The 288,358-nt window shown below is 43.1% G+C and overlaps 1 protein-coding gene across 1 annotated transcript; it reads right to left on the reverse strand.

Moving 5' to 3' along the window:
• Positions 1 to 18,575: 18,575 nt before the first annotated feature.
• LOC126235206 (nephrin-like) lies at positions 18,576 to 208,899 on the reverse strand. The gene is made up of 23 exons (XM_049943935.1): positions 208,854 to 208,899; positions 203,985 to 204,179; positions 201,263 to 201,397; positions 192,713 to 192,851; positions 180,331 to 180,662; positions 89,483 to 89,662; positions 75,949 to 76,101; positions 63,668 to 63,859; positions 62,617 to 62,907; positions 62,125 to 62,424; positions 58,436 to 58,569; positions 58,153 to 58,306; positions 55,612 to 55,790; positions 54,981 to 55,104; positions 53,968 to 54,246; positions 51,432 to 51,722; positions 50,654 to 50,826; positions 46,149 to 46,390; positions 40,235 to 40,416; positions 34,208 to 34,402; positions 30,144 to 30,292; positions 23,419 to 23,578; positions 18,576 to 23,060 (listed from the first exon to the last, which is right to left on the reverse strand). The coding sequence occupies exons 1-23, from the start codon at positions 208,897 to 208,899 to the stop codon at positions 22,723 to 22,725; spliced, it is 4,563 nt and encodes a 1,520-aa protein (XP_049799892.1). The 3' UTR covers positions 18,576 to 22,722.
• Between the last annotated feature and the right edge of the window lie 79,459 nt (positions 208,900 to 288,358).

Raw genomic sequence — 288,358 nt, forward strand, 5'->3', positions numbered from 1 at the left:
GTCATTGCATAAAAAGTTCTCGTTTTACTTGCTGCGTCAAATATGGATAAAATCCCGAGCTTTCAATGACTACCTCCATTATCTTCGTCAGGGGTAAACCTGACTGTCATGGACCAGTGAGGCTTCCACTTTTATAAGCAGTGGATGATGGAGGTAGTCATCAAAAGCTCAGGATTTTATCCAGATTTGACGCGGCAAGTAAACTGAGAACTGACTGCAGTACAATTTTACTGCCGCCAACTTATATTTCGTGGAAAGACCACAAAGATAAGATAAGAGAGATTAGGCCTCATACAGAGGCATATAGGCAGTCATTTTTCCCTTGTTCTGTTTGGGAGTGGAACAGGGAGAGAAGATGCTAGTTGTGGTATGAGGTACCCTCCACCACACACCATATGGTGGATTGCAGAGTATCTATGTAGATATAGATGTAGAACTTTTTATGCAAGAAGTCCATCGAGAAAGACTTCATAGTCAAACTATGTCATTTACCAGCTGTTGCTGCAACAAATGCACAGATTTTTATATTGGCATGACTACCAATCAACCAACTGTCTACCAGGATGAATGGCCACCACCAAACTGTGGCCAAGAACAAAGTAGACCACCCTGTGGCACAACAGGTAGCTGAACATAACATGCTTCATTTCAATGGCTGCTTCACTAGCCGAGCCATCTGGATCCTTCCCTCCACCACCAGCTTTCCTGAACTGTGCAAATGGGAGTTATCCTAGCAACACGTTCTCCACTCCTGTAATTATCCTGGCCTCAATCTACAGCAACATAGTGCCCCCACATACTCCACCCAACAGTTTCCATCCCCTCTGTCCTATCATCTCCTCCCCATTCTCATCTCCCACCCTGTTTATCTGCCACCCCCTGCCCACACATCCATCCGTCTTCCCATGTTCTTCTTCTTTTTTGTTCCTTTTTCCCCCTCCTACTTGCCCCACAACTTCCTGTCACTGCACCTGTTGGCAGCCTAGTCCTTGCACACTCCACCATACATTGTTCGTTTCTCTCCCACCCATACACTACTATCCCTATCCCACCTACTCCATGTGATGTTGCAATCAATACCAAGATGCTGGAGTTGGTGGTCGTGTGTGCAAGAGGTGTGCTTGCTTGTGAGTGTACGTGTGTGTGTCTTTACTGGTGAAGGCTGTGGCTGAAAGCTATATGTGAGTGTCTTTTAATCATGTCCACCTACAACTTGGTGACTCTTCTTTATGGTAAGTAGCAATCTATCTTTTCCTACATTGTTGACATTGCTACCAGGAGTTTCCATTGTTTGAGTTTACATTGTTAGAAAGAAACACAGTCACCTAGCAGGAAGTTAGAAATGTAGTCTATGATAATTTATTTAAGAACTTGCATGAAGACCAGAGTACATTATGATAGAGGTTACTCATCACGGAATATGAAGATTATACTATCATAAATAAAATAATCAATTATTTAACAAAAATATTTAATACAAACAGTAAAAGATTTCCAGGTATGAAGAACATAAAAAGAAAAGAAAATCTCAGATAGAACACAGCAGCTATAAAAGAGAAGATGACATTTGGGAAAGCAGATTTTCTTGACGAATCTAAATGATAAAGTTTCCTTGGGTTATTAGCTGAGTCAAGGTGTCATTATGCAGCAATATTTTGACAAGTATTCTACTCTTCATCTTGAGGCAAAGTGTCAGGTTCATGTCCAGTACATGTCTTTATAGCCACTGGACCACAGGCTCCTCTGCCTCGACTGTAACGGCTGTGCTTATCACATGCTTCTTGAAGGGGTATCACAGACGATGAAAGGGAGAGCCACAGATGGGGCTGGGGCGGGATGGGAGAACCTGCTGCATACTGAATGGCTAGAAGTCACATCCTGGCACTGCTTGTCTATTCCATCTGCTGCCTTTGATGAGGTCACTTCATAGCACTCATGGCATATTCTTGCAACCTCCACATCCCATGTAGATACTGTCAGTGGGATACTGTCATCCCGAGTGACAAGATTATCATGAACCCATACAACCACTGCCTCTTTGATGATCAAGTACCAGAATCCATTTACCTGGCACAGCACCTTGGTCTGCTCAAAGCAATTATTTGACCTTAGTTGAGGTTGTGCTCTACCTGTAGATTTGTCCATTTGACCATGGCAAACACTTCTCACATGTTCTGAGTGGAGCTGTGAAATACACCGTTGCATCTGGCAGTTGTACTGTTTGTACCATTCGCAACTGATGCTATAGACTTCAAGTGTCCATAGCCCTAATCTGCCTTTCATTGAGAATATTTCAAAATGCCAAACACTTTCTGTCTTCTTCTGGATCATCTTCTTTCTTCCTCTTGTTTGGCTGGAGAGCACGTCTTATTTTTGTCTCTGAAAGGTTTCCTGCGAAAGTTTTCCCCAGGATGCCACAACTTAGTGAGTAAGAATCTTCTTGTTGCGTAAGTCTCATGCTCTGCACGCCAAGGTGTTAAGCACAGATTTTCATTCTGTTGGATGGTGGCAGCTACTGGCATTTAGGTACAGGTTTGTGTGCAACTTTTTTCTGTAGACAGAATGTCCCATCTGTTTTCCTCTGTGTCAGGATACTGAGGAAAGGTAGGCATCTATTTTCTTCTACATTCATAGTGAATTTTCTATTGTCATGTATGCTGTAGTGAAGAAATCCTTGCAGGTTTTCTTCACCATGACACACTGTGAATGTGACATCCACATAACAGTGCAACACCTCTGGTTTCAAGAGCACGGTTTCAAGAGTCATTTCTTCGAAGTGTTTCATATATTTTTTTTTGCAATGCCTGGTGCTTGGTGGTTTCCCATGGTGACTCTGTTGAAGTGTTGGTAGAACTTGCCACCATATTGGAAGTAGGCGGTAGTGAGTGCATGACAGAACAACTCCACAGTGTGTCAGTCAAGTGGCTCCCTTGTAACGACAAGGAGTCCTCTAGTGGTGCCCATGTGAAAAGTGATGTGACATTGAAGCTGGCCATATCACCCTTGTCCAGATACATTTCCTGAAGCACCTTCACAAACTCCATTGAGTTTTTGACATGGTGTGACCCACAGGAGGCTTCAGTAAATGTGCTAAGTGTTCAGCTATCCCATATGTTGGTGAATTTATTGTGTCCAATGTTGGACATAGTGGAACTCCCTTCTTGCAGGTCTTTAGGAAACCATACACCCATGGTGGCTTTAGGAGGTCATACAGCTGTGGTGGTATCGGTGCTCTTGGGTACAACTTCCTGACCATATCCTTATCCATTCCTGAGTTTTTTAGGAGTGAAATGGTCTTCCTTGTCACCATTGGCATAGGATCATTTTCTAGTTGCTTGTAGGCTACGTCTTGTAATAGCACATCAATCTTCTCGCATTAGTCAACTGATCATAACAGTACTGTTGCATTGCCTTTACCAACTGCTAGGATGACTGTTCTTCATCTTCTCAGTCATGCATCATCCTGTGTTCTGCTGCAGAGATGTTCGTTTTCTGCACTTTGGGTTTGTCAAGAATCCTGCACCTCTCCTCACTTCTTCGTCGGTATTTGCAGGAAGTCCCCAAATGGCTAGCTCAATGCTGCCGATGATTATTTCTCGTTTAGGTAGAATGTTATGAACCAGTGCAAAATTAGTCCTTTTCACCCTGAGATTTTGTGGCCTTTCCAGTCAAATTGATGATGAAATTTGAGCCCTTAGTGGCAGTGTTCTGCATATGAGCCCATGGAAGTTGGTGGAACTTGATGCATTGCTTCAAGGTTCCTTTGTGCTTGCAGATTTAACCAAATGCAAAGTTACTATCCACCCTCTCCCACATGCAGGATGAGAGACTGGATGTCAGTTGCAGGGAGCAGGTGAGAAGAGTACACCTGATTTTGTCTAGTTCAAGCATCATGGTGTGGGTATGTTCCCACACCAGGGCTTAATTAGAACACTGTAGAATCTGTTATGTCCTCATTGTGTTGATCAGGTGCAGATGTAAACAAACTGCAGCATCATGTCCTCATCCTGACATCACTGTAAGAAAGCCAATTTTCTAAGGAGACTTGCTTTCTTGAGTCAAAAGTTTCAGCAGAATCTTCAAGCTGTGCTGGATCTCTTCCCCACAAAGGTGTGATATTTGGGAATCCAGGCTTTCTTGGCGATGAAGTTTTCTCAGATTATCAGTTGAGTCACAGCATCATTCTGAAGCATTCATGACAACATAAAGCTCACTATAGAGATGGAAGAAAATGGATGCCTATCTTTAATTGATATCCTGATAAAGAAGAAAACTGACTCTACAATGGGACATCCTTTTCAGGAAAACAATGCACATGGACCTGTACCAAAACCCCAGTAGCTGCCATGATCTAGCACAACAGAAATCTGTGTTTACCACCTTAGGACAAAGAGCACGAGGCATATGTGACAAAGAAGGTCTACCCACTGAGTTGCAGTATCTGTGGGAAGTCTTTTGGAGACACAGGTAAGATGCACTCTCCAGCTGAGAAGAAGAAGAAGAAGAAAGAAGACAACACAGAAGAAGACCCAAAGCATCTGGTGTTCCTTCTGAATGCTGGACCATCCATGCCCAAGACTGCCAGGATTTTGGAGAAAAGACACATCAGAAAAATCTTCTGTTTATTGGCTAAAATCAAACATATGCTTGGCTCAATAAAAGACAAATTAGCACTACAGACTCCTAGAGTCCATAGCATCAGTTGCGAATGTGGTTAACAATACATCGGCCAGATGCAATGGTGTATTTTGCAGCACAACTCAGAATATGTGAGAAGTGTTTGTCTTGGACAAACAGGCAGATCTCCAGTCACAATCTTGTCAACTGGAATAGCAGTTTCCAACTGAGATCTGCAGGGATGTGGAGGGTGCAAGAATGCGCCAGAGTGCTCTCATGTGAAGGTAATGAAGGCAGCAAATGGAACAGACGGACAGTGCCAGAATGCAATGGAGGGACCCTGCAGCATACCACAAGGTCTCCCCCCCCCCCCCACTGCTGTCCAGGATTCTCCCAACTATTGTCAATAACAACCATTCCAGACATGTGCAACTGGTACAGCTGTTGGAGACGAGGCAGGGCAGCTTGTGGTCCAGCAGCTATAAAGACACACAGTGGACATGAACTTGACACTTCGCCTGCAGATGACATGTAGGAAACTTGTCAAAACATTACTGCAGAACAATGCTCATCATCAGAAGGTGATACAAATATGAGAATTTGCTAATCGAAACAAAACTATTAATAAATATCTTTTAGAAGATTTAAGTACGGTAAAGCAAACAATAAAACTTTTAAAGCAAACCTAAAACTTATGGTGAAGGAAACAACAGAAAATAACAAAACTTAAAGAAAGCAAAATAATTTAAAACAGCAGATAGTGCAGTATCTAACAACAAAGACAAAACATATAGAAATTCCAAAATTTCTTTAAATATCTGAATAGATCAAGTGATGAATCACACATATAGTTAGTCAATAACGAAAATAATGACATTCAGAACAAATACCAAATTAGGTATATAAAACCATTTGAGGTATGAAGAAAGAGATAATGTCACATATAATGATGTTTCAATACAAATTTAGGGAAAGTAATATAAAATGAGCTTGCAAAATATTTTACAGGCTGTTTGTAAAGAAAGACAATTCCTCAAAACTGGAACAATGCTGCAATTTTCTGCTCCAAATAAAAGTAGAAGATAACCCATAAAAAACTATCGATCTATCATTTCAACCTCTGTAACATACAGTTAGTAAATCTATCACTACCTATTCAGAGAATACATTGGATTTTAATCTGGAAAAAAAAAGAAACTCTTGCCTTAGAAGCGGATACAGTAAAATGTACTATTAGCAAGAGCTAAAGCAGAGCAATAGTTATGACTTATCATGTAGCTTGTGACAAATTGATTTTTATAAAGTTTTTGATTAATTTTCAACTACATTTGCAGTAGTAGGCCTGGGGAGAACCATGATTCAAATTATGTTAGTATATTCAAGAATATATAAACCAATGCTGCATCAGCCAACAGACTTTGTCAAGATACAGAAAAATTCAAAATTTAAAGCAAGGAGATTCCTATCACAGAATAGATTCTCATCATTTCAAGAGGAAGTGTTCATATACAGGGTGGTCCACTGATAGTGACCGGGCCAAATATCTCACGAAATAAGCATCAAACGAAAAAACTAAAAAGCACGAAACTCATCTAGCTTGAAGGGGGAAACCAGATGGCGCTATGGTTGGCCCGCTAGATGGCGCTGCCATAGGTCAAACGGATATCAACTGTGTTTTTTTAAATAGGAACCACCCTTTTTTATTACATATTCATGTAGTACGTAAAGAAATATGAATGTTTTAGTTGGACCACTTTTTTCGCTTTGTGATAGATGGCAGTGTAATAGTCACAAACATATAAGTACGTAGTATCACGTAACATTCCGCCAGTGGGTCGGTATTTGCTTTGTGATACATTACCCATGTTAAAATGGACTGTTTACCAATTGCGGAAAAGGTCGATATTGTGTCGATGTATGGCTATTGTGATCAAAATGCCCAATGGGCATGTGCTATGTATGCTCCTCGGTACCCTGGATGACATCATCCAAGTGTCCGGACCGTTCACCAGATATTTACGTTATTTAAGGAAACAGGAAGTGTTCAGCCACATGTGAAACATCAACCACAACCTGCAACAAATGATGATGCCCAAGTAATTGTTTTAGCTGCTGTCATGGCTAATCTGCACATCAGTAGCAGACAAATTGCACGAGAATCGGGAATCTCAAAAACGTCGGTGTTGAGAATGCTACATCAACATCGTTTGCACCCGTACCATATTTCTATGCACCAGGAATTGCATGGTGATGCCTTTGAACATTGTGTACAGTTCTGCCACTGGGCACAAGAGAAGTTACGGGTCAATGACAGATTTTTTGTATGCGTTCTATTTAGTGACGAAGTGTCATTCACCAACGGTAACGTAAACCGGCATAATATGCACTATTGGGCAATGGAAAATCCACAATGGCTGTGACAAGTGGAACATCAGTGAACTTGGCGGGTTAATGTATGGTGCAGCATTATGAGAGGAAGGATAATTGTCCCCCATTTTATCGATGGCAATCTAAATGGTGCAATGTATACTGATTTCCTACGTAATGTTCTACCGATGTTACTACAAGATGTTTCACTGCATGACAGAATGGCGATGTACTTCCAACATGATGGGTGTCTGACACATAGCTCGCGTGCAGTTGAAGCGGTATTGAATAGCATATTTCATGACAGGTGGATTGGTGGTTGAAGCACCATACCATGGCCCGCACATTCACCAGATCTGACGTCCCCGGATTTCTTTCTGTGGGGAAAGTTGAAAAATATTTGCTGTTCGTGATCCACCGACAACGCCTGACAACATGCGTCAGCGCATTGTCAATGCATTTGCGAACATTACGGAAGGCGAACTACTCGCTGTTGAGAGGAATGTCGTTACACATATTGCCAAATGCATTGAGGTTGACAGACATCATTTTGAGCATTTATTGCATTGATGTGGTATTTACAGGTAATCACGCTGTAACAGCATGCGTTCTCAGAAATTATAAGTTCACAAAGGTACATGTATCACATTGGAACAACTGAAATAAAATTTTCAAATGTACCTACTTTCTGTATTTTAATTTAAAAAACCTACCTGTTACTAACTGTTCGTCTAAAATTGTGAGCCATGTTTGTGAGTATTACAGTGCCATCTATCACATAGCGAAAAAAGTGGTCCAACTAAAACATTCATATTTCTTTACGTACTACATGAATATGTAATAAAAAATGGGGGTTCCTATTTTAAAAAATGCAGTTGATATCTGTTTGACCTATGGCAGCACCATCTAGTGGGCCAATCATAGCCAATCAGCGCCATCTGGTTTCCCACTTCAAGCTAGACAAGTTTCATTCTTTGTAGTTTTTTTTCTTTTGACGCTTATTTCGTGATATATTTGGCCCGGTCACGATCAATGGAGCACCCTGTATATATAAATTCTGGACCCTCTTTAGTCTTCCAATAATGTGGTAACATCTATGTATCATGTAGATAAACTTTAGCACTTAGAGGGAGAACTTAATGGGAAAAACGTGAAAGTAGGGTACAAAATAGGTTATAATCACACTAAAATCGTGGTATCATGGCAAGGTTGGTGCCTTGTGATGGACCCACAAGCACAGTTGTTGCCAGATGCAATGATGAATGGTGTAGACACGCCCTCAAGAGTTTCCATATGCCACTGCTGGTGAAGACTTATGTCAGAGCAGAGTCCCACTCAGCCTGTAAAGGGACATCCCCCTCTAGTGTTATTTGCTCTCAACAGAAATAGTTGATATCAAAAATATTTTCGAATTTTGAACAGGTTAATATTATCTCAGCTGTTTTTCTAAAAGAATTTTATATTATTTTGTACACAATGTACAGGGTTATTACAAATGATTGAAGCGATTTCACAGCTCTACAATAACTTTATTATTTGAGATATTTTCACAATGCTTTGCACACACATACAAACACTCAAAAAGTTTTTTTAGGCATTCACAAATGTTCGATATGTGCCCCTTTAGTGATTCGGCAGACATCAAGCCGATAATCAAGTTCCTCCCACACTCGGCGCAGCATGTCCCCATCAATGAGTTGGAAAGCATAGTTGATGCGAGCTCACAGTTCTGGCACGTTTCTTGGTAGAGGAGGTTTAAACACTGAATCTTTCACATAACCCCACAGAAAGAAATCGCATGGGGTTAAGTCGGGAGAGCGTGGAGGCAATGACATGAATTGCTGATCATGATCTCCACCACGACCGATCCATCGGTTTTCCAATCTCCTGTTTAAGAAATGCCAAACATCATGATGAAAGTGCGGTGGACCACCATCCTGTTGAAAGATGAAGTCGGCGCTGTCGGTCTCCAGTTGTGGCATGAGCCAATTTTCCAGCATGTCCAGATACACGTGTCCTGTAACGTTTTTTTCGCAGAAGAAAAAGGGGCTGCAAACTTTAAACCGTGAGATTGCACAAAAAAGTTAACTTTTGGTGAATTGCGAATTTGCTGCACGAATGCGTGAGGATTCTCTACCGCCCAGATTCGCACATTGTGTCTGTTCACTTCACCATTAAGAACAAATGTTGCTTCATCACTGAAAACAAGTTTCGCACTGAACACATCCTCTTCCATGAGCTGTTGCAACCGCGCCGAAAATTCAAAGCGTTTGACTTTGTCATCGGGTGTCAGGGCTTGTAGCAACTGTAAACGGTAAGGCTTCTGCTTTAGCCTTTTCCATAAGATTTTCCAAACCATCGGCTGTGGTACGTTTAGCTTCCTGCTTGCTTTATTCGTCGACTTCCGTGGGCTACGCGTGAAACTTGCCCGCACGCATTCAACCGTTTCTTCGCTCACTGCAGGCCGACCCGTTGATTTCCCCTTACAGAGGCATCCAGAAGCTTTTAACTGTGCATACCATCACCGAATGGAGTTAGCAGTTGGTGGATCTTTGTTGAACTTCGTCCTGAAGTGTCGTTGCACTGTTATGACTGACTGATGTGAGTGCATTTCAAGCACGACATACGCTTTCTCGGCTCCTGTCGCCATTTTGTCTCACTGCGCTCTCGAGTGCTCTGGCAGCAGAAACCTGAAGTGCGGCTTCAGCCGATCAAAACTTTATGAGTTTTTCTACGTATCTGTAGTGTGTCATGACCATATGTCAATGAATGGAGCTACAGTGAATTTATGAAATCGCTTCAATCATTTGTAATAGCCCTGTATTATATTTGAGGCTAAAATCTGTAAAAAGAAATTACTTCATTTTCTTTGTTACAATTGGTATGTATTAGCTCTGAATGTACAGTGAAATTATTTTCTTTTAGAAACATTTGGAATTATGAAATATTTGGCACACTTAAAATTCTATTATTAATTACACAATTTAGTACCATTTACTATATTTATTTCTGGATTCATTTATAAAATAATAATATAAATTAATAGATATTCATTTGTCAAGAGAATTTGTAAACCCCTTGGAATATTGGCTGTACCGCAGAGTGAAGCAGTAGTGGGCATGCCTCTGATGTGATCGGACATGAGTTTGTAATTTGGAATAACAATGTAATTTTGCTTTGTTAATGTGAAAATTCAAAAGACAGTTTGATATAGAAAAATGTGAGAGAATAAAATATTCGTGAAAACAAAAAATTCAGTGCAGGCTTAGTTCAAATTTATAATGTCAATTGGAACCATTGGATCCTATAATGCCAAAAAATTTCAGCTTCAAGAATCAGCCCCTAGACATGAAGAACTGGAGCCAACTATGAGAAAAGAAGGTAAGTAAAAAGTTTATTGTGAATATTACTTCCCTCAAAACTTATTAAAAGAGTTAACAATAAAGACAGTGACAATCAACAAATGATGCGAGGGAGGGGTAGATTACAAGTGGTGGCATTATCCCGTCCGGGATCAATTGACTAACAATGAAGTTTTGTCTGTTGCAGAAGAAGGGAGAGTGATTGGTGTCATTTGCAGTTTATGTATGAACAGATTTCTGATCATGTGAAGAAAGAAGACTGAAGGCTGCCCACCAAAGTAAATATTATCAACAGTGATGGTATACTATCAACAATGACGGACCAAATTGAATGAAAGAGGCCTTTACAACTATAACCAGGGACATTAAAAAATAAAGATAAGAACAAACTATTTGTGATGTTAATTTGTTTGTGGACTCATGTGATTGTTTATAAATGAACAGAGATGAGGGTAGGAGTAAAAGCTGTAGGATCCAATCAGGACATGTTTGAGCTGAGTGAAGTCATAGTCAGCAAAGAAACATCAGTTTTTACTGTTTCTTTGCAGTTCATCTTGGCAAAACTAGAGGAAATGAAGACAGATAACAATAGCAAATTTAGTGCAGTTAATGATCCGGTAACTGAAAAATTTACTTCACTACAAGGACAATTAAATGACCTGGAAACTGAAAACAATAGTAAAATTGGCAGATTGCAAGACCAAATGGACCAACTTAGTAATCAGGTTTCAGAGCTAAAAAGCGGGTCGTTAGAAAGGTTAAAAAGTATGAATGATAAAATTGATGTTTTAGAAAATAAATTTATTGTGTTGGAAAATGAGTTCATAATTGAGTCAGCAAGACAATTGAAGAATGTTAATGACGTCAGAGTTGAACAGAAGGCCTCAGCGAAAACAAATGGAACAAAACATCACCAGTTTAGACTAGAAAATTTTAAACATTGAAAACATATGCAAACTAATGTAGCTGTTTGAGATCAAAAAATTTCAACATTTCAAGAAATTCCAGAGAACCAAAGTCTGTGCGCAGACTGGTATTTCATGGTCCAACACTCCTACAAAAGTTTTCCATCAGACAATTTACATCCAGTGAATTTTCTGCACCACTGTATACATAGTTCTGTGTCAGGCATGAATGACAATCAAAAAATTAAATTTGTTAAAAGATGTCTTGAAGGCGAAGCACTATCATGGGTAAATTTAAATTTAAGTCAGTGGGAAACATATCAAAGTTTTGAGAAAAGTTTTTTAAATACATAAAGCTGAACATGAGAGAATTAAAAGTGAATTTTTGAATGGTTCTAATATAGGAATAAGGATGACACTTTTGAAAGAGTTTTGTAAGAAACAACTTAAAAAATTAACACACCTTAACAAACCATTTGACGAAATTACATTGATTAATGCACTAAATAGGAGATTACCAGAAAAACTGCATTGGGATTTAGTACACGGACCTGACAATTGTCTTGAACAATTTTTACTGTAAGTTGACAGGCTGGATAGGGCAGTAGAAAGAAGTGTGTACCATAATAATCGAAATTATAGAAATCACAGTGGGAATAATTACTGAAACAAAGATAATGGTAACTTCTATCAGGATCAAAATGTTAATAGAGGCACAAATTTTTAAAATCAGCAGCATGGGAATAATGGGGATAACCATGGGAATTTTAATAGAAGAAACAATCATAGATGTAACTACTCAGGAAATGGCAGTTTGCCTCAATGAAGGTCCACAGTTTTGGGATGAGGAAACACAACAAGCACAGGATCCCTAAGTTACACTTGCAATTAGACAATAATAACAGTGTTAGTGATATGGCACAGGTATCTGAAACTGAACAGAAAGACTAACAGACTTCTCACTTATGTTTTGATCAAAAGTTTTTGGGTACTATGTTTAATTAAGGTGATGTAGGTGCTAGTCACAAACCAGAACGTGAGAGTAGTGAAACTTTTCATGTAGTATATACTAATGATTTCTTCTCTTGGTCAGAAAACTGTGTTATTGGTGTATATTTTTGATGTAGATGTGAATGAAAGCTGTGAAATAACTGAGGTTTGTAAGTCTGAGATTTGTAGCTTATTGCAAATGAATGTAGCAACCAAAGCAAATTGGTAAAATGTCAATTACTGTTAACTTTTAGTATAGAAGACAAGAACTTTGAACATGGATGCATAATGATCCCTAGTCTGGAAGGAAATATACACTATGTTTTCAGATTCATACGACTGTATGTTGTTGTCAGGAATATAGTATGTAAGATTATGTGATTTCTAAAGTTCTATCTTATCTATTGACTGAATTTAAATCTATGACACACTGTGTTTGGAGGTTCACACAACAATATAAATATGCTTTGTAATAGATTTGTGCTTTATCATCTTATTAGTGCAGTTTTTTCATTACATTTAGTTATCTTTATTAAAGTTTCATATGTGAACACTTTTTAATCCTATCTGACATAAATCCTATATACTTGCTTTTGGAATATAAATAGGCAGAGCATATGCCATGTAATGCGAGGGAGGAACTGAACAGCATACTTAGTAGACAAAACAATGTTTCACAGTTTGATATGAATGCTAGATGGAAGTAACCCTATCCATTGGACCGTGTGATCAGAAATCTATGAAGGAAACTGAGAGATGTGGGTAGATCCACTTCCCACATTGCTGTATGACTATATCCTGTTGGTCCAGTCAACTTACAACAGTTCATGGGTGCTTGGTATTGCACTTAAACGTCTGTCAATTACATCAGTGTTGTAAGTGATATTTGTAAATTGTTAGCTAAGAAATTATCCTATATGAAGAACTCATGGAACTATCTGTTTAGGAAAACAGATACTGGCAAAGACAGTGTCATTTTACATTAATGTATGTTTTTTCAAGTAGGGGGTTTAAATTCCCAAAACATTATGTAGCTTTAAATCAGTATGCATTTTTTATCAATTGTAAATGAATATTCTAGGCCACTATGTACACAGATTAGTTTATATGAACAATCAGTAAATAGTGTGGAAGACATTTACGAGTATAGACAGTACAGCAAGATGTATTAATGTCTGATTTCATACACTGATCTTGGTCCTCAAGCTACTCAACTACATCATAATTCAAAGCTATTTTTGACTCTGATTACCTATATTTATCCTGAGTACTGCAATATTGTATCTGATTGGAATATGAGTTGTGGAGATACTCATGCTTAACCCTTGTTTTGGGTACTCCTAGTCATCACAACTGTGTGGGTGTATTCAAGAAGAGCGTGTGACGATTGATTGAGGGTAGATGTGTCCTATAATTACTCCTTACATATGACTGAATTTATTGATATGATTATGAACTTTATTCATTTTGTTGTGTCGAAACATTTTTGCTGGTCTGCACCCAGCGCGGTTTGGATTTATGGGTTGGTCCCCACATCGTAAGCTCAGGGCCTAATATCTTTCCATTATTTTGTCCTTTCGTGAGTCAACATATCCTAAAATACTCCTGGTCTATGTGACTGATTGATTTTTTATTATATTCCCACTCATGATTGAGTATATTCTTCTGGTCTGTACCTGTTGTGAGTTTTTTGAGACAGCTCACTTGTCATACATTTAGGCTCTGAATTTTTCTCTCTTCTCTTTTGAAGATTTTGAAGGTATAAGTTTATAGATGTAAATTTGCAATTTGTAATTCTAGTAATTTACCTTGCCTCTGCACTTATTTCTATAGCTTAGTGTTGTTATGTAGTTGTTTTGACTTTATATCATTTGTCTTGTGACAGAATGTTCCAAAGATTTGAAAATCTGATATACACCATGTTATCAAAAGTATCCGGACGCCTGGCTGAAAATGACTTACAAGTTCGTGGCGCCCTCCATCGGTAATGATAGAATTCAATATGGAGTTTGCAGCTTCCACTCTCGCAGGTATACATTCAATCAGGTGCTGGAAGGTTTCTTGGGGAATGGCAGCTCATTCTTCATGGAGTGCTGCACTGAGGAGAGGTATCGATGTCAGTAGGTGAGGCCTGGCAAGAAGTAGGCTTTGCAAAACATCCCAAACATTTTCTATAGGATTCAGGTCAGGCTTCTGTGCAGGCCAGTCCATTACAGGGATGTTATTGTAGTGCAACCACTCCGCCACATGCAATGCATTATGAACAGGTGCTCGATTGTGTTGAAAGACGCAGTTGCCATCCCCAAATTGCTCTTTAATAGTGGAAAGCAAAAGTGCTTAAAACATCAATGTAGGCCTGTACTGTGATAGTGCCATGCAAAACAACAAGGGGTGTAAGCCCCCTCCATGAAAACCACGACCACACCATAACACCACCACCTCAGAATTTTACTGTTGGCACCACAAACATTGGCAGATGATGTTCACTGGGCATTTGCCATACCCACACCCATCAGATCACCACAATGTGTACCGTGATTCGTCACTCCACACAAGGTTTTTCCACTGTTCAATCATCCAATGCTTACACTCCTTACACCAAACGTGGCATTGTTTGGTGTTTACCAGCGTGATGTGTGGCTTATGAGCAGCAGCTTGACCATGAAATCCTTGTTTACTCACCTCCCACCCAACTGTCAGAGTACTTGCAGAGGATCCTGATGCAGTTTGGAATTCCTGTGTGATGTTCTGGACAGATGTCTGCCTCATGTTTCCACTTCACTAACACATTGGAAACAGTGGTCCTTGGGATGTTTAGGAGTGTGGAAATCTCGCATGCAGGCGTATAACACAATTGACACCCAATAACACAATTGACACCCAATCACCCGACCACGTATGAAGTCCGTGAGTTCTGTGGAGCGCCTCATTCTACTCCCTCACAATGTCTAATGTCTACTGAGGTCTCTGATATGGAGTACCTGGCAGTAGGTGGCAGCACAATGCATCTAATATGAAAAATGCATGTTTTTGGGGGTGTCCAGATACTTTCAATAACATAGTGTATTTATAGATTATGAATTGTACAGCAGATTTTTTCTTATGTTTTCTGTAATGTGTTATGTATCAGATACTTCTATACATCTGTATTCCATCTTTTGGCACCATTCTGTACACTGTTTGTCAAACCATATATATGTCAAAAAATATTGTAAACACTTTGTTTCCAAATTTTGTACGGGAGGGGGGGGGGGGGTGTTTGGATAGGGACACCCTCCTCTAGCATTACTTTTCCTCAACAGAAGTAGTTGATAACAAAAATATTTTCACATTTTGAATAAGTTAATATTATCTCAGCTGTTTTCCTAAAAGAATTTCATTTGATTTTGTACATGATGTATTTGAGGCTAAAATCTGTGAAAAGAAATTACTTCATTTTCTTTGTTACAATAACTCTGAAAGTACAGTTGAAATTATTTTCTTTAAGAAACATTTGAAATAATGCAATATTTGGCACACTTAAAATTTATATTATTAATTATGCAATTTAGTACTGTTTATTATGTTTATTTCTAGATTCATTTATAAAATAATAATAGAAATTAATAGAAATTCATTTGTCAAGAGAATTTATAATCCCTTTCGAATATTGGTAATACCGCAGAGTAAAGTAGTAGTCAGCATGCATCTGACGTGAACAGAAGTGTTTTTGTAATTTGGAATAACAATGTAATTTTGGCTTTGTTAATGTGAAAATTCAAAAGACAGAGTGATACAGAAAAATGTGAGAGTAAAATATTTGTGAAAACAAAAAATACAGTGCAGGCTTACTTCAAATTTATTATGCCAATTGCAAAAATGAGGACCTATAATGTCAAAAATTTCAGCTTCAATGATGAGCCCCTAGACTTGAAGAACTGGAGCCAACTACGAGAAAAGAAGTAAAAAGAGTATGTAAATCTTACTCCTCTCAAAACTTATTAAAAGAGTGAATGATAAAGACAGTGACAATCAACAAATGATGTGAGGGAGGGGTAGATTACAAGCCCACTCTGCAGTTATTGCTAAAGATGTAACATCATATCACTATATGGTCAACAATGTGAGAGTTGTATCTGACAGAACTGCAGCAAAGTTTATAGACTACTGAAGTTTGAGAGGATAGACTACTATCTTGTACCATATCAAGTAATATGTTAGTGTTCAGTGCCAGTATCAAAAATACATGACATTCCTGTGGCAATGGATTGTTTCAGAGTTAGGTATTTCATCTTGTTCAAGTTATAATAAAGTGATCTAATATATGTTATAGTATCAACTTGGCCTCCCCCAGTAATAATCTATGCACCCACCAATGTGCCAATGATTGTTATTTTGTCCAGCACACACACACAGACACACACACACACACACAAAAATACAGAGTATATGCCAAAAAGACTAACAGTACACATTAACTATAAACCACAGAACCAATTGCTGATGTTTTGCGCTTAGGGCAACTGATAATAACCACTGGGAGAGGGGGGACCATAAGAAACATGTACAGATGAGTAAAAATGGTTTGGAGTGATTTTGATAGGCTAAAAAGAGTTTTCAAAACTAAACTTGTTATGTGTCATAAACCAAAGATTAAAATGAATATGCATCACCAAGTTTTGACATGCAAACACTGAGGTTTGCTGAGCAATGGTGAAAAGGGTTTTGGGTATTACTAGGAAAACCAAGGAAACAAGAAAAATGGATCAGGCAACAAACAGAAGTTGACAATGTAATTATGACTAATTAATATAAACTTGAAAGGGCAAGAGAAGAAAACAGCAACATGATTGTGCATAGTTGAAGAGAATAATACTGTATAAAAGTTAGAGACCAGTTCTATACAACAGAGTATGTCAAATGGTTGATGATTATTATGATACACACTCATAAAACAACTGCTGGGAGCAGCTGCCTTTCCTCTTCTTGCTGTTTTCATCCTAGTATTTCCATGGTTGTAACATTAATTCATAAAATCTAGAACACTAAAATATAATCTTAGAACACTTTTTTCCCTAGTTGGAAAAATGAAGACATACCAGGAAAGTGTATAAATATAGGACAGTTTCTTATTAAAAGCCCTCTGTATACCAGAATGAGCACTTGAATAAGTATTGATAAATGAAAACATACAGGTACGTATGAAGTCCTAATTACTATTATAGGACTGAATGCTGCATGCCATATGATTTTGTGTGAATATGGTACGACAATAGGAAATTCAGTAACTATAAAATGCAATTTTTCCCTAGAGTATAAAAATGGAGTGAGAAATACAGAGTTCACTGCTCACTCTCTGTAAAAAGAAAATGCTGAATGGTTTGTTTTCCTGTTTGCCTAATTTGAAACATATTGAGGTTGTACTGATTTAATGTTTTATTTACAATACTCTTTTAGACCTTTGTGTTGACACAGTCATTCATGGTGACAAATGTGACATGCTACATTGTAATCTAGCATTCACAATCTGTTCTGACTGAACTAGACTTTTTACTTATTTCTGTTCACATCTACCACTGAAATAAACCACCCATTACAATCTTTTAGGTGTTGAAAAAGAATGGATAACACAATTTTAAACTCTTAGTTCATTCTGCCTGTTGCAGGATGTATTCTGAATGCATTAACACAAACAACAATAGCAAAAATAATTAAATGCTTGTGGCTATTTTAAAATAAAATTGCGACAATAATTGGTTAGTCCCATATGATTTTGACTCATGTGCCTGAAATTGTACAAGTAGTGAACAAGAAAGAATTCCTTATTTTTTTTAAAATAAACTGTTAGTGACTGAAATCAAAGAATAAAGCTATATTAAAATGGATCATCCCACGAGAAGTCTGCCATTCTTCAAAGAATAATGTAGGGTAAAGAATGGAGGAAGGAGTAGCCATACATAAAATGGGGGAGGAAATCGACATTGATTAATGTGAGCGTTCAGATGGAATCCAGTCCTACAGTATTGATGCCCTTCTTTTTGCTGCTCGTTTTAGCTCCTTCTTTAATGAAAGAAGGCGAAAATCATGAAACACATTCCTCTTGCTAATGGTATAAAAATCTATTTGGCATGCTGGAAGAACATCCAGCCTTCATTGTACATTCTGTAGTCATAAACGGAAACATATAAAGCTCTGAAGTATTGACCAGCTTCTGAGGAAACACATTTTGGATACAAGAGCATATTTTCAGTTTCTCCAGGCACTCAGATACTGAGACAAGGTCAAAAACTGTAAAACGTCCAACACATAAATAGATTTTGTTATACAACAAATTTGTATTTAACAGACTGATATACACAGGAAGAAATGGGAAATGCTCAATATTTGCGTACTGAGCATGACAGTATTTTTCTTTTATATTCACAAAGCCAGTTACTACAAGGCACTCCATTTTGTTATGGCATATTTTTGCAAGTGGATATCAGTTATAAAAACAAAATTATCAATAACTGCACATAATATATTACACATTATAAAATGACATTTTTACATGGAGGCAGCAGATATTAAGTTTCTGTAAATGTATGATGATGGACAAAATTATATTATTTTTGTCATTTGGACTATTCATATACACTAACATTCAAACTATTTTAAGGTATGTGATTATATACAAACTCTGAATAATGAGTCAAACAAGTGACTTCTGTACACTTTAATATCTGCTAAATTAGAATACCGTATTAAAAATACAATTCTTTCAACTTTCATTGTCCATAGTATCAATTATAATTACAGTACTGCTATATAATTTATACATCATTAACTAGAAGCATACCTGTACAAATCTGCAATTAAAATTACGGAAGAGCACTGTGTTGACAGCTGTAACACATTTTTGTATCTGTACTCAACACGGCAACATTTTTACCTAATAAGATTATTACAAACACATTTCAAAACATTTATTGAGCAAACATTTTTCATAAAATGGGAACTGCAAAATTACAATGAAGGTAGTTTGTATTCCTGTAGGAATTTCTTTTGCTGCATTCAGAACCTAGCACACTTGAAAGTTTTTCATATGGAGATATCACACTGACACATCAGAAAATAGTTCACATCACTTTCACAATTTGGAAACCATGCACACAAAATGCAGCAGAAGTTATACCAGAATACACTACAGTTAGATTACACAATGCTTTAATTCATTACAAGATTGAAAATCAAAATAGATGTTTAAATAATTTTTTTTACTAATTGTTCTAGCTTCACACAGCCCATATACCAGCTTTCAGTGGCTCAGTAGTTTTTAACTGAAATGCTTGTGCAACAAATCCAACATAATATTGAAGAAATATTTTATGTGGTGCACAGTAGTTCAACTACACTGGCTTACCACATCAACACATTTGAAAATGTACTTATTCATATGAGCTGATGGTCTGATGCCTGTGATACAGTAAACATTCAAACTGAAAAGGGCTTCCCACTTCAGGGAGGTAATCTTAAAGAAAAATGTTTTATTATTTATGTTAAAAATATCAGAAAAAATGAAAAACATATTTTAGCATGCCCCATTACAAAATTGTACAAAGTAAACATAATATTGATATAGGTGATTATGTTAATGAATTGCTTTGAATTTTATGTTGAATGGTGTCTTTTTATGTTGCTCGAAGCAAATCAAACTGTGTGATATTCATGAATAAGGGGTGTTACTCTTCAAGAAAGAGACTGTTCAAGAAATTTCAAAGTGCAACTGCAAAAAGATAATCTACACAGTAATACTGATTTATTTTTGAAATGATGCTCACTCAACGTAATGGCACTAAAATAAAAAAGACCATTAGGTGTATAAGATTCAAATTAACGTATCAGTGATCAGACCAACATTAAAGAGGGAAAATAAAAAAAAATACATTTCAGGAGAATTTCCTCAGATGTTTAGTATATTTGAAGTGTTCTACAGCTAATTTCATGACAAAATTAAGCTATTACTCTTCTTCCTGATGCAACAACAATCAGAATCCAAAACAAATTCAAGAGCCACTGTTTTGCAGTGCACATGGAAATTTCAGTTGGGAGGCCTCTTTGATTCATCTGATGTTGTAGCTAACATATTAGTCTACATCCAATTATTACAAGACACATATTTCAGCAATTCTTTTGTAAGATATGATGAGCATTTCATTGATTTTACTTACAGCTACTATCACAATTCTTTTAAGGGATTATTATGTCTCCTTACATTAATAATTTTTCATGAAGAGCAACTATGAAATACTATGGACAAACAAATTTATTGTATAGCAGAAAATGCAAAATATGGAAATGGAGTAAAAGGTATTAAGGCTTACACTGCATTTGATGTAAGACTGTATTGTCAACAAATACACACATATTGATCAAAATTTATTTATAATCAGAAACATGGTTGACATATGAGGAAGTATTCAATATACTGCTAATCTTTCACTGCTAAAGTTTCTGATCTCAGTACCATGAGTCCAAAGGAACTGTAACAGCATACCTGAAACTGACGGTGATAAAGAAAAGATAGTTCTGTGTTTGGTATCAGTCACTTTGGGTCACAAGGTTCAGATAATCAGGATTAAACAGGTATAAGCACTTTAGTACTAAATAGTCAACAGCATGGAATGAACATATATAGTCAGGCGAAAAAATGAAAAAGTATAGCACACGAGCAAAACATTGCCAACTGACATCTCATTTTCCCTTCCAAAGCTACTGACAACCAACTTTAGAATTATAATTTCAGATCATTTAAAAGTAAGATCTTAATGGTAGATATAAGCTGTGAAAGATGAATCTTCTAATTTCTGAAAGAAGGTGGCTTGAAAAATAAAAAGTTAACTGAAATACAAACAAAGAGATATTACACATAATGCAGAATAATACATCATTTCTATTTAGATGGGGTTGATACAGATTTGGATGAGTGCAAGATACAAGAAATGATGGAAGGATGAAACATTCTGAATAAAACAATATAAAACTGTCTCAAAGAGAATTGTGTTGCACTCTACAGGCGTCAGTTTACAGGCCCATCTAGTATGAATCTGTGCTGATGCTGTGTAGTTTCAATAGCAACAAATTTAAAGGTTCTACTGTTACAGTATATTTAGAGAAATACAACATTTCCTATTTCAGCCCTGTTTCCGGATGAATTCATTGTTCATATACAGCCAGTATACTCGCAGTTATCTTTGGCTGTTAGATTCTGATTAAAATAAATGATGTAATTAAAGTAAATATCAATTCAACACTGAAATTTTAAATAGCAAATATCCATTACTTTTTGTCACTGAAAACAATCTAAAATACTTCTACAGGTAAACAGTAAGTGAAATTTAGAACTGTTTCTAGATTGCATACAAATGCAAAAAGGGCCTTTTTCCAAGACCCAGTGAAGACATCTTCTTTTCACAAGATCTCTGTACATGCACAAAGCAGCAGTAATTTGAAAAAATAAAATTTTTCACACTGAAATATATGTACCTACAACATGCTTTTATAGTAAGATACCTCAAATACAAACAAGAAAATTGAGATCAAAAGACATTAAGTGGAAGATTACATGTATCCAACTGTGTTGTTTATCTAAGTTCAACTATTCAGTCTTAATGCAAAAACTGTGGAGTCACCTGAAATTCTGCAGGTGATTGAGCTGTTTGTGGATCACCATAATTACAGTGAAACTTCTATACAGAAGAGATTCTTTCTTGTGTATAACACAAATCTGTATCGAGTATAAAAATCTCATACTGATAGAAGTCTCAGCAGCTTACAAAAAACGAAGCTGGCATGTTCAATGCAGTTTATAAATTATTATTGTTCTATCACACAAGTAGCTCAAGATAAACTGTTCCTACAATATGAGAACAGCGTCACATTCTGTTCAAACCAGCACCTCGCAGTAATTTTACATTGTACTGTCAATACCTCACACATACGAACCCATTTTTTTTTTCATATGGAAGTTTGTTCACACTCCATCCATACACAGAGCACAGCAAGTAGTAAGCAATTCACAGCAACAAAACAGCACCATCTGCACTATACACTAAACTGAATGATCCTCAATGTCCCTAGAAACAGTCCAACACACTTATAAAATTACACAACATTTTCAACAAATTTACTTCACTAGCGGTGAATTCCTGCAGATCAAATTTCTTTTGAAAGTGGAACTGTGTAAGACATCTCATAACAAAAGAGATTTGTTCTAGAGTAAACTCTTCATTCTTATACACATTAATGCTCAGAATGTAGCATTTTGAAACCGATAGTGCCAGAAGTTCTCACAGGCCTTTGGCACATATCTTATATTAACACACACTTCAGTCATTATATGACTCCATAAAACTGTAAACAATTTTCTTGAAAATGTTGAAAACACAAGCTTCAGTTTCCACTGGAATCAGCAACCACCAAAGAGACCACACGTGAAGCTCTTCTATTCAAAGGGAGCACAATCACACTAGATGTCCTTCAGCTTCTACAGAGGCTGGGTAACCAAGATTAGGATTGAATGTCGAAAGTAGCGGAGTGGGACCATTCTGCACAACAGCTGGTGGAGGAACAGGAGGAGGGTTGTGGGAGACTGTGACGTCAGGAGGCGGCACAGTAGACGGCGCACGCACTGCACTTCCCATACCAGCAGCAGCTGTCGGTCGCCGCAAGGAGCCTGTCAGATGTGCAAACTCAAGCTGTGGTGGATATGCCACATAACGGGCATCAGGCGAAATGTTGTAGTATGGACCATCGGCATGGCTCGGCGGTGGTGGTAGTGTCGCGTAATGCAATTTTGCTCCTGCAAAGAAACCAGTTAGAAATTCAAATACTTGCACTGAAACAATTTCATTTTAGTTTATGCTTCAAAAGTGTTTGTGATGGTTAACACGATATGCAGATTAAAAAACATGATCACTATCAGCCTCATTAAATCAATATGGTTTTGCAAGCAAGATAGCTGACGAAAATTTACTGGAAAAGAACAAGTGGAGCACAGTGCTATACCTAAAGACTTACACAACATTTCTTAATAAATTCATATTTTAACTGCAGAAGACAATGTAATAATGTGCAAAGTCGAATGCATTCCTGAATTATTAAGAAAATAAGAGCCCCTGCACAACCTATTACTGTTATCAGAGTACATATTCTGTTACCTTCTACACTGGGATTGTAAGTATTTCTGTTCATTGTCTCTGAACCCTCCTCGTGATGAGGTTTTGGCTGATGTTGGACCTCGTAAGCAGGGTACTGGTAAGGATACTCCATCTGGTCAATCAAGTAAGTACTTGCTGCTGGTGGTTTTGTGTTGTCTTCCTATTGAGAGAGGAAATTTGATTAAAGTTTATTTAAACCAGCTACACAAATATACAACAGTCTACATTTAATTTACTCTTTGAATCTATATAAGCCATGCTGACTGCTATGATAAAAATAAATTTGGGGTCACTTCAGTGTGAAAATATTCCATTTGCAGTAGATTACTTTACTATGTTTTGTAGTTTTTAATACACGTGGTGCAAACACAACATTGCTCTATTGATGTACTCGTCTTCTATTATGCAACAAGCCGACCTAGGTGAGATCAGTCTGGGTCCTGAGAAATGTAGATGAATGCAAGGCAATACTGACTCTACAACTTATCCTAGAATATAGATTTAATAAAGGCAAACTGATGTTAATCGCACTTGTAGATTTAGTGAAAGCTTTTGTCATTGTCGGGTGGGATACAATCTTTAACATTCTGAAGATAGCAGGGTTAAAATACAGAAAGTGAAAGGTTATTTCAAATTGTATAGAAACCAGACTCTAGTTACATGAGTCAAAGGACATGAAAGAAAAGCAGTAGTTCAGAAGGAATTGAGCAAGTTGTAGACTATCCCTGATGTTCTCCAATTTGCACACTGAACAAGCAGTAAAGGAAATAAAGAAGAAATTTGGAAAGGAAATTAAAGTTCAGGTAGAATGGACTTGGAAGAGCAGTTGAATTGAATGGATAGTGTCTTGAAAAGAGGTTATATTTTGAGAATCAACAAAAGAAAAACAAGGGTAAAGGAATGTAATCAAATTAAATCAGTCAATACTGAGGGAATCAGATTACCGTATTTACTCGAATCTAAGCCGCACTTTTTTTCCGGTTTTTGTAATCCAAAAAACCGCCTGCGGCTTAGAATCGAGTGCAAAGTAAGCGGAAGTTCTGAAATATGTTGGTAGGTGCCGCCACAACTAACTTCTGCCGTCGAATATATGTAGCGCTACACAGGCATGCTTTACAGGCACAAAGATAAATACTGGCGCCAAAACCTCTGCGTCAGTAAATAAATTAAAAAAAAATGTGGAAGACGAGCTTTTTTCTCCGCCCCGAATTTCGACCACTGCATTTTCATACATTATCCAACGAAGTAAATACAAATTCCATATTGTTCATCTTCGAATGTAGCAGCTTTTCAATGTACTACGAAAATCCGACTGGCAAGACCGTTTGCGATGTTTGTCAGTATGGCCAATTCTACGTTCTGATTTTTTTTCTACCTGTGAGAAGAGATGGTTGCTAATGGGAACTTTTGTGAATTCTGAATCACATGCAGTATTCTCTTCACCATAAGAATAATACGAATATAAACATTTTGCCATGTATTCTTTCGTGTTTGCTGCTATCTCATTTAAATCCTGTCTGCCTAATAAACTACGAAACTAGAGTGAGACAACACAAACGCGGAAGTATACACATATGTCATGTTCATATTCGTATTATTCTTATGCCTAATAGTGATATAGTCAGAAATGAAGCACGACAATTAACTAGATTTTTAAATCTAAGATGACTCTAATTTCTGTGCAGAAAATAATGTACTAAAGAGGCGTCTGCAAAGATTTTCAAACTGAGAAAAATTTTCGCTAAACTCTCGTTCAGAACATCTTCTATCACACGCAGTTTATTATTTGGTTCTTGTTGATCATTATCAAAGAAAGCAGCAGTGTAAATAACAACAAATAGCAGTCTCTTGCCATTGTTTTGCTACTGAGACAATTACTCTCTCTTTTTTTTTATTGTAAGCGGTGGTAGCACGCACAAAAGCAAACCATGCCGCGAGCAGCGACAGGTCGTGAACATTAATTATCGGAATGCGACAAACAATGCATGACACAGTACAGTAATGCATTTTCAGCTTAGAGTGACAAAAACACCTATAACAAAGAGAACGGCAATTATCAGATCAAAGAAAAATAAGCAATCAATTCAAACCAGACGAAGCACGTGAAAAACGAAGGGTATCTGCATAAATAAGGACGGAGCGCCTGACGCATAGCAATGGCTACCTGGTAAAGCTTAACTGCTAAGCTTACGGCTCGAACCAAACTACTGCAGCTGTATCGTCATTCATTCGACCTGAATTCTATCTCATATTACAATGGACCAACTTTGTTTCGATTTGGAGGTGCGGCCTAAAACTTTTCTCTCCCCTTGAATTTCAAGTCTCAAATTTCAGCTGCGGCTTAGATTCGGGAAATTATTTTTTCCTTTATTTCGAGTCTCATTTTTCAGGTGCGGCTTAGATTCGAGTGCGGCTTAGATTCGAGTAAATACGGTAGGAGATGAGACACTAAAAGTAGTAAGTTTTGCTGTTTGGATAGTAAAATATCTGATGTTGGCCAAAGTATAGAGGGTATAAAATGCAGATTGTTTATAGTGTGAAAAGCATTTTTAAAACAGACGAATTTGTTAACATTGAATACAAACTTAAGTGTTAGGAAGTCTTTTCTGATGGTATTTGTATGGCATGGAGACTTATGCAAAGTGAAATGTGGATGATAAGCAGTTCACACATGAAGGAAATAGAAGCTTTTCGAATGTGGTACTATAGAAGAAAGCTGAAAATTAGATGGGTCCATTACATATCTAATGAGGAGGTACTGAATCACATTGGGGAGAAAAGAAATTTATGGCACAACTTGACTAAAGGAAGAAAACAGTTGGTAGAACACATACTGAGCCATAAAGGAATAGTCAATTTGGCAAACGAGCAAAGTGTGGTGGGTAAAAACTGTAGACACAGACATGGCTGCAAATACAGTATGGAGGTTCAAATGGATGTTGGATGCAGTAGTTGTTTAGAGATGAGAAAGCTTACGTAGGACAGACTAGCATGGAGACTAGCAATACATTATAAGCACAATTTGCATGTGAACAGAACTTTCAATTTTTGTGCATCTAGCAATGTCATTTGGATGCACTGAGTTACCTGTATGATTAGCCATCAACATAGCTTAAAATTAAGTGATGCTCAATTTGAGTCATGTGACACATCATAATTCTGATGTGGTGCTTGTCTGACACCTCAGGATCAACATCACAAACCACTAAAATAAAAGCAAGGGCCTCATCTGAAGGGAGGTGCTTTGCCCTTGGCACTTGGGCAGTTATGGTGGCAGTCTTGACATGATATTGATGAGTGCAGCTAGCAGATGCTTTGCAAGCCACACGTGTATGTGCATTTTTCCAACATTGTACCGTATTGTTTCTTTTTTATGGTGAAGGTGGCAACATTGACTCACTGAGGCAGTGAGATATTTCAGTGTATAAATCTCATGTTATTGTTATTGTCCTGAACAATAAAAAACAAATAGTATTTCAAGTTTTAGTTCGTTATTTATAAAGTAAAGACAAGTAATTCAATCAGGGTAGTGGATTTGGGAACCTACATTATTATATGGACTTTAATTAATGCCTTTTATATAAACTATAGGCAGATCTGAACAATACAAATGTACACAATAGGTAGGCAAATGGAAAAGCTGAAAAAAACAGGCATTATTAACACAGCATTTGTAACATCTCTCAGAGCTCAGGAGGGATCAGTTCCTACCTTACTTTGACTCCCTTTAGCCATTGTTTCAATTTCATTTTATTACAGTTCCTATTATATTTTTCAACATTGTGTTTGGAATTAATATACAGCTGAATGAATGATATCTATTTACAAATACTATAATACCAGCAGTAGAGACAGGAAAAGCAGTGCCTCAAAGATTGTGAAGACAAATATTGAAATTCTGGGACCCAAGATTGCTTTACAAATAGCTACAATAAATTATGATAGACAAAAGAAAATGTGAATATTCACAGGAAGGATTCCCAAAGAGCAAAATGTTAAGACTGTGTGCAGTGCAGCAATGGTTAAGGATGTAAAAGCCCTTTTAAGTCAATCTGGGTTCATATCATCATCCATTTTATGTGCTTTCTCTAAATAGTTTAGTGAAAATGGTGAGCTGATTCTGTAGAAAAGACAAACACCACTATCCTTTTTTATCCTAATCCATTGTTCTACGACTAACGACCTCATTTAATAGGATGTTACATCCTGATCTTCTACCATACTTTTTACCAATTTGATCTGATTTTAAAGTTATTTTTTATCATTTTAGCATTTCTGATCTTTTCCATTCCCCTATAACATTGTACTTTGATGTAATAAGAATATTTTAACAGTTCAGCCCATGACAGAGAAAGGCAAAGACATTATTATTCTAATATGCAGAGCCAAAGGCTTGATCATCAGAAAAAATGGGGTATGGTAATTAGAAAAACCACACACAGCATCAAGGAAGTACAACAATTCATCTCACAAATAAATAACTACTAGTAGTTACAATAATTTTTCCCCTTTGATATCATCCTGATGTGTTTCCCTTGAAGCCGAGGCCTGCTTCTCCTCTTTAGTATCAATCCTCCCAACTGTGGCTCCCCCCCCCCCCCCAGCTTGGTGTCAATTTGTTCCTTTCTCTCTTCATAGTATAAATAGCTTTCTCAACTTTTTCATTCATTTCTATTTGTATCAGCTGATTTTATATCCCTTAATGTGGCCGAACTCCCCCGCATGGTGCCTCCAGGCCAACAATGCCATACGATCATTTCATTTCATTATTTTTTCATATCCCTTAATATTTTTCATGTCAAATGTTCATTAGCATCATTTTACAGGTCTCCTAGTTTTGTATGTATTTTGATGTAATTTGGTGTTTTTATACAACATTATCCTTGTCTATGTGATAAATGTTGGAGGAACAGGAATATGGTGTTTGAGGTTTCCAGACATCATGGTCCTCATAGCAACAGGTCAAAAGTAATTACAGGAGACCATTAAAGGTACCATTAAAGCTATAGGGAAGATTTATGGAATGAAAATAAATACAATATGGAGGCTTTTGAAATGTGGATGTGGTGGAGGATGGAAAGAATAAGTTCGAGGGATAGAGCAAATAATGAAGAGGTACTGAGAAGAGTGGGAAAGTAAACACAGTTATTGGATGTAATAAAAAGAAGGAAACAAAACTGGATTGGACATATATTAAGAATGAAGGATGGGCTTATAAAAACAGTCTTAGGAAGATATGTTGAAGGAAAGAGGAGGACAGAAAGGAAGAGATTTCAGATCATGGACGATGTGATGGACAACAGCACATACACCAGCATTAAGAATGAAACAGTGGATCGCATGAAATGGAGACACAAAGGACCTGATAATATAGCAGAAAATGATGACGATGATCATCCTTGTCCACTGACTACTGCACCTACTGGTTGTTAAGATGCAGTGGTGTAGAAATTCTTGAAGAATTTCTTATCATCGGAACTTCGTCAGTGAGGGACAGTGGCATAAATTAATTAATAATCAGTTTTGTTGCTGTTCTCCTGGATTAAATTCCAAACCTCTTGGCAGTGGTTTATGAAGAGAGAACATGTCAATGGTGCACCATCCATTGGAAGGGCATGTTGAGCTTTGTGCTCTTCGAGAAGAATAGGCTATGTGTCACCACTGATTTTCATTCCTCCCTTTTCCTTCAAAAATAACAGTAGAAACAAGACTACACTGAACAGGTGCATGTAATAGCCACCCACATCTACAAATATGTACTTGACATTTCATAAAAACAAATGGATCAGGAAAAAGGCAGGAATGAGAGATGTAACCAAAATGAACTGGAGATGGGTGTCACATGTGAATGCAATGCAGATGGATCAAGGAAGTTCGTTTCTGGAATCCCACAAATACAAAAAGACCCAGTGGGAAGATGGATAGCTGACATTAGAAAGCAGGCAGGAACAGCATGGGTGTATGTAGTTGAAAACGGTAATCCATAGAAAAATGTAGAGGAGCCCTTTACCCAGCAAGAGATACAGAATGAACGATGATGATGTAAAATATTTTGTGATATTTTATTCATTTACTTGTTCCTTGCCAGCTGTTGCAGTCGGGAGATTTCTTTTCAAAAAATTGGTAGTTTATTTTTTCTCTTGTTCAATACTGCTGTGCTTTCCTTGACTCTGTGTCAAGGATCACTTTTCTAATAAATTACTGATCAGGCCCATTGCCTCCATGTGCTTTTTCCAATTTGCTATTGTTTTAAAAGTTAGAATTTTTGTGACTTTCTGTTAGTCTATGTCTCTACCACTTCTTGGTATGTATAATATTTTTATAAACATATTTGAGGAAGATGTTAATTTAAGTTGAATGGAGTCTAAGGTATAAAACTAGCAGTTAATGTTTAAAACAATCCTTAGCAATTATTCTCATCTTTATAATCAAGAGTACACACATACAAATCTTAGAATCACAGTTAATGACAGATATTCACATATAAAGTTGTACACTGGGCGTTAGTTTTGATTCACATTATGCTATTCTACTAGCAATTTCCTGCAAGACAACACATTAACAGGTGTCAAAAAATGGTGAATACTGGCCTAATTAAGAGACTGTCACAAACATTACAGCCCATTAATTAATATCTTACTGCTGTATGTTAACATCTATCAATTATATATATTATTTTTTGTTTGTTGATCAAAAATTGGAGTAAGCATTAAATTAAATCTTACTAGATATTCCTGATTGCTGTCTCCATTTGAGTAGCTTTCACTCTTTTCTGAAACTGAACTTAGTGTTTCACCAGTGACCGTTTCATTATAACTGCTAGGGGCATACATTTCAATGGTTGCCGACTTACTGCTGCTCTGTTCGCTGGCAGCTGAAATACAACATGAGAAGCATTCGATAAAGTGGATCATTGTATTTTGTAACTGAATATTAAAGAGTGAAATTGTTTAAAAAGTCAAGCAGAAATAATACTAAAACAACAAATCAGCAGTAAAAGTCTCCTATTAAAGAAATAATAATGGACAGCGACTATGACATATGAGTAACATAGTGCGATGACATGTGACAATATCATGACAAACATACTGCCCCTTTAGCAAAGCAAATGATCTGCCATGTAGTGTAAGTCTTAATGTGACACAACAAACACTGATAGAACACAAGCAAAAAGGAGAAAAAGATGTTCAATAATCTTTAGCCAAATGGTGAACAACATACAGATGCACATAACAGATTTAAAAAAAAAAAAAAAAAAAAAAAAAAAAAAAAAAAAAAAGCCTTGTGCAATATTCTAGTCCATTCCTAAGCAACCTATACATCAAACTATGTATCATATCTGTTAGTCCATTGTCAATAACTCAGGTCCAAGACCCACCACAAGACAAGCCTCGTAACGAAAGTTTTTCTCCAACCACAGGTAGAGCTCCACATGAAAGCAGCTGTCATTTACCAACTGCACTCAAATGACTGCACAGCAATTTATGTGTGTATGACACCTAACCAGCTCCATACTTACATGGATGGCAACCATAAAAGGCAATGGCTACTCAAGCATCCCATTGCTGAAGTTGCTGCACTCTGCAGTGCCAATCACTTTACTTACTGCAACGAGTGAGGTGGTGCGGCAATAAGACAGTGGACTCATATTTGTGAGGATTGCCATTTCAAATTCCCATCCTGCCATCCAGATTATGAAATCACTTGGAATGGTTGCCAAGTGGATCCTTTCAGAGGGCATGCTGATTTCCATTACAATCTCAGCTTGTGCTTCATCTCTAATGATCTCATCATTAATAGGGTGTTAAAACCCAAAACTTAATTCCTTCCCACACCACCTGCTTCAGTGCGTATGCAATTTTGATCCCCACTGCCACCCAGGAGAAATGCTGCTGAAATGAATATGTAGGAACTGCCCCTACAGCAAATTTTCCATTCTCAACATCCCACTTGCTAAGCTAAGAAGGTGGGTGGTAGGGAAATGTACATTAGCAGTGTGCAGTATCCAATGCTGCTGGAGCCAACAAAATTATATTGCTGGCCGTGCTTTACATAGTGTGCTCTCAACATTTATTGGTGATTTTCACTTTAGTGAGCATATTTTGTTCTCTTAATATTTGTTATGGATGATGGTAAAACGAAGGAGCTGAGGGTTAGACATACGAGCTAAGCTATAAAGTTCTGTAACTTTTCCACAAGAGTGTCAAAAGTAGAAGATGAATACACCTACGGTGCTTGCCCCACCATTGGCAGCTGCCATTGGTAATTGGACTGACAAGAGAACCATGCAGCAGATATTCAGTAAATGTATTATAGATAGTAGCTGTGCATCTTCCAAATCACTAAAAAATGATGCAATTAGCAGAAAGAAGTAGACAACTAGACAATTTTGCTGAAAAATCTTATGTTCCACAACATTAAATATTAATATACCTCACACAACCAACTTAGTTTTGTGAATGAGAGCAACCTGGAATTTTAATGGCATTCAATGAACAATGCTGAGAACATTAAAAGCAAGGGTTTCAGGTATCTGACCGGAATGACAATAGTCTAACAAAAAACAATATTTGTCATGTCCTGGCAAGTGCTTGTACCCAGACCATTGCCTGACTGTTCCTAAATGACAGCATGAAAAGGCAAACTCATGACAGAATGAAGTATTTTCCCTCTTTCTCTGTGCAGAAAGGTACAGTCAGTTGCCTTACTTGCAGACCACTCTCAATCTGTGGTAGTACCCATCCTCAATGGTGCTGCTCCTACTCGCTTGTCCTCAGCATATCCTCTCCTGTAGTTTTCCAACTCATTCCTCCCACTTGCCACTACCCCCTTCCCCATTTCCCCTTCCCTGAGAGTCGCCATTCATGGCCTTTTCTCCCTTATAATACTCCCTATAATACTAATGTCAGAGCAGGTGTGTTTGTGTATGTGTGGGTGTGCATGTATATGTATATGTGTGTGTGTGTGTGTGTGTGTGTGTGTGTGAGAGAGAGAGAGAGAGAGAGAGAGAGAGAGAGAGAATACTCAGACTGGGACAAGAGTGTACATCCAGATTTTCTGATCTGTTACATGTGGCTATGGCTGCTGCCCCTCATTCGGCTGCAAATGAATGGTTGCATTTCCTCAATCCTCAAATATTTCACATTGTAATATTAGAGCAAACAAAAATCAAGATCACCTACAAATCTGTTAATGGACCACTGTTTATTTATTTGAGCTAAACTTGCTATGGCACCCTTACAGTTAATTTCCTGCTTTTTTTTTCAAACATTTTTTATTTAATGTTTATACAGTGTTTAAAGTCACTATGAAGACAGTAAAGGTGTTTTTCACTATTCAGACAAAGAACATAAAATCTACAGTGCACGTAAGTCTCATATCACTCAGATTTTTAATTATGTCTCACAATAAACCCACTCTGTATACAAAACTTGAAGAAATATCAGGTATATTGTTCTGAATAAGAGAAGGAGACACATGATTGAAAACCAGCTTTTAATAACTGTTGTAACTCTAGAACCAATTACATGTTCTAAGGAAAATAAATACCGTCCAATTGTAGAGGCTATGCACACATTAAAAAATAAAGAAATAAAATATGAAAACACAACTCTGTCTTAGCAGGTCACTATTCAGTCCTCAAATATTCTTTCATCTTTTCACTATGTCTCTTTTTTCTTTTTTTTATATCACTTCTCACGTGTTCTCTTACTGCTTATACCATGAAATGAATCAAACTTTAAGATTTTCTTTCTGAAAATATCTCTCTGTTCTATGCATCTATGTTGTGTATTTCCAAATCTATGTTAACTTTTGACATATACCTTGTTAATTTCTTTTTCCAGAGATACCTGAGGATCTGTTTTGTCAGCCTTTTGTCAACTTTCCCTCACTGCTTCTGTAATTTTTTCCATCTTTTGATATACTTCATTATTACTTCTGTGCTTCTTACTGGACTTAAAATTTTACTCATGATTCTTCTCTCCAATACTTCTAGTTCGTCTAATTTATAATTCAGTGCTAGGCATTTACTTGTTCAGAGGCATTCTGTTTCACTATCATGCTGTAATGGATTATTTTTGAATCTCTTGACATGCATATTTTTTGTAAATTATTTTGTTATTCATTCTCTATATTTTTCTTCTTTTCTCTTATTTTAAACATCATCTTTGTTCAAATTCTACTCTGTTAACACCACTACCCTATCCTCTCAGTTCTCTAATTCATTACTTTTATTTCCCATAAGATTGGGACATTAAGTTCTCATGAATTCAAATTGCATATGAGGGATTTTTGGATCCCAACAACTCCCTGAACATTTCTCTAAATCCTTTGTGCTGAATGAAACCTTTCAGCTAAAATTTTCTACATTTTCCTTTTTACTCATATGTTATGTTCGCATAATCAAATGAAGAAATTTAGTCTCTATATTATGTCACAAAATTGGAAAATGCTGTTATTAGAAAATTATAGTCACAATCATCATATTGCAATATATCACCAAAAATGTTTATCCTGTACTGTTGTATATGTCTTTCCAGCACTACTAAGTACGTAGATTTACTTCATAACACTTCTCTTTTTTACATCACTTATTATCTGATGTTACAGAAATAGAAGTTCTTCATTCATCTCATTATTACATTAGCGTCAATTTTATATTTCTCAAACTGTGATTGCCATACATTTATAAACTGAATCTTTTTCATTCATTTTCATTTAGTTACAATACCTTTTACAACCATGGCTTAACAGTTCAAATTCTAGGAATGCAACATTTTTAACATACCTGTACGCTTACCCTTGGCTCTCTTCCTGTACACAAAGCAGGCAACAAGAGCAATGTTGAAGAGAACAAGTAGTGCTCCAGTCACTGAAACACCAACAATGACGAGGCGTGGAACATCGGCCTTCCCGAGCAGAGCATCAGGCACATCAGGGCCAATCCCGACACCAGCAGTACCTGATTTCCCAGGAGGTCCACCTGTCAGGACATGAGATAAATGACGTGACTCACCTGCTGTGAGACGTTTTGCAGCACGGCCAGCTGAGGCAGCCGCCCCACGCCTGCGCAAACACCAGCCTGCCAGTGCCACATTCAAGGCTAGTAGTGCTGCACCCACTGTTGATGCAACAGCTACAACAAGCCCCGGAGTACGGCTACTCGGCCCCCCACTGGAGCCGCTGCTGCTTCCCCCAGAGTCGAGTCCCAGTTCACGGCTCGTGGGAGGGCCCTCGCCTGCAGAGGAGGGACGGACATGGGGTGGAGGGTTAGTGATGGGGAGGGGTCATTAGTAAGGCTCTGATCTATCACAGCAGCTATGCAAATGATTCTCCCATAGAAAGTGACACTAATCCAGTTTAACTGCCATGGTAATGGTTGCAAGACTCAATAAATGGAATGCCACCATGAGTGAAGTGTATTTAGACCGTGACTGTGATAGATTATGCACCATAGAAATTTAAGTGCAGAATTTGCTGGGAACATTAATCTATAATACTACTGAGCACCACAGTGCAAACAGTATTCTGGCTTTATGGTGGCATTTCACATCTGGGGCTTTACTCTTTAACAATAAAAGCATTACATTATAAGCATACCCATGTATTATGGTTATATCTTCGTTCATTTTGGTTTTGACCAGAAAATGTATAAGAGAAAGGGTGTGGTGATCAATTTATCCTTGATTTATCAACAAAAATACAAACTGCAGATGTCATACAGTTGAAAATACAAAGATCGTGTTTTCACTGATAAATATTGCATTTTCTACTAAAGCAGCAGTGGTAGAATCCACCAGATATAGATGTTTGTTTATGAAAAGAAAAGGTACAAAACAAATTTCAAATTATTTGTAGATTAAATTTACTGAACAAGACAAATAATAAAGCTTTCAAAAAATGTGCAAATAACATTTGGTATTGCAGCAATTCCTGCCAAATGACAGGTGTTGGTGTTCTCAAATTATAATAAATGAATACAAGGTTATTCAAAATGTGCAATAAATAACAAGCAATATAATATAAATGAAGTGCCACATGTTCAAATATTATATTGGCAATAATAATACAGAAAGAAAAAAATGAACCACAACTGTAAGATACAGCAATTGCTACTTCTTAGCATTCACGTATCACCATGAACAAATGGAACACAACAAATTGGTTGAGCAAGAAACTCATTACAACATAATAGACAGTAGACTGAAAGTTATGTTAACGTAATAGTGACACATTTAAGTTGTGTTTGTGTTTTCTGATCATTATCAAACTGTATTTTTGCTCTCATACTCACAAATTACCTCATGGAATTTAGCACAACATAAAAGCAATGTGTAGCATTCAAAATTATTTGAATACCTGAATTGTAGGAATACAAGAAATTGTCAGTGTTGAAGTGAGCTACATTCAATGTGTCAATATTCTGAAATAGAGTGATAAGTGTCCATGCACAAAATAAAATAAAAATATTTATAATCAATAAACGGAAGGTACAGCTATAAGTTGGAAAAATAGACATTTTCTTTCTGAATAGCAACTTCCCCGTGTGTTTAGATAGATGTGCACTGCAATCCTGGATGTATTTGATTTCCATCAAGATTCTTTTTACACCATTTCTATGAATACAATGTTGTGCAAGAATGAATGCATGAATGAAAAAATATCAAAGTTAGCTAATAAGTATGTAATTCTTCTATATTTCTCAGAAATACAAGCTTACAAAGTGACAGAATAAGTTTATGTTGAATAAAAAGATGAAACAATGTTCTGATCCAGAAACAGCATTGAACAATACTATATTCCTTACTGTTGTTTTCAAACCAACCAGTAGTCTATTTTCATTTTTTCTCTGTCCTTTATTCAATATATCATCCCCAGTCCAAAACCATAATTTTCCCATAGTAAAGCTGACAGCCCACTGTACTGAATTTACTCAATAAATTGGCTCCCTATGTCCCACAGTTTCTCCTTATTGTCTATTACCCACAAATTCCTGACCTTACACTCTTTTACTCTCCAAACCATGTCAGGAATCTGGAACAGATCAATGATATGTTTGAAACGAGCCTACTACTGGGTTACAAACTCTCAGTTCTTCTACATTTCCGATTACGGCAGCTTGAGGGCAGCACCACTGCACTAATTTTAACAAACATGTCTCATAATTTTTTAAATCTCCATTCTGGACAACCTTGAAGGTCTATGATTTTAATTAATAGTTTTACCTACAGAAGATCAATTCTTGGAGCATAAAAATGCACAACAGGAAACAGCATTCACACTGTTTATCAAGCACTAGCTCTTTTTCCAGTAAAAGCACACACTTTCACACACACAACCATACAGACAACCAATGGCATACTCCTGTGGCCATGGCATCATCTCAGGATCGGATATATACCATCAGACTTGCAAAAAAATATCATCAACATAATTCTGAAGATGTGATGAGCAGACAAGTGCAAGAACTATCGCACATACCAGCATAACAGCTCATGCATCCAAGTGGCTGACAAGAATAATATACAAAAGAATGGGAAAGACAACTAAGGATCCATTACATGATGATCAGTTTGGTTTAAGGAAAGGTAAAGGCACAAGAAAGACAGCCCTAACATTGCGCTAGATAATGGAAGCAAGACTGAAGAAAAACTGGAAACATTTATAGGATATGTGGACCTGGAAAAAGCGTTCAACAATGTAAAATGGTGCAATATGTTCAAAATAGGCTACAGGAAAAGATGGGTAATGTACAGCATGTACAAGAACCAAGAAGGAATAATAACAATGGAAAGCCAATAACGAAGTGTTTGGTTTGAAAAGGGTATAAGACAGGTGTGTAGCTTTTCAACCCTGCTGTTCACTCTATACATTGAAGAAGCAATGATGGATGTAAAAGAAAGGTTCAAGAGTGGGATTAAAATCCAAGGGAAAGAATATCAGTGATAAGATTTGCTGATGATATTTCTATCCTCATTGAGACTGAAGAAGAATTACAGGGTCTGTTGAATCGAATGAACAGTCTAATTCATTAGACTGAGGTGAGAAATTTAGTATCAGCACTGGGGATCATGAAGTAGATGAAGTTAAGAAGAGAAATTCTGCTACCTACACAACAAAATAACCTATGATGGATGAAGCAAAATGGCCATAAAAAGCAGGCTAGCACTAGCAAACAGGGCACTCCTGGCCAAAAGAAATCTACTAGTCCTTAATTTGAGGGGAAAATTTCCAAGAATGTATGTTTGGAGCACAACATTGTATGGTAGTGAATCATGAATGTGGAAAAGCCAGAAAATCGAAGCGTTTCAGATGTCATGTTACAGAAGAATGTCACAAATTAGGTGGACTAGTTAGGTAAGAAATCGGAAGGTTCTCCACAAAATGAGCAAAGAAAAGAACAAATAGACAAGAAGCAGGATCAGGGAATTACTTCCATCATACTAAGGGGAGCTGTAGAGGTAAAAATTTGTACGAAGACAAGACACTAAAATCGCTGCAGGCTGCATCAAACCAGTCAGAAGACTAAAAACAATTTGGGGGGGGGGGGGGGTTTGCTAGGAGCCTTATGTGTTGGCATTGGGTTTCATCCCCTCTCTTCTGTCATCGTACAACACAAACGTAACAATGCAATGTATATGCATCCATTACACTCACCCGCATTCTACAAATACATGTAGGATAAAACTCTCAAAGATCTGCATGGAAAGGGGGCAATGTGTGTGAAGAAAGAACACCCTTTTCAATTAGGTGGCTACACCCATCCTGTGGGATTTCCTAGTTAATAATTCCATACTAAATTTAATGTAATTCAATCGCCTGGCCACAAAAATGTAGTGCTTTGTCAGACCACAGAGTTAACTTTTCTCAATTTTTGTGAAGCAAAGAACAACTACTGATCTTAGATATCCTCAACAATGCTCTAAGAAACACATGATAAATCTCTGTGACTGTTCACAAAACAGATACACAACTTCAGTGCTCATATGAAACCTGCAATCTCTTGTCTCGGTCATAGATTTAGCAATTCATTCTCATATTGTGTTCCAAATATGTTTTGACATTTACAATTGTGACAGCAATGGAGTAGTTTATCATGAAATTAATTCGATCAAGAGTGAAGGATAGATTGGAGTATCTATAATTTAATTAAGGTACTTGTGCAAACATCACAATACATTGCAGGTACATAAAACACAAAGGAAAATAAGTACAAGTTTCAAGCAAATAATTACAGGCATATAGTAGAATTTGCTGCATTACACAAAACAATTAAGACATGGCTTTGAAACATTTGAGAAGATACACTGAAAACTTGGAAAGAGACATAACTGTAAACAGTTAGAGTGTAAAGAAAACTATAAAGAAGACAAAACAGAAATATATGTTCAGCAGATGCCATATTTCATTGCTTGAAAAGATTGGCAGCACAGTAACTAATGACAGAGACAAAAACATATTCTTAGAAAAGTTTTCTCTCTATCATTAACAACATAATATGGACACTGCAACCAACAGTCATGCTGTCTGATAGCAATCCTAACCTGATAATGTGATTATCATTGTACAATGTTGCACACACTGTCAATACAGTAAATGCACTTATTCCCTAATCTTTGTTACACAATCAGTTAACTCTACTTAACTGTTCTAAAACTGTGACAGATAGAAATTGACACCTACACTGTGTTTCACAGTTGACACAGAGAATGTTAATAATGGAGAGTAACACATACTCTGTATAATGGAGTGGAACTGCTCAATGAACTTTTAGTGAGACTTTCTTAGGTGTGAAATGAAGGAAGTAATCATAAAATCCACTTTCTATATTGAAAAATGCAATTTTGTGCTGAGTAGACTGACTGCATGTCAGGAAAATCTCAAAGCAGAGGATGTGTATGAATTACTTGTTTTACAGTGCCAAATTAGTGGGTCATTCATCAAAGAATTTTGTGCAATCAACTTTGTGGAGACAGTGCAAAAAAAGTAAACCTGTTGCTAAAAATCACAAGGAAGAACATTTCAATACTGATGAAACTGGTCTTTTCTGCAAACAAATTTTCAGTCTGACATCATTATAATCCCTATGAATAATGCAATGTTACAATTTTGAGTGGTTTCTTTTTGGGGAAAGGAGGCAAGTGGGAGGGCACCAAATACATTATTCGCACAGGGAAAAAAATATCTACAGCTGGATAGCACAGATAGAAAAACATACAGAATTTTGTGTAAATTATATAATAAGGATATTTTGTGCCAATTATACAATAAGGAAATTGATTGTTCTTGATAAAGCCCATAGAGTACAGATAAAATGTATTTCACTAGAAACAGCAGATTTTCAACAAGGATTTATAGTCCTGTAGCATATAATGAAAATGCCAAGTTTTGTGATACTTGAACACAAATGCATAGGTTTTCCACTGATGCAGGTAAGAAATACGCAGAGTCAAAGCAGAGTATAGCATCCATCATAAATTCAATGTTGCAATTTTGGATTACATTCAGCTTCATTTGTGAAAACATTATTGCAGTATATACAATTGTATCTTCTTTTTAAACTGCAGATGTAGCAAAAACATTAACCAATAGGAACTGAAGGCATTTTAGTATTAATAAATATCTCAGCCTACGACTTGCAGTTGGTACAGCCTCATGCAAAAATGCCAGCTTTTGTATTGTAAACTGCATTAAAACAGTCCAAAAATGTGGTGTTCATCAGCACAAAGCACAATTCAATTTATAAATTATGAGGTGTGTTTATTCATTTATAACAAACCTTTATGCACTGCACCAATACAGTAGAGAAACTTACTTGAAGTTTTTGCACGCAGCAGATCTGGCAGGTATTTACTAGCACCAAGTTTGTTGAAGGCCATTATACTAATAGTGTAATCAGTTGCAGCATCAAGTCCCGTAATTGCATATGTGTTAGAATCCGGTTTAGTTACATCCACATATTTGTATCCTTCAAATGTTGCTGATGTGGGACGATACCTAAAATAATTTTATAAGCAAGTCCAGAATGGATAACAAAATAGACAAAAGGATCACTAGAGATAAATACTCATAAAAAACAACATAAATTTGCTGATTCAAATGAATAATAAGAAAAGAAATGCAAATTATTGGCTCAAAGTCAAATGCTAGTAAATAGTCTACATTTGCCTGAAAATTGTTAAATACTAAGCAAGAGTAATGAGCAGATGAGAATCTTTGTTAAAACATGCAGAGTGCTCTGAGTAATGCAATAACAGAAATCACCACATTCAATAGATCAGTTGGATATTAAGAACATGAAACTCTAACAACATAATCCCCCTCTACAACAAAATGTGTTTGCATCTCTATTGTCTGAACAATATCATCAGTTGACTGACATTAAAGTTTGCAATCTAGATGTAAATGCCACTCCTCCCTATACTGAACAAAAGCAGCAATTTAATTTTTGTATTCACTTATAGTTAGCTAAGTTTCTGAGATGTTGTCCGCAGCCCGTGGTCTTGCGGTAGCGTTCTCGCTTCCCGCGCACGGGGTCCCGGGTTCGATTCCCGGCGGGGCCAGGGATTTTCTCTGCCTCGTGATGACTGGGTGTTGTGTGTCTTTCATCATCATTTCATCCCCATCGACACGCAAGTCGCCGAAGTGGCATCAACTCGAAAGACTTGCACCAGGCGAATGGTCTACCCGACGGGAGGCCCTAGCCACACGGCATTTTTCTGAGATGTTGCACATATCAGCAGTTATCATTGGCTTATTTTCTTTATACCCACCAAAATGGCCTAGCTGTGCTGGTACTGTGAACGGCTGAAAGCAAGGGGAAATTACAGCTGTAATTTTTCCTGAGGGCATGCAGCTTTACTGTATGGTTAAATGATGATGGCGTCCTCTTGGGTAAAATATTACGGAGGTAAAGTAGTCCTCTATTCGTATCTCCAGGTGGGGACTACTCAGGAGGGCGTCATTATCAGAAGAAAGAAAACTGGCATTCTACGGATTGGAGCGTGGAATGTCAGATCGCTTAATCGGGTAGGTACGTTAGAGAATTTAAAAAGGGTAATGGATAGGTTAAAGTTAGATGTAGTGGGAATTAGTGAAGTTCAGTGGCAGGAGGAACAAGACTTCTGGTCAGGTGAATACAGGGTTATAAATACAAAATCAAATGCAGGTAATGCAGGAGGAGGTTTAATAATGAATAATAAAATAGGAGTGCGGGTAAGCTACTACAAACAGCATAGTGAACACATTATTGTGGCCAAAACAGACATGAAGCCCATGCCTACCACAGTAATACAAGTTTATATCCCAACTAGCTCCACAGATGATGAAGAGATTGATGAAATGTATGATGAGATAAAAGAAGTAATTCAGATGCGAAGGGAGATGAAGATTTAATAGTCATGGGCGACTGGAATTCAATAATAGGAAAAGGAAGAGAAGTAAACATAGTAGGTGAATATGGAATGGGGCTAAGAAATGAAAGAGGAAGCCACGTAATAGAATTTTGCACAGAGCATAACTTAATCATAGCTAACACTTGGTTCAAGAATGATGAAAGAAAGTTGTATATATGGAAGAGGCCTGGAGATACCGGAAGGTTTCAGATAGGTTATATAATAGTAAGACAGAGATTTAGGAACCAGGTTTTAAACTGTAAGACATTTCTAGGGGCAGATGTGTCTTCTGACCACACTCTGATGGTTACAAATTGTAGACTAAAACTGAAGAAACTGCAAAAAGGTGGGAATTTAAGGAGATGGGACCTGGATAAACTGACAGAACCAAAGTTGTAGAGAGTTTCAGGGTCAGCATTAGGGAACGATAGGTAGGAATGGAGGAAAGAAATACAGTAGAAGAAGAATGGGTAGCTTTGAGGGATGAAGTAGTGAAGGTAGCAGAGGATCAAGTAGGTAAAAAGACGAGGGCTAGTAGAAATCCTTGGGTAACAGAAGAAATATTGAATTTAATTGATGAAACGAGAAAATATAAAAATGCAATAAATGAAGCAGGCAAAAAGGAATACAAACGTCTCAAAAATGAGATCGACAGGAAGTGCAAAATGGCTCAGCAGGGATGGCTAGAGGACAAATGTAAGGATGTAGAGGCTTATCTCACTAGGGGTAAGATAAATACTGCCTACAAGAACATTAAAGAGACCTTTGGAGAAAAGAGAGCCACTTGTATGAATAACAAGAGCTCAGATGGAAACCCAGTTCTAAGCAAAGAAGGGAAAGCAGAAAGGTGGAAGGAGTATATAGAGGGTCTAGACAAGGGCGATGTACTTGAGGACAATATTATGGAAATGGAAGAGGATGTAGATGAAGATGAAATGGGAGATACGATACTGCGTGAAGAGTTTGACAGAGCACTGAAAGACCTGAGTAGAAACAAGGCCCCGGGAGTAGACAACATTCCATTAGAACTACTGACGGCCTTGGGAGAGCCAGTCCTGAAAAAACTCTACCATCTGGTGAGCAAGATGTATGAGACAGGCGAAATACCCTCAGACTTCAAGAACAATATAACAATTCCAATCCCAAAGAAAGCAGGGGTTGACAGATGTGAAAATTACTGAACTATCAGTTTAATAAGTCACGGCTGCAAAATACTAACGTGAATTCTTTACAGACGAATGGAAAAACTGGTAGAAGCTGTCCTCGGGGAAGGTCAGTTTGGATTCCGTAGAAATGTTGGAACACGTGACACAATACTAACCCTAAGACTTATCTTAGAAGACAGATTAAGGTAAGGCAAACCTACGTTTCTACCACTTGGAGACTTAGAGAAAGCTTTTGACATGTTGACTGGAATACTCTCTTTCAAATTCTGAATCTGACAGGGGTAAAATACAGGGAGCGAGAGGCTATTTACAATTTGTTCAGAAACCAGATGGCAGTTATAAGAGTCAAGGGGCATGAAAGGGAAGCAGTGGTTGGGAAGGGAGTGAGACAGGGTTGTAGCCTCTCCCCGATGTTATTCAATCTGTATATTGAGCAAGCAGTAAAGGAAACAAAAGAAAAATTTGGAGTAGGAATTAAAATCCATGAGATTCACCAATGACACAGTAATTCTATCAGAGACAGCAATGGATCTGGAAGAGCAGTTGAACAGAATGGACAGTATCTTGAAAGAAGGATATAAGATGAACACCAACAAGAGCAAAATGAGGATAACGGAATGTAGTGGAATTAAGTCGGGTGATGCTGAGGGAATTAGATTAGGAAATGAGACACTTAAAGTAGTAGATGAGTTTTGGTATTTGGGGAGCAAAATAACTGATGATGGTTGAAGTACAGAGGATATAAAATGTAGACTCTCAATGGCAAGGAAAGCATTTCTGAAGAAGAGAAATGTGTTAACACTTAGTATAGATTTAAGTGTCAGGAAGTCATTTCTGAAAGTACACTCCTGGAAATTGAAATAAGAACACCGTGAATTCATTGTCCCAGGAAGGGGAAACTTTATTGACACATTCCTGGGGTCAGATACATCACACTGACAGAACCACAGGCACATAGACACAGGCAACAGAGCATGCACAATGTTGGCACTAGTACAGTGTATATCCACCTTTCGCAGCAATGCAGGCTGCTATTCTCCCATGGAGACGATCGTAGAGATGCTGGATGTAGTCCTGTGGAACGGCTTGCCATGCCATTTCCACCTGGCACCTCAGTTGGACCAGCGTTCGTGCTGGACGTGCAGACCGCGTGAGACGACACTTCATCCAGTCCCAAACATGCTCAATGGGGGACAGATCCGGAGATCCTGCTGGCCAGGGTAGTTGACTTACACCTTCTAGAGCATGTTGGGTGGCACGGGATACATGCGGACGTGCATTGTCCTGTTGGAACAGCAAGTTCCCTTGCCGGTCTAGGAATGGTAGAACGATGGGTTCGATGACGGTTTGGATGTACCGTGCACTATTCAGTGTCCCCTCGACGATCACCAGTGGTGTACGGCCAGTGTAGGAGATCGCTCCCCACACCATGATGCCGGGTGTTGGCCCTGTGTGCCTCGGTCGTATGCAGTCCTGATTGTGGCGCTCACCTGCACGGCGCCAAACACGCATACGACCATCATTGGCACCAAGGCAGAAGCGACTCTCATCGCTGAAGACGACACGTCTCCATTCGTCCCTCCATTCACGCCTGTCGCGACACCACTGGAGGCGGGCTGCACGATGTTGGGGAGTGAGCGGAAGACGGCCTAACGGTGTGCGGGACCGTAGCCCAGCTTCATGGAGACGGTTGCGAATGGTCCTCGCCGATACCCCAGGAGCAACAGTGTCCCTAATTTGCTGGGAAGTGGTGGTGCGGTCCCCTACGGCACTGCGTAGGATCCTACGGTCTTGGCGTGCATCCGTGCTTCGCTGCGGTCCGGTCCCAGGTCGACGGGCACGTGCACCTTCCGCCGACCACTGGCGACAACATCGATGTACTGTGGAGACCTCACGCCCCACGTGTTGAGCAATTCGGCGGTACGTCCACCCGGCCTCCCGCAAGCCCACTATATGCCCTCGCTCAAAGTCCGTCAACTGCACATACGGTTCACGTCCACGCTGTCGCGGCATGCTACCAGTGTTAAAGACTGCGATGGAGCTCCGTATGCCACGGCAAACTGGCTGACACTGACGGCGGCGGTGCACAAATGCTGCGCAGCTAGCGCCATTCGACGGCCAACACCGCGGTTCCTGGTGTGTCCGCTGTGCCGTGCGTATGATCATTGCTTGTACAGCCCTCTCGCAGTGTCCGGAGCAAGTATGGTGGGTCTGACACACCGGTGTCAATGTGTTCTTTTTTGCATTTCCAGGAGTGTATTTGTATGGAGTGTAGCCATATATGGAAGTGAAATATAGACGATAAATAGTTTGGACAAGAAGCTTTCGAAATGTGGAGATACAGAAGAATGCTGAAGATTACATGGGTAGATCACGTAACTAATGCGGAGGTATTGAATAGAATTGGGGAGAAGAGAAATTTGTGGCACAACTTGACTAGAAGAAGGGATCGGTTGGTAGGACATGTTCTGAGACATCAAGGGATCACCAATTTTTGTACTGGAGGGGAGCGTGGAGGGTAAAAATCACAGAGGGAGACCAAGAGATGAATACACTAAGCAGAAGGATGTAGGTTGCAGTAGGTACTGGGAAATGAAGAAGCTTGCACAGGATAGAGTAGGATGGAGAGATGCATCAAACCAATCTCTGGACTGAAGACCACAACAACAACAACAACAACAACAACATCCACTCAGTTTCATCTATCATTATCAAGAACCTTACACACAGAGGAAAAATGTTGCTCCTTTCCAGTATTTCATGTAGACATCAAAGCTATTTATGTTGTTATGATACAGGCAACTTCCTTACATATTTTGACAATTCTCTGTGCAAAACTACATTAAAACTGCATGTAAAGAACCTGTTATGATGCAAACTAAATAATTTAGACTTCGTGATTTGCTGACAGACTGAAAATGTCATCTGGTAATGTATGGTTTTAACCGGACTGATTATACTTTATTGTACATCCTAACCCTTCATTTGTGCAGATCTGTTTCTAAGTTTGTTAAAATTAACTTTTTGTGTAGTAGAATAATGCCACACTTGTCTTCTTGTGAAAAGTATACCTTTCTCTAAATGTATATTGAAAATAGAATATGTGCAACTGAAGTCAATCTTTTGTATACTAAAACTAAACATAACACCATTATTTTTATGGTCTTACCGAATGCGATATGTTGGCTGCACTCCACCATCAAATCCTGGAACCCAAGAGACAGTGACTGAATCATGAGTCACATTGAGAACTGTCAATGCTGAAGGAGTGTCAGGTGCAGATGTTACATCCAGTCGCACAGTAACTGTGGCAAAACTTATGTTGTTCCTAGCAATACACTCATAGTTCCCATAATCTGATGGCCTAACATGATGGATGAGGAGTGCTGATTCATAAGTAACTAGGTCCACCTGAAATTGAAAATTTTGTAATTGTCTAATACTGTAATATGCTTAATGGTCCAGTTTAACAGCATAAAGAATTTATATTTCATATCTATTAGCAAATATGAAATGAGTCCCTTAAGTGAGAACTGAAGAACACTAATAAAAGTGTAATGTTTTACATATTTCTGGTAGTTAAGAATTACAACCTAGTTACTCCAGAATTACTGCTTCATTAATGCACTTCGTTCACAGCTCAAGTATCTTTCAAACAAAATTATTTAAAATTTATTTTGATACTTTTATGACTAAACACTTTAGATGTAAGAATATAGCATTATTAGGATGAAAGAACAAAGTACATGTTTAAGAACTACTAGAGGCAAATACAGTCTCACAATATTATGTTGGCAAACTGCAGGAGCTCAAATAGCTTGTGAAAGTGATCACTGAAAACAAACATTTACTGTCATAAACCCTTTTGTGATACTGAGACAGGTTAGGATATATTCAACTAACCATTAACAACTTTAACTGTGTAATCAGACTCATATACCTATTTCTGTACAATTTTCAGTTTTTCTTCCCCATCAGTATAGTTAATATTATTCACATTTTGTGTAAAACTGAATATATCTAAATATGAATGGAAGTTGGTAGAACAAATGAATTGAGATAATAGAATAAAAACACTCACAAATTAAAACCAGTGCTGCAGTCACTGATTTCCAATGAAATTAGACTGAGATTGGACAGGAACTTCATACAGAAATACTCAAAATGTGTTACCAACCACGAAAATTTCTTGGATGTTATTTACAGTATGTTACACTGTGCCATTGACCTACATAGTTGACTTCGTAGCAGCGAGGAGAGCTCCGCCTACCATCCTGAGGGAGCCATGGGTCTGATGATGGTTATGTAAAAATAACCGAAACCAGTTACCTATCTCATTGAAAGATAAATGGTGTGATCAAGACTGAACTTTAGTCAAAATGTGAATCTCTTTGCTTCATACTGTCATATGACAGACAGGTAAACTGTTATCAGTGGTGTGGCGCTGTGGAGAGCTGTGCTGTTAAGCTTGTGGAGAGCTGTGCTGTTAAGCTAATATTTTTTTCACCACTCATCTTTAGACATGGAATTTATTCGCTTTTTTTAAATACAAATAAACATTCAGCAAGCAGAAGAATCTAAAAATAACAAGCATGAAACTGCAGTGGAAATGTATCCAATTAGCTCACAACTACTCGGACTCAAATTCAGGAATTCCATTCTGTGAAAACATTCATCTTATGTAATCTGATAATGTGGCAGTTACTCTCTTAAAATGAGTAGCCTTAACGAAGAAACGGAATCAGCTAATGCCCTAAATGTACCCTTTTTGTCTATGATCATTGTCTTTTAAATTTTGTTTACTGAGCACACAATGTGCAACTAACTTCTTAATTTAAGGTTTACAGTTTTTATATTGTAAATAATTAGCAATTTGTCTCACCCACTTCCATTTTCAGATTGGTGTTCTTTTACAATCATCCCATTAACATATGTGGGGAAATGGTTAGATACGTAAAATAATGGAAAGGCAACCACTCACCTATAGCAGATTGATGGATTCATGTTAGTTTTTGAGCACTCTAAAGTATGCACATTCACACAGACAGACACACGAACATACACCTCGGCCACAGTAAGACCTGCCACGGCCACAGGAGTGTGCATTTTGGTACCGTGTGGTTGCATATGTGTGTGAATGTGTGTACTTTTGCTAGGAAAGGAATTAGTGATCAAAAGCTAGTGTGAAAGCTGTCTTCAGTTTTGTGTCTCTGTGCTCCACACATCGATACACTACAGGTGATTGATTGCCTTTGCCGGCTGGGGTGGCCATGCGGTTCCAGGCGCTACAGTCTGGAACCGAGCGACTGCTACGGTCGCAGGTTCGAATCCTGCCTCGGGCATAGATGTGTGTGATGTCCTTAGGTTAGTTAGGTTTAATTAGTACTAAGTTCTAGGCGACTGATGACCTCAGAAGTTAAGTTGCATAGTGCTCAGAGCCATTTGAACCATTTGATTGCCTTTTCCTTATTGCATGTACTGCTCCATTCAGGAATTTCCATTACTGGTTGCATACTTAAATATTTACACTCATAGATTATATAAAATAACCTGATGATTTTACTCCCAAGTACTATTTAAAAACAATTTCTCAAAACCACTGTCATTCCTGACGATGCCAAGCCCAAATTAAAATGTGAGATTGCTATAGCTCCAAGATCCCACCACAAGAAAATATGCAATCATCTGTCGCCAAAGAGGTAGTAGCACTGAAGTACACACCAACATAAGAAAATAAGAAAACTGTTGTGGTTGAAAATAAAGATGTTTCATCATATGAATGAAATCCCTCTTTTACATTTTTCAGATGACTGAAAAAACTGTGTAAATTGTGGGAAGTAACTGTTCAAGCAAATACATAAGTTTTCCATTTATGAACAAGCTGGTAGTTCATAATTTTTGACAAAGAAGAACCAAAATTATAGTTTGTTTTCATTTCCTTCTGGTGATTTATTTTCTATCTCATTTTCTAGAAGACATATATGCTCAAATGTTTTAACACCTAAACCAATAATTTAGAAGTCCAAAAGCAAGTACTAAACCTGGATATATGTTACTTACAAATGTATGACATCAAACTGTAAATAATAATTATATCTCACTTCAAATCATGAAACTTTCTGCAGTTCAAATTAAATATGTTTTTGATTTGATATTTTATTGGTCCATTATTATGATATAGCACAAATTATACAATTGATATTGGACAGGTCAAAGATAAGTTACAATAATACATAGTATTAGCAAAATAGTAGGGAAATTAAAATTGGGTACCCATTACAATTAATTTTGTTACTTATTCAGAAATTCTCTGACAGAATAAAAATATGCATAATACAGGATAGAAGTTAGCAACATGTGATGCTGATTGATTAGATTAGGTGGTGGACGCAGGGATAGAATTATGTTCTCTAAATTACATCATGAAGCTAAACATATTTTGATACGTGGTAGCATAATGAAACATAATTCTGTAGGACCTAATATAGAGCAGAATGCACAGTCACATTTTATCTCTCTATCCTAACCAATACCTCAGAAATTGGGACAGATTTTGAAGGAAGAGTCAAAAATGAGTGACACTTATGATTGTATTTAAAATATCTCCCTACAAATTAAAATTAATGTATTTTTTAATGAGACATTATGCCAGCAATTCTCATGTTTTCACACTTTTTTTGCAAGAGGCAGTACAGTTGTGAGACTTAAAAGGTAGTTCCTACGTCATCTGGAAAAGATGCTAACCTAGCACTTGTTTTCATTGCCAACTTTTATTTGTTTCGGACAGCCAAGATCTAGCCAAACCCAACACCATTCAGTAACACACTAAAAACAACACTACACAGGGTATAGTTATTGTTAGGTTGGCAGTGTTAGGAGACAATGAAATACAGGCAGGAATTATCCCAACTTTAAAATGGTTTCTACTGATTCAGAACTAGAGAGACCAGAGCTCCAAGAAAGTTCATTGTGTATAACAATAAAGGAAATTAATGGATGGAGCAATACATACAATAAGGAAAAGGCAATCATTCACCTATAGTAGCCCAATGTGTGGAGCGCAGTAACATGTAACAGAAAACAGCATTTGCACTAGCTTTCAATCTCTAGCTCTTTTTTTTAGCAATAGTATACACATTCACACACACACACAACAACACAGATATCCAAATCCACACCCACTAAAAAGAGCTAGTGCTTGAAAGCTAGTGTAAATGCTATTTTCTGTTATGTGTTAATGTTCTCCATGCACTGATCTGCTGCAGCAAGTGGTTGCCTTTCCCTTATTTTATGTAAGTTTATTGTGTAATGCTTGTAAACACTACTTGAAATTTAATGTCATGCCAGTGTCATTATTAACTACATGTTCTGTTTTTCTTTCTCTTCACTGCATACTACCAAAAAGTGTAAATGGCAAGAAATTTGTAACTATGGAAATGCAAACATCAGTTGGTAATAAACATTCAAAATGTACAAAATTTGCAGGGGATGATACCAAAATGTTGTTAAGAGAGAAAAAAAACCATTAATTCTGAGACCATGAAATGGGGTTATAATTTAACACAAACAGGATGAAAGGGTTTTTCTTCTCATTTTCTTTCATGTAGCTTCCTCTGTGTAAGATAAATTCTGCTTATTATGATTTTGGGGGAAAAATGTGAACTAATCATTTACCTGCCTAAACTGCACATCATATTTATCTGTGTTTGTAGGTATTGGGGAACCTTCCCGGGCCCATGCAAACCGTACTTTGGGTGCCCCAGAAGCTCTACATGTAAGACGTCCAGTATCACCAGTATTGCTGGCACCTTTTGCAAACATAGGCGAGTTGTCTATCTCTGGTTTATCTGTAAACAGACGAAGAAATAACATGTAATGTAATCTTTCTCATGAATATTTTCATTATACCATAAAAGCTATAAAAATAGTTCAGCTAAATGTAATACACCATTCAAATTACAATAAAGAAGTAAAAAATGTTTAAACAGCAAGGAAAGTACCTACTCACAAAAATCAGAGGAGAAATTTGTTCATATGATAAAAACCAACATACAAAACCAGAAACAATGTAACACAAACAATAATCATATGTCATTTACATTTTTTAATACTCAATCTCAACCAACAGAGCACTTGCTGGTACTTCATATAGGAAGATCAGTAGCAACCAACAAAACATACCATATGAAGTTCATTGTTTTTTAGCTTCTAAATAAACTTTAAAAACTTGGTGGCAATAGAACAAAAATGTGCTTTAAGAGCTATAGAACTACAGATACTTTTAACTCCATTGCAGCCCTATTTCACATGATTCCATCCAGAGAACTGAGAGTAAATTATTTTTTCTAAACCACACATAGTGTAACTTACACCATTTTCATTTACTTTTTCACTACATAATTACATGAGTATATCAGTTTTACTTCTAAGATGTAGTGTTTGTGATACTTACACATTACAATTAAATGAACATCCTTGCTTGAAGGTTTCCCAATTCCATTGTTTGCAATGCACGAAAACAGACCATTATCTGCTCTTATTGGCTGTACGACATCTAAATATGAAGTGCCATTTCTGAAAGATGAGCTAGTTCGCTTTTTCATATCGCTTTCAGAGAATGCCTTGTGTTTCCAAGTGATGTGCTTTTTTGCTAGAGGATTTCCATCAACAACACAATATAAATGTGCATCTTCTCCAGGTGCCACCATTATTGACTCTGGCGCTTCCCTGACAATTGCAGAATCTGTGAAAACAAGCAAATACAATCAATATAACTGAAATGTCCTGGTCTTGGAAGAGTGTATGAACAACTATGACAAATAAAATCACTGTGCCAAAACATTTGCCCATTATGAGAAGATTTTTCACAAGGAGGTTCAGTCGGTAGAACACTGTCTGTGAAAGACAGGTATTTCAGTTTCAGCCCCAGTTTGGGACATGATATTTTGAACTATCATTAATGATCAACTCAGTGTATTTAATGTTAACCAGGAGCAATTATATTTCTTGTTTATTACTCTTACTTACATACTTAAATAAACAAAATGAGTTGTTTTGAGTAATTTCTAGAGAGTTCCATGTGAAAAGTATTATCTAGAACAATTTACACTGTGTGAAACTAAAGATATACTTTTGTTTTGGTCTTCCATACAAATTCTCTATTTCCTATATTCAATGTCACCCCATGAACCATGGACCTTGCCATTGGTGGGGAGGCTTGCATGCCTCAGTGATACAGATAAATTTTCTATTGCCTATATTCAATGTCCCACCCGTGAACCATATACCTTGCCATTGGTGGGGAGGCTTGCATGCCTCAGCGACACAGGTAGCCATACTGAAGGTGCAACCACAGTGTAGGGGTATCTGTTGAGGAGTCAGACAAATGTGTGGTTCCTCAAGAGAGGCAGTGGCCTTTTCAGTAACTGCAGGTGTTACAGTCTGGATTATTGACTTATCTGACCTTGTAACATCAACCAAAATGGCCTTGCTGTGCTGGTATCAATGGATTCCACAGGAAAAATTGCCCACATTCGAATCTCCAGGTGGGGACTACTGAGGAGGATGTCTTATCAAGCGAAACAAAACTGGCATTCTATGGACCGGAGTGTGGAATGTTAGATTCTTTAATTGGGCAGGTAGGTTGGAAAATCTGAAAAGGGAAATGGATAGGTTATAGTTAAATATAGTGGGAGTTAGTAAAGTTCAGTTACAGGAGGAACAGGGCTTTCTGGTCAGGTGAATAAAGGGTTATAAATACAAGATCAAACAGGGGTAATGATGAATAAGAAAATAGGAATGCAAATAAGCTACTATGAACAGCACACTGAATGTATTATTGTAGCCAAGATAGACATGAAGCCCACACTTAATGCAGCAGCACAGCTAGCAGTAAAACACCAACTAGCTCTGCAGATGATGAAAAGATTGAAGAAATGTGTGGTGAGATAAAAGAAATTATCCAGATTGCTAAGGAAGATGAAAATTTAATAGTCATGGGGGACTGGAATTCAATAGTAGGAAAAGAAGAAGATGGACAAATAGTAGGTGAATATGGCCTGGGGGAAAGGAATGAAAGAGGAATCTGCCTGGTAGAATTTTGCACAGAGCATAATTTAATCATCACTAACACTTGGTTTAAGAATCATGAAAAAAGGCAGTATATGTAAAAGATATCTGGGGACACTGGAAGGTACAGATTGATTACACATATAATTATAACACAAAGATTTCTGAACCAGATTTTAAATTGTAAGACATTTCCAGGGGCAGATGTGGACTCTGACCACAATTTATTGGTTATGAACTGTAGATTAAAGGTGTAACTGCAGATGGGTAACACTGGAGATAGTGAATTTAATTAATGAAAGGAAGAAATATAAAAATTTATTAAATGAAGCAGGAGAAAGGGAATAAAAATGACTAAAAAATGAAGTTGACTGCAAGTGCAAATGTAAGGATTTACAAGCATATATCACTAGGGGAAAGATAGATAGGAAAATTAAAGAGACCTTTAGAGAAAAGGGAAACACTGGTACAAATATCAAGAGTTCGGATGGAAAATCAGTACAAACCAAAGAAGGGAAAGCTGAAAAGTGGAAGGAGTATATAGAAGGTCCATACAAGGGAGATGCATTTCAGACCAGTACTATAGAAATGGATGAGGATGTAGATGATGATAAGTAAGGAGACTGGACACTGCATGAAGAATTTGACAGAGCACTGAAAGACCTAAGTTGAAACAAGGCCCCAGGAGTAGACAACATTCTGTTAGAACTACTGATAGCCTTGGGAGAGCCAGCCATGACAGAACTCTTCCACCCGAAGAGCAAGAGACAGGCAAAATACCCTCAGCTTAGGAAAATTGTCAATCCAGGTCCCTAACGAGCTGAATGTTACAATAAATCAATCTGTACCAAGCAACATGAGGTGAAAGCTGTAACGAAGCAGCATAAACAAGCAAAATCAATCAAATGAATTATGCTTACATTGGACTGTGACATTAATGGTGACTGAGGTAGCTCCTTCACTGTTAATTGCCTCACAAGTGTAAGAGCCAGCATCATCCTTCTGTAGTTGGGTAATGTTCAACACTGGACCCTCTGTTATGATACGAGACTCATCACTTTTCCCTACAACATTTCCATCTTTTGTCCACGTGTAAACTATATCTCCAGGGTGTGCTTTTGCTTTCACTGACAGTACAAGGCTTTCACCTTCCACACCAGTCTGCATGTCTTTTGGAGCCTCTTCAAAGACTGGCTTATCTGCAAAAGGGAAACAGTTTTTTTATACTCATTAGCAACATAAGACATTTTGAGGAAAACAGATTTTATACAAAACTTTGCAAAAAGAGCTCCAAGATTGGGATACTCACATAAAACATTACAAAGTGATAAGTAACTGGACAAAAAGGCTAGGTATGATTACAAAAATTAAATTACTGCAGTAGTTATTTTGTATGTATCAGTCCTAAATTATTTTTGGTATGACCATCATTATTGGCTCCTTCAGTTAATACATTGAGATCATTACTACTCATATAAACAGCTTCTGATAGTAAGTGTATCAGAGATATTTTGTCATATGAACACACAGACTAATGTTTGGTGATGTGATGAGATGTAATGTAATGTAACACCTAAAACATTAAGAATGTCATCAAGAATCTGCTGATATTTTACAATCACAAATATTATTGAAATTAAAACTGATAAAAAATTGTGACTCATCATGAACGATGCAGTCTGTACATAGCGAATAAACCTGCTTGGCATTATAGACATCATACAATTACTATAAATGGCGATATATATATTTTTACTTAACCACACATGAATTGAAAAATTTGTAAATCTCTTGTTTTTTAAAACGGAAAATACTGCAGATAATCAGCAGCTGCAGTCTTCTACAAAATATAATAAAACCTTCTTATCACGAGTATTGTATTTTTGCACTTAGTAATATCCTGAACTACTGGTCTGAGTGAGAGAGTACTTACAAAAAACGTGCAATGTGAAGGCATCATGAACACTCCTCTGCATTGCTGTATTTGTTGCCTGACATGTGTATACATTGCCATCCAATTCTGGAGTCACGTCAAGATTTAGCATTATGCTTGACACCTGCAGGAAGGCAATAGCATCAGTTCCAATAGTAATCACTACAATTATAATAGAAACAATAATAAAAACAGTACTGGGAGCAGCAACAAGTAAAAAAAAAGCCACAGCTGATAACTGATTCTATGTGAATACTAATAGGAAAAAGTATAAGGTCAATCTTTGTAAAGTAAGAGTCCTTGGATAAAAATATACATGAAAATAATAGAGGAGATTTGAATCCTGCCTCTCCTGAATATTTCAGTGCTTGAAGTACTGTGCCACCTCACTAGTAGTTGTATGGACACAAGCTCTCCTGGGATATGATAATCATAACTGCGCAAGATTTCAACATGGCAAAAAAAAAAAAAAAAAAAAAAAAAAAAAAAAAAAAAAAAAAAAAAAAAAAGGGGGGGGGGGCTAATAGATATAAAGGCAACAGTAACTATAACTTACAAATATGATTATTATTTTTTTTAAAAAATCAGTATCACACCACTGAAGTTAAAATACAGTTACTGTTAATAATACCTTGCCTCCATGCAGACCAGGACGAGTAACATTGGTGACTCCTGGAACAGCAATGCCCTCTCGCCACCAACTTAATTCTGCTTCAGGATTACTGGAGCTCGAATCACAAGTCAGAGTTGCTCTCACACCAGGTGTTAGTTTCTCTGGCTCCTTGCGGATCACCACATGGTCTGGAGGAACTAAAGAAACAGAGAATACAAATACATTTTTCTATATTTAGAACCTGCGTTCTCCATTATAATGATATCATATAATTCTCTGTTACATCTGATGTGAAGAACATTTGTTTCTTAATCATCTGATTCCTGTATCAACTTTCAAGCTATGGTAACTAACATAAAAATTAAGCCACACTTTACACCAGTTCAAGATTTCCCCCCCTAAATCTGTCACAAAACTTTTCCATTAGAAAGTAATGTCTACTGTAAGCACATTCCTAAGACATTTATGATATATTCACACTGTGATTACAGATACTTAGCATGCTTTCAGGTTTTCAGTAAGTGTGTCACATTTTCAGCAGTGTAATTTTTCTCTTAATGTTTTATATGCCTTAGTATTCTTCTTATCACTTCGTTACAGTACGCACTTATTCCACACTATTACACATATTTTATATGCACTAGGTAAATCTTGCAAAACTACAACTTTCAATTTTTCTAAAGTTATTTCCACATTACTGAACTAAATACAACAACTGCTTATTACTAGGTAAACAACATCAATAGGGTCAGTAACACTGGCAGATCATGAGAAAATTATTAACACATTCAAGAATATATTCAAATGAAAAAAAAAAACTAGACTGGTTCCCTGTTTTATCTGATTTATATATACCTTACAGATCCAGACAAGTCAACAGGGATACTTATGAGCACTGAACAGTTACAAAATGTATGCAGACATGTTATTTTTGAGGAGGGTGGAATTTCTCATGTGATATACTACACTAAAATATTGTTGTGCCATTCACACACAACATCCTTGGCACTCAGTAATCAATTGTACTACTCTGGGTATGTCTCTGTCCCCAGAAGATGCCTGCCTGCAAGACGCCACGTGGGTAGCGACGGACACTGATACAATGGTGTGCTCAGCAAGCAAGAAGGATTTGCTAGCAGCAGTGTGGAGAGTTGGAGGTCTGGTTTTGCCCAGGGCCCATAAGCTCTCTATTGACCCAAACAGAGATGAAAGGCAGGGGCATGGCCTGTGGGTGTTATTGGCACCATCACACTAGTTGGAGTTTAACTGTCAGCTACTGTACTGCTGGAGAAAGTGAGCCTGCCTGGGGTACCAATGTGTACTCCTAGTGTGGACTGTATGGTAGGGCAGTATATGTTGAGGCCTTATGAGGGGCAGTAATCTTGTTCTTACTGATGTATGACCTACGGCATCCTGGTTTCTTTCAAGTCTGCCTGGTAATTGTGGTAATTCCTCTGATTTTCTGTTGTGAGCGAAGGTGTTCGTTGGTATTTTTTTTACCAGGCTTTGTTTAGCCAATTTTCTGCACACGTAGTCGTGATTTGTATTGCAAATGGATTGTAATTTGATTTTGTTGCCTACTTCCCGTAAGCTGGGTAGCATGGTTTGGTTATCTGTGTATAAAAGCCTGCACTTTATGTCTAATTTTTCTGTAAAATTAAATGTGAACAACTTCCCCAGATGTATTACCTATTCAGTGCTTGTCAGCTCTGTTTTATTCATTGGTGTTTTTATATTTTATTAGAATGGTGTTTAAATCTACTTACAGAACAGTTTAGCCATTACTTAATGCCTTATTTAATGAATTCAGGAACAAACCCAGAAAGGGGGGTTACTGATATTGTGGCATTCACCAAATCATTTTATAAAGTAAATTCCTCATACATCTCTGAATTGTCCTTTAAAAAGTAACACCACATGGCAATTAGTAAGTTTTGCTGAAACTTTGTAGTACATTAAACTATTTTGGTGATTTTATTTTGGTCTGTCAACATGCAGCGATATCTCTGATACTACATTTATGTATTTCGAGATGTGTTGAGCCTTGGGTCTTACCAACATATTCACTAGTCACCAATACCCCCACTAATAAATTGTGTATTTTCTACATTAAATAATTTAATTGTTTTGATAATAACCTGATATTTAAATGTACATAATTTTGTAATCCCAATCTCTTACCACTCCCAAACCAGCTCCCTACCACTTCTGCACTGTTTTGTATTCAGTTGACTAGTTCTTTGAAGTACCCACAAAACATATAAGACTTTAAGAATTTTCTTAACTGATAATGAACACTTGGTTCTGTAGCATGTTCACTGCCAAGCAAAACAAACAGAAGAATGTAGACCGTTGCAGATCAAATATAAAGGACAGAACTTTGGAGAATTTTCAGCTTGTGTTTTGTGTGTGTGTGTGTGTGTGTGTGTGTGTGTGTGTGTGTGTGTGTGTCTGTGTGTGTGTCTACAGCCCACATTATGGTATTACTATTTATTATGACATATATGTATGATATGAGGTCTATTCATAAAACCAATATATACACATAAGGATACTTACAGTACACATTTAATGTGATAATCTGAAACAGAGGTATTTCAGTTGCCGAGTTTGAAGCTTCACATCTGTATCTTGCCTCATTGTCAGATACATTTGTTAAAATGGTTATTTCAGCAGATACAGAACGATCACTGACTTTTGTTGTTGAGCTTATCTAAAAAAGGGAAGTAAAAATTGTTCAAACTTATGACAAGAGGGAAAATGCAACACTCTAAATAAAATATACAACATCATTCAGGACAGTCTGACATACATTTCCTAAAATTGTATTAAACTGTATTACCTTTTTGTCATTTTTGTACCATGTTAGAGTTGCCAAAGGATTTCCCCCTGATGAGATGCAGGAAATTTTCTGAACAGTTCCAGCATGTATGCTTCCCTCAGTATATCCCTGTATAATTGGTGGGCCTGGGGGATCTGCATGAGAACAGAGGAGAATATTTGTAGTAAAGAAAAATTTTGTAAATAGATCAAAACAAAAGTGAGCATTTAAACTTCAAGTTTTACTGGTTCTGTATCAATCAGGTACTCTGAGTAACTTGCAAGGCTGAATCAACTCTGTTCTGGAGAATACAACTGCAGAAAAAGGAGAGAGTAATTAATAATCAAAGCCTGGATCTCCATACCAGCAGCAAACAATGAAAAATGCTACACCAAAGACGTCAGTAGCAACCTGCTCCTGTGTGAGCCCTCGACATTGCAGTAACATGTTGAGGCATGGGCTCCACGAGGTGATGCATCAATCTGGAAAGATACTGATCCACACATATTGCAGTGCTACCCGCATCTGTTACTGTACATCTGGTGCCAAGTTCATGAAGCACACACAGGTATCAACATCATCACATAAATGCTCAGCTGTGTTAAGGTTGGGTGAACTGGGGGGGGGGGGGGGGGGGGGGGGATCGAACAAGTTATGATCATGAATTAACTGGAGTGTTAATAAAAATTACCTGTGTGCAACCAAAAATCAATGACATGATACAATGACCTGTTTAAATACTGCAGCTACATCAAGGTACGCTAATGCTACAAAAAAATGTAGATAGTTTGCGAGAATGTCCACGTCTTGGTTCCTGTAGCCAGGCAATGGGAACTAATACTGTGAACATAAAAAGCCAAGACCCTAACTGAGCCACTGGAAGTCATTGAGCAAGCATTGTTCTGCATAGCCTACACCCTACTCTCTCCATCATCATCAAACACTGCTCGTTCTTGCTTTGAATTAAACATCACTTGCAACCATAAAATTCCTCTTTTTTTATCTCCAGTGTCTTCATTTTGATATTTTCTTGAGTAGACAGGAAGCCTTAATTGTGTTTCTCATACGCATACAGAACACCCTGCTACTCCAACTCATGAAATCTTACCCGATTTGGTCCACTGAAGGTTTAGCACGTAAAACAGATGATTTCTAATTTAATCTTGACCCAATGCCACCTACGAAAATTTTCTTCTGTGATGTCATATTTTCTTCCTCTTGCACAGTTGTTTTTGGCCTCTACTTCATGAGTAACCATTAACTTACAATTCGTCTGCAGGCTTTTTGGCCATGGTCATTGAAGGTGGAATCTTCAAGGATTTTAGGCCACATAATGTTGCACTTGAATTCCTTCTACACAATGGACGTTTCAGCCTCTCTGCTGGGATCTTCTTCAGGATCTTCTAGTGTTCACATGTTTTCAGATAACCATGAAAACCAGAAGATCCTGGCAGTTGGGTCAAATTGTCCATTGTGTAGAAGAAATTGAAGTGTAACATGATGCAGTCAAACTTCCTGGCAGAAATTCTTTGGTGTCTTATTGTTTGTGTGAACCAATTGGAAACTGCGAACTCCTATGCATGTTCCTCAACAAATTCACAAATTTGGTTTGTATTCATTTTCAATCACTACAGTTCACTGTTCTTAGAGCATTAAGCAAACTGCACAGCAACAAAATCCTGTCAGCTCCTTATTACTGAATCACTAGAAATCAGTCCATTTTGCACTGACAGTGTGCTTTATCATTTGTTGCCAACCTTGCAAATCAACAGTGCCATTGTTGAACCTCATGTTTCATTTGTTGTGCCATGTTTCATGTATTCTGTGTAGACATACTTATGTCGGAGTTATTTATCTCCTGCATATACATATACAATTGCTGAATATTTGTCCATCTGTGAAGTCAGTTCAGTTATGACTATATTTAGATTCAGGTGAGTTGTTGTTTACATGTTGTAGCTGTTCATAAAAAGCATAGCACATGGGATGCATTTCTGTGGTTGGCACCGTGACAAAACCTGCTGGCCACTCACCACTGCCTGTGCAGTCAGCCCATTCAACTAAGCTGGTGCCACAGCACCCCATGCTACCCTTCTGAAATTGTAAATGTAAATCTGACCTCAACCACTAAAGCTTTCAAAATTTTAGAAAGCATTCTGTAATCAGAGAACAGCAATCAGTATAAAATGCTAAAAATCAAATAAAAACAGTCTCAATCGCATTTTCAGATTTTTTATTTGTTATTAACCAGTTTCAGTCCTTTCCTCAGACCATCTTCAGGCTTTTCCCCACCATTATGGCTGCTGGTGGTGGCATACAGAGAGAGATCCATAGAAGTTACTTTACTTCTACAAATCTTGCTCTGTCTGCCACAACCAGCAGCCATAATGGTGGGGGAAAGAATGAAGATGGTCTGAGAAAAGGACTGAAACTGGCTACTAACAAATAAAAAATCTGAAAACACAATCGAGACTGTTTTTATTTGATTATTAGTACTGAAGCTTTATCTGCAAGTGTACGATGATCCTGTGATTTTTGAAATTACTATGCATAAACAAAAGACTACATACTACTTACAAAGTTATCATACCCATTATGAGAATATTATTCACTGTAAAAATGAGGTTCAATTCAGGACAATCCCAAGCAGAAAAGGTAGGAAATAATTTAAATAGACACCACATAAAAACTCCTTCATACCTAGCTACAAATAGTAGTAGTCCAGTTGAACTAACTACAAATTATGACATTGTGGAGGACATCACAGAAACTCCACCTTTTAAATACATTGAAAAAAATTTAGTCATGCAGTAGATGTAATGAGTTGCAATTCAAATAAAATTTAGTCACTCTGTTATTTCTCATAACACCCATTTAGACTTTATAGTCAACATGTGTCTAGTACTGTTTTATGAGGTAAATGAGGCATAGGAATCAATCCTATTCTTTAGATGAATATAACAGAGGGAAACATTCCACGTGGAAAAAATATATCTAAAAAGAAAGAAAGTGATGAGACTTACCAAACAAAAGCGCTGGCAGGTCGATAGACACACAAACAAACACAAACATACACACAAAATTCTAGCTTTCGCAACAAACGGTTGCTTCGTCAGGAAAGAGGGAAGGAGAGGGAAAGATGAAAGGAAGTGGGTTTTAAGGGAGAGGGTAAGGAGTCATTCCAATCCCGGGAGCGGAAAGACTTACCTTAGGGGGAAAAAAGGACGGGTATACACTCGCACACACACACATGGTTAGATTAGCTGCTTGGTTGCTAAAATGATACGACAAAATTAAAATTAAATGTGTTGTAAATCACAGTCACAAAAAGGAGTGATTTATATCAGGCACATGAGTCTATGAAGCTCAATTTTAGGAAAAATGGTCCTTCTCAAGAAACACCTTTTCCCTATATTGACACCATTCTTCCATTAAACCAGTCAATAAAGATTACATGCACATGCAAATGCAGACAGAACAGTGCCTGGACAACAAAACTGATGTTAGAACTGCTAATTGTGAAATATCAAGTCTTAAAAATTGTGACACATGCCAAAAGAAGCTACTTTTGCAAACAATGAAAATAACTAAAACCAAACAAATGTCCTAGTTTACCATGCAGTCTGTTGTTGCAGCTGCCTATTTTACTATGTTTGTAACATGCTGGAAGTGCAAAAGAGTTAAAGTGAGCATATTAATGGGGTACTGACGTAACACATTGATGGTGTGTGTGCTGACGACATTTTCAGTGAGCTGCATGTTGAGACCATGGCAGATGACGACAACAGAACGACGGTTATGGGCAACAGTTACAGTGATGTTGGAGGTCGTGATGTGTCCACCGTCTGGTGAGGGTATCACTCGCTGTGTGGCATTGCGTACATGGCGGCCACCCACCATCCACTTGATCTCAGCAGGTGGGTTGCTATTAGCTGTAGTGCAAGTAAGCTGCACCTCATCACCAGCACGTGCTTCTGTTGGGCCTGCGATGCTCACCTGTGCTGGTGCAACTGCAACATTAGTGTTGGAGGATACCAATTATTTTTAAAAAAAATTAATAGCAATTGCTACTCTATTGTGATGCAATACAACAACGTCCCTAGGTCAACAATCATACAACAGAGAACTTTGTTTACAAGTTTAGTCTTTTAAAGGGACATTTAAGGTCATTTTAATCAAACTTAGCATTTGTGACCACTTACATAAAACAGTGAGTGTGACATCAGCCTTCAATGGAGCAGGACTCATAATATTGGATGCCTGGCAGCGATAGTGTGCATTGTTATCACTAGCATCTGCTGTGAATGAGTACACATTTTCAGAGAGACGACCAGCAGTACGGTAAGCCATGCGGATCTGCTCGCCATTCTTGTACCAAATGAGCTGTGCTGGTGGGTTCCCTCCTCGAGATCGACAAACCAATTCAACTGTCTGGCCTCGTCTGATCACCTCACCTTCTGTGTAACCCTCAATGTATGGTACGCCTGGTGGATCTGCAACACATTGACATGTTTGTGCCTACAATGTTGGAAAGAAAAACTCTTTTGAGGAAAAAGTATAGCGAATTGTATACTGCAAGCTTCACTGCACAATGCAAGCATTCAGTTATTGTAAAAATATTCTTGTTAAGTAGTTCACAGATAATATTCTTATTATAAACCAAATTTAAATGAAGTAATTAAAACTGAATCACCTGTCACCTGAATTTGATTTATTTATTTTTATCAGTGTAAAGTCACATTTGAAATCTCGTTTTCTCTATGCAAATTTTTTTTGGCTTGTTTGTCAATTCTGATTGAAGATGTCTTAATTTTGCAATGCAGATATAAAATCACAAGAATATAGCAACACTACACAAATGTCAATCACATTTTTACCTTTGTATCTCTACTTACCAGCATTTCTCACATTACTTCCAGTTTTCAAGAATAGCTCTTGCAACAAATTACAAATTAGGCAAGAGTTTATTTTACTGTATTATGAAGTAGTAAACCATCCAACTTCATTACATTCATATTTTAACATAGTATATAGTACCAATATGTGTGATATACTGATTTATGTATGAGAACTGAGGAAACCATGTGGATTTCACTATTGGATTTGTAAACATGTATCAGGTACTTGGGCTAAGTCTCTGAACAAGACTTATTCATCATTAACTTGAAGTATGGAAAACAAAATTAATTGAGTCCTACATTGTGTAAAACAAATACAGATTAATGTTACTTTAAAGATGCAGAGATAACTCACAGAGGACACTGAGCTGCACAGTGACACGGAGTGGCATGTCAGGTGGTAAAGCCTCGTGGCGAGCTTCACAAGTATAGTCTGCATAGTCATCTTCTGCTGTTGGTCGCAACTTGATTCGACTCAGTACGTTATAGCGTTTTGCATGTCCATTGGCACCAGCATTCACTTCTGTTGTTGTATCTACACGTTTCTCTGAACAAGAGAAAAAAGTAAAAGTAATTATTTTTATGAGTCACTAAAACTACACAATGCTGCAATTATAGGCAAGGCTCACCATTACTGAAACAACGTAAAAGATTTGCTTAAATCATGGACCATTAACTCTCTGATGCATCACTGAAATTGCATCTAAAAACATGAAAGGATATATCTAAAAGCAACATTCCTGTTAGTGCATGAAGACAGCCTATGTTAAAGCAGATACATAATGTATACAGAAATGTTCTAGTACCATCAAAACTTCAGTAATGAAAGTGACAGAAGACTCACCTGATGCCTGGGCAAATCTACTTAGACCCTTAAAACCCCAGTGAGAGCTCATATGTCAGAAAAAGGGGGGGGGGGGGGGGTGGAGGGGAAGTGAGGACTTATTTTTCTTTTGAAGACTATGTGTAGATCATAAAATATGGATTTCCAGAGACTGAAACAATTGACATAATTGTAAAAACTTGTCTTCAGCATTTCTTAAAAGAAACAAGTGAAGTGACCCACAGGGTAAGACTCTCTTCTGATACTTCTGCTTCAGACTATCTGGCATGGTACTTCTCTCAGTGAGGTACTGACCTGGGCTTGTCATCATTGCAATGTGGTGATATTCTGCTGGTGGCATTCTGTAGGTTTTCAAAATAGCCTTCATAGGAAATTATTGTCCAGCACTGTATATAAATATTATGGGACCATATTGTGTCTATAGCACAAATACTGTTCCCAAACAAAGAACCAAGCCAAATGGTGCAGCAGTAAAAACACTGGCTTTTCATTTGGTGTGAAGGAGCTGGTTTCAGAGCCATATGTGGCAATATGGATTTAAATTTCCTATTAGGAAGGTCACAGCCAAAGCCTTCCTCAACCCTTTTACAGCTGAGCTAAGTCTTTACAAATCTTAACAGCTACAGCTAAGAGGTGATATTCTCTTAGCCCTCATGTCTTGTGCCTGCGCTTCAACTACCGACTTCTCACTTTTCATCAAGGTGTCAGCTGCCTGTCTCATATGTGTCGATGGCAGTTTCACTGCATTTTAATTTGTCAGCAGCACTGCAACACCTGACAAATTGGGCACAATTTGTAAAGTCAAAGAGGCATTACACGGCAACATCTTTCCCACACACACTAATGCTCACTACCTTGTGATTACTGCACTGCTATGTGCTAGCAACGAATAGGGTTGTATGAAAACCTCTATGTCAATGCCATATCACCACTAAGTAGTGGATTTTAAATTTATAATATGGTCACGTTTAACTAATTGCTCAGTATATCACGGTCAAGTTTTTCAGTTGAAATGAACGAAGAATATGTGATATTATTGACTATGAGACCCCAACCTGCTGTTCATTTGCCAATCAGAAATGATTTCTCCCTTTGTACTGACTGACAACTTTCCTTCATGACGTATGAATGCTGTGGGTTTAGTATATTTGTTTAGCATGATGGGAGTGTATAAAGTAGTACTGGCACAGAAAGAGGATATAACTTAGCTAAAACTTCTGGCTAGCACCAAGGAGTCACTGAGCTTTATGTTCCTCTCCAATGTCATATTTCATAGCCTTCTACAAGGGAGGGGGGGCACTTGTTCTCTCTTTCTTAGAATCTAGGTTATAGGCTTCTCTTTCTTACAGATATTTCATGTCTTTCTAAACATAACTTGAATTTGTTTGGTTATCAGGTTGTTCACAGAGAATTATGTCACATTCCTGGTATTGAGGCAATTTTGCAGTCGCAGTGGATCACAGAACATTATCTGAACAGAGTCCCCAGTCTTTTTAACTCTGTGCAAAAAGTAGTCATAGAGTTACAGACTGTGGAGTCAATATGACTGCACAATAACACATAAAACTACTAATACAGACATGGTCTGTTAAGAGTCAGGTCTGTCAGCATATCTGATGGTTTTTTCAGTAAGTTTTTTACATATTTTTAATCAAAAGCTGACTCTAAGTTTCACTTTACCCAAACAACCTGGGATGTAGCTCTAAAAAAACATATTGTTCACCCTTAACTGTCAGTCAACATTAAAGAATTCAAGTCATTTAAATAATGCAGTAAAATGATGAGATGAGACGTTATGTAAGCAAGAAAATAATACTTATGGGCAACATTGAATTAAATAAATGCTTTTCATATTTATTCCCTGTTCCTTCACTTTTTTGAGGTACATTAATAATTGGTATTTTTGGCTACCAGTCCTCGTTTTCCTTTATATTCAATAGAATTTGATCAATGGCTCTGATTTTTGTGTGTTTATGACTTTTAATTTTCAGAATGCCCCAAACATTATTGGTATATTTTATTTCTTAACTCCTTGAGTTTAATCCTTATGAGGTGTAATTTAAGATTGTTCAATCATAAAGGTGGCGATCATATTAATACTAATTACTGTAAAAAGATGTACTATCTACATAGGCTCTACTATTGGAATATGCTTCTCTCTTGGGTATTAAAGCAATATTATCTTCTAACACTTAAGTGGTTAACTGTCAAACGTTTGTGATACAGTAATTTTGAGTACTTCCTCTCGAATAAGTTCCTATGCGATACTTACTCAAGCTCACCGAATTAGTTACATAAAAAATGCCAAAGCCAGAATCCTGGCTCCTCTTGGATAATTTTCGTTGGTCGGTCAAATCACTATTCCTCGCCAGATGAAACACATCTGAGAGATCTGGGACATACAACCACACCTACATGTAGTAATCTTTTCTTTCTTCCTTTTTTCCCACCAGTTTAGGTGTAGAATCTCGGGCCAACAATGTAGACAACTTCCGCATTGTACGGGACTACACTGAAGCACCAAAGAAACTGGTATAGGCATGTCTATTCCAATACAGAGATATGTAAACAGGCAGAATACGGCCCTGCGGTCGGCAACGCCTATATAAAATAAGTGTCTGGCGCAGTTGTTAGATCGGTTACTGCTGCTAAAATGGCAGCTTATCGAGATTTACGTGAGTTAGAACCTGGCGTTATAGTCGGCGTACAAGCGATAGGACACAGCATGTCTGAGTTAACGATGAAGTGGAGATTTTCCCTTACGACCATTTCACGTGTGTACCGTGAATATCAGGAATCTGGTAAAATAAGCAGTCTCCGACATCGCTGCGGCCGGCAAAAGATCCTGTAAGAACAGGGCCACCGACGATTGAAGAGAATCGTTCAACGTGACAGAAGTGCTACCCTTGCGCAAATTGCTGCAGATTTCAATGCTGGGCCATCAACAAGTGTCAGCATGCGAAACATTAAAGAAGCATAATCGATTTTGGCTTTCTGGGGCGAAGGCCCACTCCTGTACCCTTGATGACTGCACGACATACAGCTTAACGCCTCGCCTGGGCCCATCAATACCGACATTGGACTGTTGGTGACTGGAAACAAGTTGCCTGGTCGGACGGGTCTCGTTTCAAATTGTATCGAGCGGATGGACGTGTACAGGTATGGAGACAACCTCATGAATCCATAGACCCTGCATGTCAGTAGGGGACTGTTCAAGTCGGTGAAGGCTGTGTAGTGGTGTGGGGCGTCTGCAGATGGAGTGATATGGGACCCCTGATACGTCTAGATACGACTCTGACAGGTGACATGTACATAAGCATCCTGTCTTATCGCCTGCATCCATTCATGTCCATTGTGCATTCCGAAGGACTTGGGCAATTCAAACAGGGCGCTACACGTCCACAATTGCTACAGAGTGGTTCCAGGAACACTCTTCTGAGTTTAAACACTTCCGCTGGACACCAAACTTCCCAGACATGAACATTATTGAGCATATCTGGGATGTCTTGGAACGTGCTGTTCGGACTCTTAAGGATTTATGGACAGCACTGCGGGATTCAAGGTGTCAATTCCCTCCACCACTACTTCAGACATTAGGCGAGTCCATGCCACGACGTGTTGCGACACTTCTGCGTGCTCGCGGAGGCCCTTCACGATATTAGGCAGGTGTACCAGTTCTTTTGGCTCTTCAATATATTTAAATAGTGGTGCACTCACACCAACCTCCTTGGCTCACACAGGCAGCGTTGTGCGTTAGTAAGCTGGGATCTCACACTGCATATTTCTTGATTTCCAATAAGCATTTGACTCAGTACCACACCTACGCTTATTGTCAAAAGTACGGTCACGTGGATATCAAGTGAAATTTGTGTCTGGACTGAAGACTTTTTGGTAGGGAGGACGCAGTATGTTGTCTTGGATGCAGAGTCATCGTCAGATGTAGAAGTAACTACAGGTGTGCTCCAGGGAAATGTGTCAGGTTCCTTCTGCTCATGCTGCATATTCATGACCTCGTGGACAATACTGACAGTAACCTAAGACTTTTCGCAGGTGATGCTGTTATCTGTAATGAAGTACTGTCTGAACGAAGCTGCATAAATGTTCGGTCAGCTCTTGATAAGATTTCAAACTCGTGCAAAGATTGACAACTTGTTTTAAATGTTCACAAATACTAAATTGTGCACCTCACAAAACGAAAAAGATAGTATCCTGTGACTAATATCAATGAGTCACTGTTGGAACCGGCCAACCTCTACAAATACCTGGGTGTAACACTTTGTAGGCTGTAATTGATGACTCAAGGAATATACTACAACCCACTACATATCGCTCATACTGGGATTGTGAGGATAATATTAGAATAATTACAGCACGTACAGTGGCAGTTAAACATTCTTTCTACCTGCGTTCCATATGTGAATGAAGCGGGAAGAGACCCTAGTAATTGGTACAATTGGACGTACCCCCTACTACGCACTTCAGGGTGGTTTGCAGAGTATAGATGTAGGTTTACACGTAGAAAACAGCTGCTGCTGTCCTGGCTCACTTGTTTCTGTCGATGACTGTGGGTCTCACCTGATACTGCGTGAGTTACAATTTCAGTGTGGCGCTTGATACTTGAACAAGCGTCAACTGTTGTGTCAGAAGTGCGGGATGATCCATAATCTAGAGCTTTAATTTCTTTCTTCGACTTGCCGGTCAAACTGCGGGATGAAAATTTGTTCCACCAGACTAGAACCGGCTAAAGCAACACATGCAGAAGCAATCTCAGCTAACAAGGAAATGGTCCAATAAGACAAGTTGAAAGCTACCCTGAAATTTTTTACACAAGAAGAATACAACGAAAGAAATGCACTGCCAAAATTTTACCTGCCAAAAGGCACAGCAAGTACTTTGTAAAAAATGTTGAAGTTACACATTTTTATCGCGTGAAGAACAGCTTATAACAGCGGTTTGTACAGCCCTGCCCGCCTAGGGCGCGACGTCGGCGAATCACTCACGCAGCGCCGCGTAGCGGAATTATCCGGAGACCATAGACACGAATTTTAAGCAGCTAAATCCTGGTTTTCAATGGGGCGAACGGAAACGAACACGTGCGAATGAGCATTTGCAGAAAATTGACTACCATTCGCTTTTATCTGGGTAGATCGTTTATACCAGAAGAAACGGAAGAGAACATGAGGTACGTAGCGAACATTGCCTATGAACGCTGTGTTATTAGATTTAGTTTTTGGAGCTAATATTCGGCATACAAGATAAAACTTATTTCTTGTTCGAGCTATATTGCGAAACTTTGCTATTTAGTGAGTATTATCTTGACGGAGTATGCAAAATGGCGCAGGGAAGGAAGAATTTAAGCGACTCGATCTGTATGAAAGCGTGGCATGCATGGAGATAGTGCACTTTACACGGAATTGCATCTCCATCTCTCCATAGCACTGTTCCAAAATTTTCGTTGTATGTCGGCTGCAATTTTTCCCTGGCTTCTCTAATTACCATTGAGAAGAAATTTATAAACGGAACACTAGTTAACGACGTTGAGCATCATTTCAAGGTCGTGACACAGTTAGCGTTTCCGTGTAAGGTCTAATGGTCTTTTTTTTTCTAAAACAAAAATGGTCTAGTGGCAAAGCGCGCGCTTCTTGATCCAGAGAGAGAGGGGTCAAATCCAGTTCAGACCACAACTTTTTCACTATGATTTTTAACCGAGCATTCACTTCTCACAGATGTTGAAGTGGCCACGAAAGACATGTGGTTCGGATTCCAAGTTAAACTGTAGGTCTCCATTTTCCAATTAGGTAATTGGGGAGCGTTAGGGACAAGGAAGTCCACTTGAAAGACCTGCAAGAGACCTACCGGGTACACCAAATAGAATTCTCTTTTGCTCGTGCTTGTTGGCTTGTTTGCTCCGGTGAAAACCTGGCTTAAACTATACAAACAAGTTTTTGAATATCTTCATACCGACAGTTCAATTCCTGCACATGTAACCCTGATAAAAATGGCTAGCAAAGAAAATAAAATCTGGCAGTTTTTGATGTTGCAGACGACTTCCATCAGTGAGGACCTGTAATTTGTTGAAATGAAATGTGTCTTGCGGTACCACATTTTAAAACAATCCCTATGGGCCATTCCTTACAATAATGTTTGAATGTTGTACATTTGACTATCAGTGAAACAGTTCTTTGTTTATTCCCTGTAGTTGCCACAAAAATGCGAAGTGTCTATTGAATGACAAAAACAAATATATATCTTGCACCAGGCACACCGGACAAAGGATAAATTGATGCAGTCAGGAGCTCAGCAGTAACCACTAAGTTTATTTAGTCAGAACTGGGGTGGAGTCAGAAATAGTCCCAGCCGTCGTTCTGCATATTGCGCTGCATAACAGGCATCCTTGATAAAATTCGTAAAGCGTAGCGAAGAAAACTGGTAATGCACAAACGACTGGATCTTAAGAATACTGTTCCGCTGATAAATTTGAAGTGAGAGAGAAGCATCGGAAATTATGTTGTCTGAAAAATGCTTTCCACTGTCGAAAAAACCTTTATAGAGAAGTTGAATCGCACTAGTAGTTGCAGGCGGAATCCACATTACATCTACATATCTTTCGTCGTCCTCCACAAAAACAGAGGAGTCGTTCCTATTGTGTACGATTTCTTGATCCTGCGTAGCCAGGTCGACGAAGCCTGGAAATTGGCGATGTTCATATCAGATGTAATTCGGAGGGCCCAGTCTCGTAGATCTCCGTCGGTAATGGTGCACGAGCACTTCTAAATCTTTCTAAGAGTTTTTCATTCGGATGGTTTCGGGTTTGCGTTTGGCGCATTTTTACAGTTCACGCTCCAATATTACGAAACGAAAACACCTTTGCACACTGCATAACTTCAAGCGTTTTTTCCCTCCTTCGTTTAACCAATATTTCACTGCCTTTTCTTTGTCGCTGAAAGATGTTGCAGTTTTTTTTTTTTTTTTTTTTTTGTATTCTTCTTCAGAACTGTTACTGGCACAACTGACGTCGTCCGAACCACAATTCGTGGAATCATCACAGTTATTTCCTATTTCTTCTAACGTAACCACAACTTCAAACGAAATGTCGATATCATTCGAATGAATGTCAAGGAAATGGACCAACAAATGACACATATGTACGTCGTCAGGAGAAGTGGGTGATTTCAGCTGGAAACCACGTTCTTCATATTTCATCTTTGCTAAATTGAGAACGTTAATCGGATTCCACATTACTGTAAAACTGGAAGAAAAAAAAGATATTATTAGCAGGCATGCCTTACTAAAGAACGAGCGCGGGCGCGTTTGTGTGTGTGTGTGTGTGTGTGTGTGTGTGTGTGTCCAGTTGTTCATGCGCAGTTGTTACAGCGCCAGTAGGGGTGTACATCTCTACCGCCGCATGGCACGCTACGAATTTGGCAATTTTCGGCTATTTTTTTTTAATACTTTAGGTGCCTCTTAACAGCTAAAATTCTCTCAGTGCATTTCTTTCGTTGTCTTCTTCCTGTGTAAAAGATTTCAGGGTTGGTTCCGACATGTCTTATTGGACCATTCCCTTGTAAGAATGAGTACCAAATTTTTCCATTGGATGAACCACTCTTTTATCTTACGATATTACATCCTCCGCGGGCAGGGAATCTACAAGCATGAAACTCTGATGCTCAGATGAGCCAAAACATTATGACCAGTGCCCATCGCAAGACTGAATGCCGCCTAGTGGCGTTGCAGGCACGTGGCTCGGTAACAAAAGTACACTTCTTGACAAATGCTAAGAACAGAAACGTTGTTGGACAGGAATAGTCACAGGCAATGATGGACGACATGAAACACAGTAAATACGTAATAGAAATGTAGTGGCGTATTTATAACGAAAAATAGTACAGTTTTCACCACATGGGAACGCAGGGTAGCAGACATAAATAACGTTCATGTTTGACACAGGTCAGACTCGCAACATAAATGCCGATATCGGACTCTCAGTAATAAATATGCCCTCCTCTGACACTAACGCATATTTTACACCTGTTACTCAAGGTGCTGCCAATCTCTTGAGGAGCCCTTGGGGGATTATCGCCCCACTCCTGTCACCTGCACGGTTCGGGGAGGTGGTGTTCATTGAGAAGCATTTGTGCCGAGAGAATGCCAGGCATGTTGTATAGGGTTAGGTCCGGGGGAGACGGGGTGGTATTCAGGCCGTTCCAAATCTTGAATTTCTAGTGTGTCCGACACCTCAGCGGTCCTGTGTGAGCCGGCATTGTCGTCCATAAACAGAAAGCCGGGACCTGCCACACCCCTAAACAGACGGCGATGATCCAGACTAATCTCTGTGCAATACCGCTGTACTGTCACGGTATCTCGCGCGAAGATATGCCCACACAATAACGCCTAGGTCAAACCGATGAAATCCGTGGACATTCTGTGGTGTGTAACGTATCCCCCCCCCCTCACTCCCTCTCACTCCACACTAATTGGTGGCCGGGTCACTTGTCACAGCAGGGCAGAATTCGTCGGAGAACTTCACTCTGGAACAGTATTGCTCACCCCAACAACGTGCTCTCTATACCAACGAATTCTTTCTCGATGGCGGCGTGCTTGAAGTGGGATGCATTTAACAGTCTTCCGAGCATACATACCAGCCTGATTTAATCACCACGACAAAGTTCTGGCAGCGCCACCCATAACAGCAGCGGTTGTAAGGTTTGCAGTGACCTGCCTAGGAGTGAATATCAATTTCTTTTCTCCATTAGGGCTACGTATCGATCCTCTTGCGGTGGGGTGTTCCGTCTTCGTCCACTGGCATGTTTTCCCCATAGCATTTCCACTTTAAGAGCTTTTTTTTGCGGTGTGACAATTTTGGGGACATCCATTACTGTGACCGCAGTAGTGACACTTTAACCGGTTCAGAGCCGTCCAGCTGCTCGTCCACGATCGTAAGCACTGATACGGTGTCTTGCAGACATGTTGCCGTACCATACGGAATGTAGCACTAATCGTCTCCACAACCACCTTCATCAAGCACCGTACTGCGTGCACTGCCTTGAATAGCCTTCGCTGCAGTTAGCAAGTCCCACCCTCTACATTTTGTTTTACTATTATTGGCTGCTTGTTCCATAGCAATTGTCGGATTTTCCGTAGCAATTGTTCCTTAGGAGTTGTGAAGGGAGCAGAGAAGAATGGGGAATCACTTCGGCGTTGATACGGGCCGCGGGTGGGTAAATACGTTGAAATCAGCGCCTTTGTCGAAGGACAGATTGTTATTGTCCGGCGCCTGGCGACGAGCAGCTCAGAAACTGAGAAGCTGGCAGATCGTTCGTGCGTATCTACGGAAAGTGGTTGAAGGACGGCGGAGTCCCGCGTAGGTGACAGGGCGTTCGACACCAGGTCGCTAGTCGTGCCCGACACGCCGTCTCTGCGAAAGACTGCTCGGCTCGATACGTGCAGCTCGCGGCGGACATTATTATGCTACGGGGGACGTTCACCTCGGCTTCCGCGAGACCTGTGGAAGTAACCGAAGGCACTACGACAGCTAAGGACTACGTGAATGTCATTGCGGATCACCCGTATTCCTTCATGCTTGCTGCCTTCCCCAGCGACAACGGTATATTTCAGCATGGTAGCTCTCCGTGTCATATTCCCAACATCTTACTTCAGTGATTCGTGAAGCATAACACCAAATTCACCTGATCTGAACACCACGCATGCTATTGGGCGCCAGCTCCGCAAATCACCGGCCTGTAATTTCCGGGATCTGCGTCACCTTTGCTTAGACATCTGGTGCTAAATACGTCCAGAAACCCACCGGGGACTTGTCAAATCCATGACGCCCACAATCGCATCCTTTTGCGTTCCCGCTGTTGATCAACACGTTTTAAGCTGACGATTATAAAGTTTCGGCGCATCAGCGTACATAGCTGCGTTAAGTAGCTGTCTATCACAGAGAAAGAAACGCATTATCACGGGAGACCATTTAAACAGTGCTGATGTGCGGCGGCTTGTGCGCCAGCACATAGTAAGGCAAACTGTAGCTCATTCCAGACGTAGGGGGCGTCCAGTTTGCAGTCTTGACATATGCGCGCAGGACAATGTGCAATAAATCTCTTGTACACTGAAGCAAGGCAGTAATCCCTCTAGCCAATTACCAATAGTAGTTCATCACTCTAGTGGTACATTAAACGTACTCGTCCTTTGATACATAGGACGAACGATCATGTGCAAACACGACGCGAAGCTACTACGATCGCTAAGTTCTTGCAATGAATACGCATTTCAGGTTAAATGACCGAAACGGTATGTCAGTTACAAACTGTTGTTTCCTTGCTTACAGCTTATATTCAGACAGTATTATTGCGTAAATACATGTACTGCAGAAGCAGTCTCTGTCATTCTAATTTTAGACCTTTAGTGCTGGGCGGTGTTTACCAAAATAAAAACCATCGACTCACTGGCAAACATTATTATATCTACTCGTGTATTGTTAATGCCTACAAGAATAGCTTGCCAAACAGAGTATGAACTATATCCGAAACTAATGCCCACAACTGATCACCATAGTTCTGGATCATGTGCAAACGTTTCGTGTCCCTCTAGTGACAGGCCACATTCAGCCTCGAGTGCGGTTCTTTACAATAGACAGCCACACATAGTGGACTCAAGTGGAACTTTTTACTATGTTTCATGAAGAATCTCAAACAATTGCTGTGTTAAAGTGATACTAAAGTTGAATGACCATATGCGAGACAGCTGTATCTGCTAGAAGTGCATCTAGGGAACACACAATGTTCCATGGTGGCTGTTTCAGTCTAGTGTCTGGTTTTAGGAATACGCATTAGAAACTGCCATAAGCTGTTTCCTGCATTTCTGTTGTTCCTTTTGCTGTGAGACAAATAGGTGTTGTATAATATACTACAACTATTTAGAGGATATTGTTAATTCTTCAGTTGGAGAGTTTTATGGTGAAAAATTTTTAAAACTAGTTACATAATGTGTGATGGTCAGGCCATATTTCGTCGTTCGTGCACCATCTCTTACCTCGACAAGGAGAAAGGTCTGCTACCATGGAACGCATGATATTTGCAAATGAACTAAGTTTCTCTAATGTGTTAATAATTGTGTTAGGTACCAATAGCGTCTGTTTCAAAATCTTGCTAAATTGTAACTCGTTTTTGATAATATTTCTTGTTAATCTAATTTCACTTACGGATGATTAGTGTGTAGCAGAGTACCACTGATTAAATACAGTATTGAGAAGCTATTTTCGACTGCAACACTTAAAATTTGAACAGGGTATTTGTTCCAAGGTACATGACAATGTTTTAACTTGGAACAGTTCCAGGGTAATTTTTCTAATTTCGGAAAAAGATCTTGTTTTGTGCGAACAGCCGATTTGTTTATCCTTGTTTCCATTGATTTTTATTCCTCTTCTTTATGTGAGAATTAATTCTTCAGATGAGTGCGAAATGTGCGATATTCCTGTTTCGGCCCGTATAAACTTGCCCTGCCTTCGGAAGCTAGGTGGCGGATGTATTATCAGACCACATAACTTTTTTCCGGTCAACATGGACCATGTTTGCGTTCCATTTATCACCTTCATCGCTGTGGTGTCTCCGGCGACGATGTGTTTGGACACCATTGTTATATATCAGACATTGTATTAGTTACGCTCATTGAGTCACGTTCCACTTCTGCCTCATTTCATGCTGTGAGCTCGCCTGGAAACTTCCTGCTTCAGCAGCAGACGCATTCAAATATTTAGACGACTAGGTCAAAGGAGCGTGCGCTGTACTCACCCAGTTTGAGCTCGACGTTTCCTCGGTACCATATTATCTTAGCGGCCGGTTTGGAGTTCTTCACCTGACACACCAACTCGAATTCCTCGTTTTCTTTTATCTCTATCTTCGAATTTGGTGGGTGGTCGACGATTTCTATGGAAGACGGAGGAGCTGAAACAGAAATTAGTTAAACAATAAGGAATGAGAATGCGTTTTCAAACGACAGCTAATGCAAAGACAAAGTGAGACACTTTTCTATTAATAGAATAGTGAAGTGCAAAATATGAGGGCTACGATATGAGAGAAAATATGGGAAGAAATACAATTTAATCAACATATATGAGCGCGTATAAAGGACCTGTCGATTCGGTTTACGAATTTAACGACTACACAAGGAAAATGTCTGGCTACTCTACTACAACTTTCTCAACAATCCTCTTATTTATGAACATCGGAAGAAAGAATCCTTTCTTCTTGCTGTAGCCGGATAACGAATCGCCTGAGGAAAAAAGTACAGCATTTGTTAAATATTCCACTGCAATAAAACACGTCAGGTCACTCAAACTTGGAGCAACATGTGGTAAAAGTTAGATTAAGTAGTGCGTAAGCTTAGGGACCGATGACCTCAGCAGCTTGGTCCCATAAGACCTTACCACAAATTTTCAATAAAGAACCTTTCCTCCCTTCAACGCGAATAGTGACATACGATCTTACAGAGGGTACAAAAATACTTGTGAAGTCTACTTCTAAGAGCTTCGGACAAATATACTTCGAGCTGTATTCTGTATGAATTCCGCATGAAGCTTGTCGAGTCTCTATGTGCTTCATTATACATTGTGAGTCAAGGAAAACCTGTCACTTCAGTGTTTGCTTTCCATCGTTTTCCATGTTGCTGCCACTTGCCATGAGATATAGCAACATACGTCTCCCATGTTAAATAAAATACCTGAACTCATACGTCAAAGTAGTTGTCGTGCAGTTGAGATATTACGCACAACTGTTGAATCGTTCATAGAGGTATCTGAACCATTGACGTTCGATGTGTCACATTGAACGTAAATGGTTCAGATAGCTGTATGAACGATTCAACAGTTCTGCGTAACATCGACTGGCTCCGTCAGAGGCGATAGATGATTAAATCCACCCAGGAATCTTCCTTATGAAACCACTCACAAGAGATGTGTGAGAAAAGTAATGCTAGTGATTTTGTATCAACCAAAGTTCTTGCTTTTTCAAAAAACAATACTGCCCTCTCCAGAGCAGTTTCCTTCGCCAGCTATACACCGTCGTAGTTCTCAGTCTTTGTAGCAGCGACAGGGCCTTTAACATTTCGATCACCCCCTGTCTGAACGTCCTTCAGAGTCCCAAAATGACGTCCTTTTAAGACATTTTTTCAATTTCGGGAAAAGAAAAAAGTCACAAGGACTCAGATTAGCGAATATGGGGAGGCTCTGGAACAACAGGAATGCCTTTCTAGATCGAAAATTCCGCGACGGAAGTGGCCATGTGACATGGGGCGTTGTCTGCAATGTCCGGTCTCACTCGATTCACCCTCTTCCTGAGCCTTTCAAGGACATCTTTGTAAAGCACTAGGATGGCAGTTTGTCCTGGAGGAACAAATTCTTTACGGACGATACCCCTATTGTCAAAAAAGCAAGTCAGCATTATTTTGGTCTTTGATTTGCTCATTCGAGCTTTTTTCGGTTCCAGGAAATGTCTCAATGTGCCACTTCTCACTTCGCCGCTTTGCCTCAGGATCCAATTCAAAATCCAGGTTCAAACATGTGATCACACTATTCTTATAGTCACTGCCAATCCTCTCTAGAAGACTAAGGCAAACGTTTCTTCGATTGTTCTTCTGCTCAGCTGCGAGTTTTTTGCACCATTTTGGCACAAACTTTCTTATGTACAAAACTTCGGTCAAAATGTAGTATACGGTGAAGTGTTTAACAAGTCACCCATCTCCCTTATTTTTAAACATTGGTCTGATCTGACAAGAGCATGTATACGTTCTACGTTTTCGTCATTTTATGAAGTTGAGGGTCATCCTGAGAGAAGTTCATTTTCAATGAGTTCTTGGCCTCCCGAAAATGATTTGTGCAAGAGAAAAACTTGTGCTCTTCTAAAGAACCCTCCCCATAGCCCTGTTTGAACTTCTCAAATATTACACTTTCTGACTTCCCAAGCTTAACACAAAACTAGACGGCATAAAGTTGCTCTAAATTCCTTTGTTGCAAGCAGAACAACATAGCGTTGCCGTATCATCCTCAGTGTTGTCAATCTCATTACTTTTCTCACACACCTCGTAGACGTCCGGCGATATTTAAGTTGGATTACTAGGAAGATCAGGAGAGTAGTTGACATATGTGCGTTTATTTCTGAAAACCACACCTCAACATTGTTTATGGGTGTTTTCACTGTTATCTTACAAGACCACAGCTTTGTCAGAGTGGATCTACACCAAAAAGCCCACAACACAGTACGAGTGCTATCTGGGAGGCAATGTTCGTTAGTCTTTAACTAAAATACTGGAGTAGGTAAGGTAGACTTTTTAGAAAAACCTTAAAACGAACCCTTTAGATTAATTCTTTACATAACAACATCTCAAACTTAAAAACATTTAGCTTATATTTTATCGAATCGACAATTTCCTCCACATGCAATTCTGCAGCCAGAGATTATAGCCAGCCCGTGACCACGTTTTCATGTTCTTCGTCAGAGTCCAAGCGTTTGCAGTCAAGCCAGTTTTCTATGCGCGTGAAGACGAGGAACTCACCTGGAGGCAAGTCTGTGCTGTAGGCCGCATGTTCAGAAGCGTCTCATTTGAGCTACGCGACAATTTTTCCGTCAGCGGTGTGGCCTAGCATTGTCATGTAAGAACACGATACCGGTAGTCAGGAGATAGCGACGCTTATTTGGATTTACTCTTCTCAGTTTAACATCTCGCAGTAAGCTTCCTTCCACGTTTCACAAATGCACAAACGAGATTCCTCTAAATCTCAAAATTCTGTGTTCATAACCGATCGGGCTGACAAAACTATGAAATGCTTTTTTTTTTGTATGTTGTGCGAGGCGGTATGACCCCACATCACTGACTGATGTTTTCTTCTGCCACTAAAAACCATAATACAGAATGAATTTCGTATTACACCGGACTTTCAATTGTATTGCTCATTTTGTCGGGCCTATTGGTGGACGAGAAACACTGTAGCTTTCTAGCCATCGGAACTCCATGAATACTGACCTATTGGTTGATTCAGTGTAGCGACTGTTTCCTATCCAGGGAGCCCTCGCACATAGCTCCATCTGCTGCTATGTCCGAGGTGGTTAAAGACGCAAATCGTCGATGTTGCACCTGCTCTCGATCCACTGTTGTTCATAACTGATGATATCTGGTTGTGATTCATGAAGCTCAGACGCTGCTGCTGCAGCCGATGGAATTAATTAACTGTCTTTTAGAGATATTTGCTCCAAATTGCTGCCCTACAACTACCATCACGTAAAGAGTTATGTCCCACCTACAGCTGGACAACTACAGTATAGATTTTTAATACACGTATAGTGAGTGTGTCGTATGCTGCTCAATATACTCGTAAATTAAGTTCATTTCAGTGACATTCTTGTGAGCATGTGACTGCGTCGTGGTATTATTAAGAGTTTTATTAAAGAATGAGGAAGAATATAAACGTGCACATGGTCATGATCCTTCCCCTGCTTGATTTTTACTGTCCATTTTAACATGCTGATAGGCAACTGCTGTCTGTGTCGTCATTACAAGAAAGTCTCTCAAGTCTTTAATACATGTGGTATCCCAGGAGGAAAGGTCAGTATTCAGGGATATGACAGAATGTTCAGGGATATGAGAAACGATCTTTCGAAGCAAAAACGTCTCGTACACATGGGCTGTAAAATGCATAACTTAAAAACCATGAGCACTTTTCCATCTTCGATACTGTGAAACAAATTTCGTCTGCTGCTAGCTCTCTGCTTTCCACATTTTGGGAGGTGGTAGTATTGTTAAGTAGGCTGTTTAGGTTTTTATGTTGGTAACGTCACGTAGCGCTCCTGTATGAAAATCACTGGCTGTGCTGTGTGCAGTCTGTGGTTGATTGGCATTGTTAGAATATTCGCTATTGTAGTGTTGGGCAGTTGGATGTGAACAGCACGTAGCGTTGCGCAGTTGGAGGTGAGCCGCCAGCAGTGTGTTATATGGGGAGAGAGATGGCAGAATTTTGAGAGCGGACGTTCTGGACGTGTGTCCATCAGAGAGGGTAAATTTGTAATACTGGATGTCATGAACTGATATATATATATGACTTTTGAACACTATTAAGGTAAATACATTGTTTGTTCTCAATCAAAATCTTTCATTTGGTAACTATGCCTATCAGTAATTAGTACCTTCAGTAGTTAGAATCTTTTATTCAGCTGGCAGTATTAGCGCACGCTCTATTGCAGTAGTTTGAGTAACGAAGATTTTTGTGAGGTAAGTGATTCATGAAAGGTATAGGTTACTGTTAGTCAGGGCCATTCTTTTGTAGGGATTATTGAAAGATTGCGTTGCGCTAAAAATATTGTGTGTCAGTTTAGTGATGATCAGAATAAGTAAAGAGAGAAATATCTGAGTACGTTCAGTTTTGCTCAGCTGTTTGAAAATCAAATACCGTAAGAGGTTTATCAGCACAGTAATTAATAAATTTTTCGAAGGGGACGTTTGAGTATGGAAAAAAAGTCATTCCTAAATAGTGTTTGTTTTAAGATTCTTTCTAACAACTCAGTGCAGTACAGCTCGGGACTTCCCGAGAGCCCCCATCCAGCTGGAAACGTTCGCGTGCCGTCCCGTCGCAGTCCAGAGAGGTGCATATTCACGGCAAGTTAGTTATAAGCGGCGGAAACGCACGGGCTGCTGCCACCGTTCCGCTGGCGGGGCTGCCCCGACACATTCCGCGCGTCGCAGCTATGTGCAGAATGTCATTTGACGACGGCTGCTCACAATCACAGCAAATAATTGAATTCTAGGGCCCGCCACCCGCAATTAATTTTACACGGCTCCGGTGACGTCGGAAAGCCACATAAATAGTTTCACTGCTCGCAATAAATTCGTACGCTTCGTACCACTGAACATTCCAATCTCCTCTTCTTTATTATACAATTTTATTTATACTGAAAGAATGACGACAGAAGTTAAATGAAAGACTTTTCATTCCACAGAGAAATGTGCGTTGACTGCATTTTTTACTTCCATAATTGTATTTTGATGCTGAGAAACGATCTAGAAATTTTTAGACTAAACATCTGTAACTACCAACTGTGACGGTTTTTTGTTTTACTGTCATCGTTTGTAGCATGAAAGAAACAGCCATCCGTTTAACGAATTTTATATTAACTACTTTAGTTGGCATTCGTAGTTGTTGCTCACGTAGCTCCACTGGCAAAAGCCTTGCTTCGCACTCACGGTCCCGCCTCATAGGCAGTAATGCAACAGTTTTCACCTCAGCTATCTCCATATATTCAGACAGCTTTCCTTTATTCCAAGATTCTGCACCAGGGGACTGAGAAATGGGTAGCGTTATACAGGGTGTTACAAAAAGGTACGGCCAAACTTTCAGGAAACATTCCTCACATACAAAGAAAGAAAATATGTTATGTGGACATGTGTCCGGAAACGCTTACTTTCCATGTTAGAGCTCATTTTATTACTTCTCTTCAAATCACATTAATCATGGAATAGAAACACACAGCAACAGAACGTACCAGCGTGACTTCAAATACTTTGTTACAGGAAATGTTCAAAATGTCCTCCGTTAGCGAGGATACATGCATCCACCCTCCGTCGCATGGAATCCCTGATGCGCTGATGCAGCCCTGGAAATGGCGTATTCTATCACAGCCGTCCACAATACGAGCACGAAGAATCTCTACATTTGGTACCGGGGTTGCGTAGACAAGAGCTTTCAAATGCCCCCATAAATGAAAGTCAAGAGGGTTGAAGTCAGGAGAGCGTGGAGGCCATGGAATTGGTCCGCCTCTACCAATCCATCGGTCACCGAATCTGTTGTTGAGAAGCGTACGAACACTTCGACTGAAATGTGCAGGAGCTCCATCGTGCATGAACCACATGTTGTGTCGTAGTTGTAAAGGCACATGTTCTAGCAGCACAGGTAGAGTATCCTGTATGAAATCATGATAACGTGCTCCATTGAGCGTAGGTGGAAGAACATGGGGCCCAATCAAGACATCACCAACAATGCCTGCCCAAACGTTCACAGAAAATCTGTGTTGATGACGTGATTGCACAATTGCGCGCGGATTCTCGTCAATTGGGCCAACTGGTGGTGAATCGAGGAAGTACAGTACATACTGACGAAACTAAAATGAGCTCTGACATGGAAATTAAGCGTTTCCGGACACATGTCCACATAACATCTTTTCTTTATTTGTGTGTGAGGAATGTTTCCTTAACGTTTGGCCGTACCTTTTTGTAACACCCTGTATAATTATAATGGCATCCGTCCATCCTTGAGGGATGATGGTGTAACATGCTTGGTTCAAAGTCTGCAGCGTCAGCTGTGGCTAAGAAGTCCCACTCGAGAGGAAATTTGAGGGACTTCGAACAGAAGCCGCTCTGTCTCTTCGCTTTGTCCTCTTCCTGATTTGTTCCTGTGTGCGTTCGTCCTCTGAGAGCTTGACGCCGTTGCGCACAGTTACTCGCCACTTGACACGGTCATCTGCAATGCTTTCCCAGCGACTTGGATTGATTCTGCTCTTGGTCAGGTCTCTCTTGCAGACATCCTTGAACCGAAGATGCGGTCGTCCCACTGGCCTCACACCCTCCTGAAGTTCTCCGTACAGCAGTTGTTTCGATATCCGTTCAGGATCCATGCGCCTGGCATATCCCAACCATCTTAGACGTCGATGACTCAGGAGTGCAAAGATGCTGGTTGTGCTTGCACGATGAAAGACTTCGGTGTTGGGCACTCTGAAGGATCTTCCGGAGACAGCGGAGATGGAAGCTGTTGAGTCGAGATTCATGCTTAGAAAGAGTTGTCCATGTCTCACAGCTATAGAGAAGGGTGCTTATAACACAAGCGTTGTAGACTTTTAATTTAGTTTTTGTGGTAAGCAGTCCGCTGTTCCATACTCTGTTTTTCAATTTAGCCATGACAGATGATGCCTCCGCGATTCTGTTAGTAAGTTCAGTGTCCATGGGCAAGTTGCTACATATTGTGGATCCCAAGTAGGTAAAGTCATCAACTACCTGGAGAGGATTGCCATCAATGCTGATAGATGGAAGATTGGTAGTGCTCTGCGCCATGAACCTAGTCTTTTGAAGGCTGATGAGTAGACCAAATTTTTCACAGGCGTGTGATAATTTGTTGATTATATACTGCAGCTCATCTTCTGTGTTCGCTACTAGAGCTGCATCGTCCGCATATAACAACTCACAGATAACAACTGTATTTACTTTGGTCTTGGCCTTGAGGCGAGCAATGTTGAAAAGATTTCTATCAGACCTCGTATGTAGATACACTCCCTCCTCACAGTCTTCAAAGGCAAATCTGAGCAGAAGGGAAAAGAAAATCCCAAATAATGTAGAAGCTAACACACACCCCTGTTTCACACCGCTGTTAACAGGGAATGCGTCTGATGTTTTACCGTTGCCTACCTTTATTTGCATTTAATTATCAAATTAAAAACAAACTCATTAAGGAGCAAACAACAAGCTAATTTATTTAAGAATGCAATACAAGTGGGTGCGGGAGGAGGTTTATGCTCTGCATAACTGTTTAATGACTTAAGAACAGGGCATTAGTTTCTTCATCAGAGTACGACTGTGATGAAATTGGAATTCATTTCTTTTAATCCAATGTCTAAAATGAGTAGGAGAAATACATTGAAGAATCGGATCCATTAGGTACATCTATTTGGGAAATATCATGAAAGAGTGAGAAATGCAGTCGAATTCCGTCATCATTCATTTATAAAAGAACTGATTCACATGATACGCGTTAGCCAGCTGCAGTTGTGCCAAGGTGGAAAAGTTGGGGCCTGTTCGATTTACTGGCGTGGCCGCAAAAAATCCGGATATGTCTGCTACTGGAAGGAGGCGGATCTCCTGTCGAATCGGGCACCGCCGCTCCTGCTGCACTCAGCGAAGGCGTCGAATTGGGTCACAACAGCCCAAAGGGAAGGCAATCGCGCGTACTCGTCTCTCCTTTTTCCGGCTGCGGTGCAGGAAGGTGGGGACGCGCAATCGCAGACACAGCTGCCTGTGGTGTGCTGTGCTGTGTATCGAGCACAGCAGCTAATCCTCACAGCTACTGGCTCTCTGCCACTGGGCTGGGTCAGAGTGTGCCACGGTCAGCCGCTGTCCGACACTGTCTGCTTCGTTTAATTTAGGGCAGACGTTGGCAGAAGCCGCGTGACGCAGTCTACGCCTAGCACTCCTGCGTGGAAGGCAGACTGGATAGCAAAGGAAGTGGGAAGGAGGATAAGGCTCTAATATCCCTTCGACGACACCGGCATTAGATTCGGAGCGTTGACGGGGAAGGAAACTGACCACGTATTTTTCATTGGACGCATCCGGACATTCATTTTAATCGCTTTAGGGACACCACGGAAAACTTAAATCTCTCGAGAGACTTAATTCATGTTTATGTTCAACATCACTGACAAGCAGACATACTAGATGCCTCTCACCTCTCCCACGAGCAGTAAGATATCCTTTCCCTTCTTCTTGTTAGTGTTCTGTATGCATTCTTTCCTCTCCGATCTGTGGAGAACTTCCTGTTTTCTTACGTTATCAGTCCACTTAATTTTCAACAGTCGTCTGGAGCACCAAATCTCAGATGCTTCGAATCACTTTTGTTTCTGCTTTCCCAAAGTCCAGAAATACAACGCTATAATTAGCCTGCCGCCACTGCTGTATATAAAGCACAGGGATTGACACATACAGTGGCATACAGTCAATTTTCAGTAAGTGAATGTGGAGGCACTTTCAACTTTAGAAGATGTCAAGTGACATATAGATCTCTGCGATGTGCACCTGTTACTCTACAATAATAACAAACTACAATAAATGCCAATGGTTGCACCGTTCATAAAGAAGGTGTGCAGGCAATGAGGGCGAAAGGTAGATGCGCACAAGGTTAACGTAACCGATTTGTACTCGATACGCTCCACTGTGTTTCTAAGCTCGCAGTATTTCGGAATTTTGAGTCCGTCAACCGTTATTCTATATATTTAAATATTTAAGACAAGGTATCAGGTACTTCAGTTAATTAAGCAGCGATAAAAACACAAGAAGAGGTAACGCGGGTAAAACACTTTTCTTGGTTTTCAAAGTATACTTGTTGCATTCGTAGATGCAGCTGTAGTAAGTAGCCAATATTCATTCGGTTTCGTAATGGCGGTAATATAATGTTGTTATCATTCGAGAAGAGGGAATTGTCAGACTGAAACCAAGTTCCCTTTAAACGCAAAAGTTTATGATAATACCCGTTCTCATATGACACATCAGTTTTATTTATTATTCAGTATTTATTTAATCGTTTGCAGCACTCGTGCACGTAACGTGAAGACAGAGATTTTGAAATTTCGCCGGCATCCCTCAGCAGGCGAGTTGTGTGCTTGTAGTTCGGCGCACTAATCGAAAGCTGGCAAAGGCAGGCAAACAACTTCCCCAACAAGACGTTGATTGATTGCCCCAAACTTCCGAAAACTGTCAGCTTAACACATTAAAAGTTGCTGGAACACGGATCGTTATTTGAAAGGGTATCTCAGCGGCAATTTCCTGTAAATCAAAATTGCTCTAATTGACATCTTGTTCGTGAAGTAGCCAGTACGTGTTATTAGTATAAAGTTTTATACGTTTTGTGGCCGGCAACGTGTACAGTACTTGCAGTGCGGAATACTTCCGTTCCACGCCAAATCCGGGAAGAAAAACCATAAAAAAATAAGAGGTCCGGGAAGTGACGCTACAAGGCCTGCAGCAGCCACTGATATACCCCGACGGAAGGAAATGCTATTTAAAAATAGAGCCGTTGCTGAACACTCATTTCTTTCGTTTTTGTTATTTCATTCCCTCGCCCGTCAGTGCGAGGGTGGGCTAGCAGAAGTACCTGACTACTACTGCTATTCTGTCGAGTCTGTTTATAAAACAAACAAACATAGTTTCTAAAAGAACTAAAAAGTGTAAAATATTTACATGTTTTAAACATACTGGAACAGGCGGTTGGACATCGAAGATTTTAGGTAGACTATTGTTGCCTTTTTCGAATACAGTCAGTCGACGATAGTCTTTACTTAAAAAAGTAGAGCTGCATTTTACTGGAGTTATAGGTAATGGGCAGAAAATGACGAAGGTTGTTGAAAAGAGTTTGCAGAAAAGAGGGTTGTTTGGATAAGATGTGCCATGAAAGAGTTGCACAGGAGGGCACCAAACTCATCGTTTGGAAAGAGAGGGAGGGAAGTAAGGATGAAGGCGAAGAGGAGCCCTGACGTACTGACGTGATGAGGGAGAGTAGAATCCTTTTACAGCTGGAAAGGAGGATAGAGCTCTGACTTCATAGCCAGGTAGGGGGAGGCGGATAACGTCTCGGGATAAGATGTGGAGTGTGTGTAGTGTTGAGGTTGCGGGTATGTGTTGGTACAACCGCGGCGGAGTAAAAGTGTAATAATCAGGGCTGTAACGATACCGAGCTTGGTGTCAAGAGAAGGGAAGTCAGTAACTACACGCTCCTACTGGAGTATGGTAGACGGAAACGGAATGCGAGGAGGAATGCATGGCGTAATTTAGGTAGAGTGAAAGATTCGTGTGACATGGGCAAATAGGAAATTTGGAAATTTGTGGGAAGGTTTGATGGGACCAAACTGCTGAGGTCGTCGGTCCCTAAGCCTGCACACTACTTAATCTAAACTAACTTACGCTATGGACAACACACACATCCACGTCCGAAGGAGGACTCGAACCTCTGACGGGGGAGCCTTCCTTTAATTACAAATAGTCCCCTTACTCTTTTTTAAATACGTTTCATTGTTTTCACGGCTTCAGCTCCTTGTATTGATATGTAACGGGAGACTGATTCTTAGAAATTACTAGTGGCAGTAAATAAAATTGTGAATAATTTGAAGTCAAAAAATAGCAGGTATAAATGCAAACATAGCGGAATAGATTCTAATGAAAGTAAGCATGTAGGCCTATTTCACTGTAATTTTTTATTCTTTTTTATCTTGTCACATTTAAACATTGTTCAGCTTCTGCTCTGACGTATATAGAAAGCACGCATTTAGCGCAAGTAGCAGAGGAAATATGCATCACTTGGTTTACCTACACAATTCCCCGGTTTTTATTCTCTGATGCAGACGCAAACCGTTGTTCAATGAATCGTCTGCGATCGACAGCGACAAAGGAACACTGCATATCTTGAAGTGAACTAGCATTCGGGAGGAAGAGGGTTCAAATCCGCGTCCGGCCTTCCTGATTTAGATTTCCGTGATTTCCCTAAGACGATCCAGGAAAATGCTGGAATGGTTCCTTTGAAACAGCGCGGCCTATCTCCTTCCCCATACTTGCAACAATCCGAGCTTGTGTTCCGTCTCCAATGACCTCAATATCGACAACATTTTAAACCCTAATCTTCCTTCCTCCCCTCGAGCGAGTCATCGACTCTGTCGCAGTGTTAAATTAGAAATAATTCTCATAAACCGCTCTTACCTAAGTTTTTGGGAATTTTTCTTCGGCTGTAAGGCAAATTATGGAACTGAACTGGAAATGCCTTCGCAAATATTCCCAAAGCGGTTTCCTACTAACCTACTACCATCTATACAATATAACTTGAGGATTCAACTCTATTTTTACAGGTGGAGAATGAAAAGTTTAAAAAATTCCTGGTTTACTCTGGTAAAGCATGTCTTGGACGCTTTATTCGCTACGTGACACGTACGGCATGTAGTTATGAACGATATATATACTGAAACTTCCTGGCAGATTAAAACTGTGTGCCGGACCGAGACTCGAACTCGGGACCTTTGCCTTTCGCGGGCAAGTACTCTAGCATCTTTTTTTGTTCGATACTGTTCGCTGCATTTATTCGGGGCAGACATGCCATGAAACCCAGTCAAGTTCATCAATGGTCCAGTCACTCAGTTTTTCCATTGCAGAGGACAGTTAACCCTCTGACCGAACACGCTGAACTACCGTGCCGGCATCTGATCTACCCAAGCACGACTCACGACCCGTCCTCACAGCTTTAATTCCGCCAGTACCTCGTCTCCTATCTTCCAAACTTCACAGAAGCTCACCTGCATACCTTGCAGAGCTAACATTCCTGGAAGAAAGGATAGTGAGGAGATATGACTTAGCCACAGCCTAATTTTCACTCTGCAGTGGAGAGTGCGCTGATATGAAAACTCCTGACTCGAACTCGGGACCTTTGCCTAGGCAAAGTTCCCGAGTTCGAATCTCGGTCCGGCACATAGTTTTAATCTGCCAGGAAGTTTGGTATCAGCGCACACTCCGCAGAAGAGTGAAAATTTCGTTCTGTAAACATCCCCAGGCTGTGGCTAAGCCATGTTTCTGCAATATCGTTTTTTCCAGGAGTGCTAGTTCTACAAGGTATGCATGAGAGCTTCTGTGAAGTTTGGAACGAAGGAGACGAGGTACTGGAGAATTAAAGCTGTGAGGACGGATCGTGAGTCATACTTGGGTAGCTCAGATGGAACAGCACTTGCCCGCGAAAGGCAAAGGTACCGAGTTGGAGTCTCGGTCCGGCACACAGTTTTAATCTGCCAGGAAGTTTCATATCAGCACACTCTCCGCTGCAGAGTGGAGATTTCATTCTGATTTTTGCTTTACTTCACTTCCAAGCTAAAGGTTTCTTTCCCCAATGCAGATTCTGAAGACAGTCGAAGTTTTCCCAACAGCAGTAATACTGCAATCGTGTTATGTGATTATGAATGTTGTTGGAGTGGTCTTTAGCCCGAAGACTGGTTTGCTGCAGCTCTCCACGCTAATGTATCCAACGCATGCCCCCCCCCCCCCTCCGTCCCGGATAACTACTCTACCGGTATTCATTTGAACCTGCTTACTGTAGTCAAGCTTTGGTGCGTCTGTACAATTTCAGTTTCAACAAGAAAACTATAAGAATGAGTGTCTCTACGCAGAAAAAGGTATTTTATTAGCGCATCAGCAACTTTAACTTTGCTGGGCCTACTGCATTTCACGTGGAGCAAGTGACTGGACGATAGGCAACACACACCGCATACGACCGCCGCAGGGCTCCTGCTCCGTGCCGCCTTTCATGTGCACAATCAGTCTCAAACCATGCGTGGCGTCACCGGGAAACGTTAGTGAACATTTTGAGTGTAACAGAAACTGATCCCCACGATGTGATCTATCGCCCCTAGATGTTTGCCGCAGAGCCTTTGAAAGCCCTATACATTCACGACACAGAAGTAACTTTTCCCCGCGACATATGAAATGCAGGCCTTTCACGGTTGAAGCCGCCGCTAGTTGCAATTAGTGTGAGAGTGAAGGAGAGAGGGTACTTACAGATGACGGTGAGGCGGGCGTTGGCGCGGATGGCCTTGTGGAGGCGCGCCGGCCCCACCTGGCACTGGAACTCGGCGTCGTCGTCCAGCGTGGCGTTGCTGATGCGCAGGTTGAAGACGCCGGCGCGCGCGTCGCCCATCACCGAGTAGCGCGGGAAGCCCGGGATCACCGACGAGAAGCCTGCAACAGCGTCACCAACACACCCTCACTCTCCGGTAACAATTTCTGTCATCACGGTTGTTGTCAAGTGATACAATTCTAACTTGCAGGCGTCTTACACATCTATAAATACAGTGAAACTTCCTAATTCCGTCTAATTGGACTGAGTCCCAACCGAATTACTGCAAGTCACACTCATAGAAATGTTTTCTAAACTAGTCATCCTAGACTGAAATTAGGAGTATGAACTGTCCTTCTTTGTAGCCTGTATATTGTCGGGAAATGGACTTCCAAAACAAGTCAGTTCCATCTGCGTTATAGATCTGTGCCAAAGACAAATTTCCCCTCTTTAAAACAGGCTTTCACTCTTTACGAAACTGATCAATAGATGCTACGTCTGCACTTAAACTTCCACCATATACTTCCTTTCAGAAATATACTACCGATCGCCGAAAGAACAATCATTCAGTCTTTTTGGGCTTAATTTTTTCAGCAAATCTCCCCGTTGCGGCCGGCAGTTTGGCTGCTCTTACGGGAACTCTGGCATAGCGTTGTTGTTTCTACCAGGTATAAACAGAATCGTTAATGGTGGCCAGAATTGGTCCAGTAGTCCTTTCACACCTGCCTCGTCTTGTTTTAACTCAAAGTTCGAAGTTTTATTGCGATTCTTCTTAATGTGTTAAAAAGTCGACTTAGCAATGCCAAACTCTTGTCGTAACACTGTGGGCAGAAGAACCGGCTAGGACTGTATTATACACTTTCATCTTATCTTCTAAATTTATATGTACTAGCTTCCAACTTTCGTCTTTTTCTTTTGCTGGCGTTTCTCCCGTCTAGCACGGGGTCAGCTCTGTCAGGAACCGCCAAATTTTATTTCATTATTTAACTTAGTGGACGAATTCCGTCCTGAAATCACAATCGTCACGGTAACCTAGGGAGGAAGTCGTGTGCGCCGCCAGTCTGTGAATCGTCGGAACTTTGAGGTACTGTAACTGTTTGTACACCGTTTTCACTGAGGCTCTATTTAGAGACCAGCCCAGCATTTGCCTAAGCGAGCGTAAAAAACGGCCTAGAAGCCACACTCTGGCTGGCCAGTGTACCAGTCGACGGTCGTTAACACACCACACAGATTCATTCTGGGCCCGTCTCACCCCCAGTTTCGAAATCTAGGTGCTGCGCGTTACGCAATACGAGCAGGTTATAGTAGCTCCTAATAATAATTTCTCTTACTGCGTTGTTCTATACGACACTTTAATACACTATTAAACGATCATAACGCTATTCATCATGTGGACTTCAGCAAGCGAAGTGAGTAAATACAAAGTTGTAAAGGGTTTCATGGCCACTTGTTGACAAATTGCATGTTGGCTCCTGTCTCGGGTTCTTCAACCGACGTTTGTTTGAAGATTTTTCTGAAGTTCCGCCAGCACGAATGGCTGGGCATTGTCAAAGCTTTACCCTCCACCATCAGCAATGGAGAGCGAAGCTTTGACACTGTCAGCCACTCGTGCTGGCGGAACGTCACGAAAACCTTCAAATAAACATCGGTCGAAGGACTGAGCAAGCTTTATATTTGCTGTGTGTCGGTGACCAACATTGATAAAAAAATTCGCCCAGGGGTGAAGCCAATCAGAAGGGAAGGAATGCACCGAACATTTTACAAAGAATGGGGTTAGAGCAGGCCGGGGTTTCATTTCGTGATAAAAATTATCGTGAATTCCGAATTAGACAGCTTCGAATTACTGAGGATTTATAAAACCTATTTCTCTACCGCAAGGATAATACTCGTCTTACTGCAAAGCTAAATCTCCTGGAAGTGTCCCAGCGCTGCTGTCTCCCTCTTTCTTTTCACAGAAACGACTGCAATTGTGATAACAAACCGAATGAGTCTAATTATTACTTTAGAACGAGTCGCCGGACAATACGTGATCTGTACACAAAAATAACCAGAAAATATTCCTGGACATGCTTCGAAATTCAGTTGCTGCAGTTCAGGTTGACCCTGTAGATGCTGAATGCGGAAATTGATATACCATAAGTTATCCTGTTCACGATTCCACCATAGTACAACAAGTACAGAATACTCCTGGATTCCCGGTTTAGCGGAGAACTACTGCAGGAACAACCAATTATGTCACCCACCACAATCGCAGTGAGGTTCCAGCTCTTGCTACTGAAAGTATTCGGGCAAAGTTTACATTAATTACTGACGACTGATAATGCGACTTTTCGGAATACATGGCAGCTTCATTTGCATAAAATGTAATTTAATTCACAACAGTTTCAGGTTCTAGGCCATTCTCAAGTGATCACCAATGACCTAATGAGACAGGAGTCTTGTTTAGTGTGTTCGAGCACTTATGAACTCGGAACAATGTTCCTGTTTATCATTTGAGAATGAATACAGTGCTCCAGGGTGCTTACTGTCCTCCAGTGTGGCTTAATACGTCATATGTGAGAAAAATCTATGTTGAGCTAAATGCAACATTGAGGGCACTGACACGCTGCATCGGATCTAGTGCTCTTCACTGGTTACCACACCTAAGCTACATTGCACCACCAGATATTCGAAGACAGAATGCCCTTCTCAAGGTTTATGAAAAATTATTGAAAATTCCGCACCTTCCAATTCACTCTGATGTCGCTGCACCAGCAGATTGAAATCCAGGCAGTCACCCATCATATAAGCAGAATCGCTGAAAACAGTAGATTTCAACACGATCAGAAACGTGCAATAGCATTGCCCACGAGAAATATAAGACGCTCATAAGAGCTGGTACAAGACCAGTCGGCGTGGGATTACCGCGTAGAGTTTGGAAGACAATTAACAAGTTTCGTACAGGCCATGGCATTTGTGCAGAAAGTTTTCATCGATCGGGATAGCTTCACGTTCTCAATGCCACTGTGACAATGGACATGAGACCATCAAACACCTAGTAAGAATCTGTAGGAGACGAACTTATCGTGAAAATCTAGAAGATTTCTTTGAACTGAGAGAGAAAACCCTTGAAGGATTACAGTCCTATATATTTTTACAGTTCGTGTATGTTAGTCGCACTTTAATTTATATTGTCATATGTTAAATAAATAAATAATTTGATAATGTCATAAGTACCTGACATTTCAGTTTTGCACGAGATGATCTTTAAAATGTCAGAATGTCTGTGTAAGCGTATTGTGTATCAGTTTTGTGATTTTAGACGTACTGCTGTATGATACAGTTTCGGGCATTTTACGTTAAATTGTCTACATGTGGTTAGGTGTAATGCACTATCGCAATCCAGTGGCTCTAACTATTTCTGTAGCTTCCATGTTTTAACGTGCTAAACACTGTAATGTACTCTACATCTGTTTTTATTGTATTGTTACTGAACTGCCACCTGATGGCAGCTTCAGTGAATCAAACGTCGGTGCAAACAGTACTGGCCAGTCTTCCTGTTGCTTTCAGCTGGATAGCTTCTCCCGATATTGTCAACAGGCAAGATGGCTCCTTACGTTGCCTCATATCATTATGATATGGTACATGGCATATATAGAAACCACAATTTCTGAGGTACGTGTATTCTAAAAATCTCTCAGTACATAACTTTTTACCGATAATTGTGGATCACTTCTGTATGTTTTAGTCGATTTTAGCTTACACTTTCGAATTGTAAATGTGACTGTGACAAAGCGTCTCGCTTTAATAGTTGATACAGAGACTGCTTTCTGTTACGTAGTATGTACCCTTCCAACTAATATGGAACCATTAATTTAGTCTGCTCTTTACGTTATGAATACTGGCCTTTAGCCTTCTCTATACTTTTAAGATTGGAAGATGGCTATTTAGCATTGTGCTCTTCCTTGTGATCCTGGTAAATAAAGTTTTCCAAAAGAAGACCGCAACATTAAATCTGAGAATGGCCTATGGCCTGAAACCGCTTGTGATACGAAATATATTTTTTTTTGCACACGGTGCCATTATTTATTCCAACTACTAATAACCTTAAACGTTTCAAGAGCTTCTGCCAGTACCTCGTCTCCTACCTTCCAAACTTTACAGAAGCTCTCCTGCGAACCTTGCAGAACTAGCACTCCTGAAAGAAAGGATATTGCGGAGACATGGCTTAGCCACAGCCTGGGGGATGTTTCCAGAATGAGATTTTCACTCTGCAGCGGAGTGTGCGCTGATATGAAACTTCCTGGCAGATTAAAACTGTGTGCCCGACCGAGACTCGAACTCGGGACCTTTGCCTTTCGCGGACAAGTGCTCTACCACTGAGCTACCGAAGCACGACTCACGACCGGTACTCACAGCTTTACTTCTGCCAGTACCTCGTCTCCTACCTTCCAAACTTTACAGAAGCTCTCCTGCGAACCTTGCAGAACTAGCACTCCTGAAAGAAAGGATATTGCGGAGACATGGCTTAGCCACAGCCTGGGGGATGTTTCCAGAATGAGATTTTCACTCTGCAGCGGAGTGTGCGCTGATATGAAACTTCCTGGCAGATTAAAACTGTGTGCCCGACCGAGACTCGAACTCGGGACCTTTGCCTTTCGCGGGCAAGTGCTCTACCACTGAGCTACCGAAGCACGACTCACGACCGGTACTCACAGCTTTACTTCTGCCAGTACCTCGTCTCCTACCTTCCAAACTTTACAGAAGCTCTCCTGCGAACCTTGCAGAACTAGCACTCCTGAAAGAAAGGATATTGCGGAGACATGGCTTAGCCACAGCCTGGGGGATGTTTCCAGAATGAGATTTTCACTCTGCAGCGGAGTGTGCGCTGATATGAAACTTCCTGGCAGATTAAAACTGTGTGCCCGACCGAGACTCGAACTCGGGACCTTTGCCTTTCGCGGGCAAGTGCTCTACCACTGAGCTACCGAAGCACGATTCACGACCGGTACTCACAGCTTTACTTCTGCCAGTACCTCGTCTCCTACCTTCCAAACTTTACAGAAGCTCTCCTGCGAACCTTGCAGAACTAGCACTCCTGAAAGAAAGGATATTGCGGAGACATGGCTTAGCCACAGCCTGGGGGATGTTTCCAGAATGAGATTTTCACTCTGCAGCGGAGTGTGCGCTGATATGAAACTTCCTGGCAGATTAAAACTGTGTGCCCGACCGAGACTCGAACTCGGGACCTTTGCCTTTCGCGGGCAAGTGCTCTGTCATCTTAGAAAGTTTGTAACATCATCACGAACTCACCCTGTATATACGAGGGTGAGTCAAATGAAAACCTTAAATTTGTAATAACAAATCGGAATGCCGCGCCGTTATCCTCTAAGTTGGTAAGCGTGCTACAAACAGCGTGCAGAATGGCCTGCAGGTGACAGCATAGTGCAGATACACACACCGACGCAGTATCGGTATAAAGACGGCCGCCCCACTTGCGAGTTGCACCAGGGAAAAACAGCGTTCTGTTATTCGATTTTTGCGTGGTGTAGGTGTGAAACCTATTGAAATTCATCGACGAATGAATGTTCAGTACGGTGATGGATGTTTGTCACAGCAGCAAGTCTACGAATGGAGTAGGAAGATACTCCTCGTCCAGGTCAGGCACAACGAGTTGTGACTCCACAGAACATTGCAGCAGTTGAAGCCATAGTGAAGGAAAACCGCCAAGTGAGACTGAATGACACTGCAGCATATTTACAGATTAGTCATTGGTCATCACACCACATTGTGCATGTGCTCCAGTTTCACAAAGTGTCTGCAAGACGGGTGCCACGCAGCTGAATCCAGAAATGAGAGAACGACTTGTTGATGCTTGTGAAGAACTTCTTCGGCGCTTTGAACGAGAAGGTGATGGCTTCCTTGCAAGAATCGTTACTGGGGACGAAAACCTGGTTCACTTCCACCAACCGGAAACGAAGAGAGCGAGCAAGGAATTGCGCCATTCCTCGTCACCAAAATCAAAGAAGTTTCGAACAGAACCATCAGCAGGGAAAATTGTGCTGACTCTTTTGGGACGAAAAAGACGTCATTTTGGAGCATTACATGCCTAGAGAGACCACTGTCACCAGTGCATCATACACAGATCTCCTAAAACATCATCTGCAGCATGCAATCAAATAAAAGCGACGTGGATTGCTGACAGCAGGTGTCCTTTTGCAACTTGACAATGCAAGGCCCCACACTGCCCGTACAACAGTTTCAACAATCACAGACCTGCATTTTGAGTGTCTTCCTCATCCACCATACTCACCAGACCTTGCACCGAGTTATTTCCATATGTCTGGACCACTCAAAGACGCAATGGGAGGAAAGAAGTTCCGTTCTGATGAAGAGGTACGCCACGCGGTGCATGGGTGGTTGCGCGGACTACCAAAAGATTTTTTTTTCCAAAGGAATTTATGCACTTTGTAAGCGCTGGAGGACTTGCATTGAGTGTGGGGGAGATTATGTTGAAAAGTGATACAACTTTGTACCACTTCTGTGCCGGCCGCGGTGGTCTCGCGGTTCTAGGCGCGCAGTCCGGAACCGTGGGACTGCTACGGTCGCAGGTTCGAATCCTGCCTCGGGCATGGATGTGTGTGATGTCCTTAGGTTAGTTAGGTTTAAGTAGTTCTAAGTTCTAGGGGACTGATAACCACAGCAGTTGAGTCCCATAGTGCTCAGAGCCATTTGCACCATTTGAACCACTTCTGCACAATAAATAATATTTAAAAAAATATTTAAGGTTTTCAATTGACTCACCCTCTTACATACACTTACAGGCGCTGGTGCCTATAACTAAGACGCTCTGCAGCGTCGTTGGATGACGTTTCTGTACATGGCTTCCTACGTAAAACGATCTACTAAGTCCCCTGTACAACCTCTAGAAGTGCGTAACATGAATTGAGAAACAGCGCCAATATACACTCCTGGAAATGGAAAAAAGAACACATTGACATCGGTGTGTCAGACCCACCATACTTGCTCCGGACACTGCGAGAGAGCAGTACAAGCAATGATCACACGCACGGCACAGCGGACACACCAGGAACCGCGGTGTTGGCCGTCGAATGGCGCTAGCTGCGCAGCATTTGTGCACCGCCGCCGTCAGTGTCAGCCAGTTTGCCGTGGCATACGGAGCTCCATCGCAGTCTTTAACACTGGTAGCATGCCGCGACAGCGTGGACGTGAACCGTATGTGCAGTTGACGGACTTTGAGCGAGGGCGTATAGTGGGCATGCGGGAGGCCGGGTGGACGTACCGCCGAATTGCTCAACACGTGGTCGGCGGAAGGTGCACGTGCCCGTCGACCTGGGACCGGACCGCAGCGACGCACGGATGCACGCCAAGACCGTAGGATCCTACGCTGTGCCGTAGGGGACCGCACCGCCACTTCCCAGCAAATTAGGGACACTGTTGCTCCTGGGGTATCGGCGAGGACCATTCGCAACCGTCTCCATGAAGCTGGGCTACGGTCCCGCACACCGTTAGGCCGTCTTCCGCTCACGCCCCAACATCGTGCAGCCCGCCTCCAGTGGTGTCGCGACAGGCGTGAATGGAGGGACGAATGGAGACGTGTCGTCTTCAGCGATGAGAGTCGCTTCTGCCTTGGTGCCAATGATGGTCGTATGCGTGTTTGGCGCCGTGCAGGTGAGCGCCACAATCAGGACTGCATACGACCGAGGCACACAGGGCCAACACCCGGCATCATGGTGTGGGGAGCGATCTCCTACACTGGCCGTACACCACTGGTGATCGTCGAGGGGACACTGAATAGTGCACGGACATCCAAACCGTCATCGAACCCATCGTTCTACCATTCCTAGACCGGCAAGGGAACTTGCTGTTCCAACAGGACAATGCACGTCCGCATGTATCCCGAGCCACCCAACGTGCTCTAGAAGGTGTAAGTCAACTACCCTGGCCAGCAAGATCTCCGGATCTGTCCCCCATTGAGCATGTTTGGGACTGGATGAAGCGTCGTCTCACGCGGTCTGCACGTCCAGCACGAACGCTGGTCCAACTGAGGCGCCAGGTGGAAATGGCATGGCAAGCCGTTCCACAGGACTACATCCAGCATCTCTACGATCGTCTCCATGGGAGAATAGCAGCCTGCATTGGTGCGAAAGGTGGATATACACTGTACTAGTGCCGACATTGTGCATGCTCTGTTGCCTGTGTCTATGTGCCTGTGGTTCTGTCAGTGTGATCATGTGATTTATCTGACCCCAGGAATGTGTCAATAAAGTTTCCCCTTCCTGGGACAATGAATTCACGGTGTTCTTATTTCAATTTCCAGGAGTGTATATATATAGGGTGTTTACAAAAAGGTACTGCCAAACTTTCAGGAAACATTCCTTACATACAAATAAAGAAAAGATGTTATGTGAACATGTGTCCGGAAACGCTTAATTTCCATGTTAGAGCTCATTTTAGTTTCGTCATTCCAACGTGATCAAACTAAATTTTCACAATCAACATGTGTGGGCTGACGACAATCCGCACGCAATTGTGCAATCACGTCATCAACACAGATTTTCTGTGAACGCTTGGGCAGACATTGTTGGTGATGTCTTGATTGGGCCCCATGTTCTTCCACCTACGCTCAATGGAGCACGTTATCATGATTTCATACGGGATACTCTGCCTGTGGTGCTAGAACATGTGCCTTTACAACTACGACACAACATGTGGTTCATCCACGATAGAGCTCATGCACATTTCAGTCGAAGTGTTCGTACGCTTCTCAACAACAGATTCGGTGACCGATGGATTGGTAGAGGCGGACCAATTCCACGGCCTCCACGCTCTCCTGACCTCAACCCTCTTGACTTTCATTTATGGGAGCATTTGAAAGCTCTTGTCTACGCAACCCCTGTACCAAATGTAGAGACTCTTCGTGCTCGTATTGTGGACGCCATTCTCCAGGGCTGCATCAGCGCATCAGGGATTCCATGCGAACGGAGGGTGGATGCATGTATCCTCGCTAACGGAGGACATTTTGAACATTTCCTGTAACAAAGTATTTGAAGTCACGCTGGTACGTTCTGTTGCTGTGTGTTTCCATCCCATGATTACTGTGATTTGAAAAGAAGTAATAAAATGAGCTCTAACATGGAAAGTAAGCGTTTCCGGACACAAGTCCACATAAAATATTTTCTTTCTTTGTGTGTGAGGAATGTTTCCTGGAAGTTTGGCCGTACCCTTATATATATATATATATATATATATATATATATATATATATATATATATATATATATATATGAGAGAGAGAGAGAGAGAGAGAGAGAGAGAGAGAGAGAGAGAGAGAGAGCAGCGCCTAGCCGTGCACGCAGTTTTCAGTTAGCGACAAGTATCAGGGCTCAGCTGGTGTGAGCGGCGGGCCGGCAGCAGGGAGTGCTGGCGGAGTGCGGACAGGCGGCGTTAACATTTAATTGTGGCGTTAGCTGGACCGCCAGTCCCCAGACGGGTGTTTGCTCGGCCTCCCACAACAAGCGCCCCGACCGCCGCTGATAGATTAGCGACTCCGCCATTAACGATATTTGCCGCATTACTGCCGCCGCTGTAATCGCCGCACCGCCGACAGCCATTATTAAAATACTCTGAATGGGGATCGAACTGCCGCGCGGCCGCACGCCGAGCCCGATTCCGACTGTATTCGCTGCGCCCGCCCGTCCGTGCCGAGCTCTCTAATGGCACGCCTGTCGCTCTGATGACACAGAAGCGCGTTATCATCTGGACAGCTGTTAAACCGCTCTCCACCGTATTGCAATCGCTATTCTCACTGACATGTCGGAGGAATAGTCTATACAGGAAAGTGCGGTACACCCAAATGGGTTGAGGAACGCCAGAGGTAAGAATGACTTCGCAAGCCACGTTACGATGCGTAACGGAGGGTACTTTGTGAACAACTTTCGCTCAACGCCAACTCCCCCTGCCCCCCCCCCCCTCCGTCCTCCCTCTCTCGCGTACACACGTCCCTTCTCTCTCTTCCAGTCGCGAATGGTGCGTGGGGAAGCTGGCCGGTGTGGCCGAGCGGTTCTAGGCGCTTCAGTCTGGAACCGCGCGACCGCTACGGTCGCAGGTTCGAATCCTGACTCGGGCATGGATGTGTGTGTTGTCCTTAGGTTAGTTAGGTTTAAGTAGTTCTAAGTTCTAGGGAACTGATGACCTCAGATGTTAAGTCCCATAGTGTTCAGAGCCATTTGAACCATTTTTTTTGCGTGGGGAAAACGAGTGTTGTTAACAAATTTTTATTTGGTTTCCAGCAGTACTTTCAAACATATAACAGATAAATTGATACTGCGTAGTCATTTGAAACACGTTCTACTATGGTAAAGTTACGGGATTTGTACCTCGTGTGATCGACGCAGGGCGAACAGATTCCTTACGTTTCGGGCTTCCTGAGCGGAACAACTGGTGCCATCCCGACAGGGCCAGGAGGTAACTGCGGTCATTTTCCTTGGTTTTATGCAGGAGTTTCTGGGCAGGTGATGACGTCCGACTTAACTAACACGATGTCCTACGCACGGGTAACCATTTCTCCTGAAGTCTCTGTCGATATCTCTTAGACCAAACCTTCATCTCCCATAAAAACAAATGCACAGGATGTCAGCAATATCTCTAAAACAATATTAACCGCACGGCAATTTGAGTACCGTTTCTGAACATCACTCGTGTCAAAACTTTCATCAGCCATTAACGGGAAAACTGTGTACCGGAGACGTTTGTGCCATATAAAAAAGTGTTTCTTTTAATCTCGTCTCAACACTCTAAAACTCTGAACACCTAGCTGGTTTTATCCTACAATTATAAGTTGTATATGTTTTTTTCACGATCCGATCAGTCGCAAAATTAAAACACAGTGAAAATCTGATGAAGCGCAGCGTCTCGAGTACGCCCGTCGATCACGTCACGTCGCACAGTGAGCACATATAGTTACTTCGAATATCAGTCTCCCGGCAAGTTTGAAGTGCGTGATGTCATCTGATTTCTCCCCGCTGACGGGTTCCGCCTGATTTCCATACAGCCCACGTAACATAACTGACATGTGTGACAGAAAAGTGCGGCAATGGTGCAGGAAGTTTTAGCACGACGTACGTGTGTTCATGACGCAACCGATCAGGGAAGGAAGCGATTCTCAACCGACGATCTTGTTCAACGAGTGGATCAGGCAGTTCAAGAAAATTGTCTGCGAGGGTGATTCACAACAAGCGAAGAGGAATATTGGAATCAGGTATTGTCCTTATTGTCCTTTTACATGTCAATATTCGACCGCACACTTCAGCTGCAACAAATATACTCCTGCAGCGTTTCCGATGGGAAGTGTTTGATCAGCCACCATGCAGCCCGGATTTGCCTCCCTTTGATTTTCACCTCATTGTTCGCAAGAACCACAGGCTGTGACACCATTTTGCCACAGACAACGAGCTGCAGACCAGCGTAGAGAAGTGGCAGAAAGTACATGCGACTGCCTTGTATGACGAGGGTACTGGAGAGTCGGTACAACGCTGCGAAAACTCTCTAAGTCGGAGCTGCAGCTATGCAGAGACGTAGCTTGAAGGTGTAGCTAACTGTTGCAATAAAATATTTTTTATTTTCCCTCGTAATTTAAGGAGCAACAGCAATAAGTATGATTTAAGGAAGTTTATATAGATCAAACAGATTTAGAACAAATCCATTTTCAGATGGCTCTTACAGATTTCCTTATTTTCCTGCTAGGCATCGCTGTACACTAGTTACTGGTTTCAGTGCATTGGTGTGCACAGGGTGTTTCAAAAGTTACGTTCCATAGGACAAATACGATGAATCAGATCTCCGCCGACAAATATTCAAAGTATGTAACAATACAAGAAAAAAAAACCAAGTAAACATGGGCTCTAAAATGTATACCTTAAGAGCTATGCGCAGTTCTTCATTTTCATTACTGTGAAACAAATCTGTTCTACTGCAAGCCCTTTGCTTTCATACTTTGAAATGCATACCTTTCGTGCAATGAGCACTTATTCATCTTCGCTACTGTGAAACACTTCTCATCTACTGATTAACAGCAGTCACATATTGCATATGAGAAAATGAGAAAATGTGTTACCTTTAAAACGCCTAACGCAAATACACGACGTATTCATCGCACATAAATATACACATCACAAAAGTATTAACAAGTACAGAACGATGCCTCATCAGGAAAGCGATGGAATATGTAAGAGCCATCTGAAAACGAGCTGCAGTAAATCCGAAGCCGGGAATGGTTAAATTTCTACAATATTTTTTAAACCTTCTTTCTGACTGGTTGCCGTTTAATCCTCAAGTACTATGGACCGTCTGTCACAGCGCTACGATTCTTCTGTCTCGTGATATTTCGCACAACCCTGCGAAATGGACCCTTCTATTTACCTATCTATTGGATGGCAAGCTACTCGCGCCAGAACTCTTGCCTTGTACAGTGCTTTGTTTCTTATTTGTGGGTCCTGAGAGGTCTCTCAGACGTACGACAGAGTTTGCGGGCGCTGTTTTTGTTGAATCTTCTATGCCATGCCTTTTACGTGAGTTATATGTGGATGTTCAAGAAGGAATCAGCGAATCCTCAGCTGAAGACTTAGACCACAGCGATAATGCCCGCGATTTCGAGATATTTAGTGATCACGACACAAATTCGGAGCAGGGAACTGAAAGTGATGAAGTTTTTAAGCTGACGACGATGTAGAAACTTACTTCTTCGGTAAGAACAAAGTTTTTCGATGGCGAAACCAGCAGCTGCAAACTAACGTACGAACAAGGCAACACGACATCGTTTTGCAGCTGCTTGGACTGCGACAGATGACGAGAAGTTTCCGAGAAAACTTTGCTCTTTTGGAGCTATGGACTCTATTGTTTATCGAAGAACGAACTGTCTGAAAAAAGAAAAAGACATGCCTTTTGCCACCTTCATTTGAAGTGGAAATCAAGATATTCGTGTCAACAGTGTAGTGTTTCATTTTGTTTGGAGTGTTCTAAGAAGGTCTACGGGGTGTCCAAAGAGCCTTTCCCCGATTCCGTGCCGGCCGCGGTGGCCGTGCGGTTCTGGCGCTGCAGTCCGGAACCGCGGGACTGCTACGGTCGCAGGTTCGAATCCTGCCTCGGGCATGGGTGTGTGTGATGTCCTTAGGTTAGTTAGGTTTAAGTAGTTCTAAGTTCTAGGGGACTTATGACCTAAGATGTTGAGTCCCATAGTGCTCAGAGCCATTTGAACCATTTGAACCTGATTCCGTAAATTGATAACTAAGGCTAGAAGTAAGATACAAATATGAAACGTGTGTCGAATTGTTTACAACTATCTAAGTTTTTTTGTTTTAGGTTCGCAGTACGCAAGTAGTGCATGAGGTGCAGTGCCCAAGAAGCCATTTTAACCAATCAGGAGAAGGCACAGTGTGTCCTGTGGTACCATGAGACACAATCACCAACCACAGTGCAGAGACACTTCCAGACAACATTTGGAAGGAATCCACTTGATGTCAAGAGCATTAAAGCCTGGTATGAGAGGACCAAGAACACAGGATCGGTTGCTGACCTTGCGAGATCTGGTGGACCAAGAACCTCAGCTGACAGGGTGGAAGCTGTAAGGCAGTCTTTTCTGCGAAGTCAGAAGAAATCGGTGTACAGATGCCAAAAAGCTCTCTCCATGACATTTTACACAAACGTTTGTAGTTTCGTGCATACAATGTGCAAATCGTTCAGGCCTTGTTGCTCAATGACAGTACACGTCGATATTGAGGAAGATGATGGTTATCTCAAACGAATTGCCTTTTCCGACGAAGCGACCTTTTTTGTCAGTGGAGTAGTGAATCGCCATAATGTGCGCATTTGGGGTTCACAACCCCCTGGCGAGGTTATGGAGTGCACCAGACGCAGTCCAAAGGTGAATGTTTGGTGCGCGCTATTGCACGATCGAATTATCGGGCCATTCTTGTTCGCTGAGGCTACCATCACATCTGCAGTGTATCTGGACATGTTGCAACTGTATGCTGTTCCTCAGCTGCTTCAGTATAACCCCAATGTCTTGTTTCAGCAAGACGGTGCACCGCCTCATTGGGGTTTGGACGTCCGTGCCTATCTCGATATGACCTTTCCCGGGCGATGGATTGGTCGTGATGGGCCAGCGGTTTGGCCTCCACGCTCTCCTGACATAACCCCATTAGACTTCTTTTTATGGGGTTACGTCAAGGACGAGGTCTACCGAACAGTGTACCAGATCTTGAAACCCTGCAGCAACGGATAACCACAGTCGTTGAATCGATCCCTCCGGTGATGTTGGCTAATGTGAGGACGGAAATTGAATAGAGCCTAGATGTGCAACGTGCTACCAAGGGTGTTCATGTGGATGTTTACTGATACGTGAAAAAAAACTTTGATAGTTTGTAAACAATTAGACACCAGTTTTATATCTGTATTTTACTTCTAGCCTGAGTTACCAATTTATGTAATCAGGGAAAGACTTTTCGGACACCCTGTATTACGTGCGCTGCTAGCGTCAGCCTTCGAAGTTGGTGGAAGCGCACAGAACGAGGAAACCACACAAGACGTATGAGAAGCGTTTTTTTTTTTTTATCACAGAACGAGAGAATCTTATCAGGGCCGTGTGGGTCCGGCAAGAAACCACGTGGTCCGCTCTGGGTCGGAAGGGGCGAGTGTATAGGCTACCTGCTCTGGCTGGCCGTCCAGGCAGCGCTGTAATGGAGCCGGACCCCCCCCCCCTCCTCTCCCCCTCCGTATAATGCAGTTGGCTCCGTCCATAATACATAGGCGCGCCGGCCTGCGGACGCCATTTACTAAATTAAAGCAATTAGGGGGACCGCAGCGGAGCCGGCGACGGCGGCGGCGGCGCGGACGCCGGTGTGCGCCGCGGAGGCGCCTCCAGCATCCGTAAGCACTCTTAAATGGCCCGTGCTTAATGCTCGCCGCCGTAAGCACTAAAGCAGTCTCTGGGTTCAGACACATTTCACCACTGGATCGCGTTCGGCAACCCGTTAACATCCGTTAGTTTTTCTCTTCTTTATTGGAATTCCGATCCTCCGAGAAGCAAGCTGCCTACAGCCAATAACGTAGTCATCACTAATAGTGCTGGAACAACACAGTACTTATCTCGCCGTTAAAATATTGAAGTAATTTCTAAAGACACGGCTTGACGACGATGACGTGTTGCAATGCCGGAGGGGGCGAAGCTAGTGAAGACAATTAAATACTGAGAGTGGGCGTGAATGTAAGGTACTGGTGAGCGCGCTACCAGACGCAGAGTTCAGACGGCTGTCTGGGTTGGTTACTTTAAACGGCCCTCTGTCGATTTCCGTCACTACCCACGATTAACTGAACACATGCATCATAAATAATCTGTAACAACCATTCCGTTGTCAAGACACTACACCCTAACCTTCTATCCTTCAACAAAACGTCCTACCTCCATTCCAAGTAAGTACTAAAATTAAATGTGGTCTCACTGACGATTTTTGATTTCTGATAATACCGTTTTACTTTCATTGAATTCCTTTTGTGATATTTACAGGATTATTCGTAATACCTGTATGGTTTCAGAAAATGGCTGCGTGAAAACTTCTAAGACATACAGAAGTAGATACATATCAGTGGACAGAGCAGCTCTTCAACTTTTTAACTCACACGTTACAGGTGCTCAATGTGAACTCCGCCTGTGAAACGTCAATATCTGCGTGCAGTTACTTGAAGTGGCTGACATGAAAGCCTGAAAGGCAGCTCACTTTGGCTACCTGTTCGCTAATGTGATGCGACAATACGGGGAGCTGATAGTTTGTCTAAGCGTTCTGACACGCCTGCCGCCTAGTGCAACTGCACCATGACGTGTATTACGAATCGAAACTTGGAGAGATGTTCTATGCACTGATATGCGTCATTTTTCGGTATGTGTTGTAGCTTTTGAGCAGTCGTGTTCTGAAACCTTAGAAGTACTTGTGAATAAATCTGTACAACCTATCGGCCTGCTTATACAGTATAGTTTCAGTGGCAGAGATGTAAACTTTCTTCAGGCCCAACCCAGGTCTCGGATTAATGAACTGGCACTCGTATTAAATTGACTAGCCATCTACGAGGAACTTACAAGCTAGTTTTCATGTTCGACGCAGATATTCGATTCGTTAAGTACGGCTAACACACAGCTCTGACACAGATGAGAGACACGAATCAAAAGGACAGGAAGGCGAACATACATCTCAACGGGTAGATAAACTTTAATGTTCCCTATAATTAGTGATAATATGGAACTCTGTTAATACGAGCGGATAGCCTTACGATTACAGTAAAAATCTTATTTTTTTAATGTATGTAGAACTAATGTCCAGATTAGTAGTGAGTGAAATAAAATTCCGAGAAGTCTATATACGGAAAGTTCTTCACAATAATATTGCAGGAATAAAGGTTAAGGACAACAGGGCCGGAAATCGAATGGTGCCATAGTAAAAAACTTTAAATAAATTTTGATATGGTGGCTGTCAACCGAGAGGTGGTAACTTGAAATCTGGGCGTCGGAAAAAATTTTCTACGCCAGGCTTAAGCTGGCAAGGAGACGTGACGAGATGGAATATGTTCTTGGCATCCACATCAGTGCCGGCGGCTACCGACTCAACCTGCATGTAAAGAGAGAGCATGGGACGAGGCTGAGTGATCTGTCCGTCGGACGAGTTTAAGAAACTAGCTGCTGATGCGTCTTCCGGCTTGTATGGCCTTGGTCCAAGAAACTTTTCGGTTCCTGGCGTTTCATCCAGAGATGCGCTGGACACTGTGGAGGGACTCCTGAATCTTGCCGACAGAGAAGTTAAACGTTGTAGAGCTACATGAACACTGTGTAAAGTGGGCGTTAGCGAATCTACTCCTGATCAGAAGAGATAATTTTTGTCAGAGATAAAACTTAAGTATCTACATCTACATCCATACTCCGCAAGCCACCTGACGGTGTGTGGCGGAGGGTACCGCGAGTATCTCTATCGGTTCTCCCTTCTATACCAGAATCGTATTTTCGTGGAAAGAAGGATTGTCGGTATGCTTTTGTGTGGGCTCTAATCTATCTGATTTTATCCTCATGGTCTCTTCGCGAGATATACGTAGGAGGCAGCAATATACTGCTTGACTCTTCGGTGAAGGTATGTTCTCGAAACTTTAACAAAAGCCCGTACCGAGCTACTGAGCGTCTCTCCTGCAGAGTCTTCCACTGGAGTTTATCTATCATCTCCGTAACGCTTTCGCGATTACTAAATGATCCTGTAACAAAGCGCGCTGCTCTCCGTTGGATCCCTCTCTATCTCTTCTATCAACCCTATCTGGTACGGATCCCAAACTGCTGAGCAGTATTCAAGCAGTGGGCGAACAAGCGTACTGTAACCTACTTCCTTTGTTTTCGGATTGCATTTCCTTAGGATTCTTCCAATGAATCTCAGTTTGGTATCTGCTTTACCGACGATCAACTTTATATGATCATTCCATTTTAAATCACTCCTAATGCGTACTCCCAGATAATTTATGGAATTAACTGCTTCCAGTTGCTGACCTGCTATTTTGTAGCTAAATGATAAGGGATCTATCTGTCTATGTATTCGCAGCACATTACACTTGTCTACATTGAGATTCAATTGCCATTCCCTGCACCATGCGTCAATTCGCTGCAGATCCTCCTGCATTTCAGTACAATTTTCCACTGTTACAACCTCTCGATACACCACAGCATCATCTGCAAAAAGCCTCAGTGAACTTCCGATGTCATCCACAAAGTCATTTATGTATATTGTGAATAGCAACGGTCCTATGACACTCCCCTGCGGCATACCTGAAATCACTCTTACTTCGGAAGACTTCTCTCCATTGAGAATGATATGCTGCGTTCTGTTATCTAGGAACTCTTCAATCCAATCACACAATTGGTCTGATAGTCCATATGCCCTTATCTTGTTCATTAAACGAATGTGGGGAACTGTATCGAACGCCTTGCGGAAGTCAAGAAACACGGCATCTACCTGTGAACCCGTATCTATGGCCCTCTGAGTCTCGTGGACGAATCGCGCGAGCTGGGTTTCACACAACTGTCTTTTTCGAAACCCATGCTGATTCCTACAGAGTAGATTTCTAGTCTCCAGAAAAGTCATTATACGTGTTCCAAAATTCTACAACTGATCGACGATAGAGATATAGATCTATAGTTCTGCACATCTGTTCGACGTCCCTTCCTGAAAACGGGGATGACCTGTGCCCTTTTCCAATCCTTTGGAACGCTACGCTCTTCTAGAGACCTACGGTACACCGCTGCAAGAAGGGGGCAAGTTCCTTCACGTACTCTGTGTAAAATCGAACTGGTATCCCATCAGGTACAGCGGCCTTTCCTCTTTTGAACGATTTTAATTGTTTCTCTATCCCTCTGTCGTCTATTTCGATATCTACCATTTTGTCATCTGTGCGACAATCTAGAAAAGGAACTATAGTGCAGTCTTCCTCTGTGAAACAGCTTTGGTAAAACTCATTTAGTATTTCGGCCTTTAGTCTGTCATCCTCTGTTTCAGTACCATTTTGGTCATAGAGTGTCTGGACATTTTGTTTTGATCCACCTACCGCTTTGACATAAGACCAAAATTTCTTAGGATTTTCTGCCAATTCAGTACATAGAACTTTACTTTCGAATTCATTGAACGCCTTTCGCATAGCCCTCCTCACACTACATTTCGCTTCGCGTAATTTTTGTTTGTCTGCAAGGCTTTGGCTATATTTATGTTTGCTGTGAAGTTCCCTTTGCTTCCGCAGCAGTTTCCTAACTCGGTTGTTGTACCACGGTGGCTCTTTTCCATCTCTTACGATCTTGCTTGGCACATACTCAACTAACGCATATTGTACGATGATTTTGAACTTTGTCCACTGATCCTCAACACTATCTGTACTTGAGACAAAACTTTTGTGTTGTGCCGTCAGGTACTCTGTAATCTGCTTTTTGTCACTTTTGCTAAACAGAAAAATCTTCCTACCTTTTTTAATATTTCTATTTACGGCTGAAATCATCGATGCAGTAACCGCTTTATGATCGCTTATTCCCTGTTCTGCGTTAACTGTTTCAGATAGTGCGGGTCTGTTTGTCACCAGAAGGTCTAATATATTATCGCCACGAGTCGGTTCTCTGTTTAACTGCTCAAGGTAGTTTTCAGATAAAGCACTTAAAAAAATTTCTCTGGATTCTTTGTCCCTGCCACCCGTTATGAACGTTTGAGTCTCCCAGTCTATATCCGGCAAATTAAAATCTCCGCCCAGAACTATAACATGGTGGGGAAATCTACTCGAAATATTTTCCAAATTATCCTTCAGGTGCTCATCCACAACAGCTGCTGAGCCAGGGGGCCTATAGAGACATCCAATTACCATGTCTGAGCCTGCTTTAACCGTGACCTTCACCCAAATTATTTCACATTTCGGATCTCCGTCAATTTCCTTCGATACTATTGAACTTCTTATTGTTATAAACACTCCTCCCCCTTCACTGTCCAGCCTGTCTCTGCGGTATACATTCCAATCTGAGTTTAGGATTTCATTACTGTTTACGTCTGGTTTCAGCCAACTTTCTGTCCCTAGTGCTATATGGGCGTTGTGACCGTTTATTAATGAGAGCAGTTCTGGGACCTTTCTATAGACGCTCCTGCAGTTTACTATTAGCAGATTAATATTGTTATTCCCTGTTGCATTGTGCCTACTCCTACCTTGCCGCGTCTCAGGAGGCGTCTTGTCGGGCCTAGGGAGGGAATTGTCTAACCTAAAAAACCCACATTTGCACTCCACACTTACTCCGATACCCTTGTAGCCGCTTCCGGCGTGTAGTGCACGCCTTACCTATTCAGGGGGACCCTACATTTCTCCACCCGATAGCGGAGGTCGAGAAATTTTTCACCCCATATCTCCGCAGAATCGTCTGAGCCTCTGGTTTAAGCCTTCCACTCGGCTCCAAACCAGAGGACCGCGATCGGTTCTGGGAACGATACTACAAATAGTTAGCTCTCATTCCACCCCGCGAGCGAGGCTTTCCGCCTTCACCAATTCCGCCAACCGCCTGTACGAACTGAGGATGACCTCTGAACCCAGACGGCAGGAGTCATTGGTGCCGACATGAGCAACAATTTGCAGTCGTGTGCACCCAGTGCTCTCTATCGCCGCCGGCAGGGCCTCCTCCACATCTCGGATGAGACCCCCCGGCAAGCAGACAGAGTGAACACTGGCCTTCTTCCCCGACCTTTCCGCTATTTCCCTAAGGGGCTCCATCACCCGCCTAACGTTGGAGCTCCCAATAACTAATAAACCCCTCCCCCCGTGTGCCTGCTCGGACCTTGCTGAAGGAGCGGCCACATGTCCACTCACAGGCAGAGCAGGCGATGCCACACGGCCAGCCTCCACATTGACCCTCCGCCTCGTGCGCCGCGAACGCCGCTGAACCCGCCACTCCCCTTGGGGAGAGGGTGGTCCAACCGCGCCCGGTACCCGCGAAGATGTCTCGACAGCAGGGACAGTGGGTGAAGCATGTAACACCTGGGGTGTACCATGCGACGCACCAGACTCCCCACTGCCGCTACCTTCCGAGGCAGCAGCCTGAAGACCGCGGCCATCAACACGTTCAGCTGTTCGCGAACAGCGGCCAGCTCCTCCTGCGTCCGTACACAGCAGTCACACATCCTATCCATCCTAAGAAATCAATTTACTGTAGAGAGTTAATCAACTCTTAACTAGACTGCTAATTCACTAAAGGCGGCTGATTGTTGACTAAACTGTGGTTACTAGCCACTTCTTGTAGAAAACAATGAAAATAGCACTACCTGTCTCTGGACTGTATTGAAAACAAACACTAGCACTACTGGCACTATGGTTGCCTAAAGGGACTCTCTCTGACTGTATTCAAAACAAACACGAAATCTATGGAACACTGTTACTAGCACTCGACAATTAAAGCTTTCTAAAAGCAAAAACACACGGAAGAAGTGACAAGTAAGAAAAATACAGTTAATACTTAAATTAAGGTAGTTCGCTGCACAGCAGATGTGAAGCAGACCGCAGTTACGACGACACTGTCTTCTGTCAAGGATAAAACTCTATCGATTCTGCAGAGCCATTGTCCATACATTACTAAGTTTAACGGATTCTTCTCTTCTGTTAAAATTATTCCCTTGCTTGTATATTTGATTGTTTCCCTGTAAAGCAGTAAATAATAATTTGTCATTGTATATAAAATTTTGGTTTCAGAAAAAAAAATTTGTTTCAGAAAACTTCACTTCATGGTTTACTGACTGAGCAGCAAGCTCCGTTCCACCTGATTTTACTGTTTTCCCTAGATTTTTATGTTCTTTCATTCACGCTTCTCCTGGTGGTTCCAATGTACACTTTTCCGCAAGTACATGGAAGACTCACCAAAAACTGAGAAATTCTGCCACGGAAACCTTCACAGTTCAACAAACTGTCTGACAGCTTAAACTTCAGTGCTGCACCGAGACTCAAAACCGAAACCTTGCATTTCGAGGGCAATGCTCTTACCGACTCAGCTATCCACGCACGACTTACGACCCATTCTCACAACTTTTTCTTCTGCGTGTACGTCTTGTCCCACTTCACAGAATCTCTCCCGCACCATACTTTTGATACTTTGAAATCCGTAAAGAGCTACTGGCTGAACTGGAAGTGTCGGGACGGGTCGTGTGTTCGCCGGAATAGCTTACCCCGTAAGTGCATTGCTCTCTACAGAAAAGGTTACGGATTCGAGTCCTGGACCAGCATACAGATTTAATCTGCATGGTCGTTACTAAACAGCGCACATCCAGTTCCAGAGTGAAATATTAACATTCAGTTTGCCTATTACTTTCGTACTATTTCTGTGTAATGTGCTATATGCCAGCACCGAGTGTGGTTCTCCTCTTCCCCCTCATCGTCGCACGGATCTTCGCGGGCTTGTAGATAACTGTCCGGCTATTTCTGGAGTTCGCAACTTTGTAAATGTGTTTCTTCCTATACTTCGTTGATTCTCTGTACCTCAGCGGTAAAAATTGATCCCATATAGGATCACCTTGTTGTCAATCTGTCCGTCTGTTAACACCCACTTTTCTTAGTAACTGGTAGAGGCATCAAGTTGAAATTAATGCCAAATAATATGGTCTACGGTTCCTTGGCGGTGTAAAAAAGATTAACTTTCTAATCCAGTGCAATCTAAAGATACGGCCATTTATGTCACGTATTTCGATATTTGCAAAGTGAAACCTGTAGATGAACTATCTATATACCTAATGAAGTTTGAACGAACCCCACGGAACGGGAGTGCTGCTAGCACTTGTCCGGTTTTTCTCCAGTGTACACATAAGCTGGGTTTTCTTGTTCATTCATTTTATTTAAAGTCAGTAGCAGCTGCCTTTGCAACTACCTGTTGTCGCCATATTAAATGGCCACTACGCTGAAGTTTTCGGTGTAGCACCAGCATGTTCGTATCGTGCGACCGCCGCTTTTTTTCGCAGAATATGCTGGCAGTCGCTCTAAAACCATCTCTTAGACGTGGCACCTCGCCATTTCTGGCTGTTGAGTTCTGTGCTAAGTACTCGGCAGGCGGAGAACCAACCACAGTGCGTATTTCTGCCCTCTTTGTAGTGTCTCTGTATGCTTCTCTACTTCGACCATCATCAGTTATTTTGCTCCCCAAATAGCAAAACTCGTTTACTACTTTAAGCCTCTCATTTCCTAATCTAATTCCCACAGTATCGCGCGATTTAATTCGACTAATAGGATATAAAATGTAGACTGGCAATGACAAGGAAAGCGTTTCTGAAGAAGAGAAATTTGTTAACATCGAATATAGATTTAAGTGTCAGGAAGTCGTTTATGAAAGTATTTGTATGGGGTGTAGCCATGTATGGAAGATTAGATGGGTAGATCACATAACTAATAAGGAGATATTGAATAGAACTGGAGAGAAGAGAAATTTGTGGCACAGATTGACTAGAAGAAGGTTCGGTTGGTAGGGCATATTCTGAGGCATCAAGGGATCACCAATTTAGTATTGGAGGGCAGCGTGGAGGGTAAAAATCGTAGAGGGAGACCAAGAGATGAATACAATAAACAGATTCAGAAGGATGTAGGTTGCAGTAGGTACTGGGAGATGAAGAATTTTGCACAGGGTAGAGTAGCATGGAGAGCTGCATGAAACCAGTCTCTGGACTGAAGACCACAACAACAACGTTAGACGGCCGTCTAACGTGACACTGTGTCACTCCACGGAAGAGGGCTGCGTGCGATGTTGTTAGGTGGTAGCGTTGTAGGGATGGTGTGGCGAATAACTTCCAAGAATTGTGTGTTCGCAGCATGTAATTTAAGGCGCCACTTGATGCCCCGAGTGCGCAAATTGTCAGAGTCGAGCTACAGTGTCGATAATGGAGAGTGCCTTCATGCAGCGGCTGAAGATCGCTATATCGCCAACGCACAGAGCGTGCTATACGTAGTCGCTCTTAGATGCGTCAGCGGTGTAGAGCGCTTAAGGCATCGGTACAAGGACCGAATCTCCTTACCAACACGAACACTACAGAAAAATGCCCACGAGGATCAACAGTAAACAGTTTTAAAATACAAGAACCCGAATTCGACATCAGAATGTACCATCGTGCGTGCGCAATGATTTACCATCTTTGAATTAAATGACCGAAGCTGTCCCTTAAGGGCACCCAATGAAAAGTGTTATATTTAACTAACGGACCAGAAAGTACGAAACGGAAGACTGTGCTATCCTTTTGGTGAGTACTATGACTGTGGTGTGATCGTACTGTTTAACACATAAAAACGTTGTACCGTGGCAGGGACCACCTTTTTTCTTTTTTTCTTCGTGTCTTTTTTTTCCCCCAGAGCCGCGGCCGGCATAAGGCAGGCTGCGTTAGCGCATAACTGTAGCGACCGCCGCGCGCCGAGGCGCAAGCGTCTGAAAGGGGGCGGCTTTAATCGAGGAGCCCGCCGCGCTCAAAGCGAATTCTTCGCCTCTCTCGTCTTCTTTCTGGCACTCCTCTCAAACAGGAGCCTCTTTCAGCTGGAATTCCAATTTCGCTGTGCCGTGCCGCAAATTTATACGCGCGCCACACCTACTGCGAAAAGAGTAGCGCGGGCACAGCTGCGGCCCACAGGAAGCGCGCGTCTGCTTCTCGCCGAGTACCGCTTACAAATACTGCTGAGAGGCGGCCGAGCCGGGGGCGCCGGTCACCTGCTGTCTAGCGGCACCCGGGCTACCGCACTGTGGATCGGTGCCTGAATGGATACATCTCGCGTGACATAAGGTTTGTGGTTCAGCCCTAAGTCGGTCCTAAAATTTTATTGCCCCTAACGCATATTTCACTCCGACAATGATGTGTATATATGCAGATATTAAGTTCTGATACTTGGTGTGAAGGACAAGAGTACATAGGTGGCGCCGTGGTGTGGTATCAGCTAGAGACAGCTGACTCCCCGCACTGTAAGCAGAGCTGCGGTTGTTGTTGTGACGGTGGTTTGACTGCGCGGTTCGCGACTCTAGTACGTCGCTGTTGGAACAACGGATAAACATCAAGCGATGCCAGAAGCAAAACCCCTACAGACTTCTCAAATGAGTTTACGGTGACGACGCATTGATTGCAGTGTTGTGTTTAGGTGGCAGCTACGTTTTTCGCAACGCAGAGACAGTTTGGAGTATGATGTGGCTACTGGTCGGCTACAAATGCTACGAACTGATCGCAATGTAGAGGCGTGCCAACCGCTCCCGAGCAGAGGGGATCAGTCGCGATATAAGCAAGAAAATTATGAGTGATGACCTGAGTATGTCGCGTCTCACCCACCACGGTGTGCCGTGAATCTTGATGCAAGACTAAAGTGATGGTCGCTTGACGATTTATGGGGACCTGATCACTAGTGCTGATGATGTTCCGACGTTTCTCAACCGGATCTTAATTGGAGACGAAACTTGCCGTTTCCTGCAGATTTGCAACTGAAGCGACAAACCGCCACCTGGAAAACTCCAGTATCACAACACAGAAAGCTGTGACAGGGTAATACTTGAACTGCTTTTGACGCAAACGGGATTGTTCGCGCGGAATTCATCCCAGACGCTGCACGTAAACAAAACCTGCTACTGGAAGATCCTTAGCCGTTTGCGCGATTCAGTTTGCCGTAAGCGTACTGAGCTTTGGTGTAGAAACAAGTGGCTGTTGCTACACGACAACGTCCCTGCACATCGCTCTGCCCTTGTCCAAGAGGAACTTGCTCGGCAACGTCCGTAATCACCTGATCCCTCACCATGCGATTTTTGTCTGTTTCCTCTCATGAAGGCACTCCTACGCGGGCGCAGATTTCATTCGGCTGAAGAAGTCCGAACTGCCTCAAGAGAAACCATTAGAGGGTCCTCCTGCCACCATGTTTCAACTGTGTTCCCAGGAGCTACACGGACGTTGGCAAACGCGCATAGCGGCCAACGACGAGTATTTTGAGGGAAAATGTCGATTTGCTTAAGTGTACAATAATGCTTCAAATGGCTCTGAGTACTATGGGACTCAACTTCTGAGGTCATTAGTCCCCTAGAACTTAGAACTAGTTAAACCTAACTAACCTAAGGACATCACACACATCCATGCCCGAGGCAGGATTCGAACCTGCGACCGTAGCAGTCTCGCGGTTCCAGACTGCAGCGCCTAGAACCGCACGGCCACTTCGGAAGGCTACTTAAGTGTACGCCGTAGTCGTTTGGTCTTCAGGGTAAACGTCAATAAAATAACTTTCAAAATTGTGTATGATATGCTACGCGGCAGCTGGTGAGACGTACGGGCTCTTGTGGGTGCCTACTTCCCACGCGTCATCTCAAAACTTAATGACTTTAACATAAGGAGCGATCAAATAGTTTCCGATTGAGGGCATTTTCTGCAGCGTATGGTGCGATTCGGGTATATAAACACCGACATGTAGGCAATCGATCTGCGAGGCATTCGTGTCTTTCCGACGTACGTGCGGGAAATGCGGAAACGTGAACTATGGCGACGTTACAACCAAATATGTCTAAACAGGGCCATCGTCTTGCTATTCTTTTCTTGGCTGCCGAAGGGAAAACACCGTTAATCATCCACTGGAGAATGAGGAATGTACATTGGTCAGCATGCTGTCGACCCACCATTGTCAAATGCGGCGAAAGGGGGGGGGGGGGGGGGCTGCTGCTGCTTCTTAATAAAGCTGACGTTTGTTTTATGATTTTTGTGATATTTTGCGAAAACGAGTGACTGGCATTGCCTCCACTGCTGGTGGCGGCCTGGAGTCGAGCCAGAGCGGGATATTACATGTACTTGTCGCGCCAACGCTGCAAGGTGTTTGCCTGTCATTACCAATTTGGTCCTACAGCAGGATTCGTTTATCTAGAGGCTTTCTTATTTCTTATTAAGACTACTGTCATGTTTCTGTATTTTCAATGGCTTATGAACAAGAAGGCGTGATAGCTCCTCTCCACAGCGCGAACTTGCATCGGCGATTTTTAAAGGGTGGTCGGTCTCGCACAGTGCCTGCTCCGCCACGACCGAGTTGTCCACCCGTCGCAGCCTGCAATACCGTTTATGTTCGATGGTCCTGACATTGATTATCGTCCAGTCACTCCAATACAGACTCTTCTGCATCTGTATGCGGTAAATTCCCGACATTGCGAACTACTTCCTTATGTCTTTTACCTTGCCCAATGTGACGACCACCTGCATACATGACAGCCTGGAACCGCACCAGATATTGGTCTACTACTGTGCGAAACATGTCAGGTGGGATGTTGGCTATCTCCCTCGCTACGCTCATCTTCAACCTCCAAAGTTTGTTAGTGTGCCGTTGATAAACTCAGACCTTTCAGGTAATCCCACAGCAAGAAATCACACGGGTTCAAATTTGGTTATCTTCGTGGCCACGCAGTTCGGAACGATTGGCCGACGATTCCGTTTCTTCCAGATGCGTTACGGAGTAATCGAGTCAGCTCACGAACTATGTGAGGCGGAGGGCCATCGTGCGTCAAAACAGAGGAATCAAAGCACCTGTCTCCCTTAGAGCAGGTATTACATGTTGGCGAAGGACAGCACAGTAACGTGCGCCGCTCGTGAAGTATGTTCTTCGCCATTGAGGTCCGAGTTCCTCAAAGAAAAGTGGACCAATCACGAATTGCGCCGTGAAGCCACACCACACAGTGACTCATTCACTACGCGGGGGAACATTATGGACGTTCGTTGGCTGTGATGATCCTCAAATGCGACAAATGTGAGTGTTCTTAGCCTCAACGAGAGTAAAGAGTGCTTCATCACTCCACGAAATGCTCGAAGGCCAGATGGCATCAACTTCAACCCTTGCAAGAAACGTAAGAGCGCAGTCTACTCGAATTCTGCGACAAGGTGGCAAAAGTTGATGAGTAACACGAAGTTTGTACACAGCACTTAACTAATACCATTTCACAATTGTCCGCGGCACTTTTAGAATGGGGGAACATGCAATGTTCAGCTGTCGTGATACAGCTCGCGCACTGCTTGAAGACAGCACATTGCATCCTGCATTTTCAACTAATGCAATAGTAACTTCTTCAAAAATCTCTGCCGCAATTGTCAGTCGGCGTCTCCCAGGAGCAATTCCCAAATCGCCAGTTAAGTAGAACTTTCAAATCATGTTCTCCAACCCCGCCGCGGAAAGAAGAGCTTTCCGAATTCCTTTAATGCGTCGGTACTCGGAAAGAGCAGGAGCACTGTTGCTGTTGTTTTGGTAAAACAACTTTGCGAGCAAAACCCTGCTCATCTTGTCCTGTATCATGTTGACTGTCAGCAACTGTAATACAAGTGACTCGTGGCCGTACCAGTACCGGCGCGTAGAGCCAAGTCATGACACGAACACTACCAACATCGCAATTCCTGCAGCGTTCAGTCTGAACGTCATTTTTAGAAAGCTGGGTACCCATACGATGGATAGCTTTATATCTACACTGGCTCAGGTAGCGAATGTTTAACTAGAACCACCTTGTGCATCAGAGGATACAGACATGGTTTAGGTCATAGTTTTATTTGTTTGGTTGGTGAACATTAGGGAACGTTCGGATGGCGAAAGGAATTTCAGTCTTTCTGGCTGATGCTTTTATCGACACCTTTTCTTTTCTGTCCGTGTCACAGGCCGATTACTCGTGTAGAGGGGAAAGCACAAAAAGGTATACTATGTTGTACACGAAATCAGTAACACCCGGCTCTTCCACTCGGAGTTTCGAAGACTGCGCTAGCTTCATACCCACTAACTGTCTCGCATAAAAACAGGGAGTGTTGGACAAATATGTCCGGAAAGTTCTGCTTAAGCGCTTATTTGCAAAGAAACTGGAAAAGAAGAGAAATGAAACTTTTCGTAGAGTCTTTGAAAATTAAGTAGGCGGATAAGAAATGAAGCGGCACATTTTGTAGACTTCACCATCTTCATAGAGGCACTGGTATCCTCGTTAGATGCAGCTGTACAAAAACAACTGCATATCGTCAGATTAATGGCGCAGCAAACCAAAATTACTCCAGTACGCTGGAGGTACTAAGGCTAAGGTACGCTGCAGGTATTAAGACTAAGGTTAACGTTCGCTGTGTCTCAAAGACATTTGTGTACGTGCTTAACTAAATATTCACTATCTTTGTGTAGTAGTGCTTTTTTAGTGGTGTAGCCCGTATTACAACCGGTTTATGCCGTTTTTTTAAGCACCATTCTGTAACAACTAGTTTACAACGATGTCACGTTGGCATGCGAGGTGCATTCAAGTTCTAAGGCCTCCGATTTTTTTTCTCCGGACTGGAAAGAGAGAGAAACAAGCGCATTGTTTTAAAATGAGGCCGCGTTTATTGTCAATACGTCCCAGAGATGGCAGCACCGTACGGCAGATGGAATTTTACCGCCAGCGGAATGAGAACTGTTTTAAATACTCAAAATAGCGACGTTTTCCATACTTGAACAGCGTGCAATCATTCGTTTTCTGAATTTGCGTACTGTGAAACCAACTGAAATTCATCGACAGTTGAAGGAGACATGTGGTGATGGAGTTATGAATGTGTCGAAAGTGCGTTCGTGGGTGCGATAGTTTAATGAAGGCAGAACATCGTGTGACAACAAACCGAAACAACCTCGGGCTCGCACAAGCCGGTCTGACGACATGATCGAGAAAGTGGAGAGAATTGTTTTGGGGGATCGCCGAATGACTGTTGAACAGATCGCCACCAGAGTTGGCGTTTCTGTGGGTTCTGTGCACACAATCCTGCATGACGACCTGAAAATGCGAAAAGTGTCATCCAGGTGGGTGCCACGAATGCTGACGGACGACCACATGGCTGCCCGTGTGGCATGTTGCCAAGCAATGTTGGCGCGCAACGACAGCATGAATGGGACTTTCTTTTCGTCGGTTGTGACAATGGATGAGACGTGGGTGCCATTTTTCAATCCAGTCAGCTCAATGGAAGCACACAGATTCACCGCCACCAAAAAATTTTTGGGTAACCGCCAGTGCTGAAAAAATGATGGTGTCCATGTTCTGGGACAGCGAGGGCGTAATCCTTACCCATTGCGTTCCAAAGGGCACCACGGTAACACGTGCATCCTACGAAAATGTTTTGAAGAACAAATTCCTTCCTGCACTGCAACAAAAACGTCCGGGAACGGCTGCGCGTGTGCTGTTTCACCAAGACAACGCACCCGCACATCGAGCTAACGTTACGCAACAGTTTCTTCGTGATAACAACTTTGAAGTGATTCCTCATGCTCCCTACTCACCTCACCTGACCTGGCTCCTAGTGACTTTTGGCTTTTTCCAGCAATGGAATACACTCTCCGTGGCCGCACATTCGCCAGCCGTGCTGCTTTTGCCTCAGCGATTTTCCAGTGGTCAAAACAGACTCCTAAAGAAGCCTTCGCCGCTGCCATGGAATCATGACATCAGCGTTGTGAAAAATGTGTACGTCTGCAGGGCGATTACATCGAGAAGTAACGCCAGTTTCATCGATTTCGGATGAGTAGTTACTTAGAAAAGAAATCGGAGGCCTTAGAACTTGAATGCACCTCGTACTTCGTCATGTCGTTCTCAAACTGGAAAGTACGCAGCCGAAGGTTGTGACATATGCGACGTCACGTACCAGCTACGTCAGGTCTGGGCCCGCATCCAAGGTGTGCAACTGTATTTAGCAGTCTGCGCGGAACATGGTGGAGCATTGCTAATGGAGGCCTGGAAGCAAGGCGCCACCTTCCACCACGCCAGCTCGCACACGTCCTACGCCGCAGAGCGACGTGCGGGCGCAGTCGCCAGCGAGATGCTCATTCCGAAATTACTGTTCTGACAGCGTGAGGGGTAGGGTTGGATCAAATTATTTGTCTTTCAGTAACATTGTTGGAAATCAGTGATATAAATTCCATTCTAATAAAGTCATCAGTCTTGATCCCAAAATATATTATTCACGGTAACCGATTTCAGTCTTTGAAAATCGTCTAGAGACCACATTCACGTGTGCTTTCCGGCGGATGTTGGGGTCCGCTCGTTGCCTCAGCGGATCTCTAAAAGAGACACTAAATGGTGGGATGATGATTTTCAAAGATTGAAACCGGTTACCACGAATAAAAAAATATCTTGAGCTCAAGAGTGATTCCTCTACTAACATTTTTTTCAGTTTTACCTTTCATTCTAGGTGAATCAGGCAGGTTGCATCAAACATACAGTAAGACAAAGTAAACGCCGTGGCATGTGACGCCCTCCGAACCCTCAGATATTCATGAAATTTGTTTGTACTCTGAGAATGGAACGCACCGTAGTAATTTCACCTTTTATTCGTGTAATGTACCAGTAACAAGACGGTGACACCCAGCAAGATTTCCCAGCCTTGTCTTGGAAAATTAGAAGAACTGGATGAACAAGCACTTTCAACGATGTTTCAGTGTGGTTAGGTTAGTACGGCAACTGTTTATTTTAATAATAGCTGTCTAATAATTAAAAGAATATTTTTATGTACTCGCCTCCAATACCTAACAGCGATTACTAAAGACCGTAGCAATTTCCCTATTCACATACAGCATTGTAATTATGACTATACATGATTATCGTAACTAATGGCTTAATCGAATACAGCTGAAACAACACGATACTATAAGCAAACAAGTGTAGTAAGCATGGCTTCTAAAATGCATACCTTAACAACTATTAGCTTGTTCATCTTCGCGACTGTGAAACACATCTCTTCTACTAAACAAATACTCGCAGCACAGTAGGTACCATCTAGAGACCATATTTAAGAGACAGTTTTTTCTTGTCTAGGTCCGTATTACAGCTCCCAAAATATGGAAAGCAAAGAGCTTCCAGTAGAAGAGATTTGTTTCATATTATCGACGATGAACAAGTGCTCATAGCTCCTAAGGTATACATCTTCGAGTCCATGTTTAGAAGATTTTTTACTACTAATATTGTGTACTTCCAACTGAATGCGTTTACGCCATTAATTATGATTCATCCTGTATATGCAATAGTTTTGTTTAGAATCAATTCGTTTCACGATACCACAAGGAAACCACTTGGAACTTAACACAAACAACTGAAGCGATCCATTATTGTTCGGTTACACACTGGCGAAAAATGGCTGGGTAATCGTAAAATACATAGTAATGTAATGACCACACAAAACTAACTGTAGGAAGAATAGAGTCGAGGCCGAGAGTCATTGGAAGAATCCGGAAAAATAATTAATCAACGAAAGAGGTGACTTACAAAACTCTAGTTCACCTGCGTCTAGACTATTGATCGTCACTCTAGGTCCTTCCAGTTTGGATTAACAAAAAAGATACAATGCGACTAAAAGGGGGCGTTTCGTGATGGATTGGGTTTGTAAGCGCCAAGTGCGGATGCAAGGTTCGGTTCTAGGGAGGGGTGGGTGGAAAGGGAGGGGGGCAGATAGATGGATCAGTCTTTTACTCTCTCCCTGCATCAAATGTAACCTACACACCCAGATTTAACATCACACAGAACCCTAGCATTTTAACAGTGTTAAAAATAATATATATAAAACGTTTTAAAGTGAACATAATAATTTGTTTAGACCAGTGATTAGCACAGTCTTTGGTTTTCGGAGGTGAGGCAGGAGGTACAACCCCCAAGAGCCATCCCCTGCCCCAGTTTCCCGAGCTCCACTTCTAGTACACGAGAAAGGGGGGCGTCCACTAGTTACGTGAGCTCAGAATGGGGAGGAGTCCGGCCAAATTTCTCCAAACACGATTTAAAGGTGGCGGAACAATGCAAATCACATCAACTTCTAAATTCAGAGTATTTATATTATTATAACAGAATAAATTTTGTGTTAAGTAATTAATCCAGAGCACAGACAATATGAAAGTGCCGACAATTCTTAATAGCCTCTCTGAACTGAACTGAATGCTTTGCATGCATGCCCGGGATTCCCGATATGAAACAACTGCCACACATCTGTTACATATGATTAGGAGATTTCCCTACCATGCCGGTGAGTGAAGCTGCAGAAACACAGGTCAGCGCTGCATGCAATCGCGCGAGCGCCTGTGGTCAGGGTTCGAACAACGCGTGTGGTCTCCCGTCGGACTGAGATGGTCGCTGCGGGCTATAGGTTGGATTGACTGCACGAGGAGGATGTAGATACGCCTAATGATTTTCTCCCTGTACTAGCAAAAGGCATGGATGTCAATTCGCCAGTCATTGCAGCAGAAGAAGCGCATGAATGCCCATGGACTGAGTGAAGAATAAGCGAAGCTGGTGTCGCAGCTTAATTTGTATTTGCTTATTTCCGAAAATTATTTGCAAAAACCACGAAATGTCTAGAACTGCTTGTCAGATTTCAAGACAATTTAATTTATCTCGCTTTTGACGATCATAAACGTAATCATTTTCCGCTCTAATTTTACAGAAAAAATGTAGTGTGTAGAAGATATGTGTCAGGTACTTTTGCTGTATAAAGCAAATACATGAACATAAGAAATTTTATTGTCTTTAAACTGTAGGGTAAACCTTACGTGTGGAGGAGGGGGGGGAGGGGAGGGACCCACCACATCTCACCAAATCTCACCAACGGGGGAGGTGTTCAAATTAAAAAAAAACTAAAAACACGTAATTAGTGGACTCATCAAAGGCGTTACGGGAAACAACGAAATGTATTATAGTGCGAGGCGCTACAGAATAGGCGTTGTGTATCACGGGCAGCTTTTCTTTGGAAATTCCGAGACAGTATCTTCCAGAAAGTCGGGCAACACTTCCTCCCACATTCGCCTCACGAAATGACAAGAAGGAGAAAATCAGCGAAATTAGCTCTCGTACGAGAACTTCCCACGCACCACACACAAATGAAACAGGGAAGGTACCCTCTGCCACACAACGCGAGGTGGCTCGCGAAATACAGATGCAGAACTACTAGCGTTTTACGAGGACACGCGTGAGTTGTGACTGTGTTCTGGTGCAGTTAAGTTTCCAGCGCAATGTATTAAACGGCCCCGAGAGCAATAATTTTTCGTCCTCTAGTGGGGAGGCGAGAAATTTCTTTTGACGAAGCGAGGTTAACTGCAGCGCGTGAACTGGAGGCGAAAAGGGGGCTTGTGGCAAATCCAGGAGGGGCCCGTTATCGAATCAGCGCGGCCGGCGGCGGGCTGCAGCGGCCAAATTAGGGCGGCCGCCGACATCAAAGGAGCGCCGGCATTATGTAACGCCGCCGCCGCCGCCTTCCACTCGGAATCCAATTAGCGGCGCCGCCTTCCGACTGCCCCCGGGGCAGGCCTGCTTCCGCCGCGGCCTCACCTGCACCCCGCCGCCCTCTGTTGGGGCAGTGTTCAGTCATACGCCGTAATATGTTAACATACCTCCCGTGTCTGCTTCTCTACACCCACATTCCGCCGACCACCTTACTTTGTGCACCGGAGAGTGCTTCGTATGGCACTGTCTCCTGGCCGCGAGGTAGGGATAGGGAAAACCGACCGGTTAAAACCGACACCGGTATTTTAGTTCTGAATAACCAGTATTTTCCGGTATTTATTTGGTCTCGGGTTATAACAAGTGTTCTATATTTTTTACTAATAACCAAGTAAGAAAAGGAAAATATCAATTAGCCATAGCAGCAGTGCTAAGCTTTTCCTTTTTAAACAAACCTTTTCTTTCCAGAATGCGATTTTCGCTCTGCAGCAGAGTGTGCGCTGATGTGAAACTTCCTGGCAGATAAAAACTGTGTGCCGGACCGAGACTCGAACTCGGGACCGTTGCCTTTCGCGGGCAAGTGCTCTACCGTCTGAGCTACCCAAGCACAATCACGCCCGTCCTCACAGCTTTACTTCAGCCAGTACCTCGTCTCGTACCTTCCATACTTAACAGAAGCTCTCCTGCGAACCTTGCAGAACCAGCAGTCCTGAAAGATACGAGACGAGGTACTGCCAGAAGTAAAGCTGTGACGACGGGGCGTGAGTCGTGCTTGGGTAGCTCAGACTGTAGAGCACTTGCCCGCGAAAGGCAAAGGTGCCGAGTTCGAGTCCCGGTCCGGCACACAGTTTTAATCTACCAGGAAGTTTCAAACCTTTTCTTTATTTTATTTTATTTTTTTAAAGTAGTAATTTTTATTCGTAAAGTCTGCATTGGTTAGAAACTGGAAAAGCGATCAGTGCTATTTTAATAACAGTGCCGACAGCAACGAGCAACAAAGACATAAGATCGGCAACAGCTTTGCTCCTACAATAATGTCAGTGTTCCTGTGTGTTGTGCCTTAAGTTATGCGTGTGCGTGCAGCTTGGAAGCCTTGCTCCCACATGGTCTATCGATAGTGTCCGCCGCTTGTGGTATCGCGGTAGCGTTTTCGCTTACCGAGCACGGGGTCCCGGGTTCGATTCCCGGCGGGGTCATGGATTTTCACCAGTCTCGAGATGACTGGGTGTTGATGTGTCGTCTTCATCCCCATTACGGTTGGAGGAAGGCAATGGCAACCACCTCCACTAGGACTTGCCTACAACAACAGACTCGAAGGAAACGCGCCGCCAAATCCCGCTCGGCCGCCAGTATATAGATCGCCGCTGCGGATCGAAAGTCGAGTCTGTCGCACCCATTAAGTTCCAGTGTCATCAGTCGCAGCTCAGTGGGAATCGCAGTAGCAGTTAGCTCCGCCTCTAACTCAGAGACGGGCAGCACATATGAGCAGAATAGTATTCATACCGGACTTTGTATTTCACCAGCAGTGAGGCTAACGTGGACTATACATAGGAGCTTGTAACACAACGAATGTCTTGAGTTAACTTTCCATTCTTATGAATCAAGAACCCAGTTAATCTATGCGTGCAGTTTGTGTTGTAGGAAGAGGGTACCGGCTACTGAACATCATCATCTCCTTGCTTCCCACGGTACAGCTCTACAGAGACGACGAGACGACATAAAACAAAGTGACATGGATTCAGATCGGGTGATCTTCCAGTCTATGCATCCGAAAAACCTCTGAAGATAACATGTTCGTCGAATGTTGCGTTAAGTAAATCTATCACTGGGCGATCGACGTGAGGTGTTTGCCCATCTTGCATGAAAACAGTGATTTCCACAACACGAATCACATGCTATACACAGAGGTCTAGATAGCGTGCAGACGTCACGGTACACCTGATAGGCCCTCTGGGTGTATTCTCTTCAAAGAAGAAAGGACCGAGAATGAAGGCGCTTGTTAACCTACACCACATTGTCACATACGCCAAGTGCACTGGTTCCTCGTGCACAACATGCAGTTTAACAGCATTCCGAATTCGACAGTTCTATGTATTCATTACTTTCTGTAGTATAAGCAGTGCTTCGTCACTCCATAGAATATTGCCCAGCTGCATGTCATCAACTTCGATCCGTGCAGAAACCGACGAGCAAATTGAAAACGTTGTTGCGGATCATGACGTTTCAGTTACCGCACCGTCTGTATCTTGTACGGTTAGCGGTGTAATACAGACCGCAAAACTTTTCATACTGTTGACCAAGGGATGACCCATTCTCGCAAAACTGCACGAGCACTACACCAACCTGGGGCACGTGCTCCATGGTCAATTACGTAACAGAAACCTCGTCAATAATTTCCACCTGGATAGGACGCCTTCCTCTTCCAGGTGGCACACCAAGCTCATCCGTGTTTTCAAATTTCATTATAATCTTCTTTAAACTACACTGAAGCGCCAAAGAAACTGGTATAACAATACGTATGCAAATACAGAGAACGTGGTGTTACAGTCGGCGCACGAGCGATGGAACCATCTTCGAGGTAGTGATGAAGTAGGGATTTTCCCGTACGACCATTTCATTGGTGAACCGTGAATATCAGGAACCCGGTAAAACATCATAGCTCCAACATCGCTGGGGCCGGAGAAAGATCCTGCAAGGACGGGACCAACAACGACTGAAGAGAATCGTTCAACGTGACAGAAATGCAAACCATTCGCATATTGCTGCAGATTTCAGTGCTGGTCCATCAACAAGTGTCAGCGTGCGAACTATTCAACGAAACATCATCGATATGGCTTTCGGAGCCGAAGTGCCCACTCGTGTACTCTTGATGAATGCACGACACGCAGCTTTACGCTTCGCCGGGCCCGTCAACACCGACATTGGACTATTGATGAATGGAAACGTGTTGCCTGGACGGACGAGTCTCGTTCAAATTATATCGAACGGATGGACGTGTACATGTATGGAGACAACCTCATGAATCCATGTACCTTGTAGGGAACTGTTCAAGCTGGTGGAGGCTCTGTTATGGTTTGGGCCGTGTGCATTTGGAGTGACATAGAAACCCTGATACGTCTAGATACGACTCTTTGACAGGTGAGACGTACAACATCCTGTCTGATCACCTGCATCCATTCATGTCCATTGTGCATTCCGACGGACTTGGGAAATTCCAGTAGGACAATGCGGTACCCTTGGTCCTTCTCCGCCTCTATCGCGCCTTAGTGCGCTCGAAATTGGACTATGGAAGCATAGTTTACTCCTCTGCTCGGCCGTCTATTCTTCGGCGTCTCGATTCTGTCCACCACCGTGGATTACGTTTAGTGTCTGGAGCTTTTTACACCAGCCCTGTGGAAAGCTTTTATGCTGAGACTGCTGAACCTCCGCTGTCCAATCGGCGAGCTGTCCTTCTGAGTCGTTATGCTAGCCATCTGTCTTCCATGCCTGCTAATCCTGCCCGTGACATTTTTTTCGACGCCTCCTTGGATTTAGGGTATGCAGGCCGCCCTTCCTCCCTACTACCACCGGGAGTCCGCTTCCGTCAACTGCTCCATTCTCTTTCCTTCCGCTTTCCTAAAACTTTCTTGCCAACTTGGGGTACAGCACCGCCTTGGCTCCGTCCCCGGACCTGCCTGCTGCGTGACCTTTGTCAGTTTCCCAAGGATGGTACCCCTTCATTTGTTTATCGTCGGGCATTTTCTGCTCCATGTGCACAAATGAAGGAAGCCACATTTATTTACACTGATGGCTCAAAAACATCGTTTGGTGTAGGGAGTGCCTATATTGTTGGCGACACCCCAAATCGATTTCGGCTTCCCGACCAGTGTTCGGTTTATACTGCGGAGCTTTACGCTGTTCTCCAGGCTGTCCAATACATCCGTCGCCATCAGCGGATACAGTATGTTATCTGCTCAGACTCTCTCAGCTCTCCCCTCAGTCTCCAAGCTCTCTACCCTGTCCACCCTCTGGTCCACCGGATTCAGGTCTGCCTGTGCTTGCTCCACTTGGGGGGCGTCTCGGTGGCGTTCCTCTGGCTCCCAGGACACGTTGGTATCTATGGAAATGAGGCGGCCGATATAGCGGCCAAGACTGCAGTCTCTCTTCTTCGGCCAGCTATTCGCACGATTCCCTTCGCCGATCTACGGAGTGTTTTATGTCGTCGTGTTGTTCTTTTATGGCACGCACAATGGTCGACACTTCCCCATAATAAATTGCGGGACGTGAAAGCTCTTCCCTGTGGTTGGACCTCTTCCTCCCGAACGCGTCGTCGGGAGGAGGTAATTTTAACTAGACTCCGGACAGGGCACTGTCTTTTTAGCCATCGACATCTTTTAAGTGGCGATCCTCCCCCACTCTGTCCCCACTGCTCTCAGCTGTGGACGGTAAAACACCTTTTAATTGAGTGCCCCTATTTTACTCCGTTACGCGCCCGTCTACAACTGTTGCCTGATATATCTTCCATTTTAGCAGATGACACGCGCTCATCCGATTGCGTTCTCGAGTTTATTAGTGCCAGTGAGATGACGTCAGTCATTTGAAGCTCTTTTTGGGGACAACCAACCCCCTTCTATAGTGGTTTTTTAAGCTTTCCTTCTGTTTTTCGTTTCTCCAATTTTTTGAGTTTCGTTCCCATTGCTGGTGGTTTCCAGTTTCGTTTTGTTACCTTTTCCTAAGTCACAGACTGGGCGCTAATGACCGTAGCAGTTTTGCGCCCTAAAACCATAAAAAAATGCGATACCCCATACGTCCAGAAGCCACTCTGTAGCAACAGAGTGGCTCCAGGAACACTCTTCTGAGTTTAAACACTTCTACTGACCATTGTACTTCCTAGACATGAAAATATCCGGGATGCCTTGCAACGAGCTGTTCAGAATAGATCTCCACTCTCGTATTCTTACGGATTTATGGACAGCAGCTCTGCAGGATTCGTGGTGTCAGTTCACTAACAGCACTACTTCAGACATTAGTCGAGTCCATGTCACGTCGTGTTGCGGGAAGTGGTCCTACACGATGTTAGGCGGGTGTACCAGTTTCTTTGGCACTTCATTGTACTTAATGACATCAGGTCCCTCCTCAGTCCTTCCAGTCGGCGATATTCTCTGAGTAAAGCACTGCAGTTACTGCCATTCACATAAAACGGTTTCACTAACAGCACACGGTCTCTCTTGATATGAGGAGATTAGTATTTAACGTCCCGTCGACAACGAGGTCATTAGAGACGGAGCACAAGAGCACAAGACGGATTAGGGAAGGATGAAGGAGGAAATCAGCCGTGCCCTTTCAAAGGAACCATCCCGGCATGTGCCTGAAACAATTTAGACAAATCACGTAAAACCTAAATCAGTATGACCGGAGACGGGTCTCACGTTAAGGCCTGTCAAATGACAGCGTGGATGTCATACCGTCATACAAACGGTGTACTAAGCCAGATTTGCACCTGGTGGCCACAACTGGAACTGATTTGCTTTCCAGCGTTTATCGGTTTCGCTTTAACGTATTAGCACATCTACCAAGTTTCGCTGCCATACGATAGTCACACCCCACACTGGACCTCGTGAATAGCTGTATTTTAATTATAACCACCCGGTATGATATGGAAGAGGATGGTAGGAAATGTGCTTTGACATCAGGGAAAACTTCCACGGCACTAGAGGGACTTATATAGAGGAAAAGCTGTAGGGCAATGCAGAGATTAGAAACAATTAATTTCGTGCGGCCCAATGACCTGGTGCAAGTCTTTAAGTTCGAGACCACTTCGGGGATTTGCGTATCCCTAACCTACTACAGTAATTCTACTGGGGAAATAGCTACAGTTTAATGTGGAATCCGAACCACCTGTCTCTCTTGGCGACTCGTCACAGCGCTAATAGGTGAAGCCTAGATTAAGGGTAGAGTGAAAATTTCCACTGCCAACTGGGCTTCGACATTGCGACCTCCCGGTTTCTAGGTGCGGGTTTTACAAAAAATGGTTCAAATGGCTCTGAGCACTATGGGACTCAACTGCTGTGGTCATCAGTCCCCTAGAACTTAGAACTACTTAAACCTAACTAACCTAAGGACATCACACATGTCCATACCCGAGGCAGGATTCGAACCTGCGACCGTAGCAGTCGTACGGTTCCGGACTGCGCGCCTAGAACCGCGAGACCACCGCGGCCGGCCGCGGGTTTTACAGATAGAACACCTAGTCCGACAGAGGATAGAGTATATACGAGATATAATTGAGTACGCTGGGTGTAAATGGTATTCTGAGATGGAGAGATTGACGCGGGAATAGTAATTCGTGGAAAATTACACTACTTAAATGGACGGGCCTGCCCAGAACCCGACCAGGACATCTTTGGGATGAGTTAGAACGTCGGGACCTGACTCATATTAGTGTCCACTAACTAATAGGTACCCGTATACTTTTGGTTGTATACTGAATCATTTGTGTGTACCTGTTTTGGCGGTTATATGAATACTCTTTCAGAGCAAGCTGAGGAATATGTGCATGATCAATTAAAAAAACAAATATAGTGATACATTTACAAGAAGGCAAAATGTTTCATACAAAGGTACTCAGAGAGAGTCATTACGATTCGAAATGTGGTTTTCTTTGATTTATGAAATTTAAATTTCTTTTTGTTTCGTTGTAAGAGCTTTTACGCAAAATTGAAACCGTTACACGAAAACTATTTTGGAAACAAAGTTACGTGTCAGTACTGCGTTTGTAAATGGAAAGATCTGCTAAAGTGCTAGACTTTAGATCAAAAGCTTGTGAGTTCGATCCTCGACCAGTCTGTCACTTATCATTTATTTCATTTTTGGCAATGTTTCTTAAAGTGAAAAAGGTCGAAACACGCCATGATTCGGGGTTCAAGTTCGACTTGCGCAGTCAGTTCAACTGTCGGAGGGAAACAAGAGCTACCACAGTCGGACTGTTCCACAGTAAAGCACTGCGGTGCTCGATCCAACCTTTGGGTTGATGACAGCTTTACTTACTTATTCAGCCGTAATGCACAAGAAAAATTACAAGAAACAGACAAGGGCGTTCAAAGAAAGGAAGAGATCATTACGAATAAATCTGATTATTGTTTTATGGAAGATGTATCTTTTAGTTTGTTCACAGCAAGACGGCTGAATATCAGAGTGATCTCAGTGTATGGTTTCACTGATGTTTGTTTCTACACATTTATTTATTGTATTATTATTATTATTATTATTATTATTAAGGAATGAATTATGTAGTACAAACAAAGAAATAATGTCCATTTACTGGTTTTTGTTTTGTAAATATGCTTGATTATATTTGTCCTTACTGGCAACAAACAAACCGTCTGACGCCAGGGCATGGACAGGTTCCCTCCTTACTACTGCTTCATCAGAGCAAACACTGTCACCTCCCACGGGTGTTACCACCATTAACCTGACAATCATGTTGAGTGCCTACAGCGGCGGCCTCTCCACGGAGCTATACTAATTAACCTTTACCATTGCAGGAACGGTATCGATTCACACAGAATCATCACTGCGCCCCTGAACAGCTTCTTATTTTTAAGCCCGGCGAACGGAAACCTCCGTTCACATAATTGACGTCACAATTTCACCATAGCTCTTCGAACAGTCTTCTATCCAAAATTAGCGTTACTTATCGTGGCTAAATTTCTCCATATTTGTTAGTGAATTCACCCATTGCTATTATGTATCTGGTGGCTGGCTAATGTACTAAAGTTTCAAATAGTTTTAATGTCTTCGTCCCAACTGTAGTTTGAGTTACATGATGTATTTATATGATTTTCGTAAGTTCCTCCGGGCATCAGAAGGTGACCATATGAAAACTGAAAGACATGCAGAAAACAAACACACATCAGGGATAAAGGATTCCTCCAAGTCTTTAACCCACATTACAGTTGATCATTATACACGCCGTTTGTCACGTACCAATCGTCAGTAATTGCAGAAATTTCATTGAATACCCCTAAGTACATGTGTGGTGTCTGTTCTGAACACCACAAATCTACGTAGTATGACTGCCTTGATAACTTCAGTGCGGATTCACGACAGGGTCCGTGCCTCTTGCGAGTGAGTAAGTGAGTGAACAGTGGACACTACCAGCTGTGAGAAGTAGACAATGTCATTCGGATGAAAGCGTGCCCGGATGTCCGAGGTGGTGAAGGCAACCGCTCTCGTCAAGCGGGAGATTCGGGTTCGAGTTCTGGTCCGGCACAAATTTTCAACTTTCACCTTCGAATTATTTCGATTATTGTTTGCGGCTGGAGTCGGTCACTCCTTTAGAATTCAGTGAAGTCTGGCACGAACTGCCTGTGAAGTTGTGACAGCAGACTTATTTGGCTATTTGTTCACGGGGTTGCCTATATACAAGCGCGAAGTAATTCATTGCGTCAATCCGGAGTGGAAGACATGTCTGCTTGTTCTAACATGCCTATGTACTAGTGCAACGACGCCACGGTGCTTATTATGAATAGTCCGCAGTTCGTGGTCTCGCGGTCGCGTTCTGGCTTTCCGAGCACGGAGTCTCGGGTTCGATTCCTGGCGGGGACAGGGATTTTCACCTGCCTCGAGATGACTGGGTGTTTGTGTTGACCGCATCATTTCATCATCATTCATGAACGTGATGAGATTGGACTGAACAAAGGTTGGAAATTTGTGCGGGCGCTGATAACCTCGCAGTTGAGCGCCCAACTAACCAATCATCATCATCATCGCTCTGTCCATTAATACCTGTTATTTTCAAGTATTTTTTTTTTACTTTCTGCGTAGCTGTCTTCTGAAACCCCGGATGTACTTGTGAATAACGCTGAATGTGTTATACAAACAGAGCTAGCTAGTTGGTGCAGTGATTAACATAATACGCGAATCGTTTTCGGAAGGACCAGGATCAAATCTTCGTCTGGCCATCCGCTTCAGGTTTACCTAGAAAACGAATCTCCTGAATAGTTCTCTTATTAAGGTCACGGACGATTTCCCTCCAGACGGTATGGCGCTATGGTCGGGAGACCCGTCATATCCATCTGAGACTTCTACCGTCCTTAATTATTTTCATGTCAAGTCTTTTTGTTTATGTACTAACTGATTACTAAACGGAATCTCACAGCAAGAAAAAATATTATTATTATTTTTATTTTTGAATACAGAACGTGAATACCGACACTGACGCAGAAAAGCAGATCAATCTTTGCTCTAAAAAAACAGTCTACTATTGTTGAAGACGTTGTAATCCATATGTGTTATAAAAACCAATTATTTGTGATTTAACGGCAGGGAATTCGCCGAACGTATGTTAGCAGAAAAATGTTTCCAAAACTGTTATTTGCATTAAGACTGGGAGAATAAAACATTAAAATTTGACCAACTTCCCGTTCACTACTGGATTTCGTACAGTAATTATAGAATGTGTTCAAAAATGGCTCTGAGCACTATGCGACTTAACTTCTGAGGTCATCAGTCGCCTAGAACTTAGAACTAATTAAACCTAACTAACCTAAGGACATCACACACATCCCTGCCCGAGGCAGGATTCGAACCTGCGACCGTAGCGGTCACGCGGTTCCAGACTGAAGCGCCTTGAACCGCACGGCCACACCGGCCGGCTATAGAATGTGTCAGACTGACTTTAATAGAAAAATGTTATACCTAAATTTATCGCTTGAATATAGAATTAATATCTATTAGCATGCAAGAAAATAGATTATTCACACCCGTAACAAAACACGGATCTGCAAGAAAAGGCCGGCCGCGGTGGTCTCGCGGTTAAGGCGCTCAGTCCGGAACCGCGCGACTGCTACGGTCGCAGGTTCGAATCCTGCCTCGGGCATGGATGTGTGTGATGTCCTTAGGTTAGTTAGGTTTAAGTAGTTCTAAGTTCTAGGGGACTGATGACCACAGATGTTAAGTCCCATAGTGCTCAGAGCCATTTTTTTTTTTTTGCAAGAAAAGGAAAAGCGTGCAGTTACTAAGTACTATTGCTATCTGAAATATTTTACTCTGTTCACAACGCAGATCATTATTCTTCTGATAGTGTGAATCATGTTGAATTTTCGTGTGAGCCTGAAAAGTGCCGCCCGCTGTGACAGAGCGGTTCTAGGCGCTTCAGTCAGGAACCGCGCTGCTGCTACGGTCGCAGGTTGGAATCCTGCCTCGGGCATGGACATGTGTGATGTCCTTAGGTTAGTTAGGTTTAAGTAGTTCTATGTCTAGGGGACTGATGACCTCAGGTGTTAAGTCCCATAGTGCTCAGAGCCATTTGAACCATTTTTGCAAAAGGCGGCTATTCTGGCTTTTGACAGGTGGTCAGGTAACGTGACTGGACAGCGTACGAGCCAAAATGAGAAAGATGTAAGAAATAGGTTGACGCGTGCGAAGAAAGATTTATTGAATAGAAGAGCTGTGCTCATAACAAATATTGGTAAGGAATTGGCAAAGAAGTCCCGAAAAACAGTATGAAAAAGAATGGGGGACGTTGCAAGTCTATGGAAGACACTTACCAGAAGATGGGACAGGTTAGTGGGACATTTGCTCCGGAATCCAGGTACAGTTAACCAGACGCTGGAAGGTCAGTAGAGTGGGGAAAACAATAGAAGGTGATCAAAAGTAGAAAATGAAAAGCAGTTTGTAGGAGACATTCGGTGAAATAGCTGCGAAGAGGTTAAAAGATTGGTACCACGTAGGAGAAAATGGTATACACGATCAAACCAGTCGAAAGGTTGGCGAAAACACAAACTGCATCAGCAGTGTTTGAAATTAACGTAGCAGATGTGCTTGCCACAGTTCAAAGGATCTGTAGAAAATTGCTCAACCGCTAAGCAGCAGTGCGGTGGTAACCCGAGAGCCACAACCGCATGCACTTGGCGTTCATGTAGCTGGCGCCGGAGGGGAGCGCTGAAGTTGGTGGTACGTCAGCGTCACGCCGCCGAAGCTGGGAGCTGGAAGCTGGCGCCAAGTTGTGCCAGCAGGCCGCTGTCCTCCTCAGTGCTGCATGGCGCCTTCCTCTCCCCCCCCCCCCCTCCCCCAATCTTCCAGGAGGTGCCCGACACAAGAACCACGAGACAGTCGCCCGCAAATGTTTGTCCGGCCCCACGCTGGCTATAGAATATGCCCCCCTCACCCATTCATCAAGTGAATTTACGAGAGGCGTTCAATAAGTAATGCTACACATTTTTTCTCGACCAATTTCGGTTGAAAAAATGCGGAATTTGATGTGTTACATCGCTCAATATTCCTGCTTCAGTCCCTATAGTTTCATGAAGTTCCGAAAGATGGCGGCGCTTTACGTAGCCTTTAAAACGCCGTCTGTAGCGAACGTGCGTTCCAAGCAGAGAGCTGTCACTGAATTTCTTTTGGCGGGAAACCAGAGCATCGCGGATATTCATAGGTCATTGCAAAACATCTACGGAGACCTGGCAGTGAGCAAAAGCACGGTGAGTCGTTTGGCAGGGCACCTGCTATCATTGCAACACGGTCGCACAACCCTGTCCGATCTCTGACACGCTAACCGGCCGCACACAGCTGTAACTCCTGCAATGTTGGAACGTGCGGACACTGTCATTATAAGTGACCGACGGGTTACAGTCGAACACCTGGCTGCACAACTGGACATCTCTGTTGGTAGTATTAATACACTAGTCCACCAGCTGGGAGTACTCAAAGATGTGTGCGCGCTGGGTTCCTTGCCATCTAACGGAAGACCATAAAAAGCAACGAAGGATCATTTGTGTGGAATTGATTGCGAATTACGTTTTCTTTCGAACATCGTCACAGACGAAGAAACGTGGGTTCACCACTTCGAACCAAAAACAAAACGGCAGTCCATGGAGTGGCGCCACACCACCTCTTTTCCGCAGAAAAAGTTCAAAGCCACACTCTCCGCCGGTGAAGTCATGGCAGCGGTCTTCCGGGAATCTGAAGTAGTTGTTCTGTTTGATGTTCTCTCTCAAGTCTGAAGTGGATTAAGTTACCCTCAGGAGATTGAAGAAACAACTTCAGCGTGTCGTCACAAAAATGCAAACAAATTCTCCTTCTGTGTGACAACGCAAAGCGTCACACAAGTCTGCGCAACCCAGAGCAGCTCAGAAAACTCCATTGCAGCATCCTTCCTCGTCCACCCCACACGCCGCATCTCACATCTTCCGACTTCAATCTGTTTGCCAGAATGAAGGATGAAGGATGCACTCCGTAGGAAGCAGTAAGTGGATGATGAGGAGGTTATTGATGCAGCAAGACGTTGGCTCCGATGTCGCCCAGTGGAGTGGTACCATACAGGCATCCATTCAGGCCCTCCCAATAAGGTGACGTAAGGCTATTACAGTGCATGTAGAATATGTTGAAAAACAGGATTTTGTAGCCAAAAGAGTGGGGAATAATATGGTGTACTGGAATGCTGAATAAAACCGACGTGCTATTAGAAAAAAATGTGTTGCCTTACTTACTGAACGCCCCTCGTACGTTTTATGCCGGCCTTAGAGAAACTGCGTGCAATGTATTTAATGTACAGTTCAAAATCCCCATCTTAATTTCTTGTAAACGTTCAGCAATTTCAAGCTGCTTCTTAATCCTAATTTTTCCTTCCAAATAAAACTTAAGAAAGGAGCTTTCACACTGCTATGATTAGCAAAGACGGAGAAAATATTATCTGAAACCGAATAGAATAAAACAAAATGAATTTAAAAAAAATTATTCCGGAGTATATTATACAACAAAGTGATACTGGGAGGGTTTACTATCGGCATTAATATACTCGTTTACCTCATTTTCTTCGAAAAACAACTACCATAGTAGATGCTGCAAAGGGATTACAGCACGCCTTCTTGCTGCTTCACCCTTCTGGCTCTAGTGAGGCTTCTCCTCCGAGGAAACTTAACAGGCGAGAACAAAATCATATTTGAAGTAAAATCATAATTCTGGAGACTACGAGAAACACTTCGAGCTCGAGAATACCGAGCTCTGCAGAGGTAAAGTAATGAAATCTATGAAAGTTTCAAATAGTACTTTTATCTTGCGAGCCATGACATCAGTATCGACCAAATATGTTTCAAGTGAACTACAGTTAACAGAATCATCCAAGAAGGGCCTCCGCTTGAGGCAGCAAGCTATCTCCTTCCCTCGCAATGTGCATGTGACCCCTTCACGAGCAGATTATCCATGAGTACTGAAAACTATACCCCGAACCGAGTCTCGGATCTATATTCGAAATTTTATACTCTGACTGCGCTTTCCAACTGAGCTGTCCGGATAACCATATGGATCAGCTCTGGCACTGATTGCTTTCCATTCAAAATGCCAGAAAAGCTTTCCAACGACTCTGTAGTATTGACAGCTTCAGGATTGAAAATGGAACGAAAAATTTTTCAAATTTTGAATAGTACGGTACAGGATAATTAGTGACAAGTTAAAGTTGCGTTCCGGAGACGGACACGAATCCGGGTGACTACTTTTCATGGGCAGCGATCTTACAAGCAGTTACGCTCAACACGTCTGGTGTACCTATTCGAAATTATGACTTATCGCTGCCTCCGTTGCGTTCTTTCCAAACACCGCTCCACTATGCAGTGAAGCATGAGGTAACATTTGTCGAGAGAATTAGTTAAAGAGTCAAGATCAAGCTCTTATCCGGGAGTAGTGGCGTTCAAATCAGTGAATAGCCATCTAGATTTGCGTTTCCCAGTCGCACAGCGGTAGGTCTGCACGAAAGAGAGAGAATGCACTCTTTTCTGACAATGCGGCACTCTTGTTGCGCGCTGCTTCACATGTGATTGGAGCGGGAAGAAACCCTAACATATGATAGTACGCTCTGCCATGAACCTCACTGTAGTTTGCAATATTCAGGATGTTAGGAGTATAAGCGAAGGTATTGTGCTCATTAGTTCTTTAATACGCACCAATAGCGCGTTAATGTTTTTTCTCTTTCTCTAACAGTCTTCCTGCAAACACACCATGTAATTTTCTAATGCCGCGCGGATTGAGCGGCCCCTCCCGCCGGAGGTTCGAGTCCTCCCTCGGGTAAGTCTAGGGACCGATGACCTCAACAGTTTGGTCTTCAGGAATTCACACACATTTGAACATTTCAATTTGCTAACTGAAGTTTTCAGCACGGTCGTAACTGCACCACTAACGGCGAGAACACGGCAAGTACTTTGAACTGTGGACGATGGTTAGAAATTAGTGAACACGTATCTCGGCATATCCGTTGGTACTCGACCGTTTCTGAGAAAATGGCAGTGACCGTTTTCAAGGAACTGTATGTGCCTTTTAGCGCATAACGAAATCAAGCAGAGGAGCGGCACGGCGGCTAGCGTCGCAGCTTTACACTTTCGCGGTCCGTCTTCGAAACCAGATAACTGTTTTATTTTTTTATGTTTTTTATCAACCCGTGTTCCATAGATGATTACTACACGAATATGTAAAACAATATATAAGCGCATCAAATCTTCCTGAAGAATAAACATAAGAATAAAATATAAGAATTAATATATGGAGTGTTATAAGAATAAAGTAGAATAGTATGCGAATATAAAAAGATAGGAACCACTTAAAATACAATACACATATATATAATAAGTAATTTTGATTACTATAAAGCCCTTGTAGCCCCTAACTTGATAACAAACATTCGTGTACTAACCTACTGGCATGGGTACATAAATGAAAAAAATGAAGTAAAAAAAAAAAAACAACAATAATCAGATTTCCAACACAGAGCGCAAAAACGTGGAGAGGCGACGATGGCCAGAGTGCCTCCTGTTTGGCTGAACTGATGGGGCCACGAAAGGCACCTAAATTACATCTAATACTTTGACAGTGGTTTTCTCAGAAACGTTCGACTATCTGCGGATAAGCAGGGACACGCGTTCCACTGGACGACATTTCTGGGGAATGGCGTTATGGCACTTACTGTGTTCTCCTCATAAGTGGACTACGCCTGTCTGTGAGACAAACCGGTTTGCGTCCACGTGTCCGCAGTTCAACACCTGACCTGCTGCCCAGTCTCATTAGCTCTTGCCACTTCGTACCGGAGCTACTAATCAACCTAAAAGCATACTACTCCTAATAGTTATAATCATAATTTTGCAAATGAAGTAAATACTCACGTAACGTGGTAAGTACACTGTTCTTAGTCACCCAATACAAATTTTTGCAATTGTACATCCAACACCCAGTATGCAGATGTCCCCAGGACGCACTTGCCCTCGCGGGTTTCACGGCCAGTGAGGGCGGTGGTGGTAGAGGTGGGGGTAGGGAAGTCTGCGACAGCGAGCTGCCGGACACGGCGCCCTAAGTCCCGGGACTAGTTCCATCGCGGTTAAGGCGAGAACTCGGAGATCCGTAATGCAGCCGGACTAGCGCGACCCCAATCCGGCTGATCCCCTTAGCACTTCGGCTGCTCCTCGGCCGCGTGCTGCAAATAGGGGGAGGAAGGCTTCAGACGCGCCGAGTCTTTCATCACTAACGACCAAGTACAGATTTCAATTCGACGCACCAGTCACAGGCAAGGTACACAGTTTGCTAATTGCACAAATCCTTCCAGTGACATCTCTCTTGTGTGCTGAAGGACACCCATCACAAGATTGGCACACACCTGAGGCAGGAAACTTCGAATATCCGCAAATGCTGCAAGAGCTCATCTGTCACTCACCTGCCGGGCATCTGAAGTCTACTCAATTTTCGACACTTGTACGACGACGAATGCGTGAAACATTTTCTGTCCCCTCGTGAGCTGGGCAGCGATTATTTTCTTGTGTCTCATCCCACAATAGGCCGTTATGTCTTCCGTAGATCTCACCAAGGAGAAGGACCTCAGCGATGTGCAACGAGATAAGTTATACGTTAAAGAAAGGGAAGCAAAGAGAGGGAAGCAAAGAAAGGGAAGCAAAGAAAGGGAAGCAGCTGCACCTTGCATTAACTACAAAATACCACTACACTGCTTAACACTATTTGTGCATATGCCAGATAAATATAACCAAGTAAACTGGAAAAAGAATCTCGTTACAGCACACTAATTCTTGGTGTGTAACTTTGCAATGAACACTACTACTTGTAATTTAGTTAATGGGAATTTTCGATTCTTGAATCTAGATAGATAATTCGTAGAGCTGCCTAAAAAGGTTTGTCTTTCATTTTCATTTGAACTGATAGGGGCTGCCATTTTCTTTATTTGTGTTAGCGGCCTGTCGTATCGAATACACTTGCACTATAGCACGTAGCTCCAATCCCTGTCTTAAACTCGGAGGCAAAGTGTAAATGAAACTCTTTTCGCGTTTATATTGAGATCACAGATCAGCAAAAATATAAAACCAACAAACACAGCTAATGTCACGCAGAAATGCGACGAACCATCTGTCGCCACGACAGTGGATGAAATTAACCTCTTAATTTTAATTTTGCAAATGAAGTAAATACTCACGTAACATGGTAAGTACAATGTTCTTAGTCACCAATACATGATAATCACTAACACTCTCGATTTGCGTTGGCTACATCCAACCTGGCTGCCGTCGTTTCCCAGTTTACATCATACATCATATGTCTTACACACACACACACACACACACACACATTCACCTAAAACTTGCACCGCATATATTGCGGAAGTGGAAAATACTACTGATGTGCGGTGAATGGTTGGTAGTCAGGGGCTCGTATTGATGGCCAATCAACAGACAGTAATAATACTTAGAAAGTGAACTCTTTATGCAGTCATACGCCTTTTTAGATGGAACAATGCCTATACACAAACAAATTAAAAACGGGGTAAATTACAATGTCAGTGGCGTTTGTTGGAGGATTCTAGTGCCAGTTGTTTACGAGAAATCGTATTCTGAAAATTTTCAACACAGACGATTGTACAATACACTAAAGAACAACACAAGTGCGTACGCTAGTTATGTGGATTCTGACAAGCAACGAGACAACTGACCACCACAGGTTGTGTTCAAAATGATCACCGGCAGCAGCAATACAAGATACTGGTATGAAACGACTGCTGCCCACGTGCTAGCCTTTCAGCGGAATTGTCCGAGCAGGCTGCAGTAATACGTTGTTGCATATCATCGGATTTAGTTAGTACGTCCTTGAAGACTGCGTCTTACAGCTTTTCCCACAGAAAAAAAGTCTACGTGCGTCAAAAGTACAGGTGTCTGCTCCAACCCAGCGATTTGGAAAGAATTCGCGAAGACGTGATGTAGTACTTCTTGCACGATGGGCTGGACAGCCATCATGTTGGTACCATATATTCCCCTTAGTCTGCAGAGGAACATCATCTAGCATCCTTGGAAGATGCTCTGTTACGAGGCTGCTATACTTGGACGCGTTCAGAGTTCTTTCTATGAAAAACGGGCCTAGAACTTACGGTTCATTATCCCACACCAAATGTTTACACTCGATGGATGCTGACGTTCCACCTGACGAAGCCAATGGGGATTGTCAACAAACCAATAGTGCATGTTATGGCAGTTTACCTAGCCACGATTGGTAGGAGTGGCTTCATCACTAAACAAGATACATGATACATATGCAGTATCCTATCTTAATGCCCATGTATAGAAGTTAACCCGAGTCTCATATTTTCCGTAATGCTTTTGATGGAGAGAGGCGTGATAGGTTACAAGAACGAACTACATTCTTCCTGTACTCTCCATACACCCTGAGCTTGTAGGCTTTATCTACGCTGTTAAATCACATAGTTCACTACTCACGACCTACTGCTTGGGCTATCACACACTGAGTGCCTAGCAAGTCGCAGTGCACTCAAGGAACACACAATCACACTGTAAACAAGTATAACAACATCGTACCAACCAACCACTCAAGTTGAATGGAACAAACAAGTGTCGAGATGGAAACTTTTCAAAATAAAAGTGTCGGTGTAGAAACTTTTAAAAATTTGATATTTTGTAAGCGACTCGCACTAGAATACTACAGCAAACACCACTGACATCTATTTACAATTCTTTGGGTTTGTTACTGTCAAGAAGCATCACTCCATTCAAAACAGGGTGTGTTTGACCTACAATTATACTAAGAATCATTATATCAAACGAAAGCGTTGGTACGTTAAGGAAACAATAACAAACACAAACACACACACAAATTTCAAGCTTTCGCAACCCACGGTTGCTTCATCAGGAAAGAGGGAAGGAGAGGGAAAGACGAAAGGACGAAAGGATGTGGGTTTTAAGGGAGAGGATAAGGAGTCATTCCAATCCCAGGAGCGGAAAGACTTACCTTGGGGGGAAAAAGGGACAGGTATACACTCGCACACACACACACACACACACACACACACACACACACACACACACACACACATATCCATCCGCACAAAACAGATATATATTAGCAAATAATCCAGCCTTTCACTTAAAGTATGGTCACATCGTGCTAACAGAGCTGCCATTTCTTCTACTGAACACATAACTGTGCCTTGTCACGTGCTACAGCATATCATTATGTATCAGTAACCCCCTATCCTTCAAAGAATTAGTAATATACGTTCAAACTTCTAATTACTTTAGCAATAGGTTTTAAGGTGTTAAACATTTGACGTTAACCATGTATGCAAAAAAATTTGAAATTATGTTTATAGTTTGTTGGAACGCGTGAAGTCCAGCCATTATGAAATGTTGGATCAGTATCCCCTGGGTACTTTAAGCTCCATTTCAAGCAGAAAGTAGTTTTTCACAGATCTCAATATTTATCACGTCGCATTTCCTGAAATATATATCGTAAAATGATATAATTTTGGGGGTACCGGTACATTAAGTGGTGTATATAGATACGATCTGCAAAATGTGTTACGAATAGAGTTAGTATCAAAGAAGTAATACATTAAAACGCCGTGCCTGATGGTGAAGTTTTATTGCGTGATTTTTCATTTTTATCAATCTGTAAATGACGGTGGTAGGGGGGGGGGGGGGGGCGCTCAGCGAGAAAAATATGTAAAATTCGGTGAAAGTCGCTATGCGCTCTCATTCTTAAATACCGGATGAATAGCCGGCCGCTGTGACCAAGCGGTTCTAATCGCTTCAGTCCGGAACCGCGCGACCGCTACGGTCGCAGGTTCGAATCCTGCCTCGGGCATGGATGTGTGTGATGTCCTTAGGTTAGTTAGGTTTAAGTAGTTCTAAGTTCTAGGGGATTGATGACCTCAGATGTTAATTCCCATAGCGCTCAGAGCAATTTGAATCATTTTTCAACCGAATGAATATAGTCTGGATGATTTGTGCTCTTTAAGGTAAGCTGGCTCAAGTCATATACACTTTTTATTACTGTAATACTTGTCTTATTGTGTTAAATTTTTGACCTAGCACCTATTAACGAGTAATTTATGACACTGTTTTTATATTGTTTATTTCTGGCGATAATTATATGAAATACTGAAAATAAAATTTTTGTTGCCCCTAGAAGCCGTTAGATCGGCAGCCTGCAACTGGATCCGTGTACCACAAACCGTGAAAAGGGGGCAGCTGTTCAGTAGCAGCTGTTCAGTAATATAGATTCTATTATAATTTTGAAAAAGCGACTAATTTTCCTGCTGCATGGCGCAAAATGTGCCAGACTAGGCTTAGGGATTTGCGACGAGTACTTACAACAATTAACAACAACGACAACAAAAAGACTTAGCAGCACTTTGGCGGCAGGCAGAGCATGATAATGAGCTTGTTTACGCGTCAAGGCGGGTCGAAGCAAGTTACCAGCGAGCTCCGACGTTCCTCCCTGTTTTGATGCCGTCGGCTTACCAACGGCTGGCCTAAGCTAGCTAAGCGCACGACGGCCATCCACGTTAAGCGGCTTCACGCTTTAGTTCAATTTTCTGTGTTGCAGAATACAAGCTTGAATCTCTGTGGAGAAATTACTTGATGTCGCGCGCTGAAGCGGGACTAGGCGAGAGAGACAACTGTTAAAATCAGTGATGTTTGTAGACCAAGCTTCCATCTCGTCACGACAGTCTGTACGGAATGTATTCACTGGACGCAGATAGCGACATGCTGTTGGCCGTAATGAATATTTCTTCTCTGAGGCTGATAAAACGGTCGATAGGACATTCTGCTTCAACAATGTGTCTTCTAGATACAGAGGTACTCGACGCAGGCCTTGTATTTGAAACATGACGACCTATGAACGAATAGAAACAAGAAAGATACGGCATGGCGTGACATTTGGTGTGAATAACTTCTGGATTTTTGCAGGACATTTAAGTAAAGATATAAAATCTGTTGTTAAGTATTCCTTTTCACCTCTTCGTTATTATAACAATACTTTGGGTTAGAGGATCAGTCGGAATTATAACAGAATTAGAGACTTAATTTCCCCAAATGCGTTACACATTTTTATTCAAAGCATCTTTAACAGTGACAGAGAAACTCATAGTTTTCTCCTGTTGAGCCGGCCGCGGTGGTCTAGCGTTTCTAGGCGCTCAGTCCGGAACCGCGCGACTGCTGCGGTCGCAGGTTCGAATCCTGCCTCGGGCGTGGATGTGTGTGATGTCCTTAGTTTAGGTAGGTTTAAGTAGTTCTAAGTTCTAGGGGACTGATGACCACAGATGTTAAGTCCCATAGTGCTCAGAGCCATTTGAACCATTTTTCTCCTGTTGTTGACTAGTTAATTTTGCTTCTTCCGACACCATCTGCCAAATAGACTAATTCAACTAAAGCTGTGAGGAAATCCGATAGTGAGTTTTTTAACACAAAACTAAGACAGAGTGCATATTTGCGAAAACTGAAAGTGATGTGATAGTTTAAGTTCTCTAGGCGTGTTTGATTGACGTCTGAATACCGGAAAAACATGTAATATATTTATTTTTGGTATAGAGACAGATAAGTTATTTTTCAATTATTTTTTTGTAAATGTGCACAACAAATTAAATGCAGTGCCGATAAAAGTGAAGCATCTGTGTCAGTATTCATTACAAAGTCTTACAACGTTTGAGAAAATATACTATCCCCACACTGTTTGAAGAACCAGCAATAATGGCTTCAGTTCCGTTGCATCATATGTATTACGCCACATGACAGCTTTGGGCAGTTACATTATTGGAAAGAGTGCTACTTACATCAATAAAAATAGAACAGAAAACCAACCAATTCACTAAGCACTGCTCTAGAATAATTTCGGGATGGTGTGAGAAAGAGTCAATAGTATCAGATCAGTTTCTTGCATTATGCCAAAAATGATAAAATAAAATTAATAACTTTTTACATGTAAAGGGAAATGCATATCACTGTTAATATACTGCGCTATGTAACACCTAAGATTTTTCCGTCGTCCTCAGGTACTTTACCGGCCTCATGAACAAAATAATTACCCATTTGCATTTTTATTTCTCACTAGTGACACATTTACTCTTCTTTCATTCAAGTTTGTGGCAGATTCAAATCCTTTCACAGTTGGTGACTGTCTCTCCGACATACGTAACATTATTTGGTTATGTCAATAGCAAAACCCAATTTAGAATTCTTCCTTCACTGGAACACATTTAATTTGTTCAACAACAGATGAAAAAAAACCTTACTGAATGTTTCGTGAATGAAAATATTACGCATAGAGTAGATTACTCTGCCACTGGATCTGCGATTGTTTATTACTAGTTTTAAAATGAAAATAAATGTTTTGTTAACATAGAGTGTGACTGTGTATGACTTCATAAACCATATACGAAAGAGAAACACGTGGCACAACTGAACACAGTGTGCAACCATTATACTGCGTGTAATGCGCTGTAGGCTGTAGCAGTCAGCCATCAATACGTATCACTTAGTTATTTGATACTGAAGAGAGATATTGCTCTCCTCCCAACTTTAAAAACAATTTCGATATGTTAAGTAGAAGTCATATGCAGCAATGTATGACCCGAAATACACCATATGTAAACTGGCAACAACTACATTTTTTTACTGTAAAATTTTCGAAATATGTGGACCGTGTTGTTTAATTTGGAAGTATAAAAGCTATGAGCAATAACAAAAAGAGAGCTAGTTCAGTATCAAGCTGTGATGTGAGACTGTAAAGTGCGAAAGCGACCAATATGTTAACGAACAGTTTCCTCAAAACTGAACGAGAAAGACTGTGTAATGGAGAACACACACGAATCCAAATACAGTGTTTTTTAATTTTTTAGGCGAAAAGTAACAATTATACGGAAAAACTAAGAAAAGAGACAGGCGCTAATTTTCTTCATTTACATAAAACAGTTATTTAGAGGCACTGTTGACTAGATCGATATTTAGCTCTCTGCATTCCACTGTGTAGCTGGCCGCACGGTTACAGGACTTCGTGTCTCGCCGCAATACGTCTTCCGTTGCGAAATCATTTGGTCCCTGTGCCGCCGACTACCCCGAGACGCGACGGCCAGAGTCCGGGCCTTTCATTAGCTGCGGTGGTTCCCGCACGCTCCAGGGCTGCTCTTTTATTAGGTGCCCGCCGCTAGATACGTCGCTCTGTTTGTAAACACGAGCGACCCCGACGTCGCCGCCACCACTGTTTACTGGTGGCAGCACAGACGCGGCTGCCACAACTAAACGTCACGCGAACATGTTGATACTGCATGGCTCGGTGCCCAAGACCGATGGATGAACTTTCAAATATTCAGCTGACCCTATTAATATTCAAAATTGCATGCACACTCATTTCGATGCAAGGAATTACATGAAGCACAGCGATAGGCCCTGCCAACACTGCATGTGACGTCGCTTCGCCAATGTCCGATGCTAAATCATTGAAGACGAAACGGGTTAAAGTCAAATATCGACCGAAAGCGAACATGACATCTGTGAATCTGTTTATCTGTGAATATCTGTTTACAGTCTCTCGTCTTCCATTGGTGGAGTAATACCACAACACGTTCTGGTCGTTAACTTTCGTCTCAAACCAGTGGTCCTTCTGCCCCGTTGACTTTTTGTCCTCCTTCACCATCATTTTTGGAATCCAGTACCAACATCACTGAAAAATCCTGTATAAAAGGACTGACACGCCATCTGTACTCATTTTTTCACTGTTACCACGGGTAATGGAAAACGCCGAGTTGTTAAAGCGCACGATTATTTTCTGTCGGGCTTAAGGAGTCAATGTTTTTCATACAGGGTGTTGCAAAAAGGTACGGCCAAACTTTCAGGAAACATTCCTCACACACAAAGAAAGAAAATATGTTATGTGGACATGTGTCCGGAAACGCGTCCATGTCAGAGCTCATTTTATTACTTCTCTTCAAATCACATTAATCGTGGAATGGAAACTCACAGCAACAGAACGTACCAGCGTGACTTCAAACACTTTGTTACAGGAAATGTTCAAAATGTCCTCCGTTAGCGAGGATACGTGCATCCACCCTCCGTCACATGGAATCCCGATGCGCTGATGCAGCCCTGGAGAATGGCGTATAGTATCACAGCCGTCCACAATACGAGCACGAAGAGTCTCTACATTTGGTACCGGGGTTGCGTAGACAAGAGCTTTCAAATGCCCCCATAAATGAAAGTCAAGAGGGTTGAGGTCAGGAGAGCGTGGAGGCTATGGAATTGGTCCGCCTCTACCAATCCATCGGTCACCGAATCTGTTGTTGAGAAGCGTACGAACACTTCGACTGAAATGTGCAGGAACTCCATTGTGCATGAACCACATGTTGTTTCGTACTTGTAAAGGCACATGTTCTAGCAGCACAGGTAGAGTATACCGTATGAAATCATGATAACGTGCTCCATTGAGCGTAGGTGGAAGAACATGGGGCCCAATCAAGACATCACCAACAATGCCTGCCCAAACGTTCACAGAAAATCTGTGTTGATGACGTGATTGCACATTTGCGTGAGGATTCTCGTCAGCCCACACATGTGGCGGTGAATCGAGGAAGTACAGTACACACTGACGAAACTAAAATGAGCTCTAACATGGAAATTAAGCGTTTCCGGACACATGTCCACATAGCATCTTTTCTTTATTTGTGTGTAAGGAATGTTTCCTGAAAGTTTGGCCGCACCTTTTTGTAACACCCTGTATAGTGAAGGTTGTGAATTATTTGTGTGCGTCGGTACGGCGTGGAAAATATGAATGAGGTAACGGAACTTTTTGTTACCCAGTCGAGTACGATTACCGTCGTGATCCTTAGGTTCACCTAAGCGACTATAAAACTAATTAACGGCATGTAATATTACGGTTTTAGTCAGCAGGAACATGTTTTGTAAGATGTACAGGGTGTCCAGCTTTGTGTATCTGCATGAAATGTAATACGTGCGTTCTGAATGTAATTTTTTCACAGAAGTAAAGGTAAATATCGGGGTAACATTAGTACGGAAGTGCAATATCGTCTACGAAAGAACACCGATGCAGCTACAGCATGTTCCATGAATGCCGCTGGAAACGAAAACTTCGTTGTCCACATTGTCCAGTTTTATATCCATCGCGAGAAAGCTTGTTCCAAGACTATTTTGCAACTGCTGGTAAATGAGGAAGGTATTTGTTTTTTATTTCCACATAATGTACTAGAACTGGGGACAGTTTAGAGAAAATAACCAGTGACTCATCTAGGAATAATTTTTGATGGTGGCCGCAGTAAACCGGAAAACTGTTGAGGAACTGAATCAAGTCGATTTATTTGAGGAACCAAAACTAATTATTTTCAACTAGTTATACCGAAAGTGTAAAACAATTAACAGTTAAGGGCAACTACGCTGTGACTGAAAACTAAGGGAGTAGCTTGTGCTAGTTATCTTAGGTCACTTACGATACAGAGAATGTGATAGTGTTAGCATAAGAAGTATCCGTGGTGTAGGGGTAGCGTCTATGATTCATAATCGGTCCCGGGTTCGATCCCCGCCACTGCCTAAAGTTTGATAAATAATCAGCATTGGCGGCCGAAGACTTCCGGCATAAGAAGTCAGCCTCATTCTGCCAACGATCTTGTCAAAGAAGGCGGAGCAGCGGATGGAGGTTCAGGGCACTCTCTTGTCCTAGGTGTGGGAAATTGCCCCTAAAGGCGGAAGAATCAGCAATGATCAACGACATGAGGATGCAGAAGGCAATGGAAACCACTGCATTAAAGACACGTAACGTGTATCCACAGGACATGTGGCCTGTAATTGAAGAAGTGTCATGATCTACATCTACATCTACATCTATACTCCGCGAGCCACCTTACGGTGTGTGGCGGAGGGTACTTATTGTACCACTATCTGATCCCCCCTTCCCTGTTCCATTCACGAATTGTGCGTGGGAAGAACGACTGCTTGTAAGTCTCCGTATTTGCTCTAATTTCTCGGATCTTTTCGTTGTGATCATTACGCGAGATATATGTGGGCGGTAGTAATATGTTGCCCATCTCTTCCCGGAATGTGCTCTCTCGTAATTTCGATAATAAACCTCTCCGTATTGCGTAACGCCTTTCTTGAAGTGTCTGCCACTGGAGCTTGTTCAGCATCTCCGTAACGCTCTCGCGCTGACTAAATGTCCCCATGACGAATCGCGCTGCTTTTCGCTGGATCATGTCTATCTCTTCTATTAATCCATTGGCAAAAGATTCCGGAATAGTCCCCCATTCGGATCTCCGGGAGGGGACTGCCAAGGGGGTGGTTACCATGAGAAAAAGATTGAATAATCAACGAAAGGATATCGTTCTACGAGTCGGGGCGTGAAATGTCAGAAGCTTGAACGTGGTAGGGAAACTAGAAAATCTGAAAAGGGAAATGCAAAGGCTCAATCTAGATATAGTAGGGGTCAGTGAAGTGAAGTGGAAGGAAGACAAGGATTTCTGGTCAGATGAGTATCGGGTAATATCAACAGCAGCAGAAAATGGTATAACGGGTGTAGGGTTCGTTATGAATAGGAAGATAGGGCAGAGGGTGTGTTACTGTGAACAGTTCAGTGACCGGGTTGTTCTAATCAGAATCGACGGCAGACCAACACCGACAACGATAGTTCAGCTATACATGCCGACGTCGCAAGCTGAAGATGAACAGATAGAGAAAGTGTATGAGGATATTGAAAGGGTAATGCAGTATGTAAAGGGGGACGAAAATCTAATAGTCATGGGCGACTGGAATGCAGTTGTAGGGGAAGGAGTAGAAGAAAATGTTACAGGAGAATATGGGCTTGGGACAAGGTATGAAAGAGGAGAAAGACTAATTGAGTTCTGTAACAAGTTTCAGCTAGTAATAGCGAATACCCTGTTCAAGAATCACAAGAGGAGGACGTATACTTGGAAAAGGCCGGGAGATACGGGAAGATTTCAATTAGATTACATCATGGTCAGACAGAGATTCCGAAATCACATACTGGACTGTAAGGCGTACCCAGGAGCAGATATAGACTCAGATCACAATATAGTAGTGATGAAGAGTAGGCTGAAGTTCAAGACATTAGTCAGGAAGAATCAATACGCAAAGAAGTGGGATGCGGAAGTACTAAGGAATGACGAGAGATGTTTGAAGTTCTCTAACGCTATAGATACAGCAATAAGGAATAGCGCAGTAGGCAGTACAGTTGAAGAGGAATGGACGTCTCTAAAAAGGGCCATCACAGAAGTAGGGAAGGAAAACATAGGTACAAAGAAGTTAGCTGCGAAGAAACCATGGGTAACAGAAGAAATACACTCCTGGAAATTGAAATAATAACACCGTGAATTCATTGTCCCAGGAAGGGGAAACTTTATTGACACATTCCTGGGGTCAGATACATCACATGATCACACTGACAGAACCACAGGCACATAGACACAGGCAACAGAGCATGCACAATGTCGCCACTAGTACAGTGTATATCCACCTTTCGCAGCAATGCAGGCTGCTATTCTCCCATGGAGACGATCGTAGAGATGCTGGATGTAGTCCTGTGGAACGGCTTGCCATGCCATTTCCACCTGGCGCCTCAGTTGGACCAGCGTTCGTGCTGGACGTGCAGACCGCGTGAGACGACGCTTCATCCAGTCCCAAACATGCTCAATGGCGGACAGATCCGGAGATCTTGCTGGCCAGGGTAGTTGACTTACACCTTCTAGAGCACGTTGGGTGGCACGGGATACATGCGGACGTGCATTGTCCTGTTGGAACAGCAAGTTCCCTTGCCGGTCTAGGAATGGTAGAACGATGGGTTCGATGACGGTTTGGATGTACCGTGCACTATTCAGTGTCCCCTCGACGATCACCAGTGGTGTACGGCCAGTGTAGGAGATCGCTCCCCACACCATGATGCCGGGTGTTGGCCCTGTGTGCCTCGGTCGTATGCAGTCCTGATTGTGGCGCTCACCTGCACGGCGCCAAACACGCATACGACCATCATTGGCACCAAGGCAGAAGCGACTCTCATCGCTGAAGACGACACGTCTCCATTCGTCCCTCCATTCACGCCTATCGCGACACCACTGGAGGCGGGCTGCACGATGTTGGGGCGTGAGCGGAAGACGGCCTAACGGTGTGCGGGACCGTAGCCCAGCTTCATGGAGACGGTTGCGAATGGTCCTCGCCGATACCCCAGGAGCAACAGTGTCCCTAATTTGCTGGGAAGTGGCGGTGCGGTCCCCTACGGCACTGCGTAGGATCCTACGGTCTTGGCGTGCATCCGTGCGTCGCTGCGGTCTGGTCCCAGGTCGACGGGCACGTGCACCTTCCGCCGACCACTGGCGACAACATCGATGTTCTGTGGAGACCTCACGCCCTACGTGTTGAGCAATTCGGCGGTACGTCCACCCGGCCTCCCGCATGCCCACTATACGCCCTCGCTCAAAGTCCGTCAACTGCACATACGGTTCACGTCCACGCTGTCGCGGCATGCTACCAGTGTTAAAGACTGCGATGGAGCTCCGTATGCCACGGCAAACTGGCTGACACTGACGGCGGCGGTGCACAAATGCTGCGCAGCTAGCGCCATTCGACGGCCAACACCGCGGTTCCTGGTATGTCCGCTGTGCCGTGCGTGTGATCATTGCTTGTACAGACCTCTCGCAGTGTCCGGAGCAAGAATGGTGGGTCTGACACACCGGTGTCAATGTGTTCTTTTTTCCATTTCCAGGAGTGTACTTCAGTTGATTGATGAAAGGAGGAAGTACAAACATGTTCCGGGAAAATCAGGAATACAGAAATACAAGTCGCTGAGGAATGAAATAAATAGGAAGTGCAGGGAAGCTAAGACGAAATGGCTGCAGGAAAAATGTCAAGACATCGAAAAAGATATGATTGTCGGAAGGACAGACTCAACATACAGGAAAGTCAAAACAACCTTTGGTAACATTAAAAGCAACGGTGGTAACATTAAGAGTGCAACGGGAATTCCACTATTAAATGCAGAGGAGAGAGCAGATAGGTGGAAAGAATACACTGAAAGCCTCTATGAGGGTGAAGATTTGTCTGATGTGATAGAAGAAGAAACAGGAGTCGATTTAGAAGAGATAGGGGATCCAGTATTAGAATCGGAATTTAAAATAGCTTTCGAGGACTTACGGTCAAATAAGGCAGTAGGGATAGATAACACTCCATTAGAATTTCTAAAATCATTGGGGGAAGTGGCAACAAAACGACTATTCACGTTGGTGTGTAGAATATATGAGTCTGGCGACATACCATCTGACTTTCGGAAAAGCATCATCCACACAGTTCCGAAGACGGCAAGAGCTGACAAGTGCGAGAATTATCGCACAATCAGCTTAACAGCTCATGCACCGAAGCTGCTTACAAGAATAATATACAGAAAAATGGAAAAGAAAATTGAGAATGCGCTAGGTGACGATCAGTTTGGCTTTAGGAAAAGTAAAGGGACGAGAGAGGCAATTCTGACGTTATGGCTAATAATGGAAGCAAGGCCAAAGAAAAATCAAGACACTTTCATAGGATTTGTAGACCTGGAAAAAGCGTTCGACAATATAAAATGGTGCAAGCTGTTCGAGATTCTGAAAAAAGTAGGGGTAAGCTATAGGGAGAGACGGGTCGTATACAATATGTACAACTACCAAGATGGAATAATAAGAGTGGACGATCAAGAACGAAGTGCTCGTATTAATAAGGGTGTAAGACAAGGCTGTAGCTATCGCCCCTACTCTTCAATCTGTACATCGAGGAAGCAATGATGGAAATAAAAGAAAGGTTCAGGAGTGGAATTAAAAATACAAGGTGAAAGGATATCAATGATACGATTCGCTGATGACATTGCTATCCTGAGTGAAAGTGAAGAAGAATTAAATGATCTGCTGAACGGAATGAACAGTCTAATGAGTACACAGTATGGTTTGAGAGTAAATCGGAGAAAGACGAAGGTAATGAGAAGTAGTAGAAATGAGAACAGCGAGAAACTTAACATCAGGATTGATGGTCACGAAGTCAATGAAGTTAAGGAATTCTGCTACCTAGGCAGTAAAATAACCAATGACGGACGGAGCAAGGAGGACATCAAAAGCAGACTCGCTATGGCAAAAAAGGCATTTCTGGCCAAGAGAAGTCTACTAATATCAAATACCGGCCTTAATTTGAGGAAGAAATTTCTGAGGATATACGTCTGGAGTACAGCATTGTATGGTAGTGAAACATTGACTGTGGGAAAACCGGAACAGAAGAGAATCGAAGCATTTGAGATGTGGTGCTATAGACGAATGTTGAAAATTAGGTGGACTGATAAGGTAAGGAATGAGGAGGTTCTATGCAGAATCGGAGAGGAAAGGAATATGTGGAAAACACTGATAAGGAGAAGGGACAGGATGATAGGACATCTGCTAAGACATGAGGGAATGAGTTCCATGGTACTAGAGGGAGCTGTAGAGGGCAAAAACTGTAGAGGAAGACAGAGATTGGAATACGTCAAGCAAATAATTGAGGACGTAGGTTGCAAGTGCTACTCTGATATGAAGAGGTTAGCACAGGAAAGGAATTCGTGGCGGGCCGCATCAAACCAGTCAGTAGACTCAGTAGACTAATGACAAAAAGAAAAAAAAAAAAAGAAAAAAAAATTATTGCAACAGTTGCCGACACCGTTCTTTCCATTCTCAGCGTCAGTCACGAAGTTATTTTAATCAGTGTGTGCCATCGAAGAAGCTACACTGATTTCTGATATCAAAGTCCCTTTGCATGGAGCCTCCATTGGAAGGCACGTATCATACACGCATGTCTGCAGGTACCGTTCACGCAAATACCGTTTCGTCATTATTACATTCCATGCAATCCTGGAACGCCGGCTGTAGTCAGCAGCGGTGCGCACTGGTGCACCCCATTATGTGTAGGGTGAGCAGGGCCGCCAACTTTACAGCAGTCGCAATTTACTCCGAGCAGGCATTGTGCACCGCGAGCGCGCATTGTGTTTCGCCGATGAGTATCTTTGTCGTACGGCACGTATCTGCAGCAGCGATCTAAATTCCTTCCGTCCTGCCTCAGTTCCGCGGGTCGCACTGCTGCAGCGGAGCTCAAAAAGAGATAAATGGGCGCGCTTTCTCGGCTCTCGGCGGCAATTATGTGATTCTGGTGCTGGCGGCGACGGTGGTGGTGGTACGCCTGGAGAGCGCAGCTTGGGCCGTTGCAAAGCTGCGCCCACTTGACCAGGGACTGCCTGCTTGCCTGCTTCCACTGCCGTAATCGGAAGCGAAGCAGAAGGCGGGTCGTGGAAGAACGCAGTAACGCCAGCGGATAACAGTATTTTTTGATGAGTAATTATGCAAAATATCAACTACATGTTTTTAAAACCATATTTTATTGATTATCTTGTGACGGCCATCTTTACACACGTTGTCTTTTCCTCGTTTACTACACAGAAATGTTTCACTGCATATACCCCAGGCGGGCTCACAGGTATTTTTATTTCACCTTCTTATTACTTCCGTGGCTGCCTATTGAACAGCTCCGTATCGACCTGATGCAACTTTAGTGTTCGTATGCAAATGTTGAAACTTTTTAAACCGTCACATGTAATCTCAAAAAGAAAGAGAGGAAAACAAATCAACATTCGAAACTGCACAATTATCTGTGAACTCAAACCGCAATTACAACATTAGGGCCGGCCGGTGTGGCCGTGCGGTTCTAGGCGCTACAGTCTGGAACCGAGCGACCGCTACGGTCGCAGGTTCGAATCCTGTCTCGGGCATGGATGTGTGTGATGTCCTTAGGTTAGTTAGGTTTAATTAGTTCTAAGTTCTAGGCGACTGATAACCTCAGAAGTTAAGTCGCGTAGTGCTCAGAGCCATTTGAACCATACAACATTAGGCCGTTCATATGTAATTGGCTGGTAAAACAAACAAAGACTTATTAGCTAAAGATTGAGCAACTTGTAGTTGAATAAATTATTCTGCAGCTGTTATTGTCCTAGAAGAACTGTGGTATTATAAGCCTAATTTGGACGATTTAATTCGTCAATTTAGGGACGCATACAGAGAATATGTATTTATGCCTAATGGTATAAGGTGTGCTAATACGTACTTCGATTTTAGACAAGGTCGTTATAGGCCTCTGTGGTACAATTATTAGAACCTCAATAAAAGAACCTCACAAGTCATACCTCAAAGGCACAGCCGAAGGCCATCCTAGAAAATGGCCTCACGGGTATCTGTTGATACATATAGTACCTGTCGACACGTTAAAAGAAAGGGATTATTCCATACACTCAATTTCAAAATAGTAATTTCGAATTTCGTATAGTTTTAATGACATCAATAAAGTAGTTTTGTACGCTTACATACAGAATATGTGGTTGGACGTGAATCCAACGTAACTGACATTAATTTTATTATTTTTCGAAAAAATTATTTTGCACCTACTGGATTTACTTATTCGATTTTATTTCCATTTGAAGTCACTGACAATAAAATTGTTTATTATGAACTTTGAAAATAACTTCAAAGAAAATATTCTCTATAAGTAATTCATGTTTTCTTTTCTTTCAAATGGTTCAAATGGCTCTGAGCACTATGGGACTCAACATCTGAGGTCATAAGTCCCCTAGAACTTAGAACTACTTAAACCTAACTAACCTAAGGACATCACACACACCCATGCCCGAGGCAGGATTCGAACCTGCGACCGTAGCAGTCCCGCGGTTCCGGACTGCAGCGCCAGAACCGCTAGACCACCGCGGCCGGCTTTCTTTTCTTTGATACATGTATAATCCTTGCTCTTCTTGGCAAGTAGTTGTGAGAGATGGTTGTCAAATGCAATTGGCTCACGGGAAGTAAATGCGATTACGGTTTACCGTCCCAATAACGACCTCGTAATAAGAGATGGAGCACAAACTAGGAGCGGAAAAGGATGGAGGAGGAAATCGGCCGTTTTCTTTTTCGAAGAAATCGTCCTCGTTTTTGCATTAAGTGTTTAGAAAAACCATGAGAACACATTTCCGCTTATAACTTTCGACTCATTCGTTTCCGGACAATGGATTCTTATCTCACGATGATTCTCTTGCCCCCCTCCGCCATCCCTGAAAGTTTATACTAAAATCGTAGCCACACTAAGTACAGGGTGGGCGAGAAGTCCCCGTACGCCCTAGTATCGAATGCTAATGGATTCGATTTGTTAGAGCACAAGTACTTACTTACGTATTAAGTGTACAATACACTTGTATGTTCCCCATAGTGCTGTAAACAAATTTCCTTACGCCTCCATGTTCTTCTTGAGATACGAGTATTTTTTGGGCAGGTCCAGTGTTATAGTGTGAAATGCATCCTGACCAGCACTACGCAGTTCTTCGTTTGTAGCGTAACAGCGTGCAGATACATGAGTCTTCATGACTCCCATAACGGGCTGTCAGGTGTGAAGAGATCGAGATTTCCTGGTCAAGCTGGTGTTGCTGATGACCTATCTACCGTCCTGGAAAATATTCATTTAGGAACATGCACACTGCCAGAGAGAATGCTGCATGTTTCTAACATGTGTAAATAATTTGCGCCATTCACAGTCCCTTCGGAAAAGTACGGTCCAAACATGTGATGTCATCGCTCTCAAATGGTTCAATTGGCTCTGAGCACTATGGGACTTAACAGCTGAGGTCATCAGTCCCCTAGAACTTAGAACTACTTACACCTAACTAACCTAAGGACATCACACACATCCAGGCCCGAGGCAGGATTCGATCCTGCGACCGCAGCGATCGCACGGTTAGAGACTGAAGCGCCTAGAACCGCTCGGCCACACCGGCCGGCTCATCGCTGTCCATAACCTTTTAAACTCGACTGTGTGACGAGAATTCTCTTCGGCGCAAACGACAATATTGCTAACAGGTGAGCTTCGATAAATGGAAATTTATCTGGATGTACAATCCTGACACGGTTGGTTGCATTTGGAAATTAACAAAGTACGGAAAGCCAAAACTCGCTTGTTCCGGTCTGTATCCGATAACTCGTTTACGAACGTCGGTCGAAAAGGTCTGACCTTAAAAGGTCTCTTTTCATGTGATCTCGCGTTGTTGTCTCCGGTATACCGGGTTCTGAAGCACTTTTACGTGTCGGCCTCATAGGGGATTCCATAATTTTTAACATTTTTATGCAGCGACAGCAACTGATATTGTTTATATAAGAATATACAGCCTACAGTTGCAGGTTAACTTTATCGTTTACCTAGGTTTCAGCGTGAGAAATAACGTCTTCTTCAGAACCTGCAAAAAGTTAATATTATAATGTGCTAGTAAATTATATTAGATATGGTTATCCTACATGATGCAACGTGTAGTACTTACATAAAATATTATTTAAATGTTTGCCTAAAACAAGCCATGTCCTAAGTCAACTTTATAAAACTTGATGCATAACCATAAGGCTTTGTCACTTCTACTAAACAAGCTGTAGCAAATTCACTTTAAGCCCGTTGTATGGGCCTCGTCGTGTGACAGAGGGCGGCGCGCATGCGCGAGACGTATAGAGTCAAACTCTTATTACGCACGCGTCAGATAACATTTTTGCTATGAATTAATTTTATACTTTACTATTGTAAGTTAATTACAGTATCCAGCATGACTACGTTTTACATTCTACTACAGAGCTTATAGGGGATTTTTCAATCGAAGCAGGGTCTCCGGCGCTTGTTTCTCCGCGTGCCTTCTTCCTTCCACTTCACGGCCTGTCTTTAACGCTGCCAGAAGAAAAAGCACGTTTCTCCGGATCCAGAAGTGTTGTCTTTCGCGGTGGAATCTTATTAAATCTCTCCTGGAATCCTCCCATAATCATTGTCTGCGCTGCGTGTTGTCGATCATACATCCACACCCTTATCGTTAAGCGCTCCTCAATGGTGTAACTACGATCGCTCATTTATGCCATAGGTACAAATTAAAACTCGACTGCGGCTGCGAAATCACGTAAACATGAATTGCAACAATCGTTAAACAGTACAGTAGCTACCAACCTCCATAGTAACATTTGATACTAAACAGGGGTTAGAGGAGTTCGGGGACTTTTCGCCCACCCTTTGCATCGATTACATCCAGGCGCACTTGGCGTGTGTTCTGTGAGCTCTCCGGTGAGTCACCAGAAAGTAGGCGTCCCTCAGTAGCGCACGCTGTGATCAGCGCAGTGTGCTCCCTGACGCCGTTGGACAAGCAGCTGCAGCAGCAAGTCGTATACTCCTAGCTCACTCATTTCTTACATAGTTTAATTCTTAATTTCTTTGCGTGTTTTTGGTACTTGCATTGTTTGATACATAAATTTCGGGCGTATTATAGTATTTGAGAGTTGTAGCATCGCGTTTTAGTACCTGAATAGTGTAAAATCGCATAGTCTCCTTCCGCTGTCGAGCAGTGTGTCAGCAGTGCGCAAGTAGCAGCATTACTGCATTTACTAGGCAATCTTGTATTTTAATAACCGTTTAAATTTTGTCGATTTGTTTGCGCTCTCTGTAGATTAGTTCAGACGTTCTTTGCAAAACAGTTTTTGGCATGGATAGGGACTGCAACTGCTGTGTTCGGATGCAGGCTGAGTTGGCATCCCTTCGCTCCCAGCTTCAGGCAGTGTTGGCTTCGGTCACACAGCTTGAGGCTGTTGCCAATGGGCATCACTGTGGGGGTCCGGATGGGGGTTTGTCGGGGACGGCCAGCTCGTCCCACGCATCCCCCGATCGGACTACGACTGTGGTTGCCCGGGATACTGCCCGCATTGAGGCTGATCCCTCACCTGTGGTAGAGTGGGAGGTCGTCTCAAGGTGTGGCAGGGGGCGAAAGACATTCCGGAGGGCTGAACGGAAGGCCTCTCCAGTTTGTTTGACGAACCGGTTTCAGGCTCTGTCTCAGGCTGATACTGATCTTCGGCCTGACATGGCTGCTTGTCCTGTTCCAGAGGTTGCCCCTCAGTCTGCAAGATCCGGGCGGTCGCAGAGGGTGGGCTTACTGGTAGTTGGGAGCTCCAACGTCAGGCGCGTAATGGGGCCCCTTAGGGAAATGGCAGCAAGAGAGGGGAAGAAAACCAATGTGCACTCCGTGTGCATACCGGGGGGAGTCATTCCAGATGTGGAAAGGGTCCTTCCGGATGCCATGAAGGGTACAGGGTGCACCCATCTGCAGGTCGTCGCTCATGTCGGCACCAATGATGTGTGTCGCTATGGATCGGAGGAAATCCTCTCTGGCTTCCGGCGGCTATCTGATTTGGTGAAGACTGCCAGTCTCGCTAGCGGGATGAAAGCAGAGCTCACCATCTGCAGCATCGTCGACAGGACTGACTGCGGACCTTTGGTACAGAGCCGCATGGAGGGTCTGAATCAGAGGCTGAGACGGTTCTGCGACCATGTGGGCTGCAGATTCCTCGACTTGCGCCATAGGGTGGTGGGGTTTCGGGTTCCGCTGGATAGGTCAGGAGTCCACTACACGCAACAAGCGGCTACACGGGTAGCAGGGGTTGTGTGGCGTGGGCTGGGCGGTTTTTTAGGTTAGATGGCCTTGGGCAAGTACAGAAAGGGCAACAGCCTCAACGGGTGCGGGGCAAAGTCAGGACATGCGGGGACCAAGCAGCAATCGGTATTGTAATTGTCAACTGTCGAAGCTGCGTTGGTAAAGTACGCTGATAGAAAGCACCGAAGCTGAAATCGTTATAGGTACAGAAAGCTGGCTGAAGCCAGAGATAAATTCTGCCGAAATTTTTACAAAGGTACAGACGGTGTTTAGAAAGGATAGATCGCATGCAACCGGTGGTGGAGTGTTCGTCGCTGTTAGTAGTAGTTTATCCTGTAGTGAAGTAGAAGTGGATAGTTCCTGTGAACTATTATGGGTGGAGGTTACACTCAACAACCGAGCTAGGTTAATAATTGGCTCCTTTTACCGACCTCCCGACTCAGCAGCGTTAGTGGCAGAACAACTGAGAGAAAATTTGGAATACATTACACATAAATTTCCTCAGCATGTTATAGTATTAGGTGGAGATTTCAATTTACCAGATATAGACTGGGACACTCAGATGTTTAGGACGGGTGGTAGGGACAGAGCATCGAGTGACATTATACTGAGTGCACTATCCGAAAATTACCTCGAGCAATTAAACAGAGAACCGACTCGTGGAGATAACATCTTGGACCTACTGATAACAAACAGACCCGAACTTTTCGACTCTGTAAGTGCAGAACAGGGAATCAGTGATCATAAGGCCGTTGCAGCATCCCTGAATATGGAAGTTAATAGGAATATAAAAAAGGGAGGAAGGTTTATCTGTTTAGCAAGAGTAATAGAAGGCAGATTTCAGACTACCTAACAGATCAAAACGAAAATTTCTGTTCCGACACTGACAATGTTGAGTGTTTATGGAAAAAGTTCAAGGCAATCGTAAAATGCGTTTTAGACAGGCACGTGCCAAGTAAAACTGTGAGGGACGGGAAAAACCCACCGTGGTTCAACAACGAAGTTAGGAAACTACTGCGAAAGCAAAGAGAGCTTCACTCCAAGTTTAAACGCAGCCAAAACCTCTCAGACAAACAGAAGCTAAGCGACGTCAAAGTTAGCGTAAGGAGGGCTATGCGAGAAGCGTTCAGTGAATTCGAAAGTAAAATTCTATGTACCGACTTGACAGAAAATCCTAGGAAGTTCTGGTCTTACGTTAAATCAGTAAGTGGCTCGAAACAGCATATCCAGACACTCCGGGATGATGATGGCATTGAAACAGAGGATGACACGCGTAAAGCTGAAATACTAAACACCTTTTTCCAAAGCTGTTTCACAGAGGAAGACCGCACTGCAGTTCCTTCTCTAAATCCTCGCACAAACGAAAAAATGGCTGACATCGAAATAAGTGTCCAAGGAATAGAAAAGCAACTGGAATCACTCAACAGAGGAAAGTCCACTGGACCTGACGGGATACCAATTCGATTCTACACAGAGTATGCGAAAGAACTTGCCCCCCTTCTAACAGTCGTGTACCGCAAGTCTCTAGAGGAACGGAGGGTTCCAAATGATTGGAAAAGAGCACAGGTAGTCCCAGTCTTCAAGAAGGGTCGTCGAGCAGATGCGCAAAACTATAGACCTATATCTCTGACGTCGATCTGTTGTAGAATTTTAGAACATGTTTTTTGCTCGGGTATCATGTCGTTTTTGGAAACCCAGAATCTACTATGTAGGAATCAACATGGATTCCGGAAACAGCGATCGTGTGAGACCCAACTCACGTTATTTGTTCATGAGACCCAGAAAATATTAGATACAGGCTCCCAGGTAGATGCTATTTTTCTTGACTTCCGGAAGGCGTTCGATACAGTTCCGCACTGTCGCCTGATAAACAAAGTAAGAGCCTACGGAATATCAGACCAGCTGTGTGGCTGGATTGAAGAGTTTTTAGCAAACAGAACACAGCATGTTGTTATCAATGGAGAGACGTCTACAGACGTTAAAGTAACCTCTGGCGTGCCACAGGGGAGTGTTATGGGTCCATTGCTTTTCACAATATATATAAATGACCTAGTAGATAGTGTCGGAATTTCCATGCGGCTTTTCGCGGATGATGCTGTAGTATACAGAGAAGTTGCAGCATTAGAAAATTGTAGCGAAATGCAGGAAGATCTGCAGCGGATAGGCACTTGGTGCAGGGAGTGGCAACTGTCCCTTAACATAGACAAATGTAATGTATTGCGAATACATAGAAAGAAGGATCCTTTATTGTACGATTATATAATAGCGGAACAAACACTGGTAGCAGTTACTTCTGTAAAATATCTGGGAGTATGCGTGCGGAACGATTTGAAGTGGAATGATCATATAAAATTAATTGTTGGTAAGGCGGGTACCAGGTTGAGATTCATTGGGAGAGTGCTTAGAAAATGTAGTCCATCAACAAAGGAGGTGGCTTACAAATCACTCGTTCGACCTATACTTGAGTATTGCTCATCAGTGTGGGATCCGTACCAGATCGGGTTGACGGAGGAGATAGAGAAGATCCAAAGAAGAGCGGCGCGTTTCGTCACAGGGTTATTTGGTAACCGTGATAGCGTTACGGAGATGTTTAATAAACTCAAGTGGCAGACTCTGCAAGATAGACGCTCTGCATCGCGGTGTAGCTTGCTCGCCAGGTTTCGAGAGGGTGCGTTTCTGGATGAGGTATCGAATATATTGCTTCCCCCTACCTATACCTCCCGAGGAGATCACGAATGTAAAATTAGAGAGATTAGAGCGCGCACGGAGGCTTTCAGACAGTCGTTCTTCCCGCGAACCATACGCGACTGGAACAGGAAAGGGAGGTAATGACAGTGGCATGTAAAGTGCCCTCCGCCACACACCTTTGGGTGGCTTGCGGAGTATAAATGTAGATGTAGATGTAGGCGGCGCCCGGCCAGTGTGTGGCAGGCACCGCACCGCAGAGCTGCGGCTGTAGGCGTAAGCCGGCTGCGGCGCTGATCGCTGGCGCCGCGCTCCTCATTAGGGTTTCGCGGCCACAGCCCATTAGGCCGGGGCTGGGGCCGGGTCCCGCTCTGCTCCTCGCCGTGGCCCTGGCTGACAATAACGAGGCCCCAGGTCGCGCCGCTGCCAGCTGCTTTATATTAAGCGCACGCTCAAAAGAACAGCGCCGGCCTCGTCACAACTTACTACTCTACTTTATCAAGTTACACTTCCATCATCAGTGAGCGCGACCCTTTCACCACCTCAGAGAGACAAGTGGCTCCTTCTTACATCGACATTTCATGCATTCGATCTGAAACTCTAAAGCAGGCTGAGTCATAACTCTATTGGCAAAGTTGTCCCAACAACTTTGCCAATAGAGTTGTTCGCATAGTAGCCTCCAGCGACTAGTTATTTGTTCCATTTTTTTTACTCAAATTACATTTTTGGTGCCGTCTTGCCCCTGCCGATGCGACACTTAAACATTGTCAGCCACAGAACTTTCATGCCTACAAAATGGTCCAAATGGCTTTGAGCACTATGGGACTTAACATCTGAGGTCATCAGTCCCCTAGAACTTAGAACTACTTAAACCTAACTATACTAAAGACATCACACACATCCATGCCCGAGGCAGGATTCGAACCTGCGACCGTAGCGGTCGCGCGGTTCCAGACTGTAGCGCCTAGAACCGCTCGGCCACTCCGGCCGGCTCACGCCTACAAGAAGAAATACTGCACACAAGTGCACAGTAAAGTATATAACGACATATAGCCTATTTCCTTACAACAGCAGTTCAAAGTGACGACCGTTATGAGCACGATACACTGTATTGTGACGCACCTCTGAAAAGACGTACATGGGGATGGAGCACAGCGTCACAATAACATTGACCGGTGAGTGTACGGTATTGAAAGATTTGGAGGTCAGTACCCTCATGTAACATTATGCCTCCCGACGCGATAACATCTAGACCACCAAACTGATTAAGTTCGGCAAAATTCTTGGGTCCATTACGTGTTCCCAGCTCTCGCCATGAGGGTACTTTATCATTATCAAACATAATCGTTTTTGTGGTGTAGGTGTTAGGCTGTGGGATGTGCTAGATCCCCTCGCTTCTAAACTGATACTGTTATTACTCAGTTTACCCCGAGTCCGTAGAGGGTGGTATATGTGACGTACAGTGTAACTGGTCAGCATTTCCACCCGGAATTTGCGAGTGTAAGTCGGACCTTCCTTGATCCTCCTTGGTGGGTCGTGTCGTCGGATTTCCTCCTACCTGTGCGCGGTGCAGCTCTCGTAAATGTCGTCCCGTGCAGATTCTTGCCGGCCGCGGTGGTCTAGCGGTTCTGGCGCTGCAGTCCGGAACCGCGGGACTGCTACGGTCGCAGGTTCGAATCCTGCCTCGGGCATGGGTGTGTGATGTCCTTAGGTTAGTTAGGTTTAAGTAGTTCTAAGTTCTAGGGGACTTATGACCTAAGATGTTGAGTCCCATAGTGCTCAGAGCCATTTGAACCATTTAGCCAGATTCTTCATTGGCGCATTGGATGTCTCTGTCGGTGGAAGCTAATTATCTGAAATTGCTGTCGATCAACTTTGGGGTATCTATTTACTCGAAATTAACATTCAGAATGCCGTAATATCACTTTTATTCCTATTAGAGCAATAACGAAACACCCATGTCACAAACTACTCGTAACCGAGAGCATGGCTACCATCGAACAAGACAGGAATAGCTCTTAACGCTGAGTGCCGACTTTGGCGCGTAGTCCGTATCTCTTACTAGTTTCGTCACAGTTCGTGGATTTCCGATCAAGTTCGTTCTTACTAAGATATGCATTTGTTAATGAACGGGTGTGAATTTTAACGAGGCAAAATTATGATAAATAGTTTTAAACATCCAGAGGCTCCTCCTAGTATTCATGTTGTCACAAATGACTTTAATTATTAAATATAAATAAACAAAATCGGTGACTTTGGCGCCAAGATGGCGGTACTTTCCGTCATGTATATTTCCCAGGCTGACGCTTGTTGCTACGGTCCAGCGCCGAGCCCCACCCCAGTATGCGCGACATATGGTTGCTACGTCACCTAGCCAGCCAGCGTGTGAAATGCTCTCCGACTCATGGCCGGCTACGGACTACAGCACTTCACAACTATCGTGAATACATCAATAAGAAACAATAATTTATTAAAAGTGGTAAAAATGTCATCCTGACGTAAGAGGCACCTTACAGGAGGTATAATGTTGTATGAGTGTACTGATCTGAAAGTCTTTGAATAAGCGCTTGTGGAGGAATGGAACGCCCTTGGACAAGAAATCATTACCAACATTGTGGTCAACATATTAGCACGTAGCAGAGTATGCGCTGCCGTCCTTTGTTATCACACGCGCTGTTTAGACCATGTCCCGCCTTTTGTAAGTCTAGGGTTGGGTCATGAATCTTGGTGACTTCAGCGTGATTGCTGTCTTTGAAAGAAAGTGTCAGTTCTTTTCGTCTCACTGAATATTTCTTTCTGTCACTTTCTGCACAACAGTATAGCACTTCTGTCCACGTTTCGCGGAGGTTTGTTACTTGGCAATGACACATCACGCGAAACTTAATTTCGTCCTTAAGTTTTGCACATTAGTGTATCTACATCTGCACGCTGGTGGCAGCAGGTCTGTTGTATGGCCTTCCACAAATACCGGTACTCTAAATTTAGGCAGAAGCGTTTCATGAGAACTACACCTTTCAGGTTAACAACACCCTGAAACTGCGAATAAAACATAAACTGAAAGGGAAGTATGATAAATTTGATGGCTCTGGAGTATACAGGATTGACTGCAGTAACTATAAGAAATACTATATTGGTCAAACAGGCCGCGCTTTTAAATTAAGGTTTGAACAACACTCACAGCCACGAAACAAAATGGCTTTCGTACAGCATTTATCTGATACTGCTCATTCCATGCGTTTCTTCACAGAGTGGAAAAAGGCCGTGCTCCTAATTTGTTAAAGGAGCCCCACAGCCCCAGGCTGTGGCTAAGCCATGTCTCCGCAATATCCTTTCTTTCATGAGTGCTAGTTCTGCAAGGTTCGCAGGAGAGCTTCTGTAAAGTTTGGAAGGTAGGAGACGAGGTACTGGCAGAAGTAAAGCTGTGAGGACGGGGCGTGAGTTGTGCTTGGGTAGCTCAGTTGGTAGAGCACTTGCCCGCGAAAGGCAAAGGTCCCGAGTTCCAGTCTCGGTCCGGCACACAGTTTTAATCTGCCAGGAAGTTTCATATCAGTGCACACTCCGCTGCAGAGTGAATATCTCATTCTGTTTTATGGTTGTTTAATATTACCGGGTGTACTATCAACGGTGTTTTATATTTATGTCATTATCTACAATGTTTGCACTAGAGCGTATGTCAACCACTGTTTCTTAACTATTCCTCTTTTTAACAATCTTAGTTTTGAAACTTCCTGGCAGATTAAAACTGTGTGCCCGACCGAGACTCGAACTCGGGACCTTTGCCTTTCGCGGGCAAGCGCTCTACCATTTGAGCTGCCGAAGCACGACTCACGCCCGGTCTCACAGCTTTACTTCTGCCAGTATCTCGTCTCCTACCTTCCAAACTTATCAGCGTACACTCCGCTGCAGAGTGAAAATCTCATTCTGGAATCTTAGTTTTGTCGTGTTCTTCTTGTTATTGCTTTTTATTACTCCAATGCCTTTTATACGTTATAAGCTCATTACAGACTTCAATTATTGTATCCCCCTTTATTTTCGCTGTTTCAATTAATTATTGAAAACTAGTGTACGCCGACATTAGCGACATCTGGTGAACTTAACAGCACAAACATCTCGTGGCTACTGTACGGCAGCTTGTTTTAAATAGTAGTGCTACTGACAACATGACTCGTTCCTTTGATGTTATTTATATGCATTTGACGTTGCTGGTGCTGATTCCGCATTTAACATTTGACGATGCCACTATGGCTGCAGTACATCAGGACTTTGTTCTTATGAAACAGGTATGCCTCTTCATACTTAAAGCACACAAACCTATATATAATCAGAATTACTTTTCATTATGGTCTATGTATTGTTATTAAGCTGTAGACAATCGTCGAGTGTATTTATGTTTTTCCTATTTTTGCTGCAGATCTGATGATGGTCATTAAAGACCGAAACCGGTAATCTGTTAACACGGGTCACTGTTTTTTCGCGACAATGTCGCAGCTTGTGATACATCCCCTTTCATCCACACTTTCCTATATGAGTTCCCCGACCACCTCCGTGACACTTTCATAAGGACTATTACTATCTGTTTCGGTCCTATTAGAGCTTCTCTGCATTTTTTTCCATGTCGCACTAGCAGTTTATATGGGATTTCCTTTACTGTACTTTATTGTACGCGTTATCTTAGATTTATCCACATTTACAAAGAGCTTTCCCATTTTTTGCTCAAATGGAGACAGCGGCAATACTCGATTAAATCCATCGATAAACAACTCATATTGTGCTATAAAAATCTGAAAATTTCATTAAACTAGAAAGCGCCTTTTGCATACTGACTGTGTGCTGCACACCGTGGCACCGTGGTGTGTGTGCCCGTTGTGCCGCTACATCGCAGTACAAGCACGCTGCGGGGAGGCGGCTCCCAAGCAGATGAATGGTCGCCCCTAATGCGACAGCGACCCGCATAAAATTGAAGCACGTGAAGGCAGGAAATCATCATTATTCCCACACTACCTTTTCGGAAGCAACTTAAACGTAGCAACACAAACAGCAGGGATTTATGCCGGCCGTCGTCGGCAGTTGTCTGCGAGGCTAACGGATGGCGGCCACAAGTTTAGGGCCGGTGTCTCCCTCCCCCCCTCCTTACGGTTACCAGGCCGGCGGCTACTGCTGCTCTCGCCCTGAGTTCTACGCTGCACCACCGCAGCAACGTCGCCGCACTCTCCAGTCCTCTAACACTGTACGTTCCAAGCTAATAAATCTCCAGCAAGATTACGTGGACGGGATTTCGTATCATAATCATGCCTCCCATACAAGAACGCACGGCTTAAATTATCCACCTACCATATTTGAAAGTGTTTTCTACTTCTCAGAAACTAACAGTGTTTCAGTAAGTCCAAGTTTACAGTAAGTCCACGTTTACAGTAACTCTAAGTTTTGCAATCAACATATTGAAATCATATATTTTATGTTCTCCGTCTTCTTCTCTCTTCAAGGATAATGTGATTTCTTCTATTCCAATCGACAAGTTTCACCCATAAATTCCGTGGTCTTCCCCCTTTCGTGTCTATATAGGTTTGTAGTTGAAAATTTGTGCTGGTAATCTATTTTTATACGTTCTATCTACAAATTCACACCACTGTTTCTGCTTAGATCTAGTTATTGTTCTTTGAATCAACTTGTAACTCATTTCTTATGTCTTCAAGCCAAACTGCGAAAGGAGAAGGGGGATTAGTAACACCTCTTTTGAAGAAAAAAAAAAAAAAAAGAGAGAGAGAGAGAGCGCACGGTTCACATGTCCCTGGTGTAGTACATTGTAAGCGCCCCTCGCCGGGTTTGCGTTGAAGGCTGGAACGATCATGGCGACAACGTGAACCAACACGCTCCCCACATAATTTAATGAGCAGAACCAACAGCCCTCTCTGTTGTGGTCAGCCGGCCGGAGTGGCCGAGCGGTTCTAGGCGCTTCAGTCTGGAACCGCGCGGCCGCTACGGTCGCAGGTTCGAATCCTGCCTCGGGCATGGATGTGTGTGATGTCCTTAGTTTAGTAAGGTGTAAGTAGTTCTAAGTTGTAGGGGACTGATGGCCTCAGCAGTTAAGTCCCATAGTGCTCAGAGCCATTTGAACCATTTTTTTGTTGTGGTCAGTTAACACAAGCGCTGGAATGGAAGCTTTGAGATAGCAGCTTCGTCACCTACATTACCTTGCACAGGGCTAGAAACACTGCCAGAGGAGTCCCAAATTACCGACAACTCGATCAAGAAAAAAGAGTGTGGATCATACATTTAATTTTATATCTAAGTAAACTACATTTTTAGGAGTGACAGTACAGTAAATCCATTCCATCTACAAGTGTTTCGATTTCATTTTAGAGAGCTCGCCAGTAATGCTACGTATGTATTGGCTCTGCAAAAAGATTATTATAGATTCAAGAAGTTACCCTAACTTTCTGCCGGTAGTGAGAGTGTACTTAATACCCGTAAAGGCCAAGTGCGGACCTGCAAAGCTCCATCAACCCCCTTACATCCACCCGCGACCACCTAACTCGCAGAATCGTCATAGATACCTCCGAGAATGAGACATAAAACACGAACACTCTGGTGCCATTATAAGTTGAACGCTATCGCCCTGTGGTTGTAAAGTTGCTGCACATCTGTTCTTTTCTACAATGGGTGAACCAATAACAGTCACTTAGTGAGTCTAATCGATACTGATGTGTTTCAAGTTTCATCGCTCAGCAAGACATGGCTTTAGTAGTCACCTAATCCACAACATATGAAGCATCAGTGGCTACTGTATTTTTGCTACTCCGTCACATAGGCTATTAGTATCCAGTATTTTCAACAGGACATCAACTATTGAAATAACATTAAAAGCGAACCACAGCTTCTGCTCGCGAAGGACCTGTCTGAAACCAGTTGCTACGCTTTCACAGCTACGCAACAAGCGGCTCCAATTGGTATGTTAACGCCGCTGTACTTCGCGTCATGGTCAAGATTACGTCGGACGACTGTATGGTTCGTCGCATAATTCAGTTCCTTTTATTTTTGATTTTCTGTTTGTTTTGCAGACAAACTGAGATTCGAAACTGTGCTGAATTTTCCGCCTCTCTGCAGAAGCTCACTTTATTCCGAAATTTTGGGTGTTATTCCAAATGCTCTGTACCAAGTAAGATAACATATTATTGATATAAATACCTGTTCATTCGTTTTTAGTACAACAGGTCAAGGTTACGCTGGATTACAATAGGATCCATCCCGTAATTCAGTTCTTTTTCTCTTTGGTTTTCTATGTTTTTGCAGACATCATCACAAACTGAGATTCAGAATGCGCTGAATTTTCCAGCGTTCCACAGACGTTTGCTTTATTGTGGTACATCAGATGTTATTCCAAGTGTTCTGTACCAAATAAGACAACGTATTATTGATCTAAATACCCGCTCATTCGTTTGTAATTGTGATTTGGAAAAATTATGTATTTTTTTTCTCGACTGTTTTAATTTGAAACTTCATTGTGCCGGACAACTGTACGATACAAAAGACTTAACATATGACAATATACGCAGCTATTGTAACAAAACAACTCTGTCTCCCCCCCCCCTCTCGCTCTCTCTCGCTCTCTCTCTCTCTCTCACACACACACACACACACACACACACACACACACAAACACGTGCGCGCGAAGACCAACGCACACGTGAAACAGTTAAAAAGTCAAAATTATTTGTATGTCACTTTTATTAATTGTATGCACTGGTATTTAACGTTTTAAATTTTTTGGGCAGAGCGGTCAGAAACAGTTCGAAAAACTTGTAAGAGTGTTACAGTGTAGTTGTGCTGAGAAATAACTGTTAAGAAAAAAATTCGATACGTTAGTCCGTTTCTGAGTTACTTGGCATTAAATTGGCCAATTAGGTAGTTGCTCGTGCAATTCAACCGGCCCATCAGAGACGGTGTCGCCAATGTATTCTTCGTTTGGTTTCCTAGAACCGAAACAGAAACAGAAAGCGATACAAAAATCGCACATGAGAAGATAGTAACGATCGAATACGAGCCAAAGGTTGAGCGGTCTCGTGCGCTATCACCTACGCTATGAGAACAACTGGCCCTAACTATATCTGGCGGGCCGCTTGAACTTGCGCGCGCAACGGCCTGATTGGTAACTTCAACACTAATTAACTCGGAAGTGGTGCAACGTATCGAATTTTTATCTTAACAGTTATTTCTCAGCACAAACTACCCTGCAATACACTTACAAGCTTTTCAATCTGTTTCTGAGCACGCTGTATATGGTATTATAACAATTTAATTTAAACTGATTATAATTTGAATAGAATTTGTGTACACCCTAGTTCATGCAAAGATTTATATTATTTTATAGCAGTATGATGTCATGGAGCTCCTGTTCGTCAGAATATATGGATAGCCAGAAGTTGAAAATCTACAGCCAGTGACATAAGGCCTTTGGACAATTATAGCAAAAGATAAGATAGTAGCGTTGTTCCAGGCGTTTTAATATTTACATTGGAAGGCAAATGTACCTGTGTTTGATTTCATACGTTATATTAAAACTGAGTATTTCAAGAATGATTACTTCTTACAATTGTGGAATGCACAGTTAAATAGTATTTTGGTTGTATATTATTTGTATAACTGATAGCCTGCACAAAGGATGAAAAATATTTTATCAGGCACCACGTATAGTTATTGCACGCATTTATCGTGTAGCTGTTCTCCTTTGAAACAGACAGCCAGAGTATGGTCCGAAATCGTTTGTTGAAATAAAAATATGCACAATGCAGTTCCTAACCTGTATCACATTTTTTTTCGAATAATTATTGGTGCAATGTGCAGTAGTAGAATAATTACCGTACTGAAGTGCGCGGTAGCTTCTTCGCTAGCACGCGTTGTATATTAATTTGTGCTCGTCCGGCGGCGAGGACAGAGGGAAAGGCAGAGGGCGAAGGAGAAGGCAGGCGCGGCCGCAGACGTCCGCGGTGCGCGGGCAGCATAACGAGCAGGCGCCGAATTAAAACCGCTGCGCGCCGGGCAGCGCAGCGCTACAAGTTGTTAACGCGTAGCCGCGGCCAACTTTTCACGCTGCACCACTGCACCACGTGCGGAGAGAAGGAGAGAGGGAGACAGAGATAGAGGTGCCGCTAGCGGTTGTACTGTTTTATTGTTGGAACCGTTTGTGCTCTGGAGGGCGTATGAAAAAAAAACAAAAACAAAAAAAATAAAAGCGAGGAGAGGCCTCCGTGTATACGTGGGAGGCCAGTAGAGGCGGTACCGGGCTTTCCGGAGGCGCTTAACGGCCTACGCCGGCCCAAGTCCACCGCCGTGCGGCAATTTTTATTCGCAGTCGCGGAATTTGCTCCGCTGTTTTTATATATTAAACGAGGAACATGCAGTACAAATTTTTACGACGCCAGCTGGCTTTTGGCGACTAGGACGGCCGCGGAAAGCGAGAGTGAGAGCGAGAGCGACGCGCCAGGAAAGAAAGGACAGCGATGTGGCAGAACGGCAGGCGCCTCTCCCCGCCTTTATCTGCTCCGCTGAAAGACGGCCGCAGAGGTCCAATAGTTACCGCTGCCGCGGGACGCTACTCAGGACAGGCAGGTCATTCTAAACACGACCAGCTCTTGTACTGCCACCCACGTCACAGGTTTCTCTTTGCGACACAACGCGTTTTCGTGTCCAGAGTTCTGTCAGAACGCAACTCGCAGTTACGTCGTCCGTACGCAACTTCCGCTCCAGTGTTCGCAGAGGACTTTTGCGAGGCATCAGCGCTGTTTGGTTACGTAAAAAGTAAGGTCCATCCCAGTTTACGATTACTATTATTTCAAATTCAAGATCACGCAGGCTCTGAGTTTTCTCCTATCTTTTACATAACACTGTTTGCAAGTGACGAAGAGTGACACTCTGCATTTCACGGCACGCAATATATGAACTTAAAATAGCTGTTGCAAAATCATCGCGCCATTAGCGCGAACCGTCACAGGTTCATGAGCTCGCAGTTGTCACGGTGATGGTTATTCGGCTCCAGTGGTAGAAGCCCCAAGAATAGCGTTGACAATCACGCTGTTGTTTATTGTAAGAGTTTCGTCAACGTATGTTCCTAGAAAAATCAATCAATATATTCCTTCCTCCTCTCGCGCATAGGCCATGAAGTTAAATCTAGAGACAATCGAACTTATACGAAGGCTTACCAACAGTCGAACAGTCGTGCTTCTAGCGTGACATTCCCGACTTGAATAGGAACGACGATGATGAAGGAGGGAGGTTTGGAGAGAGAGAGGGGGGGTGGGGGGGAGTGACTGAGGAGTAACGGTAGTACACGATGCCTCGAGGTGACTTCAGTGTAATTATTGTCTTTGAATAAAAGTGTCATTTCTGATTGTCTCCTTGTATATTTAAAAAAATGTTCAAATGTGTGTGAATTCCTAAGGGAACAAACTGCTGACGTCATCGGTCCGTAGTCTTACACACTACTTAAACTAACTTATGCTAAGAACGACACATACACCCATGCTCGGGGGAGGACTCGAACCTCCAGCGGGAGGGGCCGCGCAGTCCGTGACATGCCGCCTCAAACCGCGCGGCCAATCCGCACGGCTTGAATATTTATTACAGTTCTCTTCTGTACTACACTGTAGCAATTCTTTCGAGGGTAAGTCAATTATTATCCGCAATTTAGTTACATTTTTGTTTATTTTGGTAGTACTGTCGTTTTACGTTGATGACGCATGCTTAGTTTATTTGTTGTTATATCTTTGCAATTTTCAAGCTGCTAGGTTAGTTTCGTTATCGCTGCCGTGCTGTTAATCATGACTGCTCCGCTGTCTATTTGCACCAAAGAAGAGCAACGTTCAGTGATCCGTTTTTTGTGGTCGGAAGGCTATCAGGGGCCGAAATTCATCGAAGACTTTCGGTACAGTACGGGAACACTGTCTTGCCACAACGAAGTGTCTACGAATGGATTGAAAAATTCCAAATTGTCGCACAAGTGTTACGAACGATGAAGGAGCCGGACGACCGATTACCGCCGCAAATGAAGAAACCATTGAGCGTTCACGTGAAATGATTCTCTTAGACAGACGATTAACTAGTGACGAAGTGGCGCATCGTCTGCAAATTAGTCACGGTCCTGCCTACGAAATCATCCACAACAGACTTTGGTTTCATAAAGTTTGTGTAAGATGGGTCCCAAAAAAACTCACACAGTTACATAAACAAACACGCTTGGACATCTGCAAAAAACATTTGAATTGCTATGGTAACAAAGGGGACAACTTCTTAGACAGGATCTTTACTGGTGACGAAACATGGATCCATCATTACGAGCCGGAGAGTAAACGACAGAGTATGGAATGGAAACATCCAATTCGCCGTGCAAGAAAAAGTTCAAGACCCAACCGTCCGCAGGAAAACTGATGCTTACGGTTTTTTGGAACGCACAAGGTCCAGTACTGGAACATTATGGGAAAAGGGACACAACAATAAACAGTGTACGTTACAGTGAGATGCTTACTGCTGGGCTAAGGCCTGCAATTCGAAGCAAACGGCAAGGATTGCTGCCAAAAGATGTTGTGTTGTTGCACGACAATGACCGTTCGCATACTGCTGCCCACACTCCTGAAACGCTCCAGAAACTCAAATTCGAAGTGCAGGATATAGTCCCGATCTTGCCCCTTCTGACCACCACTTGTTTGGTCCACCCAAACAGGCATTAACGGGCCGTCGATTTGCACCGAGCGAGGTGGCGCAGTGGTTAGCACACTGGACTCGCATTCGGGAGGACGACGGTTCAATCCCGTCTCCGGCCATCCTGATTTAGGTTTTCCGTGATTTCCCTAAATCGCTTCAGGCAAATGCCGGGATGGTTCCTTTGAAAGGGCACGGCCGATTTCCTTCCCCATCCTTCCCTCACCCGAGCTTGCGCTCCGTCTCTAATGACCTCGTTGTCGACGGGACGTTAAACACTAATTTCCTCCTCCTCCTCCGTCGATTTGCCTCGGACGAAGCAGTTAAAGAAGCGGTGCATTCCTGGCTCGCAGCTCAACCGAGAACCTTCTTTTATGAGGGCATCAGGAAGCTTGTACAACGATGGACCAAGTGCGTTGAAAAGCTAGGAGACTATGTCGAAAAATAATGTTCTGGTAAGTTTCCTATTTGATTACAATAAAATTTTATAACTACTTTGCGGATAATAATTGACTAACCCTTGTATATATGGTTCAAGTTTCATCGAGCTATGGTACTTGGTGCGACTGGGACATCATGCATAAGTTACTTTCGTCCTCAAGTTCTGTACACCAGTGTATTATCCAATTTATGGACCCGAGGTAGTGATCGTTGTACTCATCTTTACTGAGGAGACAATACACCATTTAAGAATGTTAACGCATTTCCAGAGACAATCTCTCACCATGCTGTCTGTGATTAAACAATCAAATGGTTCAAATGGCTATGAGCACTATGGGACTTAACACCTATGGTCATCAGTCCCCTAGAACTTAGAACTACTTAAACCTAACTAACCTAAGGACATCACACAACACCCAGTCATCACGAGGCGATTAAACAATCAATCGTAAGTACTTGGACATGGAAAGTAGCAGTCATAATGTACAGTCTTCTTCCTTTAAAAACAGTAAACTCGCGTCGCTCTGTTCCGTTGCATAACATCAATGCTCGTTCATGTATCTGTGCATCCCTCTTACTCAGCAGGGTCTCCAACCGTGTTCACATGCTATCAGCTGACGACCAGCGTAAATTGCTTGCTCAGTGAACGCGGAGTGCGTTGCGCCACACGAAAGCACCGAGTTACCATCTGTTTCCTCCCACTACGATTTTGGCAGGCAGACGCCGTAGGAGAAGCTGCTGAAGCAGATGCAGCTCTCTGGTGAACGTGCGACAGTATGATGCGACGAGAAGACAAAAACTTTTGTCCAAAATACACCATTTTGTAGCTTCCTGCTTTGCGTGTTCAGGTATGTCTGACTGATAATTTAAACGCGGAAAGACAGATGATAGGAGCATGACCCTTAAGACACATAACTATGAGACAATATTACTTTATAATAGGTTTGTGCTTTAAATAGTCTCATACTCATGGAAAGAGTGTAGGGGGAGCAGATACAGGAATCCTGCACCACCGCTCATGGCAAGGTGCTAGTGGAGGTGCTGTGGCGTTGACTTCCTCCGACCTGTTATGAAGTGTCAAGTGTGTATCTGTGTCGGCTAGATTGTTATAAGTACATTTATGCTGTGGTGTTGGGGATGTATTGTTACGGATTAAGAAAAGGGGAAACTCGGTGCCGGCACATAACCCACTCCTCTCCAAAAGCACCGAGAGGGCCGTCGAGTTTAACGTCCTTATCCGACGAACGGATCACCACGAACAGTGTCATATGTCCTCACTTCAGTCCTTACCATAATATTGTCCTCAAGTACATCACCCTTGTGTAAACCGTCTATATATTCCTTCCACCTTTCTGCTTTCCCTTCTTTGCTTAGAACTGGTTTTCCATCTGAGCTCTTGATATTCATACAAGTGGTTCTCTTTTCTCCAAAGACCTCTTTAATTTTCCTGTAGACAGTATCTATCTTATCCCTAGTGATATATGCCTCTACATCCTTATATTTGTTCTGTAGCCATTCCTGCTTAGCCATTTTGCACTGCCTGTCGATCTCATTTGTGAGATTTTTGTATTCCTAACATTGAGACATTTATGTTTCATGTGGATATTGTTTATAAAAATGGGAGTGTAAGGACGTGAAAGGTTCTTGCGGTTGGAGCTGCATGCAATGAACATGTGGAGTCAGTCGACTCGAGAGAGGCCATTGCTCACACAGGCGCTTGAAGACAAGAATGGCAAACTACGTCGGGCTGGAAGAATATGAGATTGGCTTTCTGAACCCTATTACATCTCGATTGGCCTCCAAAATCAAGTGATTTGAACCCCACATAACATCTGCGGGATATATTGTAACAGCGGGTAAGGCACCAACTGCACAATCGAATCCTCTGTGAATCGTTGAACGCGGATGTAAAACATTGGGGACTCATTCCCTGACGAATTCAGGCGGTTATCAAGTCCGTGGGCGGAGTTACATGGTATTAAATTATGCTTGTAACGATTCCTCTAGGAATGACTAATGTTTTGTCCGGTAAGCTTAGGTGTGTCTAGACGAATGTATATTTCCTGAAGACAGGAGGGAGATGAAGGTCGGCGTGATACTAGTTGCAAGACTCGTTAGTTAAATAGAAAGAAGTGACTGGACGTGATGGAGATAAATGGTCCTTCAGGAGCCCGAAAAACTCTCCTGTAGGAATCAATATGGATTCTGTAAACAACGGATGGCAAGACCCGGAAGACCGTACACAGTGATGTGCAGGGAGTTGGAGTTGTGAGCTTTAATTTCGGAAAGGCGTTCCCACATTGTTCTACATTGTCACCTAATGAACAGAACACCGGGTATGGCATATCAGACCACCTCTGTGAATGGATTGAAGATATTCTACAACGTAAAGCACATGGTGACAATATATACGATTAAGTCGAGACCTCAGTCCTACTGCTATAGAATGATACATGGAAGTATAAACGCTCGAAAACTGTAGCTAAATAGAAGAATTCTTGCAGGGGATCCACACTCGCTACAGGGATTGGCAGTTGACCCTTAAAATAAATAAGAGAATATATGCACTTTTGTTTGATTACACGACTGCCTAACAGTCACTGGAAACTGATACATACACGAAATATTAGGGATTGCTCGTATGGAACGAAGTGCAACTAACACATAAAATAGCTCGTAGGATAGGTAGATGACACATTTATTCATCAAACGAATCTTAAGGAAGTGTAGTTCACCCATGAAGGGTACAACTTAGAAAAGGATAGTTCACTGGTACTTGCGTATTGCTCCTGAGTCTAATAATCTGACAAGGAAAGATCGAGAGAGAGAGTGAGAGAGGGAGAGAGAGAGGGGGGGGGGAGAATCCAAAGAAGAGCAGCGCGTTTCGTCACAGGTTCATTCAGCAATCGCGAAGGACACAGAGATCCTTATACAACTTCAGAGGCAGACATAAGAGAGAGGCGTTGTAATTGGTTTACCCAGCGTGGGGCAGTGCAAGCAAATCCCCCCCCCCCCTAATCCCACTCTCCCTTCAGATGTAGATTGACTTCACCATACGAGCTCTCATCTTGACCGCTCTACACAGACTGACATGTTAGCTGAGTATTGTTATTAACAAAGACTGAACCTTTAATGGATACTGACTTGTAGTGAATTTACTCCGAACATTAGTAGTGAAACTTCAAAATTGTTTCGCCGTTCAGCACAAAACTAATAGGAGTTGCCACCGCTTAGATCCTAAGCATGCTTTTCGGCTTTGTGTGTGACTGTGTTATTTATTATCGAAATTCCGAGAGCTTCGGTTCCAAGAAGAATCAGGCAACATACAGACCCGGGATCCGTGTCGGACTTGCACTTGAGCGCACGTGGAAGACACTTTGGGAGGCTGCAACGTAATTGGTTACGAAAAATAACGGTTTGTCGCATTTCTTTTTTAATTGCTGTTATGTCATATTCAAGTCTATGCAGCTTCGAAGTCTTGTCACATCTTTTACTCTACACTCTTTGCAGGCATCAAATAGGCTCAAGAAATAGAGACTGAAACTGTGAAAATGACGACACGTAATATGTAAGTCAAAGTACACGTAGAGTGTTTGTGGGAAAGAACAGGAATGAAGATGTGTTACAGTCTTATGGAAAATAGTCTTGATACATACAACAGGCAGGGTGCAGAGAGACTATTCCACCCAGGTGGCTAATCCACTTGAATTAAGAGAAGCTGCAGCACTGTGCTCGTTTCCCACAGGGTCGAGGACGTTTTACCTTCAGTATGAGACAGTATCTCAGTGTTGCCGCATCTGGTTGTAGTAAGGGTGTTTTCTGGTACGTTATTGACAGCACAGAGGGTAAAAATCCGGAGTTAGGCGAATAGTGATGGATAACAGCTATAGCAGAAGAATACAACCTAATGATTAAGGCATACTGCGCACAATAACGTGAAATTTTAAACTCTTATAGTTACTTGTATAAAACACAGCTTAAGCAGTGTGCGTATGAACAAATATTGCTGGCTTTTCCCCACAGATGTCTGGTTTGGCGCGCCTTTCGAAATGTCTGCACATGGGGCTACTTCGCCCCTATACGTGGGGTTATTTCCGCTCAGTCAAATTATTAGTTTAAGTGATGTTTTACTGCGAAATTCTGGACAACGCATTTTCTTGGTTTCTTTCCAAGTGGTCCATACATACAAAAGGAAAAAGCTAAGCGCTTTACGGTCTGACGAAAATATGACAAAGATATGACACAAACAGTAACAGGTGCTGTAGGCAGCTCTTCTGGATAAAGTGCCAGTAGTGTACTACATTTCTTTCATAACGTGTGTGGGTACGAAAGGGCGAAAAACATTTACTTGTGAAAAATCATTGTGGTTTTGGCATTGATAAACACCGGGCGGCATAGCGTCTTGACTGGGTGGAATGGCCGCGCCGTTTTTATATATCGTGATTGCCGCCTCCCTTCTTCATATTTTAGTTTAATACTTTGTTCGTGTAAAGGAATTTCGATCTTTTATGCGCTATAATGCATTTACAATTAAAGTACCATAGCTGTATCACAGATTTTTTAAACGTTCCGTGGCATATTTTACAGGGTTACAGGGCTTACTATTGAAATGAGTGGGAGCCCCGCTGTCCCCTAAAGAAGAAACTAGTGCACGTTCAAGTGGAAGACAGAGAGAAGAGTTTTGCTGAGAGGAAGAGCAACATAAAATTTTAGTAACAGATTCATATACACTACTGGCCATTAAAACTGCTAAACCAAGAGGAAATGCAGATGATGAACGGGTATTCATTGGACAAATATATTATACTAGAACTGACATGTGATTACATTTTCACGCAATTTGGGTGCATAGATCCTGAGAAATCAGTACCCAGAACAACCACCTCTGGCCGTAATAACGCCCTTGATACGCTTGGGCATTGAGTGAAACAGAGCTTGGATGACGTGTACAGGTACAGCTGCCCATGCAGCTTCAACACGATACCACAGTTCATCAAGAGTAGTGACTGGCGTATTGTGACGAGCCAGTTGCTCGGCCACCATGGACCAGACGTTTTCAATTGGTGAGAGATCTGGAGAGAACCTGCAACATGCAGCAGTGGATTATCCTGCTGAAATGTAGGGTTTCGCAGGGATCGAATGAAGGGTAGAGCCACGGGTCGTAACACATCTGATATGTAACGTCCACTGTTCAAAGTGCCGTCAATGCGAACAAGACGTGACCGAGACGTGTAACCAATGGCACCCCATACAATCACGCTGGGTGATACGGCAGTATGGCGATGACGAATACACGCTTCCACTGTGCGTTCACCGCGATGTCTCCAAACACGGATGCGACCATCATGATGCTGTAAAAAGAACCTGGATTCATCCGAAAAAAATGACGTTTTGCCATTACTGCACCCAGGTTCGTCGTTGAGTACACCATCGCAGGCGCTCCTGTCTGTGATGCAGCGTCAAGGGTAACTTCAGCCATGGTCTCCGAGCTGATACTCCATGCTGCTGCAAACGTCGTCGAACTGATCGTGCAGATGGCTGTTGTCTTGCAAACGTCCCCATCTGTTGACTCAGGGATCGAGACGTGGCTGCACGATCCGTTACAGCCATGAGGATAAGATGCCTGTCATCTCGACTGCTAGTGATACGAGGCCGTTGGGATCCAGCACGGCGTTCCGTATTACCCTCCTGAACCCACCGATTCCATTTTCTGCTAACAGTCATTGGATCTCGACCAACGCGAGCAGCAATGTCGCGATGCGATAAAGCGCAATCGCGATAGGCTACAATCCGACCTTTATCAAAGTCGGAAACGTGATGGTACGCATTTCTGCTCCTTACACGAGGCATCACAACAACGTTTCACCAGGCAACGCCGGTCAACTGCTGTTTGTGTATGAGAAATCGGTTGGAAACTTCCCTCATGTCAGCACGTTGTATGTGTCGCCACCGTCGCCAACATTGTGTGAATGCTCTGGAAAGCTAATCAATTGCAAATCACAGCATCTTCTTCCTGTCGGTTAAATTTCGCGTCTGTAGCACGTCATCTTCGTGGTGTAAAGATTTTAATTGCCAGTAGTGTACATCACCTCAAAATAGCTGCTATGTAACAACACTAGTGCGTTCAGTCACGGGTTTCTTTAGTTTACAAGGAAGTGTCACGGAGGTGCCCATCCACCTCCGGTGGAAGCTTCTGGAAGAGAGGTGTTGTGGTTCACTGTTTGGGTTACTGTCGAACAACAGAGAACGTACAAGAAGAATCAATATATTGCCTACACCTACCTGTATATCGTGGAGAGGCCAGGAAGGTAAAATCAGCGATATTGCAGTTCATTTAGAGGCTTGCCAAGAGTGGCGCTTTAGGAACACGATTCGTGATTCGAGCGCTGTTGGGGGGAAAGGGAGAATCCAACGCGAATTCCAAATGACACAAAAGACGACGTGACTTGCAGAGTACGGACGTAGAGGTAGGTGCCTGATGGGCGGAGATGCAAAGCGCGGCGCGGCGCGGCGGCGCCTGTTGTGGGCTGCGCCCGCGCAGGCAGCCCGGCGTTGCTGGAGCCCGGCCCGGCGGGGCAGAGGCGGTAATCGATAGCGGCGCGCAGCGGGCGGCAGCGGGCGAGCCGCCGGTTGGCCTGGCGACGACGCCGCAGCCGCCGCCGCCGCGACGCCGGCCGAGTACGCGCTGCTGGGCGCCCGCCACGTGCCGCCGCCCGCGCTCGCTCCGTGTCACGTCGCCGCCTCCACGGCTGGCGCGCGCAGAGGGCCGGCGGCCGTGCACACTGTAGCAGCGCGCACGTCGGGAAGCGGCTGGCGGGGCGGTGCCCAGTGGCGAGGGACAGCGTACCACGTGACGCATCGGCCAATGGCGTCATTTTACTGCGTCGGTTCCTAGCGTTCGCTTCGGGACTGTCTGCGTAGAACATTCGGCGTCCATATCACCACTGTGCAATTCACATCTAAAGGCTTGACAGAGGGCTCGTCGAACAACTTTCAGACAATTTCTCTACGTTCCCACCTCCGCACAGCACGTGGGAAATATGAACACCTAAATCTGTGGTGTCACCGCCAGACACCACACTTGCTAGGTGGTAGCTCAAATCGGCCGCGGTCCATTAGTACATGTCGGACCCGCGTGTCGCCACTGGCAGTGATCGCAGACCGACCGCCACCACACGGCAGGTCTCGAGAGACTTACTAGCACTCGCCCCAGTTGTACGACGACGTTGCTAGCGACTACACTGACGAAGCCTTTCTCTCATTTGCCGAGAGACAGTTAGAATAGCCTTCAGCTAAGTCCATGGCTACGACCTAGCAAGGCGCCATTAGTTACTTCATGAATCTAAAGAGTCTCACTTGTATCATCAAGAATGCTGTATACCAAAGGACGATATAAAAGTTAAGTGTTCTAGTAGCTACGTTCTTTTCTTTATCACATTCATCACGTATCCTGTTCCAGACTTCGCACCAGTCGGCGTGTGTGTACGTGTGCCCTTTCGGCTACCCGTCTCTGTGGACTGGCTGCCTTGTCAGTCCACTACAAAATCCTTCCGTGAGAGCTCTGTTCTCCCTTACTTTATTACGATGCTCATTTCTCCCTGTCAACAAAATATATTCACATATGGAGAGAGAGTAACTGAAATTTTGTGAAATGATGTCACCACAACGAGAAATGCCTTTGTGTTAAGGATTGTCACCATAAGTCGAGTATCATACCCGTGACACTCTCCCATCTATTTCGCAATAAAACAAAACGACCTACTTAACGATTATACAGAATCCGCCTCGATTGCAAATTGATACCGGATGTTGACCTAGGGTTCGGCGCGGATAACCACGCCTTCTTCGGAACACACTAAAACTACAAACTGCCTAAAGAGGCATGGTCCAACGTTAATACAGAACGCCAAAAAGGGCAAAAGACTCGCATACAATGTAAAATAAACGGGTGCGTGTGAACCATGTCAATAGCTGTACTTAGCTCAAATGTCAGAAGCGTGCTTCCTCACCGCAGCCAACATTCGGTGGACTCAATTTACCTGAGACCCCGCGGCCCACGGAACGTTGGTTGAGGTGAGGAAGCACTCTTCTGACATTTGAGCTAAGCACAGCTACTGACATGGTACACACGTACCGTTCATTTTACATTTTATGCGAGTCTTTTGCCCTTTTGGGCGTTCTGTATTAATGTTGGACCACGCCTCTTTAGGCAGTTTGTAGTTTTAGTGTGTTCCGAAGAGGGCGTGGTTACCAGCACCGAAACCTAGGTCAACATCCGGTTTCAATTTGCAATCGAGGCGGATTCTTTATAATCATTAAATTATACACGATTTCTGACGCGCTGAAATGCTAAAAGTTCTCAAAACCGAACTACCCTTCTTTGAACTTTTTTGGTGTCCTTCCTCAATCCTGTCTGGTAAGGATCCTACACTGCGAAGCAACACCCCAGAAAAGGGCAGACAAGCGTAATGTAGGCACCCTCTCTAATGGGTTTGTTGCATCCTCCAAGTGTTCTGCCAATAAAATGCAGTCTTTGGTTCGCCTGCCCCACAACATTTTCTATGTGCTCGTTCCAATTTCAGTTGCTTGTAATTGTAATCCGTGGGTATTTAGTTGAATGACAACCTTTAAATTTGTATAATTTACTGTTTGACAGAAACTGGAAGACCTCATACTTTTTATTGTTCAGAGTCAATTGCCACTTTTCATACATTACAGTTATTCGTACTGATCTTCTTATGACTTTACTAAACGGTAAGGGGCACCATCACCTACAAACAATGGCAATGCTGATAAGTATTCTCGGCTCCTCTCTGCGCAGAACACATCATGCAACTGCCTCCTTACTTGAACAGTACTAACAGTGGTGGGGAGAATCGAGAAGTTGCAGGAGTCGAAAAATCTGTTCTCGATGATCAAAAAGAATCGAGTAGACATGAGGGAATCTGATCGACGCCTCCCTCGCTTCTGCGCGCTTAACTCTAGGAAGTGTGCAAACTAGTTATGGAGAGAATAGAAAACTTCAAGCAGTGTGGGAACACTGTCCACCAAGGGGAGTGACAACCGTTTACCGGTACAGTCTAGCTGCTAGGGGCATCGTGGTCTTTCCGAGACGCAGTCGACTGCGCTCACAGTTACCGGTTCTCTTGTGTTTATTCTGTGTAGCTGTGTGCGTAATGTGAGATTTCATGTCGCCTGCAGCTACATTGTTTCCTAAAGTTAGCAGTCCACTGATTTTGGAATAGCGTGTTTCCTTTGCTATGCAGTTTTCCTTGTAAGATTTTAAGGAAATTATTCTGTAAAAATTGTTTCACGTCGGGAAAACAGTACATTCACACGCGTATATATCTAGTTGTTATTTCTCATAGTTGTTACCATGCTCCGAAATTTAGTAATAACAGATCCGAGTATAATCAACAACTTTTGTCGTCCTGGTTTCGAGTGTTGTAAAGGAAGGAGATGGCGCAGCGGTAATTTGCAGGATACAAGAGTAGTATTCCGGAGGACAGAGACTAAAGTCGCCGTTCGACTACCCAGATTTACGTTTTCTTGATTTTCTTACATCGGAAATGCGAAAATGCATGAACAGTTTCCTTCGCGATCCTTCCCTTAAAAGAACTTGTGCTCCAATGACTGTCTTCGACGGGACGTTAAACCCTAATCATCCTTGCCGATACTTGGGGATCCGCAATGTGAAACGGGAAGTCTTATTCTCGGATGTCGTACTCAAACAACCGACGTCAGTTCTCAAGATTATAGAAAACATGTTGGGAGCGAAAACGTCTCAGGCCTCGATTCTCGGATTGCACAACATCAGAGCAGATGTGCACGTGTAAACGCATTTTCTGAATGACTCATCCAAGGAAGTCACTACAAGGAGAAACGTACTCGTTTCCACTGTTAACTGCTCCCCTTGTGGAGCAACAAACAGCTCTGGAACCGCTGAAGGCTTGCCTCAGAATCTCTCACTTTGAGAGGGAGTGTTTCTTGGTAGTGGAAGGAAACCCGTAGCTACACCCTCCTCCCTCCTCTACGCAGTAACATCTATCCCTGGCGCGCACTAAGCAGGAGACAGCCGGCTGGCAGGGAGCCAGTTGGTGATGACCAGCAAAGAGCTCAGGCATTGCCACGAGAAGCATTACTGGGAAAGAAAAATCAGAATGTGGACATCACCTTGGCAATATTCCGTAACCAGAAAGCGGGTTCAGGATACATGGAGTATGAGTCTTACAATGCGATCGGAAATGTTTCAATACCTTTAGCAATCGCTGTGTACCATGAGTTTCCAAACGTGTCTATAAAAGTAAATGTGAATGACTGAAGCGACACTGACAGAGCAACTTCCGAGAAATCTAATACATCATCAAGCAGCAGTACTTCATCGAGTCTCCTGGTACCCACCTTACCTGTGGTGGGTACCAGGTAGACGGTGACAGGGTAGTAATGTAAACATTGTAGTTTATTAACAATAATCCGCTGATATAGCAGCTCAATGAGGCAACGGCACAATGTGTTCGCAGACACGAAACGGTGTACGATACACGACGGACTCACTAGACCTCCACGGCATGGGTAATGCAATTATGCTTACTATGGTCTGCATGAATACTGAAGAAAACATACTAAAAAACTTCAAATATTATGAAGTTTCATCATTATTTTCGTGCTTTCTCGGTCTCTCAACTTTTTCTGCTTGAACAGTTACTAGGCACAATAATTTGGCTGCACATATAACCTGATATAAAACTGTAACTTAAATACCGTCACGTCGAAATCATTAACGACGGAGAAAGCTCTCGGACGGGGACGGAAACGCCATGCCCTTATTTAAAGAACCATTCAATCACGTTCCTGTTGAATACGAGTTCAGTTAACCACTGCGCTATCTCGCTTGCTTGTGTAGAGAGCATCCGCTGGTTCTGCAGAGCAAGATTAATAAAGTACTACACTCATTTAGGGTTGGCACCTGTGATGGCAAGAAGCTAGAATGGTAAACGTTTGGATTCGTTCCCCTGTTGCCTTGTGAACGGAAATGCTTTGTGTGTAGGCAAAAATATCGAATAGCACCATAATGCAGATTACATTTTAAACTATTTGTTCTCATGTCGCTTTTCGGGATAGAGTAAAACATGGGTATCTACTTTTACCGTACGCCTGGTACAGAAGAGAGATGTTTAAACTGAACTTGAACTTTGTTACTAATTTGTTGCACACCTCTTATTAAATAAACTATAACACACCGTCACTAAAACCTTAAGTTGTTCTGTTCTGCCTCTCATCAAAACTCTGCGTCCTCTTACCTTAACCTGTGCGAACTTTTCCTTTATCTATAAATTTTGTGTATCAAGACTATTTTCCGTAATAGTGCGATATATTCTTTTTTATGTTATTTCATACAAAAACTCTGTATATTCTTATTTACCCGATGAGTATGATTACGCAAAAACTGGGTGGCTATTACGCTGCCGGTACGCATGTCTTGCTCAGGGATCATGACAATAAGATAGGAGAGTATAAAGCATGTTGTCGTATTTCCTTCACTCACTACCCGAACAAAATAGGAATAAAAACCGATAACACTGGTACGACGCAACCTCGGCCATGCGTTGTTCAGTAACTTCATAACTTCATATAGATTTAAAGACAACATGGCTACGTCACCACGTTTCACTGTCATTCAGTCGCACACTGCCGGTAGATATCAAGAATTGCGTCATTTGTAACCTACAAATACACGTACCATCTATTGGAGGAATCGTTCCATTGTACTTTGTATTGTATTGTATGGTATGGTATGTTAACAAGGGGCCTAGAAACAACGGAGAGGCTCCGTCCCCGGCGCAGCCCCAGTGGTCCACAACACCACGACGACTACCGCAGTCCAATACACCCCTCCGCCGCCCCACACCGAACCACGCTTTCAGGGTTATTGTGCGGTTTGCCCCCCGGCGGACCCCCCAGGGAACGTCTCACACCAGACGAGTGTAACTCCTATGTTTGCGTGGTAGAGTAATGGTGGTGTACGTGAAAACTTGTTTGCGCAGCAATCGCCGACATAGTGTAGCTGAGGCGGAATACGGGGAACCAGCCCGCATTCGCCGAGGCAGATGGAAAACCGCCTAAAAGCCATCCACAGACTGGATGGTTCAGAGCACCTCGACACAAGTCCGCCGGGCGGATCCGCGCCGAAGACCAGGCGCTCCTTCCCAATCCCGAAAGCCGTGCGTTAGACCGCACGGCAAAGCGGGCGGGCTCCATTATATTTACTGCTGTGTAGTCAAGCGGCATCTCCATCGAAACGAATTTATTCGGTTTTTTACTGATGATGAAGAAATAAGTCATAACTGTTCGATAAGGGTCGGCAGTCTCCGTTTTAGCACACAGCAGCGAGAACTGGACAATAAATGAATCAGACAGAATTAGAAGCTATTCAGATGAGATTTTTATATTCTGCGACAGTCTGTACAATCTTGGATAAAAATCGATGATAAACGGAAGGTATAACTCAGCAACTAATCTCATGTGGTATTGGATTTTCAATTTAAGTCTAGATAGCTGAAATGGGAAAGCCGACGCCAGGCTTTGAAGATCATCCTCAGACGCCTCTGAAGAATAATAATAATCTTACCTGTTGCCAAATATGAAACATCATCTACCACTGTTTCTATTCCTTTGTGATCATCCGCAACAGTCAGCATGTCTTTAGGAATAAGAAACTCATATTGGCGTTGCCATGCTATAGATAATTCCAAAACACCACAAGCTCTGCTTCAGTTGCTCTTGATTAACAGTAACAAAGAGGTGCTAAAGTGTGGGGCTAAATAACTGTTTTTCTTCATCATAAACTTAATCGCGCCATCAAAGTACCATGTCGTCAGCTTTTCATTAGTTTCTCCTTCCTTAAGACCTATTCTGACTATTAAACGACCCAAAACTGAGCACAAGTAGAGACGACGTATGACTGTTGACTTTCATCTACCTTTCTCTCCCTCTGTGTTTCTCTCTCTCCTTCCCTTAACTCCCCCATAAGACAGTCGTTACAGATCCCTTCTTGATTTCGGCTCCGCTTTAGGTATTTTCCCATTAGCAAGGAAAAAGGATCCGTCGATGAAGAGAACATCAGACACGAAACTCTTAGCAGGAATACCGTTGCAGCTATCATATTGCAACGTAGCTGAAACGTAGTTGAAAATCACTGAACTGACATCCAAACATATTGTCACATCTTAGCCTTAATACCACATTTTGCAACTGTCAATTCCTCGCTATTGTCTTATAATTTTCGCTATACTATCTGCTCATTTTCTACGAGGTATCGAGCGTCCAAACTGGAACCGTGTAATTGGTGAAACGGTCCGTCATTCGTAATATCCGGCAAGAGATTTATGCAAAATACCAAAGCTCTGCCCACTAGTTTTATTGGAGCTAACTTAACTTTCACATTATTTGTGGGCGCTGCTTCTGCGATTGCAGTTAGTTCCTGTATGTATGTTACATACGTGTAGAAATAGTGGCAAATACAATAATCCTAACAAATTTAAAATTATTAACACTACGACGGCCACAAACGTAATACAAATTTGATACAGCTGCAATAAAAATTACATATACTGTTCAGCATTTATTCATGCTGTAATATATCTTTTCATTTACTTTTTTCAGTTCAAGTGTGCTTTTCCACAAGCTGTAAATGCAATTACTCGTAATATTTATGATTAAAAGCACTTCTTAAGCCAGATTCTACACAGTCTATAGTGTCCATTTATGTGCACTTTAAAATTTGACGGGCTTTTAAGAGACAGAGTTTCCGATTGCTGTAAGCAGACATTCACATCCAGAAACAGCAAAGATGACAAGTGGATTTAAGTTGCTCGAATATCAGTGTATGCGGACAGTCTGAAGGCGAAGACACCAATTAGATTCAGACTGTGCATCTCTCTCCCAGCTAGTAATCTATTTGCTCCGATGCTAAGTTTTATCATACCTGAAAGAGGCCGTGGATCCGAAATTACCACTGCTAATGGGGAGGGTCGAATAACACGCAGCCCTCCACGGGTTACATCCCGAGCACTCCTTAAAGCCAAGTTACGACGAGCTCTAAGTGAATATCGCTACTTAATTACGGCGCAGGGCGGTGTAAAGAACTTAGTACCCCGGCACCGTTTAATACACTCGTAAAGAAAGTCTCATAAAAGGCGCTGAATGATGCATGGGGAGGCGAGCCATTCAGCGGGCCTGCCGTTTTAAGTGCTAATACCCTCTCGCGAGCGAGCCCGTCTTCCGAGAACGCGTATAACAACAACAAGAGAGAAGCGGCGACAGACGGGACGCGGCCCCGTAATTAAATTCAAGATGGATGACAGCGAGCACGGGACGCAAGTACGTGACGCGACTTCTTATTTTTTCTCGTTTCTTTTATTTATAATAAGGGCACGTCACGAAAATTAAATTTTAAGGAGGCTGCGCACCTAACAGATGCGATCAGCACGAAGAAAACTTTGCTTTTTTTTGTTAGGTCGAGTTTCAGCTCGTAGGTGACACGCGGTGCGGTGATGACCGCTACGCGCAAAAGATGAAGTGGTTTAATTCCTGAGTGCCAGCCCCGGTAACAATATTTTCCAATCTGGCGGCCAACCTCGCCATTAATAACGCCGAACTCTACCTCCGACTGCACGGGCCGGCGCGTTAAAGAAAGCGAGGGAAAAATCCGCGCCGGCACGCGCTCAGAAGAGAAACGCAATTAACAAATTAAAAACGCGCCACATTATGAACTATAAATCCGGCGCTGATGAATGCGGACGTGTCGCCGAGCGCCGGCCGACTTAATGCCGCGTTTCCAGCTCACAGCCCGACAGCCAGATTAGCAACATCCGCCAGGGAACTACTTAGCACCTTCACAAACGCTCCTCTCACCGTTCCCAACCCAAGACTGACAACCTGTGCCGAATTTACGACTACGGCACCTAAAAAAAGAGATAAATAATTCGTCCTCGTATAGCGGTCCTGTTGTTGATCGAAAGTTTTTCATCCACAAAACACATAAACAATACGTCATTATATCAGGTTAAATCACCGATTACAATAGCGATTTAAGTGAATACTTTTTCCCAACATGAATGAGAACACTTGGGACAGTAATAGTGTTTTGGGAACATTTCGAATTTGGGAGTAGTTTTTATCATAAAAGACGGTAATGTAATTTATACTGGCAATAACAGTTACTTTTGTGACAGGAAGTAGGTTGTTGTGATATCACAACAGCGACCGTAAAAGTACCTTCTTAGGGTTTGTCGAATTTAGTAGTGTCGACGCAGTTCGGCGTACCTTTATAGACCTATATAGTAGAGTACGGTGTAGGGTGATAAACTTGTAATTTTTTAAGATGTGTCAAAACTGAGTCGGTGAAAAAAGTAAATACACGCAGACCGCCAATCATTGAAGATAACGTCGAGCATATTCGCCAAGCATTCATTCGTTTGCCGAAGTCATTTGTTACCCAGCATAGTTTGCAGGTTGGTACTGAAGAATCGATTGGACATAATGTTATGCCAAAGTGGTCACGATGCAACATGTACCTATATTATACAAGGATACCATGTAACACTTACGGCTGTTCAGAGTATGATTAAGGGAAAAAAACGCGACTGCAGGATCCTGTTAGCAAACCATGTCATAATTACGTCATATACTCGTACTTTCAGCTAGTTGCGAGTCGTCTTCCATGCCTTCCTGCGTGTAGGCACTTCTCCTCTGCGACGTCGTACTAGTGTTGCACCATCTAATTTGCCCCAACTATTTTTCTCAAGTTCACTAATGTATGTCACCTTCTTGGTAAGGATATCCAATATAGTGTTATCTTGAGCCTCTTAATTTTGTATTTGCTAATCCTCCAGTTTTCAACTTCGTTTTCTGACAATTACTTTCAGTCGCTTTCAAGTTTTTGCTCTCCTATCCTTCCCCAGTCCATGTTACAATTTCACAAGGTGCTCTTCTCCGATGTCCAGATTCAAATACTTATTCCCAGTGCTGTAACAATATCAGTTGCCAGCAGACTTTAGCTACATCTGAATCAGAACTCTGTAAGCTGCCTGACAGTGTGTGGTGCAAGGTACTTCTCATACCACTAACTGATTCCACCTCCCGTGTTCCATTTGCGAATGGCGCGTGGACAGTCGGTAACCCTAAATATTACATTTAATTTCTCGAATTTTCTCATTTTGATTACTTCGCGAGGAATTTGGGGGAGTGTGAATTATGACGTTCGACACTTCCCGGAAAGTATTCTCTCGAAATTTCAGCTTCTCATTTTTCACGTCGTATTTTTTAAGTTTCTTCGTCTTTTCCACCTTTTTCCTGGTATCTTTCTGGGATAGAAAGTGTTGTGAAATCCCCCAACTGAGATACGATAATTCTTTCATTTTTTTTACTTGACTATTTCGTTATTTTATATTTAGCAAGTCGTCGTTCTGAGTGCAATCACGTATTTAAGATTGTTACACTGTAGCGTGTTACTTCACATGTAAATATTAACAGTTTTTATTTCTGTTACCTGTAGTTAAAGTTCCTGTCTAAACACTTCAAATAATGTACTGGTAGTTTTTATCACGTTGAGGTAAGCCATACCATCGCTCACACAACTTCAATCAGAAAGTATTGCTTAGGGTTCGCTGGCTCGGCTGACTACGGTTATACCATTGAAATATATGTAGTTCTTCTGCCACAGTTTTCCTTTGGTGGTCATTTGCTCGCTTTGAAAACGCACACATACTTATCAGTGGGTACATAAGTAAGAATGTAGAGATGTCCGAAACCGAATTTCCCTCCTACGTATGTGTGAAACCGAATTTCCCTCCTACGTAAATTTTTCTTTACGTCCGACTTTGCATGAATTTTCATGCTCCTGTGGGACATACAGCAATCTGTAGAGAGGAAAGCAAAGACAAAAGCTGCATTGACATAAGGTACAAACAGATCTGGATGGTTAGCCTCCAAAGCTGCGTTACTGTCAAGGATGATGTGATCAGTTTGGCTGATCAGGTCCATCCCGTTGTACAATGTTTGTTCCCCGATGGTGATGCTGTGTACCAAGGCGACAGCTCACATCGTCCAGGACTTGCTTTGTGAGCACGAGGTTGAACTGTGGCATCTCCCCTGCCCACCACGGTCACCAGATATCTACTTTGGAAAGACGGGTGCGTGATCTCAATCCCCCTCCATCATCGTTACCTCGACATGACACTATTCTGCTGGAAGAGTGGTATAAGAATCGCTTGAAAACCACACAGGATGTGTATTCATCCATTTCGAGATGACTGAAAGCTGACTTGAAAGTCACTATATTATACAGAGTCCGGCAAAAAGACCTCTCGTATTTCAAAAAGTAGTTGCAAGCAGACAAAGACACAGAGAAAATATTTTCATTTGTTAACAATAAATGATTTTTAAGTCAGCTGATTTTAAAAATTATTTCCGCTAAAAGGCATTCTTCGCTGTTGACACTTTGATGAAGCCTTGCCCGGAAGGTCCATGGTTGTTCGTGCCATATCCGGTGAAATTGCAGTCACTTCTTGGGTGACTGCCTCCTTAAGTGCTTGCAGGTCTGTGGGGGCGATGTTCCTACATTTGCCCCTTTAATGGTACACAAGTAAAAAATTACGAGGAGACAAATCGGGTGAGTTGGAGGCTAGGCGATGTCTTCTCGTGAAGAGAGAAGACGTTCAGGTAACAAGTGCCTCCAAATTTCAAGAGAAGGCCTTCAAGTGGAGGGCGTCGCACTGTCCTATGGAACCAGACTTCTGCCTCTTCATGGTCCCCAACAAAGTGGTTTAACTTAGGTCGGAGGAAGTTCTCGTATCATGTGACATCAGCGAGTCGCAGGATGGCTGTGAAGTGGTCGCTGGTGAAGTACCTGAGGGTTTTTCGCAGCCCAGTAGTGGAAATTTTGTTTATTTATAGAACTTGACAAGTGGAAGTGGGCCTCATCAGATAAAATCAAAACAGCGCCAGTGGGAATGTTCTGAAGAATTTCATGACACAGCTCTGAGAGTTTCAAAATCTCCCTCACTAGATTTTTAGGTAACCATAATTTTGTATGGGTGCATGTGAAGATCTCTGTGCATGGTTCTTCTTCCATTCCTATGAGAGAATCCCGGGGCAGCTGTATATTTAAGTGCCGAATGCTTTGGACATTGCTAGACGGACCTCTCACACGCGCCACATTTTCCAGCGTTGTTGCTGGTCGGAGTGGCCAAGCGGTTCTAGGCGCTACAGTCTGGAACCGCGAGACCGCTGCGGTCGCAGGTCTGAATCCTATCTCGGGCATGGATGTGTGTGATGTCCTTAGGTTAGTTAGGTTTAAGTAGTTCTAAGTTCTAGGGGACTGATGACCTCGGAAATTAAGTCCCATAGTGCTCAGAGCCATTTTTGAACCAGGGTTGTTACAGTCCAAAGTCGGCCTGTAAATTTTCTTTTCAGTGCAGTACCTGATGTTCCAAAGTTTGATACCCAAACTCGAACTGTTTTTTTTCTGTTCGGAACCGAGTCATGTGAGCATGTTCTGACCGAATGCGAAATTCTTGCCGAGTAGCAGTCGTAGACACACTATACTCATCCACAACATACGCAATATTCTCACCTTGCCAAGCCATTGCGCCTGCTGAAAATGGTAGGTATACCGCTACCGATCGATATCCCCTGGACAGCTTTATCTCCTCCATAACCGAGACAGCGGCCTCTGCGAATGCAGGAGATCTTTTTTCCGGACACTGTACTTGGTAGTGTGTTGTGTCTGTGGTCTTTGCATATTTCTGTCCACATTTGTAAGTGCGGATACTGGCGGATGCTGCCGCAGTTGGGCCCTAGGACAGACTCTGGCAAGAAGTCGCGGCGCGTCCGCCCGCCGGCGGCGAGGTGACACAAAAATTTATTGCCAAATCTGCCGGCGCGGCGTGGTGCGGCGCCAGACTGTCTATCTGCAAATCGACGCGGCCGCTGACGAGCGTTCCATGTCGCACACGGAAACGCCATTAACAGCGGGCGCGGCGCGTATACATGCGCTGGCCGCTGCCTGCCGGTTGCCGGCTAACGAGCGCCAAATTTACTGCCGGCAGCGCGCGCTCTCCGGATGATATTTCGACAGCGGCGCGGCGCGCAAATGTGAAAAAGAGGAGGGGGGAGGGCGGGCAGGGGGCCTGCACCGGTAATGGGCGGAATTGGCTAATTGGAAAGGTGACGACGACAAAGTTTTTTTCCTTCTTTTTCTGTGTTGCTCTTTTTTTCCTGTCCGTTTTTTTTTTATTATTTGTCGCTCTGCAAGCGAGCGATCAGTTTTACATGACGCGGCGTTTGTAATAAATATTAATGCGGCACGGCCTGCTGGAAAATTGGGAAGTCCTCTCTATATACAGCTTCCCGTGTATGGCCCTCTCCTGGTACGGCATTCGGTTCTCCAATCTGCAGCTGCAAAATCTGGCACCTACATTTGCCCCAGATTTTTTCTCAGTAATGTCGGAGCATTGTGCAAACAGCTGCTGCTCTCATTTGTAATGAAAATGGCTCTGAGCACTATGCGACTTAACTTCTGAGGTCATCAATCTCCTAGAACTTAGAACTAATTAAACCTAACTAACCTAAGGACATCACACACATCCATGCCCGAGGCAGGATTCGAACCTGCGACCGTAGCGGTCTCTCGGCTCCAGAATGTAGCGCTTAGATCCGCACGGTCATTTGTAATAACCTGCAAAAATACCTGGCCAGAAGATCTCATTTCATCGCAACGACGTTTCGTAAATTAAGTAACTAACATCTGTTTATATGAACGTGTGGCGTCCATTCTTTCGGACATGTCCGGGAGACCAGATACCACTCATTCAAGTAATTGATTCACCTCGATGGGCGCGCATTTGCGATGAACACTGTCCGGGTCGCAAAAAGTGATTAAAACAACTGCCTAGTAAGCAGGAGATCCCGGGTTCGAGCCCCGGTCTGGCACGCATATTCACTAGTCGCCGCTGATTCCGCATAGAGTACCGATGCAGCTGATATTATTTCCTTTCCTTTCCTTTCTCCCCCTCCCCTTCAATTTACGTATCAACATATTTCTGCCATAAAAGTTTTGCTGAGTGTCGAACCGCGTCGTAATGTAAAAAACTGTGCTGGAGAAAATAAAACTTCGCCCACCATCACAGTGGCCTCTATTATAGGTTTTTACATTATGACTCGGTACGATAGAAAACTTTAATGACAGCTGACTCTGGCTGCGGAAGCCTACATATTTATATAAACGTCTGTCTGGTTTGCGATACGATGTTTATCCACAGAATAGCGTTCCCACAACGCAAGGAGATGGCAGTCGATATACTGTAAAAGATAACTGAACATGCATATACGGTTCATGAAATGATCATCTGCTGACACTTCCTTATCCCTCGCAGTATACAGCAAAATGACGGACCGACAGCGAATTTAAGACTATATCGATGATCAAAATTTATCGTCAGCTCTGCTCTGAGTATCGACCGGACTTCATGGACAAGCAGATGATATCCGCCATGATTACATCAGCAGCGGATCTCATTCAGTCAGCAAAAACCATCTTGGACTTGTGCTTGGTTCAAAATGGTTCAAATGGCTCTGAGCTTTATGGGACGTAACAGCTGAGGTCATCAGTCCCCTAGACTTAGAACTACTTAAACCTAACTAACCTAAGGACACCACACACATCCATGCCCGGGGCAGGATTCGAACCTGCGACCGTAGCGGTCGCGCGGTTCCAGACTGAAGCGCGTAGAACCGCTTGGCCACTACGACCGGCACTTGTGCTTGGGCACCGCTGAGAACCGTCAGTTTACCGTCCCGGAATCTGTTAGCCGTTTATGGAAACTGTTAGCCGTTTATGGAAACTGTTAGCCGTTTATCGCAAAAAGCTAATCCCGAAAGCGTCTGGAAACACGCTATTCAGTCCAACATTTCTACACAGTTTCCCTTGGTTTTACGATAAATTCCGGAACTGGAATCCGAAATATTCCCAACTGGGATTCCGTTTGTAATACTATTAAGCTCGCCTGGTATCTAGCTGAAAGAAAGGTAATTCTACTGTGGTCCAAAACTGGGCTAGAGAATGAAATGTATATAACAAGATAGAACTAAGTCGCAGTGAATTCCACAAGTTTTTCCTAATGATCAACAATAACTTCCCGATTATTCTTAATTTAACTGCAACAGAGCAACAATTCATTTAGAAGAATAATTCCATCGCTGGCTACAACACTTTCGTACCACTCTGATGAACCGAAAAATATAAGTGGTGGGGGGAGTGTTGTTGCGGACTAGCCCTGGTACAGGAGGCATGCAAGAAACGTGGAATTGGAATTAAGTATACTATATGCTTCGATATGCAAATGTCGAGCACTTCAGTGCAAGCTCACAAAGTGAGTTGGAGTAACACCATCTTCATTCAGTGCGTAAGAAAAAAAAGACGCATTCGATTGTTGTTTGTTTGTGACAAGATCGTGTTGCGCATAGTCTAAGAAAGCGAAAAGTGTACTTGCAAGCATCGGGATTCAACAGCAAAAGGAACGTGGCATATCGAGACTGCTGTTCATCGTTAGGCGATCTGCTTGCTGGGTTCAAGAGGGCTATGTCGGACAACGGCCCTTCACGACTAGCAATATCGACTGTGCAACGTCATGCACCCACGTCACGTAGCTGTGAAATGAACTTGGTTGCAGCAAGACAAATACCCGTAAGTGCAGAGCGACGTCGTCTGCAGTACCACGGACTCTCAGCACGGCGACTACTGTTACGCTTCCCTCGGTGCGGTGGCAAACGCACGTCGACAGTGGCGTGCCCAGCCACCACACTGGACACAGGAGTGGCGCCGCATCGTATTTTGGATGACTTGTGCGGGCAGCACCGCGATAGACACATAGGTGTGTTGCCAGATCTTGCTCGCTTAGCTGCTAATTTAGACAGCAGCCGTTACACTTCTGCACTGTTATGGACAGTGGCTGCAACAAGATAACGCAAGACCGCTGGCCGGTGTAGCCGAGCGGTTCTAGGCGCTTCAGTCTGGAACCGCGCGACCGCTACGGTCGCAGGTTCGAATCCGGCCTCGGGCATGGATGTGTGTGATGTCCTTATGTTAGTTAGGTTTAAGTAGTTCTAAGTTCTAGGGGACTGATGACCTCAGATGTTGAGTCCCATAGTGCTCAGAGCCATTTGAACCATAACGCAAGACCGATGTTATCTGCGCTTCGGTATGTGTTTTTTCTGAGTACTGGCACGCCTCAGCTGGTACTAGGCGGCAAGTAAACAGCGCTACGCTAGTACTGCCGCCCCTTTCTCACTCGCTTGTTTTCATCAATGGGTAGAAATAAAGCAAACGCCAATCAAGGACGTCTATTTCCACCAATAACCAGAAATAAAGCAAACGCCAGTAAAGGACATCTAACATCCCTCTTCCTCATTCTCAGTACCCTATCAAATTGCGAAAAAATCTTGATCCGCTAATATGTACGAAAGAAGTAAAGTTTTTCTCCTTCAGCCGTAACTAAAACAGACTGAGGAAAACGTTTTGCAAAAGTAGCCGAAATTCGGAGGGATTTTACATATTGAAAATCCGGTCACATAACCTGAAGAATTTTATGGACCACGTGTTCTTCCTGTGCGTACTATATTTAGCTTCCATTACACTCCCAAACAGCCAACGGGCTTGTCGTAGTGGCACCGGTTCCGGCTAGAGAGAGAGCTGTGGTAGGCTGATTCGTGGCCCTTGCTTCTCGATTCGCCGAAACGTCAAGCACAAAGTTACTTTAATCGAAGTATAGATCGGGCGTTATTCGTGAGCCGAGACCGCAAGCCACAGAGAACCAATTGGTATACGCCCACACTAGCTGAGCAAAGGCTGACCGCCACTTGTCGCCTTCCCATCGGGAAACGCAAGCCAACGAACACGTCTACAACACGCCAGCTGGCAAAGTGGCTCGGCCCATCGCGAATGCCCCCTGAGGGACGAGGGGACCCCGCAGTTCACAGTGTGCACGCGCCCGGTGTGTAAATGTGTGTGTGTGAGTGCTGCGCGCTCGCAGGCGCGTCGTTATGGCTGCGGCAGGCAGGGCGCCTGCTGAACAAGCTTGGCGCCGCCAGCTGCCGCGGGCCGCGACCGGCATACTAATCGCATGCCCGGCATCAGCGCCGCTCCTCGCCGACCCGCCAGCCAAATCCCCGAATAAATCCGCCAATGCGGCGGCTATCTGGCGCGGAAAGGCTCGGGCCCGCACTTCGCTAATTGACTCTCCGCACAACAAAAGTAAATCGTAATATTCGAAATTTTTCGCTACACGACTAATCGGATGGAGCACCAACGTTTTCGCCCCAGATTTTTCGGTCGAACGGTCTAAGCCTCGCAATTATGCTTCCAGAACGCGCGGGAACTTTTATTTGATTCTGAATGTCCGACGCAACACTGGTAATCTTCACTGTAGCGCGAAATGGAAATACGTAGACTCCCTGCAGACGAGTAGCTGAATTAATATCCTCCTGTTTTCGAGCACGTCTGTCATAGTAGCAAACGTCGCATCTATTTATTTACAATGAGAAAATGACAATTTACTAAAAATTCATTTTTCTCTAACCTGTCCCATTACGTACGTCACAGTATAATCATGGCACATAATCCAAAGCATTCAAAGCATTAAAGATACCTTAAAAAATCTGTGGATGACCTCGTTCAGTATACAAATACTTCTTTCAACTCATAGTTCAAACAAACTTTGAAGCGAAATTATGAGGCCCGTAATTGTGTCAAAAATAGAGACGATATAATAATAACAATTACTGGCTGCCAGCAGCCTTTTTGTAACACAGTCATTATACAGGATGAGTTTCAAAAAGTTCGAGAAATTGTCACTGAGAGCAAAAGAGAAACGAAAACATTTGTGTAAGTGCAACGTCACTTTGCTAGATTCCATATCATATATACTCACACCGTACACAAAATAATCAATAAATTAATTTACTTCGAGAGTCAGCAATCACCCCGAATGATTTCTTGAATAAAACCGTCCAGATTGTGTAACAATTTTCTTTATTACACCGTTCCGGCAAGTGCCATAATCACATAAAATGGCTCTGAGCACTATGGGACTCAACTGCTGTGGTCATAAGTCCCCTAGAACTTAGAACTATTTAAACCTAACTAACCTAAGGACAGCACACAACACCCAGCCATCACGAGGCAGAGAAAATCCCTGACCCCGCCGGGAATCGAACCCGGGAACCCGGGCGTGGGAAGCGAGAACGCTACCGCACGACCACGAGATGCGGGCTCATAATCAGATATCAGAAACCTATAACTTGTAAAACAAGGTTCAGTGTCAGTATTAAAGACCTATACCTACCATTAATATACGTATTGGTTTCCAATACCGACACTAAAGCTTTTTTTGCGTGTTCTAAGCTTTTGATATCTGATGACGGACGATAGTCGAAACGGTGTTTAAAGAAATTAATTAACCGATCTAGACGGTTTTATTCACAACATTTGTACAAAAGATAAGTCACCATGAAACACATTCTCTAGCATTGATAATGGCTTCAGTTTGTCGAGAGAGACAGTCCACAAGCTTCTTCACGTACATCATATCTGGCTGAAGCTACCCATTGATTATATCCTGCAGAGGTATCAAGCTGCGTCGATTTCACTGCTAAGTCTCACCCGCTGTTCCAAATAGATCTAGACATACTGAAATTCAAAAGCTATGTGATTCCAGGTAACTTTTACCATTCTGATGAAGATAGTCTCAGAACTATCGAAACCTGGTTACTGGTTCAAATGGCTCTGAGCACTATGGGACTGAACATCGGAGGTCATCAGTCCCCTAGAACTTAGAACTACTTAAACCTAACTAACCTAAGGACATCACACACATCCATGCCCGAGGCAGGATTCGAACCTGCGACCGTTGCGGTCCCGCGGTTCCAGACTGAAGCGCTTAGAACCGCTCAGCCACAACACCGGCCGGCCCTGGTTAATGTGCTTTTTTTAAAATAAAAATGGGTGTGCAACCACAGGACGCACGGCTGATGCTCAAACGAGAGATGTATTACGCAGTCTCGTAAACACCACTGTTGCACTTTTGGAAGACGGGGGTGTCCGCAGCACACTCTTCATGTAGATGTAGACGAAAGTGCAATACTTTCTCACCGATAACATTGAGATGTTCATCCTGGTTCATGTGGGAATGTAGGCTTTCTCGGTGAATTTGATCGGCGAAATCTTTTTGGGTTATCAGCCGAGTCAAAACGTCATCTTGTGGTGCGTCAACAACTTCGCCTGAAGTTAACGAGTAGGAAACTCGCCGAAACGTTCCGACAAGACGACGTTACGACTCGGCTGATAACCCGAGAAGATTTCATCAAACATGGTTCATGTTCGTGATAACATGAACTAGTGGACCCTAGTCCTGGTATGTAAAACACTTTCAAAACATCAAAGTGCCACCCCTGGCCTGAACTGCATCTAGCACACACTGCGGCTTAAACGCCTCATTGGGCCGTCTGTGCATTCTACGCCTGGCTTCACTGTGAAGGCTTCGTCGTGTGCAGCACCAGTGAGCTAATGTCCAGTATGTGTTGTTTGACCTAGTGAAGACATTTATGCCACAGCGAGCATTGGCCTTTTGCGAGGCTCCCGACTCCGAACCGTCCATTGCTTACACTACTACCTTTCAGAATGTTCGTTCGGAAATTGTCTGAGATCGATCTGCGTTCGTTGACACCCACAATTCCTTTGGCTTTGAGATCTATTGCCACTGTAGGAGATCGTGACATGCGATTTTAATAGTGGCCATATTGAGGATATAACCAACAGTGAATGTGTGTCTCTAACGTTATTGTGAAGTAAATTTGACTTTGTACTACTGGTTTTTTGAGTGGTTTCGAAATGAAACCACTGGAGCAGTACGTAGCCTTGATGAAAAATTTATTCAAGTTTAGATCCACTGCTGCTTGTTATTTAGGACTATAATCTATTTTCGGCGTTGTGAGTTGAAGGAAGTTTCGATGTGTGGGATTTTGTCTAGGACAAATGCGACTCTAGATTCAAATATATTACATGAGGTTATGGGTGATTGGGAACTATGTCTCAATGGCTCCAAAGTGCAAGCATATCCTTAAAACAACTCACTGTGTTCTTTTTTTTGCCTGTTTTTTCTTCTGTTCGTCGCTTTCTCTGATAATAAAGATTAATCTTGCGAAAAAATTTAAAATTATAGTTTGAAGTGAAATAACCTCCTTAAAACAATTGATTGCCTACTTTTTGCCAAATTCTTCTTGTATTTGTTGCTTTCTATGATAATAAAGATTAACTTTGTGAAAAATTTTAAAACTGTATTTTTTCATACTATGAGGGTAAGGGGTGAGTAATATTTTTCCCAGTGAGCTTACCATGCCAACACCTGTACAGACATTTCAGTTCAAAATGGCTCTGAGCACTATGGGACTTAACATCTGTGGTCATCAGTCCCCTAGAACTTAGAACTACTTAAACCTAACTAACCTAAGGACATCACACAACACCCAGTCATCACGAGGCAGAGAAAATCCCTGCCCGCATCTCGTGGTCGTGCGGTAGCGTTCTCGCTTCCCACGCCCGGGTTCCCGGGTTCGATTCCCGGCGGGGTCAGGGATTTTCTCTGCCTCGTGATGGCTGGGTGTTGTGTGCCGTCCTTAGGTTAGTTAGGTTTAAGTAGTTCTAAGTTCTAGGGGACTTATGACCACAGCAGTTGAGTCCCATAGTGCTCAGAGCCATTTGAACCATTTTTGAGAAAATCCCTGACCCCGCCGGGAATCGAACCCGGGAACCCGGGCGCGGGAAGCGAGAACGCTACCGCACGACCACGAGCTGCGGACTAGACATTTCAGTCGACGACACTCCACACCTAAGTGTGCTGCTGTTCTCCACGACAGTGGAGGAAATTTTCATTAGATCATACTAGTATATGTTGTCTACACACGACCGCAGAACTTTAACAGCGCCTTCCAGGCGACACGTATGTGGGCTCCCCTGCGATACACACTGCCTCCCCTGCTCGAGGAAGCGTTTTCGTGGGACGAAGGGTCATATCGTTGCTAATTGATGGTACTGCAAGCCACTTATGTCCAATGGCATGAAAGTTGTCATGGCTTCCACTGGACTGGCTATCGTGAATGCACTAACAAGCGTTTTCCGACATCAAACTTCATCTGTGACTTACCTCGTCAAAAAACGCCTACCAATTTTGCACGCTCCTTCGAAATCACCTCGTATTGTGGGGCGTTTTGCCGGAGACCACACCTAAATGAAGGTACAGGGAGAGCGAGGGTATGGCGCGGTACTCACCGAGCGCGAAGCCGTCTTTGGTCCACTGCACGCGGCCGCCCAGGTTGCTGACCTCGCACTCCAGCATTGCCTCGCCGCCCTCGTGTACGCGCACGTCTTTCGGCAGGATGCGAAAGTACTGCTGCTGCGACGCGCCTGCAACACCGACGACACGCTCATCACTTGACGTCCGCCACTCGGGAATGCTACACACTACTCATCTCAAAAGCTGAAATAATTCACAGAGAAGGAGAGAGAGAGAAAGCGATAGAGGGTTAGAATTATCTAACCTTAAGGAAAATGGAAACTGAAAACTATTAACTTCAGGACGCGATAAAAATAAAAAAAATATTTTTGTCACATTTAAACACAAATAATGTATCTTGAATTACGAATAGTGCAATAACAAGGAACCGTGTTTTGTGATTGGTTGTTTTATCGTTAGTGTTCAATAGACGGAAATTTGTTTATAAATTTCTGTGTTATTCTTTGACATTGTAAACGTGATCTGTTGATTTAATTATCGGTTTCGCCTCACTGACGAACCATCTACAAATCAATCTAGAATGTTGTTCAATGTGTGTCAGTCGTTACACATCGTCGTATTCTTAAGATTTAAGTCGCCCTAAAATGAAAAATCCAAATTGGTTATGTAAGTTGACAACGTTAATCACAAATCAAATATTGTTACAGAGTTTGGGGCGACTTACCTCTAAGCAATAACTGTCAAGCACTGAACAACATTTTATACTGACATGGAGATGGCTAGCCGATACCGATAATCAATAAAGAAAATTTGCTATCTTGGCGTAGGATTTTTATCCGCACATGTTTTATGCATTTCTGTTTTCGGTCTGTTGCATCATAAAAAATTACATAAAACTTTTAGGTATAAAAACACACGATCATAACATTATTTTAGATTATGCAGTAAAAATAGAACCTATTTGTAGGTAAAACAAAATATTTCGAACTTCCTTGAGTAAAGCCAGCCACTGTGGCCGAGCGGTTCTAGGCGCTTCAGTCTGGAACCGCGAGACCGCTACGGTCGCAGGTTCGAATCCTGCCTAGGGCATGGATGTGTGTGATGTCCTTAGGTTAGTTAGGTTTAAGTAGTTCTAAGTTCTAGGGGACGGATGACCTCAGATGTTTAGTCCCATAGTGCTCAGAGCCATTTGAACCTTGAGTAAACAGCTACGAAAAAAGTTAAATATTGCTCGTTAGGTGTAGCGTTACAGGGCACTGAAACGATACACACCGTGAAAGCGTGAAGATCACCGTTTGCAGAAATTCGAAGTATGGTTTTCGAAGAAGGGAATGAGTGTATAAATTAAAGGTAACGCGGATGTACCAAACGCTTGAACGAGAAACGGCAGTTGCTAAGTAAAACCAGGATTAGGAAAATATATTGATTAGCTACAGAGTTCGATGAGAACGGACAGTAAAAATAAAATGCTTTAAAGTGGACCTCTCCGCAGGGGTGTGTCACTGAGTGAGCGCATGTGACACCTCTCATGCTGATCCGTTCATGATGGATGGGGACGTTGAGCCGTGGATCTACACAGTGGATCACCGTCTCTTTTCTCTTATTATGAAACAACTTTCGTTTCTTGTCGTTAGCGTTTACCCCGTTTAGCTATAGGCTAGATTCGGAAAATTTGTTTTATATGAATGGGTCAGACATGTCCTAAAGAAAACACTATGAATTCATGTAACTGATTCGCCTCGATAGGCAATGGATCGACCATTCTCAGTCCGGATGCAGAATTACGTTCGACCTGCCTGCGGCAATCTCAAAGTAGAGGACATGGAGGGGGCTGTGGACTGGTGGCGCTAGGTGTGAGTGTGCGCCAACCGGGAACCATGCCGAGATAGTCCGTGCATTTGCGACAAACAATATGATCGGGTGGCTCAGTGCTAGTAGGCACGTGAGCGCGGGTTCGAATCCCGGTCCGGCACACATTTCCGCTCGTCGCATAAAGTCCCGATGCAACTGACATCAATAGTTACTTCCCTTTACTTTCCTTTATCCCTTCTTTCAGCTTTACTTTACATCAATTTATTTTATTTAACTTTGCAGTCGGATGCCCTTCCTGTTGCCACAGCTGTCAAGGTAACCTAGGGGAGGGAAGTCGTGTGCGACACTTAACTGTTTGATCGTATTTTAAATGTTTGTGTATCGCATTTCATGAGACGGAATACGAGGACCAGCAGAGCATTTACCAAAAGGTGAGTGAGAAACCGCTTGAAAACCATACCAGCCGCGGTGCGGATCGATCCGGCTCACAAGCTGCCGAATTACGCGTTACGCTATACGAACAGGCCTTTCAGTGTGCAACAACGCAGTAGTAAAATTAATGGGAAATATATTCGCTCCTGGACCAAGGTGCAGTCGGTTTAATAACCAACCAAGCGTAAACAGTAAAAGAGAAATGAATTATAGGCATAACAACGCCAGCTCTATTACACTATCCGGTAGCTGTGAGCAGTATACAGCGAAAAAAAAAAGAAAAACTAGAACGTAACGTCCCGGCGACGGAGAGGTCATTTGTGATGGAACATAAGCACGGAATGGAGAAGGCATGGAAAGCGTCCGTGATCTTTGCAAACGATTCATCTGTAAGAACGGACGGGGATTTGATAGCACCCGCCTGCTCTCTCGGTTAAAACGCACTACGAGAACACGGAGCTGCCAGAGAACGCAGATGTTCCGGGGCATTTCGAGAAGAGCAGGAACACGTGCCCAGCAGGGAGAGCGGCTGTTTGCGTAGGCGGTTCCACAGGGAACTGCGAGGGAAGGGGAGTCGCGGTGTGTCGCTGTACAGAGGAGCGGCCAGCGCGGCGCAGCGCAGCGCAGCGCAGGCGGCCGAGATGGTATCTGGGGGCAGGCGGGCAGGCGGGCAGGCGGGCGCGCCGGCACCTGCCACGGCGCCGTAATCTGCTTAAGGCCGCCTCTATCAGTTTTAACTGGATTAAAGTTCGACTTCCGCCGCTGCCGGCGCCGGCCGGCGCTAGCGTAGGCCCCAGGGCTGTGCAGCGTGCAGCGTGTGCGAGCTCCCCTCTCCCCTTCCTTCTCCACAAAACTATCCTACACGCCTTCGTACGTACTTCCCAGAGGCGCCAACCGCTGAAAGGGTCTTCAAAAAGCTGAGGCGTCCTTTAGTTGTCACACAAGCTCTCAAATAAGTTGTGCACTTCAACCATGTGGTACCATGGTATTTAGTAGATCAGAGGTCCATTCTACCAAAACTACAAAAAAAAAAAGAAGAAAATTTTCAAATATGTGTGAAATCTTATTGGACTTAACTGCTAAGTTAAGCTTACACACTACCTAACCGAAATTATCCTAAGGTACACACACACACACACACACCCATGCCCGAGGGAGGACTCGAACCTCCGCCGGGACCAGCCGCACAGTCCATGACTGCAGCGCCAAAACTACAGTACGGTAGTTTTGATACACTACATAAATGATGTAGTAAATGGTAAGATTATCAGTAGTAATGGTAGCAATGGTATCGAAAGAAACACAAATGGAAGTGTAAGTAAGAAACTGGGAACCACCAATTCTCTTTGTTTGTTCGTTTCGTTTGTTTTGCACATAATTAGAACCCCACATCATTCAGTGTTAGTCCATTGTGTATTTTATTTCCTTACAGAATATAAACTTCATTTTATATGTAATAAAAATGAGATGTTCTGCCCTTTTATGTAACGAAAGCAGTTACATTTTACTTTATATATATATATATATAATGCAACAGTTCCTGTTACAACCGATAAATGCGAAAGCTGTTTATCAATAACAGAAACAAGGTATTGAAGCGATGTTTGATATATTTTTGTTCTCTGCTTCTTTTACCTTCCTGTGGGGAAATTGCGTTCTCTATCGCTGTATAATAAATCTATAAAGTTTTCTAGATTTCTATTACAACATTCCTCTGTTTCACATTACAAATCGACAATTTTCGAATAAACCCTCAATTAAACATTGATAGTTTCAGTTTTCTATAAATACTCTTTATTTTTAAGTGATAGACACGAGGATAATTATGTGGACCAAAATTGTTGTATAGGTTACACAGCTCTTTGTATATTCTTACTCTGTTTCTAGATGGTATATCGAGTTCGGATTTCTAGTGAGACACCGAGCGGTCTAAGGCGCTGCAGTCATGGACTGTGCGGCTGGTCCCGGAGGAGGTTCGAGTCCTCCCTCGGGCATGGGTGTCTGAGTTTGTCCTTAGGATAATTTAGGTTAAGTAGTGTGTAAGCTTAGGGACTGATGACCTTAGCAATTAAGTTCCATAAGATTTCGCACAAATTTGAACATCTAGTGAGACACTGATCGCATACATAAACAAAATGATCGTTATGAGGTAAAGTAGTAGTAGTAGTAGTAGAGGGGTTTTGTGGGCGCACGACAGCAAGGTCTTCAGCGTATGAGGTAAAGGCAGACAGGTATTCAACACACTTAACCCAGGCACGACCTTAACTGATCAAAGCTACTATGAAAACTACCAAACTACCGTAATACACGCTTACATATATGTATATGCAATAGCCTACAGTAGTGTTACACCTCTAAGTAGGACACTTTTCCTCAACTCCCGATCTATTAGGACCGGCCAATAAACTGCGACTGCTCAGCAGCGTCTCATACACATAAATAGCGTGAACCCGAACTCCATCTACAAATTTCAAAGAATATTTTGGTACAAGGATCCGTGATGTCTCCTGACTAGTAACAGAGCAACTGCACAAACACATGTTTAGGAGCTTTCGCTGGTGCAATGCACCTGAGCGAAACACCGGACTATCACTTGATGATGAAGAAAATTTTCGAAACGCGTCGGAAATAAAAGATTTAGAATTTTGTTTTTATTTATATTTCAGTTACATTTCGTTTGATTTATTACTCCCATTTTTCTTTATGTATGTTTTGTATTGAAAATGTCTGCAAATAACTGCAAATTTCGACGTTATGCGATTGTGTCTTGTTTGCATGCTAGTTAGTTGTACGTATACGTTCCCGGTACTTCCTGTTGACAACAATAATGCCCAGTGATTTCTTCTCCTTCAGGCTTGCCTTCAGTAGGGAACAGTGTTTTACCTCTCGGATAGTGCACCTGAGAGTACTAGATCTTTTTTGGTGAGTACTTCAGTCTAGTGACTGATACTAGAAGCACATGGAGGCGTGCGCACTAAAGATGGCCACAAGCAGCTTCCGTCATTTTCTACAATGTTTGTTGTTGTTATACAAGAGGTTCTGTTTTGTGCAGCATTTGTAAATATTTCTCGTTGTGCACGTGTAAGTGGCTCTGAGCACTATGGGACTTAACATCTATGGTCATAAGTCCCCTAGAACTTAGAACTACTTAAACCTAACTAACCTAAGGAAATCACACAACACCCAGTCATCACGAGGCAGAGAAAATCCCTGACCCCGCCGGGAATCGAACCCGGGAACCCGGGCGCGGGAAGAGAGAACGCTACCGCACGATGCACGTGTAAGTGCTGGGTAATATATGGAATCTACTTCAGTGGTTCACGGACATTGCTTCTGATAGTGTTGCGGAAGCTGCACAGTATTTCGAGACAGCTGCTTACTGACGTGTTGCTGCAAAGGCTCGCCAATATACACGCTGGCTCGCTAGAAAAGCGCAGACGCCAAGGGGTGGGGCTACAACATCATCGTAGCTGCTTACTGACGTGTTGCTGCAAAGGCTCGCCAATATACACGCTGGCTCGCTAGAAAAGCGCAGACGCCAAGGGGTGGGGCTACAACATCATCGTAGAAGAATCATACAGCCGGCCCCGGTGGCCGAGCGGTTCTAGGCGCTTCAGTCCGGAACCGCGCGACTGCTACGGTCGCAGGTTCGAATCCTGCCTCGGGCATGGATGTGTGTGATGTCCTTAGGTTAGTTAGGTTTAAGTAGTTCTAAGTTCTAGGGGACTGATGACCTCAGATGTTAAGTCCCATAGCGGTCAGAGCGATTTGAACCATCTGAACGAATCATACAGCACGGCGACATCCTACGCCCCCTGCCGAAGAAACCGGTCACGGTCTTTGTACGCGCGACGCGGGAAAAGCGTGGCAGCAAATCGCGGCCCAACGCGCGCTCGGGCGGACTGTTGGCAACCAGTTTAAGTGGGCAGACTCCGATTACCTGTCTGTGTTGACTAGGAATCGTTCATCTGTGGCCGAAAATGCCCTAGTACCACCTTTGCTCATTCCCATGCCTTGCTGAGTTGAAATCCCGTGTGTTTGTTAATCAGTGCGTATTTCGACAGCTCTTTAATGATGGATTCCCAGTACGCGGAAGCGGACGAAAGAATCTTTGTCTCTCGGTAATTCATGCTGTATCACGCATAGAGACAAAGCTCAACCACAGCAGACTTTTCTGACTGTTGTGACGTCTATCTTCAACGTATCTATCCTTAACAGTGCGACGCGGCTGGCCAATATATGATTTCTCACACTGGTACGGGATTTTATATGTCCCTGGTCTCCTAAGATCTAGATTGCCTTTAACAGAATCCAGCAACGTTTGCATTCGCGCTAGAGAGCGGAGGACATATTTTATTTGATGTTTCTTGAATCACCAACATAGGGTCGAAAAATCATCCTCCCGGAGTTCTCCACTTCTTCTGGCTGTTCTTAAGCTTTATGAGTGCGGGTTGAAATGCACATTTAAACTGGGCGCCAACACTCTGCCCGCACGCGGGCTGGGCCGCGATTTATGGCCGCGCTTTTCCCGTTTTGCTAATACGAAGATCGTGACCGCTTCTTCGACAGGGGGCATCGGATGTCGCCGTCCTCTTTGATTCATTTACGATGACGTTATAGCCCCGCCCCTGGGCGCCTGCGCTTTTCTGGCGAGCCACTGACCCTACACGTCAGTAACCAGCTGAAGATGAGGAGCAGCTGTCTTGTTGAAATATCGTGCAGCCTCTACAACACTATCCTTCGCAAGGCCCGTCAACCAGTAAAGCAGTTATTACGTCGGAAAAGTCTCAAACAGCATGTGTTAAACCTATCTGGAATATATTTTTTATCCTTCAGGTACAAAATTTTATGGTGAGTAAAATTCTACATACTTTTAGAACTATTTATACAAAACGTGGACGATTAAACGATACTTCCTCAGTCGTGTACCATCCTGTACCTGAAACGGAAAACGGTCTTTTACCATGGAACGTATGTTACTTCCAAATAAACTCAGTTCCTTTAATGTTTTAACAATTATATCTGTCTGGAAAATCGTAATTTGTGTTGGTTTCCAATTGCTTCTCTTCCCAAAAGGTTTTCATTGAAAGCACCACGTAAAATATCTTCCAGTAGTGTTGGTGGCAAATAACGCGACGAACACCTATTTTCCATTATACTCCCTATCGTCAATGTAAATTAGACCCTTGATGTTCACTTTGTTTGTATCTGAGACCTAAATTCAAGCACGCCATAGAAGTCTTAGAATCATAGCAAACTAACTAGAGTGCAGAATTATCTGAGGTATGACTGTGGATCATTGTGATAGTAGCTAAAACGTTGTACAGAAAAACTGTGTGCCATGATCTGGCGATTCTTGGCACAGTCGTATTAGCACCTCACTTTGCGGTTGCGGCCACCACTGCTGCTGTCTTCTGCCACGGAACATCTCACCTGCATCAGCAAGATAGCAGCTTGAAGCATGAGCTATGGACAGGTGTGCTGTCACAGTGAGAAGTTAGGAACTGAACCGCCAAGTCAACTTCGAGCCGGAGCCAGGCGCTATGGACTGTAGCAGATGAGTCTTTGTTTTCGACAATGGGCCATACATGACGTGCCGAGTGTGCTCACTTACACTAAAGAGAAAAAAAAAAACTGGAACACCTGCCTAATAGCGTGTAGGGGCCGCAACACGACGTGTCCTGGACTCCACTAATGTCTAAAGTAGTGCTGGAGGCAATTGATACCATGAATCCTGCAGAACTGTCCATAAATCCGTAAGAGTACGAAAGGGTGGAGATCTCTTCTGAACAGCAAGTTTCAAGGATCCCAGATATGCTCAATAAATGTTCATATCTGGGGAGTTTGGTGACCAGCGCAAATGTTTCAACTCAGAAGGGTGTTCCTGGAGCCAATCTGAGCAATTCTAGACGTGTGGAGCGTCGCATTGTCCTGCTGGAATTGCCCAAGTCCGTCGGAATGCACAAAGGGCATGAATGGATGCAGAAGATTAGATTGGATGCTTATGTACGTGTCACCTGTCAGAGTGGTATCTAGACGTATCAGGGCTCGCATATCACTCCCAAATGCACACGCCCCACACCATTACAGAGCCTCCACCAGTTTGAACAGCCCCTGATGACAGGCAGGGTGCATGAATTCATGAGGTTGTCTTTATACCCGAACACGTCCATCCGTTCGACATAATTTGAAACGAGGCTCACCCGACCAGGTAACATGTTTCCAGTCATCATCAGTCAAATGTTGAAGGATCCAAGCGAGGCGTAAAGCTTTGTGACATGCAGTCATCAAGGGTACACCAGTGGATCTTCGGCTCCAAAAGCCCATGTCGGTGATGTTTCGTTGAATGGTTAGCACGCTGACATTTGCTGATGGTCCAGTATTGAAATCGGCAGCAATTTGCGTAACGTTTGCACTTCTGCCACGTTGAACGATTCTCTTCAGTCGTCGTCGGCCCCGCTCATATAGGATCTTTTTCCGTTGCCGGAGATTTGATGTTTTACCGGATTCCTGATATTCACGGTACACTCGTGAAATGGTCGTACGGGGAAATCTCCACTTCATCGCTACCTCGGAGAGGCTGTGTCCCATCGCTCGTGCGCCGAATATAACACCGCGTTCAAGCTCACTTATATCTTGATAACCTGTCATTGTAGCAGCAGTAACCGATGTAACAAGTGCGCCAAACACTTGTTGTCATGTATAGGCGTTGCCGACCGCAGCGCAATATTCTGCATGTTTACATATCTCTGTATTTGGATACGCAAGCCTATACCAATTTCTTTGGCGCTTCAGTGTATATCCGAGCGTGGTTGCCCGGAGGAGCTGTAGGTGACCGAGGCCCCACATATGCTGAATGTGGCCGCTGCTGCTATCAGAGTGGAGCCTTGGCGGAATGGAGGCAGTTGAAAGACAGCCAGCTACGAGGCGACACAGCTATCAGTTTCAGGGGAGAGCAGTTGATTGGACTTAGCTAAGCAGGATGCTATAGAGCAAAGCAGCGAGGCAACCTGCTGGACTTGCAGTCGGGAGTAGCCGTGGCATGCTGACAAAACGAGACATCGTTCCGGTTTGCAACAGCGGACAGTGCTTGCCTTCGTGTGGCCAGGAAACACAGCACGACCAGGAGTCTAATGCTGTTAGCTGCGATGTTTTTTTGACTACGACAGTGTCAGGAAATGATGCTGGTTGTGATGCAGTTATGTAGTACAGACGTGTGTGGTTGGGTTGGCGAAATTAAGTTACCAGGAGATCGCAATTTTCAACTATGCCGAAGTCACTGTAGGGTCTAGTGTATTAAAGTACGAAAAATCTAGTTTGGTATTATTGTGTTCAGCGAAATTTTAATCATTACTTGTCAGTGGCATTCACTATTTTGTAATTTTCATTATTGTGTCCAGCAGTGAGTAACTTGGACTAGTGAACTAGATAGCTCATTTTCGCTTTTTTGTTAATTGCTTGCGCAGTGTTAGCTATGGCGTCCAGTTTCGACTGTGAATATTTTAGGCATTTGTATGTGTATTAAGACTGATTATTTTCTGTTGTCTTATTCTAATTTTACTGTTCTGAAATTATTTTAGGTGTAATATTTCTTTCCTACCGTTATTGTAAAGTTGGTGAAATACAAAGGCGCAGATTATTTAATCGTGTGCATTTACATTTTGCTAAATTGAATGCCGAATACCTTGCTTGCGTCGCCGGGTGGATGCGTTCTGAGTTTGTGAAACTGATTAATAAATATATTTGAATGTTGTTAAGGATTTACGCCCACACAACCCGCCAGTCCCTTAAACTCCCACTCTTTCCTGCGCCGTAATTGCGTTGACATAAACGTGCTCGTTAAACAGCGATGCGGCCGTAATATTTTGCAGGCACTGGAGCACCTGAAACTAGGCAAAAATCGAATAAATATACCGCACACTGTCGGATCAAGAACGAATTCCTTGTTCTCCGGTCACGAAGCAGGACATAAATTCGCCGAAATTCAATAGAGAATTGAAATTGACGAATGCCTTCTTTCCGTCCTTGCGTCAGCCGTTGGCAACTGTAGCAAGTGGATGGGAAACGGAGGAAGAAGCTAGTCGCTCTCCTCTTTTATGATTCAGACGTCTGGAAGCGCAAAGCAATATTTCCAGGGGAGACGGCTCCAGGCAGGCAAATTTTCCACACTCGTTGACAGTGAACAGACCTCGGATAAAAGTTTCTTTGAAGCGACCACTCATGTAAAGCGACAGTTACGCCAATATTCTGAGTCGCTTTTCTTGTTCAGTTTCCATCGCTGTGATGCAGGATAAAAAATGTTGAAAGCGCGACGAGACAGTAGTGAGGATCTTCGCGAAACAGTAGCTAGCCGTGCATCCAGATATTGGCTCAGTTCTGCACCGCTGTCCAAAAAACAGTATTATTATTATTTTCGGCAATAATAAAGTGATGAATAGGAAGATGTTTGTCTACTGTAATATCCTGCATTCAGTTTTCTGTCTTCGGTGTAGGTGTTACTACTTGCAAATTTTATGTATCATAATTAAGTGCGAAAGCTAACACGTGTAACAGAACACGATAATAGAAGAAAAAAAGATAATTATGAAATATTGTCCTAGTTAGCAAGTATTTAATTTAAAAGTAAACTTTTATATTAAGTCACCTTCCAATTACTCTTACGTATAAACAGTTATGTTTGCTGGGTTTGCATGTTTGAAAATACTAACGGTACTATTGTAGTTCCTGGTGACGCATCTTGCACCGACCAGAGTGGCGCACTGGTTAGCAAACTGGGTTCGTATTCAGAAGTAAGATGGTTCAACCCCGCGTCCGGCCATACTGATATAGGTTTTCCGTGATTACCCTAAACCACTGAGGCTAATTGCTGGGATGGATCCTTCGAAATGGCACGGCCGGACTACCTTTCCTGAGCCGATGGGACCGATGATCTCGCTGTTTGGTCCCCTCCCCCAAATCAGCCAACCAATCTGACGTCTCTTGCATTAGAACACGAAAGGTTTGGCACAGAAACATACCTTAGACGACAGATCATACACACAACAAAAATAAAGAAATTTTTAAATACCTGAAAACTTGCACTGTATCCTAATTCATACGTATGTATCAAAGGGGTGGCAGTGAAGAAGAAGTGTAACTCACGACGCGCAAACACCCAATCTGTACTCATCCAGTATTTGAGAATGGGAGCACTTAAGTTTACTTGCAACAAACTTTACACACAATTGCAAACCTGTAGGAAACTTTTTATCGCTCAGACCCTACTCAAAATAGTGAAAGAAAAAAGTTTATCGCTTACTACATTTTCCCTGTGGCTGCTGCATCAGAGATGATGCTATATTTGTTGCTTCTTGACTACTAACTCTATTCGCAACACACTTCGCGGACTATTCACATACACCACTGAATACGACACATAATTCTGGAGATAAGACGTCATACACACGGAGATGAGTGGAAACGAAGCTGCATGGCGAAATTCGCTGAGAGACACGTGAAATATGTTGAATCAATGTGAAACATACATTGCAAATTAGTACGCGGGTGAAGCAGCGGATATGAAGCTCCTCCTGGATCAGTTTCAACTAAACTTTGTACACATGTTACTTACTGTCTGGAAATAAATACTGTGAGGTAAGAACCACCAACCTCCTATTGAGGTGGGATGATGAACAGAGAGAGGGGGTGGAGAGGAGGAGGAGACGGGTAGAAAGAGGGGAGGAAAGAGGACATGGAAACAGATAGAGGGGGGAGGAAATGGACAGAGAGAGAAAGAAGGAGAGAGAGATAAGGAGGAGGACAAAGAGAGGGGGAAGGAGGAGATGATCCACTAGAAGATTGAAATAAATGCATACCACGGCCACAGAGGTCACTCATCTAGTGATATTTATAAACTGCCTGTTGAATGGAAATTCTATGATCATCAGGAACACGCGGGTGCGAAATAATAGCTCGCCAGTATGATCTAGCACTGGGAAAGGTAACGCACTGGTTAACACAATGAACTTCTGTTAGAGACGATAAAGGTTCGTATGCCACGCAGGCCAGTTCGCTTGAGGTTCCATGTTTTCCCTAAATCACTCAATGGCCGATTTTCTTCCCATTTTTCTGACAGCGAAATAATGCTCCATATCTCCTGACCTTGACGTCGACGAGATTCTAGCAAGTCTTTAGCTTAGCATTAGCGTTTGAACTCTAGACAAGAAAATAATGTACTGCATAGTATTATCAATTTCTTGTACCTTTCTTTAACTACGCATCCCCTCGCCAGTCGAAAACAATTTGATAGCGTAGTATTAGAGACCACCTGCATATTCGGTAATGACAATCGGAAGGGACTGGGATGCCTGTAGGCTCTTCGTCGCGCTCTTCTCCGTTGTGATCCTGTTCTACGTGGTACACCTTACCGACGGCTGGCAAACAGGACGCGAGCGATGTAACAAGTAGCGAACAGGCGACAGCGCCAAAGGAGATTGCCAACGGCGAGTGCGCTTCCTACGCAGCGACAAAGCGCCGCACACAGGGGCGCGTCCCGTCAGTTGATCACACGTTCGCAAGGCGCAACGCTGCCTCTCGCCGCCGACTACTGTGCGTCGAGGTGCGCGCCCGCACTCGACTAGACGCAAGAACAGGCGCCACCCGCCAGCTAAATGAAGAGCTGAGGTGTCATCCGCGTCCTGCACGCAACCAAAGGCAGCAAACAGACGGGAGTCAGTAATTCCAGGGTGTTAGTTCTGGTCCAACTACGCACGTACTCTTCCGCAATAATAGTGCTGTACACATAGAGGGAGAAATTGGTTAACATTTAAATGTATGAGGGCAATTATTTCTCTTTTTTTCTTATCAATTTTCTGCCACGAATTCCTGTACTGTGCCAACCTGATCATCTTATAGTAGCATTTCAATCCAACATCCTCAACTGTTTGTCGGATATAGTTACATCTCTGTAGCCCTCTGCAGCTTTTACCCCCTACTGCTCCCTCTAGTAACATGGAAGTTATACCATGACGTCTTAACTCATGTCCTATGACCCAGTCCCTGCTTCACATCAATGATTTTCATGTGTTCCTTTCTTCTCCGATTGTGTACAGAACCTCTTCACGTCTCACCATTGCACCTAATTTTCTTCATCCTTCTATAACATCACATCTCAAACGCTTCGATTGCCTTCTTTTCCAGTTTTTCCACAGTTCGTGATTCACTGCTGTGCTCCAAAGGTACATTCTCACAAATTAATTTCTCAATTTACGGTTCACGTTTCATAGTAGTAGACTTCTTTTGACCAAGAATGCCATTTTTGCCTGTGCTAGTCTGCTTTTTATGTCCTGCTCGCTTCGTTCGTCATGTTTAATTTTGCTTGCAAGGTAGTAGAACTTCTTAATTTCTTGGTTTTGATGTTAAGTTGATTGCCAATCTCATTTCTGCTACTCCTCATTATTTTCGTCTGCTTTTACTTTACTCTCAATACAAGTTCTGTATTCACTAGACATTTCATTTCATTCAATATGTCTTGTAATTCTTCTAAGTTTTCCCTCACAGCAGTGTCATCAACGAATCTTATCACTGATATCTTTTCATCCTGAATTTTATAAACGTTATTGCTTCTTCGATGTATAGATTGAACAGTAGTTACGAAAGACTACCACATTTTTAATCCGACCTCTTCCTTCTCCGTCTTCTGTCCTTTGTTCCCTCTTGGTCCTTGCGCATTTTTATACCATCCATCTTCCGCTATAGCTTACAACCATTTTTCCCAGTATTTTGAGCATCTTGCGCCATTTTACATCGTCGACCGTCTTTTATAGGTAGACAAATCTTGGCCTCAAGCCATGTCTGCTCCTCTGCCTTCTTTCAAAAAGCCGTTGGTACAACAAAGGTCACCGAAAGTCCTTGCCCGTCGCTGATGATGATTTTCATTAAGCAAGTATGCATCAGAGAGGAAGTCGCGACTTGGAGCTAATAAAGCGAAACCCGTCTGGTTAAGTAAAAGAGTTTTAAGATGAGGTAAAGGTGAGCGAGAACGGTAGGCTGAAGACCCTAGGGATAAGGCATTGTCTACTGGTGTCATAAATTTTTGAAAATTCTTCCAGTCCATATGTGGCATAACAGCAAACCAGTGCTTAACAGTATTGGTTAAAAACAGTCTTGGTTGCAACCAAAACTGTTTTTAACCAATTTTTTGAAAACTTGCTTAGTTACAAGGACCACAGCGTAATATGTACATACCAGATGCAGACCCAAGTGAGGGTCATCGAGGATACAACACTCTCCAAAGAACCATTTACTGAAACCATTTGTATTTTATGAACTCCAAAAAATTGATACAGTTATTAGGAAAGCTTTGGCGTAATTTCAATTTTTGATAATCGACGACCAACTAACCATTTTCTGTCATCATCTGCTATCTTCAGACTGTATTTGTTCTGCCATATATGATAATATGACTACTGCTGTTATAAATACTCTCTCAAGATGGAATGAACCGGTTGTTGCGTTATTGACTACACAAAACTGTGATTGTATCGGTTTCCCAATAAATTATTTATCAGAATCAAGATCTCATAGCTTCCAGAGAAGTGGTGGTGATTATTGTGGCGATAGAGGGGAGGTGGTGTGTGTGTGTGTGTGTGTGTGTGTGTGTGTGTGTGTGTGTGTGAAGGGGGGCATAAATACATAGGCGGATAAAGAAGAACATTAAAGACGGAAGGTCGGTCAAAATTACAACAACAGAGAAATACCCGCAATGAGTTGGCGTGACTAATGAAACAAAAGCGGCATGCTGTCCTAGAAATATACAGAAGTGCTGTGAAAGCTCTCTAAGCCCTATGTGGCGGTAGGGTTTGCATTGATGGGACTCATTTTTGTTCTGGCAAAAAATGCCGGCGAACAGTAAGCAGAAACGTGTGAAGCACAAAATAGGAGAATAGAAAAGTTATTACTTACAAGGAGTAGATCTAAAGGGGGAAGTGGCAAAATCACTTTGCCTCAAGGCGGGCTTAGGTGGAAAAATTCGGGTCGCGACATGACTCGTTATGTCCAGGTCCAGCAGCGAACAGTCACTCACATTTCAGAGGATGTCAAGTTTCTTAGTTCGCTCGAAGGAGATTTCACTTCACAACGAAATACTAAGAAGGAAGTGAAGTCCGAGTTTGCAGTATCGACGACATCCGGTCATTCGAAACAAATCACAGCCTCGAAATACGATTCGGTTGCCCATCACGTGTAAATAAACACAGACGCACATATACTTATCTTTTAGATACTAGTTCGGAAAGGTGAGTCGCGTTCTAATTTCGACGTCGACGTCGACGTCGACGTGTCAGTAAACTTCTGGAGATAACTTCTGCCGTGGTCTGCCGACGGCTCAGTTAGACGTCACGTGGGAAGCTGACTGCAGAGTGCCGGAGCCGAGGCAGAAGTTTCCCCGGCGTCGCATTATCGGACAGGCACGGTCTGCCGTATGAATGGACAACGTCAAAGCAGCACTTAATTAAGGGCCACGTCCACGCCAATCAGGGGTCGTCCGGCCAGTAATTATGGGTCCTCGGCTGGCATGTTGTTCGCATGGCTCCCCGCTGACAACACGCCGTTGGGCCATACGGTGCCTTGAAATCGTGTAAGCGGAGCTCAGTTGTACACAAAAGCTTAGCAGCGTCTGCCACACTGTATAAATTTCTGTCATGTGTCTAGCTTTGCTTGTTTGTGAAAAAGGTAGTCAGTTACCGGGCTATTGGCATATGCAACCTGGTACACCCCAGAGTGCTAACTGGAGAAAGGAACGCGTTTGTGAGCATTTCGAGAGGTAATAACTGTGCACAGCCTTCTTGTAAGTATAATAGGTAGTTAATATGCAACCGACGAAGTCAAAGATACACTTTACATTGCGGTTTGTTACCGAAAATACACTCTGTGGCAGGTGGGTATGACGTCACGCAGTGGACGTTACACGAACGCCCATAGGAAGGGGATATCCTTTTCCGCTTTTGGCAGCCATGACATCAACAAGTTACGGAATGAGTTCGCATCGTACTGACGTATTTTTAACAAATGAAAATTTGTGCCGGACCGTGATTCGGATTCCTGCTGATCGGGAGCGGCCGCCGTAACCACTTCGGCTACCCGAGCACGCCTCCAGGACCGATACAAACTTCTTTATTGTGGTGTTATCCAATCAAATCGCTGAATCATATCCTGGCAGTGTGGGTGTCAGCCTTATCGCGCAACGCAGTTATTTGGCCCGATAACATTCCGACAGGGCAAACGGCAAAGCCAAAGTGAAAGCATCCAACATCTCCTCCGCCAAGGAAATCAAAAGCTGTTCACACAAGTTTCGTCTGCTCGTCGAGTTCCTCGGGCGTGGAAACACCATCAATGCTCAGCGCCACGAAGACACATTGCACAAACTGCACGCAGGAATGTTGTGGGACGGAATCATCCTGTTGCACGATAACGTCCGTCCCTACGCTCCCAATCGGATGAAGGCTACACTTCAGCAGTTTTGTTGGGAAACACCATAACATGCTCCGTACAACCCGTATTTTTCACGGTGCGATTTTCACATCTTTCGAGATCCGAAGAAAGACACGCGGTGACGTCGATTTCAGTCGGACGAGGAAGTGCAGTTGTGGATCCGACAGCGGCCGACCGCGTTCTACGAAACAGGAACTGATTGGCTCGTCTCCTAGTGTGATAAATGCCTTAATATGTGTGGTGATTACATTTGAATGCAAACACTCCATGGGTCCGTTGTGGCGAGGGTTCAGTTTTCATTTGCCTACCCCTTACATATGCCTCCGTACGTGCCTAGTATTCGCATTCAAATAAGCAGATTGACGCAAACGTAATGAGTGATAATAGCTTGCGCCCCCCCCCCCCCCCCTCTTCCCTCTCGGCACTTCACAGAATTTATCGACGGTCAGCGACTTTAGCAATCCGTGCTCCACTTCAGTGAAAGCGCGACTCACTCAACCACAAGCAGCAATTACAGCGTAATTTCACTGCCTCGCTCACGTCGTTTTACGGGAAAGTCCATACTGTAACAAACTGAATATTAACTGGACGAATAGCTCTCATTTGTAGCTGGCATAAAACGCCCCGGAAAAGTACCAGAAATTCTCTGATACTGCGAAATTTCAGGTAAAGGAGTATTTAATCGAAAAGGCTTCGTTTGCTCCGCGCGCTTTTCCGAGAATTCTATTTTCAGTGTCCGCTTTTAAATCAAAAGTTCGTCTTGCCGTGAAGCTGGAAAAGGATTACCAGATTTAATCGCGTTATTCCGTCAGAAAGAATTCAATTCACCAGCGTGGCACAATCCATACTTTATTTTTATTGCGTATTTTTACGAAAATATTCGGGGAAAGTATTTCAGTGCACTCCGGACAGGATGAGATTAAACTGTAATGGGAAGAAATGCGTTAGTTAAAATTTAACTATGCAAATGGGCTTTACAAAGAGGGTTGTTGTGGTAATCTGTCCGAAGACTGGTTTCGATGCAGCTCTCGAAGCCAGTCCATTCTGTGCAAGCCTGTTCATCTTACTGAAATCTACGTATACTCAAAGCTGCTAATTGAAGACTCGCCATGGTCCTCCGCAACAGCTTTTACACCCACCCGGCATATTTCTATTCATTTCTAAACTGATTACTCCTTGATGGCTCAGGCAGGATGTGCCATATCAACGGGTCCATTACTGTACTCAAGTTGTCCCACAATTTTGATTTCTCTCCGATTCCTCGCATTAACTCTTCATTAGTTATCCGATCCACGCATCTAATCTTGAGAATTTCTTTGTAGCTTATCATCTGAAACGATATCATTCTTTTTCTGTCTCCACTGTTAGTTGTGCACGTTGCACTTCCGTAGAAGGGTACAAAGCAAATACTTTCTGAAAAGACTTCGTAACACTTAAATTACATTATATGTCAAAATATTTCTCTTTCCGTGGTAAGCTGACCGCGGTGGCCGAGCGGTTCTAGGCGCTTCACTCCGGAACCGCGCGACTGCTACGGTCGCAGGTTCGAATCCTGCCTCGAGCATGGAGGTGTGTGATGTTCTTAGGTTAGTTAGGTTTAAGTAGTTCCAACTTCTAGGGGACTGATTACCTCAGATGTCAAGTCCCATAGTGCTCAGAGCCATTTGAACCATTTGAACCTTTCCGTGGTAAACGCGTAATGCTATCACCAGGAGAAAAAAGGAAACATTGAAACATAAATAGGCAAACTTCCGCGGCCGATGTGTCTCACTAAAATCCTTTTGCGTGTACTGCCCGGTTATTTTATAAAATACTAAAATAACCTAGGTTTCGGTCGTTTTCCTCAGGGCAAATGCAGTTTGCGCCCTGAGGAGGGCCACTGCAACACTACCGAAACGTTCGCTATTTTAGCATGTACAAAATTGTTAAGACTTTCTTAACTACTTGTTGACAAACTGCCTGTTCGGTTCTGTATCGAGTTCTTCGGCCGACGTTTCTTTCACGATTTTTCTGACGTTTCGCCAGCACGAGTGGCAAGCATTGTCAAACATTCACGCTCCATCCGCCACCAGCAATGGACGCCAAGAAAAATCGTCAAACAAACATAGGACGAAGATCCCGACACAGAAGCCAACTGGTAATTCACTTTAGTATGACGCAGCAGTACGCTCAGAATGACTTTAATGAGATCAAATTTGTGTTCCTCCTTCTAAGTCCGGCCGCGGTGGTCTCGCGGTTCTAGGCGCGCAGTCCGGAACCGTGCGACTGCTACGGTCGCAGGTTCGAATCCTGCCTCGGGCATGGATGTGTGTGATGTCCTTAGATTAGTTAGGTTTAAGTAGTTCTAAGTTCTAGGGGACTGATAACCACAGCAGTTGAGTCCCATAGTGCTCAGAGCCATTTGAACCATTTTTGAACCTTCTAAGTGATACAAAAAGTCTATACGACATTTCATTATTTGAAAAATAAACAATGTCTCGAAAAATGCAGGGCGGTAGCATACAGGTATCCGCCTCTAGCTGAAAAGCGAGCTTAGATGGCTGCCATGCGGAAGACTCGGGTTCGATTCCCGGTACTCCGAAGATTTTTCCTTGGGGGAAGGACTGGTACGGGGTGCACTCAGTGCCGTGATGCCAGTTCAGGAGCTACTTGACTGAGTATTATCGGCTCCGCTGTCTGAAAAGTAGGCAAAACGGTCGGGAAACGATGCGCTGAGTACATGCGCCTCCGTAGCGCATCCGCATGACGCCACACGATAGAGGATGACACAGCAGCCGGTTTGCATCCCTTGGGAATTCACGGCCTGGAAGAGGAGGTCGTTTTTAGGGATCCGTACTAAAGTCTGAAAAAATTGGAACTCTTGTAGGATCACTTTGTTATTCGTCCGTCTGTCTGTTTGCCAACTGTTAAAAACCCTTTTTCTCAAGCATTAGTAGACGTGTCAAGTTGAAATTGATGTCATATACCGAAGTCTACGATCCTTTGGCGGTGTACAAAATTTTAGCTTCTATGACAATACAATCAAAAGATACGGTCATTTATGTCACATATTTTGGTATCCTGCCAGTATCGATAGACAAAAATTGTCGAAATTCTCGATTCCCTGGAAGGTTGGACAATTCTGCACAAATTATGAAGCCTTTTTGTACTAATCTGAGTCCGATGCGTTGTGTATGTCATATAAGGACATTATATACTGTGTTAGGAGACGAAAACGCTGCTTTATTCGATTATATGAGTATTGTTTACTAGCTGCAGTATCCGGCTTCGCTCAGTGAGCTGATATGAGATTGTGTTGTAGTTGGAATAAAAGGATAAACTTTAAGTGTAAGAGGTAAAAAAACTTTTATTGTAAACATATTCTAAGCATTTAAAATGCATGTTTATAAACAACATGTTTCATCTCATTATCCGATGTATATATGAACAAATTTTTCGGATTCCCACTTGGGAGTAAATTACGTATAGTGAACCGTGAGAAAAGCAGGAGTCTTTGAGGTAGATGCTGCAATATTTTAAAAGATTGTCCTTGCGCTTTGATAATTGTAAAACTCTAGGCTAATTTGAGTGGAAGTTGCGGTCTTTTAAATTGGAATGGCAGTTCAGTAGAGATCAGTGGTATTCTGGCGAAAATAGTGCGCGTCTTTTGTACTGTCCAGGCATAAGTTCGGCTTCCATAATGTCCAGTTGTGAACAATGTTTGGATAAATATAGTCGATGAGTTCTTTTTCTGCAGTGACTATATTGCAGAAATCCTTACTGAGTTTAATGAGGCCGGTCATGTAGTCAGTAGGATATGTGCCTACACCTGTTCGTAAAAGTTGTTGAGCAAAATGTGGTGTTGTTTCGTCTTTCAATAGTTCAACTGTCATATTTTTTGTTAGTCACCGAACTTGTACGTGTGACCAATGATGTGATTTTTTAAGCATGCTTTCATCTCGTCTACTGTTTCTTCATTTCCGATGAAATATACTTGCAGAAATTTATGGCCTTCGTTGGGTAGAGGTAGTAATGATCTCATGCTGTGATAGACTTGTCCTTGGATGAAAAAAACGTAATCGCTTTCATCTCTGTTAGCGCTGATCGAAGTGACACCAAAAGAAGTCACTTGGAAGCAGGCGTTGTCACTGCACCACTTTTTCGGGTCCTCCCTTCGTCACTGATAAGGAACCGACGTTCGAACCCACGACGTGTCTTGCTTTATATACCGCTACCAACTGGTAGCCCCAGCAGTGGCGAATTCCAGAATATATCAAAAAGGTTTCGAATGGTCCACAATGTTTCAGAACATTCCACAACATTTGAGAGTATTTTGGGATGTTCCATAGTGATCTGGGATGTTCCGGGATGTCTCCGAATATTCTGGAATCTTCCCGAATGTTCCAGACTATTCCCGAACATTGTAGAACACCCAAAAACATTATTGAACATCCCGGAACATTCTGGAATGTTGTGGAATGCTATCAAATACTCTCGAACGTTCTGGAATGTTCTAGAATACTCTCGAGTGTTCTAGAAATTTCGAGAAGGCGGTACTTCCCAGTCTTTGTACCTTCAAAAGCACGTCCTTCATGTAAAAACTGCAACCTTTTTCATGGAGGGGGGATAACTGCCATGATTGGACCAGGATTCGTTTCTGAACTTTAGCGGGACGAACACTATACACTTACTTTTACAATATATATATTAATTATAATGGGACTATTTCGCCGTGATTGCTGTCTTCATGCTGTCTCTGTAAAGTACATAGCTCGGTACAATATTTCAATTTTTGAAATTTAATCTTTTTTTAATTAGTTATGCCAGACATTGTTGTAATGCGCAATGTTTATGACAATTTCCAGATGTCGTTTTATTCTTAAACATATGCTTGCCAGCGGTTATTTTTAATTTTTAATTTCATGATCTCTGATATGTTTGTAGATTTTGTTTTTCTACTCATTTTGTGGTTGAGAGGATAAGTTCAATAACATTTTCTGTGTAATGTTTCTGTTTCAAATCGATCTGTTCATTTAGAGTTCAAGTTCGTACGGGACCCTCGGTGAGCGAGTCGTACTTGCACTTGTTCGGATTTTTATTAGCATAAGTCTCAATTTTTTAAAAAGATACAATCTCTATGAGACTCTCCTTGATCTTGGGTTTGAGGACTTATGTTTACACATGCATTGACAGAGGAAGCGCAGTGTAAGGAGGGCTTCGCGCGTGTCTTTTATCTTCGAGACAACTGAAGGTCCACGTTCTGGAGCACTATGCAATCCAATTTGCCTCGAACTCGAGCTTACAATCCTAAGAACTGCCTCGGCTTAGCGATAAACCACGCGGGCGAGATATCTCGTAGAGAAAAGAGCGGCTCGTTGTAATTTTCTCCGATGGATAAGCGCTACAAAGTTGCCTAAATTTACCCGCCTGGCGGGCGCGGAGCGCATTTCTCATATCGCGCCAGGTGGGGTAGTCCTGTGGAGAGCCGCCAAGAGCTGCGAGGTGGCTACGGGTAGGCCGACGCTGCCGAACGGCGGGCGCCGCAGATCCGGCGGACTTAACTACTAGCCCGCGCCTGCGTAGCTCTCAGCAGGGGCTCCACGCTACACTGCCCAACTTCCGTCTCACGACAGCTCTCTTTGTCGCACTTAACAGAGGGGGGAAACGGGTAGTAGGGGGTGGGTGGATAGTACAGAGCCAGAATACTAAAGAATGCAGCGAGCCATTTCTAGTGTTGCAAAATAATTATCACGCTATCACGCCGCTTCCATTCTAGTCACTTAATAAAGGCAAGTCTTTCGGTCCACACTGTATGTGAATTAGATCCCTTTCCAGAGTATGCTGATATGACAACTCCATACTTAGCGATCATATACACTTACGGAAAAAATCCCAACAGGAAGAAATAGTTAGTGTAGACTAATGAAATTTTCTGAATATGTTTAACATACTTTAGTGATTGATGTTGCAAGTTCACACTTCAATGTAAGCCAGAGAAAAGCCTTTGCAAATGTGAAATGCTGGAACATTAATAACCGGTGTAACTACTAGAATGTTAAATGTATGTATGTAAACGTGTACGAGTTGTGTCGTACAAATGCCGGATTTCAGTTTGTGGTATAGCGTTCATGTCTGTTGCGCTTAGTCGATGAACACAGGGATGGTTAATGGCTGTGGATGACGCTACAGCTGGCATCGGATGATGTTCCATTTGTGCTCGATTGGAGACAGATCTCGTGAGCAAGCGGGCCAAGACATGTCGACACCCTGCAGAACATGTTGCCCTTACATCTACATCTACATAGTTATTCCACAAATCACACTTAAGTGCCTGGCAGAGGGTTCATCGAACCACCTTTACAATAATTCTCCATTATTCCACGTCGAACAGCGCGGGAAAGAAACGAACACCTGTACCTTTCCGTGCGAGAGTCGATGAAACGTTTTCGTACACGGAGAAGAGAGCTGCTGATTGAAATTTCGTGAGAACATCCCGCCATAACGAAAAAATCTTTTGTTTTAGTGATGTCCACCCCAGATCCTGTACCATGTCCGTGACACTCTCTCCCCAACTTCTCGATAACACAAACGCGCTTGCGCGTCTGCAATATCGCGGAAGGAACATCCAGCTGCTCGTAGCGAAATCTGAATAGACGTCATCTTCCAGTTGCAGAAACATGCCTACCAACTTTCGTTTATCTTACTCAGCTACTTCATGATGTTGCGATTGGGGATCCGTACTTACAAACTGGTAAAGTAGTACAGATCACACCTATACCCAAGAAAGGACATACGAGTAATCTGCTGAGTTACAGACCCGTATCACTGGCGTCGATTTGCTGTAGGATCTTGGAACATGTGTTCGAACATTATGAAATAAATCAACCTCTACATCAATACACTGTAAATCACCGTGAGATACATGGCAGAGAGTACGTCCCGCTGTACCAGTTATTAGGGTTTCTTCCCGTTTCATTCACGTACGGAGCGTGGGAAGAAAGATTGTTTGAATGCCTCTCTGCATGCATTAATTATTCTAACCTTATCCCCACGATCCCTATGTGAGCGACAGGTAGTGGAGTGCATTATATTCCTAGAATCATAATTTACAGCCTGTTCTTGAAACGTTATTAATAAACGTTCTCGGGATGGTTTACGTCTATCTTGACGTCTTCCAGTTCAGTTCCTTCGGTATCTCTGTGACCCTTTTCCACGGATCAAACATACCTGTGACAATTCGTGCTGCCCTTCTCGGTATACTTCTGTATCCCATGTTAGTCCTATTTGGTACGACTCCCAAACACTTGAGCAATATTCCAGAACCTGTCGTACAAGTGATTGGTAAGCATTTGCCTTTGTGTACTGATTGCTCTTCCCTACTATTATTCCAATAAACCGAAATCTGCCACCTGCTTTACCCGCGACTGAACCTATGTGATCAATCCGTTTCATATTCCGAAATAGTGTTAACACCCAGGTATTTTTATCAGACAGATATTATAGTCAAAAGACCCTAGGTTTTTTCTTTTTATGAAGTGTGTAATTTTACATTTCTGATTTAGAGTAAGTTGCCAAACTTTGCATCAGTTTGAAATCTTCTCAAGATCTGACTGAATATTTATGCACTTCTTTCAGATAGTACTTCATTATAGAAAATGCATCATCTAAAAAAGTCTGAGATTAATTTATTATTATCTGCAAGGTCTTTAATAAATAAAATGAATTGCAAGGTTCCCAAAGCATTTCTTTGGGGACACAACTGAAGTTACTTCTGCATCTGAAGATGACTGCCGGCCGCGGTGGTCGTGCGGTTCTAGGCGTTCCAGTCCGGAGCCGCGCTGCTGCTACGGTCGCAGGTTCGAATCCTGCCTCGGGCATGGATGTGTGTAATGTCCTTAGGTTAGTTAGGTTTAAGTAGTTCTAAGTTCTAGGGGACTGATGACCATAGCAGTTGAGTCCCATAGTGCTCAGAGCCATTTGAACCATTTTGAAGATGACTATCCATCCAAGAAAACATGCTGCGTGCTCCCTACCAAAAAGTCCTAAATTCAGTCACAAATTACACTTGCTACTCTACATGACCGTACTTTTAACAATTAGCGCAGTTGTAGTATTGAGTGAAATGCTTTTCGGAAATCAAAAAATTCTGCATCTACCTGACTGCCTTGATCCAAAAGTTTCAGTATGTGCAAGTTTGGTTTTACGTGATCGATGTTTTTGAAATCCACGTTTGTTTGGCATAGAGGAGATCTTTCTGTTCAGGATACCTCATCATGTTTCAGCTCCAAATATATTCTAAGATTCTACAACAAATCGACGTCAAGGATACTGGACGGTAGTTTTGTGGATCATTTCTACTATCCTTCTTGTGGACGTGTGTGAAGTTCGTGATTTCTTGTCAGAAACGTCACAGTTCGTAGTAATTAACGGGAAGTCATCCCGCAAATCAGAAGTGATATCTGCCGTTCCCCGAGGAAGTGTTACAGGCCCTCTGCTGTTGCTATTCTATATAGATGATTTGGGAGACAATGTGTGCAGTCATCTTACATTATTTGCATATGAAGCTGTCAATTACCTAAAATAAAGTCATCAGAAGATCAAAAGCAATTGCAAAATCATTCAGACAAGATATGTGAATGGTGCGAAAAGTGGCGGTTGACTCTAAATAGTTAAAAATGCGACATCATTCACATGAGTAGTAACAGGAATCCGTCAAATTTCGGCTACACGATAAATCACACAAATGTAAAGGCTGTCAGTTGAGCTACATACCTAGGGACAACAACTACAAACAACTTAACTGGCAACCATCACGTACGTAATTTTTGGGAAGACAAACCAAAGACTGCTGTTCATTAGCGGAACACTAAGAAGATGCAACAAACCCTATGCCTACACTACATTTGTCCGTCCTCTGCAAGAATACTGGTGTGCGAATCCTTATCACACAGGATTGCCGGATGACACTAAAAATGCATACAAGGGCAGCTCGTTTCGTATTATCGCGAAAGGAAAGACTGTGTCGCGGATATGACATACAAATTGGAGTGGCAGTCGTTAATAAAGTCGTTTTCTACGCGGCGAGATCTTTTCACGAAATTTCAAACACTTACTTTCTCCTCCGAATGCGAAAATATTTTGTTGCTGTTCACCTACATAGGGAGAAATGATCATCATAAGAAACCTAGGGAAATCAGAGCTCGAAGGGACAGATTTAAGCGCTTGTTTTTCCCTCTCCCCACTGGGGAGTGGAACATCAGAAAAATGGCGTCAGAGGCGTTCGATAAAGCCTCGGTCAGGCACTTAATATGAATTGCAGAGTACCCACATAATTGCACACGAGAGCGTCGTATGTGGGTTACCTCCGGTAACTGACAACTTAGTTTGGAAACTATACTTAAAACACATTGTGTTTCTTATTACTTGCTTTCAGTTAGCTTCCGGGAAATAATCGCCCAGTTTCGTTACTTTTATTTTTGATTCACTATTTTCCTCGGGACGGTTCAGATTCTCATTTTCCGGAGGGCAAAAATGTAAGTATAGTCAAATGAATTTTGTCTTTCATCCAACAAGAGATCAGTGCATTTCAGAGCCTCGGTCGTGAGTCGTAAATTATCAAATTTTAGCTAACAGACAAAGAGGTAGGCAGATCTATAGACAGGAAATCCGTCACGGACATTAAATCGGCGAATATTTGCGCTAAATTTTTCCGCACAGCTTTCAAGAAAGAATGCTGTCCTTCTCCCTCCTCCCCCCCCCCCCCCCCCCGCCCCGAAATTTGGCACGTACAGTCACCTACCAAGATACAGAAATATATTTTCGTATCTGACGTAGTGTATTTCTACAAACAGTGCCATACCTCAGTCTGTCTAAGTCAGCAGTTTATTATACTCCGAAAACCGGTTAGTAATTCAACGGAAGAGAGCGTTCAGAAGTTAAGTTTCCGTGTCGCGCATGCACAACGCGTACCTGGCGCTCATACTGCTTCAGTCTGAACCGTACATGGCTGATAAATGCTAAACTTTTATAGGGCAAGAAATTGTATTTAACTAACACAGTAAAAGTCTCTTAGCGCTGAGGATGAGTAGGGAAAATAAGTAATTTTAAACTACATTTTCATTAAAGAATTTCTAGAAAATAATCTTAATTCAAGAATAAACTGAGTTGTGTTACAATAATTTACTGTATAACTATTTCTATGCTCTAAGAAACGTGATACCAATGCTAGTAGATACTTGTTCTTCTAAAGTATGGATTTCGTCACCAGTGCAAATACACAACTTTCACATATTGTTTTATCCTCACGTCACTCCAAGCTTGCCAGTAATCAACTAGTTCCTGGCTCACTTGCGCCGCTGGCGCTTGTGTAGTTTTTTGGTGTGCAGCGGTTATGTCAGGGCTTGACCGCGCGTTGTGCCCCGAAGCAGAGGGCGCTTGTTTGTATTACAAATATTCCGCATGCATAAGAAGTCCTGTTTAGAGTTCGTGGGAAACAACTGCACATGTTGCGTCACACAATGTTCGCAGTTTTGCACAAACATTCATTAGAATAATTGTTCAAATGGCTCTCGTTTCGTTCGCTAATGTTTAAAGTGATAACGGGGCTACATCATTAAACAAGTTACAAAAATTGTGATACCACGCGAAATTTGTGTAGAAATTTTCACAACCGACTAATTACAAATATCAGATGTAGGGAATGTTGACAGAAGCGATCATGTTGGATTTAATAGCTAGCAGGTAGAACATCCGGATTAATTCGATTGTTAGTAATTAGCAAGACAAATTGCTGAAAATTTCGATTTCCTTGAGCACCTGTCTTAACATGTAGGGCGTCGGTGGTGACATGCGACGGTCTACGTTGAAGTTATTACTCGAAAGTTAAAACGGAGAACGGTTAGGGGTGGTGAATGTGGGGGAGTGGGAGGGGGGGGGGGGGGTCGTTATTGACTGCCTTACGTGCAGTTTACGGAAAATTCACGCTGCTATTACGTCCACAGTGAATGCGCAATAAGTCCGCCAAATTAAAGTGACTTATCAGACAAAAGTTCCATGCGGCTTTTCGCGGATGATGCTGTAGTATACAGAGAAGTTGCAGCGTTAGAAAATTGTAGCGAAATGCAGGAAGATCTGCAGCGGATAGGCACTTGGTGCAGGGAGTGGCAACTGTCCCTTAACATAGACAAATGTAATGTATTGCGAATACATAGAAAGAAGGATCCTTTATTGTATGATTATATGATAGCCGAACAAACACTGGTAGCAGTTACTTCTGTAAAATATCTGGGAGTATGCGTGCAGAACGATTTGAAGTGGAATGATCATACAAAATTAATTGTTGGTAAGGCGGGTACCAGGTTGAGATTCATTGGGAGAGTGCTTAGAAAATGTAGTCCATCAACAAAGGAGGTGGCTTACAAAACACTCGTTCGACCTATACTTGAGTATTGCTCATCAGTGTGGGATCCGTACCAGATCGGGTTGACGGAGGAGATAGAGAAGATCCAAAGAAGAGCGGCGCGTTTCGTCACAGGGTTATTTGGTAACCGTGATAGCGTTACGGAGATGTTTAATACACTCAAGTGGCAGACTCTGCAAGAGAGGCGCTCTGCATCGCGGTGTAGCTTGCTCGCCAGGTTTCGAGAGGGTGCGTTTCTGGATGAGGTATCGAATATATTGCTTCCCCCTACTTATACCTCCCGTGGAGATCACGAATGTAAAATTAGAGAGATTAGAGCGCGCACGGAGGCTTTCAGACAGTCGTTCTTCCCGCGAACCATACGCGACTGGAACAGGAAAGGGAGGTAATGACAGTGGCACGTAAAGTGCCCTCCGCCACACACCGTTGGGTGGCTTGCGGAGTATAAATGTAGATGTAGATAAGACTAGGAGGCACGAGCTTATAGCATCAGGGAGAACAGAGACTTTTTTCCACTTTCATTAGTGTGATGCAACGAAGCACCACCTATTCATACAGTGGGCTTAGCATTCTCTTAGTGCTGGGTGAAACAAATATTTTTCGATAGAGCAATGTAGAATGCCAGCAACACAACATTCAGAAATCCTCCCAAAATCTGCCCTAACCAAATATCTCCTCTGAAACATACGACACCAAGGGCGATCGATAAAGTGTAATCAAATGGCTAGCCGGGGTACTGGAGGCGTTAGAGATCACCTATTTATTCATCAACCCGCGAGGATATGTTACCCGATAGAAGTTGTGGTAATATCCAGTGACATCCAGATCAAATATCGGTCTGGTTCCATTCCTCTTTAATGAAGTGATATGTGAATTTGTGTACATCACGAAATACTACACAATTACACAATTACATGTGGAGCTTGTTAACGGACGATTTACTTACCCATCTTTGACAGTCTCGAGAGGTGTTCTCTCCCTAAGGACTACGTCGTTCGCGGGGTGCCAACTCTAAACCAATTTTGTTGGTTTCGTGAAGGTGAACTCTAGCATACTTTCTGACAATCTTCTTTTAATGTTCGGTGATTATTAAGGCTCGATATACATCCGCTACTGGTCGTAGAAGGTAACGTCTGTTGCTCTTCGTGATCCTGGTGACACCGTTATAACAAACGGAAGTCACAGTGCACGAAAGATCGGTGTTTACACTTCGTAAAGACCTAAGAGTAAGGAACAGTAGTATTCCCATTATTATGAAAACCGTCTGCAGGTACCTGAGTGTCTTTCCTTCACAAACGTGCTACAGGGACGTGGAGGGGGCAAAAAAAAAAAAAAATCGTGACGGGCGATATGAAGACGTTAGCAGGAAGGTAGGGATGGGGAAACCCAGCGACTCTCTTGATGGCCGGCTGGCGTGCCTAGCGGGATAAAGCAGGCGATTTCCGGACAGAACTCGCGTGAGCCTCAGGAATGGCAGCCTTGCAGCTCACTTAGGTTCGCACAGAACGAAGGCTGGTGCTGGCGTAGCACCGGAATCATTAGAGGGGGCTCGTCCTGGGAGCTGCACACCTGGCAGAGAGGGGGGGGGGGGGGGGGGACGGCAGTGCTGAGCACCCAGGGGCACCGAAATTCTATCTGGCTACATTGCCTCCAGTAGAGATCTTTTTATCTGTTCGTGCATCTAAATGCATCATGTGGAACATCTTTGGTATGTGTTAGAAAGCCGACCGCTCCAGGCCCCCAGAGTCAAACATCACTGCCTCTTCTGGTTTCGGCTCTAGGCTAACATTATGACGCCATTCCTCCACATCCATTCAGACACTTCATTGAAAGTGCCTAGGAAAGTTCAAGGCTCCATAAAGGTGAAGGGTGGACATATACCATATTAACGCCCACAAGTAGATGTCCGGATACTTTCGGTCAATGTATGTCTGGAAAGATCGTACACAGCCTGCGTACGTGTAGCGTTTTTTGTAAACAAGTTACGGCTTCCTGATGATCGGAAATGTAAGTGACACTGCAGAGTGCCTTAGTCATAAGTAAACCGGTACAGTAATTTCTCGCACCCTGGTTATTTGCGCTACGAAAGTGTCGAGAGTAATAAATCGTTGTCTGGGTCAGTATCTTACAATGTTTTTACTTTTGTAGAACGAACAACTTAACATTTAGAATGAATTATTCATTTTATTTAGCATTACACGCCACAGTTATCTGCCTCCAAAATGAACAGCTTCGTGTAAGTAAAAAAAGGGGGTGTACTGAAAGAAGTCGTAAAAAAATACTCAACAAGCACCCAACACAGAAACAGGAAAAAATTTACACGGAAAGCGAGCGCAAGAAAAAGAAAAGGTTAGTACTGACGACGAGGACATCGGAGACGAAGCATTAGCTAGGACTGGAAGCGGTAGAGGAAGTATGTCACCCGATGCCTTGCTTAAAAAGCCATCCATAAATTTTCCTTCGATGGCGTAGGGAAACCTTTGAGTATCGACATCTAGTTGGACAGAGAGAGATCTGTACCTTTCTTCTTCTGAATACGAGGACTTATATCGTAACTAATGAGCCGCCTTCCTCGATAGCGGAAAACTTCAGAAACTGAAGACATTGTCATCTGTGATTTCGTGCTATTTTGGCCCGGGAGGAGTTATAGTTCCAACACAAAACCGATGGGAGCGCATATAATCCAGGTACCACGTTGAGAGGCATGACCAAGTTCCTTCATAGGGAGTGTAGGCAATCTCATTAAGAATGCCATTGTTGCCCCATTGCTTGTTATTGTTTGTACAAAATGATACTCAAATTACTGGGGAGAAAATGGAAAGAAAAATTTTTCACCCTTTTGACTTCTACAAGTGACATCTCCGTTAAGTGTCACATAGCGAACTGGCACACGAGTTATAATACTGAAGACGTATTCGAGAGAAGTGCCGTTATCACTACCAACCTGTTATCCAGATTGGTTAAAATGAATATTTCCTTAGACATATTTACTAATGCAAGGTATTAACTATCTCTCTACACACATGCATATCATTTTCTGTTTATACTACTATTCTACTATGTTCAAATGTGTGTGAAATCATGGGACTTAACTGCTAAGGTCATCAGTCCCTAAGCTTGCACACTACTTAACCTAAATTATCTTAAGGACAAACACACACACACCCATGCCCGACGGAGGACTCGAACCTCCGTCGGGACCAGCCGCACAGCCCATGACTATAGCGCCTTAGACCGCTCGGCTAATCCCGCGCGGCTACTATTCTACTATTTGTCCTATTAAAATCATTGTTATTTCTTAGGTAAGTGTGAAGTAAACTATCTATGCTCCATGTGTGTAAGCCTGGTCCATTGTAAGAGAGGGCCTGAAGGAACTAACATAATCAGTTTGAATAAACAATATATCAACAAAAACAGTTGAAGAATAATTATTTTTATCTATATCGAACAGCAGAAACATTTCAGCTTGGGAGGAAGAAGAACGTCTTATTTATATTTGTGTGGTTTTCATCAATCAGTTACAAGTGGATGCCTGAATGGTTCCACTGAAAACGAGACAAAAAATTTCTTTCCCCTGCTGTAACTTGTGCCCCATGTTTCTTCGTAAGCTCTCGACCTCTGGTAAAATGTAAATGAGATATTTCAGAACAGAAGTTTTAAAAGAAAAATTCGAAGCTTCACGTACTGTTTTTTCTTCAAAATGAAAAATCGTAACATTCGCCGACTGGTAGAAGATTTGTGATCTATGACGAAGATGTTATGAACGCAACTAGTGTGTCGAGTCAACGAAGCGCGTAGTCAGAGTAGATACCTTGCGTATTTAGAAAACTGATAGATTCTGTTATGCAATTTGTTTAATAGCCATTGTGTCTCGGGTGCAACATAAATGTTGAAAATAAACGTTATCACCTTCACCCTGAAATGTAAGAGGCTGTTTTTCAAAGAATGTATCACCGCCAAGAATCTAGGCAGTCTGCAGTAATTATGTGAAAATCATGTATCGACGTGTCAACCCTGAATTTTACTAAAATTCTCAACTCTCCGTGTGAAATGGAGCAAATAAGTTTGGTTTTCCTCTAACATCTGCCATTGTTCATATAAGCACCCACAGGAGAAATGAATGGAATATAAATCGAATACATATAGTTCCTATTAATACAGACGAGCAGTAACACATGAAGAACGACAGTTCGTTTCTATTATAGCATTTAATTACAATTTTCAAAATAACAAGCACCCGCAGAAGTGAATAATGACAGGACGATGCTTTGACAAAATAATTACACGCTTCTGCAGAATTAATTATTTGAACGCACTTTTTTTTAAGTCCCTGAAACTTTCCCGAAGCGTAAACACGGCAAGAGCAGCAGCAGCAGCAGCAACAACAACAACTAATTGTAACATCCGCGCTGTTTTCGGTTGAATTAACGCAGCGAAACATTTTCGTGATTGCACAGGACTGAGGAAATTGAGTTTACGTTGCCGGCAAGCTACGCGTAATTTCTATTCGATTTCCGTGACCCGGCTAGAAATCTGATTTGCCATTCCGTAATACCCGGCACCAATTAAGGGCGGCAAACATTACGCAGCCGTCGCTGTGACGAGCCGGAAGAACTGCCTGTCGGCTGCGACCGAGGCGCGCCTGCCTTTGACTTGACCGGCCGTCCGGCGCAGCTTGCTTCACGAGAGTGACATCCGTTTCCTCTCAAGCGTCTTTTCCGAGATTATTCAGTACGGGACTGCCTGTTCATATTAAGGGAATTAACAAAACATGGCATTTAACACATTCAGATTGCATGCAACGACAACTGCAGAAATGGAAAGCCACGAGAGGCAAAATCGTCTCATAAATAAATGTCAGCTAGGGCTAAAAAATGACAATGGTCATGTTTAACTTGTCCTCGAAAAGACAACGACAAAGAGTGGAAAAAAGGTCATAAATGGAAACGAATGTCAATGTTCGTAGGTAAAGTTCGTTCTTGTTACAATGGAACAGCAGTGTCACTTAGCAGCTACTTACATGGATCGCGGATATGTAGTAAAGGGGCTTTGAAGAAGAGATTACCACTTAAATTTGTCATGAGCTTACAAGCTGAAAAACCCGAGAGATGCTCGATGCCCAATAGAAATCAGTTCCACTGCCGCAACTAGTGACTGTTTTAATGGCACTGCTGCTACTGGTTGAGCAACTGAAGGCTTTGAAAGAAAAGGGCATCAATTTCACATCACTGCAATCACATAAACATTTTTTATGCTTGTAAAAGGTAACAAAGAACGATTTTCTGAAAACGTTCATGCTCTAATGAATGAGATACTCTCACATGATAATAGGAAGGTAACACTTTCACACCGGCCCGGGATGGCTGACCGGTTCTCGGCGCTACAGTCTGGAACCACGCGACCGCTACGGTAGCAGGTTCGAATCCTGCCTCGGGCATGGATGCGTGTGCTGTCCTTAGGTTAGTTAGGTTTAAGTAGTTCTGAGCTCTAGGGGACTGATAACCTTAGAAGTTAAGTCCCATAGTGCTCAGAACCATTTGAACCATTTGAACACTTTCACACATATTAGAATCTATCTCGAGATTATAAAAGATGACAGATAAAATGATACAGTAAACGCCATGCCTGATTAATGTTTATTGAAAAGTGTGTGCAAAACTGTTGTTTCGCACTTATCGGCATAGTCTTTTAAACTGTAGGCATTAACGGTCCAGATTTATTCACTCACAACATTCACTCCAGGGTGGCACCAGACTGCTGTCTCTCTTTATAATTCCATAAATACTTGTGGCATCCCTTACTGACATTAGCGTTCATTGCAGTTAATATTACGATGAAGTCACTTGCTGAGAGAACTGGCAAATTTTACTAATATGACGGATTTTATAAACAGGACTTCACACTGCTGATTTCGGCTGATAATATTTGCAGCGGTTTGGGAAGGCTTCCACTAACGAATTACTGCCGGAATTACACCAACTACTTGCTGTTCTCGGGTCTATACTGAATTTAATGCTCTTAGGAACTTCACCACTTAACAGTAAAATAGAAACGGACATAACTTTACAACGTGCAAAGAAGCGCCCTCGTTGACAGTCTGACTTAATCAGTAATTAGTGAAGTTATTTCGTTTAAAGGTTAAAGTTCCCTGAAGTATAATTGGTTATTGCTGAGAAATGTTGTAATATCTGAGTTTGTGAATGGCCGTTCAATTCCAGCAGATCCATGTCAGATGAATTTTTTCGGTCATATTCGGTCGTGGTGTGAAAAATGAAACTGTTGACTTTTTTGTTCGTGAATAAGAAGTTAGTGCAGTAAGTGTAAGATCTTGAAATAAAAAATCACACATGCACTGAAAAAGGAAAGACTTGACATGATAAAGAATAGATTGAGATTCTGTAGGGTAGGGGGGTGTGAATGTGTTGTTTGTGATGGGAGTAGGTACGTGATGACTGTCGGGAAGAAGAAACGGAGTAGAGGATTGGGTTGGGCCAGAGCCTAGTATTAAGAGGAAAGTACCAGCTTAAGACGGAAAGGGAGCTGGGAACAGCGGTTTGGAACAGGAAAGAGTAATAGGAGTTAAGGCGAATAAATACCGAAGCGGTTTCATTGTGCGTTTGTATAACTAATGGGAGGAGTCTGTATAAACGCTGTAACATTCCAGAATTAGAGGAGCAACAGTGGCATGTATGGAATCGTGTTTGTGTCTAAATTGGGTTGGTTCAAATGGCTCTGAGCACTATGGGACTTAACATCAGAGGTCATCAGTCCCCTAGAACTTAGAACTACTTAAACCTAACTAACTTAAGGACATCACAGACATCCATGCCCGAGGCAGGATTCGAACCTGCGACCGTAGCAGCCGCGCGGTTCCGTACTGAGCGCCTAGAACCGCTAGACCACCGCGGCCGGAAAATTGGGTTCTACTGAGGTGTTCAGTGTTGGCAAGAAGAAGTGAGAAATTGATGAGATGGTAAATGATGTATCTGGGGGGGCCGGGGGGGGGGGGAGTAAACGTAGCCTAAGGCAAGACGTAGTTCACGACAATCAAACAGCTGGAGAGAATGATAGAACAATGATGGGCCAGATATCCAGGCATCATTAGCACAAGAAAGGTCAGGCCAGATAAAGGTTTTGTATGTGCGGAGGATAGACGAGAGGTTCAATCCACACGTTCGGCCCGTTGGTAATTGAAGCACTTTTAGTTTATTGTGAGCTTCCTAAGCATGGTTAGTAAATTGGATCTGCATGTCAACTGTCGGTCTAACGTCAGTCCGTTTCAGGCTGTCCGTTAATTGGATACGACTGTCATAATGGTTAGGTACACGACATGGACGTGCAGGTGATTCGTTGTATAACTGCCTGAGGGTATCTTCATAGATTGCTCACGATGCTTATTACAGAGTATGCGTATGAGCGGTTACGACGGAACTCTATTCGTGAAGAAGCATCCTTTACGGCAGTTGCAGATGCAGCTGGTTGCCGGCGGTAGGCGGGTAACGCAGCGGACTGCACCGTAACGCGTGTGGGCGGCAGCGGACGTGCAGGCACTCAGGTTGCACGCGCCGGCTAACGCTGATATAGTGCGGCGTCCGCCTCTGTGTGCGGCTCTGCCGGGCCGTATAGTGGCCAGTGGTCCGGCACCCGAAGCTGGCTGCGGCCCCTGTGTCGCCAGGACACACGGGAGGTAACTGACTCGCGGACAAGTCTCGAGTGATACCCTCTTTAACAGGCACATCACTCCCACGCTTTTCGGACGTTTCAACTATGGTGTGGGCGATTCGCAATCCTAGCAGGATGGACTTCCCAACAGCAACGGAGGGTGAGCAGCACAGCCTTTATGACCAGTCGAAACGAGTCCGACAGCAACCTCTGGCGCTGCGGAAGTCCCAGCGACGCGGAACTACGTTTCACGCCACACGTCATGTAGAGCAACGTTGCAGATCTTAATATCGCCGCTTACTACACTCCTGGAAATGGAAAAAAGAACACATTGACACCGATGTGTCAGACCCACCATACTTGCTCCGGACACTGCGAGAGGGCTGTACAAGCAATGATCACACGCACGGCACAGCGGACACACCAGGAACCGCGGTGTTGGCCGTCGAATGGCGCTAGCTGCGCAGCATTTGTGCACCGCCGCCGTCAGTGTCAGCCAGTTTGCCGTGGCATACGGAGCTCCATCGCAGTCTTTAACACTGGTAGCATGCCGCGACAGCGTGGACGTGAACCGTATGTGCAGTTGACGGACTTTGAGCGAGGGCGTATAGTGGGCATGCGGGAGGCCGGGTGGACGTACCGCCGAATTGCTCAACACGTGGGGCGTGAGCTCTCCACAGTACATCGATGTTGTCGCCAGTGGTCGGCGGAAGGTGCACGTGCCCGTCGACCTGGGACCGGACCGCAGCGACGCACGGATGCACGCCAAGACCGTAGGATCCTACGCAGTGCCGTAGGGGACCGCACCGCCACTTCCCAGCAAATTAGGGACACTGTTGCTCCTGGGGTATCGGCGAGGACCATTCGCAACCGTCTCCATGAAGCTGGGCTACGGTCCCGCACACCGTTAGGCCGTCTTCCGCTCACGCCCCAACATCGTGCAGCCCGCCTCCAGTGGTGTCGCGACAGGCGTGAATGGAGGGACGAATGGAGACGTGTCGTCTTCAGCGATGAGAGTCGCTTCTGCCTTGGTGCCAATGATGGTCGTATGCGTGTTTGGCGCCGTGCAGGTGAGCGCCACAATCAGGACTGCATACGACCGAGGCACACAGGGCCAACACCCGGCATCATGGTGTGGGGAGCGATCTCCTACACTGGCCGTACACCACTGGTGATCGTCGAGGGGACACTGAATAGTGCACGGTACATCCAAACCGTCATCGAACCCATCGTTCTACCATTCCTAGACCGGCAAGGGAACTTGCTGTTCCAACAGGACAATGCACGTCCGCATGTATCCCGTGCCACCCAACGTGCTCTAGAAGGTGTAAGTCAACTATCCTGGCCAGCAAGATCTCCGGATCTGTCCCCCATTGAGCATGTTTGGGACTGGATGAAGCGTCGTCTCACGCGGTCTGCACGTCCAGCACGAACGCTGGTCCAACTGAGGCGCCAGGTGGAAATGGCATGGCAAGCCGTTCGACAGGACTACATCCAGCATCTCTACGACCGTCTCCATGGGAGAATAGCAGCCTGCATTGCTGCGAAAGGTGGATATACACTGTACTAGTGCCGACATTGTGCATGCTCTGTTGCCTGTGTCTATGTGCCTGTGGTTCTGTCAGTGTGATCATGTGATGTATCTGACCCCAGGAATGTGTCAATAAAGTTTCCCCTTCCTGGGACAATGAATTCACGGTGTTCTTATTTCAATTTCCAGGAGTGTAGTATACAAGCAGCGCGGCGCAGCTTAACCGGCAGCGTGTCTTAGACTGAGTTCCTGGGAGAGTGCCTACAGAGAGTCTTCGAGTGTGTTCCTCGGAGTTCCAGTTCCATTGGGAGTCGCCAACACACCTACATCTATCGCAACTCACTTGTCTGAGGAGAATTCTCCGGGTGTCGACAAACGCCGGATAGAGGTCCTACTGTGCATCAGTTGGACTTTGCCTCAGAGCAGGACTGTCATAGACTGGGAACATCGTAAAAAGATCTCTTGAAGTTGAGTATTTGCTTGTCACTGAATAACTGTATGGTTTGGAAATAGAACTGTAGTCATTTCAGTAATTGTGTTTGTAAGTGTGCGTGCTTGATGTCTGATTGGGGTTAGCGTCCCTATTTACATGACATCAGCGGCATCTCGGCGTTTGTAATGGATTTTGTGGCGAGAATAATTGCGTCAACGATCCAGCTTATACGTTACGAGAAACATCTATGGTTTCTAACTGCGAAGGATCGCATGTCAATTTCGGCAGCCCTTCGGGTGAGGTCGCAAATTGGTTGTTAAGTTCACTGTCGCAGCCCTGAAACCTTTATAATGTAGTATATGTCTGTCAACTCCTTCATTTATCACAAAATCTAATGTGAGGTACAGAAACCACAACACTCCATTATCACTTCCACTCTACCTCCTACCTCAGAAATGCAGCGAACACACTGTTCCGTTATCACACGAACTTTCAATTTTCCGCTCACTGAAATATTAGTTCCCTTTATTCCCAGCATTTTTTTAGAGCATTACAGGTATTTCGAGAAACTAAACAAGAGGTTTGGAAAACTTGAGGAATAAAAACTGGTAGCATTTCAAATATGGTCCTATAAACCGTCTTGTAATTTAAGTGGAAAAATAAAATAAGAGCTATTAGAGAGAAGAGGAAGAGAAAGAAGGCTTTGGAAATGTCTTCGTAGAAGTAGGGGAATTTACCAAACTGAACAGGAGGGGATACTTGTAAATTAGATAAGCCCGGCTGCAGTCATAGGCATGATAACACCAAGTACAGATACGTTAAACACGTCAGAAGAATGGCTACTTTAGACGCGGAGGTTCACGTCCCGCCAGGTTAGCCGAACGCGCTAACGCGCTGCTTCCTGGACTCGGGTAGGCGCGCCGGCTCCGGATCGAATCCTCCTGGCGGATTAACGACGAGGGCCGGTGTACCGGCCAGCCTGGATGTGTTTTTTAGGCGGTTTTCCACATCCCCCTCGGTGAATACCGAGCTGGTCCCCACGTCCCGCCTCAGTTGCACGGCTCGCAGACATCTGAACACTGTCGCACTATTCTATGGATTATTCTAATCGCAGATAGTTGGGTTAATCTAATTCTTTCCCGTGGGGTACGGGGTGGCGGCAGGAAGGGCATCCGGCCACCCCTTCAACTAACATTGCCACATCCGATTGACCCTGCGTATGCGCGGGAAAAACGGCACAAGTAAAGAAAGAAAGAGGAGGAGGTTTACGATAAAGCATACACTTCCTGGATCTCAACCGAAATGCCGAGAAAAATCTCTCCATTTACCTGCAACGTATGTCTCCCCCGTTCCTTACACACATTAGTAATTAGGCAAGCTAGTTTATTTCAGAGACGTTACAGCCTCAAGCTGACTGTATGAGTCAGGTCGGTCCGATCTTCAGTGCAGCGGCCTGTTTTGTGCGATACAACTACACACATGATTCTTGAGTTTCTCCCGGCGTATTTGATAATCAAAATATCCACGGGTGTACTGCCGGTCTACAGTGTCCAACGGGCACAATATTTCGTGTTTTAAACACGAAAAAAAGATTCCTCTTCTGATCTGGCTTCCGTTCTGTTTGGTTTTCGCCTGTGCTACGGTGACTGCTGTGACTTTTACTGCGAAGGAAGGAGAGTGATGCATGACTGCAGGCTTAGTTTTTGTGTAACAGACTATAATGAGAATCGTGGAGAGCATTTCTCTGGGGACGAGCGCTGGAAAACAAGGTAGTATTTGCTGCAAACGCGTTCTCGGCGAGGCATATTGAGCCGAGAGCTTCCTGTCTGTACTGAGCCGTTATGAACAGCAAAGTGGGGATTGTGGTTTCGTTTAGCGTGGGGCAGCTCTCGTTCTCTCTGAACGGTGTACTTGATTCGCAACCGAGCTGAGTAAAATACGTTATTCATTCATCTAACTTTCTTTGCGTTTTCGTTGGTTTCACGAATACTTTGTGAACGAAATCTTTATTTTACAGTGGCGTAGTTATTACGTGGTTCTTGTAATATCAGTCATGGAGTTGCATGTAAATTAATTCTACCTTTTTGGTTTCAAAAATTATCAAGTGATACAAAATCTCCTGCGTTTATTCACAGTCCCCTCAGTAAACTGAAAATGTATATTTATTTAAATGTTTGTTATTGTCAAGGTGCCGCATGGCCACGGACTTATACATTATTCAATAATGGGATCTTAATGTGCTGTTTTGCCTTCAGCACGGCAATCTTTTCCATGAGAATTGATTTTTAAGTGTTACACACATTGAGGTAGCGTGAGTTTGCTTGCAACACTTTTAGTAAATTTCTTCCACGTTCCAAAATGAAACTTCCCTCGAGATCTTCTGGTCTATACTTACTACGTCAGATTCCATGCAATTTTCTAAAGAAATGGTTCAAATAGCTCTGAGCACTATGGGACTCAACATCTGTGGTCATCAGTCCCCTAGAACTTAGAATTACTTAAACCTAACTAACCTAAGGACATCACACACATCCATGCCCGAGGCAGGATTCGAACCTGCAATTTTCTACCAAAACTCTATATTATTCGATTCCTGATAGAAAGATGTACTGAATTACAGTCGTGAGCGAAGAACGCTCAAAACACATGTATTGCCTGTAAGGCGGAACATGGGAAACTTCCGTACGATCGAGGTGTCGTTTTACAGAACTAAATGATGTAGATGCCTGATTCAATCGTTGCCAGAAGTAAGTTCGTCTGACTTAAATTACTCATATACTGAAGAAAGACTGCTTTGTAATAATATATTTTATGGGTCAACAGTCACTGACAAAAGAGGGTATTTGCATCCGGGAAATTTTCTATGGGATTTCAGAGTCAACTAAATTGAGTTTTACAACATGGCAGTTTTAATTTTATATATAAAGTGTGTGTGTTGAATTCATAGGAGTTGTTCCATTGTGATGTCATACATAAAAAAAAAACTCAGTATCACAGGAATGCGTTCCTGGTGTGTTGCGAAATTGCTGAAGGTCCTTATAGCAGCAATGATGATGAAGCTGTGGCATAGAAATGTACATTGTCACAGAAACAATCCCACAAAATATGGAAGGCAAATTTTTATACGAAGTTTCCGTGCAGCATTCTCATTTGAACGGAACAGAATTGCCTGATCGTCCTTGCTGCTTTTTCTCGCACTTGTCATTCCAGGCTAATGTGAATCCCACACAATCTCACCAGTAATGTCGTAGGTGGCACTCAGAAGAGCAATTTCATTTACTGTGCGGAGGGAGAAGGAGGGGGGGGGTAGGGGGAGGGCGGTGTTCCCAGCGCATAAACAATTACTTCCACAACATTCTGACACCTTGTGCTCAATAACACATGAAAGCTAATTCAGCTATGACTCTCGTTCTGTCAGCCGCCAATAAATCATGTACCGCAGCCACCGGGCGAATTTCTGTCCGCTGATGCAGCGCGGGCACGCCCGCACTGCCGACATTAATTAAATATCGAGGGACGGCTGCTCTGACAGAGCCGCTCCGAGGAGGCGAACTGGCCGAACGCCGGCACAATGGAAGGAGCGCGCTCGTTAACCGCTCTGACGGCTTGTTAACGTCCGAACGTGTACGACTCAACATATTTCCGAAATGGGCTAATTTCAAAGCGGACAATGCAGTATGACATGCCCCGCGAGCAAATAATTAATAAAATATAGTACTAATTGGATAGTCCGGTTGTTTTTCGAGTAAAAAGGTTGTAGAGAGAGCTGACAAAAGCGAGATAAATAGTTGCGTTTCTTTTTACAGTGCTGTCAGACATCAGATGCAATAAAAACACATCGTGTAAGCCATTATCGGAAATTTCCTCTGCATAAAAATTCGTTTAAAAACTGATGCCGTTCTGTAACAGGAAGAATTTACTGAATCTCCAACAAGAGGGCGGAAGTGGAAAAGACATACTGTTAGACAGCTGAAAAAAATAACTGCTTGAATTAAAATGAAGGCACTGGTGAAATAGCGAGGTAAATCAAATTTGCATAATTTCCAGCAAAATACAAAAAACTTAAATCGGTCGTGCCTTTTTCAAGCCTCTACATAGGCCATCAGTGCATCGTAATAAACTCATTACATAACGAAATAAAAATTTTTTACGATATTGAAGGAATTTTTAAAAATTTTAATTCTCTCTCTCTCTCTCTCTCTCTCTCTCTCTCTCGCGGGCACAGACAAACAGCTCTGTTTTATGAACTAGTCTGATTAATAAACAAGCAACGAAACAACTTTTAGCACTTTACAGATTAGTAAATGTGATCAGTCTGAAAATTAAATAAAATGGATACCATTATAAAAGTCATAGCTGTGGAAGGTTACAAAGACGTTCATTGTGCTTTTCCTTCTGGTGTACTGATGCAGCAACCGTAACGGGTCAGTCGCAGGCCAACGTATTACAAAATTTTGTGTCTGAGGTAGACAAATGCTTCTTGGCAAGCTTCATGACGTATTCACATTTCCCAGATTTCGTCCGCAGAGGCACTTAATAAAATCTTTCTCACGAAAAGCCAGTGTGATTGAGGCTTTCTTATTCACGAAATCATGATGAATACGCTGTGCTAAAGATGCACTACAGCGAATTAAAAGCTTGTATTCAGTGGAGTATTCCAAGAACCTGTACTTCGAAATAGTAAATTTCTCATTATCAGTACTGTTAACGTAGACCTAAACGGTATTTTAGGCTAGACAAGTAATCTGTACATTCTGTGCACAGAGATGACACTGCAGAAATACCTGCGTTATCGTCTTCTCCTTTCAAGTTCCAAAATCTGTGTACAGTTTGCTGTAACGACAAGGCAAGTCACGGATATGTCTCAAACGGTTCAAATGGCTCTGAGCCTATGGGACTTAAATTCTAAGGTCATCAGTCCCCTAAAACTTAGAACTACATAAACCCAACTAACCTAAGGACATCACACACATCCATGCCCGGGGCAGGATTCGAACCTGCGACCGTAGCGGTCGCGCGGTTCCAGACTGTAGTGCCTAGAACCGCTCGGGCACCCCGGCCGGCCGATATGTCTCGTTCTTACCTCAAACAGTCCACGTTTACAAGTCCATTTAGAATGTTTTTCTGAATTCGTCCAAATAACAAGTCTCTTTCTTGTATCATATGATGAAGAAATTTTGAAACTATACAATGGAAGTAAAATCTCATTTTCGGCCAAAAGTGGACAATCTGGTTTATGCACCAGTGCCATCAGTTGTCGCTCTGCCCGTTTCTAACAGCGATCGATATCGTATAGTGAATGAGACACTAGTCTCGTATGTGGAAGATGCAGGGCTTAACGTTTTGCCGGTTCCCTAAATTGCTTCTAGAGGTCGCCTAGACGTTAAATTACGTCAGTCCGTCCTTACTCCTTCCTTCCTCTCGGCTGTAATGTAAGTTAGGGCGTATGGTCAGTACTGATATACTGTTCCAATTAGTCGTTACCATAGTTATGTTCTGCTAATTTGTCATATATATTCCAATGAAAAGGTCACTGTATCATTCATCGCATAACAAGGATAACACCAAGCACTGCTCTGCCTTACTCCATGAGACTCTGCAGAGAGTTGTAGAATATAATCGAATATAGCGACGTGGAGTCTGGGAATCAGGAACTTCACGCCACCACCCCTTCTACCCTTGCCGCTGAAATACTATCGTCGCAAATTTCTTCCGCTTCCAGGAGTAGAGCTGGCAATATACGAGAGAAACACCACCGCACACGATTGCACAGGCGATCTTGATTGCATAGGCGAGATTCAGTGGAAGAATCCTCAGGAAATATTGGTCACCCACGAAGAAAGTAGCTCACAAAACTTTATTTTGATAGCTATTTGAGTACTGTAGTGGCGCCATGACTGGCAGCTAGCTCTAAATATAGGAAAATGTAAGTTAATGTAGGTAAGTAGGAAAAACAAACTAATAATGTTCGAATATAGTATTAGTTGTGTGCTGCCTGACAGAGTCACATAGATTAAATATCTGGGTGTAACGTTGCAAAGCAATATGAAATGGAACGATCATGTAAGGATTGTAGTAGGGAAGGCCAATAGTCGACTTCGGTATATTGGGAAGATTTTAGGGAAGTGTGGCTCATCTCTAAGGACGCTGCATATAAAATACTGGCGCGACGCACTGTTGAGTACCGCTCGGGTGTTTAGGATCCACACAGGCAGGATTAAAGGAAGACATCGAAGCAATTCAGAGGCGAGCGGCTAGATTTGTTACCGGTAGGTTCGGAAAACACGAAAGTGTTACGGAGGTGCTTAGGGAATTCAAATGGGAATTCTTTCCGAGCAGCACTATTGAGAAAATTTAGAGAACCGGCATTTGGAGTTGACTGCAGAACGACTCTACCGCCACCAACGTAAATTTCGCCGAAGGACCACGAAGATTAGAATAGCTAAATAAGGGCTTGTACGTAAGCATATAGACAGTTGTTCTCCCTCGCTCAATTTGCGAGTGGAAAAGAAAAGGAAATGACTCGTAGTGCTGCAACGTTTCCTCCGCCACGTACCATGTGGCAGCTTGTGGAGTATGTATGTAGATGTAGATTGGTCCTCTGAGACCCTCACTACGTAGGATTGATAAGAAATAGTGGTGGTACAAAGAGCAGCAGCGCGCATCATCATCATCATCACGAGTTCGTTTAGTAAGCACAAAAGAGATGGTTATCAAACTCCAGTGGTAGACGCCGTGCGTTTATTGTTAAACGTCCGAGAGCATACACTGATACATCCTTCTACACATATCTCGCGAAAAGGCCATGAATGCAAAATTAGAGAGGTTCGAACTTATACGGATCCTCACCACCAGTCGTCAGTCCCACGCACCAGTCGCGACTGAAAAGGAAAGGAAGTGGCGGTGGGGGTTGAGGAGGGGTGGTGGGTGGGGAGAGAGAGAAAGACAAAGATAGACCAAGTACCCTCCGCCACACACCGTAAGGTGGCTTGCGGTGTATAAATGTAGGATGGAGACAAAGTATCTAGTTTCTCGATGAAGGACAGGGAACGAAACCGGACGTGGGGTTTCCAATGAAAACATCCTGACGTTTACTCGTTTGTGTATGCATCAAAATTCTGTTTAATTTAAAGTAAAATCAAATGCCAATTGTAATCACCTATAAAAGGCGATTAGGCAGCTAACGCTTCGTCGTCTCGCAGCTAGCAATGGTATACAACCTTTTCTTTAGTACTGTTGTTGTTGTGGTCTTCAGTCCTAAGACTGGTTTGATGCAGCTCTCCATGCTACTCTATCCTGTGCAAGCTTCTTCATCTCCCAGTACCTACTGCAACCTACATCCTTCTGAATCTGCTTGGTGTATTCATCTCTTGGTCTCCCTTTACAATTTTTACCCTCCACGCTGCCCTCCAGTACTAAATTGGTGATCCCTTGATGCCTCAGAACATGTCCTAGCAACCGATTGCTTCTTCTAGTCAAGTTGTGCCACAAACTTCTCTTCTCCCCAATCCTATTCAATACCTCCTCATTAGTTATGTGATCTACCCATCTAATTTTCAGCATTCTTCTGTAGCACCACATTTCGAAAGCTTCTATTCTCTTCTTGTCCAAACTATTTATCGTCCATGTTTCACTTCCATAGATGGCTACACTCCATACAAATACTTCCAGAAACGACTTCCAGACACTTAAATCTATACTCGATGTTAACAAATTTCTCTTCTTCAGAAAGGTTTTCCTTGCCATTGCCAGTCTACATTTTATATCCTCTCTGCTTCGACCATCATCAGTTATTTTGCTCCCCAAATAGCAAAAATCCTTTACTACTTAAAGTGTCTCATTTCCTAATCTAATTCCCTCATCATTACCCGACTTAATTCGACTACATTCCATTATCCTCGTTTTGCTTTTGTTGATGTTCATCTTATATCCTCCCTTCAAGACACTATCCATTCCGTTCAACTGCTCTTCCAAGTCCTTGGCTGTCTCTGACAGAATTACAATGTCATCGGCAAACCTCAAAGTTTTTTACTAAGTAACAATATTTTAGTTATTTACTTTAAATGTCAATGCCTGAGATACTAGGAACGTTAAGTGGCACACGATTGACTACAAAACAAGCCACTGGCGGGTGTCGGACCCTGTGGAAATCTGCAATCTAATGTTGGGGATATAAGAGCTCTCACGCGGCGACGCCAAGACTGCGAGAGGAGCATCTAGGTGTGCTCGTGGCGCAGTGCGCGCAGCCTGGCCGCTAATTACTGGGCTGCGTGCGGGGCACAGTGGCTGCGAAACGGCGCCACCTGGGCACGGCGGTGCCTACGCGGCGGGTTAAGCGGCTCAAAAGCCGCCGTCCGGCAAAGAGGCGGCCGGCTCCGGGCCTCCAGTGGCATCGACCCTGCTGATACTGCGCGGCCGCCACTAATTAACCACCCCGCACTCTCCTCCGGTCCCGAAAGCGCCGATTGACGTCCGTATTTAACCGCTTTTTTCCGCCCTTTCTTATTCGCGGCCCTCTTCTTTTCACTCACTTTTCCCCTCCAGCTACCACACTTTTTCCTTTACCGTCGCTCTTGCACCTGCCCTGCCTCTGCTCTCAGTCCTTACTTTTCTCCCTCCCCGTTAATAATTTCGTTGCGTGTCTAAATCCTCGGCGGGCGTCGTGCGGAATACCGACGGCGGGCGCAGGATAATCTTTAGTGGAAGAGGAGGGCTCTGGAAGTTCACGGTAGTGCCGCGCCTATAAGCTATCTCGACAATGGTTCTGCGAGTGGGATTCTTGAATTGTCGCCAGTAATGAAATTCCAGCCCAGGCGTCATCTATGAGTGAAACAGCGGCATCCGAGGAATGTGACATTTGTCAGCACCATTCTTCATGAGCTATGACAGGTTTGGTACTGTGTGCCGACGCATAGGAACGTATCAGACGATGAGGAGCATAAGGTACTAGGGATATAAACCCTGCTGAAAAAGAAGGCGGGGGAGATTCAGTTTATGGATCATCCTACGTATTAGAAATCGTGAAGCAAGTCGTTCCAAGTCACTCTCTCCTAAGTTTTATTTCGTCGTACCGGGTCGATGTTTCCATGATTTGGCAAATCACTTTTGTTGGAACTATGCGCCCTGTCGTCACAGTCGTCAGATAACGTGTAGAAGGCAAACCATGCGCGCCACCTGTCTGTGAATCGTATGAACATTCTTCTGTGTGCCATCGTATTTTAACACTGTGTATCGTTTACTTTGAGGCGGAGATTGAGCACCATCCCAGCATTTGCGTACAAGTCGGAAAATTGTAGAAAAACCGCGCATGGGCTGACCTGTATCCTAGGCTAACAGTATTTGTATTGTATTGTACTGTATGTTAACCGGGGACCTATGAACGTGGGAGAGGCTCCGTCCCCGCCGCAGCCGCAGTGGCCAACAACCCCACTATGACTACGGCAGTCCATTTCACCCCTCCGCCGCCCCACACCGAACCTAGGGTTATTGTGCGGTTCGGCCCCCGGTGGACCCTCCCAGGGAACGTCTCACACCAGACGAGTGTAACCCCTATGTTCGCGTGGTAGAGTAATGGTGGTGTACGCTTACGTGGAGATCTTATTTGCGCAGCAATCGCCAACATAGTGTAACTGAGGCGGAATAAGGGGAACCAGCCCGCATTCGCCGAGGCAGATGGAAAACCGCCTAAAAACCATCCACAGAGTGGCCGGTTCACCGGACCTCGACACAAATCCGCCGGGCAGATTCGTGTCGGGGACCAGGCGCTCCTTCCCGCCCGGAATAATAATAGTTAATTTATGTCCTGTATATCCAAACTGAAACGAAAATTTGTGCCAACGCCGGTATTGTAACTTGGGTCTCATGCTCGTAGGAAGATGCGCTAATCACTAGCCACCTTGGCACAGGGGCTCTGTACAACCGCAGCACACCTCCCTCTTCAATTCAAATTCCCATTCACGCACCACTCATCCATCTGCTGAGCAGGGGACCCGGGTTCGAATCCGCCTTGCTACAATTTTTCATTCGTCGCTTCAGTCTGCTTAAATACATCTTAGATGTTTGAGACTTGGAAAGGTGTCTGGAGCAATATAGTTTCATTTTACTACAGAACCTGTGCCTGGGTTTCAGGCAGGATCTCCCGTTTCGTTCGATGGTGAGATGCTACTCCAATACAGTTGCAGAGCCTTGCTCATATACTAATGTTCAGACACGCTCTTGACATTGGGGACTCGGAATATTGAATTCCCTAACGATTTCCGAAATGGAATGTCTCATGCGTCTTGCTCCAACTACCACTGTGTACACGACACTACCGCTATCTATAAAAGTACGTAAGCTATCCTATCACTTTTCTCATCTCAGTGTAATGTTGGCTAGCCATACGGTCAATAGTTTCACTTCTACATAGGCTCAAGTAACGAAAGTTAATTATAAATACCACGCATTTCATGGGCGTGACTGCTTCCACAGGTGAATTTCGTCCTTATACAGAGATAATCCGTAATTTATCACTTCCTCACCAGACCAATTGAATCTCGGCTAACAGCAAGGAAGCAGTGCGGTGCTTGGGACGCAGCGGCATCGCCGGTGTCGTCTGTCAGCTGTTATTCCGGGGGCCGCCTTGTGTGAGGCGCGATGCGGGCGCCGACACAGGACACCGGGCGGTGTGCCGTGGCGCGGGAAAGCTGGGCGCCCACCTCCCAGCCCGGCGACGCCACACACCGCGTCACAAGAGAGCCACAAGACGTCGAAAATCACCACCACGCGACTCACGGATTATGCCTTACGCCTGTTGCGGATAGCCAACTGCTGCCTATAAGGCCGTACGAGGAGCGTGTTAAGGCCATGTGATCAGCATGTTGCCAATCCCTACAGCCGCTATCGAGAGTAGATGATGTGCTGCTGCTTCTTTGTTCAAGCAACTGCCCATTTGGACTTACGAGTCAGAGTGGACCCCGTTCTAGAAATCTCTACCGCAGAAAACAAGGAAACGACCGCGGGCCCTTCTGCACCGAAGGCAGCAACACTGACCATACTTTTCCTTTAATTATAGATGCGCCGCACCAGGAATCATCAAATGGTTCAAATGCCTCTGAGCACTATGAGACGTAACATCTGAGGTTATCAGTCCCCTAGAACTTATAACTACGTCAACCTAACTAACCTAAGGACATCACACACATCAATGCCCGAGGCAGGATTCGAACCTGCAACCGTAGCGGTCACGCGGTTCCAGACTGAAGCGCCTAGAACCGCTCGGCCACACCGGCCGGCTCAGGAATTATCGCGAGCGGTCGTCTTAACCACTTTTTTTTTCAAAAATTCACAATAATGACAATTATCGGGCTACGGCGGTGGTCAAAATATTCAACGTCTTCAGAAAATCTGAAGAGTTGGTCACGATGTGGACCGCGAGCCGCATACGGCTGTTTCCATTTGGCACTGCAGTACAAGCGCAACATTCTTGCCGCCTTGATGACACTGTGCAAGGCAGTAACAACAATCACCTCCGTATCGGGGAACGTGAATTCAAAGGCAGGAATACAGTCTTTCTCCTCTGCTGTCAAACTTTTGACGTTAAGCACACAAACAAGAAAAAGTTCGGAAAAACTTGGACGTTGCTAAGTGTTGCCGTCATCAAACACTAAATCAATATAGTATGTGTCATTTGCGCCCAGTTTTAAGAAGAACTAGTTTTCCACATATCTCAATGTTTATAACGTCATATTTCCTGAGCTATGTAACGTTCAATGATATAATTTTGCAGGCAGATTTAGACTTATATACGTGGATACAGTCTGCAAATAGCGTTGCAAATAGGTTAAATAATAAAGAAATAAAAAATAAACCACTGAGCCTAATGCTGAAGTTATACTGCAAGAATATCAAGAATGTAGTAAACAAGTAAAAATTTTTCCTTTTGTTAGTTTGTGGGGGGATGTCAACGAGAAAAATATTCGAAAAATCTTTTAAATTATGTGTGAAGTTTTTTTTGGAAGTCGCTAAACTAAGTGATCTTATTCTCAAATACCGGATAAATTTAGTGCGGGTAATTTGCGCGCCGTGTTTTACGCTGCCTCAAGACATACATATACAGTTTCTATCTACAATATTTGTCTTATTCAGTTAATCCTTTAAAGTAAGGTTATACCTCTTAACGAGTAGATTCTGACAGCATTTTAACTTTTTTAATTCTCTTAATAGTTGTAACTACCGATACAACAAACAACTGTGGGCACTACTCTGAGACAGAGGGATTGGCAAGAGGAAACGACGCAAGGCCGAATTACACCTACCAGAACACAAATAACTTTGTAACTCCACAAAGAAAAATGCGAAATATACTGGTTGTCAACATAATTTTTTTATCAGGACAATAAAATTTCTTTGACGGTCAGGATACTGAGGGATTTTAAAGAAGATCTGTTCCAAAATCTAATGAAATTTCAGGATATAAAATCTTTTGAGTCCAATGAAAAGGTTGTGGTAATTACTAGCTATATATGCAAGTATAACACTTAAAAGATGGTAGCAAGGAAGAGAAGGCTGTGAGAAGTGATCAGCCGATCGCACGCTGACCGGACCTCCCTTCAGGAAGACAACGTGACAGCAGCGAAGAGGACATAGCGTCGTGACCGACTGGTGACACCCAGTTCTATAGCAGAGTCAACTCTAGTCAGTTCGCTTGTACACTCTAAGCACCACAGACTTGGAATTGTGTATATTGAAGAAGATTTATTATGTTGTATGTCGCCCTTTGCTTGCGACACATCTGTGCAATTGCAAAAGCTAAGCATTGTCTCTTTTATTATAATAATAAAACTCATTAATATGAGTGGTCTTATGGTTTCTCTAGCGATCCGAGAAGGCAGGTTTCCTAGACACCACAAAAGGGAACTGTGTCATAAATTAAGTCTACTTTTCTCGTAACGTTGCTGGCATATTAGGACGAGTGCTTCAATGTTAATTCATTCCGGAATTAAATCAGTAGTGCAGTAGTTGCTGCCCCATTAAACTATTGGGTTCGCACAGCTACAGTTATTTTACCGTTTCTTTTTTTCGTGAGCGCCCGGTAAATTCGGAGAAACATTAAGCAGCTAATGAGAACTTTACTAGTTGCTCCCATGTTTAATCGTGAGTGATTTGGCATGTACGAGAGCATTGCTGCACGCTGTGGTTCCACAGGGCGAGCTTATTGAGGCAACAGCTCTCGTAACAGTACTTCCACATCCACATCACACTCCACAAGCCACTTAACAGTGTGTGGCAGAGGGTACTTCTGGTACCACTAACTGACCCCTCCCTTCCCTGTTCCATTCGCGAACGGCGCATAGGAAGAATGATTGTCGGTAAGCCTATGTGTTAGCTCTTAGTTCTCGAATTTTCTTATCGTGGTCATTTCGTGAGATATACTGTGTGTCCGAATCTTCTCGGAAAGTGCTCGCTCGAAATTTCAATACTAAACCTCTCAGTGATACACAACGCCTCTCTTTTAATATCTGCCACTGGAATTTGTTGAACATCTTTGTAACGCTCTCGTGCCCACTAAACGAACTCGTCACGAAACCTGCCGCTTTACGTTGGATCTTCTCAGTCTCTTCTATTAGTCCAACCTGGTGACCGTCCCAGATTGGTGAACACTCCTCTTTTATTGGTTGCCACCTGAAGGACACACTCTAATCTGCTTTCTGTACACAGGTACAGAAAGTCCGTAAATGAGTTTTCCCGAGACACGTAGCAACAGCTGCTTTGTAGGATGTTTAAAATGAAGATCCTAGCATTGTGAGACTAGTGCAATTACCGGTCGACACCGCGATTAAATTTCGCGTCAAATGTCGCTCCCCCATCACAACATCGCAGACAACGGCGAATCAGAAGAACTAAAGTGCACTATGATTCTCCCTTCAGTACATGCAAGTAGTTCATTTTGATGGGATTATTTTTTCAACTTTTGTCCTATGTTACTGACGTGAATTCACGAACTCTGTACAATACTGAAATCATTCGACAATAACTTTGTTTTATTTTATTTTTAGTCATCATGTGTAGAATAGTCTTACAGTATCAGCCTACTCTGGAACGCACTGTGAAGAGATTAGCAATTGGCCGGCAGGTGTGGCCGAGCGGTTCTAGGCGCTTTAGTCTGGAACTGCGCGACCGCTACGGTCGCAGGTTCGAATCCTGCCTCGGACATGGATGTGTGTGATGTCCTTAGGTTAGTTAGGTTTAAGTAGTTCTAAGTTCTAGGGGACTGATGACCTCAGAAGTTAAGTCCCATAGTGCTCAGAGCCATTTGAACCATTTGTCTCAGAGATGCTCATTCAACTCCATTGGTAAGCACTACAAGAGAAGCCTTGTGCCTCACGGTTACTGTTTAAATTCCGACAGCGTACGTTCCTAGAACAGTCAACCAATATATTACGAGGGCGTGCTGAAAAGTAATGGCTCCGAATTTTTTTGTAAAGCTCTTACAACTTTTTAGATAAAATAACCTTCAATAATGTTCTACATCTTTCTTCTTCCTGTCTACACATATATTTCTCGACGCAGTCACCCCGATGACTAACACATTTCTCCCAATCAGAGACCGTCACTATACAACATTTGCCTTTTATGTCGGAGCCACAACCTCACCTCTGCTTGCACCGCTCCCATCACAACCAAACTGAAGCTCTCGAAGGCGTTGTTTAGGTTTTAGAAACAAATGAAAATAGGAAGGGACCAATTTGGGACGTTATGGAATAGGGTCAATGACAGCGAGCAGGAGACGCCGAATCGCTGCAGATGTCGCAGTGCTCGTGTGTGTTCCGGCATTGTCGTGCTGCTCCTTGTGTGGACGCACTCTTCGAAATCGTAACTCGGCCACAGCACGCTGTTCCTCATGCACCGATATAGTTACGTTACACACCGCCTTGCTACATGCTACAATTCGGTGCCCTCTAGCGGCAAATGTTTGGAAATACGTAGACTTGAAGAACGAAGAAGCAGAATGTTAATTAGCTTTAAGAGTTTTCACATAAAACACTCTGAGGCATTACTTTTCATCTCTACCTCGTACTTTCTCCTACGTAAGTCTCACGAAATGACAATGAGGGCAAAATTATATAGATTCGAGCTCACACGGCGGCTTTTCGTTCTTCTCGTGTTCAGTAGTGACTGGAACAGGCAAGGCCGAAAGTGACAGTGATACACAAAGTACCCTCCGTCACAGACAATAAGATAAGTTGCAGACTAGAGGTGTACGAGGATCATTCTGAAAATGAAATAGTTTGTTTCTCGTCATTTTTATTGACCGGTCAAACTTAAACTTTTTCGTGGCGTTCCATAAGTTTTGTTACGGCTTTGCGTACTCAGTTGCCACCAAGCTGTTGAATGAGTCAATAACGTCCTCATTCAATTCTTTGTCATTTCCATACCGCTTTCTACCAAAAAAATCTGTCGATTTTGGAAAAAGATGGTAATCACTCGGGGCCAAGACGGATAGTTCTAAAACTTCCCATTTAATCCTACGTCGACGATGCAGAATGCGAGCAAATGTTATCGTGAAGTACAATGTTGTTGGACAACAATACGCCGGCCGAGCGATTCTAGGCACTTCAGTCCGGAACCACAGGGATGCTACGGTCGCAGGTTCGAATCCTGCCTCGGGCATGGATGTGTGTGATGTCCATGGTTAGTTAGGTTTACGTAGTTCTAAGTCTAGGGAACTGATGACCTCAGATGTTAAGTCCCATAGTGCTTAGAGCCATTTGAACCATTTTGAAAACAATACAAGACGTCTGACTTGAAAGGCGCAGTGTAATCGGTGAAGGGTCTCACAGTAGGTCACGGTATTTATGCTGTCTTCTTTAGGCAAAACGTGGACGAGTTGGACGTCCTTTCGATGCCAAAACAACGAGGGCATAATGTTTTCGATGCTCAGAAACCTGATTGGCGCTTTGTTCCTGGGCTTTTATGCGAAACCCATGACTCGTTAATGGTAACAGTGTGGTTACGAAACTCCCCAGCACTATTGTCGTATGGAGTGAAAAAATTCAGTGCAGCTCACATTCTTTTTTTCTTTTGCGTTCATGTGTCAAACGTTGAGGCACCTACTTGCCACATACATTTCTATAGATCAAAACACCACTAAGAATTTGATAAGGAACTGCTCGCGAAATTTCAGGAAAGCACAAGTTCACACCTCAGTTCTTGACCTGAATTCATCAATCACAAGTGAAGGTCGGCACGATCGTTCTCCATCATTATTATTAGTTCGTCCGCCATTTTAGAACTCAAACTTCATTCACATTTCTATAAACTTCAGTTGCGTGTAAATACTGATACTACGGACTTTTCTTTGCATTCATCAAACGTATTGCAGCCGGCCGCGGTGGCCGTGCGGTTCTAGGCGCTCCAGTCCGGAGCCGCGCTGCTGCTACGGTCGCAGATTCGAATCCTGCCTCGGGCATGGGTGTGTGTGATGTCCTTAGGTTAGTTAGGTTTAAGTAGTTCTAAGTTCTAGGGGACTGATGACCACAGCAGTTGAGTCCCATAGTGCTCAGAGCCATTTGAACCATTTGAAACGTATTGCAACACGAGCCTCAGATTTGTCGGGGTAGTTGACTTTACATGAAACGTATTCTCTGTTGAGAGTAGGAACAGCCACCACCATGTCCGAAGGAAAACTGCATCGTTCTTATTAATAGCACAGGCAATGCAATATGGCATTTACCCGCCGACACCAGGCAGCGGCTTTCAATTAAAATGTCCTTCACTGTACGGGAATTACATACTGTGTGGAGGAGTACAGGTTGTGACTCAGGAACGACGGCATATGGAAGTTTGGGTCTTGCTGTGAGTCTTGCACGGATAATCAAAGCAGCTGAGGCGACGGCTCACGTAACGCGGGGCATCCGGGTTCGAGTCCCAGTCCGGCACAAATTTTTGTCGTCGTCATTCCCATAAGCACCTGACAGTTGTTCATATTCGCAAGTGCGCATACATTTCATGTATTTCATAACGGGTGTTGTCTCCGCAGTGCCTGTTCCTTCGGACAAGCGTGCATAAGCCGTAACTGCTAGCTGTCAGCGTCATACTGGCATCGAGCAAGGCTTATGACATGACGGTCGAGAGTCGGGGTGGTGCAGGAAGGGGGCTGAAGTGAGGGGTGGAAGGCGAGTTTGGAGAACTGCGCAGCTCGTCAGATCAAACGATTCCTCGCTTTTAGAATGTAAAGTTGGCCACTGGCTGGAAGCCAAAGGGGGTAGCCTAATTAAACTGCGCTACTTGTCCGCTGCACCTGCAACAGACTTGACGAAAGGAGGCAACTCGGCCCGGAGTGTGACAAAGAGAGTTGGGCCGCTCCCGGGCTGATCGGCCGCCGGCGGGTGCCGCTTCCCTCGGTAATAATTCAGCGCCTGCGGGTCGCGTCCCACGACCCCGGCAAACTTGCCGGCGCCGCCCTCCCTCGCCTTGCCGCCTCTCGGCTCCGCCTGCGCGAGCCTCCCGCGGCCCGCCACTGCGCTCCGGAAGCGCCGATATTCCGATGTAATTACCGCTCGCAATCACCGCCTTTGTCTGGCGCTGGCGGGAAGAAGCAGTCCAGATTTCTTAACCCTTGCGCCCAACTCTGATTGGCCGCTATTGATAGCATAATACGCCGTAATATTATTTAACTGGCTACAATTTTTTTCCCGAAGCAGACTCCACCTCTGCCGCACTTCCGTGCTCTCCCGTCGTCCCTTCCTCTCTCTGCCGACCGCACGGGCCTCAAAATTCCCCGCGTGGCACGCGCGCTGCGGGCCGGTCTGTTGCCCCGGGGCAGCAATGCCCCTGCAGCCGCCTCCACCACCGCTACCGCCACCGTATCCTTTCTTTCGGTTGCGCCGAAATCGTTTATGCAGCGAAACTTGTGCCTCGTCGGCAAACTTCCTCTTTTCCTCCTCCTCTCCTCCCCTCTCTCGTGCTCCCTTTGATTTGATTCGAAGAGATTCTCGGCGAAACCTTTCCGCGCACGCGAAAGGTTCTAAACTCCGCAGGATTTTGTATTTCCGCTGGGTCTGCTAACTTCTGCACTTCCTTTCCGCAAGATGTGGTTTAATGAAATACTGTTCAACGACTGCTTTTGCGGGCAGTTTGGTACTCTCTGCGGGAAACTGAGCGAAACAATTTAAATTTGTAGATCTGGCACGAAACGTAAAGAGAGGCACTTGAAAGTAAATAGCTTTCTTCGCTCTGCGTCGCACAGTCAACATTGTTATTCCAACAAGAAATCGCCGAACAAAATCCAGTATATTACTCTGTTAACTTGAGCTGTATAATTTCAGCATGCTTAGCGGCATGGGACCTACTACTGTGAAACACGTGGCAGCATTTTCGCTCACATGTATAGTCATTAACGTGGGCTGAATTGGAAATAGCCCATATCTGTACCAACGGCGATTCATCATTTCTTATAGCGTTAACAGTAGTTTTTTTTTTTATAGTATACGGCCTGTGTGTATCCACTGTTCCATTTCCGTCTTTTTTACGCGTTTTCATACACTATGATTGTGAATCTCATTTTATGTCGAATCAGCCCTTTGTTAATTCTATGTTTCATCGTACCAGGCTACGATGAATTGTCAAAACCAGCTCTAATGTGGCATTTTCTGTGATTAGCTGGCTGAATGGACAAGCTCCGAAAGCCAATAAACTGAAAAAAAAACCACTCACAAAGAAATTCCCTTTTATTTCGAATGAGTTAAGGATACTAAGATACTAATAATAAAAATAGAAGACTATTTTTATTTTATTGGTGTATTGGCCTTTACCTTGGACTACGAAAAGAGCAGTCTTGGTGACTTCGGAAACGGCTAAATATCCACAGACCTGAGTTCCCAAAAACTGTACCGACACTTTGTAGACACTACTACGTAGTTCTCCCGTCTGTGTGCATATGATCTTAGAAGACTGGAACGGATCGTTACGAGCGATGAGAAGGGAGTTTTGTTGTAATGATTCGGAACACAAGCGACATATCTGTTGTATGATTTCCGTCATTACCAGGCAGAAGTGAATGGACTATCAGGGAAATCTCGCTGTCATAGTTATACGCCACTGAAAGTCCAAACCTCATTGTACACAGCCAAATATACTGCGCATTGCTACAAATTTTTCTTAAAGTTCAGATTCATAACAACCGACGTTGGGATGCACCCCCCCCCCCATTACCCCCCTCAAAGGACTACATCGATCTACATCTACACTCCGCAGGCCATCTTAACCTGTGTGGTGGAGCGTTCTTCGTGTACCGCTGTCACTTGCCCCCTTTTCGGTTCTGGTTGGGGTTGCCACCTGAGTTGGCTGAACGTCTCGGTGACTCTTTCTCACAACACCCACTGTGCCATGACAATGTTCAGCAGCAGCAACATCGCCCGTACTTTCTACTCCTCACCCAACTTACAGCGCGAACTCATTTTAGGCTAGCTTAGGAAAGAAATATAAAAAGCCGCTTCGCCACGTAAGTGAAAGACCATAATTTGTTTTTCTACCTATCCTAAACGACAATATCTGACGCTACTTCAAGGACGAGATATCTCCGTTAGATGCTTCACTGACCAAACCTGTGAAATCTTGTTCTCTTGTTCTATTCTTAGTCAATCTAAATAACCCTACAAAAACGCCATGTCAATTTACAACAAAAAGTGCTATTCGCAATTACGCCTCCGCTTACGTTCCAAAAATGTACGTACTAAGTGAAGATATAATGACACGAAAATCCTAACGAGGGATATTGAAAAGTGTATTTTCTCCATAAAGAAAAGGCGTCTGAGAATCTCGAACGAGACTCCGGATTGAGATTCAGGGAGCGGAGCGTTGCGCCGTCTGAAGGAAGCACGCAGCACGTGAGCAAACAATCATTGCGAGCGACGGGCGGCGCAATCGCTGACGTACTAACGCATAACAAATACTCCAGTCTCAGCCGACTCGGGCAAACATTTCAACTTGGACATACAGACAGAGAACGGCAAGAGGCAGCAAAGAACCGCAGAGAGGAGAGTAGAATAGGAAATTAGGTTACTTTACTTCCGCACAGTTTCTGCAAACTCAAGTGAACAGTCGCTGCTATTTGCTATACCCACAGCGCCAACGAACGGGGGAAATACTCCCAGCGTTTGCTAGATGAATGCCATTTCATGTGCCACGATTTCATCTTACCTAAGGTACCAGAATATTCCGTTCGAAGGTCCCAGGCTCCTTCTTTATGAGCAGACCAGCAATTTCAATAGCGCTGTGAAGGAACATTGAGGTTGTCTGAACATATAGTGGGCAGACCTCCTTTTATATCCCCACATTTTCCGTCGCCTAATCGTGAATTAGGTAACTTAGAGAATTAAAACTATTTACGAATTCGGCAGTAATTTGTCTGATAGTTGCAAGGATTACTGTCACTAATCGGTACTGCCGGAGTGATGACAACTTTGGTGCCTGGAAACTCAACGTCCGTTGCTCTTCCTTTCCTAGCGACCAAGTGTGCTTCCTGCTCCTAAAGCAGGTACTTAGATACGCAACAGTAGTCGCAGAGAAAAATGTCTGGATGCTCAGCTTCATGAATACGCAGCCACACCATTAACCCGTTGCTGTCGATCAAAAAGTTATCGTTAATTTTCAATTGGCCTCGAAGACTCTTAACGAAGTTCATGTTTGCTTTTGGGAAGATGAAGTACACAATCTATTTACTTCCATAATCCGAGGCTGAGTTCTGTCTCTAAATAACCTGTCGTCGACCGAACACTAACCGTAATATTCCTTCCTTAAACCTGTCGAGAGCACCCTTCTGCTTTCATACAAGACGTCATCAAACTGGTGATTTCAAACCACTCACAGAAATCCAGTACGCGTCAAATACGTGCCGTAACAGGGATTATAGCTACTCTGATGACATCATATTGATGGGTTCGCCATTCTCAACTAGTTACCTTCCAGCCTAGCTTTAAATTCGAGCAATGATACAGAGGATGTGCCAGTCAACCTACAAGCAAAATATATTTTATTGTTCTACCGAGGACTGCATAGGACTGACGCCAAATTGTTCCGTCACTGCTGAAGGCTGAAGGACGATGTCTCCTATCGGCAGGTTTAGTCCACTCTCAATAGTTAAAGAGAGGGGACTAACTGTGCGTGGTAAAGCCGAAGTTCACCTACAAAGTTTTGGAGGCTGGTCAATGTCATTTTCTGAGTATTTCGGTATCAGGAACTCGTGGTCCCCGGTGACTCGTAACAGAGTAATATACACAATAAAAAAAGTTTTGCATCACCTCGGTTCCGAGAGTTCCGGAACACGTACAGACAATTGGAATAGAGATCAACATAAACATCATTTACGCCCTTTTTATTGCTCATGAAAACCACACACTGCATGTTGTACCACCATACAGCGAGACCCTTAGACGTGGTGGTCCAGATTGTTGTACATACCAATACATATAATACCCAGTAGCACGTACTCTTGCATTGATGAATGTCTGTATTCGTCGTGGCGTACTATCCACAAGTTCATCAAGGCACTGTTGGTCCAGATTGTCCCACTCCTCAACGGGGATTCGGCGTAGATCCCTCAGAATGGTTGGTCGGTCACGTCATCCATAAACATCCCTTTTAAATCTATCCCAGGCATGTTCGATAGGGCTCATGTCTGGAGAACATGCTGGCCATCTGGTCGAGCGATGTTGTTATCCTGAAGGAAGTCATTCACAAGATGTGCACGATGGGGGTGCGAATTGTCGTCCACGAAGACGAATGCCTCGCCAATATGCTGTCGATATGGTTGCACTATCGGTCGGAGGGTGCAATTCATATATCGTACTGCCGTTACGGCGCCTTCCATGACCACCAGCGGCGTACGTCGGCACCACATAATGCCACCCAAAACAGCGGGAAACCTACACCTTGCTGCACTCGCTGGACAGTGTGTCTAAGGCGCTGCCTCCAAACATGTATCCGACGATTGTCTGGTTGAAGGCATATGTGACACTCATCGGTGAAGAGAACGTGATGCAAATCCTGAGCGGTCCATTCAGCATGTTGTTGGGCTCATCTGTACCGCGCTGCATGGTGTCGTGGTTGCAAAGATGGACCTCGCCATGGAAGTCGGGAGTGAAGTTGTGCATAATGCAGGCTATTGCGCACAGTTTGAGTCGTAACACGAAGTTCAAATGGCTCTTAGCTCTATGGGACTTAACAAAAATGGTTCTGAGCACTATGGGACTTAACATCTCAGGTCATCAGTCCCCTAGACTTAGAACTACTTAAACCTGACTAACCTAAGGACATCACACCCATCCATGCCCGAGGCAGGATTCGAAAAAAAGAACAAATGTGTGAGAAATCTTATGGGACTTAACTGCTAAGGTCATCAGTCCATAAGCTTACACACTACTTAACCTAAACTATCCTAAGGACAAACACACACACCCATGCCCGAGGGAGGACTCGAACCTCCGCCGGGACCAGCCACACAGTCCATGACCGCAAGGCCCAGACCGCTCGGCTAATCCCGCGCGGCAAGGCAGGATACGAACCTGCGACCGTAGCAGCAGCGCGGTTCCGGACTGAAGCGCCTAGAACCGCTGGGCCACAGCGGTCGGCTGTAACATGACATCCTGTGGCTGCACGAAAAGCATTATTCAAATGGTGGAATTGCTGTTCCTCCGAGCCATAATCCGTAGGTGGCGGTCATCCACTACAATAGTAGCCCTTGAGCGGCCTGAGCGAGGCATGTCATCGACAGTTCTCGTCTCTCTGTATCTCCTCCATGTCCGAAAAACATCACTTTGGTTCACTCCGAGACGCCTGGACACTTCCCTTGTTGAGATCCCTTCCTGGCACAAAGTAACAATGCGGACGCGGTCAAACCGCGGCATTGACCGTCTAGGCGTGGTTGAACGACAGACAACTCGTGCCGTGTACCTCCTTCCTGGTGGAGTGACTGGAACTGATCGGCTGACGGGCCCCCTCCGTCTAATAGGCGCTGCTCATGCATTGTTGTTTACATGTTTGGGTGGGTTAAGTGACATCTCTGAACAGTCAAAGAGACTGTGTCTGTGATACAATATCCACAGTCGACGTCTATCTTCAGGAGTTCTGGGAACCGGGGTGTTGCGTAACTTTTTTGATGTGTGTATTTGAAGGCCAACACTCTTCTTTACTTTTATTATTTTACACACCTACTAGGGACGCGAGCGTGACGACTGCGTGCCAGGGGTAACACACTTTAGCGTTATGCTCTGTATCATACGTCTACTATCACACAGAAAAAATATTTAGCAAATTTGTTCAAATGGCTCTGAGCACTATAGGACTTAACTTCTGAGGTCATCAGTCCCCTAGAACTTAGAACTACTTAAACCCAACTAACCTAAGGACATCACACACATCCATGCCCGAGGCAGGATTCGAACCTGCGGCCGTAGCGGTCGCGCGGTTCCAGACTGTAGCGCCTAGAACCGCTCGCCACCCCGGACGGCTGCAAATTTGTCTCGCGTTATTATTCTAAATATTTATTGGCATTATTTGATCACAGGATGTCCTCAGGCTGCTACTGAGTACCGAAACCAATAGGCAGTAGGGAAAATTATTTTGACTATAGATTAAAACATATTTTTTTCGTTAGGTAACTGGTGTAGTTGTTGTTATGGTCTTAAGTCCGAAGACTGGTTTGATGGAGCTCTCCATGCTGGTCTGTCAGGTTTTCAGCGTCTTCATCTCCACACAGTTAATGCAAAACTGTAGCGATTAAAACCTGCTGACTGTATTCAAGCCTAAATGTCTCTCTCTACACTTGTTATGTCCCAAGCTAGCTGCCATTAGGAAGCTGTCGACTCCTTGATGCCTCTGGATGCATCCTATCAATGGATTCTTACTTTTAGCCAAGTTGCGACATAAATTTAACTTTCCCCAAATCGATTCGTTATTTCCTAATTATTTATTTGATCTACCTATCCACTTTTCAACATTCTTCTGTAGCATTACTTTTCAAAAGCTTCTATCCTCTTTCTGTCTGAACTGCTTATCGTCCAAGTTTCCGTACAAAGTTACACTGCATACAAACAGCTTTCAGTGTTAAGACGTTCCCCTTTTTCAAAAGCACATTTCTTCCTATTGCCCTTACGGAAGCCTAGCAGTGAAAAAAAGAAAAAAAACCGCGATGAGTCGTTGGGCGAGGCGTCTGTGACCATCGCAACAAGGTCGTGCAAACCTGTCCGATCTCCCACGTGCCGGCCGGCCGCACTCAGCTGTTACTTGTGCAATGTCGGAACGTGCGAACACTCTCCATGGAGTAAGAAGGATGCACTCTGCGGATGTTGCGCAGGTTACTGATGCAGCAAGACGTTGGCTCCGACGTCGACCAGTAGAGTGGTAGCATGCGAACATACAGGCCTTCTCAGTACGGACGTCGCATTCAACGCAGATAATGTTGACAAATATGGTTCTATAGCCAGAAGAGTGCGGAATAATATGGTGTATTGGAATCCTGAGTAAAACCAATCTGCTTTCAGAAACACATGTGTTGCAGCATAACGTATTGAACGCACCTTGTTCAATAGTCAGAATATGTCCCTGAACAACCTCCGGAACTTGAGTGACGGAATTTGGAATCGCGCTGTACGTTCTGTTGGCAGCGACACGTTGCTGAGCGCAGTGTCAACGGTCTGTGTAGGCAGAGCGGCTCATCCTACCTGTTAAGTTCTGAAATCTATTGAGAATTACCGCGGCCGAGGGCGGCATTCGCGGACGCCTCCTAATGGTCGACCTGCTGCTAATAAACGTCTTCCGGCGGAAAGAGGCTGGGCGCGGCCCAGGAGTCGCTGGCACCGTAACTCATCGCTGGGCACGAACAGCAAAATGAGCAGAAAGGCGGTGGAGGGGGGCTGAATAATTCGACCGTGTTTACAGCTGCCTCCTCGGGAGGCGATGGTGCTTCAAAGTTTAAAAATTTAATGAAACGCGCACTGGAACTGACAGCGTGAATGGCTCTCAGGACATAGCAGCTGTGAATAAAACACCGATAAAGGTGTAATCTGTTATTCCGATTCCTGGAGTAATCTCGATGCCTGCCGACTATATGTCAGTCACCAAATTATGACTAACACTTCACCCTCCAGATACTGAAAATTCGAAGGTATTCGCGAAAAATAAGGAATGCCACCCACATAAAAGCCTTGTGAGAGTATCAGTTCCATCCTATAAGCACTTCATCATCCTCTGAGCCTTCAAACAATCATATAATTTGATACAGGCTAAACATGACACTTTTTCACGTTGCACGAGTAAAAAAAGTCTGAGCATTTACCAGGGGTCGGTTGGGGTGGCCGAGCGGTTCTAGGCGCTACAGTCTGGACCCGCGATACCTCTACGGTCGCAAGTTCGAATCCTGCCTCGGGCATGGATGTGTGTGATGTCCTTAGGTTAGTTAGGTTTAAGTAGTTCTAAGTTCTAGGGGACTGATGACCTTAGAAGTTAAGTCTCATAGCTCTCAGAGCCATTTGAACCATGTACCAGGGAAAATAAAGTGCGGTAGAGTAACTGCAGAAGTATACGTACAAACACTTAAATACTAAAATGGCTAAATATTCTTTCCACGCATGACACAGACGCTCCTGGAAGGGAAAAATGGTACCGAAGTAAAAACTAGGTAGAAAGTTCTTCATCTGACGCACTCTTGCGTTCCGAGAGACGAACTTGTGGCAGGAATATTTCTAAAATGAACGGAAGTATACGCCTCCGTAGAGAAATTAGAGATGAATTACTTAAACATACACACACACACGCAGACAAATTCACGCATACACACACAATCAATGCTCGTTCGGCAAATTCAAAGAATGATAAACCTATTAACCTTCGAAGAGTATTAGAAAATCTGAAGGAAATTAGTTTACGAGTAACTAATTGAAGATTGGAAATTGAAAACGTTCCTACGCCATTTTTTCACAACTAATTTTTCAGAGTTGTTATGTTCTCGGCAATATACTATATTTCTCTAGACTGGTCCAGATGCCAAAATCATGCTCAAAGTGTTTCGAACATGCGTTAGTAGATGGCGCATGGTCTTTGTCCCAAACAATGGTTTTCTCTGGAGTTCCAAATGCCGGAAGTCAAGGCCTCCTCTTCTTCACCTGGGATGATTTGAAGAGGTAAAACACACGTTTCTGTTGACGGGGCAGTGGTCATAGTTTTTTCAGCTACGACGGAGTTTTTGCACTTATAGAGAAACCGCTATGTTTCTGTACGAGTTTTATCACAAATAAAACGTAGTGCCTCTGTATTAATGGCACCTGAAACAAAAACTCTCGTATTGGCACTTAGAACCAATTAGTTTTTTGTTATGGCATTTAAAACCTTCTTAATAAATTATTTATTTTCATATTTTTTTCTTGTGCTTAGAACGTTTTAAATTTCCATCGTTCAATGAAGAAATTGAAAATACAGTTAATAAGTGGACTAAATGACAAACAATCAGAAACCTGAAGGAAGAAAATTGACGCCAAAGGAGAGAATAGAAAAAACGAATAGGTTAAGGAGAACTGAAGGAAGTAGTTCTGTCGATGACTCGCCATCCAAGATAGCATACAGCTTCCCCCTACCACGAAACTCTCAATTTAGTCACAAATTTCTTCTGTTTCACTGTATGATAAACCTTTCATTAACAAGCGTTGTTTTGGTACTGAATCAATGCTTTTCAGAACTACAAAATTGCTCCGTCTACCTTATGCCTTAATTCATGGGTTTCAGGTTGTCATTGAGAGACAGAATTGGGTTTCACATGACCAATGTGTTCCAAATCCATGCTGCTTGTCATGAAGATCATTATGTTTGAGCTCAGATTTTGTTGTAAGGTTCTACAACAGATGATTATCTGTGATGCTTGTTTTGTGGTTCACTTCTACTACCAATTTTGTGGAAAAGAGTGATTTGTGGTTTCTTCCAAATGCTCAGAACAGGTTTTCGTTCAAGAAGGCGAGGGAATTCAATAAAATGTCTACGTGTAAACATGTTTCAGTTTACAAATAAATTTCGGAGTAACATGTAAACGCAATTTCTCCGAGATTTTCTCGTAGAATATTAAGTTTTACGTTTATCAAAGGTTACTTTGCAGTTTCTTCCCCATAGGAACAGGCTTGCCTACTGACACCTGTAGAGAACACGCCAGCCATTACGCGCTGACTATAGTTCTTGCTGCCAAAAATGCGACAGGTTGGGTTCGTGGGTCCAGATACAGGACAGAAAAACGACAGGAAGTTGAGGAAATTTAGACATAAAAAGGAAATAGCAAGCGCGTCTCGCTTCTAACTATTAACATCAAATTAAAAAAAAGAAAGAACTACTGACTGCCCGAAGGTAGGTGAAAATGAGTGAAAGAAAGAACATTCCGTTAGTTACATCCGCACCCAGTAATAGTCTACGGACCTTTGCAGTGGTAGTGCTAAGTGAAATGTTGATAATTGTGAATACACAGGTCAGTCTTGTTCAAATGTGTGTGAAATTTTATGGGACTTAACTGCTAAGGTCATCAGTCCCTAAGCTTACACACTAATTAACCTAAAGTATCCTAAGGACAAACACACACACGCATGCCCGAGGGAGGACTCGAACCTCCGCCGGGATCAGGTCAGTCTTGTATCGCGCAAATTTTTCTAGCGTCAAAGTTGTGAGAGCTTGTTGCTCTTATAGTACTCGTTCGAGTTGCAAGCGGATGTGAGTTACTGCTAAAATTTTCGGAGGAATGCTTTTCAGATACTGTATTTCTCTAAACAGCAATTTCTTGAAAGTTGTGCCGAAGTCTCTCAGTTCTTCAGATTCCATCCTTTAGTCTACGCTAATAAGATCTGCAAGCTCCAAAATACTACTTTACAGGTATAACAGCTCTAATTGGTTACAGTTGAGTTGCGCTCTACCAAATCTGCGGTTCGCTAGTTTTGGCACACTACGTGAATGACGCAGAGCAACGCCAGTGTTGGTACACTACATGAATGACGAACGGTAAGTCATAAGATTGCCAATAAAATTGGCAGGGAAAGAAACATAAATGAATAGGTTAGAATAAACTGGCAGCCGAAGGTTTCTCTTTGTCTTTTCCTTGCAGTGTTAGTCCATTGTGTACTTTACATTTTTACAGGACATAAATTGCATTTTCTAAGTAATCAAAATTATTTGACCATGTAACTTCTGCACTTTTATGTAACCAAAGCAATTATTTTTTACGCAGGTACAGATTACATGTACAAACATTAAAATATATAATTATTGTTGTTGTTATTTTGTGCTCAACAGAAAGTTCATCATCACAATCAAAGGCAAGGGTTTCCTGTTATTAGTGATAAACGATAAAATAGTTAAATGTTTTATATAAGCTGCACGATGTATTGAAAAGACGTCTGATACAGTTATTTGCGTTTTTTATTTCATTTTACCTTTTTGTTGAGAAAAATTCGTCTTCTAGCATTGTATGATAAATCGGTACTGTTTTCTTTATTTTTACGAGAACATCATTCTGTTTCACGTTACAAACCATCAGTTTTCAATTAAAAATGTATTTAACATTGGCAAGTTCAATTCTGCTATAAATATGGTTTGTTGTTACGTAAAACACAGAAGGTTAACTATGTAGAGCGAAAATGTAGAGTAAATGCGTTCCGTAGGTTACGAGGCCCTTTACACCCCGTGGTTATAATTAAACTTTTCCTATTTAACATGTTATAACACGGAAACTAATTACCGTACGAGTACCAAACTTGGTAGCATTAATGTCACGGACATGGGGAAGAGAAATAAAGCAGAATCAATTCAATTGAAACGCTTCTAATGTGCTGCTCTGGTACATCATACCATTACATACTTGTATCATTACAGCTACAAAAAAAGCTCAGTATTGTGCCCGTTAGTGTCCAGAAGTGCCTGAAAGCGCAGGATTGCATTCTGCACAGCAGAACGACGCATGCACGTAACTATGCTGGTTACCTCTCTTGATATGCTACGCTTCAAATCAGCACTTACGTGAATGTTGCCGTGGTAAACCTTGTCCTTGAGGTATCCCCACAACCAGAAATCACAGGCAGTAAGAACAGGTGATGGTGCCGGCCAAGCGTTTGGAAACGATCGGCTGATAATTTTATCGTTTCCAAACCTGTCTCGTAGAAGCAGGTGAAGCTCACGAGCGATTTCCAAAGGGACCCAATCTTGCATGAAAACTGTTGAGTTCAATGCGTCTCTCTCCTGTACGGCGGGTATGACATGCTGGTGAATTATATCGCAGTAACTCTGGCCAGCCACACTATACGTCTTTGGTCCTTGAGCGCCAACCTGTTCAAAAAAGAATGGGCCAATATCGAAGGTAGCTGTGAAGCCACAACGTAGGGTGACACGTTCACCATACGAAGGGACTTTATGCACTGTGACTGGAGGTGAATATCCCCACACTCGGCAGTTGTGTGTGTTCAACTCATCCGTCAGAGAAAATTGAGTTTCGTCTGTCCATAGGATATTCCAGGGCCAGCCCTCGTCAACATCGGTCCTTGGGAGAAAGTGGAGAGCGTAGTCAATACGCCTTTGTGGTGCAAGCTGCTGTATGATATGGATCTTGTACGGATACCATTTGAGAATGGCTCGAAGTACCTTCCGTACAGTGGAGTACGGGATGTTCAACTTTCGTAACACAGCACGCGCACTGCCTGACGATCGGGAGTTGCGCGCAATGATTTTATCAACCACCTGCGGTGCAACCGGTCGTCGTCCTCTTCCCGTAGCGACGCCCAGTTCTACAGTTGATTCGAACTTCATCACGATCCGCACAAAATTTCGAGAAAGAGGACCCTTCCGTAATCCTTTCAGCTGGTGATATTCTCGAAGCGCAGCTGCAGCATTACAGTTTTTGATAGTACAGCTTCGTCAAGAACGCCCTGCTCGTTTTGTCCAAGATCATGTTGACACATTAAGAATTGCACCGCGACTGGTCAGGTGTGTGAGAAGATGAATCACGATGACTGATCACAGCACCTGGTGGCCATAGTTGGAACTGGAGGTGGCGTCGTAACGCATGGAAATCATGCACCCGATACTCAGGACATTAATGCTACCAAGTTTGATACTCATGCAGTAATTAGTTTCCGTGTTATAATGTGTTACATAGGGAAAGTTTAACTATAACCACCCGATACATCTTCATTCAATTTCTAGACGGTTTTCCTCTTCCAGTATTTAGGGGAATCAAGTAAGATCCCATACTATGTAAAGAAATCGATTTTTGAGATAACGCCCGATAGGTATGCAATACGCTAAATGAACAAGTAACGCGGGTACGACCTTAACTGACCAAAGCTACTAGGAAAACTACCGTAGTCTTACGGCTCTACTTACAGTAAATCGGAGTCGTCCTTTCGTCCTACGTACAGCTCAGAGCACCAATTTGTAGGTGGAGATACATTTGGGAAGCCCCTGGTGTTAGTTTGGAGCGACAGGATCAGCTCGATACGTTTATCGGTGCGGAAGGATAACGTTCGCTCCGTGGCTAGCAGTGTGCCAGCGTGCCTCGTCTCGCTGCTAATCCGCTGCCAGTGCCGGTGTCCGCGACCATCCAGACCTTATTTCGAGTCTGACGGCGGCAATTAAGAGCGGAGGATGTCTGCGCGAAGCCGGCCCGCATAATGCAGGCGAGCTGCCGAGATTCCTGCACCGATCTGCCCCCGTAATTAGCATTCCATTAACTCGATTCCGGGCGCGGCAGCCAGGGATGAATTTACATTCGTGAGGCGGCTGGCGCTGGCGGCGGCAAATATTGGCAGACAGGCGCCGCGGCGCCCGCTAGAGCTCGGAGCACCTCCTTGCCCCGGGCCGACGCAGGCAAGCCTACTCTCTGGTGAAGACCACCGCCAACAACGCGGCACGACATGTGTAAAATCCCATCTCGTACACTTTGCCCACTACTTTTACATCAAACTGGAAGCTTCAGTTTCTTCAGCCTGGTATGAGCATTGATCCTTTTACCCTCAGTTTGCCAGACCGAGCGAGGTGGTGCAGTGGTTAGCATATTGGGCTCGCATTCGGGAGGACGACGGTTCAAACCTGCGTCCGGCCACCCTTATTTAGGTTTCCCGTGATTTCGCTAAACTGTTTAAGACAAATGCCGGGATGGTTCCTTTGACAAGGACACGGCCGATTTCTTTCACCATCTTCCCCCAACCCGAGCTAGTGCCCCGTCTCTAATGACCTCGTTTTCGACGGGACGTTAAACGCTAATCCCCTCCTCCTTCTCAGCTTGCCAGAGGTTAGTGTGTGAAACAATCTTTCTTAGGTCGACTACCTCTTTTAGCACGGTTTAACAGAGAAGCCATGACTTTTACTGGGACAACTGCAGGGCCTGTGGGGCATCGACGTGTTCTCCAGCGACATCAACGTGTTCTCCAACGACAAGAGCAGACCACTACGCATCAACTGTTACTTAGTCTATGTTCCACAGCCTAACAGTTAAATGAAGCGAGACATATGGCTGTAAAATAACAAGAAGGTGTGGATTCTGTGGCACACTGAGGCATCGCTGTTGTACCAAATGGATATTCTAACCATGCACTCTGCATGAGTAGTAACAACCTTACAGCAAAGTATCACAAAAAGCGAACAGTCACTAGATTATCAGTGATTTCGCTACGAGCCACATAAAATAAAAATACTGCACCATTTTTTCTTGTGTTTGTGTCTATTTGAAATGTAGTTAATGGTAAGAAGAAGATTAAGCAGGTGGGTGTATGAAGTATGTTGAAGTATGTGCGGCTGGATTGCTCCGCGAGTTCATTGTATCCAAAAAGGAGTCGCACTGGTTACTGATCAACTGCATAATATACTACCTGCCTTCGAAAAAAAAAAGCGAGACAACACTAACATTCGTACTACAGCATTTGATAACATAACAAAATACGGAAGCATCAGAAATACGATGACAGCGAAGAAAGTTTATGACAGCACCTATGCGGTGCTGAATTGCCACATTAGCCCGCACAGGAAGTAGAAAGCTTTCTCACATAGTTTCCATACCGAATGTGCGCTATGCACGTAATTATTTACAAACTTAAATTGTTTACTTTAATTATGATATGATAGAACATGTTACTATACGTCAAATAAGAAATTGAAGGAAAAAATAGATAACTATGAAACTACAAATCAGAAAGTGTATGTTTCAATCTGCAATTTGTCATGGGTTTATTCAGGCACTTACCGCTTCTCTCATCTCTGACAATGATTTTTGAAAACTGCCGACTTGGTCTATAGTTTGAAGACCACGTTAAACTGCAGGAACTGCTATAGCTGACTGGATAAGTCACCTCAGACGTCAGACGGTGGCAGGGACATACCTGTCCGCCAGGGCCACGCCTACTAAACCAGGATGGCGTTCAACCCAGCCTTCAGCATTTGAAGTACGTGCCTCTCTTTACCAATTATAGAATTTTATTTTCGATGAGGTTACGTTGCTATTCCAAAGCCACTCTGATTTTAGTTCTGGATTAGGCGCGTTTATCTGTCATCAAAGCTGCGTCGCATTATTATTATTATTATTATTATTCTTACACTATCCGCATCTAGATTCATAACATGGGTCGTCCTCAAAGTATAACCGTTATTACAGTGGACGTATTTGTTTTAGTCTAGTTGCAATTTGGAAATTACAGCTACAGAACTCGTCTATTGTTACATGTAGTGATTTCCTCATTTTTAGTTAATGAAACTATTTCCGCACGATAAAAAAGATACTTTCCTTTGTAAACGCTATACATATCATCATTTTGTATCTTTTGCGTCTTCCGTGTAAGTGCCACTTCATTTTATTTATGTTAACGACATTCATTGCCTAAGAAGCCGAAAGCCGGTTACTGACCAAATAAAATGATTTTTGCAGAACATTACGAAGGTGTTCCTATTTACAATTTAATTAGCTTAAAATAAGAGGACGCGCTGGAAAATAATGCCTCCGAATTTTTTATGTGTAAACTCTTAAAGCTTTTTAAATAAAACGAGCGCTATTAACATTATGAATCTTTATTCTTCACCAAACTGATGCAGCTACGCCACTGTGAAGATTTTATCTATAATGTTCGCGAAGCAAAAGTTTCTACTCATTACCTTACCTACTATTTAGGCCAGGATACAACAACCTCACCGAGAAACGGGATGTAATTTACAGGAATTCCCTGTTTTAGAAGCCGAGATTAAACAATTAACTAGTTTTACACTAGTTACATACGTTCCGCAAGTAACGTACTCAACACTAATGTGCCATAAACGGGTACCGAAACAAGGAGTGCTCCATGTATGGACAAGTAACCTGTGAAGGGAGAGAGACTGATATTACGAGCAAGCAATATTCGCAACTTAACACATAACAAGTGCCACACGAAGATTTAAAAAAAACAGCGTACCGGAACCTGTTTCAAAAAGAACTTGGGAATATTTCATTAGAAAAAGTACTTGAAATATGAATAAGTGGTCATACTGAAATTGTGAAAATGATCATAGTGTCGCTGCTAATTGGAACCACTACTAATGGACTGGACGCAGCTTTTACGATGACTAGGCGCCTGTAGGGGTCAGCTGTTACTTAGCAGACAGTATCGAGTAAAATGGGGAAGGTGGAAGATGCCTCTACTTGTCTGAAGACGGGTCAAGGGTTGCTTATGAATGGACAAAATTGTGGCTGAGTACAAAAGATAACATTTTCTGGGTTGTCAGAACGCGTCACATTTCTTCTATATGATCGACATTTCGGCCCCTCTGCTGGGATCTTCTGCAGGATATTGTGTTATCCACGGTTGAGTGAACACTGTCAAGGACCAGTGTAGCGTGCTCTTATAAAGGGGGGGGGGGGGGAGTTTTCCCGCGCTTGTGCTGGATAAGTGGCATTACGTTCTGTGGCTGCCATTGGTGGGCCATCGCAATGGACAGCAAGTGAAGTTTTCGGCGCTAATGATGAATAAGTTGGGTTACTGGCTAAAATTCTTGTGACTACCATTGTCATAAGATAAAAAGAGATTTTTCCCCCACTTATTATGGAGAAAAATTATTGGTTACTGGGTCACCGTCACTGGACAGAAACGAAACGGCAGGGAAAAAGGGGGTGGCTTCCTAGGCGTTTGCATTGCTCGCACACCCGTAGTCACTTACTGGAGGCGGAGAGCCAAGAAGCTGCAAGCCTATAGCCGTCCTCTCTACTGAAGTTTCAATCGTTCTAAGAAACTTCAATCGCTTCTCGTACTTTTCTTCTATATATACGTGTATGTTAGTCTCTTCAGGCAGCGTAAGTACATTACTGAAATCAGTGTCAAGGATACAATTCTCGTGATGTTCCGCTCACGCAGGTTTGACCCGCCTCATCGGATTCAAGAGGCTAAAATAAATACTACGTAGAAATATACGAGTACTTGCCGTACTGGTATCAATCCCTGAAACAAAATTAAACTTAGAGGCTATTTTTGTAGTTAGCTGGCGCGCTGTATAGTAACATGAAAAAAAAAAAATTAAGACTGTTCGGTTAACATCCATAAAATTTTTATTCGCCGAACTGTTTACGCAAATATAGTTTCTTATGGAATGACATGATAGAAATGTAGTTACAGACTGCAGGCAGTCTAGTTTTACCGACACTATCTAATGGGCGACATTTGCATCGTATTTTACACTGCTTGCAAATTCGGTAATCCCTGTGAAATGTCAACTGCAGACAGTAAACTTATCTAGACGAAGGCTACTCATATTACGTCACACGTAGTTTGTGCCATTAAGAAACAATCAATGTTAATTCTTGAACTGATTATTAATTTTCAAGAGTGCGCATTACGTCAGTGACTCCTACGGCATCGCAAGCCGGAGATGTAAACAGCATTAAGCGTGAGGATTACTCGGGCAATCATTGGAGCTGCCACAGCCGTAAGCCAGATAATCGGGGCGACGGAAGAAGGAGTTAGCTGCTTCAGCTGGCACGACTACCCTTGCGATAAAAGCAATCTTAGTAGAATCAAAGCCCTCGGCTTTAAAAAAATATTTCGGTACGTGTTGCAATCGACTTTTATATCTATAATAAAACGTGTTTTTCTTCGAACCCCTATATCGTGAAGTAGACATAAGCCCCGATACAATAAAATTTCATTGGCAGTATAAGGTGCTGGAACAGGCGGTCAGGGCCCCAGCGACCAGAGTGGCGCTCCAGTGACAGCAACGATGGTCGATGGGAACCCAAATAAAGGAGGCCCCAGTCCCAGACGTCACTAGTCAGTGGCCGCACACGAGTCCTTTGTTTTTGTTACGTACTTCTGCTGCACTGTATTATTCCTGTGCATCATAAATATGAAAACTAATTGTCCAATAAGAAGGACAGTTAAATATGTGATTTCAAGATCAACGAGCTCGAATCATTCAGAATTTCGTGCTCGGAACCTACTGCGAAGCGACCTGTAGGAAATCATTACTGCTCTTTTTGGTAATCGTTTGGAAGTTGTTGTTTAACGTACTGGTCTCTGCATCTTTTCCACCGTCTATAAACGTATCTTTTACGGAAAGGATGATCGTTCAAAATTAATTTCGCCAGCCGTCCCTCTATCATTCTTGCAATCTAGACTGTCCAATCATTTCCACAGTCCTCGCTCTTTTCTTGGACATCTAGTGCCTGTTTATGGATATTCTCGGCTGCTGCCTGATGCGTAGGTAGCCTACTATCGTTCTTATACAATCACGTTTCTGCAGTTATAACTATACTGTTTTTTCTATCCGGCAGTGTGTAAGAGTCACTGTGACCACCCCGGAGAGCCATGCGTGTTACAACGCCGCTACCGTGACGGCGACCATCGCCGGCCTCGAATCGAATCGCCCGGCGGGTTAACGACGAAGTTCGGTGAGTCGACCAGCCCCGGATGTGTTATTTATGTGGTTTCCGACATCCCACTAGGTGAATACCAGACTGGCGCCCAAGTTCCGCGTCACTTGTACAATACGCAAACATTTAAATAACTTTCGCTCACTTTTACGTGAATAACAATAACATAACATTATACAAGCAGACACAAATATTCCGTCCCGCTGGGGGATTGGAGGGGGCAGAGGAGAGAGAGGGGGTAGGGGGAGGGAGGGAGAGAGAGAGGGGGGAGGGGGGGAAGCACGTGGTGACGACACGAAGGGTATGCGGCCAAACATGCCAAATCAGTTAATAACCATGACAACCCTGCGCTGACGCGGGGCAAAGACACCAGGAAAAGAAGTGTACATGACTTGTTGCTTTATGTCACAGTTGTGACTACAAAGAACTTTCAAAATTTTATTGAAGGTCTTTTTCCCTTTACTACTGTTTCTTTTGTTGGTGTTACTTTTTTTTGTTACTGTGCCCATAGTTTGAGTTTGTGAGTCGCAGTTACCAAATTTCAGTTGACAATCCTACTGGATAGCTATTTCAGTGTCGGCAGCAATAAGTTGATCACCGTGGAACAATGATTTTACTGAATAATTCGTTCGGTTAATGTCATCAGTGTAAAACTTCAGTTACTCTTTCAGTGTCGGTAGGTACCTTCACTTTAAGAAATACCAGACGCAATCTGCATAATTGCTGTTGACCCTGTTCCAACCCAACTCACTCGTACTCATCAAAGACGACGATAAAGCTTCCTAACAAGCTAAATTAAGATGTAAAAAAGAAACAAAAGGGAACATTTGACCATTAGGGAAGCAGCAGTAATAAGCTGTACAAAGGTGCGAGACGGAATCGAAAATAACATTATCCTAGGAGGAATTTTAGCAACATACTTTTTGGGAAGCTGTATCGGAATGGACAGCTGAGGCTGATACCTGACTCTATTGAAAGTACAAATGGAATTCGCAACTACTTTGTACGGATATGAAACGGAATGAACACACACGCTCAATCGTAGGTGGCAGACTTCATTTCATTGATAAAGAAAGAAACGGAAAATTATAGAGTTTAACTTCCCGTGGAAGGAAAAGACGATTGTAGTGTAACATCGTCGCTCGGAGTTTCATTGGTAAGAAGCTATGAGAATACAGTATGTCTATCAAAGAAATTAATTACAAAACGCTAGTAGGACACATCCTAGAAAAACGGTCAAGTGCGCAAACCGTGTGAAATAGGACTAACAGGAGACATCGACCGTATACAAAGAAGGGCAGCACATATGGGCACAGGATTGTTCTACCCACGTGAGAGCTTCACGTAGATGCATAAAAACCTGATTTGGCAGACGCTTGAGGATGCTACATCCCCGTCGGAATGGTGAAGATTACACTAATTACAGTGCGCATAGAGGAACCTAAGGAGTCATTCTCACAGCGCTCCATACGTGAATGGAACGGGAAGTAGCCCTAATAAGTGATACAGTGAGAAGTACCCTCTGCACTGTACTTCAGTGGTATGCGGAGTGTTGTTGTAGATGCAGAGATTAGAACCAATGCTATTATATGGTTCAAATGGCTGTAAGCACTATGGGACTTAACATCTGAGGTCATCAGTCCCCTAGACGTAGACCTACTTAAGCCTAACTAACGTAAAGGCATCACACACATTCATGCCCGAGGCAGGATTCGAACCTGCGACCGTTGCAGGCGCGCGGTTCCGGACTGAAGCGCCTAGAACCGCTCAACCACAGCGGCCGGCAATGATATTATACATCGTTCCCATGAACAAAATATAAGGCCACGTCCGATATTTCATTTGAGGATATTTTTTTAAATTTCATAATTATGGTATAAATTAAAGCATATTTTATCGTGTTAGGTGCTGGGATATTGCACGTACACCACTGAGTACAAAACACATTAGAAGTGCAGGCTGTCAGTAGGTGTTGCTGCTGCTACATATTCCTGCCACAATTCCGTCTCATTGTAGGTAACGTGGAGGTTTCCTACAAGACAGAAGCAATTAAAGGCGCTTTTATTTAATTTCTCTGTATTTCTCATTTGTTTCGCCCTCTCTGAAACTTTTACTGTCTATAAAAGACCTAAATTTCCTCCCTGAAACCAGTAATTTCTAAGTCTGTGATGAAAGTAGAGGAGCATAGGGCTCCAAAGAGTTTCACACCAGACGCTAGTCGAAAACTACGGTGCCGGAGAAAATGACACATGCATTCCAGGTTTGTACCAAATGCAGATTTAACTCGCACGAGCAACATGTGTGTGTGTCTGGCTGCTGGCAGACGGCATTTGCAACCGGCGCTTTGTGCTGCGTACAGGAATTATAATCAACCGCGAGGCCCCTAGGTGCCCTGCCCCGGGGCTCGCGAGCGCGCCGGCACTGCAGAAGAAAGGAAAAAGTTCGCACCACTTTCTGCGGAATTCAAAACTATTTTAATTAAGTGAAATACGAGGACCACCGCCGGCTGCAAGTCTGTGGACGACAAAAAGAGACCAGGAAAAAAAGGGGAGGATGAATGAAATATTTGGCGCCAGTAATTAAACACTTGTCTCTGCTTTAATGTTCAACCGCACACTTATCGCCACTGTTCGTGCCGGAAATGTGGAGTACATGCAGCAAAAGAGTAACACACCTTCCGCAAGCGCCGTTCTTGTTCCATTCGCCAAAGATGCGCGTGAAGCGTGATTGTCGGTACGTCTACGTACGAGATCGAATTTCTGAAATTTTACAGTGTTGACCATTGTGTAGATATGAATGGGAGAACATTGCACGACTCTAGGAATTATTAAAATTAGGACTTTAGTTTAGGCCCCGTACGGGAACAGACTTATTTCTCAAATTCGGTTTTGTCTACCCACGGCTTTTTCAAACAAAGCCGCACACGAATAACAAGTTTATCAATTTAACGTCAATTTTGTAGCAGACGATGTTCGTGTATGATGTGTTTTGTGGGAATGGCTGCAAATGTAGCTAAAGCTTTTCTAGCTTTGACTCTGGCATTGCATTTATAGAATAAGGAAGCAAGACGCTGGTAGAGGGATTGGTTTAAAATCAAAGAGGAATATACACACGAAAACCTGTTAAAGGAAATGTTAGACTCGGAACCTAATGATTAAATCAAATTTCTCCGAAGGAACAGTGACACTTTATAAATAGTTATGAGCCACTTCGCCCTCTCACTGATAAAAAAGGACACAAGTATGCGAAAATTTATTCTCTTCTACTTGCTCCTCTAATGCCCGTTCATTGAGATCCCACAACGTGGGAAGATATAGTCTACATTGTACGTGGCAAACCGGAGAGCTCCGCTTTTTAAAATTTTATTGCACTCTCGCTTGTATGTTGTGTATAGAATATTGATGTTCTTCTTAACTTCTTCCTGAGTGATACATGACTAGGCACGACGCGGCACTTCAACCATTGCGGTAACTGCCACTGCTATTTTGTATCTTTATCGAAATTCGTATATTATGGAAATTCTCGATATAGTGAGATAAATTGTAATAAAATTCTTTTTCACCAAACATATGTAGCGAATCATCAAAACACAAACATCCGCTATCTTATCAAATTTTCTGTCCATCAAAATTACTCTCAAACATTTCAAACACGCGCTACGCTACACACACACACACACACACACACACACACACACACACACACACATACACACACGTCAAACAGCAGTGTCAAATTTTCAGCAAACATAGTAACGTTTGACGCAGACTTCTTCGTGAGGAATTGTGCTGCCTTTCTCAGAACCATTTTCGCTCTTCTGTATGTCGAGCGTGGTGAGCTGTAACACATCTACGAGCGAAGAATGGGCCGAGAGGCGCCTTTAATTGTTCTGTTTCGTGAGTGAAATAAGCTTCCTTGTTTTCGTCCCATGGATCTGTCTGCTCCCACAGTGTGAGGTGGCGCGGGTGTAACTCCACCAGATTCGAGCTAGGGATGACCGATGTAGTCGGGGTAGAGGGGGGAGGCCATTCTGATTCCAGGTTTGTGGGTTCCATGGTGTTGTGTAGATAGTTCCGCGTAGTCAGCGCGTACACAACTTTCCCGCTAGAGCGCGCCCCGATAAGCACAACAGCGCAGGCGCAGCGCTCGTCCGTCTCCGCACTACGAGATGGCGCTGTCTTAGAGACGGACCAAATTCTGCTTCCGCCGATCCGCGTATTAATATGTAACGCAGCCAATGAGACTGCTGCTAACGTAGACTCTTTTCTCCTCGCGGATCACAATCGCGCAGTGATACCTGAACGCTCGAGGTATTATAACGAGTGTACAGACCTCCGATTAGTCAGTCTGCATTAGTCTGCATTTGTCTGTAGTCAAGTTTCAGTCTGCGCCTAATAAGATTATCGTATTCCTGTACATAGCCATGAAGAGAAATGTATTGACACTTTGTCAAGAATCAGAGATATGTGAGAATAAGATTAACGTACCAAGACCAAAGGAACTTCAGATTGTCAATTGTAGATAGTGTTGTGTCTAGACAAGACAGCCTAGACACAATGAGAGGAAGCCGAAAGGCACGCGCTTAAACTCACGCAGGCTGGCGTGAGGTCTGAAAGAGGATACGTAATGAATGCTATAAAGAAAAGTACGTAGCTTCTGGAATACTTAACTTAAATCCACATTTGTAGAACATCGCTCTTGATGATACATTAATAGAATCTCAATATCAATTGAATACGGCGCCTTGCTAGGTCGTAGCAGTTGTAGCTGAAGGCTATGCTAACTATCGTCTCGGCAAATGAGAGCGTATTTGTCAATGAACCTTTCCTTGCAAAGTCGGCTGTACAACTGGGGCGAGTGCTAGTACGTCTCCCTAGACCTGCCGTGTGGTGGCGCTCGGTCTGCAATTACTGACAGTGGCGACACGCGGGTCCGACGTATACTACCGGACCGCGGCCGATTTAAAAGGCTACCACCTAGCAAGTGTGGTGTCTGGCGGTGACACCACAGATAGCATCCAGAATCAAGTTAAGTAAGGTTTATGATTGTTATTATTTTAATAAATTTGTGTGAAAATTAATCAAGTTCTGTTTAAAGTTGCTCACCGTCAATCTGCTACTCTAAGCGTGCAAGTGGCATTTCTATCGTCTGACCTAACGGCAGAAGATAAACACGCCACAATAAGACCACGAGACATATTGCTGACACTCGCCTACTTCGTTAGAGCGACAAGTCAAATAATCTGATGGCGTTTGTACCGAATGTCTTACAGTACGCACACCACACATGGTTTCCACTTATGACGAATGGTTCCCCTGGAAAGGAAACGGCTGGTCTCCTTCTCCAATCCGAAACGGTTCTTCGTCTCTAAAGATCTCGTCGTCGACAGATCTTTAAACCTGACAACACATCCATTTTTCTGTCAAGTGCGTGCAACCAATAAAACAACGAAAACCTTCCTGTGCAAAATTTTTAGAATTGCATATGACGTTGAAGTAGAAATAAAAGTATAAACACCAATATCAGAAGTATCTTGAAATGTTTAGGTGGACAAATTCTGAAAACGATGGTACAACATACAAAAAAAAATGTGTGTGAAATCTTATAGGACTTAACTGCTAAGGTCATCAGTCCCTAAGCTTACACACTACTTAACCTAAATTATCCTAAGGACAAACACACACACCCATGCCCGAGGGAGGACTCGAACCTCCGCCGGGACCAGCCGCACAGTCCATGACTGCAGCGCCTTAGACTGCTCGGCTAATCCTGCGCGGCAAACATACAAAAACCACGGAGAAAGCGGGAATGTAGGCAACGCAAACATCAATCGGTGTGTGACGAGGCGAATTAACATTTGGGATGTGGGTGAGTTCGCAGTTAAATCTGAGTCTGATTGAAAGTTAACATTCATCGGTGAAATTTCTTTCTTAGCGGTATTTCCAGATGAACATAATGTGAAGGATCAGGCCGGGTCAGATTCCTTATCACTTAAGGAAATTTGGAACAAATGGGTCTGAATCATGGATATAACTGAAAGAATTAAGAGGAACTTATTGTCAGAGGAAATGTGATTTTGGGGGTGTTGCTGTGGATTGACATTACGGGAATAAAATTAAAAATAAAGAAGAGAACGAAAACAACATGGGAGAAGCACTCAGAAGAGCTACGTCGCAAAGGGATATGCAGACGGAAGATTGGAAAGAATGGAGACTTAGGAAGCTAGGATGTGAGAAACAACAATGAGGCATTGAATCGCAATATAAATAAGTTAGAATCGTCGAGTGAGCATATCAGGAAAGGCTTCTGACATGGGTTTGATGAACGACACGAAGCAAGGCAAAACTTGCTTTGATTTACCGATTACCAGAAATGTTGTAACATGTAAATTTTTCTATTCCTTTATCTCAAGCCATCAAATGTAACCTGCCTAGAATATCTCTGACACTGTCTCTCTCCCCTCCCACACGTACACACATTTTTCCTTCAAGATTTTTCTGTGGCTGGTTCCAGTCACGATGGCCGCCACTCAACTATGACTATTAGAAGTCGTTTTAAGGGTTCGATAAATTTTATAGCTGGAGGTTCATGGATGCTTCGCGTTAACAGAAGAAAATAAAATCTCAACAGTATAAATTAATAGTTCCAGGAAAATAATGGTGTGGACAATAATAATCCTGCTGTAAATCGAATAGTTCTGAAGTGAGAAGCCAAGGAATATAACTGTTTATACAAATCTGTTATTTGCATTCTGTCACGAGTATGAAAATCTGTGATTATTCTCGTTCTGGGATAGCTAATTTAAACGATACATTGTCAAAATATGCATATAGTTCTTCGGATAGTGAATAACGGAGGGTAACCAGTAACGTAAATGGATTTTGTCTTTTTTACTATCGTCACGCGCAGAAAAAGAATGACTGCCTCTATAGATTAGTAAGTACTTTACACTCTTCTCATTTTTCCTTACAGTCTTTGTAGACACTTCATTTGAAAGTGGTATAATACTCTGAATTTAACGAGTAAGCGTGTTGCTAACACTTACATGTAAATAAACATACTTGTTATTACGCTAATAGCACAAATTGGGTTTACTTTGATCTTTTCCCACTAGCTAACTTGAGGCTGAGCAGTGCTTAACGATTAGTCGCACAGAAGCAGTCTAAAAACATAAATAAACTAAAATTATCTTCGCAAAGAAGAGTCATCAGTTAACTCCGCACGAAAATTATGTTGTACCTAATAAAAAGGTCCAGACATTGCTGTGAAATATGTTTGGCTTTTGCTTTTGGTCAACGTTCAACAAAGCCATCGTATATGTGTTTCTTAGCTCTGTGAGTTGCTTATAACACCAGTTCTTTCATACACGTTTAATCGTTACGTTGCGATAAGCTGTTATGAATTTTCTAAGTATTTTCACATAGGACTACAGTTATGAAACATCCTTCAGGTGGTTCATCTACAGCCACGATTGAATTCAGCCATATTTAACCGTTCTAAATGAAAATGCTGATACCGTGTATGCTTTCGACAACTTTGGGTAAATTTGCGTTGTTGATGGATCGCCCAAAACAAAGACTTTGGTAACTGCTTGGCATTCCAATATGCCCATGCAAAGCACGGTTACTTTAGAAAGCTACTCAGTGGAGCAACTTAGCAACTTGATACGTCACTTACGTAACTGAGCAACATATGCGAAGAAAACAAAACAAAATATTGTCGATATCAACGTCACTCGTGTCACAGATGAAGAACTTTTCACTTTATCCTCGTGACGCGAATTCTTAAATGGCGACCTACTTCATCGTTAAACACTCTAAGAGAAAAAAGAAGCAGCATGAATAAATTATCCGAAAGGGACGGAATTTGGTAGATGTGATGAACATATACAGACAAAGAAATGATTTTAATTTCAGAAAAATTGGATGATTGGCTCAATCGGAATAACTGCACAAATTGAGCAAGTAAATTAAGCGTTGGCCTACCTATGGCCGTTATGCAAGCAGTTATTCGGCTTAGCATTAATTGATAGAGTTGTTGGATATCTCCGGAACGATATTGCGTCAGATTATGTCCAACTGGTGAGATAGATCGTCAGAATCCCGAGCTGGTTGGAGGACACTGCCCACAATGGTCCAAAAGTTTTCTGTTTGGGAGAGGTCCGCTGCCTTCGCTGGGCAGATTATGGTTTGGTACACACGAAGAAAGCAGTAGGAACTCTCGCCGTGTGCAGGAGGGCATCACCTTGCTGAAATGGAAGCCCAGTTTGGCTTCCCATGAAGGGCTACAAAAAATTAGAGTATCGTCGAGTTGCCGCTGTGCTGTAAACTTGACGCGGATGACAACCAAAGGGGTGCTGCTATGAAAAGAAATGTCACCTCAGACCATCACTCCTTGTTGTCGGACCGTATGGTGGGCGACAGTCTGGTTTGGTATGCCACCGCTGTTCGGGACGCCTCCAGTCATATCTTCGGACTCACATCTCACTGGCTGGTGTAGAACTGACATCAGTGACGGGTCCCGCTTCGAACTGAACGCTGATGATCAGCGAAGACATGTCTCGAGACGTCCCGGACAGTGGTGGGATACCAACCTGACTGTCACCCACCATACGGCTCGACAACTAGGAATGATGGTCAGGCGTGCTGTTTTGTTTCATGGCAAGACCCCTTTGGTTGTCATTCGAAGCACCCTTACGACACAGCGATACTTTTTTTCGTGGTAATAAAGTTCTAAATACTTCTGGTATTCATTTAAGTAACAGTCATAGCATAATCTTAACAAAACTGGTAATACCGGCGGTAACGAGCGATGCGTCGCAGTGGTTAACGCAGTGGGCTTGCATTTTGGAGAAGCGGAGCCACAGCCTGTTCATCCAGATTTAGGTTCCCCGAGTTTTCTCAAAATCAATTAAGGCTAAAGCTGGTATCGCTCCTTTGAAAAAGGACACTTCTCCAATCTTGCCGTTTTCAAGCTTTTGCTCTGTCTACAATTACCTCTTTGGCGACAGTACGCTGAAATCTAATTTCTATTGTTTTCCATGGTAACACCGCTCATCGCGCTATTGAGGGCTGCCTGTGGCAACGACCGTCGTATCCGTCTGTTCCTCCTCGTTTCCCGATAACTTCCCGCCGGCGAGGCTACGAGGCAGCGCGGCTTGTATTTCTTCCCGCCTCGGCTGCTTCTGTTTTAATGTATTCGGAAGAAAAACCGGAGCACTGAACACGGCCAGAAGAAATGTGTACCGGTGCAAGTTGCGCGCCCCGCAAATGGAGCAGGGGTGGGGGAGCGAACAAAGGCACGGGGCGGCTGCCCGTGGCACGCCGTCCAATTTCAAATACAGCAACTTTCTCCCGCCTGCGGCGGCGCAGTACACTGCAGCACGCGACCACCCGCTCTTCTTCGACTATCTATAGAAAATAGTTGAGAAATTGGCAGTTTCCTTCTCCTTTGCAGGACGAGTGCTCGTTCTGGATGAAATAAAAAAGCAAACCTGTAGTTCGAATATCCGGTTCTCAAGTGCACCTAGCAAAGTGATTTTGAATCATATTAACAGTTTCCGAAGACTTTGTACTGACACTGTAGCTTCTGTGTTCAAATATTCGACTCACACGTCTTTGTCCATGTATCTTACTGTATTTTCGCATATGTGACCTATACTAGGTTGATGGATAAGTTCGTAGCGTTCTCCATGAATTTAATAAACACAACAGATATACACAACATAGACTTTAGTCATCAATAATATATTCTCCTTCACTATTTATAACAGTCTACCAACGATGGGGTAGTTTCCGTTCGATTCCGCGACTGCAGAAATTACGTGGTTTCGAGGGCGATGTACTCGTCGAGCCATGTTCGGAGTGCATTTTCATCTGGAAAGGAAGTTCCTTGGAGGTTGTTCGATAGAGAGCGGAAAAGGTGAAAATCCGTGTGCTCAAGATAGAGTGAATAAGGTGGATGTGGAATGACTTCCCAACCCAAGTCCTGTAGAGAGTTTTTTGTCAGTCTAGCATAAAGTGGGCAGGCATTATCGTGGAACAGCATCACGTCTTGCAGACGTCTTAGTTGTTAACAGTAAATGTCAGTAGTGATGGCTGCACCTCGGCGAAGCAATTCGTAGTACATCACACGTTGCTCTTCCTCCAGATGCATAATATTATCCATTGTGGATGCACGCAGGTCTTTGGGCTCAACCATTCATTTCTTTTCCTTAGGTTAGCATAAAGACACCATTTCTCGTCACCAGTAACGATACAGGATTGCAATGGTCCGTGTTGTTCACGAGCCAATCGATAACGAGCAACAAAATATGCTGATTTTTGTGTTTTGGCTTACAGCATGCGGTACCCATATGCCCGATTTTTGAACCTTCCCCACTGCATGAAGATGTTGCATGAATGTGGAATGATCGTAGTTCATCACATTTACCGGTTCTCGCGTACACCAACGACGGTCATTGTGGATTAATGTGTTTAAACAGTCTTCATCAATCCGTGAAGGTCTTTCTGTACGTGGAGGTTCACTAATGTCAAAAAACCAAAATGACAATACGTAAACTCAAATACCAATAGTGAACTACAAATAAAAAATCACAATCGATAACTAAGCCCGTAGCAACCGGAATACCAACATGCAAAGCAAAGACGCTACGAACTTATGCACCAACATAATAAATGAGTGTACGAAATCACAAGTACAAGAAGTTGCAGATAATTACGAATATGTTTGTACTTAGCAAATTTTGTCCTTTTGTGCTTGGGTAAAAAGGATCTTACAAGCACAGTATTAATGTTAATATTAATGCAACTGCAAATGCGTAACTTTTGTTCTTCCTTCATTCAGTGAAATATTAAATTTCTTTCTTCATTAGAATAATAAATACCAGTTTTGAGCCTCTATAAGAGTACGATTAACTTTTCCATAATTCTAGGACTGTGACGAGCAAAAGTGCTCCGGACAAAATTTGTGACAGTACACGTTAAAAGTACTTGAACATTTAATCGCGTCTGTCAAAGATCTGACACGTTGTCGGGCGTGTACCTGTTCTTTGGTTAGACAAACTACTTTTGCAGAAAAATCGAGCGTGTAATTATAGCCGGTGACTTTCTTTTTATTTTATTGCTGAAATAACATGGCCTTCAACCTAGGTTACGATTACTGGTTGTAAGTAATAACAATGTTAAAAATATCAATTTCTGATAGAGCTGTATAGATTCTTATGTTCAAAATCAAGAAAAAATATGCTAAAGCTATCTGAACCGTAACACACCACCAACCACCAAAAAGATCTTACAAACCACTATCTACTGGTGCCGTTTACTTTATCCGGAATGAAATTACATGCTTACCCAACTGATCCTCAGGCACTGTTCATGAACAACAAGTTTACTGCAAGAATTATGCCTAAATGGTACATACAATTCAATGAACAAAACCTGAATGTCAGAACGCTGAACATTCAGTTGAACTGCTTAGTGTACATCGATATCCGTCGTTCCTGGCAAACACAGTTGCAACACTGTGGTTCCATCAGTCGTATTAAAGTCAGAAATATCATATTCTTCTTGGGCTGGTTCGCGATCTTCCAGCTACATCACTAGTTCCTGCCGCTATGCTTTTCTCCCGTCCGTGGTATTACGGAAATCTCACGCGCAGGTTCTCTATTATGACAGAGCTTGAGATTACTTCACTGTGACTGTTTACACCACCTACAACATTGTTGTATTGAATTCTGGTATTGCGGTTGACAGCAAAGTAGACAGACTAATCCGTTATTACAACAGCGACTGAATACGTTTCCTGTTTGACGGTTCTGAGAGGCTACAGTTTCGTGGCTCACACAGCGTGCAGCAGGCTTACCTCGGTTGTTGCTAGAATCTCTGATTATTCTTCGTGTTTTGCTGTCACCGCCAGTAAGCCAGTAAGTATCCTCCAAATGATTATAGCACCAGACTATACTGAAGTAGCTCTATTATTTAAAACTAAATGTGTAATATGTTCCGAAACAGCGGAGAAAACACTTCTCAACACTGAACGTTACTGTGATACTTTGTGTCTCTTCATGTGTGCATTCGGTCCTGCCTTCATTTTTAAGGGTGATAATGCGCGACCGCATCAGACAGCGCAAGTGAAAGAGGTCTTTGAATATTTGGTGAGTGAACTGACATGACCATTCTCCCGAGTTAGATACCACCGAGCAAGTGTGGAATGCGTTGGGGAGGCATACTGCAGCAAGTCCACATGCACCAATGACCATCCAGCAATTGTCAACCACGTCGCCAGCACAGCAGCACGTTTTACAGTGTTGCTGTCAGTGGTGATCACATACCCTGTGTGTATTGTGTATTCAACCGGGGACCTGGAAACGACAGAGAGGCTTCGTCCCGCCGTAGTCCTCAGTGGTCTACAACCCCACAAGAGGCCCCACACCGAACCCAGGGTTATTGTGCGCTTCGGCCCCTGTCGAACCTCCCCCCCCCCCCCTTTCTCTCCCCCGTAAACGTCGCATGCCAGACGAGTGTAGCCCCAAATGATTGCGTGGTAGGGTAATTTTGGTGGACGCGTACTTGGAGACAGTGTTTGCGCAGAATGGCCGACATAGCGTCACGGAGGCGGAATAAGGGGAACCGGCCCGCATTCGCCGAGGCAGATGGAAAACCGCGTTAAAAACCATCCATAGGCTGGCCGGCACACCGGACCTCGACACAAATACGCCGGGCGGTTCGTGCCGGGGACCGGCACACCTTACCGCTCGGGAAACAGTGCGATAGACCGCGCTGCTAGCCGGGCGGGCACATACCCTGCTGAGAACTATCTCCAGCCTTGTGTAATGTACACAGGGCAGCTTCATGAATCGGGTGAATTTAGTGTAATTATTGTCTTTGGATAAAAGTGTCCTTTCCGTTCGTCTAATTGCATATTTCTATCAGTTACTTCTGTACTACATTGTAGCAATTCTTTCTACGTATGGTCTAAGTTTCATCGAGCTATGTTACTTGGCAGTAACACATCATCCGAGAGTACTTTCGTCCTTAACTTTTGCACACTTGTGTATTAGAATGACTACTTATGACGAAACTTGAATTCTGTATATAGCGTAAACGTTATGCATGCAGTGTATAGAGGAATTAAATGCTTAGATACGTCAGAAATCAAACCATAACCGGCTATGTTTGCAGCGACTAACAAGACATTACTACTGTGTGATCCGCTGTGATTCATCGGCGCGCACTTCTGCGTCGTGTCAGGCGATTAATCGGTAAATACGTTAATTACGAACGCCGGATGAGATTACTCATGTCAGAGGAGTGATGCATTAGCGCGTCAGCCACCATAACAGCGTATCGTCGCACTCCTGGAATAAGACCTGCTCTGGCTCCTCTACACATAATCAGCGTTCGACTAACAGCGGTTAAGCGCGCCTTCCGTGCGGGGTATTGTAACAAAACAAGTTCTCAACAGATTAGAAAATGAAGCTTTGCGGATAGTTCAGTTGCGATGAGTAGCAGGTCCT

The sequence above is a fragment of the Schistocerca nitens genome, chromosome 2 (assembly GCF_023898315.1).
Source record: "Schistocerca nitens isolate TAMUIC-IGC-003100 chromosome 2, iqSchNite1.1, whole genome shotgun sequence".
Taxonomy (NCBI): domain Eukaryota; kingdom Metazoa; phylum Arthropoda; class Insecta; order Orthoptera; family Acrididae; genus Schistocerca; species Schistocerca nitens.

Excerpts from the sequence above, each read along its gene's own strand:
- LOC126235206 (XM_049943935.1), bottom strand. The coding sequence starts at position 208,899 with ATGTTCCGTGGCAGAAGACAGCAGCAGTGGTGGCCGCAACCGCAAA. Across the intron at positions 76,102-89,482 it reads CGCCCGCCTCACCGTCATCT|CTCCTCCGTCTTCCATAGAA; the intron begins GTAAGTACCCTC and ends TTTCTGTTTCAG. Across the intron at positions 23,061-23,418 it reads TTACAATCCCAGTGTAGAAG|GAGCAAAATTGCATTACGCG; the intron begins GTAACAGAATAT and ends GTTTCTTTGCAG.